Here is a 262,688-nt window from a genome sequence, read left to right on the forward strand (position 1 = left end):
AGTACTACATATGAATGAGTATCTAATAAGGTTTAGGCTTTTAATTCCTGCACCCCCAATTTTGAACCTGCACCATCACCTTACCGAAATGACATAAATGCCCTCAAGGGTTTTTCATTTCCTCCTTCTTCCTATCTTCGTTGCACTATTCCGGTTGTGCTCAGATGTGTGGTTCATTGGTTTTGCTGCAGTTGTAGCACTTGTGTTCAATTGTTGATTTGCATTTGCTTCTAACTGGTTTTCAACACATTCAAACGCATATTGTCGTTGAAAAGTGCATAATGTGATTACTTTTGGAATATGTTTTCGAAATAAGGTTTTCATAACATACTTTTATTATTGAAGGAAGAGGTCATTCACCTACACATTTGAAGTTCTTCCTTCTAGTCCATTTCTATTAAAAGTGTCTATTCATTCTCCAACTCAAGTTGATTCCATAAAATGTCAAAGAATCCTCTATATCTTGCTATTGAAATCCTATCAGGAAGTTACATGGTTGCAGGTGTGGACAAGAGCTCTCTACAGCACAAAGAAGCCTATTTCATGATGGGTGCACTGGAGGAGGCTTGTTCACTGGGTTCTACTGTAATGCTAGAGGATATCTCAGAGTTGGTTCCTCTCTGAAGGTCATAAATTTTGGAAAGATTAGAGCTATGGCCTGGACTCAGTTCACAAGCTGGACTCAGAGGTTTTGTTGTTGCATTCATGTGCTTCATGTAAAGTTTTAAGCAGTTGTTGCTGCATTTTATAGGCCAGGAAATTTGTTGCTCCTTTGTTTTGGATGTTAAACATTAAGGGACTTATAGGAGGTATAGTCTACCAATCAGAACTTCATGAAAGCATCAATCTTTCATGCTTCTTTCATAATAGTGATATATGCTTTTTAACCATGATTTTTTTGAATGTTTTTAAGTGCAGTTATTTGAAATGTCCTTATGTGCAATGATTTGTAGCTAATGTCCAATGTTCTGTAAGTTTTTTCTTTTGTTTTTTTGGATTGAGGCTTCTAGCCTAACCTCTCTTTTTTTTTGTGTAATAAAATTGAACATCATATTTTTTATTCAATTTATTATTTATCGATAAAAAAAATATATTTATGGAATAAGTTTTTCATAATAATTTTTGTAATAGACATTTTGAAATATATTTATGGAATTGTTGTTTTGAAATCATATTCTACAAAGGTTATTTCAAAAATATGATTTTTTTGGTTTTTTTTCTATATATGGTTGTTTTTAACTGTTAAATATTAACTGTACTCATGTATATGTAAAGGAATATGGTGAGAACTAAAGAAGGAGGTTATCAAAATAATTGTACATTGTTAGATGAAGAGAGCGGGGTGCTAGTAAAAGTGTTTAAGGTGAAGAAGATAAAGAAAATATTGTGGTAACTGAGGAGGTCGATGTAGTGGATGATGAATGATTGTTTTTTCGTGCATTTGAAAGTATTTTTTAAATTCGTAATTAGTTTTTGGATTATATGATCCAAAAGTTTTTTTTAGCATTCATAAGTCTTTTTTTAAATGCGTGTCTAGATTACATAATCCGAAATCAACTCTATCGAGGTAGCACAAGAAGGATAAAAAAGTATTTTCATATTTTGTATGGGATGACAAAAGAACATATGAAGGTGAAAACAATCATGATGAAGCCTATCTTGGATGCGCGTGTAGTGGAGGATGAAGCCTATCTTGAAGGCCCATGAAGTGGAGGATGCAGCCTATCCAAAATGAACTTCATATAATTATAGAAAAATATGGCTTCTTCTTCCTGCATCCCCACAATTTTAAATATTCCAACATTAACCTTGAGCAATAATTTGAAAAGGGCAATGTTCAGCACTTCCACAGTCACTGCTCATCTTCATCCTTGGGTATCAACTGTTGTGGAGGTTCTTCATAATTGTTGAGAGCAAGACGAAGGAGTACACAACGTTGTCGAAGTATTGTTTGGGTTATAGAGGTAAGAGTTAAGGTTTTTTTTTAAGGAGCACGGTGGTTATGGAAATTTCGGGATTACCGGATATCGGAATCCAGTAATATATTCCGGATTCATGAATCTGGAATTAATTAAATTATGTGTTTCAGATGAGTGGGTGTTCTGGAAGGTAAAATGTCATAATATGTTGTTCTTTGGATTTCTGAATCCAGAAGCTTAAATTTCATTACGGATGGGTTGATCCGGTATTGTATTTTGTGTTATGGATTCATGAATCCGGAATGCATCACTTGCATTATGGATTTATGAATCTGGAATTGTATTTTGTGTTATGGATTCATGAATCTGGAATGCATCACTTGCATTATGGATTTATGAATCCGGAATTGTTTTTTTGTGTTATGGATTCCTAAATCCAGAATAGTCTTTTTGAATTATGGATTGTTGGATCCGGAATAATTTTTTTAACTTATGGATTCATGGATCCGGAATGCAATAATTTTGTTTCATTTTTTTTATTTGTAGAAGCATGGATAGTAGTGAAGAATTTGAACAAGAATTATATGATGGTGTGAATGTGTGGGATGATGATGATATTGAGAAGTCATTATCTAAATCGAAGGGATATGAATGTACAAATGCGTTTACTACAGATGAGATAAAGTTAAGTTTGTAAAGTATGTTTAAGTTGTTTGTTAATTAGTAAATAATTTGTGTATGATAACTTTTGTAAGTATTTCATACTCGGGATGAGCTCCTAAAGTGGGTTAGAAAAGTTGCGTTTGACATTGGTTTTTGTATTGTGATATTGAGATCGGATACTTCAACTGGCCAACGAGGAAGGAAAACATTTGTATTATTAGGTTGTGAGAGAGGAGGTCAATACAGACGATATAAGAATGATTTACAGGTTACTGAGAGTGGAACTAGGAAATGTGGTTGTCTTTTCAGATTACGAGGGTATCCAGTAAAGAGTGGTGAAGGGTGGATATTGAAATTAATTTGTGGGTCTCATAATCATGAGTTGAGAAATACATTGGTTGGTCATCCATATGTTGGTAGGTTCACATGTAGTGAGAAGTCAATGCTTATGGACATGACAAATTCGGCAGTTTACCGGATCCATAAATTCGGAAGCTTACCAGATCCCAAAATCCAGAACATTCCCGGAATCATAAATTTGGGATTCTATCGGATGCATCAGTTCGGAATGTGAAAAAATGATTACGGAAACATAAATCCATGGAAAAAACGAATGTCTAAATCCGAAAACAGAAAAATTTACTTACCTTTGCCAAGAGAATGAAGAAGAAACCTCACAAAAAAGGATTGTGTGAGATTCAAAGGAGAAGAGGAAGAGGAATGTGGAGGTGTCGTCGCTGCTATGGAAGAGGAAGAAAATTGCCTGCGTAAAAATTAGAACATCAACGCTGCTTTCATTTTAGGGTTTTTTTAGATTAGGGATATGTTTGAAATTTTAAAAACTAATAAGGGTGATTTCGTCTTTGTAGAAGAGTGTGGGGGTGCAGGAAGAAACAACCGAAAATATTCTAGAATATAATGCTAAAAACCAAAACCTATTCTAAAAGACTGTTTCTTCCTGCACCTCCATATCTTCTTGCCACCTCCATACACAAAATGAAAATACATTTTTATCCCTCTTATGTCACCCCCATATAGTAGTTTCCAGATTATGTAATTCGAAACTCATTTGAAAAAAGACTTCTGGATTATGTAATCTGAAAATTAATCATGTATATGAAAAAAGACTTCCAGATTATGTAATCCGGAAGCTAATTACAAATTTGAAAAATGAATTTCAGATTACGTAATCCAGAATAATATAGAGGGTCATTTTTTGAAATTTGAAAATATATGGAGGTGAGATAAGAAGGTATGGAGGTGAAGGAAGAAATAGTCATTCCAAAATAACTATCTAGAACATACCAAACAATTTTTGGAAAGTTGATTTTGGAATGCAATCTTGTCCCAAAATTACGTTTTGGAATGCCTATTCCAAAATTGTCTTTTTGGACTCCGATTTCCAAAATCATCTTTTTTGCCATTTCATCCAATATTACTAAAAAAACAAATCTTCATACCTAAAAATCACCTACCATTGCTTCTAAACATCACCACCACACCTCGTAAGAGTTATCCCTTGCCTCCACCACCCAACTTCACCCAACACCTTCAGCAAACACTTCCATGGAGATATCACCTTTCAAATCAAACTCACATGAACAAATTTAATATTTCAGAGTTTGTGGGGTTGCAGGTTTAAATTGAGGGGTTCAAGAAGTAATTATGTAAGGTTGAATGGGATTGGCCCAGGATGATATTAGCAAGGATATGGGATTTTTATCCAAAGTGGGCTTTAGGTTCTTGTAAAATTTCTTACACTTTTTGAAAATTATAATTGATTTGTACAAAGAAATTATTTTGAATAGTGTAAGAAGTTTTGGTTATTTATAATATTATTTACAGATTTCAGAATATGGAATGTAAAAATAAATTGACAGATGGGCTTAGCAACAGAATACGGAAATTTTCTTTTTGCCATTTCTATGATCTCCACCCGCACCTCCATAAACACCGCAATAAGCAATAACGGTAATCCACATTGATAGGGATGGGCATGGATTGGATTTTCCAAAATCCAATCTAGATCGATTAATTATATTAAATTAAATTCACATTTGTTAATTATATTAAATTTACTTTGTCAATTATATTAAATCTATTTTGATATGGATAAAGAAAAACTTGGCTCGAACTGGGCCTAAGCCGACTCAACCTGAATACAGACCAACTCGGCTCAACATCGGCTCCGACCCAGACGACTCAACATCGGTCCAGGCCCGGACGACTCAACATCGACTTGGGCCCAGACAACTCAACAGCAGCCCCGACCCGGACGACTCGACATCGGCTCGGGCCCGAACAACTATACATCGGCTCGGCCCGAACGACTCGACATCCGCCTAGGCCCGAACAACTCGACATCAGCCTCGGCCGAACGACTGGACATCAGCCTGGGCCCTTCGACATCGGCTCGGGCCCGTTCGGCTCAACATCAGCTTAAGCCCACTCGCCTCGACATCGGCCCGGGCCCGCTCACCTCGACATCGGCCCGAGCCCACTCACCTCGACATCGGCCCGGGCCCCCTCGACTCGACATCGGCTCGGGCCCACTCGACTCGACATTGGCCCGAGTCCGGTCGACTCGACATCGGCCCGGGCCCGATCGACTCGACAAAAGCCTGGGCCCGGTCGGCTCGACATCGACCCGGGCCCGGTTGCCTCGAAATCGGCCCGGGCCCACTCGACTCGACATCTGCCCGGACCCAGTTTGATTGACATCGGCCCGGGCCCGCTCACCTCGACATCGGCCCGGGCCCCCTCGACTCGACATCGGCTCGGGCCCACTCGACTCGACATTGGCCCGAGTCCGATCGGCTCGACAACGGCCCGAGCCCGATCGACTCGACAAAAGCTTGGGCCCGGTCGACTCGACATCGGCCCGAGCTCGGTCGACTCGACAACGGCCCGGGCTCGGTCGGCTCGACATCGGCCCGGGCCCGGTCGCCTCGACATTGGTCCGGTCCGGATCGTCTCAACATCGACCATACCTGCTCACTTCGACATCGATTTGGATTCGCTCGGCTTGACATCGCCCTGGCCCTGAATGACTCAAAATTGGCCCGAGCTCGCACGACTAGACATCAGCTCGGGCTCGCACGACTCAACATTGGCCCAAGCTCGAATGACTAGATATCGGCCCTGGCCCCCTCGGCTTGACATCGGCTTGGACCCGCTTGGCTCGACATCAGTCCGGGCCCACTCGGCTTGACATCGGTCCGGGCCCATTCAGCTTGACATCGGTCCGGGCCCATTCAGCTCGACGTGGACTTGGGTCAACTTTGCTCAACCTGCGCCTGAATTTTCTTGGCTCAACCTGGATCGGGCCAAGTCAAAATCCAACCCAAAATAGAAAGTGAATAATCCAAAAATGTATCAAATCCATATCTAATCCATATCCAATTAAATGAATTGGATTTAAAATCCAAAAATATAGATTTGGATTTGAAATAAAACCATTTAAATGGATCAAAACTAATATGGATTTGGATAATTATGGATTGGATTTTGTAATTTGGATTTTTTGCTCACCCTTACACGTTGAGGGAAAAAGTTACAAAAACTACTTCACCTTTCATATTTTCTAATACAATGACTTTGGGCTTTGTAGTAAAGGTTGCTTCTTCTTGCAGCCCATGAGTTCTTTGGCCCCCCTATAAATTTCAAAATTGTCCTTAAGTAAAAAGTTCAAAATAAAAGGTATTTAGAGTGCTTTATGGTTGGTAGGTGAATGAAGAGACTATGTGGGTTGAAGTGGTGGTGGTGGCATTTTCAGGTGAGTTTTCAGCTTTCTTGCCTAGTTATAGAGGTATTATGGATTTTTTTTATGTTCCAGATTGGATAATTTGGGGCATATACGAATTATAAAATCCATAAGTTAAAGATTTTAGAAATTGCATTAATGTTAATTCAGATTTTGTAGTGAGTTCTGTGGTACACCATTTGAAATAGAATTACTGAATTTTGTAACTTATAAATTAAGTAATAAAAACGTAGCTGATCTCAAATAGTGTGAAAATGAATTGTGTGAAAATGATGATAACTTGTTTTTGAATTAAGTTATCTAAAGGGTCTTTTGGAATTATCAAATGATTTATTGATTAATCAATCTGAAAGATATCTTTAAAATTACGTAATTTGTTACATTTTTTTATATAGATTTTAATGTTGTGGATTATGTAATCTGGTTTCAATTCATTTCCATTCTATTTATGTAAATTTGGAGTTTTAATGAAAAAAACTAACAACAATCCAACAATCAAATAGCATCAAACATTTCAACAAAACACTCAAAAACGCAAATAATCATCACTACAAAGACAAAATCGTAAGCGAGAGATAAAAAACTTTCAAAAACTGCGAAAAATCACCAAAAATAACCTCTGAGGCGCACTGAAACGAAGGAGGCCGTGAAGGTGCCCCGAGTAAGAGAAGAGAGCAGATAGAGCATAAAGCGTAAAGATAAAATTTGTAGGGTTTTGTTTTTTAAATTATTTATTGAAGGGCATAACAGTAATGCCCATTTAATATGGAGGTGCCTGAAGAATAATTTAATTTAGAAATTTAATTTTTACACCTCTATGACTTCCGTCCACAGTTCTATAAGCACTGCGATAACCAAAATACTTTTAATTATTAAAACGTATAAAACAGGAGCTTGTTTATACACTCTGAAAAGTTTTTTCTAATAAGTTGAGAATTTTTAAGATTAATTTTCATCATTACATTACATTGGTAATTTGAAGGTGCACGAAGAAAATATAGAAGTTGAGAATGCAATTGCACATTTGAAGAGGCCGAACTCAATGTTGGATGAAAATCTCATACCTTTGCTAGGCTTTCTCTTCTTCTTTCTTTCAAAAAGTGAAGATTAAGAATGAAAGTGTAGTTGGAGGTGAAGCCAGTAATGATGGAGGTGCAGGAAGCAAACCCCCTTGCTAATACCATCGTGGCTAACCCCACTCAACCTTATTGGATAATCATTCATTCGTACTTCATTTCCAACATTCATGGTCGAAAAACCAAAATTGTCTTGTAACAGCGAGTTGAAGTTTATGGTTCCCTGAAATATGGGTGTTAAAGTTGTTATAATTAGCATAATTTCCTCGCCAGGGTTGTCTAAGTGAAAGAGATTATTGTTGAAAACGATGGAAAGAAGAAAATTGGGGATTTGAGGAATAAACTAGAAGATCCATATCATTGTTAAATGAATAGTGGTAGAAGGAATTAGTAAAGTAAGTGAATATGGTTTGGTGGAGGATGAGAGTAAAAGCATAATAAGAATAATAGAAGAAAAGAGTCACAGGTGAGAGGAACGCATGAAAAGGTGGTAATTGTCAACGGAGGAAGAGGGGAGAGCGACCATGACCTTCACACTCACAGAGTCATCCCTCACCGGCAAGAACAAACAGTACCTGTCGCAGCACACGGGTCCCACCTCCCAAGCCTTTCCCAAACCCACGTCAATATTCTCCAACCCTAGCCTCGACCACTGCGACACTATCAACACCCCAACCGGGTCGGGGCTCCGTTTCATCTCCCACACCCACTCCATCACCTCCCTCACGTGCTCGTTCCCCACCCTCTCCTTCGCTCGCTTCACCAAACCCGACCCGAACCCCACCCCTCTCTCCTCCAGCTCCCTCGCACTCGTCTCCGCACACCCCAAAACAAATGCGTTCCCATAATACCCCTCGGGCAAACCCGGCTTCACACGCTTCCGCACGTTCATACTGAACACCAGCTTCAATCTCTGGTTCCCCGGGAACCCTATGGCTCTCGCCCAGCTTCTCCACACATGCGCTGCCAGCACCTCGAACGAAGTGTACCGCGCCGACTCGCCGGGTTCGCTCGTGCACTGCGCCACGCGCTTTAACTCGTTCAGCCGCGTCTTATCGAACGTAATCGAGGTTGGTTTTAGCCCGGTTGAGACCTTGTTCATGAAGCCGCATAGGTCCGGGACTCGGCTAAACTCGGGATGACTCTCTGAGTCCACCCGCGTCTGCTTCCCATGCGGTGGGTTCAGAAGGTGACGCTCCCAAACTGGTTTCTGTATGCGCCTGTAACTCGTCTCGCGTCTGTCGTTGGCTAACTCTGCGAAGTGGTTGAGGAACTCCGCGCTGCCGATGCCGTCGCAGAGGCAGTGGTTGATTCCGACGGCAATTGCGGCGGCGCCGTCGACGAGCCAGGTCAGCTGAACCACCAGCGGCGGGGAGCCCTTCAGCACATCTGCCACGTGGAGCGACAACAACGGCCTCCAGTGCGTAACTGTTTTAGGCGCCTTTTCAAAGTCGTTGGCGTTGTAACTGGCAGCGAAGGCTTCTATGAACACCGCTCCTTGGCCCGCACACACCACCTCCAGGCCCTGGCCTTCGGGCCTGGGCCTGACCCGGCCAGCGAATGGGTAGTAGGGAACCAGGGCCCGGGCTAATGCCGATTTGAGACGGGCCGTGGTGTTTGGCTGGTCCAGGCCAGGGCAAGGCTTGTAGACTAACAGATACTCTATGGTGAAACGAAGGAAGAGTTGTGAATCAAGCGCTGATAGAGCGAGCACGCCCCGTGGAGTGGGTTCAGAAGGTGTAATCACCGATGCTTCTTTTACACGCACGGAGCTTCCCATTTTTGTTCAGTGATCAAGTTTTTGTAACTTTTGCAACTTGGGCTTTGGGAAGAGAAGCTTATAATAGTGGTGTTGGGTGCATATACTGAAGAGATGCCTGGTTTAGAACAAGCAGGTTGCGTGCGTGTGTTAGGGCGAATACATATGAAGCCACAAATGGATGATATTTATAAGGAATAACAACATGTGAGCTGCTCGTGGGTTCTCATGCAGTTCTATTACTGAAGTAATTGACGTGATAACAGTAATTGTAGTACTAAAAATCAATCTTAGGTGGTTGAAACATGTGTAATAAAATTTATAGAAACAAAGTTACTAAAATTCTTAAATTCTATGTGGGGGCCCAAGTGTAGAATGAGAAATTTGAGAAGAAGAGGTGTGTTGTGAAGCATTTCTCTAGGAGCTTTATTTTGGGGTGCCAAGATTCTCTGGGCATCTTTATGGAAGAAAAATGAATATGAAAACAAATGCAGTACAGTGTAGAACAGATGTGCCCGTTTGCTATTTTTGTCTTTTGGGTTGGACTGATAGCTATTACTCCCTCCATCTCAATCACCCCAAGCAAGCACAATTATTTTTCAAACTTTTGTTTATCACATTGCTTACACTTGTAGGGTTTAAGATTAGAGTAAAAAATATTTGCTTTACTGTACAAAAAAGTTGTGTATTTTTGTGGTGTTTGTGAACTGTGAAATTGTGTGATGTTGACGTGAGTCGTTGCTTCACCGGCCTTTCTGTCATTCTGTCCAGTTTCTGTCCCCATAATACTATGAACCAATATTTTAAAATGCAATAGGGAAAAACCACTCTCTCATAAAAGTTAAGTTTATATAGAAAATAATACATCATATATTAGGTTTAGTTAGGCATGCATACATGTGGCATACATGTTATTCATCATCTCATAATCATAAATATCATTTTGGTACATTTTTTTATTGAAAAGGTACAACTTTTAGAGGATTTTTTTATTTATTTACTTCTTTATAAAATCTAAGAGAACTTGAGCCCGGTATAATATTTTTACCTACTGTTGCATATTTCAATCGCAAACCCCGAAGTCGGACAAATTATGGTTGCATGGTTCCACATAATGGAGAACAACTTAGAGAGTGGGGTCTTGGTTTTTATTTTTATCTCTTCTAAGAATATGTATTTTTTATTACCTTCTTTCGTTTTAGATATTCGAAGGATTCAAATATGGTTAGATATCACAGAAGCTTGGAGAAGGGATTCTGTGCAAACATTGCTGGTGAAGCTTTTTTGCTTCGAGGGGCTCAAAAATACCAATAACCATTTTATATACTCGGGCCTAATCAAGTATCATCATAAAGAGCTTTTTAGCACAATAAAATTTAGTAAAATGACTTCACAATTACCTAAATATAAAAATAAGTAAGAGTAATTATGTTCTAATACAGTTGTATCCATATAAAATTTGGAAATTACTTTAACCACCATTATAAAAAAATATAAAGATTGAATAGTAATCTAAAAAAGTTATAGACTGCTTTAAACCCCTGAAAGAAATATAAGCAAAGCTGAAACAGGTAAAACTGTATTGCTTACGTTAATTTGAATAAACATATTTTCAACAAACAGTTGAAGCAATAGTAAAAAGAATTGGTTTTATTTTCGACAGTTCTCGAACAATTGTCAGTTGAGGTATTTTTCTCTTTATTTATACTTTTTGCTATTAGACTGTACAAAAATTAGCATAAGACAAATGATTTCTTAATCATATTTTATAATTCTTAATTGCAAGATGTGATAAGTAGAACTCTCGGGTTTCTGATAGAACACAAACCATACCTAAAATATAGACATTATAAATATTATCTCAACAAAATAAATTTGTTATAAATTTTTATGTAGTCTCGTATTATTAAAGTCTAATTCAATCCCATAAAATCATCTCATGAATTGAGGTTTGCACCTATTTACATATTATAAAAAATTTTAATTTTTAGTCGACGTAGGATCTTCGTGTAACTAAGATAGTTGAAGGTGTCCGAAAGAAAACAAATTGAAAGAAGCTTGGTTTTTCCCATAACCTTGCATGAGGTTGAGAAGGACAGAAGCAGAGTCTTTACCTTAGTCAAATCCAGAACGTAGCTATCACCGGCCAATAAATTCTCGTGCAGATTCTCTATAACGTGGTCTCCTTCATCCACACAAGACAAAATATGGACAGTGAAGAGATAGAGATGCATATGGTTCTTAATCAACGCAATAGTACACGATCATAGCAGAGATGGTAAAAAAATAAAGTCTATAATGTTCAGGGGTTACAATCGTACAATATTATTTTTCTTAACATTATTTCTTATTAGTGAATAAAGCATAGTTGAGGCCATAGGACCTACCCTCCCCCCACTTGGATCCATTTCAGATTAAGATCATCACCATATCTCCCTAAAAGGTTCAAACTAAAGGCTTGTTGTTATTGAAAAACAAAATCATAGGGGTTATCAAAAAAGTAATATTCTAAATCTTGTTGCCTTTGGTTCATCATGGATTTCCATGTAAATTTTGGTAAATTTCCTGCACTCTTTTTCTGATTCCTTGTTGCTTTGGCTGCCTCTTTTGTCCTGTTTCTCGCATGCCCCTCACATCTTTTCACAAAAGCATGATATATATGTTAATGAAATAATTAATTAATAAATAAAGAAACCATATTTACATATATCCCTATGTTCCTATTTTGAAGGAACCTGGCTAGCTATATACCCATTGGGAGTGTGTAACGCTGATTTGAAGGTTTTGTTATGGACAGTGATATATTACTTAATTAGCCATGCAGAAGAGGATAATATAAGGATCAGTCCAAAAAAAAAACAAGAGTCCAAGTGCATGCCACTATAAACGACAGATTAACAAGCCATGTATGAGAATTAGAATCAAATACAGAATAAATAATCACAAAATTATTTATAATCGACGCAAAATTCGAATATTTTTTTAGAAAAAAAAATACTAATATAAGTACAGAGATAAATAACAATTTACCTTGACTGTCTTGACTATTATGGCTGCGCTTATCTACCCTTTTGGTTGGGAGAGGGGTTTGTGTTTTTGCAGTCAAATAAACGTCTGCATAAGAGGTTGGACACCAAGCATAGACAGACATATTTTGTTCTATGATGATCAGAAGTTGTTCGGTTTTTTGCTTGTTAGGAAGACTGTTAATGTTATTCATATAATATGCACATGATTTTTACATTCTTGGTTTTTTAATTTGTGAGGTTTCTTTGTAATGTGTAAAGGGGTCATTTCTAACATTACATTTTATCCATTTTTTTTATAAGGCACATTAGGATGGGTGTTTGGTAACTATTTTAAGTGCTTGGTAGCCATTTTTTTTACCTTTTTTAATCCGACTGGGTTTTTTTTTTTGGATTGTAGGTTTGGAGATTAGATTATATTAGAATTTTTTTTATAAGGATCGAAGTATATGGTTTTGACATGAATAATAATATGATTGACGAATTTTGATAAATATTTGATGATTTGGGGAAGTTCAGAGTTTATTGAAGTTGAAATTATGAAAGATACTAATAATAATAAAGTTTATATATATATATATATATATATTAAATACTATGCAAAACATTTGTATATATATAAGTCATTTATTTATTTTTAACTTTGAGAACATTAGTCACTTATTATTTCTTTTAACTCTTATTTGGTAATAAAGGTATGACAACTCATCATAACAGTTCGTTATTAGTGAATGAAGAAAAAATGAAACGTTATAAGAAAATGCATGATATTTGAGGTATTTGAAATTACACGAACAATATTATTTTTAGAGGTAAGGTGGTGGAAGTAGATGAACTTTTTACAGTGACACAAATGAATGTTTGGGTGTGGATTAAACACAAATACTTAGTGTCTTCACCCAATTAAATATTTGAAATCTGTTAAGTAATTATTCTTCTTGCAACTTTTATATCTTTTACAGGTTAGTTATTCATCATAGTATGAATACAAGCTTGTATGCATTCAACTTTAGATGCATGAGTCTCAAGTTGAACATTTTATTTTCCAATTCTTTAAGAATAGTTTGATTTTAGAATAGAAAGATTATGTAATATGTTTTGGATCTTGGATTATATTTGCTTTATAAGTAAGTGTATCGCTTTAGCTATGATTTGGTTAGGAATGGAAATTTTGTAATGCCAAAGAAATTTTTATGTATATGGTTAAGTCACCTTATGAGAGATCTTGAAGTATTTGGCACGTAATGTGACTTTTTTTTAGAAATAATTTTATATGTAATATGTCATTTTTTATTACAAAATAAAAAAACAAAATCTAAATTTAAAAATTTAAAATACAAATTTTCAATTTTAGATCGTGAATCCCAAAGTTTATTAAATGGAATAACAATATACATTAAATGGTCATCCTACCTCTTATATGAGGTCAAAACTTCTCCCTTAGTCAGCAATACTTTCTCAAACTTAATTAAATTAGATTTAAAAATATAAACAATAAATTTACAATTGCACATCTGCTTCAATTAATATTTGATTTCTTTTGTTTTACTGCATTTTCGTATGTAGAAAAAATGACGAAAAAAATGTGCGTTATTCGTTTTCTAAAAGGTTGGTTTTGGAGTTTTCAAAAAGGTTGGTTTTGGATGAATTTGTAATTATATTTTTTTAGTAGGTGTTATTAAAATATATTTTATTAATTTTTAATTTTAAACTTAAAAAATATTATTTTGAATTTTATAGTCTGAATTTTTAATAAAGGTCTTTTTTAGATTTTACAATCTAAAACTTAACTTTTTCTAATTATAAATTATACTATCAAAAATTATATTTAATTTTCAAAATATAAAATCTGTGACAACATTGAAATTATAACTACTATTTTAGAAAGGTCATTAACAACATTAAAATTATAATTACTATTTTAGAAGGGTCAATCTGAATGGGTTTCGGATTGTTTCAATTGAAAAAAAACGGTAGAAGATTTGTTAGTTATAAAATAAAAGAAACAAACTAATCACTTTTAAAAAAATGGAAGCAAAAGCGTCTGAGCCCATAGAATAACTGAGCTAAGATTGGACCTTTATGGGCTTAAGTGTATAAAGTACGTCACTACGGGATTTGTTTTTGTACCCTATAATTTCCTTCTGCAACCATGCAATTTCTTTCTCCATTCTGACTTTACCTTTATGAAAGAATAACTTTTGAACTCTGTAATCTCTTTCAAATTATGTAATTAAGATGAATTTTTGATAAATAGATTTTACAATAAATTTTGTTTTAAATTTTCGAATTATACAATTAGAAACTTATTTCTTTTATGAAAAAGAAGGTTTTCGAGTTGCATAATTTTAAAATTATTTTTTACTTTCAAATTGTATAATTTACAAACTTCTTTTATTTTTTAGATTATACCATTTAAAAATTATTTTTTTTCATAAAAAATAAGTTTTCATATTACATAATTTAATTTTTTTTTAAAGAAAATTTTGAATTGTGTCTTCTACATAATTCAAAACATTTTTTTTTATCCATTCACAAAACACATGAAAAAGATGACAACGATAATAAAAATGACATAACAGATGGTACAATGATACAACGTTAAGAAAGATGACAACGACGATAACAAATATAATAACATAACAAATGTTAGGCAAAAACTAAAGACAATAAAAGAATAATTTGATTTTTTTAATCAGAAAGATTTGCACATAAAAATTATAAAGAAAGCAATAACCCGTATCCACCATAGACAACTTCTATTAGAAAAAAAAGACACTGTATGAGAAAAAATGAGGAGATAATCTTATGAGATATATGCTATCAAGTTAAATGGACCATAGTAATTTTAAATAGTCAAAATTAAATTTTAAAATTAACTCATTTTGAACAAAGAAATTATTTATATTTAAAAAATTAAAAAGAGTTCTAGAATGGGTGGTGCACAGCATAAAGACAAAATGAGACAGAAGCAAAAAGTGTTTACTTGTGCAAGATAGGGAATTGTCTCATTCACTCTATCTTCCTGAGGCAGAAAGTGTCTAACCCTAAACTATGGTGCTCACATGTATCTTTTCTAATGTTTAATATTTTAGTGTTATTTAATTTGAGGATGTTAGGAATAAGAAGTCATGGTGGATACTTCTAATGGCTAGAATTGGGTTCAAAATGAGTCCCAAAGGAGGGTTCAACTACCTGACATTCTCACATGCAAACATAAATGTTCTTCCATTTCATTATTTTTAAATTGGATGAGTTTTTTAGAGTTATAATATATGTTAGTGTATAATAGTCTATGTTTTAATTAATCACATCATGTTAATAAATGTATGTGTATTCTCGAGGATTGAGTGAGAAAGGGTAAAGAAATATTATTCTTTATTCAGTGTTTTACATAGGATCAAAACATGTATTTATAAAAGAAAAAACTTATGTGAAGAAACTATGTGATTCTACTATCAATAGTATATCTAACACTCTTCAATAGATTTATGAGGGACTTATCAACTATCCGAAGTTTATCTTTAAATTTTTAAAACATTGTCCCAGACAAGGGTTTCATTAGAACATCGACGATTTAAAACTGAGAAGGAAGATGAACTAACAACAACGGTTTATTCTGAACATGATCACAAACGAAATGCAAGTCTAGCTCAAATTGTTTAGAGTGTGAATGCAGGACAGGATTGGCAGCAATATGAACGACGCCGAGATTATCAGAATGGATTGTTGGATTAGAAGAAGTGATGCGTAGTTCGGTCATCAGTGATTGAATCAAGATAATATCAGCAAGAGCAGCTACAACACTTCTATACTCAGCCTCACTACTGCTTCTGGAGACAACTTTTTGTTTCTTTAAGGACCAAGACACAAGATTGTGACCAACAAAGATGCAATATCCCATGGTAGACTTGCAACATCCAAGTCAGTGGCCTAGTCGGAATCACTGAAACCAGTCATAGAGTAGGTTGGTGAAGGAGTTAAGAGAAGATCGTGAATGGAAATACCAGCCAAGTATCGCATAATACGTTTCATAGCTTTCCAGTGATGAATATGTGGCTTATGCATGTACTGACAAACCCGCTTAATTGAAAAGGAGATTTCAGGTCTGGTAATAGTAGCATATTGCAAGGCACCAACAATGGATTGATATAAAGTTAGATCATTGAAGAAGACAGACTCATTAGCAGTAAGTCGCAGAGAAGAAAGCATTAGAGAAGGTTGAGACTTAGAGTTAACCATGTTTGTGCGACGTAGAAGGTCTTTAATATATTTAGCTTGAGATAGGTGAATAGAATTGTCTTTAAGCCAAGAAACTTTGATTCCTAAGAAGTAATGTAGCGGTCCAAGATCCTTTAGTGCAAAATATGAGCCTAACTGTTTGATGAAATCCTACACTAAGACCCAAGAAGTACCAGTAACTAAGATATCGTCAACATAAATTAGTATAAAAATAGTGTTATTTTTAGTAAACCTTGTGAAGAGAGAAATGTCACTCTTGGCAGCAATTAAGCCCAAATGAAGAAGATTTGTAACAACTTTTGAAAACAGGCATGAGGTGCTTGTTTGAGACCATATATGGCTTTATTCAATTGGTAAACAAGAGTAGAGTCAGTAGAGAATCCTGGTGGTTGTTGCATGTAGACAAGAGATGATAACTCACCATGGAGGAAAGCATTCTTGATATCAATTTGATGAATTGGCCACCGTGAAGTCAACGCAATAGTTAGGACTAGGTGGATAGTGGTAGGCTTGATGACAGGGCTAAAAGCATCAGTAAAGTCATAACCTTCAAATTGTTGAAAACTTTTGGCGACAAGCCTTGCTTTGTAGCGTTGAAGAGAGCCATCAGAGTTATAGTTCAGTTTAAAAACCCATTTACAACCAACTAAATTTGCACCAGCAGGCAATGAAGTAAGAGTCCATGTGTTGTTTTGAACAAGAGCATGATATTCAGATTGCATTGCATTAAGCCATTGAGGATGAGTCATAGCTTGTTTGTAAATTGACGGTTCAAAATAATCATTAGTCACAAAAGTATGGAGAACTTTGGGTTTAGATATACCTGCCTTAGCACGAGTTATCATGGGATGAAAATTGGTAACATGAATAGGAGAAGTAATCTGACAATGATTATCAACAGTAGATAAAGGTGATGATGTATTATTTGTAGTTATAGGAGAAGAACAATTAGAAATAGAAACCACAGTTATAGGTAAAGAAGAAGAGGAAGAAGCAATAGTATTACTATCATTATGAAGAATGAAAGGATTATTATGCATGGAAAAAGGAAACAAATATTCAATGAAAATCACATGTCTTGAGATAATAGTCTTTCCCGAAGGAGTTAGGCAAACATATCCTTTGTGTGTATTGTTATTGTTATAACCTAGAAATAAGCACAAAGACAACTTAAAAACAAACTTATGTTGATTGTAAGGTCTCAAAAGAGTATAGCATGCACACCCAAATATACAAAGAAAGTTATAATTAGATTTATAGGAAAACAACTTATCATGAGGACTAACATTATCTAAAACAGAAGTAGGTAAAAGATTAATAATATGAACAACAAAGACAAATGCCTCATCCCAAAATTTAAGAGGAAGAGATGCAGTAGTAAGAAGGGCCAAACCTGTGTTATGACCGTGTTTGTATTTGACAGATCCATTTTGTTCAGGAGTGTGTGGACAGGTAAATCTATGAGTAATACCATGATCATGCAAGATTTTCACTAAAGAAATAAACTCTTTATCATTATCAGTTTGAAGACATTTAATGAGAAAACCAGTTTGTTTTTCAGCAAGTAATTTAAAATGCAAAAAAATAGTAATGGCTTGAGATTTAGAAGTTATGAGATACAACCAAGTGTACCTAGAAAACGCTTCAAGAAAGGTGATGTAATACATGGATCCATCACTAGCAGTTATGTGTGAGTGACCCCATATATCTACAAAAACTAATCGAAGAGGAGCAGTATAGAGAGTGTGTGAAAGTAAAAAAGGCAATTGATGAATTTTAGTAATAACACACGAATCACAGAAAGAAGAATTTGTATTGCATAGTATATTGTTCATTTGCATAACACTTTGCACCGTTCTAAATGAAGCATGAACAAGTCTTTTATGCCACAATTCATACGGAGTCATAATCGAATTGTGAGAAGTATTATTAATAGAGGGTGGCAGAGAGTTGTAATGAGGGAAAAACATATAAGTCATCACGTATGTTTCCTTGGAGAAGAATCTCCTTTGTAGCCTGATTTTTAACAAAACACTTATTAGGATAAAATTTAAAGTGTGGTAAAGATGAAATGTAATTACATGTAGTTTTTTTTTATCTTGACGATAAGTTCTTTAATTATTTGATCTTTAATTTGAAAAAAAAAAAAATTAATAATTCTTGTATTTTACCATTTAATTTTTTTATTAGGAAATAATAAAGAAATATTTTAAGAATACTACAATTTTTATAAAAGAGAAGTTATTAAGTCACCATTCATGAAGAATACTGACTTTCCTCTATACATTTAACAAAATGTGCTTACACTACACACTCCTGTAATGGCAAAGAGAGGGGACAAACCTCAATAAAAAAAGTTGTCTTAAAGAAGCTTAAAAACACAACTGAAAAGAAGAATGAGAATCATAACCTATACACAGATATACACAAATAATATTGCACCCTCTTTTATCCATAATGTCAAAAAACTTACAAGACGCATACACGTTTATGACATGGAGAAGCAAAATATCAAAAAAATCTTCTCAAATATGATAAATTTGATCCTCATTTATCCTCTTTTAATTTTCTTTGTTGGTTTATACATCTAGTTCCATTGGACTACTTTATAAATCAAAGTCTAGAATTTTGTTGCTCATCTGCAAAAACATACAACAACAGAATACCTTCCCCAACAGATAAACTAACACATAAACGATTATATAAGTAAAGAAAAATCAAAAATTCTAAACCGCAATTCACTCTAACAAAAATATTTGAGACATATGATTGTGTTAAGTGACCAATCCGAGAAGGAGAAAGTGAAAGTTGTATATTTACTCTTCATTCATAACCAAGTCTTTAGTTAAGCCATTTACAGAATTTTATCGTCATCAACTATCCTTTGTCTAAAGACTACCTCATTCCTAAGAACCCATATATGTATTTTTGTTTTAACCATTATAATTAGTTTGTAATTTATTACGAAAATACTAGACTACTTATTATGAAAAATAATTATAATAATCATAATAAATTGTGATAAAATGATGTTTTTCCATTAATGATAGTGACATGATTGATGATTTTCATATTTTTTATATTTGAATGATAATTTCACCCTTTTCCAAATTTTCACAACTCCCACTTTAACATATATACATTAAGTAGTGTTCCATTTAATAAAGTTAAAACATTCTTAAAATTGTCCATTTAATTTTATTTAATTTATTTTTTACTGATAAAAAAAATAATGTTAGTATCATCTATCATCTTTTTGAAAATATTGGATATTCTAGTTTTTTTGAAAATATTAGTTATCCTCCCTCGACCATGCTACAATCGATTGAAACATTTTGACTATTCACTTATTATATCTTTAATTACTCGTTCAACTTTTGTTTCGTTTGTTCTAGCTAACAACACTATATCATTCCCCTACACACCTTGTTCGACTTCTCCTTCATTCTTGAGTAAAAAAAATCAAACAAACCTAAATCTAGATCACTTTCTATCCACTTTTCTTGATATGAACATTTCGTTAACCCTTCTCCACTTACTAAAAGAATTTCACATGTCATAGTCTCATAAGTTAATCGAAAAGTTTAAGAAATAATATGTATATAGGAATTTTCATACAATTCCTTCCTCCACGGTGATATTCCCTTCTTTGAAGTAGCTATCTCCCATTTTTCTTTCTACCAGTGTCTACAATGATTTCTTTTCAGATTACATCATTTACTTGTTATTGCCAAAAATAGAAAAAATCCAGTCATTCCCAAATATGAAAAGCTCTAGTGCAAAGTACACAAAAAAATAGAACGGAAATCGTGAATGGTCTGTGCATACAAGTTGGAAGAGAAACTATAGGTATAGGATAAATGTCTTTTGTGGCGTTCAGTATTAGTTGGAAGTTCACCATGGTAAATGAGCCAAAAAAGAACAGTTATTTTTGTAGGACAAAAACCTTCGAAACATATATAGTCATGCCAGTTCAATGAAGGAACTGTACTTATATATGTGTCTACTTAGCAGACACTTAACCATCTTTCTAGTTTTCAAGAATAATTACTTCCGACATTAGTAACATTTACCACAACTTCCATGCAAGTTATTGTGTGGCCAAAATAAGGGTGGTAGGAATGCAAGTGCCAAGTGTTACCATAAAAATACTTCAGATGAATATCTACCCATTAATTAATTTATTACCACTCTGCTACGTTTATTAATCTGCTTGCCCTTGTTTTAACTAACAGTACCCTAATCCTTTATATTATATATAGATAATAGATAATTAGCAAGATGGCCCTTAATTTGAACTGTGATTAAAGTTGTGCAACGTTAGTAGTAGTCAAAATTTGGCACAAGAGGTGGCAGTGGAGTAATGAGTTTAAGTGCCTGGGAAAGTAGCGGTAATAATTTTTTTGGTAAACAGTAAACAGCATGAGAGTGGTGAAGTTGCAGAAGTGTGAAAAGAGAACTTGACTAAAAGGGAAAAAACGAAGAAAAGAAAGAAGCGATTCCGAGGCAGTGTGTCTTTATTCGATGCAGAGCGATGAATGGGTTACTTTTTCTCTCTCCCTATATAAATTGCATGTTACACCGCCCTATTCCACCATTGACAGGGATGACATCCAACCCTTTCAGCAGAGCCTCCTCTTTGGACTAATCAACATCAAACGCTGAACGAGGTACCCAAGGGTCTCCATCTTTCCCCTCAGATTAAAAACTGGGCCCAACCAATGGCCTCTCTCCAACCTCAACCCCAAGAAACCAAACCCACCGCCACCACCGCCACGCCCTCCACTCCCAGCCAAACATCTAACACTTCCAACAGCACCAATGACACCACCAACAACAAAAGTACTCGTAAATGCAAAGGCAAAGGTGGCCCTGACAACAACAAATTTAGGTACCGCGGCGTTAGACAACGAAGCTGGGGCAAATGGGTCGCCGAGATCCGCGAGCCACGTAAGCGCACGCGCAAGTGGCTAGGCACCTTCGCCACCGCTGAAGACGCCGCCAGAGCCTACGACCGCGCCGCCCTCATCCTCTATGGTTCCCGGGCCCAGCTCAATCTCGAACCCTCCGGTTCCTCTCCTCACTCTTCCTCATCCCGTACCACCTCTTCCACTCAAACCCTAAGACCCTTGCTTCCCCGCCCCACAGGCTTCGCTTTCAATTTTCCCTTCCACGCCGCCGCCCTGCCCTACCCTTGCGCCGGCGTGTATGCCACCACTTTCAATTACACCCATCAGGTGATGTGCCCTAACGAGAATAGTAATAATACAGTGCATGTTCATCATCATCATCATCGTCGTCCTGAGGAAGTGGTGCAAGTGTCGCATGCTCTATCAACATCATATCAAAATTCGGAATCTGATGTGAGTTTAGGTGGGAATAATACTACTGCTGATAGTTCCAGTAGATCAACCTCGTACCAAAGGCATGGTCATCAGGATAATAACCGTGTGCATGCTCAACATAGCGATTCATCGAAGCATCAGCAACATCAGAACAGCGTTGTCGATGGAGTGGATTCCGCTGTGGGTTCGGGTGAATCTTCTCAGGTAAATATGGAGGCTTCGGTGGATCCGGATCTGTCGTTGGTGGGGACAGTGGGGCTTGGATCTTCTTCTTCTGTGTGGCCGTTGGCGAGTGAGGCTGATTACAGTGGCAGTTTGTGGGATTATAATGATCCTTTCTTCTTTGATCCTTCGGAGAAATTTTAGTTGCAATTTCTTGATTAGATGTGTTTGTCGGAATCGTTAATCGATTGATTAGATGGTTTGGACTTGGTAACATATAGTACATGGTGAAGGAGGATCACATATAGATTGAAACTTGGTGAATAAAGTGTTGGGTACACAACGCTGAAGCAGACGCTGAAAGTTTATTGCTTGTTAGTATTAGTATTAATAATTAATTAATTGTGGATAATGAGGATGGTAGAAATATATTAGTTTTCCTAGTTTAGATTTAGTGCAGATGGAAAATAATTGCAGACAACCCAAATGCATTCTGTTGCTGCTGCTTGGGAACGAATCCAGGGTTATCTTATCATTTCTCTCATCCCATGTTGAGGTAAGCCTTTTCGATTATTTGGATTTCAAATGTATGATATCATAATACATCTACTCATTGTTGCCTTGGATCATATCTTTCTTACTTTTTCATTCAATTTTAACTGTGGCAACCAGTACTTGAGAAATTTAATGGATGAAAAAAAAAGTTCTTCTTCTTTTTTTGGTAAATGCATGTTCTTCTTAGTTTGTCTTTTTACACCTTTTCTATTTAATCTACTCCAAATTGAATCTACACAATTGTGTTCTTCTCGCATGAACAAATATTGATTTGGGGAATGTTTTGCAAGAGATTTGAAACTAGTTTAGTGATTACAAGCTCTTTAGGGACTACAAACTCTTTAGTTTATTGTTGTATGTCTAATTTACTTTCTTAAAATTTAAGTAGTATAAGTTATTTTTTGTCCTTTTAGGAAGTTTTATAATTAATTTTTTAGCAAGTTTGATGTAATCAAAATTTAATAAATAGATGCTGATCTAGGGGCTATTTTCTTAAATACGTTTTTAATAAATTATTTTGAGTCTCTTTTTCATAATTTCGTTTGAATAGGAAGGATAACTTATACACACTTGTAATAAAAAAAAAATGAAGGATAAATAGTAAATGTGAAGTTGATTTGAAATTGGTTTCATACTTAGTTGGTGAGATTTTTTGTGTATTATTAAAACATGATTCTAATGTACTTTATAATCTCAATCTTGAGGAAAAATACTTGAAAATTTTGGAGACAAGATATGAGTGTTGCCTCTACAATTGTGATATTATATTATTGTATAGGTTATAGATCTTAAATTCAATTTAAGAAGTTGGTTTAAAAGCAAACTAGTTTTTAAAAAATGTGGAATCATAGGTGGCATATTGTTTTCATAGTTATGAAGTTTTTTTTAGCCTGTCCTCCAAACTTAAGTTTGTATTTATTTATTTATATTAATTTATCATCTTATTTCTTTATCATTCTATATGATAAATTTAATATACATTTCTTTAACATTCTATATGATAAATTTAATATACGAAAACAGGTGAGTTATGAAATAATATAACCTCCATTTTTCATGAAGTTAGTGGTAACATTCTAGATTAATGTCTGTATAAAGGTATGATGATATCTTTTTGTAGTCTGTCCACTGAATGTCTTTTAAAATGTTTATTTCTTTAACATTTTGGATGATAAATTTAATATTCCAAAACATGTAAATTTTTAAATGTTTTAACCTCCACTTTTCAATAAGTCAGTGGTAACATTCTAGATTATTTTTATAGGAATGAAGTATTTTTAGAGTCTGTCTACCAAACATTACTCTGTATTCAGTTTTTTATTTCTTTATCATTTGGATGATAGATTTAATATTGGGAAACATGTGACTAATGATATAGCATCCATTTTTCATTATGTGTCAGTTGCTTACCTTCGTTTTAAAAACTTGTATATCCTTTATTTTACTTTTGCCCATCTTCATTTTTTTTATATATTTCATCTGTCTTCTTTACTTTCAACTAAAGCTAGGTTTGGCTTATTTTATTAAATTATGTCATTTATGATGAAAGGTCTAATAAGAATGAAGAAAATTTAATATTTATATTATACTCTTTTCTCTATTTGAAAAATGTATTGAACAAAAAATAGGATTAAGCATATAATATTTATAAACAAATTAGTTGATTGAAATGTATTTGACCTATGATATTTTCATTAAATGTTATTTTCCAATAAAAACTAATAAATTTCATTGCAACATTCTACGTATTGAGTTTATGAGTGGTTTTAGTTGTATGAACACTCTTTTGACAATTTATTATACCTGAATGCCTCACCCTTTTTTAAATTAATTTCTGAGACTGTTATGCTTTTTACATTGAAGATGTTTAAAGTACATCAAGATATGAAATATAAGTACACTATTCCATCAAATCTTTTGAAATAGTCTAGTAAAACACTAATGTTTGAAATTGTGATAACTTAATAAATTGATTTATATAAAATTAATGTAATATATAGTCTTTGAAATTAGATACGATTGATTATAAGTAAAATAATAATGTAATCCTTGATTATAAGTTATTAATCAAATCAATTTTTTAGATCGTATTAGTAAAACGGATTGGTCATTTATTGGAAATGCTTAATCGTCCTTGATTTAAACAATACAAATATCTTCTTTAATACTTTACCTTTTTTTTAATAAATTTAATTTATTTTTGAGAAATTTTAATACTTCTTATTTATTGTTATTTTTTATCGTCAATAAAACATAATAAATAAAATAGATATTTCAACTCATAAAAAAGAGTAAAAAAGGTAGAGCAAATTTAGACCCTAAACCCTAAACTTATTATAACTTTGAAGACTAAATTCAATGATAATTTATGATTTTAAATATAATTTTATCATTTATTTTAAGTATTTAAGTGTTATATAGTTTATAAGGTAGAGCGAGTTTAGTAACTAGTTATTATAAATTTGAAGACTAAATTGATTGATAATTTATGATTTTAAATATAATTTTATCATTTATTTTAAGTATTTAAGTGTTATATATATAGTTTATTTTTTGGAGTTAACTTTTATTTTCAAAATGTGGTATTTAAAGGTTTAAATTTATTTATAACTTAAGGACATTTTTTAAAGGTTATTTTTTATTTTATTAATTTTAAAAGCTTAATGTAATCTTAAAGAATAAATTTATAATTCAATTTATTAATAATTTTGAAAAAATATAACTCTTATCAAATTGTCTATTCTTCTTTTCTATTATTTTAGTTTATTTTAAATCTTCCAAAACACGGGACACTGTGTCTGGTGATTATGGAAAACAAGATGTTTTGAAAATATTTTGATATCTTAAACAGGTTAATAACTTAGAAAAACTATCTCAAAGCATATTAAGTATTTTAGGAAGTTATAAATTGAAATTTTTAACTACATAGTTCTTTATAATATGCCTTTAAAAAATGAATTTGTGAATAAAAAAATTTATAGGAATAATTTTTTTAAAAATATCTTTAAAGTGTATTTTTTTTTACACAATCTTTTAAAAAAACTAAATATACGTAATTTAATTAGTTTAGCATATCTAAGTTTTTTATTTTTTAGAAAGTAAAATTTTAAAATGAAACATGTAGATATTAACCCATATTAGAATTTTCTTTTCATTCACTTTTATTTTTATTAAGAATTGAAAAATATGCAATTTGTTATAAGTTCGGCCCAAGTTACTAAATCAGATCATTGCTCGGGCCATATATTAATTCCGTGTGTTTCAGTTTGTTTTGTGACTTTTCACGGGCATGGGCTTATTAAAAGGATAAACTAATTTAGGTTAAGAAAAAACCGTTTTTTATTAGCCTTAAAACCTCAACTAAATGGAGAGAAATTAAAAAAAGTAAGACTAAATTTAAATAAATAACAATAATTACAAGTAGCTATAAATAATTTTTTTAATATATGTTTCACTGTTATTTAACATTTACATCAGGAAATTTGAAGATATTTTTTTCTTACAATAAATTAGAAGATAAACATGTTAAAATAAATGCAACTTGTAAAAGAAATTTATGTGCAATAATTTTTACTCAAATATATATTGATAGTAGATAGGGGTAGATACGGTCTTGATAGAACTTTGTGTTGTGTGTTGAAAGTGAAGCACCAACATAGTTTTATTCTCAAGGAACCTTTTAATCAAAATATTAGCGAGACCATTTTCAATGTCTCTCCAAAAATGTGCAAAGTAGATAGTAAAAGTGAAATGAAATTTTCTACAAAAGTCCATACCTTCATTTTTCTTTTTGTTAACTTTAAGTTGGATATGATTAATGAATATAATGTTCATAATAATAGCTTTATAATCTTGAACTTGGTGAGAAATGGAGTAGAAGATTTTGGAGACAACTTGAGGATAACAATATTTGTAATGATAAAGATTATGTTTTTTTCTTTCCTATTTTACAACTTATTCAACGACATGTTTGTAGTGAAGGTATGAGTTAACGTATAAGGTTAGGGTAAATTGATGTGGTTTAGTTAGTGTTAGGTCACGGGTTTGACTCGATAGTTAGTCATTTATGGTCGTTTCCCGACCGATGTATCTAACGTTATGAGGGAGCACAAGTTAAAGAATCTCAATCAATTAGTCTTAAACACTTAATTAAAACAGAATCATGACTAAAGGTGAAGATGTTACAATTCAGTTTATATATACTAGATTATGCTCTGTAAAAAGGAGGATATAATAAACAACACAGGAAACTCTTAACTCATATTATATTTTATACTATATTATATTTTATGTTCTTATTGACTTGAGCAACGGATTGTCATCTCAAAAGGAGTCCCTCCCCTCTCATTCCCAAAAGGTTGAGTCACTAGAGCTTGAAGGGAGATCACTAGGAGTTCATCCATATTCCGATCAACCTCAAGTTGGCTAAACAGTTAGTGAGATAATTACTATGGTGAAAATTATAGGCTACATCAAATATTTCATGGTAAAACTAAAATAGTCAAGTCATTATCAAAATCTACTATGTGCGGTTGTCGTCTGTATTGAAGTTGATTTTTGATCGGAAATGTCAGACAGGTACATGTAGAAGGCTCTCCGACGATCAAGTGAATATTTGGTCTTGGGTAGTTCAATGTAATTAATGTTCAATAAATGTGTACTTTAATATAGCGTTGGTCAACCTATTTATTAGGATGAGTTGGGTATGCATTAACACCATTTTCATAAATTGAAACTTTTATACATCAAAATGTATAATTTTCAGTCAATTTTAGTTAATAAAATTATATTCAAAATAAAGCACCAATCACATTTTTTTTTAAAAATTGCATGTATTTTTATCAGAAAAAAAAAATTGCATGTAATTTCAATTAATTTTGTTATTGGAAGTTTATATAATTATTTCTTTAAAATAATTAAACTTAATACTGTGATTATTTTATAATAATGTCAAAATCGTATAGGAGTATTTCTTGAGAAGAAAGTAATCAAATATTACCTAGTAGTCATATAACAACTATGACTTTTTTAACCGTGTGCCGTTGATTCAACACCGTGTAAAATATATGTTATTCAGTCAAATATATCTTAATTAATTATGCAAATTCAACATTTTTCTTGCATTAACACAGATCTGAGATCTATTGAGTGTGAAGTTAATTATTCAACATTTAACCTTTGAATGAGTTCTTGGGTCAGTCATTCCCATTAAATCTTAATTTATGCTGTCAGTGGAATATCACATCTCACTTATTTGCTAAATTCCCCCATTTCATGGAGTTCCTAATAAAAGAATATATTAATTTTTGTTTTCTTAATATACCTTAAATAACTGAGAAAACTTTAGAAAGCAACACTATCATATAGAAGATTTACTACATAAAAAATTATATTAATTAAAATTTAAATTATTTAATGAATATTTTAATTATTTAAGCATATTTCAAATAATTATATTTTTAAATAAAAACAAATGTGGTTATGTATTCGTAAAGGGCAGAAGGAAAGGCAATCTGGAGGAGCCATGGTCTCCCTCTCCGATTTTATTTTTTTTTAAGTATGTATAAGTTATTATAAAATATTTGTTTGGCCCTACTAAAAAATTTCAAATAATTATTGAAAAATGGTATATGAAAAAATGAAATAGAAAAAAAATCACAAATATTTAAAAATGACTGTGATGTTAAAATATTTACATATGATTTTCAAAAATATTTAATCCATTCATGATTTTCACATATCAAATACATTATGTATATACATTATCAAATACATATAAAAAACATATTTTTCAAAAAAAATCTATAACAATATATTGAAATTTTGTATTTTCTCTCTTATCTATTTATCCTTTTTTTTCTTGTATAAAAACTGTGCAAACTAGTTCTTTAAGTCATTAATTTTGCTTGAACATTTTTTGTAATGAGAAAAAAAAAACACTGAATCTTCACCTTATCTTTCCATAATATATAATTTTAGGTTAGAAATGAAAAATTATAAAAGAATGTCTCTGTGATTACCAGTTAAGACATTCTATAAATAAAATATAGTATAAACATAACTAATATAAATGTAGTGTATATTTTTTGAAGAGATGCACATCTAGTATCATATCTAATATTATATTCATGAAGGTAAGATTAAACTATTGGTGTGTACTTATAAAATGGTTTCATCTTGGACACTGTTACGGATAAGCTACCACGGTGTTATTGACCAAGTTCCTAATGGACCAAAATCATGTACGGTACCTTCGTACATGCATAATATTCAACTTTTGATCACAATAATTTATTATATTAAATTTTCCTTCCAATTTTTTTTTTTAATAAATTGTTAACCACAATACTTTTGAAATGGCCGTCAAAAATTGAACTACTGAATATTTTCTATAGACGTGAGTTGAGACACCATTTTTCTATATGGATTCAGATAAAGACGAATCTTTTCTTTTGAGTACATGTAACTGGTTATTAACACTTAAAGTCATAAACTAAGATAACTATTAATTGGTTGTGATTCATTACTACAGTTTTACGGAACGGAAATTTGAAGACAGGGCCGGCTCTAAATTGAACAGCAAAATAAAATAATAATGGTTTATTATTTTATTGAAGAAAAAAAAAGAAAAAAATTAAGAGAAAAATCTAACTCATTTTTATAAAAGACTTCTAAAATAAAATTTGTACATGAAATTATTTTTAGTTAATGTGTTTAACATTTTCATCTTGAGACGAATCAATTCGGATAGAACTATATATTTATTTGTTACCTGATAGCATAACAGTTCAATAGCGTGTGATGCAATAAATTTTTGTTAAGATAATTTTTAAAATGACTTTTGATATCATTATAAAAAAAATATTTTCAAGTAATGAGCTGAATTTATCTAGTGGATATTCAAGAGAACAAAATTCTCTTTTAATTTTTTTCTTTGTTATTTTTTTAATATGACGAACAAATGTGAAATGATGAAGTAATTAATAATCTAACAGCGATGTGTTTGGCATTACGTAGTTTATGAATGCTAAGTTTGTTCTTAAATTTTCAAGGAAGAAACCTCATCCTATTTGTTTTTTATAGATAATGCATTTGTTTTATGTATTATCAGTGCATGATTTAACAAACGCTCCTCGTATTTCGGTTCTCTCTTACACGCATGCCAAGTGTAATGGCTTTGATCGCGTTTACTTTAACTTAACCGCAAAGTTTGTCAAAGACTAGAGAATAAATTAAGAGTAACACCTATTAAATAAAAGTTAACCATAAAAATTATATTTAAACTTACTATGCTCCTTCATGCAAAATGTTTACAATATTATTTTATAATAACAGCCAAATCATATAGGAGTATTTCTGGAGAAGAAAGTAATAAAAGTTTAACAAAAATAGTATTAGGAGATATCGACTAGAAATAAAACATTTTCATAACATATAAGTAGATTTTATAAACCAAATTTTATAAGATTGAGTTAGACTTAAAGTCTACTTTTGAATATAGTATTAAAGTATTTTAAAACCTATTATAGCGAGATTTTGTTAAAATTATCAAGTCATCTACTATTGGACTATATCGAACCACCCATAAATATATAATCTCACATAAGAACTCGACACGAAAAAGGTGTGTTAGAGATTTTATTGACAAAAATAAAAATATAATTTTTATAATATATAAATAAATACAACTCTAACCTTATAAATTTACTTTATAAAATTTGAGATAAACTTAAAAGTTTAATTTTTAAATTTGAGATAAACTTAAAAGTCTAATTTTTGTCTAAAAACATTCACATTTATACCTGTCATAATATCAAAGGTGACTTTTTAAAAACTAAACTACGTGCCCTTTATTCCACTCAATGCAAAATCTATGTTATCCAGTCAAATATATACTCTCAATTAATTATGCACATTTTCCTTGTATTAACAGAGATCTGATATCTATTGAGTGAGAAGTTAATGAACCCTTTTAATGAGTCTTTGGGTCATTCATTCCCATTAAATGTAATTTATGTTATTCAGTCAAATATCACACCTCATTTATTTGCTAAAATCCCCCATCTCATGGAGTTTCTTTTAATATATATATATATATAGTTTTTTTCTATATCTTCAATAACTTATATATAATTTACACAATAGTATAAAAGATATAATACATACACATTTACTTAAAACTAAAAGTATTTAATGAATCTTTTAAATATTTAATAATATTTTAAATAATTAATATTTTTAAATAAGTATTACCTTTTCACAATAACACTTTTTATAATCAAATATATAAATCAATTAAAGTGAACTTATTTAATTTTAATCATTAATTTGAGGTTATAAACATGAGCATATAAAGTTGAGTTAAATTCATGGAACATAAATAATCTTATGCATAATTGTTTTACTTTATTATGACAACATTGATTTTTTTTAAAGGATGTTTGTAGTTTGTGTGGTTGTTGCAACAAAATATATTCCTTCTTATTTTTTTTAAGTATTGTATTTTTAAAACGATTTTTATTCCTAGATCTAGATAGATTAAGTATACTAATCTCAATTGTTTACATTAAAAAAATTATTAGATATGAATTAATTTTAGAAACCAAAATAATTAATTACTTTATTAATTAATTCAGATATTATTTTATAAACTAAAAAAATATTGGTATCTAAAGTAATTTTGATATTAATAAAAATTTATAAACTAGCTTATAAATTAATATATCTAATATTAATTACCAACTACTTTAAGTTCTAACTTGGTATCTAGCATTATCTACCAACTACTTTAGATTCTAAATTAATATAGGAAGTAGTTAGTAGCTAATGCACTACAAGAAAATCATTAAATAGAAACCAATTTTTAGAAACCAAAATAATTAGTTGCAATAGTAACTAAATTAGAGACCATTTTAGAAACTAAAAAAAATTGGTTTCTAAATTAGTTTATATTATTTTCTATTATTGTTAAATAGTTTCTAAATTAGTATCTAATTAGCAACCAATGTTTTATCTACCAATTATTTAGTTTCTAAATTTAGTCTCTAAAACCTTGGTTGCTAATTAGAGACCAATTTAGAAACTATTTAACAATAATAGAAAATAATAGAAACTAATTTAGAAACCAATTTTTGTTTTAGTTTTCAAAATGGTCTCTAATTTAGTTATTATTGCAACTAATTATTTTGGTCACTAAAAATTGGTTTCTATTTCATCATTTTCTTGTAGTGATGTTAGATATCAATTTATAAATTAGCTTATAAATTTTTATTAGTAATATAAAACTACTTTAAATACCAATAATTTTTAGTTTATAAGATAGTATTTAATTTAGTCACTATAATAACTAATTATTTTTACTTTTAAAATAAATTTATATTTAATGATTCTTTTATAGTATTAATAATGACAATATAATATTTATAGTGTAGTATTACACACTTAAACTACATAAATATAATTAATTTAATCGATATACTAACTAATTATTTTCCTAACATAATTATTACATTTTAATATTAAACGCTTAGACTACTACTTCCCTAACTTAGTTATTACACGCTTAATGTCTCGTGTCCTTCTACAACTTAGCTATAACATATTTTTTTCATATGTCTTGAACTTATTCAACTTTTTTTTTGTGATATCATATTTTTTTACTAATTTTTTTTATTAAAGATCAATCAAATTTAGAGACAAAAAATAATTAAGACTAAATTTGATATTATTTCAGATATTAAAAAATTATTCGTATTTGAAGTAGTTTCTAATTAATAAAAAATTATAAATTAGTTTATAAATTGACATCTATCAATTATCAATGTTTTAACTACTAGTATCTTATATTCTAAATTAGTATCTAAAATACTAATAGAGATTAATTTAAAATATAGAGTGGTGATTTAAGGTTTGAATTTTTTTAGGTGAATGATATCTATCTCGTATATGTAAGGTATCAGATAATATTAATCATTATTTTAGCTCTAAATAATTTGTACACTATTATTATGATTACAAAATTTAATTTTTTCTTCTTCTTAAATTAACTATAACATTTTCAAATATAAGATTTTGTTGTACTTATTATATTTTCTATTAATTAATTATTTTAATCAACCTTAATGAATTTAAAAATTAACCCTAATATAATCCTAAAACTTAATTTTGTGTTTAATTTCAAAAATTAACTGTAAATTAAAAATGTAAGAAAATACTAAATATTCATTGCAATCATCTAAAACACTAAATAAAGAAAAGTTATACATAGTAAAAATGTTTCTGATAACTTAAAGAAAGTATTAAACCGGGTTGCTTTTATTTCATGAATTTGCACCTTGAAATCCCTTTTTTGTAACATAGTTAGAAAATTTAAAAATAGAAAATTATTAAAATTAACTTAAAACTGTGAAATAAAATAAGTTTTTATTGTTTTACTAATATAATCACTTCATTACCTTTACCATGAGATAATTGTGAGTGGTGACCACACACATTTCCACTTTTATCTTTTCTTTAACAAATGGGATTTTTTTTTTGGTGTAATAATGCAGATTTTTTACTAAATTTTTGGTGTTGTTCTTTTACTGTATTTTCAAAATAAATTTAATTTTAATAAAATTATATTTTAAAGACAAAGCAGAGTAACAACACTGTAAAATCACGAGAATCCAAATTTCATGATATGATACCCAACGTATTCAGAAAACACAGTGGATTGGAAATATCTTTCCAATAAGACAAAAGTTAAATATTGCATAAAGTTGTTAAGAAAGTAAAGATAAAATTATATTCAATCTAATAAATAAACTACACTCTCAATACTTTCTTTTACCTTATCATTAGAAAATGTGTGATAATTAACGTAATATCCATGAGGTCGATATCTATTACGAAGTGGAAAAGCCTAACTCAACCCCATAAAATCGGTTCATAGGGATAAAATCGGTTCATAGGGTTGAGGTTTGCACCCACTTATATATTATGAAAGGCGGATCTCCAACACACTCCCTCACGCCGAGAGTGATAGATAGAAGCTCGTGCGTGAGACTATATATTATGGGTGGTCCGATAGCGGGTGGCACGATAGGCCCAACACAAACACTCGCTAGGATAGGCTCGAAATGGCTCTGATACCATATTATAAAGTGAACTTTAATCCTAACTCAACCCCATAAAACCGGCTCATAGGGTTGAGGTTTGCACCCACTTATATACTATGAAAGACTCTCATCTCTAGTCGATGTGAGATCTCCAACAATATCTCATCACAACATCTTGCGACGACATGATAATCCCTAATTATCATATTCTAAACAATTTATAAACTATGATTTGGTGACAATACAATTGATATAAAGAGATAACTATTTTAAGGTAAAAAGTAATAGATTTTTTAGTATTGGTATATATTTTCTCTATTATGTAGCACAGACACTGACACTGATACGACACAGACACGGATATAAAGATACGTAAAAAATTTAAAATGTAAGACACGGGGACACATATCTATATATTATATAATTATAAATTATATAAATTGACAATAAAGATTTATATGCACAAGTGTGTTCCAAATTATTTTTGGGAGTAGAAAATGTTTTTCATGTCTGATTCACAATGATTTGTTTCTTATTTTTATAATCATAATAACAATTTATACAATAAAGTTTGATTTTTTAGAAAATTAATGTATTCCTTCTCTTTAAAATTGTGTTAGAATCGTACTAGAATTGTCAGAAATCTAACAAATACTTTTTGAATTGGACACTTCACGGATACGTGACCTACAGGTGTCATACGAATGTCGGTGCCCGATACGAGTATCAAACACTGACACGCCATTTAAGAAGAGTGTCCGAGCTTCATAAAATACTGACTTGAAAATCAAATTTAATGCCAAAATCGTTCTTATAGTAGAACAAGCACAAGCAAAAAGTTAATGTAAATCCAAATTTTCCAATCTAATATGTGTTTCTTCATCATTTAAACCGAGTTAATAATATTAAATGTTATTCTTCTTTTTTATTTAATAATGATGTGTTTGAATTGAGAAGAAAATTTTGTGAAAATTTGATAAAGTGAATGTCAAAACCGTCCTTACCCTAAAATAAGCAAAAGTTCATGTAAAGCCAAATTTTCCAATCTAATATGCATTTATTCATCATTTAAACTGAGTTAATGGTATTAAATGTTATTCTTCAATGGTATTAAATGTTATTCCTTTTTATTTTATTTTTTATAATGATGTGTTTACATTAAGAAAAAGATGTGTGAGGATTTGATAAATTGAATGTCAAAACCCGTCCTTACAATAAAACAAACAAAAGTTCATATAAATCCAAATTTTCCAATCTAATATACGTTTGTTCATCATTTGAATTGAGTTAATAATATTAAATGTTATTCTTCTTTTTTATTTAATGATGATGTGTTTGAATTAAGGAGAATATGTGTAAGGATTTGATAAAGTGGTTTAAGAGAAAGATGCGAAAAAAATGATGTTGTTTGGATTAAGATACGCAGAGTAAATATGTGGAAAAGGTTTATTGAAGTTTGTGAGTGATATGACGGAATTTTTTTTAAAAAATAAAATAAAATGTTAGTTTACACATTTATTCTTATCTTTAAAAATATTTAAATAATATGTACTGATAGGGACCAGACAACCATGATCATGTATCAACAAGTCGACTGACACCACAAACACCATTACACTTAAGTAGGATTAATGAGATCAAACACTAGGTAATGTATCCCTAAGCATGACCCAACTCCCTAGTTCGGCCCAATAAGAAAAGAGAATCTCGTACGTCATATACCGTGCTCTGGATATCGAGTGTCGAATACTAAATTTTAACTAAGCGTCGGAGTGTTTTTTGCAAGTACCATTCGAGTTTGGACTTGTGGAGACCGAGAGGTAGAACAACTAGAGAAGAGCAAGGACCCCACTTTGAGAGGAAGGAAGGAAAACTTGACCGACCAATCAAATAGTGTTGCAATCGTTCTTTTGGTTTCAACCCGTTTAAAAATATAATATATATTTTCTTTTATAAATTCAAGTTAATTAAAATTTTATAAATTATTTTCAATAAAATTGAATAACTATTTTGTATATTTTAATTAACACCTCCTTCACATCCGTGAACCAAATTTAAAGTATGCACACATATTCGTATTCTCCCACAGTTGAAACCAAACGCAGCCTAAGGAAAATAGTTTAATTTATTTGCCGTTTTCTTGCGCAGAGTGAATAAGTTAGAAGAAGAAGAAAACAAAAGAAATGAACAACATGCCATTTAACTTATTCATTCAAAATGCAATTTTTCTCGTAAACATCAATATACAGTTTTAAAAAACACTAAATGAAATACTAAACGATTTAATTTATTTTATAAATAGGAAAAACTAAAATTAAATGATATTTTTGAAAAGGCCACTCTAACTTATTTATAAAAACACTTATTTTTTCAGTGAAACCTTTTGAAAACTTAAAAAAAGATAAATAATTAGCAGTGGTTCAATTGTCATAAAAAAGTAATAATAATTAAGTTTAGTTTCAGTATAAAAAATTAAATGATTCTTTTGAGCATAAAACTTTTGAAAACGCACTAGTAACAAGAATGTGTAGACACGAGTTTAAGGTTTAATTTGTTTCATTTATAGATAAACATTAACATTTATAAAATTAAAAAAATTGAAACTGTCATGTGCCCCCACTGAGAGAGTATACCTAATCACCAAACCAAACGTAACTATAAATATGTTAGATTGTCATTTAATTCAAGCATTACTCTGAGCTATTGCAGTGCCAGCCACTGTTCACACCACTCTCCCCAACGCCGTCGTTTTGCTCCGCCACCGCGCTTCCTTCTCGAACCTTCCGCCATGTCGATTCGCGATTCCCAAGCCTTCAATTGGCACTATGACGAGCTCGACGACCAGAACCTCGAAATCCGCGGCCGCAAGCTCTTCTTCATCATCGTCCTTTTCTCCATCGTCCTCCTCTTCACCGCGCTCTTCATCTTCGCGCGCCGGATCTGCCACCAGCACGGCCTCCTCTTCGACGCTGTCCCGTCTCACCACGCACCGCCGGTGCTTCCTTCTCATGACGGCCTCGACGCCGCCGCGATCAAGCGAATACCGATCATCCTTCACCAGCGCGCGGCGGCGGAGGAGTCGGAGTGCAGCATCTGCCTCGGCGCGTTCGTCGACGGCGCGAAGCTGAAGGCTCTCCCTGGATGCGAGCACAGGTTCCACAGCGAGTGCGTGGACAAGTGGCTCGTGAATCACTCCAATTGCCCTCTCTGCAGAGCCTCGGTGAAACTCGATCCTTCATTTCCGAGGATTTTGATCCAAGCGCCACCCGTTAGAACCGCTCTTCCTCTCTGATACTTTTTTTTTTTCTGTTCAGATTAGTAAGTTAGAAACAGCTGTAGTAGTTCTCACATGTTCTGGGTAAAAATTTGCCTGTGTAAATCCTTGTAAGAACTACGTATGAATCGCTAAGACATATTCATAGTTTTCAAACAGTCTCTTTCCTTTCCTTTATGACATTGCTTCAAAATTTGATATTTCACAAATATAAATAATTATTTTTAATGAATCAATAAATCACCCACATATATTATAACTATTCTTTTAATGCATGACTATTAGAATCAATTTAGACACCCTTCACTATAAGCGGTGCTAGTTATCTACTTGCACGGTTTGATAAGTTGGATAGAAGATTAAGATTTGGATAACAAATCTGCGATTATGGTTTTGATTTTAAGAAATATATAACAACATGTGAATGGAATAATATATGTCGGAAGTTTTCAGAGTTTTTAAACGGATTTCAATAAATAATTTAGAAAAGAAAACACCTACATTGAGAATTAAAAACTTCAAATAACATGATTATTTTAGTGTAGTGGGAGTCAAAATAATTGAGTGTGGTTTAGCATTTGATATTATTACAACACGCAGAGTATGAGTGTGTTTTTTTTTTCAGTGCTTTGCTGTATTTTTTTATTTGGAATGCGTTAATTATTAGTCCCATTTGCCGAAGTTGAAATATTTATTGAGAATTAAATTAAATATTGATAATTTGTTGGAAGATGCCAATTGACAAAGCCAAATAAAAGGGGTACCCAAGAAATTCCTTCACATGTGACAGAGGTCCAACACATGAGTTTTTCTGATTTTTATATTTTTGATTGAGTTTTGTTGCCACGTTGGGTGATGGAAAAGTACAAGACCAAAAGCTCATAATGTTATTTGCTTGCTTGCACCCTCATCCATACAATATTATGCTCTAGTATAAGCTATGAGTGAAGGTTGTGTTTGGATTGTGCAAATAGATAATGGGTGACTTTTGAATAAATTGGGACCCAAAACAGGGAAAAGTGCGACTATGCTAGGACCCTTCAATCCAAAGTCCTAAGTCCTAAGACCTAAGACTTGTTCTAATTTATATTATGTGAAGACTTATGCTTAATTTATAGTATATGTTTTCTCTAATCACAACTTGCCCCCCACTTGGATTACGCATACAATGCGTGTTTCATGCTATGCTTGTGAACACGTTTGCAGTTTTCAAACGGAATTTTAAGTCTCTTTTATAGAGAAGCTGCGCAAGCAATTCTACTTTTACAACTTTATAACATATTTTTTTAGGGAATCGAACTCAGATAAACATATAATAATTAAGCTTAAGTTCAACAGAAGTTCTGTCAATAAAATTATACTCTACTATTTATTAAATGTTTAGAATTATGAAATCTTAATCTTACTATGTATGTAGACATGTTTGCAATAAAATAGATATTTTTCAAACTTTAGTTTATTTATGTTTTTTCCAGGTTTTTCAAATGAAACCAGTGGAGATATTTAAGGAATAATCAAAGGACTACCTTTTTTTTTTTGTTTGATTAAAAGAACAACGTTTTGCTTAACCGATAATATAATATCTCACAAAAGGAAGTACTCGCATCTTTCTTATTCTTTAGATGAAAATAGTAAATTAAATATTCTACTAGTAAAAGAGATAAACGATTTTTTTTATAACAAAACATATTGCTAAGAAAAAAAAGACGATACATAAATTAGGCTAAAAAACATTTTTTTTTTCATAACCTATTGTTCCTTTATGAAGGTCTGGAGTCCATTTTCAGTAAAATGTTTTCACAGTAAAAATATTTCATTTATGAAATTTAAACAGTCACCAATTCGAACGAATATAATAAAACCTTTACCTTTTCTCTTCCTTTAAAATATTCTCAAAGCTTTTTAGCGTAGATCTAAATTTTGTCTGGATTTTTAATGAAGGCATCTTGTTTGTTGTATTATTTGATGTCCTTTTCCTTTTAATTCCTCATTGGTCATTTCATTATCAAAACCCAAAAAAAAGTCATGTCTCAAATTAAGAATTGAATTTATATTTTCTTAAAATATAAAAACATTGTATTTTTTTTATTGAAATACCAAAGAGGCTTATCTATCTTTGCATATGATTCTTCAGGTATGTGTTCAGTTTTAATGTAACTTGTTGAAGTCAATAGTATTACAGACACAAAACGTCATGTGTATTTGGTCTTTATGCCATCAAGTAAAAAAACTTATATGTTAGCTAAAAAAGGAGCCTCTTTTAACCATGTTTGTTTTCTTCAAGGCACCATAATCATTTACAAGAACATAAGAATTTCTCAACTTGATGAAGGAATTAGTACTGTAACACCCTTTCAAACCAAGACACCTATTTATTTCTGAAAAACACAAGCAAAGAGGTAAGATCAAAGAAGTAATACATAAACACCATGCAATTAACATGAACATTCAAGTATTACTATTTTTTTATTGTTTTGACATTCAAAATGGCATAAAATCCAATTAAACAAGGAAAATATAACAATAGACAAATTGTATTTAATCCACAATCAAACCTTCAATTCTACCATGTATAATAATTCATCAACATCAACATTTCCATCTCTAAACACTACTATATTTTTATGATTTCATATACTCAAAATCAATGCTACCCACATAGTTTTTCATACTTGATTTTGGTTTTTTTTTTAATGTGGCATTTGGAACAGCTCAAAATGAGCAAAGAGACTATTGTGGAGGACAATCTAGACTCTCACCCAATTCTAACAATTTTCAAGCTATATATGCTACCTTACATTCAAGAAACAAGTGTTGTACATTTTCTTGGCACATTTGACACAATGCACACGATTGGTTAATGATATTTCCCCCCCTTCTACTTAAGTCTAGAAGGTAATCTGTCAAGAAGCATCCTCTAGGAAATTACTTAAGCAGATAAGGATGCCTTCACTTCCCAAAAACCTTAAACAAATTGTTATTTCCAATATTATCACTATTACGTATGACCTCATAAACTAACATAGTCTTCCGAAGCCATTTCCAAGAGTCAAATCTATCCCTATCTAGGTAGACAAAGTTTAATTTTCTCTCTCCCATTCAAATAATGACATTCTCCACACCAAATTCCAATTCCATCCTCCATTAGACCAAAAACCAACTTCCCCTACTAATTTACAATGACTCACAAATATGGAAAAAAGAAATATGGATTTGAGATTAGAGTTTACTATCCATTCATCCTCCCAGAATCTGAATTTGTTAATTGAACCTATTTTGCCATGTATTACCTTATGAAACCAACCATCATTGTTTCCTTCATTAGATATTTTACATATATCTCTCCACCAAATTGGTTGTGTTCATCTGCCTCATATCTAGATCAAAGGACATCTTTCCTTTTTTTTCTTCAGAATCATCCAACAATCTCCATTTCCATTTTGCAAGTAAGGTCGTATTAAAATGACTTATGTCCTTAATGCCCATATCTCATTCGTCCTTTGATTTGCGTAGTTTCTCCTAACTAATTCATGCAATTTTATTATTTTCACTCCCCCAACATCAAAGAAGTTTTCTTTGTATTTTTGTAATTTCTTTACACACTCTTTAGTGCCTTAAAAGGGATAAAAAAAAAATACAAAAATAAGCACTAAAAACATACTTAATTAGACAAAATCTCCCGATAAAAGATCATTTACATTAATATACAAATCAATTGGAATACAAATATATCATTATATCAATAGATATTATCTAATTATTTTTTAAAAGTTAAGAATCAATGAAAATTCAAATCCATGGTGATATAAAATAGACAGATAGAAAATATTAGTGATGTGAACTACTACCATCATACATTATACAATGACCAAGGATGTTGCAAATGGTAACGACAAAACTGCACAATATTAGAAATATATTTTATTTCTACTTGAATTTTTGAATTCCAGTATAAATGTATAAGTATTAAATGCAACTTCTAGATGAGATTCTTGTAAATTATTTGATGATATTTTTATATTTAGTAACAATTTATTATCTAAAATAAAAAGATTAAAAATTAATAAATTTGAATTAACTTATAAAAAAATCAAATAATTAAAAATAAAAAAAATTAAATTTAATATATTTAATTTTTTAAAAAAACTTGTCAGACAATATTAAGTTAGAGACAAAAATATAGAATATAATTATGTATATTCTATGTTTTTACATATTAAAAAAAAAATATTGTGTATCTTCACGAGTATATCACTATAAGAAATAATGATGGTAGAGTCTCCAAAAGAGCGACACAAAGAGTAAAAGAGAGACGCTACATGGGGTTAGTGTGGGCTTAGCGTCTCAATAGAAATGAAAGTTAATCTTTTGGTGGCTATGCATTAGAGATGACCTCCAATGGGATACAAATTTACAAGGTAGTGTTGGCTAAGCCTACATAAAGAAAAATATATTATTTAACTATAACATAGGTTTGGGGGACACTAAAATTGATATAAAATTAAATAATTATTAAGAAGTGAACTTTAAACCTAACTCAATCTCATAACACACATCTCACTCACATCGAGGCTACAAACTCGTGCGTCCGATAATGGACTGATAGCAATTGGCATGATAAGCCCAACAAACAATAACTAGGATAAACTCGAGATGACTTTCATACCATATTAAGAAGTGGACTTTAAGTCTAACTCAACCTCATAAAACCAGCTTATAAGGTGAGGTTTGCACTCATTTATATACCATGAAATGTCCAAGTCTGTAATCGATGTGGGATCTCTAACAATAATTAACTTAGCGCCGCAGTTGGAGACATTACGTGAGAAAGCAAATGTGAGTAAATATTAGTGCCACCTATACCTACTCTAAATGTAATAGAATATTAACTTGCATCCACTTCGTATCCTCATTCTAGACTCAATATTATTCTGTCATTTAATTTTTTCATTGCATCTACTTTGTGTCCCCATTCTAGACGTTAACTTATTATTATTTTAATAATTTTTAACTTACATCCATTTTGTGTCCCCATTTTATACTCAATATTATTTTGTCACTTAATTTTTTTCATTGCATCTACTTTGTGTCCTCATTCTAGATGCTAACTTATTATTATTATTTTAATAATTTTTAATGTGAGTTATGAGTCTTTATTGTTGACACAATATTTGACATTTATTTTTGTATCAAACTTGAGTAGACTTTATCCTTGTTATTGACTTCCTTTTTATAACCTTCACCTTTTGTTGACAGATAAAATGAATTTTTCTTGTAGTATATAAAATTTATAGCTGTATTAAAAATAATAAGTTTTTACTAGAAAGTTCATATAAGCAGTACTGAATAAGTATTAAAAGAAACTATAAAATAACATAGTCCCGTAAGAAAACAGCAGCTTATATTCTATAACAAGATGGAACCTGAAAAGATGAAATCAATATCTAGATTTAAAAACGGACAAAAAGAGATAAATTCGTGGTTAATACCTACTATGTAGCGCATACATTGATACGACACGAACGAAAAATACGTAAAATTTATAAAATGTAGAACACGAGACACGAATTTATATATTATATAATTATATAAATTGACAATAAAGATTTATGTGTACAAGTATGTTTCAGATTATTTTTTAGAGTAGACAGATGTTTTTTATGACTGGTTCACAAGGATTTGTTTCTTATTTTTATAATCATAATAACAATTTATACAATAAAGTTTGAATTTTTAGAAAATTAATTTATATATATATATATTTTTTAAATTATGTTAGAACCGTACTAGAATTGTCAGAAATCTAATACTTTTTGAATTTGACACTTCACAGATACGTATCCTACAAGTGTCGGTGTCCGATGCCATTTAAGAGGAGTATCCGAACTTCATAGATTAATACTATTAAACATATAAAATAAATAAATATAATTTTTTGTACACTTAAAACATAAGTTTTATTGAAATTAAGGAGATATTAGATCCACTAAAAGGGGAAACAACCCTTTTGTCGTTATCGATTTGAGCCATATTAGATAATAAATGCAGAAGGCTACACATTAATTATTTGGACTACACGTGAATAACACAGGTCCTCTTGCTTTTGACTTCATGCACATATCTGATGAAATGACCAAGAAAACCAACAAAACTACGAATTTGATTGAAAGCCTCCATCTTCTGTTTATAATTTTTTTAAGTTGTGATCATCTTTACTTCGTAAAGTGAAAATTATCAATCATTATGTTCTAATTTTTTTTTCCAGAAATTTCCATTTTATTATAAACTTTTATATAATATGAGTGGGAAAAATAATTTTCCTTTTGCTTGTGGAACCCTGACTTAATCCCTTCCATTCAAAAGACACATGGTGATTGTTGTGGTAGAAGGAGTTGAAACATATGTTTTACTATTTTGTTGAAGAGATCAGAATTTACTTAAATACGTTTTAAATTCCTATGTAATATTAATTTTTGTTTTTAGTCAAAATTTTAATTTTTTTATGATTGAAAATTATTAGAATAAATATTTGATAATGTTAATTTTTTATGTGATAAATAAATTTTTAGTATAAAACATATTATAACATTTAACTCAGCAATGAATTATGGTGATGATAGTTTAGATAGTAAAACAAACTTGTCTATACTTATACAATGAACATATATAATGTACATCTAATTAACTTCTCTATATCTAAAATTTATTTGTAATTATGAAAAACTTATTATTTTATGATATGTTATTATAATTTATTTATGGAACTTAATTTTTAGCTGTACTTATAATCATGCGATATTTTTTATTATAATTATTTATGGAACTTAATTTTACCTATATTGTAATTAGGAGATATTTATTTTTCTGAAAAAGGGTGTTTGCAATTATTAAATGCCTACTATTTGGGTTCTTAAACTCAAATTAAAAGGAACATCTATTTAACCTTTTCTTTCTCAAAAAATTATATTGTTAATTTTATTATTATTATAATTATAATTATATAAAGATGAATCTAACTTTTTTTATATATTTAGTTGGATAAAAGTGATATTTTCCTTTATATATAGATGTAGTTGACAATTAGAATTATATAATTATTTGAATAAAATATATGTGTATGCTGAATTTTGTAGATTTAATTATTTTTATTAAATCTCTAGATATAGGATTTATCACTACTCGTAATAGATATATACACATCCAAATTATTAGAATATTTTTCCTATTTTTTCTTCTTCTTAATTTTATTACTTATAACAAAACATGTTTAATATTATATTAAGATAATAAGTTATCAAAACATGGACACTTTAGTCCAAAATTAAAAATATGTTGCATCAAATATAATATTTTTTGAATGAAAACTTATCAAAACTTAAACTTTTAAAACATATAATTAAAAATATAATTTTTAAATCATTATTTCTCTATTAAATTTTAAGTTTGTTAATGTTTATATAAAAATTTATAGGGCATAATTTATAACATTTATGACTTATATTAACTAAAAATATAAACTGTTATATGATTATCACTGTTACTACTATTTTATTTATTTTCTCGAATTTACAGAAAGATTTTAAAATAACCGATTGTTGCAACTTGCATTTTAAGTTAAAGAATTAATAAAACATCACATTTCATTAACTAATCTTCCATTTTTATTACTAAAAATTCTTAATTAAATTATGAAACTTGATTCAATAACTGTACATTTTATTAAATTTATTATTAGTAGTTTTAAAATTTTGATTAAGTGAAGAAAATATTTAGAATATTGCGTCTTTAAAATCCCAAAGAGGACATGACATCCAATTAATTTTATCTATTAATTCATACTCTATTAACTTTTAACCCTCTATAACAATTTTAAATTACAAAAATATTAATTTATATTTAATTATACTATGAATAGAATTTTTAATTGTAGAGAAAATGTGAGACCTGGGCCTAGGCCCATTTACCTCCATCTTTCCATCTTATATTTTCTGACAGCTCCTTACTGTCTATTTTCTTCTTCATTTAACAAAGGTAACATTAGCTTGGGGCTGTTTCTCAATATTTTGGAATATTTTTTATTTTGCAATATTTGATCCAAATTATAGAATTTTAAAAATATTTTTAAAAATATTTTCTAAATTATAGAATTCCAAAGATATTTTTATAAATAGTTTCTGAATTATACAATTTAGAATGTGTAATTTTTTTTAAAAAATATTTTATATAATCCAAAAATTGGATTCTACAGGATGTTTAAATAAAAAAAAATATTTTAAATCAGAAATATCTTTCAGATTTTATATTTTATAATTTTTAAAAATAAAATAGTCTTTTTGTCTGAAAATTAGTTTTTTCGTCTGACTGACGTATGGAGTGTTAGGAGAAACAATAGAGGTGCAGGAAGAAAAAGCCTAACCTGGGATACATATTGTTATTGCTAAAACCTATCGAAGCCCATTGATTAACGATGGGCCTTTCGTTAGAGCCCAATACTTGCTAGGGTTTCTTGTAGGCTATAAATTGCTGCATCAGTAAGATATATTTTCTTCTTAGTTCTGTTACTTCTCAGCAGCAATCGGCTAGGGTTCGGAGTCAAGAAGGGTTCAGAGTTTGTTCACCATGAGGGCCAAGGTAGCTTCACTTCTCCACTGATGATTCCTTCACTTCCTTTTTCTATTGCTTTTCTGTGGCGCGGTTCAGTTTTTGATTACGATCTCTCTCTCTTTTTGTAGTGGAAGAAGAAGCGTATGAGGAGATTGAAGAGGAAGCGCCGAAAGATGAGACAGAGATCCAAGTAGTGCGTTAATTCTAGTTTGTTTCTGTTGGTCTTTACAATTATTTATGTTCTCGAAGGTGAAACCCAGTAGTTAGTGTTACTGGCATCTCCTTTTTATGTTTTGATACATTTTGTTCGCTTTAATTAGTTGATGTTTGGTTTTGTGTCATTAGTTTTGAAACAATGTTCGAATCAACAGAATTTCAAATTTGCATTTCTGATTTTCTCTTTTCTATTTGGCCTAGACGTTGCCCTAAAATTTGTTAGGGCAATTATAATTTTGGATTATATCTACTGCACTTTCTTTAGATTTAATTATTTAATTTTCTGATTCAAACATCTAACCGCAATGCTAGATCAAGTTTAATCATGTAATTGTTTTTTGATGGATAGAAATTTGAAGAAATTGATTTTTTTTTTTTTAAATTTCCTCATACATTGTTGCATTGTTACTTCCAGTTTCTTTTAAGTTTCTATCTGTCGTTTAATCAATGCTAGACATAATTTAAGAAACATGATTGAGTTCATGATATTTTGATTCATAACAACTGAAGGAAATTGGAACTTGTTTTAGTCTTTCTGAGTAATAATCAAGGAATTTAGGCACGATATATAAGAAGTGTTTGTTTGTTTTTTACGGGAAATTCTATTTAATGTTGACCAATTAACAGTTCATGAATCTACTAGTTTTTGAAAAGTGAAGCTCCAGTGTTAGCTCACATTAGAAAACTCATAAGTGAAATTCATATATTCAATGATTTTGTTTTCGAGCGCCTTCTGAAATTAACATCAACAGCATGCATATGCTAGAATGTATGGTTTTTCAGTTTATGATTTCGTTTGGGTTGTAGAACAGAGCATTGAAGAATTATTTCTTTGCATTGTTCATGTTGGAAAAGTAGAGATTTTATCGTTTTTAATTTTTATTTTTTGTAATGATTGGATAGTAGAATTTTATTTCTTAAAAATGAGTTGATTTTCCATCTCACTTCTATCATTTTTCTATTATAACATTTTTCAAAAATAAATTTTATGATTTCAAATAAATGTAAGATATACAAATAAAGATGTTTACAATAATTCCTAAATCCAAAATATTATTTTACTGTAGATTTTATATATATGAGCTGTTTGTTTAAAATTAAAGAATCAAGTTTCAGATTTTTTTAAAAAATTTTTGTACAATGATATCTTTGTAAAATGATTTTATTATTTGTAAGTAGTCATTCCTATTGAAAATACTCTGGCATTGTTATATTGTTTCTTTAACTAAAAGAATCTAATTATTGTACATCATATAATATGAACAATGTATTATTCTTTTTCAATCCTAATTAAATAGATGAAATATTATTAAATCTTATGGTACAATGTGAATATTTGTAACTTAATTGGTGCATAATTTAAAATAATAATAGCAAACTTAACTAATAACATGCTATGAAATAAGATCTAAAGTAAGTAAACTAATCAATTTTTTTAAAATCACTTGTTAAATAAACAAAGAAATAAAATCAAGTTTCTGTTAGTACTCCTATATGCTCCCGCAGGATGGAGGGGATTGCATTGCACCAATCATGCATATCCGAAAGATTGTCTCGCGGTTGAGAGCTGTTTAGTGAGTAAATTTCCGAGGTTGTGATTGAGAGGCACTTAAGTCAATTGCAAGATGCTTCATACTGGAGCGAAAAAACAGAATTGACACATAAATCAAATGGTTGGTGAATTTGGATTGTATAGAACTTGTTCTAGCCAAAGAATTTTAGTCGTTGTAAAACCAATGGTGTGCCTTTTGATTGCTTTGTGAAGTTTCTGAACATGGTTTTGAAAATTCAGATGAACAAAACCGGTAGGTTGAGATATGTAAACCCCCTCAGTCACTGTCGTGTAAAAAGACATTATTGACATCCATTTAGCTGAGAGTCTAGCGATTTGAGATGGCAATGCAAAACACAAGCTTGATAACAGGACTAAGGTTTCCTTGAAATCAATGCTTAGATGCTGATGAAAACCTTTATCAACTAATCGTGCCTTGAAATAAGCAATGAACCCATACGTACTCCGCTTTAATCAAAACACCCATTGCAATGGTGTTGAGGAGGGGCAAGAGACCAAACACACGTTGGTTCCACAAATGGAGGAAGTGGGTATTTGGTGACTGAAAATAACATTTTAGGTTTTGAAATGGCTGTTTTCCCTGGAGTATGGGATGGTGGGTTTAGTCTCTGTTGGAATGTAGGGTTTGGATACCTCAAACACTTGATGGTAATGAGGATAGTTGTTGAAACATGATGGGATAAGGGTAGTGATATTAAGTCTAGGTGTGAGTATATGTTGTTTGAAAAGCATATGGCCAAAATTGAAGAGGGAGAGAAGCATGATTAGACGAAATTGTACATTATTCTCTGTTATTTGATAGTGTTTTCGTTCAGGTAGACCATTATGTTCAGGAGTTTGTGTAGAAGTGGTTAAGTGGGTAATGCCATTATGTTCATTGCAAGCCATGCATGATGAGAAGAGTCAACAGATGACATGATTGAACGTACTTGAGGATCACATGAGCCAAGAAGAGCAAGATAAATAACTTAGAAAAAAAAACTCGGGTTAGTTATTGTAGAATCACAGCAATGAGAAGAGACCTAACATGCTTGAACCATGTATAATAATTAGAAGAATTAAGGTTGATAGGAAGTTGAGTGGTACTATTATTTGATACAATAATGAGAGGGAAACAAATTTAAAGAAAAGTAAAAATAAAGTCCTCTTTCTTCTTCTTCTTCTTAATTGTTATTGTTATCAAGATTATCTTGTTGTTATTCTAGTTAGTATTATCATGATCATTTAACTTAAAATACAAATATATATCATTCAAAATAATAATATTTTAATTAGATTTGTTTTATTTTTAAACTTAAAATATGAATATATATTATTATGTTATTAAAATAGTTGAATATAGTTTTTCTTCTCAAAATTTGTGCGGTGGAAAATTTATATGAAAAATAATCTTTAAAAAAATTACATTCACTTTATAACTCACATTTATAATGTAAATTAATATTTTAAAAATTAAAAAATAAAGCAAATATTATTATTTTGCTTGTAAAATGAGTGTTTTATTTTTGTATCAAAATATCAGCACTCATATATTTACCCATCTTAGAATCATCAATCTCGTTTAAAACTGAATGTTAATACAAATATTAAACCCTGGTGATCATGGAAGCTTAGATCTTAATTAAAATTAGATCCCAAATAACTAAAAAAATATGTAAAATGAGAAACCAGTAAAAAAGTAAAAATATTTTATTTGGGATGAAACTTTAACCCAGGATGAATGATTTCATGTTGCCTTTGATGACGCAAACTATCAACATAATTCCGAACCTCATCAGCTATCATCTGCTGCATCATCTGCAGAAAGTAATCTTGATCCGAAGCCGTGTTAATATTATTCACTTCAAACTCTTCTACTTCTCTTTCTTCCTCCTTTTCTTCCTCTTCCATCATTTCTCCCTCCGATTTTTCCCCAGACGGAAAAAGACTCAACGGCTTCATAAGGGGAATCGCCATGCACTCTTCCTCGTTTTCCTTCTCCACACGCTGTTTCTTCAGAGGATAGCACAACTCCAAGGGAGAGGGCCGCTTGGTGCTCGGCGATGCCGCCGACGACGACGAGGAGTGCTCCGTCGTGCCACGGCGCCGGAGGGTGGAGTTCCAGTGGTTCTTAATGGCGTTGTCGGTGCGTCCAGAGAGGAGGCGCGAGATGGTGGCCCACTTATTCCCGTGAACAGCGTGAGCCTTGATGATGATCTCGTCCTCCATCGGACTGAAGGGGCGATGCCTCACGTCCGGGCTGAGCTGGTTGCACCATCGCAACCGGCAGGACTTGCCGGAGCGCCCTGGAATGCCGCTGCTGATGACGGACCAGTTCCGCGGGCCGTGCTCGTTCACCAATTTCATTAGCGTGGCGTCCTCCTGAGGACTCCACGAGCCCTTCACGCGATCGTCGCCGCCGTCCCTCATGGTAGCTTTCATCGGAAATGTGACACAGAGGCTGGTGCGCGTGGTTGTTATTATTATTACGTTAATATTTTGGGTTTTTCTGTTAGTAAATGAATGAATAAAGATTCAGTTGGGAAGAAGCTTGAAACTTAAAAAGTGTAACCGTTTTTTAAATACCGTGGAAGGGAAGGTTTTTAGTTAGTATTTGGGTGGTTTCGGTTCTAACTAAGGAGGTAGGTGGTGGAAGTTTACAGGTAGGTTTTTAACTTTTCTGAGGTAATTAATTTTTTTCCGGCACTTTTTTGAGGTAATTGATGGATTTATGAAGAGAGTGGGCTCCAGAATATTAATTAATTAATATGGAAGAAGTTATAACTTTCACTTTCTCTAACCTCTTCAAATTGTTCAAAACTCCAATTTTTTATAACTTACCACTTCTAATATTATTATTTTAATATTTTGTATATTATTTAATTATAAATTTATCTTTTATTATACATATTCATTTTTAAACTCATCACATTATATAAACTCTACACTCAAGATTGTGAAATTATTATTTTCCATTCAAATAACGTTTTTTCCTATATAAACTCTAGCAAGGAAAGAGGATAGTTTTTGACCCCTTTATTTGTTGGATAGTGTTGTTTCCACATTTTAATTTTATAACGTAGGACATTCGGTTTTTATTTTCTAAAATGTGCTGTTTTTATATTAGTTGGATCGAAATAATGAGTGTGACAGTTAAGAGGAGTATTAGGTAAAGAAATGTTATATTCAGTTTGGATTTATTATTTATTATTTATTCATATACTACGGAAAACAGCAAAACACATATATTACGTCTGTGGATCCACTTTTATATTTTAATCATTTATATATAAATATTTTTAATATTAAAAATTAAATAAAAGATATCAATTAAACTAATAAGAATTTTTTTTTAAGAAAGATGAAGATATAAAAAAAATTGTTTTAATGTTTCTTTTCAAGTTTAATAAACTGTTTCGTCGTTTCACAACCTAATTCCATATTTAAAATTAAAAATTACAGTATAATTATTTTTGTTAAAGTGAAGCAATTTTCAATTAATTATAAAAATGATTAGTTATTTAATAGATATTAGAAAATGATTGAATTATCTAAAAAAATCGTCTCTCCAGCTCTCTCTCAATACAAAAGTCACTTTAAATATATCAAATGTTTTAAAAAAAATAAAAAATAACTTAATGTCCATTATAATAAAATAAAATTAAATATTAATATAAGAATAAAATAAGAAAAGAATATAGTAATATGTTTACTATATTTTGAGTTTTGAGTTTTGAGAAGTGAAAATGATTATATACACTTATTTAAGTTTTGCAACTGTAATTTGTTTATGCAGTTAGACATGCATATAAAATGATTATATATACTTATTTTAGTTTTGCAACTGTAATTTGTTTATTATGCATATGCTGCATATTCTACATTTCACCGTTTTTTCTAACATATGGAAATCGATATCAAATATTTAAATAATATATTTAATATATATATATATATATATATATATATATATAAGTTAGAAATTATAAGAATCAGTTTTTTAGTTAGTCAAATAATAGATCTTTATACATATAAATGTTATAAGTGGATAGAGATGTTAACAGTAACAATGCACCTTTATGGAGTATGCATTTTTATATATAAGTGTTTTTCTTATATTAAGGTTATAACATTTATATTGTGCTAATACACTCTAACAGTGTATTATTATTATTTTAGTTTTATAAACTTATGTTATTAATTATTATTATTTTAATTTTAATTTTAAATGTATTTTTTTTCTTTTATAATAATTTATTTATCTAGTTATTAACTTTTTCAACTTTATTTAAGTTTTTTTTTACCATAGAATAGTTTATATCAATTAAAGATAAGGTTGGTGAAATTATATTGTATAATTAGATGTAAATTTTATTTTATAAAGATGAATTAGATTTAAATTTAAACGTTTGAGTATTGTGTTAGTCAAGTTTCTCCTATTTTTCATATTTAATATCTATTTTTCTATGTTAGGTGTCTCTTGAAGTATTTTCTTTTAATAAATTATTCTCCTCTATTTCATTTTTTTTTATAAAATCATTTCACATAATTTGGAAAAATTATTGATATTTTTTTCTTATACTAATTTCCAAGCTTCAATCCTATTGGAATTCTCAACTATATTATTTCGTATTAATACACTGAACTAAATATATTGTGTAGGAAATGAAAAAAAAAGGGTAAGAATATAGTGATTAATTATTATTTTTCTAAATTTAATTACTATTTAATGATTTTTTTTAATAATAGCGGTAGGATGAGAAACATGAATAATACTTGAAAATAAATATATGTATGCCAATGATTATAAAATTATACTATGTGAACTATTTTCATGAGATGTGCCACAATGGGATTACCATCAAGCCTTGTTGTTCTATTATATCAAAATATATTATATCTTGCACTCTTTGAAAATAATTAGAAATAAAAATTTAAAAATCGTTAGTGACCAATCTTACACTTTTCTCTCTAGAAGTATCCTAACAATTGAAGAGAAAGAATTTTAATATAGGATGATAAGGGAAGACTATATTAAACACAAACATATTATTATAATGAGTTCAATGTCCTATTATATGTCTAAAAATTGTGTGACATAATATTGCAGGAACATAAATTTGGCTTTGAGCATATGGTTATACATAAAGGACTAAAACAGAAATATTATAGTCATTAAACACTACTCATTTAAATAACCTAAGCTTGAAAAATGATACTAACTATTGAATTGAATAATACCCTACTATTAGACTAAAAAGATACTCTTGAAACATATATTGTGTGTGAAGTTGTAGGTCTTCATCGGTTGACTTAGAAGCTGGATGTTGGAGAACAACATCGGGAACAGTGCTAGGAAGGAACAATATACATCAAATTCTGGTTTTAGCTAAGTCGATAAATCAAAACAACTTTTGAACATGGCAAATAATTGGGGGGATTTGTTTGAAACTCTTAGCTTAATATATTTGAACAAGAACCACAATCACTGATATTATTCTCCAACATATATTCAATGATTGGAAATCGGCTCGTTAGGTTTAATTGTGAAAATATATTGTAAGGTGTATTGGTATTAGACGAGACTGAGCTAACTGAGATTTCGTCTCTCTAAACAAGATAATCGAGACTCCACAATAGTCTGGTCGATCGGCACATTAAATCATTAACGCTCAAATCAAGGTCAGTGAAGCTAAATTACCATTAAGAATTAGGTAATGCAATCATAAGTGTGATTCATTCCACTAATCAGACCCAATAAGGTAAGCCCATTAAAATAATATAAATAACGCACATTCCAAGAAGAAAGGTATGTCATTATCACTGAACACACCCGAGTGCCGAATACCCTCTTTACTGACTTGAGCGTCGGAGTGTCTTCTACAGGTACTTCCCCCATTTGGCATTCACCCTGAGACTGAGAGTCGAAAGAGTAGCGTAAAGACCAAAAAGATCACTGTGAAACTTTAGCAACCTGTCCGAAAGAAGGAGGAAGACGAAGACTTCAACAGTTCTTTAGGTCTCATCTTCCTAGCAGGAACATAAGGTTATACCAAACTATAACAAGGTCAACACAACTTTTTGAATGAGGATTGACAAATTAAGGTTGTAAAGACCATATACTGAGATATATTTTGAAACTATGTGAGTAATTTATTCTTTTTGTAATAGGGTTAAAATATTTCTTAAAAATACTCTAAATTTATTATGTTGATAAAAAAAACATATTATTAACCTCACGTATTGTACTTACAACAAAAATTGCAATGTCAAATAACTATTAAACAACTAGTGTTCATAAAATTTGGATGGTAAAAATAAAAAATATAATAAACTACTATAAGTTATATGTTAAATGATGTTTTAAATAACAAGGTATTTCAAAAGAATATAAGAAATAAAAGAAAATACATTGGACTATATTGACAATTTTTTTGTAAATTTATTCTAAATCTAAACGTTTTATTAAAGAGGAAGCTAATAGAACATATATAGCTAGAAAATTTACTACCGGCTACCTTTTAACTGAAAAGAGGGGAGATTAAGAACTTCTCATTAGAAAATGAATCTGGGGGGTTTTTAGGCATTGGAAGATTCACATCTTAAATGTTTTGCAGTGTGTCTTGTACCAAACAATTATATCTTTAAAACAGTACAATACACACAAAAATAAAAATTAAACTATGAAAAAAAATATTTTAAAACTTTTCAATGGATAAAAAATCTATACAACATCACTGAAATAATTAAACATTATAAAAAAAATCAGTATTATCTACGGATTTTTACCCACGGATCTGAGTCCGTAGGTAAATTCCGCATTACCTATGGATATTACTTACAAACAATATTACCTACGGACATTACTTACAAATTCTGAATTCGTAGGTAAATTCAGCATTACCTACCAACTATTACCCACGAATTCTGAATCCGTAGGTAAATTCATCATTACCTACCAACTATTATCTACTAATTTTATTACCTACTAACTTTTACCTACGGATCTCTATTACCTACCAACTATTACTCACGAATCTCTATTACCTACGAACTATCACCCACTGATCTCTATTATCTACCAACTATTATCATAATAATTATATACATAATATTAAAATATTAATATAATATGAAAAATTATAAAAACATAATTCATATTCATAAATAATAATAATCATAACTAATTTATACATATTATTAATATTAATATAATAATTTAAACAATATAAATAGTATTATATTAATAATATAAATAATATTAATAATAATAATAGTATTAATGATATTAGTAATATAATAAAATTAATAATATCAATAATAATAACATTAATAATATAAATACTATTAATAAAAATATATATAAAATTAACATTATTTATAATATTAATAATATTAACACTATTTATAATATTTATTAATAATAATAAATATTTAATAATATTAATAATATTTAATAATATTTAATAATCTTAATAATATTAATAATATTTAATAATCTTAATAATATTAATAATATTTAATAATCTTAATAATATTAATAATATTTAATAATCTTAATAATATTAAACAATATTAATAATAATGATGATATTAAATATATGAATAATGTTATTAATTTTTATTTTATTAATTTTATTAATATTGATAATCATACTTATAAATATAATAATAATCATAACATGATGGTGTACATTATTGTTTATTACTATACACTTTTGATTTTACATACAAGAGTGCACTAAATACTTTTGATTCTCATGAGCATATTAATAACTCTTGGTTACACCTAATCTTAATCTCTCTGGATTAAACTCTCTCAATAGAAAAGAACACTATCAAAGAAAGCTCAATCAAAACTCACATAGTAAACTTCACAATGAAGAATTATCAAGCTTATAACTCACCCATAGAACACTATGATAAATAAGATGAAAAATATTTGAGATAACTTGTATTATTATGTATTCTTGTGTGTTCTTCATTTTTATCTTACTCTATTTATGTGGAGTTTGAAAGATGACCGTTGTAACTTGAAATGTTAATACTTGATCTTTACTTGGACTTCAACTAGAATCTTTATATCTTCTTTGTCATAAATGCTTGATAAGGATTTGATATAATTATCAAAATATTTTTGTATCTATTATGAAATGGAAACAATTTAAACAAAATTTACAGATATGATAATTAATCACAATTGTTCATAAACACTTTATTTTCCAATATTAGTATACACCATAAGAAGATCGCTTTCATTTAATCTTTGCTGATAAAAAAAAACCTAAAAGATCACTCGATAGAGATTAATCTTAGATATAAAAAATAATTAGTCACTATATTAACTAAATTAGATACTATTTTATAAATTTTAAAAAATATTGATATTTAAAGTAATTTTTATTATTAATAAATAGTTTCTAAATTGGTATTTAATTAATTACCAAATTTTTAGCTCTCAACTAATTAGATTATGAGGTTGGTAGTTAAAATTTTGATAACTAATTAGATAAACTATTTATTAATAATAAAAATTATTTTATATACCAATAATTTTTTTGTATCTAAAATAATATATAATTTAATTAATATAATAACTATTTTTTATATATAAAATTAGTCTTTATCTAATAAATTTCTTTTAGTGATAATTATATTATTTGATCATTTGTATTAAATTATTTCTATACATAGTTATTATGGTTATTTAATGAAATTGTTTCATCAGTTATGTTCTTACAACAAGGACCAGAACACTAGAATCAGATTGACAAGATTAACTCTTTTACAAATCTTCCAATCTTGGACTGGACTCTCTTGGTTTCTTCTTGGACTGGATCCTCTCGACTTCAACTAGGGCTGGATGTTCTCGGCTTCAACTAGAGCTAGATGCTCTCGGCTTCTCCTCACGTTGGATGCTCTCGGCTTCTCCTCACGCAGAGTGCTCTCGGCTTCTCCTCACGTTGGGTGCTCTCGGCTTCTCCTCACGCTGAGTGCTCTCGGCTTCTCCTCACGCTGAGTGCTCTCGGCTTCTCCTTCACACAGATGGGGGGGTGTACCTGCAAGGCGCTCCGATGTCAAAGTCAGAAATAGATTTATGTTCATCAAACAAAAATCACTCTTACCTACCTCTTATGTTGACCTCCTATTTATACAGTTTCCTTAATGGGCTTATGCTCTTACCATTGGACTTTCTTTCTACATTGTTTTATTATTTACGCACCCCCTAATGCAAGCTTTTATTTAATTGAGCCTTATTATAATAATATTTATATTTTGTTTTATTCTTTTATACATAACTGATGTTATGTCTTGTATCTAGCTCTCGACTAAAACCTCTCGATTTTAAGCTACCAGTACAAGTTATATTTATCTAAAAAATTATTTGAGGATTACGACTTATGCAGTTACTTAATTCAGTTTATAAGTTCTTTTACTCCGATAGAATGTCTAATGTGTGATTGTATAATTATTAGATGATTTCATAAATCCTTAAAACACATATTAAAATATTCAGATAAATTAAAAACTTTCAAACATATAAAATGCTTAAAATATTTGTTATAATCAAAACTTCAAAAATGGTCTATTCACTTGAGGCTTAGACTATCTAAACTATCATTTATCTCTAATTTTCACGAATTGAAAAACATGCAATAATGATAAAAAAGACTTTTAATGGACTAGTATTGTGGTTCTCATTGATTTCTAATTTCCACAACTTGAAACACATAATAATGATAAAAAAATAACTTTTAATGGACTAGTAATGTGCCTAAAGTAAAAAGTTGAATGTGAGAAAGATTTTTAGGCTAAAAAAAAGAGAGAAAAAAAGGAGGAATGAAGAAAAAAATTTATAAACATACAAAGTGTGCCCAACTTTTTTTTTTCTCTTCCCACTTATTGTACCACATTTCTTTCCCATTATTTTTTTTTTTCATGGAAAGTCCCCTTCCTTTTTTTATTATTTTATTATCTTCCCAATTATTGTATCACAGTATTTATTTACCTTAGTAAGCACCTCATGACATTATTAAAATAACATCCAGAATATTTGCTCCAAGATTTCAATATCCTTCTCTTCACGTTGTGCATAAAATAATATTTTGGTAAATAGAACTAAAACAACGAATCTCATATATTGCCCAACTTACCAAAAAGTGATATTTTAAAACAAACAGTTTTTAATATACATAACTTGATATTAAATTCTTTATATATTTTTTTTTTATGGGTTATACATGCTATATGGAGGAAACTTAAAATATGAGACTTACTAATGTCGGGCTGAAATGTGATTTTGTTTTAGTTTGTGTTGTTTTAGTTTGTGTTGCGTTTACTAAATGTCTAGTAATCGATAAAATATTTGTCTTAATATTACTGTGGAAAAATTAGGTTTACTCATTTTTCGTGAAGGGAGTGTGCTGATAAGTTGGCTAATTTATGATTTATTCAAAAAGAATCTTTTCATTGGTATAATAGGTTTCCTTCTAGTTTGTTCTTAGAATTTTTTATGAATAAGTATAGTCTACCTATGTATCATTTTTGTTAACATATTTGTTTTGGTCTAATCCCCATATTTTTGTATTTTATTTCTTTTTTCTTTTTATAATAATATTTTTTTCATGTGATGGCAAATGATTGTTGTTACTTAAGGTGTCCGTCTATCTGAAATCTCAAGTTGCATAATGATGTCTAACATGAAAGCTTTTGTTTAAAAAATATCCTTATTATTAATAATAGATAAGTTAAATTTCTTGTTCTTAGTTAGTAATGCTTATGGTAATACTATTCATTTCATCTAAAACGATTAATCTAATTTAATACTAAGTTAAAAACTAAAAAAAAAATGAAATAAGACACAAAAATGTAGATATTGTATGTAGGACTCCTTCCTTAGTACCACATCCATATGTTAATTAAATAACGTCTTAAATATTGTCATTCCCTTATATCTTAATTCTCGATTAAAAGATTTGTTCAAGAACATCATCTCATTTTACTTAATTAAGCAATATATTTTTCTCTTTTATTCCTTTTTATGTGACTTTCAAAAATAAAAAAGTAATGAAACTTCAAACTCGAATTAAGATCGAAATATTAATAACTATGTATGTGATGATTGAGTAAAGTTAAAATATGTATACATTTTTCTCACAAAGAGATAAAGATGAAAAAATATTTTCCAAAAATTCAATATGAATATTTTTTTGAAAATGATTTATTTATTGATGTAAAGTATTTATGAATAATGAAACGGAAGGTCAATTCACTCAATAAAAAGCGAAATTCAGAACTACTGTAAAAAATCGTCATAATTAAGGATGCAAATATTATTTAATATAAAACTATTACATGTAGTGATTTTATAATATCCGAACCAAATTTCTTACAGTACGAGTTTATGGACTTTACACTGCGAAAACATTAAAGAGAAAAAGCACAACAACAGTGGATTACCCTTTTCACCTTATAAATCATTTTCAAAGGAAAATTTTGTGTACGTTGCTTTTGTCAAACAGTGATCTAATTAAGGGTGTGGTCCTTATGTACAATGCTATCACTGCTCATTGCTGCATCTCATAAATCATCATCTCTGCTTACAAAGGGTCCCATTCACAAACACCTTGCACTACATTCAACATTACTCAACTACACGTGTCAATCCATAAATCCTTTCAAAAAAATCACATCCACTATGATTTAAGAATTAAAACACTGCTGCAATTCTCATCTTCACTAATAATATAACTAAAATAGTGTATCTTTTCTAGAGATGAATCAGTGTTTTAAGTTGAAATAGATTCAAGTTAGATCTTATGATGCTATTTAAGTTTCTATTATCTTAAGATGCCCTTTTGATCTAACCCAAATGAAGTTCCCTCTTTTTTTGTTGGAAAAATCGTGTTTCTAAGTTAAAAGTAACAAAGCAAATGTTTCTTTTTACTGTAAATCTATGACCATAGACTCATTCTGCTAATGTAGTACTGATTCAACGAGTTTTTGCAAAATTAGTAAGGGTCAAATATGATGCTTAACCAGTTTTTTTTTATTTTATTTTGGTGCAACTTTCGGTAGTTTTATGGAACAAGTACATTATACATTCAATCATGGAAGTTGAAGGTGAACTGAAGTCACGAAACTAACACTGTATTATATCTTGCAGATAAACAAATGTTGAAAAATGAAAAAAAAAATTGAGGTACTGACACAACCACTCCCAAGAATTAAAGAAAATTGCAATGATGAATTATGGTTGTACGTAGTGTGAAGGGAAGAAGAACCTCTGCCTCTTACTTCTAGTGGGACAATTAGTGGCCACGGATAACGAAGCAATTTTGTTGACAGCTGATTTAAGTGATTGTTTGAGAGTGCTAAGGCAAACACTGTTCTCTTCACTGTCCTTTGAACAAAGAACCAATATGCTTTTGATTCTGCCACCCACACTAGCTATGTCAGCCTTAACTGCTGTGAGTCTCAACCCTTTGAGGACTTGGATTAGCTCAGGGAACACTTCTGGTCGATCATCACAGCAAACAGAAGCTTTGATTATGATGTTTTCCTTCAATATCTTCACTTTTGTGTAGCTTTCATCTTTAGCTTCGTGGAAGTCAATTTTTACTTCATCAGTTTCAGTTGGAACAGTAATGGCTTTGCTCACACACATGGCTTTTCGCTTTAGATCTTTCACATGGTCTACCACACTCCCTAGTAATGCTGCTTTGTCCATCTGCAACCACATAATTTTACCCGTTATAGTTTCTTTCTGTTGAAGATAGGGATGCTAGTGGAACTCAAATCTATGGTCTATCATACAACCTAGTAAACCTATTCATATACTATGATTCTTTTACTTTCTTTCTCATCTAAAGATTGGAAGTTATTGAAATTGAAATCTACATGACCTGTCATACAACCTAGTAAGCCTATTCATGGAATTGAAAGTCACTGTGCTATCTAAAATAGCATTGAAATACCACAAATTTGCAGTGGATCGAATCTGGTTTTTATTTAACTCAAGGTATTATTAAAACTAAAAAGATTAATCTTCTAAAAAATTAAAATTCATTTGAAAGATTGAATTCTTCATCCAAATATTTTTTATGTATAAACTTGAATTTCAAACTTCTCTGATCATATTTAATTATCTACCGATCATATCATATATTACATTGTTACATCAAATCTGATTCAATTTACCTTAGTGATACCCTATACATCCTAGAGTAGGAAATTCTAGTTCCACTTTCATGCTTCTAGTCTTAAACAGTATGCGAAGTTTGAAAAAAACAGTATACTTGAAAGGAGTAACTGTGCCACTTAGCAAAAGAGACTCATGATGATTTATTTTTTTCCTTTTACCTTATCAGACTTGGGAATGAGTTTTCTGAGAGTTGCTAGCTGTGCATTGATCCTGTCCCTGCGCCTTTTCTCTGCTTGGCTGTGACTCTTTGAAGCACTTGCAACTCTATCTTCTGCAATGGTTGCAGGCCACAAAGGGAACTCACTAAACTGAAGAGAGGCAGGGTCAGAAGCAAGAGGGAGTGTTTGAGTTGTTGGAACTGAAAAAGGGGATAATTGATCACTGTTTGGTGCAGAGTTGCACTGAGCCATGTTGGTGGCAAGAGGCCACCCAGAATAGTGGTAACTTTCCATATGCACAATTAGAGACCATTCTAATGCTTGTGCCTAGCTTTGTGAGCCTTTTATTTCTCATTCATTGATACTGTTTGCTTAATGGGCGATCTTCTTCTTATCTTTATGGTGATTGGTGTGATAGGCAATGACCTTTAATGGGGTCAGATGAAAATAGTTTTTGGCAGTATGCACCTGTCACTTCACCAAGAAAATTTCCTCTCTAATAACTCTCACTACACTTTGTGAAGAATCTCAAGTTTGAGAAGAGGAAAAAGGATGAGCCAAAATAAAAAGCAAGAGGGTGGCATGGCCCAACAAACAGGCTTATCTTAATGAGTATCCGTGCTGACTAAGAATTTGAAGCAGAAATGAAATAGTACCTTGCAATTGGACTTGGGAACCACTGTGTGGGACTCTGGAATCGCTTGACCTAGTAACAGTGACTGATGTAGTGGTGCAAGAACAGTATCTTATTCTTCTATATGTGTATAGCGATAAAGTTTTTTGTCTGCTCTGATTGTAATTATAACCATTTGGGCTCTCTTTCTGAATTATTGTCCTGATCCTAGTTTTTCTTTCTTTTTTACATTCAAATACTGATATTTTCTAAAATTTTAAATCTACTTAGCAAATTCATGTTTCTTAATACATATTTTTTACAGATAAAGATACAATCATCCAATTTCTGACGATATATTAAAGAACAAAATTATCTGCTAATCATGTTAATAATTCTAGTACTTATCTTGAAATTTTAACTTCATAAGAATTCACACCTCACCTTTGCAGTTAAGAATAAAAATGCTGCTATTTTTAACCCTCAGAATAGGACATACGCTACAAACAAAATGCTCAATCATTGGTTTAATTTCAAGACTGATTTGTTCAAGATAAGTTATACTTGAATTTCAATTTGGTTTAGTTTCACACAGAAGTTACAGTACTATCATATACTGTCCCAACCAAGGATTTGGTCCATGCCATGATGAGGAAGATGAAAAAGGTGATTGAAGGAGAACATTTGTACACAGAAAAAAAGAACACAAGATTTGCTCGTACAATTACACAAATGTCTGATGTAACAACAGTGATAAAACGGATTGTCTATTGAGTTTAACACAACTTGTGGACCTGTTTTACCCATCTCTCAATTTTTTTGTGATTAAAAACTGATTGAATGAAAAAACACTGTCATACTAATTGATTGGGTGTCAGTGATATGTTAGAACAGTTAGCATAAACTAATCTTGAGAATTACTGTACAAACATAAATCATAGTAGTATTACTTGATTACAGGTATTCAATCAGTGTTTAGATCACAAGAAATCTCTCTAAGATGAAAAGGGTTATCTACCAAAGGAAAAGATAAAACTACGTGAAAACAAACTACAAATATCTGTATACTGGACAAACAAGTGGACTTGTCCTTTGTGCATGCATCAACAAGAGGGGTTAATTACTTCATTTCTTTCAATATACTGATTGAAAGGTGGAACTTCAAAGCATGCCACTCAGTAAAAGCGGCTTATTTTGTACACTTTAATGGCACTCTGATTGAAAAGCTCACATAGTGTGTCTCCAGCATAAGCTAGCAAACAAAGGAAGCTTCAATTACAGTCACTGGAGGGTCCCTTTTTCCCTCACAATTTGTAACTCATAATAAAGCACCTTAAAGAGTGATACGACTACTGATCCAACCACTCACTTTGTTAGCTCAATTATCTCTGATACAATTTCTGTATTGTTTGTTTTCCCTCTTCAATCTCTTTCCTTTGTTTCTTTTCTTCCCCCTCACCCCATGTTATTTTATCTGATCGAAATTATAGGCTTTTGGGTCCCATAATCTCAAAACATATCTCCAATATTCATATATATCAATAGGCAGAGTGAGGGTGTCACGATGAAAATGTGGCAAACCAAAATGATCAAAGTAAGATGGCACGTCCTTGTTTGTGTCAAGCAATGGAATGATGAGAAATAAAGCATTGTAGAGAAAGAAGTCAATTAAGGTTGGAAGCCTATGTGTTCCTCCTTCTCCCTTTGGTCATAGAAAGGTGAAATAATAGAAAGAGAAGGTGCAATCATGGATTGCTAATAAATGCATGCCTCAATGGAGAGTAATTATTAGTAGACTGCATATAAATAAATGGAAAAGGCAGAGACACATTGGATGCACCTGAAAAAGATGGAAATAATAATGTAATTGCAAATCAGAGGTGAGAAAATCATTTGATTCTACTTTATCATAAAATTCCACATATCTCATTCAAGGTGGTGTTTTGTGTACTTTACCTTTTCCTCCCTCTTTAGTCTCTGCACAGTGTTACTATAACATGATGTGTTGCATATTTTTAAGTGAAAATTTTCAAATGGAAGGATATGCAGAGGAGTTACTTTTTTGTTTGTTTGAATGTCACTTAGAGTTTGAAATGAAAGATGAGTAAGATGCATCAGATGCAAATATATGCATTGCATGTGCTGTAAAATATAATTAGTCACCTCAAGAATTTAGATTAATGATTCTTTTTCAGAAATATCAGTGATGTTTTCAAGTTATTTGGATGAAAGATTGTTTTCTCAACAACAAACTTGACAATGAAAAATTCACACATGCCAAGGATAATCCTTACAAATAACACAATTTTTTGCTTGTCCTGCAAAATTTTCAAGTTTATGTAGGCAACACCAGGTTTTGTTGGAATTGGTAAAAGGTTTATTGTTTTATGGTACTTCATCATTCTTTGTTAAGATAAACATGTGTATATGAAAAGACATACACAAGTTGGTCACACTAATTGTTGCCTAGAATGGCAGATTGATCAGGTCAAGTCAATGCCTCAGACTTACCAACAAACATTAGTGGTAATGGCAAACCAAGTTTTTAGTTTTATCTCATAACCTTATTTGTTGTTGAGATAAGTATGGACATTTCAATAATTTTACCTAATCTAACCCTTTAAAGTTGAACTATACTACCAATGAAATTTGAATAATTTTGGATAATTTGACATAGAAGTCCTAGGAATACAATTTAACATGATATGTTAAAATCTATTGATAATTACAAAATTAAAAAAGACACTTTTTTTAAGTAAGTTAAGTTTCTCAATCTTAAGTTAAATTTGTTATTGTAATAAAATACTTTTACAGAGTTTTTTGAAAATTAGGGTTTTTGAAAATATATTTTAAAAATATAAGAAATATATTAAATTTGTTACTTATTTTATTCATGTATTCTATATATAGAGAGAGCAAAATGTAATATAATATCAAATATTAATAATATTTCAATCTCAATTTCCTAAATATAAATAATAAATATATTTTTCTTTATATAAAAGATATTATAACAATTCAATCAATTTCCTAAAAACTAATATAAATTTCCTAAAAACTAATATATTAAGTAGATATTTCTAACATTCTATCATGCCTTAATATTTGTTTATTTGAATTTCAAATTTCAAATTTGGTTCTCCTTTTTTTAGTATTTGATTTTTATCCTCCTTTTTTTTTAATTCTTATCTTTCTCTTTTTTTTTTTAATGTGATCACATATTCGTCTAATTTGACATTATTCGTTGAATTTTTTCTTTTATCAACCTTAGGTAGTGATATTGAGTTTTTGATGGATGTTAGAATATGGTTCTACATCTATTTTCTCCTCTTGAACAAGAGATATTCATATTGTTTTTTATTTTTATCATTCTTTTATATCTTCTTTGTTTGTAGTCAACTCCTCTTTCATCAAGTCCAAAACAAAACTTTTGTCTTCATATGAACTTTGAATACTTCTAGGTTGTTTGCATCTTTAATCATACAAAGTTTGTTTTCAAAAGACACCTTATAATCTTTCTCTAACATTTGAGCAACATTTAACCAATTTTGATTAATCTAAGGAACATATAAGACACCAAAAATTAATTTGACACCTAAATGAATTTCAATTACAATTGTTTTTTTTTACCAGCAAATTACAATTGTTCATATACCTTCCGCGATAATTTGTTCATCATTCCCAATTCTTATTCTAGAAGTATCTTATTTGTTGAACTCTTTGAAAAGTTCTCAATTATGAGTCATGTGACTTGTGCAACTATTATCTATAAGTCAATCTTTTGTAGATTTGTTGGTTATAACACACGATGTTGCAAGAAGTAGTTATTTTTTTTATTCGTCATCAACAATCTTGACATCTTCTTGAGGATGTTGATATTTACATATCTTTTCTACATATTCCAATTCAACATATTTGTGGTATTTTGCATCTGACCTCCACCAACACTTGTTGTATTAGTAATTATTTTTCTTCTAATGGGGACTAGACGAAAAACATGTGTTTTTCTATTTTTGTTGTATTTGCTCATTTTGTAATTTTTCACTTCGGAAGCACTTTCAACAATATAAAGTAAAGTAACTTCAGAAGCATGATCTTCTCTCATTAACATTCGTTGTTCTTGTTTTTGCAAGACATGTATCACTTGTGTCAAAGTAATTATTGACCAATCCGTGTTTTATAACGAAGTAATAAATGTTCCATATATTTTTTGTATTGTTACTAAAATTTTCTCAACTAATATGGAATTAGGAAACTCCTTACCTAACTTTTTTATCTTATTGGTAATACCCAACAATATGTTTGATTACTATTTAATTGTCTTAGACTCTTTCATTCTTTACGACTATAATTTTCTTATCAAATTTAACACTTTCATACCCGAAATCTTCTTCTTTCCTTAATATTCTCCTTGCAACCCAAATTTTTTGAAGTGACTTTAGGGTCATGATTCTAGTTAATATCATTTCTGAAATACCATCAAACGAAAATAATTTTACATTTGTCTTCTTTATTTTTTTTTTCTTTTTACAATTTGATTTGAACCATGACGAAATTTTCAAACAACAAATCAATAATATAATCATTTTCTATTATAGCTTTTGTTATTTTCGAGAGATTTCCTTCACCTTGCATTGTACAAGTCTAATAAAAATGACAATTCTTGACACCATTGGGATTTAGGATTTTTATTTATTTTATTCATGTAATTTATTTATATATATATGACAGAATATCAAATATTAACAATATCTCAATCTTAATTTTCTAAATTTAAATAATAAATAAATATATTTTTATATTTATGTAAAAGATATTATAAAAACTAAAATTCGTTTTAAAACTAATTTAAATAAAAAACATTAAGTAAATATTTTAAATAATTGATACTAATGACTTTACTCATTATAAATGACAATTATATCAAAGGCCACATATAAAATATTCTTATATATATAAACTATGCTATGCTTAAATACAAACACTTAGAAGAAATGAAAAATTAGAAATAAATTTAACTATTAATACATAATATTGTTATTGAGTTTTAACAAGTCATTTTTTTTTTTTACTTTTTTGAATAATCGAACTTGAGAATTAGAATATTGATGTTTAAAAACAGTATGTTTTTAATATCTGATTATAATTTATGTTTTGAACTATTAAAAATAAATTTCAATTTAGTTGTAAAAGTTTTTAATTAATATTTTTATATTGATTTTTTTTAACTTTACACATGCGTAAAGGGTATGTAAAGAGTATAATTATTAGTATACAAGTATTCAACAAAAACGAAATTTAAAATTACTTATCATATAAGTAAATAACAAGTACAAATATGATATTCAAATACATAAGGATGTAGTAATATAGTGCATACAAATTGTCATCCTACCATTAGTAGTTGTAAAATAAAAATGTTATATTGTGAATTAAAACAATAGTAAGTTAAGGTTTATACTATTTGATTTGTTGCGAAAAAGAAACTAATATATGTCAACACCAATTACATGGGGAGTGATACACGTGTATATTTCTAACTTATTGGATAAACACATTCACATAAGCACTTGATAGGACCAGTGGTTATGATAGGATTTAGATTTAAGGTGATCAAGACTAAATACTTTTTTTCTCTTAGGATGTCATGAAATGTTTTTAGATTAAAATTTTAAAGGAAGTTAAAAACTATAATATATAAATAAAATAATAACAAAATATTGTTTTGTAATAATATATATATATATATATATATAATAATGATTTACATTAAAGATTGAGATTCTAAACATAAATTATTTTCTTATTTTAGTTAGCAAGTCTTGATGTTAGGTGTAAGTTTTGATAGAAAACATAATTATGTGTTATTATTATTGCGATTTTATACAGAATTATAATATTGAACGCTATTGGTAAATATTTTTTATTAAATATTACGTGTATAGTTTTGATAAGTTAAAACTTTCCTTTTTTTTAAGAATCATTTTGTATTAGTCTTTACAAAAAAAAAATATTGATACGTGATTTATGAATTAAAATAGCAACATGTCACTATTTTCTACCAAAGTTTTTGTCTATGTCGAACAAGGATTTGAATTGAATAGAGTATAAAAAATTTATGATAGGGGGATAATTTACACTAAAATTACAGATACACTTCCTCGGTTTTTCACCCACATCTTTAAACGTTTTCCACTCTTGTAGAGAAATTAAGAAAGTTTAATTTCGTCAAAATTTGTCTGTAATAATTACCCTTAATTAGATAACTTCTATCTTTATTGAATGATATAGATTAAAGTAAGTTAACTTCATGTTCCTGGACGGGATCTCCGTTTTTTCTTTTTTCTTTTTTTCTTGGTTCCTCGGAATCCACGTGACAGGTATTTGCAAATAGACTCTATTACTTAAATCCCTTTGAATCTGAGTAGGTATATCAATTCAGACTAAGAATATTTTTTTAAAGAATTGTTTCTCGTTGCTTGCTGCTCCTTCTTTTTTTCTTCTTGTATTTGTTTTCTGGGACTCAATTGAAAGTAAATTTGTAAAAATAATTTCGACAATCAAACAAATGTATAAAATTGAATAATATATTAATAAAATTGTAACTTATTTTTGTGTGATAATATTTATTTATAGTGTTCATAATTCGTTTATAAATTGTGTTTAATGTATATCTTTGTTGAAACAACATTATTTGATTTATCGCATACTATTGAATATATAGCGTATTATCTAATTTATCATGTATCTCTTTATTAATATATCTGATTAATTGATTTATGATATCAAGTAACTTGTTTCATTGGATTCATACTTTTTAACTTGTATCTTTGGGCCTTTCATTTTACAAAGAAAAATTCTTCCTCCACTTCCATACCTTTCCTACAACTCCATATAAATTGTGAAAAATCAATTTTAATCCTTTTTAAATTTTTAAATAATTATAAATGAAGCATAATCTCACATTTTTAAATAACTTCAATCACACCCTGCTACCTTCCTTTCAGCTGCAACACTTTTATTCTTCTTCAGCAGCAACATTTAAGAAAGCAATTTTATCATTTGACATGTTTTAATTTATATAAATTCACACTTACCTGAGAATTTGGACTCTTATAGTTAAAAAATTTCCTCTAACAACATTGTAAAAATTATATCAAGAAAATAATTATTGTTCCACTTGTAATGGTTTCATGGGGTGGACTATTATTGCAACTTGAAATAAATTGTGAACCCTCCAAACCAAAAATTTTTTTATAGTGCTTAAATAAGAAAAAGTTATGAGCTTTATACTTCATTTTTTCACCTCACTAATTGTTTTTTCTATATTTTGTGACTTCTAATTGTATGATAAGCAAATGAAAACACAACCCCCACCGATAAAAATATCACAAAACTTACTTCAACCATTACAACATTCACCATCAACCACCACAAACAATCACCACCACTTGAAAATGAAAAAAAACATACTCTCCACCAGAGAATTGTTAAAAAATTTAAAAAAAGGTGTCGAGGTACAGAAAGAATTTACCCTCTAGATATGATTTTAGGTGAGGCACAACTCAATTCAATTGCTTCTTAATCATTATTTGTGAAATGTTTAAAGTATAATTATTTGTTAATGACGTCATTAGGTTTCGTGGGCAGGAAGGAGATAATGTGCCGAGAGTTGTCCCAGTATAGATGGTCCAAAAGACCTTGTCAAAAAAGCTTTCTCTTGAGTTGTTTTGTCTGTAACAAAATAAATTTATTAAAAGTTTGATAAGTCATAAGTTAAATCAGAATTTGAAAAAAATCTTATACATATCATATGTAGGAAATACATATTAAGGAACGGCTCTGGTGTCCTAAGTAAGATGGGATACATCATTCTTTTTTTAACTCCATTTCAAAAGCATGATTTGTGCAATGGCAGAAGTAATTCTCCCATACAAACTCCACCATCCAATTAAGACTTTGTGACATTTTATTGATAATGCTCAACATATCAGGTGATGGATATCTAGTCTTTATGGAATAGAAATAGTTGATTCATCGTAATTGCGACTATAGGTGAAATCAAATCACAATAAAGCAGCATGCCAACAAGATTTAATTAGGTAGCTTCCACAACTAGGAAGTGCGGAAATCTAGGCTTTGACATGCATGATCAACCTGGCTGTTAAGGTCGTAAATTTCGTATATACTAGGAGTAATTCATTTTTTGTTTGGTCTACCTAAGGCTAACTCATTTAATACAAGAAAAATGGTAGAATACAGAAATTTATGGTTAGCTAGAACCAGCACAGCTCAAAAAATGCCTCAACTACAACCCAGAAAAACAATAAACTTACAACACTATTACGACACAAACTAAACAGAAACTTCACATTATTTTAACTTGGAACCTCCCAGCACCACCAGAAGCAAAGAAAGAATGCTGCATCCAAATCACACAAGATATTCTATGCAAAACTTTGAAGTTCCTATATATCGCTCTTCATAGGGATCGAGTTCATGCTACACTTGCCACCATGGCGTACATGTCAGTAACTACTGCCCATGGGTGGCATGCCATAAGGAGGCATTGGGGGCATCCCAAGTCCACCTATTGGAGGAGGAGGAGCAAAGCCTCCTCCCATACCTGCGGGGCCTCCCATTCCAGGCATTGGTGGTGCAGGCAAAGCAAGAGGCAATAATTGAGCATACATGTTCTGCAACAGAAAGCAAATCTCATTCATATCAGTACAAAATTCAAAAGGCAGAAAGAAAGGATTTGTCGACACCAAACTTTTCTGAACAGTCAAACTGCTGGCATAAAACGGCCACAATAATTACCTGTTGTGCAACTACATCCTTTTCTTCTTGCTCTTTAACCTTCACTTCGTTTTGTGCTTCAATTTTGTCCTTCACTAGCTCGTCGACTTTGCCAGTGTACTCACGAATAAACTACAACAGGCAAAAAAATGAAAATGAATATTAGAGAAACCTCTGGATAAGATGGAAATAAATAGATCCACTCCAGCTCAATGAAAGGCTGAAAGAGATAACTGCATCAATAAATCAAGATTTTCTTGCATAACTGTGTAATATCGCAAGTAAACAAGACCAAACACAATATTCAGAACTTAAGCACCACTACGGGTGCATTTGGGTAAACTTGTAATGTAGTACCAAGTACTTAAATGTAAGTGCCTATATATAAATTGGTTTTGCAATAAAGGAGGAAGTAAGATTAACTTGTTTCCCCATAAAAGTATTTAAAAGGGGCAGATTATGATTGCAACCCATAAACTCAGCTTTGCAAAGACGATAAAATTCACTCCTGAATAGCCAGCATGATTCTCAGGGAAATATCCATAGCTTTGCCGTAAAATTAATAAATATGTCAACTGAATTATAGCTAAGGTTACCAAACGGAGATTAAAATCATAAATAGCGAAGCTAATTTTTAAATAGTGAATCGTAATTTGTATCAAGTTGTAAGATTAAGAAAGAATGAAAAACAAGTTCAAATATATGGCATAGATGATATATAGTGTTCAATGTAATCATTCTGAATCAAAAATAGATAACTTGACCATGAGTCTAACAGAACAAATTGTTAGTTATATCTTATTTTTGTGAAACCTCTATTTTAGAATAATAACACCTAGTCAAATAGAGTGCATGCGTTAAATGAGAGAGTGGCAAATACAGTTCTGCAATAAGTTCAGAAGTTCTCCTTCAATCCTTTTCATTTAACAATTTAAGCCTGTATAACTTTAAATTTCTTTCATGAAAATTGGTAAAAGAGAAATGAAAAAGGAAAAAAAAATAACAATGACCTGTTGAACCGTTTGTCTTGTATCAATGATAAGAAATTGCTATAATTAAGATTTTAAATCAGTTTACATCTTATGATACAAATGGATGCTGCCTAGTTGAATCAAGTTAATAGTGAATCATAATATTATAAATACAAGTGATAAAATTAGCATCATAAAATAAAAGCAAACCTGCAATATATATGGGAAGGCAAAGTCAATCATATTGTGCATCCAAGCTAGTTCAAGAACAATGTCTGCCCGGATCAAATCATAGCAAACAAATAGACATGAGGCAAAACATTCCTTCTTTCCCTGTGTAAGATATGAAAAGAAAAATTAGAAATCTCAATTGCATGCAAATAAAATACTGTCATCATCCATAAGGACAAACAATAAAGCTTGAACCCTCAGGTAAGAAGTTTCAATGGCAATCCTTCAATCAGTAGTTTGGGTTATAAGACTAACATGCTCTGGCTAAACAAACAAGAACTAGGCTTTGACAAAAAGAAAATACTAAACTCTATGAATCAGATAATATTCGTCCATGACTTAGAATTGAACATACTGCAAGAGATACCAGTAGTTTGCAATAAAATAACCATTGCTGTGAAGAACAATGCAGAGTAACTATGTATGCATAGAAATGTACAAAGCATGATGTTATAATTATTAAGATAAACACATTATCCAGGAATAACAGTAAACCTAATTAAATAAGATACTGCAAGAAAATAAGCAATTTGAAATTGAATTTAGTACCTGGTCGATGAAATAAACAAGCAACTCCTCAGCAAGTTCACGCTCTCCAGATTGTGAGGCTGTCTCCATGGCGTCTTTGTATAGGTTATCCTTCTTTGACAAAGTAATAGACTGCTTCCACCTACCTGCCTTCTTGTAAATATAAGCAGCAACTCGTCTCATCTCAAGAAGCTCGTGCTTTTCAATCTGCATCATCAATAACATTCTATAAGGTTTCCAAAACTGAAACCAAAAAATAGCTAAATTTTAAGGCAAATGCCGCTCACCTTTTGGGCAAGGCCTATTTGATCAAAGTTATCATACAAATCAATTGACTCGCGCAATCTATCATAGTCTTCCTCCTCAACATATATCTCATTCAAAGCTTCATTAACAGCAGATACATTGCTGCTTTGAACTGCAACCATATATGGTTTCACAAGACGGAGGTGACCAGCCTATAGCACATTAAAGGGAAATTGAATGTTAGTTATATGGAAAGCAACATAATATTTAACAATTTTTGCCACTATTGGTTCTACCTTCCGCAAGATGTCAACAACACGAGCATGATCCACACGAAGTGCAAGGACATTCAGAACATCATTTATAAGATCTGGATGCTCTTCCAAGTAGAAGTGCACGGCCTTGTAATACAATTCCACATTAGCAACTTTAACAACAACATCTTTGAATTGCATGTGATCCCATGCTTCAGGTGAATGGTTCATGATGGTAGTTGCAGCATTATCAAACTCATCATATTGTATATACAAATAGGTCAATTCTTTCCAGTGTTGTTGTTCATCACAAGCTCGTATAAGTTTGGGAATATTGAGCCGAGTTGAGAATAGTTTGATATGCTCCATAAGCTTCTCAGGGCGGTATCTAGCATACAGAACTCCCAGCTCGGTAAAGATGCCCATATGAGCCCTTTCTAACCCTAAACCACTCTCCATGAGAGATATTAGTTCATTGAAGCAACCTCTATTTTGGTAATATTCACTGACTTCTTCCAAGTCATCCACCTATAAAATTAATACCATGATAAGCATTGGAAAGTCAAAAAGATCACTACCAGCATTATAACAGCACAACACCCATCCAATCATAAATCAAGTGCATTTACTACATACTTCCAGGGAAACTGTTTCACCATCACATACTGAAGAACCAGATCATCAAAACCATAAGAAATTAGGTAAACTTTTCCAATATATTTTATATACACACAGTTCATCAAAAAACAGAAATCAACACATTACCTGAATAATAATGTTGAGTCCACAAATCTGGGCCAAACGAAACTCCTCTGCATCAACACAAGCAAAGCAAACTTCCTTCCATGTCTTTGAGCTGTTAGCTTTCCTTGCTGCATCAACAGCACCTTGAAACTGTTTTAATTTGACCAGTGTGATGGCCAACTTGGCCCAGTTAGATATAAAAGCAAATATGATTTTTGCAGCCTCGTATAATGCTTCATCATACAATCGGTCACCAACAGTTTGAAGATTGGCAACATTTGGCATAAGAATGAACTCCTCAATGTCACTTAGCCTATCAATCTTTGCATATGCATAAATGAGCTCACTGTCAACCTTGGGTTCTTTTGCTTTCTGTCTTACCATCAGCAAGTATTTCACCAAGTCATGGTAAACATTGGCATCTTCAGCAGCACGGATAACATCTAAAAATTGTGTAGCGTCATCTGCTCGTATAAATGATTCAATTGCATCACTTACTAGCCCGTCCCTGAGTTGAGCCTTGGCCACCTGACTCCAAACAGCATCTTCTTCAACTCTGAAAGCAAACTCTACAGCTCTATCAATGCTGTGAATATTATCAAGCAACACATTGACTGCTTGAACATTCAAGTTGAACTTCTTAAAAATGGCAAAGGCTTCCTCAAATAACTGAGCTTCTACAGCCATTTCTCCAACTGCAGGCCCATCAAAATTATCCAATCTATTAACATAATCCATAACTCTGGATGGATCGGCCTTTATTGCTGTCAAAATAAGAAGATTCTGCAAATTAAAGTTCCCACTGAATGCAGAATTCTGAAGCACAATCTTCTCAAGAAGTTCAATCAGTTCATGAGGCAGATCAGCTGTCATGAAAGCCTTAACAGCTGCAGAAACTTGCTCAGGGCTTGAGCTTTCAGGCAAAGCAGTGGATACAACCTGATCAATAAGTTGCCTTCTATAGTCATTATCAGGATCGAGAACTTTGGCCCACAGATCACCATCCATTCTCTCAACAACATATCTGTCATCACAATATAAGCATGTGAACATTGGGCCCAAGAAAATTGATTTGATGGATTAAGGATCACAAAATATAGGTTCTTTTAATATGAGGGAGTGCACTTTAAACTTTAAAGTGCAGTTATAGCCATCCACTTATAGGAAAATCAATGGTTGAGAATATGATAAAATACATGTACATGTATGACAAATTTTGAAGCTGTACCAATTTTAACCATTGGTCTTCTAATTAATGATTGTAACTAACTACACTTTATTTTTCAAAGTACAGTCACTCTGGAGGAGCCAATATATACCTTGCTTGCAGTTTGAACAAAGAATTTTTATTGGTGACAAGGATAAGTTCATCATCACATTGTCCTCGCCGATAAGCTACAACAGCTAAGGTGGGATCACGTTTCTCACAGTACTTGCCCACAACTCGAGAATCGTAGTATGGATTGGTTGTGAGGAAATGTTCTGGGTTGTTGTTGCTATCAATGATAATTTTACCCAGTGCATTGTGAACATGTACATCCTGGCTTCCCTCACTAACAAGGTGTTCCAAGAACTGTGTGAGCAGACGAAGCCGATTCCTGCATATCAAAAAATAAGGGACAGGATAAATTAGAAACGTGAGTACAAAGCAGCAGGACAAAGGCAAAGGACAAACACCACCTCTTCTCGCATTCCTCCACAAGGGGCTCCACTGGCAGTAACGAACGGACAGAAAGAATCAAGCCTTTGATAAAATCTTCTGGGCATTCATCATCCAACAGCTGACCCACAACTAAGGGTGCATTCCCTGGGTTTACCTGTATAGAAAAAGGCACAAAGTTTTATGTAGGCAGAGAGAAAGTGAGCAGATAGCACTCATGAGGTAAGCAAGACTACTACTATACCTTCTGAACATAGCCTTCAATGTAGCGAAGCATGTTGCTTGTGTACAGATAGTGTGTTAGATCTGGAACAAATCCAAAGCGATCGCAAACATTTATCAAAGGTCGTGCATCTGGAAGCTTAGCCTCCATCAGAAAATTTTTTGTTTTCTCAGCATCATAGAAATTTGATTCTCTAGTCACGCGCTCAACCTCCTTGATTTGACCAGTCTTTGCTGCTGCCTCAATGTACTTAAAGTGAATGTCAGGATCCTCACTGTTCCATATTATTTAGAGAACATACATCAGCAGAAATATACCGGACAACATCTCAATTATAAACAAAGTCAATTACCAACAGAAAAAAAAAACAACTTTTCTTTCTGAATGAAAGAATTACCTGGAGCTCAAGTAAGATCCAAGGAAAAAGTACAATCCCTCATACGACCTAAACTGCTCAAAAATTTTTATGCAGGCATCAACACCCAATTGTTCACAATATTCTTTGGCAACCTGAATACACATAAGAAAGCTTTGTCAACAACTATTGGTAGGTTCAAGTCATAGAAGACAAGGACATCGCCATACCTGCACAATGATCTGAAGGTTTCCCCTAAGATTGGCCAGCAATAAATCTTTCATGCACTCTAATGCCCATTCTCGTGACAGTGTACCAAAAAACTCTACAAGTGACTGTAGCAACCACACAATAAGTAAGTATTTTAAATACTCACATGAATTTTAAACCCTAAAATAGATTTAAAAGCAGAAAAGCAAATAAACCTGAGGTTCAATTGCATGTGTATTAACAATCACTCGTTTTACATCTGGCAACTCTGTGTAATGCTGCACCAAGAATATTGGAATCAACAAACATCTTGACTTTAAGATTAAGTGCCATAATAGAGCACATTTGGAGAATCCTTACTTGCAAAGCTCGCACATAAAGACCAGCTTTTTCACAAAGTTGGGCAATACAAGGACGATCATAATGGCTGAACATGCCATTAGCTAATATTGCATCGGCAACATTGGGGAAAGTCACCAGATTTATCTCCAACACCTGAACAGCCATTCACAATATCGTATCACTTCAGAGAAAGAATTATGAGAGTAAGAGGCCCACAAAGATGGGAAACAAAGGCTGCACCTTAGTCTGAAGGAACCCATGTTCTGGTAGGTTTGGTTTTAAAACATCAAGGAGAAAAGCAGTTGCCTCTCGGATCAGATTTCTCTGAGAAGAAAGTAACCAAAATGAAAAATACAATAATTTCAAGAACCATTCAGTACTAAATCAATGACTATGAAACTACAATATCGCATTAACATCACAATTGCTTAATCACAACATGTAATCAACCTGAAGAAAGAGATCAGTTATAGTGTTGTAATCAACTGGGCTACCTCCCTCCATTTGAGACATCATTAATGCAAAATTTACAGCACCCTGCAAGCCAAATTGAAAATGGTAACTTTCAGCAGAGACATTGTCAACTAGATGAACATGTTCAGAACACGGTACACATCTAAAAAGGAGGCGGACAATAAGGGAGCTACAAAGAAATGGTTCAAGTTCAACAAAAAGAATTATATAGTATGAACTGCAGAGTTTTCTCTCACACCTGAGGATCTGTCCGGAGAATTGTTTGCAGGAGGAAGAGGTAGTCAGGTGTGTATCCAACCTATAGCAACAAATAAGTATCATAATGTTCAGGACAATTGTTTACAGAAAAATGAAAAGGTAATACATGTAATGCTATTTATACAGGTTAACAAAATGCATGCTATGATAGCATTAAATGATTCTGTGAATTAAACATCAATGATCTTTGATGAAGTAAACAAACACCTGTTTAGAGTATATCAGAATTTTGTCAAACTCCCTTCTCTCAGCAAATGCAGCAACAACTTTTGGTGTAGCTCTGGCTTTGATATATATTTTTAAAGCAAGATCATTATCCACAGTCTACAAGGGAGCATGCACGTAAATATTATTAGAATACAACATTTTTCAATAAACCAGTCAGAGAATCAGCACCCTATTTTGGATACAATCAGAAAGATAAAATACAAACAAAGCCTCTGGACTCGATTATAAGAAAATCTAACTTCTTTCACACTTCTTAAGAATAGTAGTTAAGTTCATTTAATATTCTTGTTTTCATACAATAAAGAGGTACATTCCCTAAATTACTCACAATTATATTTATTGAGAATGGTGCTTAGATTAAAAGATAAGGTATTTTTGAAATAGTAGTATTAAATAAGGTTTACGGAATTGGAATTTGCTTACATGTAAGTCCACCAAATATGACCATTTTGTGCTTATCATTGAGTTCAGAGGGAGTAATAAATAACAGAATAAAATTTAATTCTTCAAAATTTTAATGCAACCTAACCTTGACAAGATCTCCTAGTTCCTCACTGCATTCAAGCTTGTCCTCTGCTAACCAATTCTCCAACAGATTTTTCTTGTTCTGATTCACAACCAACCGCGACAGTTCTAATGATTCAAAGGAATTCAGCTTTCCCCTAGTTAAAAGTGTTCCAAAATACTGCAACAGTGGAGGAGTTTGCCCAGATTGCACAGGAACACTCTGCCATATAAAGCGCATAATAACATTTTAAACATTTATAAAACGAAAGGACAGCACCTAAAGGCTAAACATAAACAAACAGAAAACAATACTCTGTAAATGAAGCAGGAGAAAGAAAGAGAGAGAAATATCAGATAGCAACATCCTATCAACAAACCTGAAATTTTGCAACTGTGTCAGGAGTTCGAAGTATTCCTTGTGGAGATTCAGCTGCAAGCTCTGCAGCTTCTTTATATTTTGTTTGGGCAAACAGTTCGTGAAAACGTTCCACTACCTGTAATGTCAACAAGTTTGGATATCATTCCATGAATAAAAGAACCAAAAATACAATAAGAGAGAGCGTTTCTTAAGATGCTAAAACATAGCACAATCAAATAATCAATATTAAATGTTTTAGAAATATATAATTGAAAAAGAGAGAGATTAAACCACGTAAATTGCATTGGTGAAGTAAATGACCAAAGAAGCAACAGATCAACAGCATCATGAAGGTCAGTTACATGCCTCCCAAGACTCAAGCACAAAACTTTTACAAAATAGAATCTCCAAAATAAAGGCTGACAGTTCAAAACAAATATGCAACAAAAACAGAAAAGAAAAGAAATGTCTGTCAAACACCTATGAAATATACTGAACTAGGGACTACTAAAACGAAGAATAATTAATCATTGAAGTATTTCACATTTTATTGCAGGTTTCTAACCCGACTTCATGCAAGTGAGCATTGAGCAGTTCATCAAACCCAAGAGATTAATTCAAAAGGCATCCAACATCTCTGGATCTCACTGATAACACACCCTTGAAGAAATATATTATTACTATAAGTGAGGTCTACACAATTGACATACCAGTTTCTCAGCACCAGGTAGATTTCCTCTTTTAGCAAGACTAACTGCTAGCTCCAAATTGTTTAACTGTTAACAATATGTAGTTTGTAAAAATACCATTTCATACCCAAATTTACAACAACAAAAAATAACAAGGTCAGAAACATACTTGACCACTGACAAAATTCACAATGGTTTGTTCATTAACAGTGGCCAATAAGACCTGGCCTCTTCTGTTGATGGCATAAAAGCCTCCCACAGATGTAGCTTCTGAGGTCAAAAATATAGGATCAGGACTGATTCTGTTCCTGTATACAGCAGTAGCTGTCTCCAAATCATAGACAAATAGTAGGCCAAGTTTTGTAATCACGTAAATCAAATTGTATTTGTGAGATATCTGCCAAAAAACAAAGTAGGGATCAAAAATCTACACTGTTTATAAATGAACAACAAGTTCTAGCAACTTCTGTACCTGCATGGCAACTGGAAAATCATCCGCAAAATCAGGGGGGAAGAAAAGATCTGCTTGTTTCTTTGTAAATGATGGTTTCCCTGTCAACAAATTTGTAAAGTTTGTCATGGACCAACTATTTAAAAAGCTTAGGTTGGTAGGTGAAGTGAAGATGCGTGAGTGATTTCATATTGCATTTCCAACATGCCCTCTTGTGCTAGAGCCTTTTGGGCTTGAAGCATGGATAATCAACAGGGCCCCCTGTCCGGTGCTCATGTTCAACTTTTTCTCAGTAGAAAGAGGACAGAAAGGATATAACTTAACCATATTATTATAGAGGCTCTGATAAATATCTCAAAAGCTTAAGCTGTTAGGTGAAGACACGCGTGATCTAACATTACATCTCTACGAATTCGAGTTCAAGAAGGATGATCAGTTCAATCACAGGTGATACAATGATGCACACAGTTCAATTTCTTAATACCCTTATCCATCTTAAAAAATACGTTTCAATATAGTGCTATGAAAATTAGCTACCCAAACTACTCACTTCTAATGAATATTTACTGCTTCATCCACCTCCAACTTTCAAACTAACACATGTTTATAATTACAATTGGAAACCCAACATAAACTCAATACAATTATTAGATGCATAATAAACTCTGTTTATTGCTCAAACGCATGGTAACAAATGGAAGACAATCCTCACAGCATGGCCTAACAACAAAATATAGCAGGGATATAAGTTATGGACAATAACCAATTTCAACTTCTGATATACCATGAACATTAAAATTCATCAAGTCAAGATAGAATCAATTCAGCATACAAGACAGATTTGACTGTAAAACATATATTGCCCAGACTAATTACATAAGAGATAAATGTGAAGGAGCTGAAAAATATGCAGACCTGGCTGAGCACCGAGTTCTATAACATGCAACTTCGATGTAACCTGACCAGCATTAAGTGTCTTTGAGGCAAAAGAAATCAAAACAGAAGGGTTTTCATTTCCAGGAACCTGTCCAAAAACAATTAAGATTTACCAAACACGTAGTAGCATATGCTATTCATGAAATATTAAGTAGAAATTGAACAAAAAATGAGCCAGATAGTAAAAGAAACGCACTTTATATTGGGCAAATGATGCAGCATGAGCTTCAAGAGCCTGACTGCGTTGTTGATCCACAGAGAAAAGTTGCATGTTTCCCTTAACCAATTGAGGCCTCTATAATGCAAAATAGTATTAATAAATACACCAAAATAGATCAGGCTTGTTAAAATCAGTGTAAAAATATCACAATTCTTACACAATTATACACAAATAAAGCCGGCAGAAACATGGGTGAAGACTGGTAATGAATGAAAATCCTAAATTATAGTTGAAAATTGGAAATGCTTCTCATCATGAGATAACTATTGTCGATAGCATGTGATGTTGGTGCTATTTGCAGCTTAGCATCACAGAGTGGAGAACAATACAGAAAGTCATAGAATATAATATCATGAAGCATGTTGTCACCACTACACTGGAACAGGGAGACCTTTTATTTTGCTGATCATTTTCCTAGTAGAACAATAACTTTTTCAGTTGTTTTCATTATTTCAGCCCCATATTTTCATCAAAACAACCTATGAGGTTCAAAAACCTAGTTTGAAGCTTGATCAGTGCAACACCCACTGTTCTCCCACCTGTTTTCATACAAACAGCCAACACACAGTACTCAATGGTGTTGTTTCTGACCAAAACCCTGCACTTTCTAGCAAAGCCTGAACATAACCACTTCTCTGTTGATTGTTCTGATGGGTAGAAGAAAGGCCGTGCCAGCCTTTTTCTCTGTCCAGTTGCTCACTCTTTTTTTTAATATTTTCCATGTCACATTCTGTTCTTCTATCTGCTCACCCCTATGATCCAACTAAGTGTTTTCTGTTATGATTTGGTTTTTTCATTTCATTGGACATCCGTCAAGCAAGCATGGCATCATCTACTTGGAGGCTTAAACTTGTTTAAGAATACGATTTTGATTATTACAATTATATCTTTCCCTTTATGTAATTTTTTTTTTTTCACTTTTGAGCACTTATATATGTGTAATGTAATTATTTAACTTGAACCTATAACCTTCACAGAATAACTATCACCCCCCTACTCATATTGTCATAACATTTAAAAGTTGACAATTCCACATCACTATTTGAGATTGATAACTACGACTAAAACAGGAACCAGAGATATACCTCAGGGGAACCAGGAGCAATGCCAATCAAGACCAACCATTTTTCTGAAGGGTCACATCGATAATTAATTATCTGGTTGTTTGCCAAATTTGCTGTTCTCTCGAACATCTTAACAGGTTCAGAATCACCTACAAGTTATATAGATCATGAAGCATATACCAGTCAAAAATTTGCAGAAACTACAAGCACACTGTACAAGAATATGTAAACTGGAAAATAAAGCACCAGTGTACCACACAAATGCATTCAGTTAAGCAAATGTTACCTTCAATAGACCAGTGGTATACAGAGGTCTGTGTTACAAGACCCAACATCTTGGGGCTAATCCACTTCCAAAAGACAACCTATATATGATTATCAATGTGTTAAAATATTGAACCTGTTGTTATAGTGTATGTACCCATATAATTATAATTATAGTTACCTGCTCAGGCATCTGATATGATTTCATCTTTGCTTTCAGCTCAATATTAAATATTTGTAGATGATCTTGAGTCGTCCCTTGCAGTTGGGCTTCAAGAGAATGATGTAACTTGTAAGTGAAGATAATCCAGAAGTAAACAATATTTCAAAAGCAACACAACAGAAGCACAAGACAACAAACTGAAAACTTCAATGATTTCTTAACGTTTAGGAGCATTATGATCTATGTACATTGCATCTCATCTTACTACCAATTATTTTATTTCAACCATTGGAAACCTTGTCAAACGTGACATCATGAAAATTATGTATTATTGCAATATTTGATAGGCCTAAGCACAAGTACAACAAACTGAAAACTAAAATGATTGCTTAACGTTTATGAGCAATATGATCTATGAACATTGCATCTCAGCTTAATACCAATTATTTTATTTCAACCATTGAAATCCTCGTCAAACGTGACATCATGAAAATTATGTATTATTGCAATATTTGATAGGCCTATTGTGAAATTGGGTTTTATTGATGTATTAGCAAAATTTTAAAAAATGGGGAAAAAACATTTATCAGATAATACTCGTATATTTTTATTAAAACTAACCAGAATAAAGTTATTGTTTACACGTAATTTCTTTCCAATATCTACATATATAAACACTCATCTAATAGAGTCCATCTTTTTTCCAATAAATATTATTATAGCATTCAAAAACATTATATTTTAACTTCATTGTATAAAATATAAAATAAGGAGACCTTTCATCTTCTTAAACCAATCAAAGATACATGCTTGACAGTTATGTGGCCCCTAGGTATCAAGGTGCAAGTAAAGTACCTTACTGTGCTACAGAAATCTAATAATCATAGTACTAAATAAACATACTGTGGATTACTAGACATGTTCAAATGCTTCTGGTCAAACTAATCAAAATTTAGCTGTTTATTTCAATTCATCAAACGATCTGGTCCACAAAAATAAAACATCTACAGGAAGCAATATATATATAAAGAAAATTGTTCAAAGAAATCAAGCTTCCAATGGATCTTGATATCCACAAAGAAAGAATTCAAGTCAATACCAAGGTGCCAGATAAACGATGGAGAATATTCGTAAAATAACACAACTACAAGTCACAAATTCAGGAGAAGATTATGAAACACGTGTCTTACCTTTCAAAGCAAGGATTCTAGAATTGGGATTCATAAGAGCGGAATCCGCAGTGATAGGCCTCCTCAAAGGCTGATTTGGCATGTTCATATCAATGATAACCACGCTATTCTGTGGAGAGGTTTCTCGAACACATATATACTTATCCGATTCCATAGTCACGTGTGTGAACGTGATGAATTGCGTATTGATGCCAATGCTCGGCAACTGCAATCATAGGTGAGATCATATCACACAAATCACGACACTTAATTCACTAGTAGCAAAACAAGTCATCAGCAACATCGAACAATTATGCTTCCCACTCTCCAGTTCAGAATACGAAAAACAGAAAAAGAAAACTCAGATCTGCACATACTTAAGGTAAGCAAACTAGTAAACTAAAATTGCAGAATACTCGACTAGGAAAATTAACCAAGTTAGCAGCTAAACATCGGTAATTATCACAAGCGACTGCACTTGTTGTTACTTCCAGAAAGAGAACTGTAAATTGCATCAATAAACAGAGAAAAACAAGGCTCGCGTGAAAGAGATCGAAGGAGGACAAGAACTCACAGTTAGGGCTTCTTTCATGGTAATCGGAGCATTCGCGGCCGCCATGGTGGCTTAGATCGAGGAACAGAAAATCGAAGAATCGGATCTGCAACTGGCGATTGAACTCGTGAATTTAGAGAGGAAGAGTGAAGGAGAGTGGAGAGAGCTTGAGGAGGATCCAAATCGCTGCGAGATCTGAAAGCAGCGGAAGCAAAGACTTGGACCCTCTTCAAAGCGAAGAGGAAAGAGAAAGAAGTGGAAACGAAACGGGATATTGGAGTCGTGACACGAATAAAACGAGGGAGAGTGGAATTGAATTGTTGTTTACACTGACGAGACGATAAGCATAGATCTCGTCTCCTATTAGACACACCGAGCAAGAGAAACCAAAATATTTAGGAGCGGTAATAAACTAATAATAGTGTAAAAAAAAAGGAAAATCTTTCAAGAGGAACTGTAGGAGCCGTGTCAACGTGCCTTGCTGCGATGGCTTGCCTTGATTTTGAACACGTAGGAGGGTGTCTTGTCTTTTTCATGTCCGTTTGAAATAGCGCAGAAAATAAAAGAGGGTTTTTCAGAAATATTGTTTCTTTCAATTCCAACAAAAAATGCTTGATTTTCTTGACTGTATGCTGTAATGGGTTTAACATGGATTGTTTTCGATTAGGAGAGGGAAATACAAAATTATTTCATAAGAAAATTATATTTTATGTAATTATATGTTTTTACATAACTTTTTAAATTTTTAAATTTCAGCTTAAGCTAATTTTAAATCATAATATTATTTTGTTTTATTCACAAAATATTTTAATTTAAGTTGTCCTAAAAAAAATTATAATCATGTTTTTTTTTCTAAATTGATATTAAAATCCAACAAAACACCAAGGCATTTTTTTGAATTCTGAGTAACTATTAATTCAATCATCTAAAACTGAGGTGCAATCTCGTATCTTAAATAACATCCATTTTTATCTATACTTGAAGGTATCAATCTCATAAACATTATTTCAATAATTAATTGGAGTTGTGTGACTTTTTGTTAGGGGTGGTAAAGTGGGACAGGTCATGCAGGCAGGCTCGCGGCCTGTTAGTCAAAAACGTGGGGTGAGCTTAGTTTTTCAACCCATTGACCCGCTTCAACCCGTCGCACATAACCCGCAGCCTGCGTTGTTCGCCTGCTAACTCGCAAAAAAAAAAAATATGTATTGACTTGGGTTGGGTTTGGCAGTGATAACTTGGTCTGAAAAAAAAATGTTTTTGAATTAACTGTGTTAACTGTAATGGTGTTTATATTTAATGTTTTTGAATTAGCTATTTTTAATGTTTTTGAAATAGAAGAATATTAATATTTGATGTTTATCTTAATTGATTTATTGATGTTTAACTACGTTTGAAATAGAAGAAAAAAATATTGATGTTTGATAGTAAAAAATATATAGATTCAATTTGACAATTTTTCAAGAGCAAAAAGTAAATAATATTTTCATTGAATTTCTACAAAAAAAAAAACAAATGTGGGTTGGCCCTTATGAGGGACGGGGCAGAGAATCTAGCCCGTGTTCATTATGCGGGGCGGGCCAAGTGCGGGGAGGGGTGACCCGCTTTGCCATCCCTACTTTTTGTTATATATGAATGTAAATTTGTTGTCAATTAGGATTGTTTAGGTGTCATTGATGACACTCTTATTCGTGTCAAGGTCCCATAACCGAATGCTCCTCATTTTCGTGGAATAAAATATTGGTTAACTCGTAACATATTTGCAGCTTATGATTTTGACATAAAATTCACATATGTTGTGGCCGAGTGGGAAATAACAACCTTTGATTTGAGGATATTTAAGGATGCATTTGTACAAGATAAATCATTGGTCATGCCAAAAGGTCAGTTGAAAGTGGTTTGGAATGGACAATATTGATTTGATCACATTACAATGAATTCAATTACGGTAGGAAAATACTATATTGGGGATGTCAGTTTATGATCAAACCCCAACTTATAACAACATATTGCGGAGTTCGATACCATTTGAAAGAATACTCCTGAAGAGGTCCACAAAATGTCCACAAACTGTTTAATCACTTCATTTTTCACTTAGAATTGTGATTGAAATAACATTTAGTGTGTTGAAGAAACGATTTCGAATTATAGTTAGTGGAATTGAGCCTCATTACTCATTAGATACTATGACAAATATAATTTTAGCATGTTGCACCCTTCATTAGAACTTGATAACATTGATGTATTGCAAAAATTACCAAATACATTAACTACATGAACGTAAATGCCATTCCAAATTACATTAACAAAAGTCTGTAATAATTGTTTTTCAAAATACACAACTATAAAGTGAAATCAGTGGGTTCCAAAAGCAGTCATGGCTTCCAAAACCGACCTCTCATGGACTGTAACTTAAGCCTCGTGTTGGGTCTTGAAAAATTTGCACTTGATCTGGTTGTCCTTCGAGCTAACTGAGATGGTTGTGAAACTGTTGGTTGAGTAGGGGGAGACAAGCCTGGTGCACTTAGAGTTGCCTAACTTGGAGTTTGCTGAGATGGGCCTAGTGCATTTGGAGCTTGCTAAGATGGGCCTAGTGCACTTGGAGTTGCCTGTCTTGGAGCTTGTTGAGATGGGCCTGGTGCAAATTGACCTACCTCCATTAGAGCTTAGTGAGATGGCCTGCGGTGAGATGGACATGGCTGACTTGGAGCTTGTTAATATGGTTTTTCAATGCATGACTTTCTGTTGTGGCCAAGCTTATGACAAATCCCACTTTTTTTTCTTTAATCCAGTTTGGCATAACTGACTCTTGTTCTTTATTACCTCCCATGCCTCCAACTTTCTTTACTTTTTTGGTCTTCCAGGCATCTTCTTGGTGGGAGGTGACACAACATCTAGCATGTTAGTTTTGTCCCACACTTGTTCGTCGTTCACTGGATAGATAATTGAGTTGTACACCTCTGTGTATGTTTCCTTTTTAAACCAAAATTAAATGAAGTTGACTGCATCCACATTAACAAATTTCATTGTAGAAAGTGCATGACAATAAGGTATTCCAGTTAACATCCATTTTCGGCATCTGCAGTCATGTATGTCCAAGTTAACCACAACTACTATTATTTTAAATATATAATCAGCCATTAAGGAGGCAAATCCAACCATATTATTTAATGAATAATACTCTGACATTTTATTTAGTGCAGAAGTGTCTCAACCATGCATCTATAAGCTTTAACTGACCCTGATGAAAAAGGCATGTATGAAGCACACCAATAACAAAAGTACCAGCACATGAACACACTAAAAGAACAAGTATGTGTTTTATGAATGCTTCCATGGGAGGCACTGCAATAAGATTTTTGAAAGCCTCATCATTGATTTCCTTTATACCCTCACCTCCCTCCCCCATGTTTGGGGATATGTGCTCTCGGTTGCCCTTCACATTAAAGTTTTTAATTTTTTCCTTGGAATTTCTTTTTGAAGTTCGAGTACAAGTGTTAAACACAAAACCGTTGCACTGCCCCAGGTATCATATATTGAATGACAGACAACAAACCCTGTCAAATGTCATATACAAAATAGTTATATGAAAATTATACACAGACAAAATCAACAATTGACAACAAAGAATATACTTGTTGTTGGTTAGACATGAAAGTGATGCCTTCACATACTTATAGACCCCAACATTTTCAATTAAAAGTTGCAAAAACCAGGTCCAAGAATCTTTGCATTCAACCTCAACCACAACATATGCTAGTGGTAGCATCTGATCATTTGGGTCCCTTCCAGTTGTTGTCAACAATTAACCACCATAAAAGCCTTTCAAGAAAGCACTAATCTAAAGCAATTATGGGTCTACAGATATAAAGCTATCCTTCCAGGATTTTAAGCAAACATAAAATCTGTTAAACACTTTGAACCCATTTATGTCTTCAACTTTTACTTTAACTGTGTACCCCAAATTGAAGCGCAACAACTCATGTGCATAGTCATAAATTCGTTTGTACTGCTCTTGAAATGAACCACGAACATTCTTCAGCGCCATAACCATTGCCTTTTGAAATTTTGATTTACTTATACTTGTGTTCCATTGTTTAACAACTTTATTCCTTACATCTGATAGCTGTCGTTTTGCTGTCAAATTAATATGATTCTAGCGTAGACTTGTCTAACACTAGAGAGATGATAGTATAATTGTGGACAAATGTCCCCAAGTCGTCTCCCAACGAATCCAATAGTAAAATCAATTGACCAGGGTTTAAAATCTATCTGCAAACAATAAAAGTTAGCAATAACAATAAAGAGAAAAAGGGGGTTTAAGATAGTTGTGCATAAAATATAAAAGAGATTAAAATAACAAATAAAAAGAGGTTGATCCCAAGTTTTTCCACCATTGAATTCTTCATAGGTTCTCTAAAGATTAATCTTTTTTCAATCCTCCAACAGAGCTAAACCAGATTGAACATGCGCCGATCTGATTCAACTGAAACTCACCAGTAAAGCATGCGTCTACTAGTTTAATCAATACCCACTTTGTTCCATGCGTATACTCCATGGGAATGCTTACCTCCTCTCCCTTGAATCATGCGCTCAAGAAATTAATTAGAACAATGTGAACTAACTAAGAAACCAAAGTTTAAGATAAGGAAGACTCTCAATCATGCGTTCAAGTACAACCTCTCACAAAAACTAGTTTTCCAGGAGATTAGACAATAAAAACAACTGTTATAGAGAATTAAAAATCGAAACTTTTATTGAACAAAACCTCAAAACTCAATGGGGAATTACAAAAGAATCAACCAAAAAGGTTTAGGCTTCCATGCGGAGGCAAAACAAAAGAATTACTAAGAAGAAAATAAACTAAGAAAACCCTATGAAGCTCTCTCCTTTCTCCTTGATGCTTGTGTCCTTTTATAGGCTTTTCACCTCCAAGGATCTTGAGAGAATATTGTAGTTTATATTTTGTTAACCGTTTCCAAGTTTCTATCTTTCCATAATTCTTGTATTTTGCAGAAGATTTGCTTCCAATTCTGTTTTTGAGATATTGTAGATTTTATTTTCTCTTTCTTCTCCTCATAATTTGTTTCCTGTTTTGGTTCAAGAAGCAACTTGGACTTTTGCATATTTGGCCCATTCACAAAGGTAGATGCTTCCTCTGGATAATTTACTCTAAAAACACAAAATTAACAATAATAATAGTTAAGGTCCAAATAAACCCAATTATAAGAATATTAATTAAAACAATGAATTTATTTATTATTATAGTCAAATAATCTATGAATAAGGCTAGTGAGTGTGAATAAATATATGCTCATCACTTACATCATTACTTCTTATTTTTTTATCTTGACTTAAAGAAGACTCCAACCTCCACTCAACCATTTAGTACTCAACAAATCAACCTTAAATTGCCTAACACATGTATGTACATAATTTTTTTTCTTAACTGCCAAGAACTTGTTGAGGGTGAAAACCCACAATATGCATACCATTGATTGTGTCCTTGTGCTCCAATACAACACACACAAACTATTGTACTATCATTTTTACTAATTTCAAGTTCCTCCCTGAACGGACAACATAAGTTTTAATGACATATTTAAATGCTTCCTTGTCTATAAAATAGGTACCCAGATCTTAGGAAAAATATGCCATGTTTTTTGGCATTTCAAAGGATGAAAATTTACCACCAATACTCATATCCTCCTCACCATCTTCAACTTCGTCCATGTTGTATAACTTTTATGATTTCCACTTTGTATCTGACAACACTTTATTATGCACAAATGTTACTTCACTTTCATCATCATCAACACCCAAATTTTGCACATCATTTGTAGAATTTGGTTACAAACCTTTTATGGGATTATTGGTTTGTCTTTTACTTTTGCGCCTATGCCTACCCTCACCCTTATTTGTAGTACCCTGACTCTCACCCTCACCCTTATCTGTAGTAGCCCTCACCCTTATCTCTATTACCCTCATCCTTTTCTCTAGTACCCTCACACCGAACTTCAATTTCACCTTCAATAAATTCAACTTCCTTTAACCAAAAAGAATCTTATGACACATGCCCACCATCATATCACATTCCATGTCTTCATAAATAGTCGCACCAATACCCTGACCACCACGACCTTCCTCTTCCTTCTGATATTCCTCAACCTCACTACCATCATCCTCAACATGACCTTCAACACCTTCTGGTTCCACATCAACACGACCTTCCTCCTCCTCCTCATCGCCCTCAACCACACCATGATGCTCACCAATATCCACACCACCACCATCCTTAACATCACCTTCAACACCTTTGAGTTTCACACTAGCACGACCTTCCTCCTCCTCATCATGAGGCTCCACACCATCCTCAACATCACCTTCAACAACCACACTTTCCACACCATGAGCCTCCACACCATCATGCTTACCAATATCATCTTTCAAACCACCAACATCACTTATGCATTTGAAACAATGTGCAGTAAAAATAAATGAACTTCAACATATGTATTTGCAAGTTTTAGCATTTCTATTGCACCACCATCATCAACCAAAAAGCTGCAATCTATTTTCCAACCCTTCACAACCTTTACGTGAATATCACATATCCTATACAGTTAAAAACCCCATCTCCTATCCTGTTAAAAACTCCATCTCCTTTACAATGCCAACTATTTCAACGTAACTCCATCTATCATAGTCACATGACTATGTTGATGTATCACCACCACCAACGTATCTCCCATCACAAAATGTCCCACTATGGCCACTTTCTAAAATTACTATTCATCTCGCAATTAAAAAAATACACTTTGAAAAAATAAATCTAAAATAAATTATTGTGTTCTAAAAATACAATTTAAAAAAAAATGAAAATGAAAATCTTATTAAAAAACAATTTCAAAATGTAAAAAATATGTTATAGAAAATTAATTAAAAGAAAAAATCTGAAAATATATTCCAATTTATTTTCAGAATTAAAAAAAGTATTAAGAAAAATAAAATCTAAGAAATATGGGATTCCAAAAATATCTTTGACCTCCCTTTTATTTTAAGGTTATGTTGCCATTTCACATCAAAATGGGATGGAAATTTAAATATAATGAGGTATAGGAAGTAATTGTCAAAATAAAGAGCGGGAGCCGAAAGCCTACTTCTGCTGCAACACATTTCATTTCACCCATCTTCTTGTGCTCCATACTCGTCACCACCAAACTCATGCACGATAGGAACTTGCTCTGAGCTCCGAGAAAATGTCGATAGGAAAACGTTGCCTAACTGTGTTGGGCGAGTTCAAGCCGTTTGGCCTCATCGCGGAAGCTCTGGACGGCAAACCCCCTGGCACTGTCACTGACAAGTACGATTACTTCCTCTTCGATCCAGAAATCGCGCGGGACAGAGACGCCGAAGATGAATGCAACGACGTTTCTTTGGCACCGAGCAGTTGTGGCGATCATGAACTTTTCATCCGCGGCAATCGGTAATTTATCACAAAACCCTCGGTTCTCTGCTTAGTTGCTTCCGAAAGTGCGGAAATGAAGTTAAAGGAATAAGAAAAACGAAGTTGAATCTTAGCCTTCCTTTTGAAGTTCTGTTGTGTTCTTTTGCTGCTGTGGCTTTGCTCCGCATGGTTATTACTTCGTCTGAAGCTGCATTTGGTGCATCGCATTGGATTGCTTTATCTAACGTTGTTGCTGTTTTGTGGTAGGATTATATGGTCGACGGGTGCGAGAGTGTTCAAGAGATTTACCTTGCCATCTGACATTGTTAAGGTACGAGTTTCGAGTTTTCATACCTTGAATTTGAAACGAGACTCTTTAAACCCCTATTTAGAACATGTACTGATAAATTTTGTCCAGTGAACTGAACATTGTTCATGGAGGAATATTATGGTTTTCTTTGTGGACTTTTCATCCCTTTTTTGTGTGGGAATTTCTATTTGAAATAGTTCCCCTACCTTCGAAAGTCCACATCACCTAGGAAGGAGTTAAAGCTAAGGGTCCATGTACCCTCCACTGTGATGTTTTTAAGGACAAAACCATGATATAAACATTTAACTTTAAAGAGGAGAATACATCAGATGTCGTTATTAACCCTACCGATTATATTTTCGTTAACTTAAGGTTAGGACATTGACCCTAGGAGTGAGAATGAAAGGCAGCATTTCAAGTCACTCATATCCCTTAGGTATATGTTTGTTTTGTTTCACTAAAAAGTCTAACATCGTTTAAGAGTAGAGGCGTAGTGTAATTTATGTACACTTTTCTCTGTGAATCCAATGAGATGTTTTTTAAAGAAAAAACTATGACGAAAATACCAAATATCTAAGGGGATAATACCTCGGATATGACCAGTGTTATTATCTTAGCAAATTTGAGGTCAAAACAGTAATTTTAATTCTGAGTGAAGCCAAAGTTAATGGTTTGAGTCTGTAGAGAAAATGTTCTGTATTGTTTCAGCTAGAAATTTACTAACGCATGTATGGTTCGGTGGGGTTCTTAAATGTGATTAATTTTTGCAATGTTTACTTTAGTACTTTAATCTTATTCCTCACAAGGAGTAACAAAATTTCTGCCTATGCTGCTAGTGTTTAGAGGACATACACATTGTATAAGATGAGATCCAGTGAATATAGCAGCAAATAGGAAATAAACTTTTAGAAGATGAAAGTGTAAATTAGTAACTAGAACTTTCAAACTGTAACAGTTAATTCAGGAAATTTGGATGATAAGGATTAGATTTGCATGGGCAATCTTCAGTTTACAAAAAAAGTTTAGTTTTAATGAATAAGATAAGAGGATGAGTATGTTTTAGGACTGTAAGAAAGGAAAATACTATATGGCTTTGAATATATAGAGAAGAGAACACTGGTCTCAAGCCTAGGTTCAACAATTCAAACTTTCATTTACTTTATGAGCAGTTTAATATTCAACTTTTTGAATTCTCCCAGTACATTGAGATCTTATAAAGGAAAAAGGGTGAACTCATTAATTTCATCAACATTTCTATACGTAATGGCTAAATAAACCATGTATGTTTTAATACCACTTTAACAAACTACCAAATGGGAAAGCATGGAGTTCCTAGGCTTTAAGTCCCATTTTCAACTACTCCAGTGTTAACACTAATCCAACACAATTTCATTTTATTCAAAAATCTTCTTAACCTTACAAGTTTGCAACCTAACAAAGCTTTTCAGGCTACGTGTTTTGTGTTGCTTTTATTCTGATGTAGTTCCATTTCCATATCTTTTACTGCATGGTAGCTATGTTTGAAGTAGGTTTGGTGTGGTTGGTGAATATTGTGTGTGTGGTAATAACTTTGGAGCATTTCCTTTTTACTAGTTTTTATAGATTTTGGCGGGAGTAAGGAAGAGGTCTATGATGTACTAATAAGACCCCTACACTTAAGATGTATGTTAGGAGACAAAAGAGAGGTATCACACTTGATTGGAATAAGGTGGTAGAATTGGGGGACCTAAGAAACTGCTGACATGACCTTAGTGGTATGGGGCGTGCACAAGTTGTTTGAGTGAGAGAAAGTATAAAAATAAGTGTTGGAGATTCTACATAGATTAGAGATATAATCAAATAATATTATATAAACGGGTGCAAATTTCACCTTACAAACCGGTTTTGTAAGATTGAGTTAAGCTTAAAACCCAATATCTTAGATGGTTTCAGAGCCTATCCTAGCGAGGTTTGTAAGGATTATATGTTACCTGCTATCATTGGAATGCTATCCAATCACCCACAAATATCTAGTCTCACGCTTGAGATATCTAGTCCTTGACGCGAGGGTGTATGTTGGAAATTTTATTCTACTATGGCTAATTGTATTCCCAATTGTGAATCTCATTGATTACGGTTGGAACATATGTTACTAATACAATTAAAGTTGGTTGTTCTATAATATTTTTCTGGTTCTTATCATGTACATTATTAAGAAGTGAGTTTAAATCTAACTCATCTTCACAAAACCAATTTGTAAGGTGAGGTTTGCCCCATTTATATATTGTAAATTGACTTTATCTCTAGTCGATGTGAGATTTTCAACACACACCCTTCATGACCAGATATTGTGGGTTGTCTGAGAGTGACAACGGGGTGACACAATAGATCCATCAAACTTCACTAGGATAGACTTTAATACCATATTAGTAGGGGAGTTTATGCCTAACTCAACCTCACAAAATCGGTTGTAAGGTGAAGTTTGGCCTTATTGTATACTGTAAACTGACTTTATCTCTAATCGATGTGAGATCTTTAACATATATGATTTATGTTGTTGTTTGAATCCTATCACTCACTCAAATATTTGGATTTTAAGGCATAATATTTTTGCAAGTAGAATAGTTTTTATATTATCACTATAGTGTTCAAAGGTTTCTTTTGTGGAATTTATTTGATAGGCATTCATACAGCTGCTGCTGTGATTCTATGCTTTGTTGGCCTTCTTTGTTTAAGGAGGTTTTATCTTCTTCCATTTTAATCCTTCTTTCCCCATAATGAAGTCTTCCTTCAAAACATTGTCTCTTGACTTGGCTTTGGGTTTTCAAATACTAAGGAGGTTAAATTTTACCCAATCAGCCAATCACTGCAACATTGCATGCAACGATGAGCAAGTGCAACAGTGGAAGACCAAGTTTCAAATTTGTTTATTTCTTTTCACTTTTAGTAAATGTGATGCTTTTGTTGCATTTACTGAGCAGTTCTTATTACTAATTATTTTCAAATTTTAGGTGTGCTGGTGCCGTCTCAGTCATATAGCTGAAGCTCTTCTATGTATATTACAAATTGATCGTTTGACCATCTATAATACATCTGGTGAGTAATAAATAATGTTCAACCATCATATCATTCAAAAGGAGAAAAAAACACGTATGACATGGAATGGTACTAGTTTCTGGCCTTGTTGCTAAAAAAATTATTGTACTCATTGGAAACATGTTTCTTTTACTCATTATCAGTTTAGAACTAGAACCAAGAACCAAAATAACCAACAATCCTTGGGATTCTAGTAAAATTTCACGATTTAGTTAATTGATTATAGCAAATGACAAAACAAGACAACCTAGCCTTTTCCCACAAACAAATATCTCATTGAATAAAATTGGACACCTTAGATGGTCATGGTTAAAAGGTGGATGGGATAAAAAGATATTAATAAGGCTACATTAAAAATTTGGTCCATTTACTTCATACCCCTTTTTGTTTTAGTTCATACATTAAAAAAGACATTTATACATTGGTCCTTGCAATTTGCCAAAATTATCATTGTCAGATCTTTGTTGAGGTGCTGTCTTTAGTAGCCAGTAATGTAAAATAAACATTAGTCAATTCTGTGAACAAACATTAGCCAGTAATGCCTCTTATATATCAGATTGCCAATATTTCAAGTTTTCAGTTTTTGTTTTTGGTGATATAGTGGCTGAAATTTTCATCTGTTTTATAGGTGAAGTGGTATCACTTCCACTTCCTCGTACAATCACATCTATATGGCCTCTTCCTTTTGGTTTATTACTCCAGCAAGATGTTGAAGCAAATATACTGTCACGTGTTCCTTTTTCATCTACAAGTCCTTTGCTTAGTACGCGTGATATGCTGCTTAGTGCATCTAATCATATCCAAAGGGGCGAGGGTACTTCAGTATCCTCTCATCTCATTTTGATGGATCCACTGGATGAACTCCGAGTATGTTATAACAATCTACAGATTGTTGCTGGAATTTCATCTTTCTATGTTTTATCTTGTGTAGTTGTGTTGTGACATATTTACTTCTCTAAATTCTTGTCCTGGTATTACTTATTGACATTGTTTTACTGTCACTGTAGCCAACTTTTATTGAAGAAAGAGGAAAATTGAACATGATGAAGGAATATGACGAAAAGACAATTTGGACAAGTGATCAAGTCCCACTCATGGCATCCTATAATAAAGGTTTCTTTCATTGAAGTTCTAACAATCAGATCCTGGTTTCCTTCTGAATGGCTTGTTGTCTTAGTAGTTTTTGTGATGGTGTTACCCTGAATTCAGGAAAGATGCAGCACTCTTTGTGGGTTGCAGAAATTGTCAATTCTAATGTTGACGAGGAGTCAGCTGGTAGTTCATTACCTATAGACCCCATGAGTGTATTGCCAAAACATTTGTCCTTTCGGAAAATATGGCAGGGAAAAGGTGCTCAGACAGCTGCTTGTAAGGTTTGACATAGGCTATTAGACTTCCTCATAATTTTCTGGCTATTGTTCATCTGTACATTTAGTTAGACATTTGGTTTTAAATGGGAAATGCAATTAATCAGTTAATGGCATGGTTGTTTCCTGTGTTTTTCAAATATTAATGTGAAAATAATGTAGATGCTTTATATGACCTCAAAGCTGTTTATATGTTTTTCTAGCATAGCAGATGATTAATTAATAATTTAAAGTTTGTTAATTAAATTTCTTATCAGTTGAACATATTTAGTACATTAAAAATCATTATTCAAATGTTTTTTAATATTCTATTTTGATTTTTAATCTGCTTATAGAAGCAGACCACCTTGTTGTGGTGCTGTTCTGTGGCCTTTATTCTATATATACAATATTGTGGTACTGTTTGCCTTCCACTTTTTATTCTTTCTCACTTGGCCAGCCATCTGACTTTTGTTTCTTTAATTCCATCTTGCCTTGCATATTCTTAACAATTTCCAATTTTTAGTAAGATCCTACTTCTATGAATTTTACTTAGTTCCTTTTAGGGAATGTTGGATTGCTCACTTTTTCTGGAAAAGTTACTTCTCCACCCCTCAGAAAAGCTTTCATCATCAGATTTAATGTTATTACCAAGACAGAAATCTGCCATAAAAATTTGGCAGATGGTACTGCAGCCTATGGTGTAAGTAAGGTAGCCAAAATAAAATATCATATGCCTAAAAAGCATTCTTGAAAACTTCAGAATATAATAAATAAAATAAAACAATGAAATATATCAAGAACAAACTAGAAACATTTTGAAAAATACAATTTGTAGAAGTACAAATTATGCATTTCACAAACTTAAGAGTTAACATCATAAGCCTCATAGCAAAGTTCAGAGAAAACAAAACTCACTAAAGGTGTGTAGAGAGACTCAAAACAGAGGAATTGAAAGAAAATTTTAGACAAAGAAAGAATACTTACAGAGAATAGAAAAGTAAATGGAGGTGAAAATAATAGAGACGCAAAGAATCATGAAAGGATCAAAGAAACAGACTCATGAACAAAGAGGTAACTTGAGTGAACAAATTAGTTAGTTGCCATAGATGGGGTGTTTGTTTGACGTGGGGACGGGTTGTTTGACTTTGTTGGAAGTGACCTCCTCTACCAAAGATGGTAAGGTATTTTGTTGGAATCCAATTCTCCTTTGTCCAGTAATCACCATTATTTAATGTTTTAACAACATTGGTAAGATTTTTATCGAAAGATATTTTGAACATAAAAAAAGCTAACTTGCCAATCCATTAATGATGTTTTGTTTAACTATGTTGTCCAAAATATGTCATTGTTTTATTATTTGAAGAATTATTTTATTCATTTTAGTTTCTAACTTGTTTAGAATGACGGTGTATATTCAGTATAGGTAATAGTGTATGTAGTATATACATGCTTCCAGTTAGCTATCACAACAGTTGGTTTACTTACAACAGCTGTCAGTTAGTACTGTTGTTTTGTCTTTGAACACTGCAATGACACATCTTGTAATCAAAGACCTTTTGATGAAATGAAATACACTCACAATCTAAATCTCTCTAGGTTCTTTTAGATTTTGCATAGAACATTGAAATTAAAAGTCAATTAGATAGCTGGATAGATGGATTGGATTCTCCTTTCCTCTTTGGATAATTTATCTTATTTTTTAGTTTTATTTTTTTCTTTTGACTCTTTCTTCAAATGACTACTAGGTCTTCATGGCTACTGATGATGATGCAACTCCTGTTGTCTGCTTTTTTCATCAAGAACAAAGAAAGTTGTTAATTCTTAGTCTTCAGATTGTTGAAATAAATAATGAGGTTGTGTTTGATGTTAAACCTGATATGGGATGGAACATATATGCCATTGCAGCTTCACCCGTGACAGTAACCCGCCCAAGGTACATATCTCATCTATTTCTGCATTGATTTTACAGTAATGGGCATAAATTCTAAGTTTCTTCAAATCTGGGTTTTTCAGGGTCAAAGTAGGACTCCTTCCATATTCAGACATAATGGTTTTGGCTCCTGAAAATGTTTTGCTTCTCTATGTAAGCCTACACTTAAATAGACACATATTGATTGAGTCATTCTTCATATCTTTTTAATGTCTTTCCTGACTCCTGGTATTTCTCTCAGTCTATATACTATCATTTTTGTGCAAGTGTTTTCCATTAAATTGTGTTCTGGTTATTATTCTTCGCATAGAGTGGATTTGATACCTCTTCCGAGTGATGCTTGTATCATTTTTTTGCTTGCTGTTAGGGCTTAGTAGGGTTCATGATTCCCTTGCTTTGTTTTTATCTTTGTTTCAACTTCCAATTAATATGTACATATAAAAATTTCTCTCTTTTTATCATTTTCTTTTATCGTTGAATGTTTGAAGTTATTAAGAAGTGGACTTTAAGCCTAACTCAACTTTATAAAATCAATTTATAAGGTGAGGTTTGCACCCACTTATATACTATGATATATCTTTATGTCCAGTCGATGTGAGATCTTCAACACTCCCTCATGCTGAGACCAACCAACTCGTGTGTGAAACTATATATTTATGGATGGTCCAATAGCAAACTCATAGTCAACACCAAAGTTCACTAAGCCCTTCTCTTGCATTCTCAAAAACAGCCCAAGGCAATGGAAAAAGCTTTGTTGATCCATGTTGCAGTGTTCTGATAAGAAAAAACCTTGACCACCCAAATGGAATTTATGAGAATAAAATCGGCCCGATGGGAATAGATTGGTGCACTCCGTCCACTTTAGATCCAAGTAGTACACCACATTGTTGCCAGGGAAGTTCAAATTCCACCACCTTCACTGGGCGATATTTGTATCATTGTATGCCCTCTCCACAAAATGATGATTTGAAGATGCGGAGTCTTTCGCAGCCAGTGCTTGCTAGCGGGGTGGAGCCTCAACCTTGAAAAATAGGCCCTCTAGGTACAAGCTTAGAAGCAACGTCATGGTCGAAGTAAGTACATGTCAAGACCTTCTTAAGCTTTAGACAAGTCATATAAAGGAAGCGAATTAAACGGGCTAGAAAGCAATCCAAGACTTCTCGCCTTTCTTCCAGTTTAGGGTACTGCTATTAAGACCACTTCATCACAAAATCATGTACAACATCCTCTAAGGAAACCTAAAGATCATCACTTTCATAGTATTGCCTCTACTCAAGCTAGGGGCAAGGCCAAAACCTCTTCCTAGAACTTGGTTATATCCTTGTACCGACCAGCCAGATACTGCTTTGCAGCATCAGTCAATGATTGGACTGCATCAGCCATTAAGACACTAGAAGGAAGCTCCAAATAAAGCAATGCATAACACATCCAGTAAAGTAAGTGCTGTAGTATTAGTCATGGTGTTACTGAAAATAAAATTCAGCAGCTATGGAGCTTCTTCAGAGGCATTAATTTTGAGGGTGACATGTCTCTGCTCAAATTCCCTCATCCCATCTAAGAAAACCTTATAGAAGAAAGGACTTTTTTGCAGCCAGGATAGGAGAACTTATATGCAGCGTTTTAACTCTTACAACTGCACCTACAGGGTAGTCCTTGCTCCAGTCTGAATCAACACTGTTAGTAGCTTCATCACTAGAATTAGGTTCTTCAACCATTGCAACAACATCCTCATCTTGGTATTCACACTCATCCAAATCAGGTTGATTTCCGTTCAATATTTTCTTGTCTGGCATCAAAGCAATATCCACACTGTTCTCCTTTTTTACATCCTCGTGGTGGCGCGCCCTATTGACAATGGTGGTGCAGTCAACAAGATTGGGTCAGAAGTCAATTGGGTCAAGCATGATCTTGATTCGGAGAACCCTGTCGAAGAAGTTATTATCGTTGAAAGCGAAGTCGAAATCGGCGTCAGAAGTGGAACCGTCGCCGGACCATTCGGACTCCATGGCCACAACCGGGTCAAACAAATCCAAATTTGAATCCTTCATGCGTCTAACGCATAAATTAACCTAAGATAAGGTTGAAAGAAGAGAAAAGGAGAAAACGGTTTTCCTTTTGAAGGGTTTATTAGGAAAAAAGTAAAGGGGTGAGAGAGCGAGTCTGTGACAAAAAAAAGCAGTATAAGTTTTCCTATCTTGGCTGCAAAAAGTCTTTTCTTCCATAAGCTTGTCTCAAAATGGGATGAGGGAATCTGGGCAAAGACATGTACCCTCACAATTAATGCCTATGAAGAAACTCCATAGCTGCTGAATTTTATGTGCAGTAACACCTTGACTACTACTACAACACCTGCTTTATTGGATGTGTTGATGACAGTTAATACCATATTAAGAAGTGAACTTTAAGTCTAACTCAATTTTATAAAACCAGCCTATTAGGTGAGGTTTGTACCCATTTATATACTATGAAAGATTTTTATGTCTAGTCGATGTGGGATCTCCAATAAAAGTGAAATTTATTTTATGTTTAATGCTAAACGGGTATTCCCTCTTAGTATTGTTGTGCTTATAGTTTTATTGATTGCTATATAACTGATGTTGTAGATATGTATTCACTTTTATCGACATATGCTTTTGTTCCTTGATAAGTATTGGATATGGTTTCTCATAAATATAGCTATAGGGATGGTAACTTTAATTTTAGTTTGTTTGGATGAGCTTCTCAAAAAAGACTTGTAGAAAAGAAAAAAAAAAGAAAAAAATGAAATTGACTTCTCCGAAAATTAAATTTAGCTTGTGCATAAGCTAATTTGTAGAAGCTTTCTCAACTTCCCCATAATTTTATTTTTAACTTGTGTATATGCTAATTTTAACCTATGGAGATGTCAATTTCATTTCTCTCTCTTAGAAGTTCTTTTGGAGAAACTTTTCTAAAAAAATCCCATAAGTTCTTTTTTGTATTGATTTTTTATACTTTTTACAGCTATCATCAGCCTTTCTCAGATTCTCACCCTTCCCCTCTGATAATTTATTTTATGACTCCATCAAGATTGCTGAAGCATAAAACTTGTTTAATAATATGTTGTGTTTATATTGTAGTCTGGGAAGCAATGCCTATGCAAATATGTGTTACCTTGCTTAAATAAAGATAAGATTCTGCATAATCTGGAGTTTTCAGAAGAATCTCTTCTTCCCAATGACTTAAAGATCACTGGCCTTGCTGATGCTGTTGAGGGCCGAGTCAATGTGATAGTAAACAATAGGCAGGTATAATAATGACTTGTATTCAGGGATGATCTCTTTTCATTTTTTTATCTTGAAGTTGGCATAACCTGTTTACATCTTTTGACATCTGCTTTGCATATGCAGATCTTTAGATGTGCATTACGTGAGAGTCCTTCATCAGCATTAGCTAATGATTGCATCACAGCACTTGCTGAGGGTCTTTATTCTAGCTTTTACAGACATCTTCTTGGTCTTTTCTGGAAAGATGATGATCCAGCTCATTCGTCAGAAGCTGAACCCATTGTTGATTCAGAATGGAACTCTTTTTGTCATGTAATTATGCAAATTTGCAGAAAAAGTAAAACTATATGTCAAAAGGGCTCTGACTCAGTCCCACATTCTGCATGGGACTTCCTTATTAGTAGCCAATTTCATTATAATTTTTGCAAAGTAAACTCCATACTTGGAATACCTTGTGCAGTGTCACTTGATCAGCAGGAAGCAAATTCCGACAGGTCATTTGTAGATGACCCACAAAGTTCTGAAAAGCCATTTTATACTGATCTGTTAAGGGAAAGTATGGAGTCTCTTCATGGACTCTATGAAAGCCTGAAACTTGATAATCTTCGCAAAAGGTATATCTCTGATATTGTGAATTATATATTTAGGTTGCCTTTTCATTTTAGTCTCTAGTATCCTAGCTAATGCATTTTCTGATTATCTCTTACTTCTAACCTATTAGGTGTTTTGTCTGGTCATACTGCCCTGTTTGTTTGGGATGCAGCTAGTTGGCTGGTTGACTTTAGTGAACGTAGCCAATAATTGATATTACCTTAGGCTGTGAATTCAGTGTTTGTTCTTTAGGCTGTATTTTTCCTTGTAATTACCACTTTTAGTTTTATCTTAAAATATATGATTCTATTTGATAACTGCTGCCTATCATCTACAGGGATTTGGAGCTTCTTGCAGTTCTCTTATGCAACATTGCTGAATTTCTGGTTGAGGAAAACTACTTGGATCATTATATTCGTGATTTCCCTGGCCTCAGTAAAAAGTTTTTGAAGTCTGGAATGTCCATTTCAGCTAAAATTTGTCCAAGTTTATTCAGATGGTTTGAAAATTGCTTGCAATATGGGTGTCATTATGCTAATATGAATGATATTCCAGCTTTAGTGTGTAAAGAAGGTAGTTCTGTGGTTAGCATAGCCCGTAAAGTAGTTTGCTTTTATAGCATATTATCTGGTGCTAAATTGCTGGGGAATAAGCTGTCTACTGGTGTTTACTGTAACATTACTATGGGATCACATTCTTCAAAGGAGGAACTTACTGTTTTAGCAATGGTTGGTGAAAGATTTGGACTTCAACAGCTGGACTCACTACCTTCTGGCGTATCTCTTCCACTTCGTCATGTAAGTTTGACTCTGTTGGTGTCAGTCTGTCAGAGTTTCGAGTTTTAACATATTTCCAGAGAATTTTTATGTCTAATTGCTGTTATGCCTTGTAGGCATTAGATAGGTGTCGTGATTCACCTCCCAATGACTGGCCAGCTGCTGCTTATGTACTTCTTGGTCGACAAGATTTAGCGATGTCAACTTTGGCACGGGAATGCAAATATAGGGGCATTGAAACACCAACTAATGTGAATGTAATCTCTATGTCCACACCTTATGTGCTAAATCTGCATCCAGTGACAATATCTTCTACTATTTCTGATGCAATTGGATTGGAAGGAGCAAAGTTTGAGGATACAGATTCAGTTGATGGGTCTATGACTGATGGTATGGAGCATATATTCAACTCTAGCACACAGTTGCGTTATGGTCGTGATCTTAGATTGAATGAGGTTAGTTATGGCACTTCACATAGGATTTTGGAACAAGACTGATTTGATTATTTTTCCTTGATACATATTTTCAATCCATGTTGTGGCTTGTATCATGTAAGATTATATAAAAGGTTATGGCTTTTGCTCATTTATTGATTATCAATCACTTTGGCAAAGTGCTGTTGCTCTTTATTGTCATTGCTACTAGCGAGTCCAGAGGATTTTTTTTTCATTTTTTTTCACCTTTCAATTATGGATTTGGATTTGAAACGAATCGATTAAAATGAATTTAAAGTGATTTGAATATTATGGATTGGATTTTAATATTTAGATTTTTTGCACACCACTGGTGCTGCATGGAAATTTTTTAATGTTAAGCCTTCTTGTATATGCATGACATCAGATTGCTTGTAGTCTTGCAAATGAGAAATTTTTATGCTGATTTTTCTTCTTGCGTGGACATTTCTGATCTTTCAATGCATGCCTCAATTGATGAATCTTACAATTTATTTGTTGGAGATCCCATATTTGTAACGTGAGATTTAAACTCACTTATGTACTATAATTTTAACACCCTTATTCACACCAAGGACTAATATCTCTAGTTTGAGACTATATATTTGTAGGTGGTCCAATAGCAGGTGACATGATAGATTCAACAAATCTTGCTAAGATAGACCCTGATACCATCTTAGAAAGTGAACTTTTAATCTAATTTAACCTCACTAAATTGGCTTATAAGTTGAGGTTTGTACCCACTTATATATTCTAGTTTGATCCTATCTCTAGTGAATATAGAATCTAAGAAAATGAACTTTAAGCTTATATGTACCTTATAAAACTAGTTTGGAAGGTACAGTTTCCATTCATATTAGTTTGATCATATATCTTGTCCAATGGAGGACTACCAATACACTCACTGACCATCTCGGACATGAAAATAAGTATTTATTGGTGATCTGATAGCGGGTAACACGATAGAACAAATCTCGCTTAGATAAGCTTTGATTCTATCTTAGAAAGTAAACTTGAAGAACATAACCTCACAAAATTGATTTTTAAGATAAGGTTTGTGCCAAACTTATATATTATACCATATTTTTAGTCAATGTGGGATGTTCAACACTATTAATACATGTATTTTATAGTTACTGATATCTTAAACTAACATTTTACTAGTCCGCTTGTAAGGTAATTGATGTATATTGTTCTAAGTTACTTACAAACTTATTTCTTTATTTTCTGAATCATGGCTATGGCTACTTTTACTAGGTTAGACGCCTTTTGTGCTCTTCAAGACCTGCCGCAATTCAAACATCTATTAACCATAGTGTTTCTGATCAGGACCTCCAACAGGTATGTGTTCCTGTGATGTTTGATTTATTTGTGTCAACAGTTTTGTTTATAATATGATTATTCAATCACCTGATATGATATCAAGTCTCGTCCTGCAACCTTTCTTCTTTGGTTAAATTTCTAATATACGCCCAGTGTAATCCTGATCTTGGTGACTGTGACATGCATGTATCTCAGAAATCAAATTTGCTGTTCTGTACTGTCATATTAACTTTAAGGGGAACTCTTGGCCATTTGGTGCAGTGCAACATGCCTGGTTTATGTAAAAAATATCTCCCCATTATAAGATGTTCACAACCCACTTTTATGCTGAAGAACTTTTTTTTTCTGGGCGGCATTGATATTTTAGATATCCTACATAGATTTGGGCTTTTCATACATGTCTTTGGTCACATTGCCTGGTTGTTTGTTCCCTTTTTTTTATTTTTGTTATAAATTTTGTATTTCTTCGGAGTTTTCATGTTCAGTTGATTTTGTTATTATCATCATATTGAAGTTATGATTTATATATTAATTTCGTTACACTATTTGACCTAATTATTTAGGTAAGATAAAAATAATTAATGTACTCTCATTTATAATTGTTACAGCAACTAAATCAAATCCATACAGGAAAACGGCTTGGTTGAGCTGGTAGTTATCCCAATTGTGGGCTAAACTATAATTCTTCAATGTTTGTATTTGTTTTTCAGTTAGTAATTTCTTTTATCTTCAAGCAAATTTTATTCTTGAGAAAAAAAATAAAGTTTGATTAAAATTATCTGCTGTACGTTGCTTCCTGTTTGTAATTTATTTCTCTAGTTGAATGGGTGCATTTTTATTTTTCTTTTCAAAATCTACTTTTGATTCATTTCTTTTACTTTTATAAAGGCTCAGTTGTGGCACCTTGCACAAAGGACCACTTCACTTCCTCTTGGACGTGGGGCATTTACTCTTGCAACCATATACACACTCTTAACTGAGGTTCTCTTTACATTTAACTTGTTTTTTTCTTTCCTATTTGCCTTCACCGAGAAATTTGAAATTACTCCTGGAAATATACTCTTTATGATCAATTATGTCTTGAATTAGGCTTTTACTGTTCCGAAGCTTGTATTAGCTGGTCGGTTGCCAGCCCAACAGAATGCTACTGTAAGTAGATATCATATGCTTGACAGTATCTGTGCTCTGTAATATTTGTTTTGACTTGAACTTATTAGTTTTTTTTTTATTTGTTGACATGAGTCATGTTTGTCTGTTCACAGGTTAATCTCGATCCAAACATCAGGAACATACAAGAACTCAGGTCGTGGCCTGAATTTCATAATGCTGTTGCTGCTGGACTTAGACTAGCCCCTCTCCAGGTTTAACATTGTTCCTCAAGTTACATAGTTTTGAATAGTTTAACCTTGTTTCTGCCAGGAAATTACTATTTTTTTATAAGAAAGAAATGTATTATGAAAGGAAAGGTAGATACAAAAAGAGGATACAACTTCAAGGTTTAAAATTATACAACCTCTAAAATAAGAATATAAAAATGCTAAGAAATGTACAACACAACTTGCCAATCTCTTGAGATCTAACAAGGACACGCTTAACTCCCTTAAAAAGACTTAGTTATTGTTGATATATTTTGATTATGGTAATTTGGCAATTGTTGATATTGTTAGATATCATTAATCATTGTACTTAGGCAATTATATGATTGCATAATTATGGCAATTGGGAAATTATTTTTTCTGTAGTTATTATCCACTATATAGAATAGTACACTCTGCTTTCTCTTCTCATAGTGGTATCTAGAGCCTAACAAAAGGTAATCCTATTTTGGTCTTTTGGGTGGACTGCTTGTTAGCTTCGACTGGCAAGTGTACCAATGACACAAGTATGGACATCTTTCCCATATAAATTGATGTAATTGTTGGTGCTCACAGTTCATCGTTGTTATAATTATAGAAATAATCCTATATAATTAAAAAATATCTATATTATATATGCATTATTATAAACATTTGTCATATCTTTATTATTAAAGGATATCAAATCTCTTCTATTTATTGTGTTGATTCCGTTTTCTCAACATAAATAAAGCATCCAGGTTGTCTCAGAAAAACATGGTTTCACTTTGAAGTCTGTTTTTCCTATAGTTTTACCGTTACTGTTTGAACTAATAAGTAAAATGATCACATTAAATCAAACACAACAAAACAATAAAAAACTAAAACATATAGTTTATGATTTTTTGTTTTTAATTTGAGATAATAGATTATGGAATCAATTTTGTCTCAAATCCCTCCCTCTCATTCAGTCCATTGTAAGTTCATCCACAAACATTGAAATTCATATTAACTAAAATAGGTTAAGTCAACTTCATTTGCATGTAACACTTTTAAACTAATTGTAGTGATATAATTCCTCGATCTACTAAGAGTAATTGAAGCATTAAGTTCAAAGAATATAGAAGAATGCATGCATCAAGAACAGGAAGTTTTATTCCAGTATTCCTGGGCTCATTTGAGTACAATTCAATAAATCTCAGTTTTGCCTACATTTGCATGATTCCTTATTTTGAACACAGCTTTTAATCATTTCATCAATGGTTATTAGTTAATAAAAAAAATTAAGGGACTAGAAGACCACTCAATCTCATGAATACAACTTATATTGATTTAAAAGACGATTCTATTATAGAGGGTTCTCATAAAGTTCATCTATCTCTAACCTAAGTAAATTTAGCAAAACGTGATAAAAAATTGATCAACAGAAAATGTCATGCAGATGAATGATGATGATTGTATTGAATTTTAAAGGATGCTCTCCCAAGGTTTCAATAGTCAGTGAATTGGATAAGAATTTTGGTTTTAATTAAAAGATGGATGTGAGGTCAACTATAAGGATTACATGATGTCTTTCAATACAGTTAAAAACAAAAGCTTCAAGAATATTATTTACCATGAGATCTCCCTTGACGGACTTTGTCTAAGTTCTTTTCCTCCATCTCTTCTCCTTTTCATTGGATAAAAAAAACAACGAGTCTCAGCATTTCTTCATAATTCAGCGTTGGTGCTATGACTCCTGAAAACATGATTCATTGTTAAACTATCGTGTTGCACACAACATTAAAGATGCTGACGGCACGATCAAGTTTTTAGGTGTCAATATTTACCACTTTTAGGGTGTCAAACCTTTTTTTTTTCTCTGCAAAGATCAACAAAATTAAATATTTACCACTTTTTAGGTGTCAAACCTATTTGTTTACTAAATTTACATATTTTTCTTCAAGGTTTCAATGATCAATTGGCCTTTTCTCTTTTTATTTTCTTATTTAAGTTAAGCATATAAATTCTATAAATATGAATTTATCATGGGCGTCCATGCGGAGACGTTTTTTTCTCCGAAAACTGTATCTCCATTTTTCGTGTAGTGTCACTGTCCTGCTATTTTTCTGACACGTTTTTTCTTCTGTTTTGTCACTGTTGTTGCTGCCCTGCTGCTGTCTGCTATCATCAATTTTATTGTGCCTGCCTTCACTGTGCTCTACCCCATTTTGTGTTTCACGAGACTTGAAGTTTGGGAACATGCACAGGTTCTTTTTGTCAGGGATTCTTAGCACCATCAAGGACTTTAGCAACCCCTCATGAGTATAATTGCACTCTTCCCCACCTTGATGGTTCCTTGCTGAGTACTTGAGTAGAATAGTATTGGGACCTATTTGAAAATTGGCCAATAGTTCCAGGGACCTAGTTAGTAATTTAACCTAGAAAATATGTATTAGAATTTTGAAATGAAAAATCTGCTCTTCCTACCCTTTCCTTTCCCTCCAAAACCCAACTCCCAGAACCAAAGGGAAGGGGTAATTGGTCCTTTTCTTTGCATGGTAAATTGTGGATTAAATTTGTCTCCTGGTTTAGTGGGTAACAAATTCCGTTTTGTGTTGATCCTTGGGCTTCTTTCTGTTTAGAACTTGGATTATTTAAATTATTAAAGAAATTATTTATTTTTTGGTGCTTTTTCTGTCCCTTTCTTTTTTTGCAAAACAAACGTGACTGTTAATGGAATCTGTCAGATATTAGAGACGTATACCAAAAACTTAAGAGGCGTCTTAGTGTTTTAAAGCAATAATTTAGTCTAATCAATGTTTTTACTTATCAAAGCATTTGGTTTGAGTTTGCATATTTCTTATAAATGCATATAAATCCCTTTTACAGGGAAGAATGTCAAGAACATGGATTTTGTATAACAGACCTGAGGAGCCAAATTCTGTTCACGCTGGACTTCTACTTGCACTAGGATTGCATGGATTTCTGCGTGTATTAGCTGTTACTGATATCTACCAGTATTTTTCTCAGGTTTAATTCTCTAATGCTTCACTAGCATTTCATTTTATTCTAATAGTGATGATTTATTGTTACAAAATAAAAATACTTATTCTTAAATTTCTATTGAAAATAATGTTACAATAGCATGGATTATATGTTGCAGCTGCTATGAGCTCAATCTTTACTTTTTTGGCCCATTTTTTATAGTTACCTTTCGAGTCAGATTGCGTCTCATTATTGATTGAAAGCTGCTAAATTTAGGGTAGTTGTTGCTAGTTGCCAAGCACTATAGTCATGTAATCTTGCATCGCTGCTGCCCCTAGCTACAGGAACTGCATTGCAGTGTGTTTGTGTCTGTTGTGCCTGCAATGCAATTTAGCTTCAAGTTTCTTTTGGTGGGGGGTTGGCTATTTAGTTGATAAAGGTGCTAGTAGGTAATTGAGGTCGCTGATGGAAAATAGACTGTTATTTTAGAGTTCTTTTTAAACTGAAATATTCTTATGAGAGTATTGGAGTCAGAATTAAATTCAATGAACTAAAACATAAGCTGCAACTTGAATTTTCTAATGGTGGAGTCAGTAAAATGTTTGATTTAGGGCCTTATTGTCACTACAAAATGGTTGATGCCATATAATTCTTTTAATTTCAATTAACTTGAGGACAATTTGTCCAACCGTCCTTTTTATGTTATATTGTCATCTTTCAGCTTTTCCATTTTGTATGACAAAGTGATTTTTCCAACGTATGTCCAGGAGCATGAAAGTACCACTGTGGGATTGATGCTTGGTCTTGCAGCTTCTTATGGAGGCACAATGCATCCAGCTATATCAAAGGTATTATGAAGCACAATTTTTCTGATGAAATTGATGCAGATCTTTGCTCTCAGATGCTAGATCATAGTTTCATTGCACTAGAAAATCAGTTTTCTTAGTAAGTGAGTTTATGCCTAACTCAACCTTATAAAATCGGTTTGTAAAGTGAGGATTATTCCTAGTCAATATGAGATCTCCAACACACTCTCTTGTCGAGGAATGAACATCTAAAGCGTAGAATTGAATATTATTAGTAGTCTAACAAGAGCCCGATAACAGTGGATAGGTTCTGATACAATCTTATCTTAGTGAATGTATGCCTTAGTCAACCTTATAAAACCAGGTTATAAGATGAGGATTGCACCCCACTATATTATAATTTGACCTTATTTGTAGTCGATATGAGATCTCTAACAAGTTTTAGTAGCTTTGAAGCTCTTCAAGTTATCTTATGGATTTCATTGTTTTTTCTTGATCACGAAGGAACTTAACATTTTAATGCAAAAGTACAATTTGATACCTTGGAACTAATGTAGAGGCATGGGCATCTTAAATGCTCGTTGTTGTCAAGGTTTCCATGAAAATTAAATCTTGGTTATCCCTAGTGAAATATTTTTCCCTGAGCATGGGAAATGGTAATATTTTAATTTGAGTGTGGTAAAATAAAATAATAAGCCTCCTTAATTTATATTTTTACTTAGAACTAAGTTGCTAAGTGACTGTCAAATTTACTTAAAATAACCAACTTGTAAAGTTAGGGCCCAAGCTTTATAGGAATTACATTTGTAATATATATAGTTGATGTAAGATTTCAACTTACTCCTTCGCACCCAAGACTGTACTCCTTCACACCCAAGACTAGATATTTGGAGTGTGAAAAATGTCGGTGACCCCTCTTATGCTTAGGAATAGATATCTAAAACATAGACTAATATAGACGACCCAGTAACGGAACTAGTGTAGACGTTGATGTCATCTTAAAATATTGGGTTAGGGCTTGGTTTAATCCTACAAGACTAGTTTGTAAGGTGATGTTTCCTTAAGCCCTATAGGGAATAGGTTGCCTATCTCTAGCCAATCTAAGATATCAACTGATGCAATTTACAATTCACAATTTGAATCATTATTTGATTACCTTTGTTTAGGAATTAACATTAACCCATAAATATATAGAATATTGTGTTTTATTTGTTCTCTTTTAATGCATGAAATCTATATCTTTATATTGCAAAACTTTTTAGATAGCATGTATACTAACTAATCCCTCATCTTCTGAAGCATTGATACTTCTATTTGCTTCATGCATCCGATATTGATTCTCTAGGATTACAGGCAGTGACAAGGGGTGACCTGAGGATTCCATGGCCACCCCAAATTTTTTGAATTTTCTTTAAATTTTATACATAAAATTACTTTTTGGGCCCCCATTGAAATAAAAACCTGAGATATTCTATATTGGTCACCCTTCTACATAAAATTTGCCTCTGCCATTGTCTAGGATACTTCACTGATACGAATCAATAAAGCATCCACACTTATGAAGTATCAATACTTTTATGTCTCACATATCTGATACATGTTGGTGAGGTGAAGTGTCCCTACTTTTAAACATTTATATCCAATAAAACAAGAAACATACAAGTATGGATGGACAATATAGTAATATGGAAACATTGTATGACCATAAACTGTTAGAATAAGCATTAAATATAGGTAGTAAGTAGTTGTATTGGAAAACTGCTATATGCTGTACCTATGAGCTGTACTTATCTCTGTACCTAGGACTCTAGTTCTGGTTTTTGTTCTTTGCTCTTCCCTCTACTCATTGTATCAGAATTCAATCAATATAAACATGAGAACATCAGAGAGGTGTGGTTAAACTCTCTCAAATGTAGTCTACTTTATCTATCTCATGTTAAACCAAAGAGGAAAATTGTTCTCTTTATGAATTGTTGAAAAAAGTAATGAGATTGATAGTGTTATTTCTATATATAAATAATATAAAGTAACTTATGATGACAATGAGTTATAATTTATTTTGGAAATGTCTAAGAAATATATTTTTAATTTGTATTTGTACAATTGTAGTTATATATTTATTATGTTTTATGGGTTTTTGTACATTTTTAAATATGTATCTTGCACATATTGTATGCTGTTAATTTTAGAATAACTGGATTATCATCTTGTATGAGTGCATTATATTATCATCTCCTTTGTCCCTACTATGTTTGGAGAACTGATAAAATTATCCACTCTCAGACACTTTATTTTCACATTCCTGTACGACATCCATCTTCCTATCCAGAGTTAGAGGTTCCAACCTTGCTCCAGGTATCATTTATTTTATTTTATTTTGTTCACTCTAGATTAGCTTCTTTCCCCTTCCCTTTTTGCTGGTTCTTTCCAACATCAGAAGAGGAATTGTAAATGCCCAAAGTTGTGGCTTTCCCTTGCTTGCTTCACTGTATCTCCTGAAGAAATTCATTATTCTATTAATAAGATTAATTTTGTATGCTATATTTTTATCACCACCCAGTGATTTTTTTTCATGTTGAAAGTTTATTTTATTTTTCAGTCAGCTGCATTAATGTCTCTGGGGATTTTATATGAAGGCTCAGCTCACCCACAAACAATGCATGTTTTATTGGTAAATATATTTCTCATCTTCATCTGTTTATTCAATGCTTGAACTTATGCCTGAATTATTCTATTCTTGCATGCCATCAAGATAAAGTCAACATGAAGGTAGATTATTGTTGTACTATTACTATTTATTCTGCTGAATTCTATTGCTTTCTTGAACCATTTAGCCAGTGGGTATGATTTATGCCATTGTTGCCTTTCCCCCCTTCCATTTAATGCAATTAGCTTTGAGTTTTGATATATTTGTAATTCATTATTATTTGTGCACTTGTGTGTTTAGGACTTAGTTTACCTAATTTGTTTGCTTGCGTAATCTGTCTGGTCTGTACATATTCATAGTTTTCAATAGCAGTGCATAAGTTTCTTTCAATATTCTTTTGTTTTGCATAATGCCTTTTTATTCTAAATAATAATACCTAGATCTTCTCTGGTTGATTAAGGCTTGCAGGGTTTCTTATCTACTAAATTGTTTGTCACCTATGTTTCTATTTATTTTCTTCTTTCAACTGGTCTTCCCCTACATCTGTTTTGTAATTTTTCAGGGTGAAATTGGGCGTCGAAGTGGAGGTGATAATGTTCTAGAGCGAGAGGGCCATGCTGTTTCTGCAGGATTTGCACTGGGTCTTGTTGCACTGGGTATGAGAGCTTAAATAAGTTGCAGGTTTTGGATTTTGGTTACAGTTTTCTGATCTTTGCCTAACAAAAATATGTTGCCTGAAGGACGGGGAGAAGATGCACTTGGTTTCATTGACACATTTGTGAATCGTCTGTTTCTCTACATTGGTGACAAAGTACACAATGTAATGGAATTCTCAAATTTACCTATCATTACTTCAGTCATTTTGTTTCTATACTAGTTAATGAATTTTAGTTTTGAATGTCTGCGGTTGTGATCTTTCTTCTGGCGCTTTAGGACTAATAATGTGTATAATTCTATATAATGATGAAGTACTTCTGCAACAGGAGAGACCTCATTTTTCAACAGTCTCAATGGACGAATGTCGTGGTTCTGCACAGGTTCAGAGAATTCAATTTGTGATTTTTTTTCCACAATGAAATAAAAGAAATAAAATTATATGAGATATTATTGTTGGGACACTCTTGCATAATTATTTTAAACATTTGTATTTGATATAGATGATGGATGGGACAACAGTCAACATTGATGTCACTGCACCTGGAGCCATCATTGCCATTGCTTTGATGTTTATGAAGGTGCTTACAATAAGTTATAGATATGGCAACAAAGTCTTTATCTGCTGCAATTTAAGTTGTTTTCTCACTTTTCTGACTTTGCTCTGTATTCTTTTTGACAGACAGAATCCGAGGCTATTGTGTCTAGGCTCTCAATTCCCAATACATTTTTTGATTTGCAGTATGTGAGACCTGACTTTATAATGCTCAGAGTCATTGCTCGAAATTTAATAATGTGGAGCAGGTTTGTACTGGTTTCTTTAGGTTGTTGCAACAATGTACTTGGATCTGTTTGGCACCCTTTTGATCCAGGTTTGCTGCATATTCTTTTTCAGGGTTCATCCCTCAAAAGATTGGGTTTGGTCTCAAATTCCTGAGATTGTCAGATGTGCTATAGAAGGGATTGGAGGTGATGACAATGATATTGACGATATGGATGCAGAGGCTTTTACGCAAGCCTATGTTAATATAATAGCTGGAGCTTGTATATCACTTGGTAAAATGTTCTTTAGTCTTTGCACTCATTTTATGATAAATTTAAGAGAGTGCTTGGTTATTGATATTGTCCAAATTCTTTACATGAAAACATTAATCATGCTAATGAATGAAATTATTTAAATCTCCATTGCTTCGATTGTCCTTTATGATATTTTCTCATCCAAAGTTCCATCTATCTTTTTTACCACTCAGTGGTTGTGGTACTGTTTGGTCTTTGTCTTGAAGTGTATTCTTAACCATGTTAGGACTGGTGTTTGCTGGCACAAGAAATGAAAATGCACAGGAACTACTTTATGAATTTGCTATTTACTTTCTTAATGAGGTCAGTACAGATTTATGCTGCCTAGCTCTCCAATGCAAGCTAAACGATTGGTTCTAAATGGTTTATTTTTTTATCTTGCAGATCAAGCCTGTCTCTCCTACAAGTGGAAAGGTTTTCCCGAAGGGACTCTCTCACCACATTGATCGGGGCACATTGGAAACATGCCTTCATCTTATTGTTCTTTCTCTATCTGTGGTGCCTGCTTCCTCCTTCTGTCCACTGTCAATTAATTATTTATTAAGATCATGTCTAAAATTCTATGGTTAAACTTATGTATACCAGGTGATGGCTGGGTCTGGACATTTACAGACCTTTCGGTTGTTGAGATTTCTAAGGAGCAGAAATTGTGCAGATGGGCAGTCAAGTTATGGCATTCAGATGGCAGTAAGTTCTGCAAGTTATCTTAGTGTTTGTAAGTTTTACTTTAAGAAATAAAATCTGATGAGAAGCTGGCTTTGGAACTTGAATTTTAAAAGGGTTGGCTATTTACCTGCTCTACTTTAGGTGGCTGGAGGTGGTTTGGTATCATCGTGCTAAACAGCTAATGATCTTCAAATTGTACTTTTATTGCATGCCCACAAGTTTTGTGTCTATTTTATAAAGTTTCTCTACATTTTACACATATAGCAGTTGTGCTTTAGATAGAAAAATCAGTGGAAAGTTTTCTTCAATCATTTGGTGTCTGATGAACCAAAAAGTCTATGCTTACGTAATCATGTATGTTAAGTTTCTTCTGCTTGTCGTTATTATAAACATCAATAGACAAAAGGTTTTTGGAGATTCAGATAGCTTTTATTATGATAGTAATATCAAAGTATCTCTTTGGAATTCATACATTCCCGTGCTTCATTTGGTAAAAAAATTTCTTTACATCATTACATGATCTATATATGCTTAAATTATTTCTTTTTCACACGAGTTTGGTAATTAGCTTTACTGAGTCTCCCTTCTGAATTATTTTTCTATAAACCTGCTGTTTTAGGTAAGCTTAGCTACTGGTTTCTTGTTTCTTGGTGGTGGAATGAGAACATTTTCAACAACCAACCATTCCATTGCTGCTTTGCTAATTACTCTATATCCACGTTTGCCAACTGGTCCAAATGATAACAGATGCCACCTTCAGGTATATTAGATGGATGGATCTACTCTACCTTGAAATAAAAGCTTATATGTTCATTAGTTTACAATTGGAAATTATTTTCTGAAATGAGTTTTTTGGAAGGCATTCCGCCATCTATATGTACTTGCAACAGAGGCACGATGGATTCAAACAGTTGATGTTGACACGGGTCTGCCAGTTTATGCTCCTCTTGAGGTCACTGTCAGAGAAACTGAGCATTATGCAGAATCCAACTTTTGTGAGGTCACCCCTTGCCTTCTGCCAGAACGATCAATTGTAAGTCTGAATGTCTGGGTGGTCTTTATGAATGAAATTTGTGGGGTACTTTGATTTGTCCTGTTCACTTTATCTGTTTTCTTGTTTCACATTTCTTATGTTCCTGATCAATTTAACCCTTATTTGATAGCTTTGGACTTGTATATTTCCTAGTGTTGAAGCAAATAAAAACATTCGTAGCCTTGTATGACTAATTTTTATTGCCATTGATGGTTACAGTTGAAAAGAATACGTGTGTGTGGCCCTCGCTACTGGCCTCAAGTAATAGACTTTACCCCTGAAGGTAAACATAAACTATTATGCTGTTTATATAATCTGTTACTGATTGAGGTTTTTAGAATTATATATTTAAACAAGTAACCCTAATCATGCATTGAATAACAGATAAACCTTGGTGGAATTTTGGAGACAAGAATAATCCATTTAATTCTGGTATTCTTTTTATCAAAAGAAAGGTTGGAGCTTGTTCATATGTTGATGATCCCATTGGATGTCAGTCACTGCTATCACGTGCAATGCACAAGGTTTAAATTACATAGTGTATGATACTGCTAGACATGTTTTTATACTTTATACAAGTGTTATCTGCCCATTTTATTTTATTGCTTGATCTAGGTGTTTGGCCTGACAAGTTTGAAAGCATCTGATACAATCAGGGACATTCGTAATGGATCTGATTCTATCACAGTTGATCAGTTGGTTGGTACTTTTTCATCTGATCCTAGTTTGATTGCTTTTGCACAACTCTGCTGTGATCCCTCTTGGTATAATAGGTAAGCTCATATCTATCGATTATTTTAGCATCCATGTTCTGTTTGGTTATGTTTTTATGAGTCTTTTATTCTACTTGTTGGATCTATGTATTGTTTCTTAAATCTTTTGATGAATAATTAACAGTTTAATTTTATTTGACTTGAACAAAAGGAATAAATCTAAGTATATGACATTTCATATGCATGTTGGAACTATCTCTGTAGAAAATTAAATAAAGAAAGAAATTGTCAAGATAGGAGAACACTGATTGCTCATCCATATTAGAAAATGTATTCTGTACTATGTGGAATTTAACATTTTTATTTAAGAACTTTTATTAGAGAAATATTTTGAAACACATTCCTTTGTACATTTTGCTAGGGGCTTGGGTATTAAGGAGTTCATAAATTTCAAAATCAAATAATATGGGATGTTTGGTGGGACTTAATTAGCTTTGTTCTTCCCCTCAACAACCAGTTTTTAAGGGGAACGTTCCGGAGTGTTTGGTTACAGTGGAAAGAAATAGATGAAATATATTTCTGAGGTATCTTACAAATGTGATTACAGTCTCTATTTATAGACTGTTTTACAACCTAATTAAGGAAAGAAATAATAGGTAATGAAAGCAAGAAATAATGGGTGTTTAAAGCTGTACAAATCAAATTACTAACAAATTTGTCCTAATAAATATAAAATGGAATATGCACTTAATTATAACATAATTCTCCTGATTATGCAACACTCCCCTTCAAGTTGGTGAATGTATATCTATCATTCCCAACTTGCAAGTAAGATCTTCGAATTGTTTTGTGGGAAGTCCCTTAGTAAACATATATGCCAATTGGAGTCTTGAGGGATGTACTCAGTGGCTATAAGACCATAATCCAACTTCTCTTTAATAAAGTGTCGGTCTATCTCTACGTGCTTTGTTCGATCATGTTGAACCGGATTGTGTGCAATACTGATAGCGGACTTATTATCACACGCCAAACCCATAGGAGCTTCATATTTTATTTTTAGGTCATCAAGTATGATCTTCATCCATAAGAGTTCACACACCCCTTGAGCCATGGCTCTAAATTCTGCCTCTGCACTTGATCTTGCAACTACATTTTGCTTCTTGCTCCTCCATGTCACCAGATTTCCACCCAAGAACATGCAGTAGCCTGTGGTGGATCTCCTATCAACAATCGATCCTGCATAGTCAACATCAGTATATACTTTCATGGATAAGATTTCCCCCTTTTTGAATAACAATCCTTTTCCTAGAGAGGCTTTTAAGTACTGAATAATTTTATCTACTGCCTGCAAGTGTCTTTCTCTTGGATCATGCATAAATTGACTAACCACACTAACTGCATAGGCTATTGTGTGAAAGATAAATGAGTTTTCCCACAAGTCTTTGATATTGTGTCTTCTCCACTTTTGGGTTTTCCTCATCATTCCCAATCCTATGATTTTGCTCTATTGGCACTCTAGTGGGCTTACAACCCAACTTACCAATCTCTTTGAGAAGATCAAGGATGTATTTCCTTTGAGAAATAAAGATGCCCTGTCTCGAGTAAGCAACCTCTATCCCAAGGAAGTACTTCAGCTTCCCAAGATCCTTCATTTCAAATTGAGCAGCTAGTCTCTCCCTCAAATTTTGTTTTTCAATCTCATCATCACCTGTAATAATCATATCATCTACATAGACCAAAAGTAGAGTGAGTTTACCATTCTGAGAATGTTTTATAAACAGAGTATGGTCACCTTGGCTTTGTCGGTACCCCAAAGATACCATAGCTTGAGTAAACCTTCCAAACCAAGCACGAGGTGATTGTTTAAGACCATATAGGGCCTTCTTAAGTCTGCACGCCTTATTCCCTTCATTAGCAATACCATAACCAGGTGGAATCTCCATGTATACTTCTTCCTCCAAGCTTCCATGCAAGAAGACATTTTTAACATCAAATTGATGCATTGCCCAACCAAAGTGTGCTGCCAGGGAGAGATAATCCTGACGGTATTCATTTTTGCCACTGGAGCAAAAGTCTCCTCATCACGATAAGCCCAACAAATACTCGCTAGGATAGGCTCGAAATGACTTTGATACCATATTAAGAAGTGGACTTTAAGTCTAACTCAACCCCATAAAACCGGCTCATAGGGTTGAGGTTTGCACCCACTTATATACAATGAAAGGCTCTAATCTCTAGTCGATGTGGGATCTCCAACAGTTACTTATTAATTGGTATCACCGTATCAAAGTTGATTTTAGTGTCTCATAAAGAGCAACCTGTGGAGAGTCTGATTCAAGCAGTGTGCTGTGCTAGCCACAGGGATATTGATTTAGAGGTCGTGCCATGATATGGACTTGAGTATTATGAGGTGTCTAAGCTCGATGTCGAATAGCATAATAAGATGTTTGTTGGAATACTTAAGTGGTTTGGTGGTTCTCCTATCTTAACAACTAGCTTTTATGGGATGGTTTCCCAATTGCTTGGGTGGTTATTATCAATATCACTTCAGTCAAACAGTACAATACTTTTATAAAGAGGGGGAAATAATATGCTACAAGGGCAGATCACAACATGAAAGGAAACTACAGAATTCCTGTCATAATATCAGTGCAATAAAGTCTGGTTCCCTAATTTACTGAATATTTACGGTCTAATCTAATCACTTAGATATTTACAGCAAATAAATTAAATTGGTAATATTTTTTACCAGATTATAATAGATGTTGACTGATTCTGACCGAAGAACGAAGCACAAAAGGTTGGAATATGAGAAATCCCCAACAATTTCAAAATAAAACAAGAAAGTACATATACAAGCAAAGGGAACTCTGAAAGCTAATCGGTGTAGGTGAGCTGTCCACTCTCTTTGCTGATCTGTAAGTCCGATACAGACATGTGCTGAACACAAGAGAAACTGTGACAATGATTCTGTCTCAGTCATAAATTCAGAGGTAAGATGGTGCCCTTGGAAATGAGGGCATTCCATACAAAAACCTCAAAATAAAAATAGCACATTGGCACAATATTTTTCTTTTCTTACCAATTACTAGTTACCAAACCACCAAAAACATATATGCAGAAACTGATCCAACAGACTGGAACAACCCCAATGCTCAACTGAAATGCCAAAAAGTTCATTTCGAAGGAATGGTGTGAAGAATAAATGAAGCAGTTTCAGAATTGGATCTACCCAACACATCAGGAGAGAGAGTTGTTTTAAATCATCTAACCCAAAGAGTTGAGTTGTCCACGCAAAGTTTAGACCTTAGATTAGAATTACAGATTGCCAAGGCAATCTCACCCTAGTGGAGAATGTATGAGAAGCTGAAAGTAAGATTTGCAAGTAAATACACAAGTAGAATTAATGTTGCAGATTTTTATATCAAGATTAGAAGCAAAAGGTGCAATAGCTTCTCTATCATATAATTTTCTGAAAAAAATGGAAATTTCAGAAGCCTAAAGAATCAACAACCACTGCCAAACCTTTTCACAGTAGGTGGTAGGGATCAGTTACATTAGTCAAAGGAGGCCATAATATTTTATTTTAAATCGTGACTAATTGTCCATATACAAAGTATTAGTTTCTAAATCCTTCCAATCAATAGAAAAAAAATTCTTTTTGTCTCTAAAGTTTTCCTGATTTAGTTGTAGTCCTCCAAAAAAAAATTTCACCTATTTTCATTCCTTTAATTTGGAAATACTCCCTTTTTTATCCTCAAGGTGTCTTTTCTAGCAGTTTATAGCTGTCATTAAATGTAAGGATAACCACTTTTAGAACTAAAAGTAAAGTGGTGTGGAGATTGTCAAATGAGCGCAAAGAATAATGAAAAGAACTATGCAAGGAAAACAAAACACATAAGTGGAAGCAAAGTCTCATTACTAAGTAAAGATGAACAAATTATTAAAAGAAAAGAAAGAATAGGGTAAATCCCTTGTGTATATTGAACACATAGGGTTCTGTTTATATAGAAAAAGAAACTGTTGGAGATCCCACATCGACTAAAGATGAGAATATTTCATTGTATATAAGTGGGTGCAAACTTCACCCCATGAGTCGGTTTTATGGGGTTGAGTTAGGCTTAAAGTCCACTTCGTAATATGGTATCAGAGCCATTTAAAGCCTATCCTAGTGAGTGTTTGTTGGGCCTATTGTGCCACTTGCTATCGAGTCATTATCGGACCACCCATAATATGTTGTCCCACGCACGAGCTATCACTCTCGGCGTGAGGGGTGTGTGTTGGAGATCCCACATCGACTAGAGATGAAAATATTTCATTGTATATAAGTAGGTGCAAACCTCACCCCATGAGCCGATTTTAAGAGATTGAATTAGGCTTAAAATCCACTTCGTAATAGAAACATATGGGCTAAGCCCATTACATAAATAGAGATATCTAGCAATATCTATAATATCTCATAATATCTAATAATATCTAACACTCCCCCTCAAGCTGGTGCATATAGATCATATGTACCCAGCTTGTTACAAATGTAATCAATCCTAGGCCTTCATAAGGGTTTAGTAAAAATATCTGTTAATTGATTATTTGAATTAATAAGCTCAGTCTTGATATCTCCTGATATAATCTTTTCTTGAATGAAATGACAATCAATCTCAATATTTCCTTTCATGAAAAACTGCATTTGAACTAATATGAAGAGCAACCTGATTATCACATATAACTTATAAGTGTCATTTGAGTGACCTTTCCAAATTGCAATTCTTTAAGTAACTGTTTAAGCCAAATAAGCTCACAAGTAGCTGAGGCCATAGCTTTATATTCTGCTTCTGCACTAGATCTCGCTACAACACTTTGTTTCTTGCTCTTCCAACAGATCAAGTTATCACCAATGGAGACTATTGCATAATTAGGAGAATTATTCTGTAATTAAGTGCAGATTTCATTATCTACTTATTAGGACAAATTTGTTAGTGATTGGATTTGATTTGATTTGTACAACTTTAGTCACCCATTATTTCTTGCTTTCGTTATCTATTATTTCTTTCCTTAATAAGGCTGTAAAGAGTGGGTTCACCAATAAAAATTAAACCCTAACCCTGTGCTCTAGATACCATATTAAAAGAAAAGAAAGAATAAGGTAAATCCCTTGTGTATATTGAACGCATAGGGTTGTGTTTATATAGAAAAAAAACATATGGACTAAGCCCATTACATAAATAAAGATATCTAGTAATATCTATAATATCTCATCATATCTAACACAAATAAAGAAGTATACAACTGTCAAGCTTGTGGCATGGCATCACCCAAGAACGCAAACAACTAACGCTTGTATAGGAGATGGGATGGTACAGAGCTAGTAAGAATAGAAAAACAGAATATAACTAACAATCATGATTGATTATAGATACTAGACGGTCTACTGCTCTATGAGACTATCTACTACCAGACGCTCCACCACTACGTCAGACCATCTACTACTAGACACTCCACCACTAGACACTCTATGATGATAGAGTTCCAAACACAACCTGCATGAAGTATTTTCTAATTAGATGGATAGAAATAGGACAGAAAATTGTAGAGGATTAAAACTGAATTTGAAAAATAAAAATCTTTCAGAATAGCAGCCCATTCAAGACAAGTAGCCCATATACCACATGAAAAGGCTCGAGATAAGAAATCAAATGATTCTCCAATTTCTGTTATTGCTTATAACTTGAAAGTAATATCATTCTTGAGACATCTAGAATGTTGTGCTGTGATCCCCTGCTGCTGCTATCCCACTATCATTTGCTACTGTGCTGCTATGCACCCTTGCTGTCCGTTATAACCTTTCTGTTAGTGCTGTTTTTCATTCTGATTGTATATAAGTTTCCATCCTATCATTTATTTTGAGCTGTAAGTAAATATCTAGTACATATGCACTTGTATCACTGAAATATATGAATGAAATGGGGCTTTTCTCCTCCATTGTCTAGTCTACTGTTCTATTGTCCCTAATATCCAAACCTTTTTTAAATTTTTTTACCCTTAATTCGATTACCTTTTGCCATAAAACATTTCTTTGGAAAAATGGCATGGCAATAATTTTGGACAGCTGGTTACCAAGATATAATCCACATTTATTTGTGGCCTGTGAGAAATCTCTCGTTTAACTGAATGAATTATATTATCCCCAGCCACCTGGCTAAATAAAATTTCTTATAATCCTGTCACCTCTGGGAATATGGAGGCATATTTAGTCTTAAAATTATTCTTCAAACCTGAAATACCACACAGAAAATTAATATTCACTTTGACATCATAAAAGCACAAAACATTATCGGTTAGATGAGGTCATCTTAGCCGAATATTGTGATTGATTGGTGGTAGGGGAGCCTCATTTGTGAATATTAGTTTGACTATGTGGAATTTCAGTTCACACAGATACAATACATTTCATGCTGTAAAGTGATGCAGAGTGTCAGGTTACTTTCATCTATCTTTGTATCATATTAACCATGCATGCCTGATTGAGGGTTTCCTTAAAAAAGGTTGTTTTCTTTTTTCATTTTTGGTTCTTAAACCATTTACATTCTATTATTCCTGAGATTCACATTGAAGATCATAGATGATGATTCAAAGAAGATTTAAGTATAACTAATTATGCAGACCTCTTGCAGATTGTATGACATTCTTCTTTTTGTATAGATGGTGCAATACCTAAATAAATTGATGAAAATGCTTGCAGATCTGATGTTGATTTCAAGGAATTTTGCTTGCAAGTATTATTTGAGTGTGTGAGCAAGGATAGACCAGCTCTTTTACAGGTAATATATAAAGAAGGTTAATTTGTATATGCTAAATTCAAAAAATAGTGACGGCCCAATTTAAATCTTTCTATGCTGGTTGCATTTCCATGTTGATCATACATGCCACAATTCAAATAACTGTCTTATCATAAGTAAATATTGTACTAAATAATCTCTTCTGTTTTAGATTTCATGATGCTAATCTGATGTGCTAAATTACTATAATTATCAAATAGCGTGGAATTTAATGAGCTTGTCTACATGATATAAACATTTGAGATTAGTAGTGTCTTATTAGAGACATGATTCTTACAGTGTGCATGTAAATAAATAAAATTTGGTCTAATGTCTATGCTTCTGTAAACCATCAGATAATCAGATTTTGCACTTTATAAAATTTGAATGTTATGATGTTCTGCTTTATTGATGGGTTTATTATGCAGGTTTATTTGTCATTGTACACAACTGTTGAATCTATGGCCGAACAAGTTACTAATGGTGCCATTGTTTTTGGTGACTCACTCTCTATATCTGGTTTTAAGGTAGTTCTATGCTTAGTCTTGATAATTATACTTTCTTTTTCAAATAATAATCTATCTCTAAGCTGGTTTTAATGCTCAGCTCTTTAGGTACACAGCTGTTTTCTTAGCGATGGTGATCTTCGTTAGGATTTAAGTACAATAAAATAAGAGAGTTCAACTTAAAGGACTATTCCATTAGGTGGGAGAACCTCGATTTGTAGGTACCATACCACATCAAGTAATACTCAATGTGAGGCTCGTCACATTGCCACCCTCTTTAATAGCCAACATCCACGACCACCTTCACTCTATCAACACTAATCCGTTAGCACCCCTTTTATCTTTGATGGCTTCACTCATCAATTGGTTTTCTATTTTTAGCTCTTCTCATAAACCAACTCTAAAAAAAACACCTATAATTGTTAGGATTTAAACCACGAGGAGAACCTAACATAAAATACTAGTTCATTAAATGGGAGTACCACATCAAGTAGTTTATTCCACTCTATGTGTAACTCCTAAAATATCTGATTTAATACTATGGTTTTTGCCATTGGTCTCATGTTTCCGTAGGGCTAGACCGAGTTAGATTATACTCATTGCTTTGAAATCTAATTGTGATTTGATCTTTAAATCAAAATAAATCTTAATTCTTTAAGTCTTAAATTTCTGCACGAGGGCGAGTCTTGATGCAATGGAAGATTGTTTGCTTGTGTTTTTGATGTATCAGTCATGGTTGGTCATAACTAAAATCTGCCTCTCCTGTCCGCTAAGTTGGTAGCATACATTTGACCCAATCCAGGCCCTCATAATGGGCGGAGCCTCATGCACTAGGCCGCTGGCCCACTTCTTATAAGCATGTGTGTGACTCGATGCTAATTGTTTCTGCTTGCAGCTTGCACTAACTTATATCGAGGCATTGATGAATGGAAAATTGTCTGCTCCTAAAGGAGGAATTGTTCAATCAACATTTGTTGGTTCGCTTCGGAAGCAGGTGGAAGAGCTCCTAAATTGTTCCCAGGAATTGAAGGACGATTTCCATAACTACTTGAAACTGGGAAAATGGCCTGATGGAGAATCCCAAGATAAACGTTCAATACTTTTGTCTTGGTTCCTTCAGTGGTTTGATGTACCAGCATCGTCTGTAATTAGAACAGCTATAGATAGAGTTAAACCTAAGCTTATGTCGTCATCTTCAGTTCCCTTGTTGCGTCTGTTTTTTCCAAGAACTCACATTCATGTGATCAGTGAGATAGATAGATGTTTCTCATGATTGTTTATCAGCTGTAATATTTATTGTTATTATTATTATGGTGATGATGTCAACTGTAATCTTTTGATTTACAAATGTTAATGTTCAGTAGTCCTACACTGCAGGGTGATGCAATTACTAGCTAAAGCTAGTCTCATCTAGCTAGAGCTAGTGCAAACAGGTCATCTTTTTCATAGGTTTCTTACGTATCTACAATTTTTTGGTCACATTTTAAAATATTGAATTTTACATTCAAGCCTCATTCAATAGAAATCAATATTTAGTAAAATGTGCTTGCTATTATTTTTAATATAGCTCTATTAAGTGATATTAAGAGCTCATTTATTTAGCCTTTTTCATGAAAAAAGCAATTTCATTTGAAAGGCGGAAAATGAAAATTATTTTGAAAAAAATATGAATCTGATGAAAGCTTTTTTATTATTTTTAAAAATTGCCGTGGCTTTTGATAAAGAATGAGATTAACTTTTTAAATGATACTTTTTTATAACTAAATTCGAATAAAAAAATTTAATACCAAGGGAACTAACTAAGTTTAGTGGAAGAGGTACTTCATAATAAGGCAAATAATGTTTCAATGTGTCTTGCATAAACCTTTCTCACAGAAGATACCAACAGGATATAAAAAGAATAGCTTGTTTCAATAAGTAATTTCTTTTTGTAATTATAGAATTATTTCTTTACAAACTGGTCGTAAATTTGAAGTTAGGCACCTTTTTATTTGGTCTAGTTTTTTAAGGAGCCTGGCCTCGGTTTATTTGAGTCAAAATTAGATGCATTTTCTGAAGTATAAAATTTATTCTCTAATCGAAGTTATCATATTTTCAAACATGTACGGACGTAGTATCATAGTATATAATTATGTATAAATTGACAAAAAAAAACTATTTAGAAACTGAAAATTATTGTAAGAAAATAAACTAAACTTTCTGTTTTATTTTCTCTTCATTCAAGGGTTCATTGTACATTTAAGGATCTTGCTGTGTTTCCATACATGGCTAAATTGGCTTAAGAAAGAAACAGAGTAACAAAAGGAGGTAAAAATGCCCAATTCCTAAAAAGAAAAAATGTCGAAAAAAGGTGACTAAAAATTACAAAAACTGAAACAAATGTGAGGCATTCAAGGGAAAAAGGAGAAATAATAACAATTATGGAAATAGTGAAAAGGAAATAAAAGCAGGTGTGAATATATCTTTGGTGTAGGTCAAGATTGAGAGATGATCCGTGCATAGAGGAACTCATTCCAAGTGTCAGGTAATCCCGGCAAACACCAATGGATGCAATCTGCATAATTAGTTGGATCAGCTTGCTGTTCCGGAGTTAGCATTTTGCCTTGGCGTATGGTGTAAACAGAAGTGTGCGCATCTTTTCTCAGCTCTGATAAAGTGGTGATGTTAATGAAGTACACTGGCACCTTCATTGATTCGGTCACATTGTTGGCAATTGCAAAAAGTCGACGATCTGTGCCCACATTCAATGGGGTTGACATGTTCACAACAGGAGTGGTTTCTTTAGCACATTTTATTCCATCTGGGTTGTTCCAGTTCTCAGGCCTACATAATCACATGGTTAAATTTATATTTCAATCCAAAGTGTCTTTAAAAACTATATTCTTAGTTTATGAGGTGCACATGGTAACTTTAAACTTTGTAAAAAAGGAAAAATGTGGTAGCGAGTCACCACCAACACTAAACTATCAAAAGTTAAGACACCAATCATGTTAAATGGTTTACACTGGAGATTGTCCTACCCAATGGCATAACAAATATGTTGTTGTGTACTCTAAGTTTCATTGATTAACAGTTGATGGAAAATTGCAAGTGGGTTAAACCGTTTGGTACTAAATGGTGTCAACAACTCATAGGAATGGATTAGTAGATTAGTTTTTTCAAAGCAACAAAATGATGGTCCAAGTTACCAAATATGAAAAGCCAAACATTTCAAAACTATACTACTGGTGAATAATATGTGTTATATCATGTGGTGTTCCTAGATCATTTTCACCTCATTAACAGGTGAAAAAAGATGTTAAAAAGAAGAGAAATAGTGTATGTTAAAAAAATAATATTCGTTTGTATCACTGAAAGATGCTTATAGAGTTTTTTTTATTGGATATGACTCAACACTTAGTGACAGAGAGAGACTTCGATTTTCTTGTGCCTGCATGTCTTTATCCATAATTCTATATTACATATTGCGTCTACATCACTGTTTCATATTATGAAATGAATGCAAGTTGATTCTTCAAATTTAAATATGAAAAAGCATAAAGTTAAGATGCGGTGATTAATTACTTTATATGCAGAGGGGACGTGCTGCTGAAGAAAACTTTGGTTCTGTTTGGGTCAATGTTGTCATCTACCCATTTTGACCATGTCTTGAGGACTCTCTCATATGCTATTGGCCGAGGAACTTCATCGTACTCCGTGGACCCTTCATCAAATGACCCTCGTCTGTTGCATCACACAAGAATACTCAAACCCAAGAATTTCCTTGAAAATTACGAAACCTCAAAGAAAGGGAAAAAAAATTAATGGGATAGAGTGAGTTATGATGTGTGCTTACAAGACTTTCATTGTGAAAGTGTTCATCCACCAAATGTAGGTGTTGAAGATCAAGTAGTCAGCATCCTTCCAATTCACTCCATGCTTTTGGATCGATTCAGGCATGATTATACGGTTCAATATGCTGTGCATTTTTGGATCATCTGAATTTGACTCTACAAGGAATGGTGCCCAATAGAATTCCACAGTGGTAACATGCTCTGGCTCCTACACAAACATAACAATGTGTGCTTTCTAAGCCATGTTAATTCAATATTCCCGACAAAATGTGTGCTTTCTTAACTACCAAGAGATAGCCACAATCCGAAAACAAGAACTTTCACACAAAGGCCAAAGAAGTAGGTAGCTTGGAACTTAAAAAATTTCATATCAAATTCAGGGCCCCACCACACTCATGCACAAAATGATTCCAATACATCAAATGGGGCTGAAATCTTGGATCACTATAATCTCAATAAATTCTCATGTTTTATATCTAACTGAGTATTTTTAACTTCTTCATTGGAAAACTCACCTGAAATAAAAATTCACTCAAACAACATCTTTTATACAAAGCATGTTTATAGGAGTTTTTCTAGAAGGTCATTATAGGAAAGAGAAACTAAAACAAATGAAATTAAACTTTTTCGATAAATTCAATTTTTTTCCTTGTTTTTCTCAAAGAAAGAGTTGATGTAGAAACTCATCTTTCATTCCCATAATATAATGTCTTTCTTTATAGTCTTACTTCAAGAACAGGAGAAAAGGAGAAACTGAATTACAAACCTCGATTTTGAAGATAGCAAGAGAACCAGTCTTGTACCAGGTCTTGTTATGTGAAGGAACCGCAGAATTGACCATACAAACCATTGATTCCCACTGGTTCCTATTCAGTGAATCTCCAACAAACATAAGCCTCTTTCCTCTGATCTTCTCAAACAAAAGCTTCGGTTTGAACCTTATCAAGTTCATAAAAACGCAACCAATATAAGAACACTGCAAAAGAAAAAGACAAAAACTGAGAACAAAAAACGGAAACTAAAAGAACATAAATTCATACTTTGGCAGAGAACAATCTCTCGGCTTCCATTTCCAGTTCTGGTACAAAGAATCAGGTCGTCCATTCTTCATGCATGTCACTTGCGAAGTGAGAAACTCACACTGATCTTCTTTATACAAAGGGTGTGTCTCGTTATCCAAAACCCACTCCCCAGTGTACAAGTCACAATCTTCTGGAGGCAACTCAACTTTCTCTTCTTCCTCTTCCTCTTCTTCTTCCACTTCTTCCTCTTCCTCCGCACGTGGCAGTTCAATCTTCTTCTCTTTCTCCACAGCAGTTTTCAAATCAACACGCTCTTGTGCCTCATCAGAATCTTCATCCTCACCGCCACTCTTCTCTAGTTGCGCCCTTGAACTCTTGGAAACCGTGACTGCGACAGTGTCTTCCACATCCTTCTCAGCCTCCCTTTGAGCAACACCACTCTCTTCCACGTCCTTTCTTGTCCCCCCTTGAACAGAATCAACCTCTTTCCGTACTCCTTCTTGTGTTTCATGCGCTTTGTGACTCGAAAATGGGAACTCAGCAATAGACTTAACGTCCTCACTGTACATGAAGAGACCAAAGAGGAATATGGAGAACACCACCACGAAAATGGAGAGGTTGTTGCTCTTGCGGCCCTTCATCGCCCCCGTTTCTGAGGTGAATAGAGGAGTTTTTCTTCGAAGAGGCTGCATGGGGGAGACGGAAGAAAGAAGTGATATCAGAAAAACAACAATAATCTCTGAAGAAAGAAGAAGCAAAGAGAGGTAGAAATATAGGGATAGGAGCAAGGAGAGACATTGAAATTCTGGTATTAGGTTGGGTTTGTTCGTTTAATTAAGGTTTGGTGAAATGGTCTTGTCTTTGAAGGATATAGAAGTGGTTATTGGTGGAGGGAAAGTTGTCTTTCACAATTCTCAAGCTAGGAGCTATCTACATATTTTTTTTAATATGTGTATAAGTACTTTACTTTATTTTATTGTTGTTGTAGTTTTGGTTGAGTTTTTTTTATAAAGCTTTCATGTGGTTGAGTTTGAAGATGGAAGTGGTTGTTCTTGTGTTTAGGAGAATACGTGAAAGGAGGGGATTGAGAGGAGTGATCTCAAAGGCAGCTTCAAAGTTGGTAGCAGTCACAGTCTGTATAGCAAAGGATGGTGGTTTTTGGAGCTTTGGTGGACACAATGTTGCTGTCTTTCAGTTTTCACTCTTCAGGTTTTAAGGTAACTTTAATTGATGGTGAGAGAGAGAGTTGTGTTGTGTTGTGTTGTGTTGTGTTGAGTTGAGTTCAGAACCCCACTCCAAGGATAGAGTGTAGATTCAACAAATCTTAAGTCAACTAATCTAAAAATGTTACTTGCTGCATAATTTCTAAGGTTCCCATCAAAACTTTCAAATTTAACATGACAGATAATATATAATAAACAAACAATAATGTTACCTTTATTTTCTCTATATTATTTATTATATTTCATTTCATAATGAACAAGAGAAATTTCTTTCAAACAGAGGATAGAGGGAAATAAGCATAACATGGATCGTGTATGTGTATCGATTTATGACTGCTTTTAAACGTAAATGTAAGTTACATTTGTTATTATCAACTATGACTTTAAACAAAGAAGTTGTATTAGAATTATAATTTTTTTTTATTTATTATGATTCTAAATGAAGAAGTTGTGGGATACATAGTTTTTGTTCGTGATTAAAATTAAAGTTGTGTTTTAATTTTAAGATTTTTAGTTAAATGATTTTTATACAAAATTCCCTCACTGACTACCACTATTTTTCTATTTAAAACAAATGTTTTGGTTTTTTTATTTAATAATTTAAAAAGAATTAAGATTAATATGTATTTCTAAAATGAAAATTCACATTATAAATATTATATTCCATGCTTAATTAATACACTAATAAAATAATAAGCTAATAAATCAATAAACTAATAGAAGAATAAATTAATGCACTAATAAATTAAGGCACAAAGAAAGCAATCAATAACAAACTAATAAATTTATAAATTAATAAGATAATAACTAATAAATTAATAATGAACTAATAAATTAATAATCTGAATTTATCAAAATAATGAGTTAAAAAGCATTAATAAAGTAATAATTAATAAAATAATATAAGAATAAAATAATAATAAATTAATGTATTAATACATTATTAAACCAATACATTAAATTAATAAACTAACAAAATAATAAATTGGTAAACTAATAAAGTAACAAAATAATAAATAAATAATTAATAAAATTAATTTTGTATTTTAAAAATTGAAGAAGGTAAAAAGAAAATATTACTGTATATATTCCATGTAAGAGTTTATTATTTTAAAAAATTTAAATGCTTCAGGCATATCATTTTTTCGTTACAGTACAACAGTATATATGTTTTTATAAATTGATTTTCGTTAGTGAAATCTTTTGGTTTATTTAATTTAGTAGTATAAGTTATTTATGTTGTTGATATTATGAATAATCAATGAAAATAATGAGGAATAAATTTATTTTTTAATAAACATTGCATAAATAATTGTGTGATTGTGAACAACATTTTCATCCTCAATTGTGTGCCCTTCCTAAGTGAGTTGTTTGGATAAATGTGAGATCTTAATTCACCACATTATAACAAACCATTCATGTGCCACAATCCAAACATGTTGAAAAAATAAATGGTACACTTTTCAAGTTAGATTTGCATTAGACCAAACTAAAAGGTGACATCATTTAAGAGGATGTAAAAAAATCTATTAACTAATATACTTCTAAAAATATTTTTTTTAATTACTTAATGAATAAAATAAATAAAAAATAAGACAAAGAAGAAAAAAACATTCCAGAAAAAAGTGGTTAACCAAATTTTTTTATTATTATTATTATACTATTTTGAACATTTTAAATTTAATCTTATTTAATTTATTGTCAGAAATCACGTGTAGAAACAAAAGACATGTATATATATCATAGTAACATCGTCACAATTAAATTAATAGAAAAGAATACATTGACTCGTTAAAAAAAATTCAAACTACTCAAAATAGTTAAAATTTTTAACAAAATCACCATAATAATAGAACTAGAACAAACTATTTAACCAAAGTTTTTATAAGCCAAACTTAATTTTTAGTGTTATACTATTCTCAAAAACAAAGTTACAAAATGCACAAGTGTAAAATCCTGATACACAACTACACTTATCAGGTGTAATCTTCAATTAACAAGATATTCTTTAGAAAAGAATATACTTAACAATCTATCACTTTACATCTTGGAGTTTTTGTTTTTAAGAATTCTGAAAATTATAAAAAAAATAACCAAATGATTGATTATTTCAATCAATAATAAATTATATGTGCAAACAGTGTTTTAAACATCAATAAAATAATTAATTAGATTTTAAAATTATTGATTATCTTATTTATAATTATGATTAAGATAATCAATTATATATATGTATATAATTATATTAATTGTTATAATTTATCGTCTCAAAATAATTATTTTAGCATAATCAATGCTATCCAACTTGATAATTTTCAAAAGGATTATATTTTTTAATAAAAATATACATAATTAATTTATAAAATAGCTAAGAATATTTGGACTAATGAATAATTCACAAACACTCCCCCACAATAATAATAATAATAATATATGTAATGTAATAAGAAAAAAACAACTTTATTTGTTCGATAATAAAAAGAAAATAGCTGAAGTAACCGACCCTCCAGTCTAGCTGCATCTCATACCCACCAAATTATACAATATTATTTTTAAAATATTTACACAATAATTTATTATCTTAAATGATAAACATTATTTTATCTTAATTTGTCCTAGCATTATTCATATTTTACAATTATTAAAAACTATTTATTTAATTAATTTTTATAAAAAAATAACTATATTAACCATTTTTAATCACATTAAATGAAAAATAAAAGGAAATATAGATTTTTTTCAATACTCTCATTTTTTACATCAAAACACAATTTAGTTTATCAATTTTTAAAATATTTGTTAACAAAATAAACACGAAAGGTGAAGTTATTATTTTAATTTTAAATTCTCCCAATTAAACGTTTTTAAAACTGAAAAGAATAAAAAAATAGTTAAATTTCGGTTTGCCCAAGAAAAAAAAATAAACACGTGAATAGTATTTGGTTCGGTCTTTATTTATTCTGTGCAGGGGGTGTCAACTGGGTGATTGAATATAAGAAAAAAAATAATAGAAGTTTAATTAAAAAAGAGCATTTATTACGTTAAATATGTAGAAACTCTTATGAACTTATTTATAAATAATTAAAATATAATAAATGTATTGAATATTCTTAGCCATCTAGATTTTGTGAACTTTCTATTACTTACTTTAATGAAGATTGACCCAATGCTTACCTCCATTTTTCCCATGCAACAAATATATTGCATCCTTTCACAACACCCCAAAATATATTAATATTTTAAAGACAACATTGTCTCCAACTTTAATTAAAATTTCAAGTAGCTCTTAAAAAATAGTATTTAGTGTAGATTAATTTGTTCTTCTCCAATTCCGTGTCAAATTTATTCTTCTGCTGCTAACTTCCATTATAACGGTACGACAATTTTGTCAAAATTTGTCACCAATGCCCTGTTCAAGCTTTTGAAATTTTTATTTATTGAAAAATTTCATACTTATAAGTCTATGTATATTTTAAACAAAATCCACAAAATTAGGGTGAAAATATTAAAATAAGATACTCTCATACATTTACATTTATATGTAAAGTAAAACTTTAATTATTTTTAATCAAGCCTTCTAACAGCTCTCCTACTTGAATGTCTTTATATTTCTTTTATCTTAATTGAATGAATTAAAATAAGCAAGAAATTTTAATTTTTTAACAGCAAAAATATTTTTTTATAATTAAATTTTAATTTTAAAAAAAATATTTTCATTATTTGGGCTGGTCCACAGGCTCGCGGGCTAACTCTTATGTGGGACAAATCAGTAAATTGAGCCCACACTCCTTGTGCGAGACGAGCTAAACGTGAGACGGACCTATGCGGGAGAGACCAACCCGCATTGTCACGCCTACATAAAATAAGAGAGGAGAAATGAAAAATAAAAAAATGTAGTTGAAGAGTTAAAAAAAATGCGAAAACTATAACTTATTATTTAAAATCAATGTTTTGTCCTAGATATATAGTTGTCCTCTACTTACAATTTACAATTGAAGTGTAAACTATGTTCTTTGGGGAAAGATAGAGGAATAAGCAATTTTATTTTGGTGGGTGCAATGTTTATTAAGATGCAAAATTAATACTATACTATGATTTCATTTGAGGATGAAAGATAATAAGAAACAAACTTTAAACTTAATTTATGAAATGTTTTGATTTCTAATCGATATAAGATCTTCAACATTCCTAACGTCGAGACATTCCAACTCGTGCATGTGACTATATATTTATGGGTAGTTCAATTCAAAAGTGACTTTACGTTTAACTCAACCTTACAAAATCGATTCATAAGATGAGGTTTACACCCACTTATATACTACAAAATATTTTTATTTATAGTCGACCAATAAAATAAATTAAGAATGAATATGATAATAAAATAATATGAGTATAAAAATATATAAACAATACATTTATCAAAGTTATGCACTAAGTAATGTAGTAAATAGTAATAAAAAAAATATAACAATAATGAAAACAATAAAAGAAGCTTCATTCTCACATCTAAGTATTTATCATCTTCTAATTTAATTTAAGACGTAATTAGAGTGAAGTGTTAATTTTTCCCTATCAAATTGGTGTGGTGATGATTAAGTTATTTGCAAGAGAAAGATATATATAAACTAGAAGGAGATTATAAGAGAAACTTCCAAAAGCATCAAAGCTAAACATCTGATTAAGTTTGAGATGTATACATCATATTAGCTAAACGGCAACATCATTGTGTCAAAGCAAACTAAAACCATTAACGACTCCTACATAAGTATGTGGAAGATCATCACCTAATTCTAACTAACATGGCAAAATAAATAATGTAACGGAAAACACCACTAATAAAAAACACAAAATCATTGTGGTCCAACCCCAAGGATCACTCATCTTCCATGCTCACCACTACTTTTTTCTTTTCTTCTTTCTTTCTTAGTTATTCATACTATTCTGGGCTTTTCTTCCAGCACCCTATAATTTCCAAGTGCACCCCCATAACTTTAAAATGTCCACTTTACTTTTTATAAAAATGACTTTCTAGAAATCTTTTTAGAATTTCCAAGATATGATTTCTATGATTTGGCAAATTCTCACTCCACCTCCCTTTTAAAAAATTTAAATAACCTAAATGATGTGTAATTTCATATTTTTAAATAATCTCTGTTACACCTTCCTTTCAGTTGTGGTAATGTCAAATACAACTAATCAACCCTCTCACACACACTCAAATGATGGAACTACTCTCTCAAATAGTGCGACCGAAAAAGAATGAAAGTGTTGCGGCTGGAAAAGAGATATGTCGCTGGAAGGGAGTGCGGGATAATTTTTTTTTTTTAATTTTGTACTCCATTTTTTCACCTTATTGGTTTTATTTGTGGATTTTGTAACTTTCAAAAAATTGAAAAAAAAATAAACCAGCACTAGTAAAAACACCATTAAATTTATGTCAATCACCAATGTTTATCCGGTACAAATAATCAGCACCACTTGAAAATGAAGAAAGTGACATACTCCCACTATATTCAGAGGAATATTAAAAAGAATGGAGATGCATGTAGAATTTGCCACAGAATTTTTATATCAGAATTTCTGAAACAGGATTTTCCAAATAAATTTTTCTATAACACATGAAATACATTTTTGGTTTTTTATTGAACTTTATAGAATAAAAAGTTTAAAACATATGATATCTTAAAACATATGATATCTTTTAGAATCAATTTTTTTGGAATAGGTTTTTCAAAAACACACTAAATAAGTTTTGGAACGAGTTTTTTGGAAATGGAATTTCTAAACAAACTTTCCAAAACAACTGAGGAATATAGTACGGGGTGCAATTTGTAGTTACGTTTTTGCACTTATATGGTTTTCATTAACATCGGTTGAGTTGGTAAAAAGACAAAATTAATCTTGTGCATTTCAAATTGCATTTCTTTCTAACAAGGACAAAGTAAGAATTTTAACATTTAGCGGGTGCAGGAGAAAATCATGGGGTCTAAAAATCAATCCTCATTTTCATTTTCAGTTTTAGATCTTGGTTTCTTCATCCTGCACCTTACAAAATTTCTTGGTGCAACCCTATACTTTTTTAAATGTTTTTTTTTTATAATTTTTAAAGTGCTTCTAGATTACCTGTTAAGGAAATTTTTCGGAACACGTTTTCCAAAACTTCTGAAACTGAATTTTTGAAATTTCCAGATTTCTGGAACGGATTTTCAAAATTAATTTTTAAAATTCATGAAATATATTTCAAAAGAAGAAACGATTTTCAGAATATAATTTTCAAAACTCATGAAATATATTTCATAACAAGTTTTTTGGAACGTATATTATACATTTTAGAATGAATTTATAAGATTGAATTTTTTAGAATAAACTGTTTTTGCAATGTGTTTTCTCTCTTTTTCTGCAGCAAGGTGATGATGTACCAAAAACAGGAGCAGCAGCGGCAATAGTGTCAACAACAGTTGTGTGGTGCAGTGATAGAAGGTATTTTAGTCTTTTTCTTGTTAGTAGTACGGTGCATAAAGCAAAAGCCCTAAATCTTTACCTAAACAAATTATAAGTACAATACACTAGCTTTTCAGAATTCAACTGAAATGCGCCACTGGTGTAAAAAATACATTGTCATTCTATGGTAGATTATAATTTTATTAGGATTATTTTGAAAATTTATTGTTCTTACAAGGTAAGTAACTTTTTAAGTCCAAGTTGTCCACGGCTCTCCAGTCCTCCGAGCCGAATGGGGTACATGCGAAGTGAGTAGGGAGTAAAAAATTACTTTTGACGTTTAGTCTCCTCTGGTATTTATACCTTTTGAATGGATCTCAGCTGTCATGGACCTACTTGTGGGTTTAAAAAAGGGCCTAATCATGTATTACCACTAAACTGGCTTAATTACGGTTAATTGTGGATTTATGGGTTGTGTTTGGATTAAGAGAGTTTGTCGGCCTTCTCAGTCATTTGATCATGTCGGCCTACTTGTCTAATCGACAATACACTTGCCCCAGGCTCGAGCAAAGCGATTACCATTCGGTCATGTTGGCCTACTCGACTAGTAGACAGTACACTTGCTCCCAAACTCGAGTTGAGTACCATTCGGCCATGTCAACCTACTAAGCTAGTCGACAATACACTTGTCCTAGACTCGAACGGAGCGATTACCATTCAGCCATGTTGGCCTACTCGACAGTACACTTGTCTCCAAACTCGAGTGAGATTATTACCATTCGACCATATGAGTATACTCGACTATTCAACAATATACTTACCCTAAATTTGAGTGAAACGATTACCATTTAATCATTTCGGCCTCGGCCTAATTATCTAGTCGAGAGTACGTTTATATTTAAGATAAGATTAATCAGTTAACAGTATAAAAAAAAATTACGTTGATAATGCGAGAAAGTTGAACTCAGATAAAAATGTTTTGTTGAAAAATATTGATTATTTTAGAAAATAATTTAAGTTGAGTAAACAAAAATATATTTAAAGTTTTTTTATCGTCACTATTTTTTTGTTCTTCATAGACAGATGGATATTCCATAGGATATTGAATGTTTAATTAATAATACTTGAGTGAAAGATATAATTGAAGGCACTGTATTGTGATGGCAGAATTGGACCCCAGTCCTTGGAGTAACTGACACATATTCCATTATAGATTGAAAGCTAAAGTAAAAAAATAGTGACACACTTCTCTAACTTCAGAATCAATCCAATAAATAAATGAAGCATATACATCTCATTATTGTTGTAGTCCTCACATTTTTCCCTTTCACCCATCTAAAATTCAACCCTTACTCAACCAACATCACTAACACATATCAAATTAATGAATCTCACCAAAACAGATGGCTGAGAAGAACAAATAACAGTATTATTATGAGCTTCATCTTCAACTTCTAACAACACGGTACCTATCCAATGGATCTTTGAAAATGATGAGTTCGTGGTAGACCCTCCAAGCGTAGTCCTCAAAATCAAAAGAGTTGAACACCCTCTCTTCTTCTTCTTCATCACCACAATTATTTTCCTCTTCAACTTCTTCTTTTTCCTCATTATTGTTGCTTCCAAGGGTTGCCTTGGGAAGAAGCGGAGCCACTCTGCTTTCTGTCGGAAGAGTTATTAGCAATGACATTGTTATGCAGCGTGAGCCTTTTTCTTCTCCCACTGTTGCCACTGGTCTGCCTCTAACTTTCTTCAACTTCCCATTGCTCCACACCTACACAATAAAATTGCTTGAATTCATATATAGTAACCCACTTTATCAATGCATCATCACCCCTTAGGAGTGGTATTTGAGCTCTCAAAATTAAACAAAAAATAATAATATTTAACAGTACATGATAGAAAATTGTATTAACAACGAATCTTGTAAACCTTTTAAGGAATGCAAAACCAAGTATTAAGAAGATAAAGACACAAAAACACTTGAGGGACACCATGTTTTTTCTCTCTTTACTTTTCTGTAGTGGAGGAGATGGGTTTCCTCATGCATTTAGCATCTGAGATTTGAGGGTTTTGCATCGTCCACTTTTTCTGAGCTGAATCGATGATTTTTCTACTTTAGGACACATCCCAATGAAAAATGAAGAAAAGAACAGAAACCGACACAGGAACATTGCTAATCAGACTTCATTATGACCAGCCTGGGTATAAACAAGGGGCCCGACCAACATAAATTATCTGCTGGATCAAAATCAGGATTTCTATGATAAAATTTACCACTGAAAAGAATAATGGTTATTTACGGTAATAAAATTATTTTAATTACAACTTCATTATATCATTCTTAAAAATACAAAATAATGTAGAATGGCATCGCCCAAATAACATTTATTTATCTCGTTTCGTATGACCCAACAACTAAAAGAAGAGTCACTTTCAAAAACAAAAGTGACTGACCAATATTAATTTGTTTGTACTTTACTGTTTTGACTTTATATATAAAAATCACAATTTTTTTGTCTTTAAACAAGCAAAATTAATGCATTTTAATATGTTATTAGTATAGTGTTAGCTTTAGCCTTTGCAGAATTGCTAGAAAATCAATTTGGTGATATAAATCTGTCAAGAAACAGAGGAGTGTAACTCTGGTGAAGTACAAACACGTATATTAATTAAATTAATTAATAATTAAACCTTAAGAAAAGGAAAAGACATGTCAAATAACTAAAATGCTGTCTCATTAGCTGGAATCGCATGGTTGAAGTAAAACGTTATTAGTTGAGTTAGTCTTTTCAAGCCTTGTTCAAACTTCAAATTAGGGAAGTTTCAAGATCAAATAATGCATGCACTACAGGGACAGTAGGGTAATTACAGCTTACAAAAATAACTTTAAACTATAACCAACATGATTACGTGACAAACTGACAATCTCACATATGAGCTTTTCCCCCAAACCGCACTAAGTAGGAGAAACAAAAAATAAATAGAATATTTTAAAAGCAAGAAAATAACAGAACATAATTAACAAATGTCCAAACTATAAAGCAAACAAAAAGATTTATTAATTAATTAAAAAACATAACCTAAAAATAATTAATTTACCTGAGCAATATCACCAACAGTGACCAAAATCGACTCCACGTGTGGCAGCACAGAAACCCATCCCGAATCCGACAGCATCGAGTACTTCTCATTCCTAATCTGGTACTGTAGTCCGATTATAAACGGGTAAAACCCACCCGATTTGTTTCCGGGCACAGACTCCGAAATCCATAGAAGAGAACGTAAGCGGGTCGGGTCATCCCCTAGCTGGTTCTCGCACCCCAAGGCATTAGTTAACTCATCAACGATCTTCAGCCCCAGGTTCTCCAGTGCGCGTGCGAACTCGCGCAGAGAGACTAGACTGAACTCGCTCGACTCAGTGGAGCACGCTGAGTCGAAGCGGAATGACTCGCCGAGTCCGTCGTCGTCGTCTTCGTCGCCTCGGCCGTAGCCTAGAGGCCAGCTTTCAGGGATGAGAGACTCCTTCTGATCACGAGGGAGGTCGAAGAGGGCGAGCGCTTCCTCCTCGGCCACGTTGGCGAGTTCGGGGGGAACTGAGTGATCTGTGAGTTGCGCATAACCGAGTTGCGAGACGCAGGAGAAGATGTCTTTTAGGGAGGAGAGGGAGGGGGGACGCGTGGCGGCCGAGGAGGAAGAGGAGGAGCGGCGCGTGGGGAGGGAGAGCGTGGGCGGGAGGCGGTGGAGGAGGCGCGAGAGCGCGTCGGCGGCATCAGAGGAGGACAGGAGGTTGTCGTGGTGCGCCGCTGGGGTTGGCGGCGGTGCTGAGGTGGCGCCTCCATAGAGGTTGGGTAGGTGTTGGTGTTGCTGCTCTTGAGTTGAAGACGCCATTACGTGAAAGAATAATAATAATAAATATAAGAACAGTGTGAAAAATTTAGGAGCTGTGTTGTTGTTCTTATATGTTGAGCTATTTTTGATGAGTCGGAGCGTGTGAATACGGGAAACAAAGGACTATTCACACGTGTGATGGTGCAGTCTCCATTTCCCTTTTTCCACGACTCTCATAAGGTTTTCTTGCTAACGTAATGATTATTTCTAGTGGTGCTTCCAAATGAGACAATTTAGTTAACAATGTCCTCGTTGGCACTCGTTGAAACCATTGCGAATTTGGGTTGGGATACTTTTAATCGCATTTATGGCTGAATGTAGCTTATGGAAATTGGCAACAAAATTATTGATTATATTAATAGTATCTCTCTTCCGCAGCTGTAAATGTTTTATTTTTTATTATAAATAATGAATTATCTCTTAGAATGAACTTGAATGGATAATGATAATGGGAATGCGAGAGCAAACATATACTAGGAGAATTCTAATATTAGGATTCTAGAAACCTTGAATTTAGTTTAGAATGTGCAATAAATGATTTAATTAAATATGTGATATAAAATTGAAAAAAAAAAAAGATTGGGCGGGTGTTCCTACTTTTATATAATTCAATTCTTATTGTTTTATATTTTATAATATGATTCTACTATCAAACACAGGGCTGTTTGTACTAACATTGTATGATCTTATAAAAGTAATATGTTTGGTGTGTCTACCAGTCAGTGTTAAATAAACAAGAGATAAGGAACAGTGACATAGAATATCTTGAATGAAGCGATGAGTCTAACCCTAAAACCAGCACCTTCATTCCATAAAAAAATGGTAGCTTTAAAAGGTATGCAGGTTTAGGGTTAGGGGAGATAGTTAGTGGCAGCCTTGTGTGTGTTTTTTTCTGATGGCAGCAGAGGACATGTATTGGTGGTAGTTGGACTCAACAGCTGGATAAAGGTCTCACCTCCCTGTTTGTTTATTCATCTTTTTCTTTCATTTTTTACATCAAACTTATTATTTTTAATTTTAACAAATTAACAAAATTAAGAAGAAATATTTTGAATACACTTATAATGAAACGAATTTAAAAAATGGAAATGGAGAAGAAACTCAATCGTCTTGTTTAATAACATATGTGATTTTCAAAATTACAAAACTACTATCGTGGCACGTTCCATTGACTGGCTGCCGGAAACGGAGCAACCGCTGAAAGATTGGGGAAGACCGCGGAGACGAAGGAACGTAGCGAGAGTGAAGGACGTGAACCTTCCTTAGACGTGCGATCACGATCCAGGATGTAGAGAGGGCAACGAGCGTGACAATCTCAGTAAGTTCCAGTCTCTACTGCACTTCCGAGATCTCCTCCAACGGAATCGAAAAACTAGGGTTTTCCACGCACAATCTGCTTTCCGTTTCACACACTCTGTTTTTTTGTTTTTATTTTGCTATATTAGGTTCTGTTTTACAACTATCCCCCACATATTGCAAAAGATAAAACATAGAGATATAGAAAGAAAAGGTTATGGGTTCATCTAAGATGTAATGCATCAAAGCTGGTATAACATGCTATATGAACCAGTCTTAGATTGATGAACTTAATACATAGTGTAGTTGGTATAGCAAGCTATATGAACCAAGACACTTAGTATGTGTTAGAGGTTTATCAGTCACAATACACCCCCACATTACTTGTTGTTATGGCTGTGTTACGCTACTAGGCCATGCACGTGCCCAGTATTCATGAGTGTTATAGAGATTTTGCCAAGATCTCATGCAAGCAACCCCACTTGACACTCATATAGGTGATTTTATCAAGTGTATGCTGCAAATCATACACCACCCATAAGAGCTATGAAAATCATTAAAACTTTGTAAGTCGTTAAAACTCTTTTACCTCTGAATTTTAACCACAAAGTTTATCCTCTCGATAATGCAGTAACTAGCACTTTCACACACACCGTAGCAATGGACAAAATTGATTTTAAATCAATATCAGTGCTAGCAGAACTAACAAGTGACTTGTTTTTACCCATATGAACCTTATTCATGGGATCTCCAATCACAAAGGTTGGGTTTCCATCACTTGTTTGTTTGCAAGTGGCTTAAGTCTCATTCCCCTCGATGTTTCTAAAATCAATTTTCTCCCTAGGGGTTTTGTTAGAGGATTTTCCTGATTCCGTTCTAACTTGACATAGTCAATAGAAATCGTTCCACTCTTTAACAAATGTTTCACCAAATTGTGTCTCAATTGTATGTCTATTCTTTCCATTGTAGTTTTTATTTTTAGTTATAGCTATTGCTGATTGGCAATCACAATGCATTGATACATATGGGGTTGGTTTCATTCCTAAAGGAATGTTTGCTAAGAAGTTTTTCAACCACTCAGCTTCACTACCAGCCATTTCTAGAGCAACAAACTCATATTCCATTGTTGATCTTGCAATAATAGTTTCTCTGGCTGATCTCCATGTAACTGTACCACCCCCAAGTGTAAATACATAACCACTAGTGGATTTTGTCTCATCTGAATCAGAGATCCAGTTAGCATCATTGTACCCTTCTAGCACAGCGGGAAATCCACTATATTCAATGGCATAATTCATTGTACCTCTCAAGTATTTCATGAGTCTCGCAAGTGCATCCCAATGATCCTGACTAGGACATTGAGTGTATCTACTCAATCTACGTACTGCATGGTCTAGAAAAGCTCATTAAATGCAATAAGCTCCCAATTATCTGGGCATACTGAGTTTGAGAAATAGATTCTCCTTTGTTCTTCTTTAATTTAGAGTTAGCATCATTAGGGGTACTCACTAACTTAAAGTTATAGTAACCAAACTTCTTTAGAAGTTTCTCAGTGTATTTTTCTTGGGATAGTAATATACTATCTCCCTTCCTTATGATTTTAACTCCTAGAATCACACTTGCTTCACCCATGTCTTTCATCTCAAACTTAGATCCAAGAAACAATTTTGTTTGAAAAACTATATCATTGCATGTACCAAAGATTAGCATGTCATCCACATACAAACATATAATGACATATTCACCATTTTCAGATCTAGAATACACACATTTATCAGCATCATTGGTAGAAAAACCTTCACAAAGTAAAACATTATCAAGTTTTTCATGCCATTGTTTTGGTGCTTGTTTCAAACCATACAAAGATTTTAAAAGTTTGCATACTTTTTCCTTTTGACCTGGAACTACACATCCTTCAGGTTGAGTCATATAAATTTCCTCTTCTAATTTACCATTCAGAAAAGCTGTTTTAACATCCATTTGGTGAATTACTAACTTATGGATAAATGCTAAGGCTAGCAACACACGGATAGAGGAAATCCTAGTAACAGGTGCAAAAGTATCAAAGTAATCTATGTTATGCTTTTGAGTAAAACCTTTAGCAACTAATCTTGCCTTATATTTTTCTATGGATCCATCAGGATGGTACTTCTTCTTAAAGATCCACTTACAACCAATGGGTTTTGCTCCTTTAGGCAGATCTACTAAGGTCCATGTATTATTTTTCTTAATTGAATCAAGCTCAGTTTTAATGGCCTTATCCCAATGTTTAGCATCAGGAGTACTAGTAGCTTCTAAAAAACTTATTGGATCATTCTCAACTAGATAAGTATAAAAGTCATCTCCAAATGAGATTTCCTTTCTCTGTCTTTTACTTCTCCTAACATCCTCACTCAAGGAATCACTAACACTATTTATAGGTTGTTCAGATGTACCACTACTCTTTAGAGGAAAGATGTGTTCAAAGAACTCATCGTTTTTCGTCTCTACTATAGTGTTACGTTCAATTATATCACTATTAAGAACTAGAAACCTATAGGCAACACTATGTTCTGCATATCCTAAGAACATACAATTAGATGTTTTAGAGCCTATTTTCTTTATCTTAGGATCAGATAACATCACTTTAGCTAAACACCCCCACACTCTTAGGTATTTCAGATTAGGTTGATAACCTTTCCACAACTCATAGGGTGTTTTACCAGTTTTCCTATGTGGTATCCTATTTTGTAAAAAACACGCAGTAAGCAGATATTCACCCCATAAATTATTAGGAGCATTAGAATTAATAAGCAGAACATTCATCATTTCTTTAAGAGTCTTATTTTTCCTTTCAGCTACTTCATTAGACTCAGGTGAATATGGTGGGGTTACTTCATGAATAATACCTTCTTTTACACAATAGTCATTGAATAAAACATATTTACCACCTCTATCTGATCTAATTCTTTTAATTTTCTTATTCAGTTGATTTTCTACTTCCGCTTTATAAGTTAAAAACATGTCAAAAGCTTAATCCTTATGTTTAATTAAATACACTTTGGTGTATCTAGAAAATTCATCTATAAAAGTTACAAAATAATTTTTACCACCTCTAGACATGGTTTGTTTTAAATCAGCAAGGTCGGTATGAATTAAACCAAGAATTTCAGTTTGACGTTCTACAAAGTGACATGTTTTCTTCGTTATTTTAGATTCTAAGCATACATCACATTTACTATTTTGTTTGTCATGCATGTTGATTAATCCTAGTCGTTGCAATTTCATAACATACAAAGAGTTCACATGTCCTAATCTAGCATGCCATATATCATACGAGTCAACAATATAAGCAGAAGATTTAGATTCATTCATAATTTCAGAAATGTTTAATACAAAAAGGCCTTTATCACAATATCCCTTTCCCACAAAAACATTGTTTTTTTTCATAACAATCTTGTCAGATTCAAATGACACTTTAACCCCAACTTTGCTTAGCAATGCCACAAAGACCAAATTAACTCTAATTGATGGCACATGTAGCACATCATTCAAAGCCAGAGTTTTACCAGATGTGAACTTCAAAAGAACTTTTCCTTTTCCTAGGACAGGAGTTGTCCTGGAGTCACCGAGATATACTTGTTCTTCTCCATCCCCCACACTTGTGTAGGAGGTAAACACATTTCTGTTTGCACAGATGTGTCTGGTAGCCCCAGAGTCTACCACCCATTTGCTCACATTTGTCACAAGGTTTACTTGTGAAATGACTGCCACAATATTATCTTCCCCTTCGGCTAGATTTGCCTTAGGAGGATAGTCGTTTTTGGCCCTATGTCTGCACTGAGGTACATGATGACCTGACTTTCCACAGACAAAGCAATTACCTTTTTTCTTGAAAGTGGGGTTAGTTCCACTGGGACGAGAGAATTTGTTATATTTCTTTTTATGATTAATTTTTTTCTCGTACCTTTTTGGAGCTACTTTTTCTTCTACCACGTTTGCTTTGGCAGACAGAGTTTTGGCCTTTGCAGCAGCGCACTCCTTCCTGTTTGTGTCTTCGATGATGATGTGGGTGATCAGATTTGATAATGACATTTGTTTCTGTTTATGCTTCAATTGTTGTTTGTAATCCGTCCAAGATTGCGGGAGCTTTTCAATCAGGAGTTAGGACACGAATTCATCCAGCAAGGTTATGCTTTCAGTTTTGATATCTTCAATCAGCTTGTGATATTCGTTTATTTGGATTTTGATGTCTTTGCCTTCGATCATTTCCCAGCGGTAGTAGTTTGTAATTACGAACCTTTGTCTGACGATGTCTTTGGCAGTATATTTGAGGATAAGAGAATCCCAAATATCTTTCGCATTCTTATAAGAAGCATAAACATCGAACAGATCGTTAGATAACACACTAAGTAAAGTGTGACAACATACCTTATTTGCATGGATCCAGTCGTCAACTTGTTTCGCAATCGTGGTTGAGTCGGGTTTGACAGTTGTAAGTGCAAGAGCAACTCCGTACATGTCCAATAAGGTGGACATGCGTTCCTACCAACGTCAGAAATTCTGACCGGTGAAGACTTCAATTTTGGAGACATCCAGAAATGGTTTCGCAAATATGGTTTGCGTTGCGGAAACCACATTTGACGGTCCCGTAGCAGTGTTATTGTTGTCCGTATTTTCAGCCATAAGTCCTTACGTTTGTAGTAAATTTGGCTTTAAAACGAACAAAAACTAGTTTTCCCGATGCGTGAGTAATCACTGTCCGTAAGGACTTATCCGCGGTATATTGTGCAAGTCCCCCAAGATACAACAGGAACTTCTCGGTAATTTCCGAGGATCAGAACTAGCAAGTTTCTTTTTAAAAGAGTAATACCCAAATAGAACCCAAAATTATTATAATAATAAAATAATGAGGAGAGAGAAATTGAAAAGGGAAAATGGAGAAAGAAGAAGATGGTGAACGGAGGGTTTGAAGAAGATGAAGAAGTGAGAGTGTGAGTTGCATTTCTGAAGTGGGTGGAGCTCTCTTTATATAAGGAGAGGATCCAAGAATCCGTTGCCTCTTCACAACTACTATCATGGCACGTTCCATTGATTGGCCGCCGGAAACGGAGCAACCGCCGAAAGATTGAGGAAGACCGCGGAGATGAAGGAACGCAGCGAGAGTGAAGGACGTGAACCTTCCCTAGACGTGCGGCCACGATCCAGGATGTAGAGAGGGCAACGAGCGCGATAATCTCGGTAAGTTCCAGTCTCTACTGCACTTCTGAGATCTCCTCCAACGGAATCGAAAAACTAGGGTTTTCCACGCACAATCTGATTTCCGTTTCACACACTCTGTTTTTTCGTTTTTATTTTGCTATATTAGGTTCTGTTTTACAACAAGATCAACCATATCACATAAAATAGATAAATATCTTGTCCATTAAAAATAAAATGTTAGATTATTAATTATAAAACATTATTATTTTTCAGCTCCAAATTTTTTAAAATAACATAAAAAGTCATAACTAATATTATATTAAGTTTTTTTTAAAAAAATAGTTTAATAAATTTGAATAAAATATTTGTAGATAATATGATTGAAGTAATTGAAATGTAAAAAAATTATTTATTGAAATACTCTCTATCTTAAAATTGAGAAAAATTAAAATTAAAATAAAGATTAACACCTTTATATAATAATACTCTAGGCTAGAAGATCTGAATGTGGAGGGTACGTGGTCCCAAGTTTCAATTTTTCTTCCAGGGATGTTAGTTGATAAAATTGTTTGATTTTATGTTGTGTGAACATGTATAAATATTATATTTTGATAGTTTGAAAGTTAAATATTGTTTTAGATGTTGGAAAAGTTCTTGAATGGTATGAATTTTTAAATGTTATGTGATTGAATGATATGTATTATATATGAATGATGAGAATTGTATGAAATTGATGTCATACATTTGGGATCATGTATGAGTTGTTGTTTGATGACATTAAGTATGAAAAACTTATGTTTAACAGAGATCCTCTAGTTTCACTGATAACTAAGTCATATAGACTAAGATATCAGGTGGTGAGAAGTTGAGAGGAAGTTCATACACACTGGATCCCGCTGTAAATATCAACATTGAATGTTTGAACTTACCTTGATCCTTTCTCTTGGATTTGTTGGTAATATTTGGATCAGATATTAGTCTTTGGTAGGAGTACACTTAATGAGTCTTCCAAAAGACAAAGTGAGATTGAAATGAAATTCAATGATTGTGATTGAAAATAAATCCATGTGAGGTCTATATGAATGATGAAATTGATATTGAAATTTTATATGACAACATTTAAAGAAATGTTTATAAATGATTAGTTTGATGAACTCTTTTTGCATGAATTAGATATGTTATGAAATTTCTTTTCATTAGCTTACCCATACTATTCTTGTTGTGTTTGAACTGCGATGACAATATTACGTAAACGAGCAAATGATCATACAGTGTCGGAAAGTGTGAAGGGTTTTAAAATATAATTTTGAACCTTATATTGTTAATATTTATATATTTACAAGTCATAATCTTATAATAAAAATATTTTGAAAAATATTTTATGTGTGTATTGTGTATTAATATACAATATGATTATAGAATTCGTCATATAAGCACTTATACATGCTATGTTTATTTATAATAAGAGAGAAAAAAAATTATATATGCGATTTCTATATAAGTTAAAGACTATACTTACCGTCATATGAAGAATTTATTTAAATAAGTTTCTATTTACATAATAACCAAATCAAATTATCCCTCTTACAAAAATTAATCGTCGAATGTGTTCCATATAATCATATAATCAACAAGAAATCATCGTATTCATTTTCTTAAACTTTGTGTCAACAATTTTAAAAATAGCTAATTCAATGCACTTGTAATATTATTTTTTAAACGAACTATATTTCTAAAAATAAAATAAAATTCAAAATCAACATAAAAATAAAAAGCAAAATATTTTCATTTAACTTTTTGTCGGTTACTCGACATTCTTACATCTGAAGATAGAACTGGTATATATTAGAAATGTTAAAAAAAGTTTACAATTTAGAACTACTTGTAGAATAAGTTTAATAATTTTTACAATAAATACCACAGAAATCACGCTAGCAGTGATTTAAGATTAGATGCCAGTGAACATTATACTTTTAAAAAAATAACTGTGTTAATATTACTGTCTACGATAAATTTATCAGTTTTTATAATAATTAGTTTGAGAATTATATGAGTAATATTGTAAGGAAATTATATTAAGAATGCGTATCTAATTTTTTTTTTAAAGAAGACATGTTTTCTTTTATTTCGAAAGGAGGTAAAAAGAGAAAAAACAAAGTGGCTTATATGAGTCGGTATTAATTTTCGAATTTCGTGTTACTAATACTACTTGGTATTCCGGCGTCAGATCAGATCCCCAAATTATCTTTGAACTTTAAAGGTTGAAATCTAACGGTCCATGTGACCCTTAAGGTTTGGCATCACCGTCCATTTCAATAAGAAAACGGGGAGGATCAGACCTGCACGGTGCACCATACTGGTGATTCACACGGCACCAGAAGCACCAAGAAACAGAAAATCGGAATACGAAAGCCAGAAGAAGCTCTTGGATTGATCGTTCTCAACAATGTTCTCTCGATTATTCCACAAATTACCACCGGAACAACGTCCTCAGGTACGTGCTCAATTTCCGCCATAAACAAACGCTATTCACGCTCATTGCAGATTTTAGCATCTTCGATTTTTTCCTTGTAGTGGTTACGAATGCCGGTGCTCAATGTTAAGGAGCCTTTTGTTTTTTGGTTGACTAGTGCATTCATATTTTGAGTTTATATTTCTATGTGAACACAAATCCTGAAACTGATGTTGTTTCTGAGCGTTTTTCGCGCCGCTCAGCAGCAGGACGTGGGGCACGGCAGTGTTCCGTCGGGAAATTTTGATCCACGAGTTGTTTTTCACTATGGCGTTCCATCTACCGCGTCTATTCTTGCTTTTGATCACATCCAAAACCTATTAGCAATTGGAACACTGTGAGTTATTATTGGTTGTGTTATTGGCTTTGCGTTGGAACAACGCGTTCTTTTCATGTTTTCCGCCTTATTGGAATTCTCCGTTCGAATAATGTCGAAATGGAAAATTCCTTTGTTAAACAACTGACTATTTTTTAAATATATGATGCATGTTATTGGAACATGTTGATGAAATAATACGTTGTGCACTTTATCTTGTTATTGGAGGAAAGTTTTTATGTTTTGTGTGCCTATGAAATATTACTTTTAACTATGTTCTTTTTTTTAACCATTCATAATTTCATCATTCCATTGTTGTGAAGATTGAGGAGTAGCTTATTAGCTTAGATATAGGAACAGCAATATAGTACAGAAGTTTTTTTGTTTTTTTAGAATATTACAGTAGTTATTACTACATTGTGGCGTTGAGAGCTAGACAGTAGTTACTAGCAATAACTTGTTACTGCACTGTGATATCGAGAGCTAGACAGTTTCGATTAGTGGCTTTTTAGTTGACTTTAGCATTTTCCTCCCTCTCGTAGCGATGGCAGGATAAAGGTGTTCGGTGGCGACAATATTGAAGGGATTCTGATCTCTCCCAAGCAAGCATCCTTCAAGAATTTAGAGGTTTGTAATTTTGGACCAACGTTGAAACCTGAAACTAAAGAGTGATGTCTATCAGTCATTTAATCTTGTATTGTTTATTACTCCGATATTGTTTTGCATTTTTTCTTTGAATATTAGCATCTCTAGAATCCATGTGTATGCCACTATGTGTGGGTATGGCATGTATTTGCATGTTTATTCATGTAGTGTTGTACATTAGTTAAACTTTAGAAGTCCAATGAAATGATTCTGAGGAATTTCATGAATAATATTATATCTTATCTTTTTGAACTTTTCTCACAGTTCTTGGAAAACCAAGGTTTTCTTGCCAGCGTCTCAAATGATAATGAAATACAGGTACCTTACAAGTTTAGTAGGGTTCTTTTAAACTGTCTATATGACCAGGCACCCTCCGAATATGCTTTAAAACTGTTTGCAGTAAAATATGTTTTTGATATACCAAAATATTTTGATATTCTATTTTAATCCTTATAAAAATTTAATTCGTTACTAGTTCTTACATTTTAACAGAAAAAGTGTTTTTTTTACTGCTGATGAGGGACTAAAACCAGATCACTTTGGCATATGAGCGTTCTTTCCTTTAATGCTTTTGTTGTTTAACAATGTTTAACTTTTATACCTAGTTGTTTCCTTTCTTATGTTTCTTTCACTAGCCTGCTCAGTATGTTTCTGCTAATGGCAGGTTTGGGATTTGAAAAGCAAACAAATTGCTTCTGCCTTGCACTGGGAATCCATCATAACTACTTTCTCTGTTATTTATGGCACCAGTTACATGTAAAATACTTGTGCAGATAATTTTCTGTCTGCATTTGCATGCTACTTTTTCTAATAAAATCTTTGTAAATAGGTTTATAGAAATTTTACCCTCTTATTGAAATTCAGGTATGTTGGAACTGAGCATGGGATGGTATATGTGTTGATGTTCGATTCGGAAGACAGAAAAATTAAAATATTGCCCTATTATGTTCCCACAAATGTTATATCTGGTAAGTACACATTCTCGTTACTCATTTATACCATATGAGTTGGAAGTATGACTAGTATTTTTGCAGCTGCTAAAGTGGCCAGCTTAACAGTGTTTGGGGAGAGAATTTTCTGATCCAAACTTCTGACTAAGATATAGGGCCACTTTCTCTGGATGCAGAACCGAACCCATTAACCCCAAATTTTGAAATGACCCTGTTGCTGTGCACTAAAGTTTTTATTGCATGCTTGGTGTAATCTATCAACTTTCTTGACATGGGTGATGTGCACCCAGAGACTGCGTTTAGGGCCGTATGTTTATTACCACACCTGAAATTTTATACAGATGTTCTATAACCAGTTGACTTAATCTTTAAGCTGTTAGGTGATGACATAAGATTTTTTATTAATCTTTAATATACCCCTTCGCCAAATTCATTTAGGCTTAAGCTGTAATTAAAGTCAGATTCAAAACTATCTTATCTTGAAATTAAATTTTTGATGGTTTATTCAGAGAGGCTTTTATATCATGTTAAGGAATTGCTTGACCAAAAGGTGTAAAAGCTTTGACTATCACGTTAATGATGTAGTACTTCATGGCGATGTTTCTTGTGTACTTCTTTTAATATATTGCATCATATTGATGCTTTTTTAAATTTCTATAGATCTTTATTAATCAACTTAGTAAACCTTGTGATAATATTCAACGAAATCTCTTTAATGGAGCAGATTATTTTGGTATGTCATAAATGTAACATAAGTTCCTACTTCCTAGCTAGGCATAAGCTTGTTGTTAATATATAATTTAGACTTTTTTTTGCGTGGGTAATCAAGTAGTTTCTCAAAGTCTAACATCTAGCTTGTTGCAAAATGTTTCTCGCCTTTGCAGAAGCAGCTGGAATGTCACTTGATCATGTTTCAGTTGTCAGAGTTCTCCATCAACCATGTTCTGACGGAAACAGGCAAGACAGGAACATACTTAAAGTTTCTCTAATTGATTTCCTTATGTTCTATGAAGGAATTGTGAGACATGAGTTTTAGGTAATTTTGCATCTCAGATTAGGCTAATTGATCATTCTATTAAATAGTCATATATTTAGGCATTTTCTAAATCATGAGTGGGAGTAAGTTTGAGCTCAGATAGATTGGACCGCAGAACATGGTTGATTTATAACCATAGGACAAAATTTTCGTTTATAATGATTTTTGAATGAAGTATATATGCAATATTTTAGCCACGTTTTTAGGGGAAGGAAAAGTTTTAATCACTTTTGTTGTGTGGCAACGGACTGTACTTAGGATTCTCAATTCAAATTCAAATGCTTGGAGTTTCCTTTTGTTTGAAATATACAACATGGAGAATAAACTTAATCCAGATGTAATTCAACATGGAGTTTCTTCTTGTTTCAAATTCAGTGCTAATTGCTTGTACTCTATTGAAGACATCATCACAAAATTAATTTATGACATGTTTAACATTCATTGACGCATATATAAGATACATTCTTACAAGTGTGTGCATAGTAGCGTATATATATTTTCATGAATTTTAAGGGAACTTAACTTTCATATAATGTGTTCGGTATGTTCATGTTTTAGTTGATTTAATTGAAATTGTCATTTTGCAGATTGCTAATTGCATATGAAAATGGTTTGATGGTACTCTGGGATGCTTCTAAAGATCGAATTGTTCTCATTAGAAACAACAAAGACATCAAATTAAAGAGAACAATTGTGGCTAGTTATCCAAATGACGTTAGGCTTCAGCTTTCTGATGATAAAGTAGACCGTGAAGAGCAGGAAAAGGAGATAAGCTCTCTATCTTGGGCATCTAATGATGGATCAGTTGTTGTTGTTGGTTATGTAGATGGTGATATAATATTTTGGGATTTGTCAAGTGCTGACTTCTCCCTGGATCAACAACTCAAAAGATTGTCGAATGATGTTGTCAAGCTTCAATTATCATCATCTGACAGAAGACTCCCTATTACTGATCTACGTTGGTGGGCCAATAACAATGGTGGGAAACTTTTTGTCTATGGTGGCTATGAGATTGGGTCGGAAGAAGTTCTGACGGTAAGCTTCATATGCATAGTGGCTGTTTGACATTTGTTTTTTAATAGTTATTGTAATAATTGAAAAACATCATGATGTTACATTTGCAGGAGATTATGCACAGATGAGAAAAAAAACTCCTTTGTTTTGGTTATAGTTGTGGTGTTTGAATATATTAACAGCAAAAAAAGGTCATAATAATGAGTGCCCAAGTTCAAGTACTCACAAAATTCTACCTAGAAAGGTAGTCTTACTGGGTTAAGGGTGCAAGATTGAGTGAGGTTGTCCCTTGTTAGGAGAAGCATGAGTTTTATCCCAGTGGTTGAAGAGGTTAGAGAAACATTGTCAAGGATCTATGCTCCTTTGCCAAAAAAGACCGATTTCAGATCTTCAATTGAAGGATTAGATAGACCAATTCCTACAAAACAAACCGCATTAAAAAAGAAAGGAAGCAAACGGTCGTAGATTAATACAATAAATTAATATTGATCTGTGTTTTTTTATTCTCTTTGAGCTTTTTATGGTTATAAGGGCATAATATACATCTTATTATCCTGATACAGTATATGAGAACTTATGGAGCAAACACTGTTCATCTCTTGTTCATTGTTACTTTATTTTTGTTGAAGAACAACTTCTATTGAAACTGATTGTTGCTATAATTAGTATTTCATTTTCGCTACATTAGATTTGAAAATTGGGCATGTCATGCCAGTTTCAGTGGCCTGTTAAGTTTCATAAATTTTATGTAGATAATTAAATATGGCCTTTTCATGTTTACAGGTTCTGAGCATTGATTGGTCCGGTGGAATTGAAAATCTAAAGTGTACTGGCCGCATTGATGTTACTCTTCATGGTTCTTTTGCTGATATGGCTTTGTTATGTAGTGATTGCCATACTGAGGGAGCTTGTAATGTGCTATCTGTATTGACAAGTCCTGGACAACTGGATATTTATGACAATAATTGTATATCTTCTTTGATGTCTCAGCAAGAAAAGAAGACTTCTGTTCCCACAATGCAGTATCCCATCCTCGTACCCACTCTTGAACCACACATGACAACTGCAAGGCTTGATGTGGTATGTCAAGATGTAAAGTCATTCAAAGCCCTGTTCAAGGTAATGCACATGTATTAGATCTAAAGATTCTTTCTTTTCCATGTCTAGTTGATAACCTGTTGTCAAACATTGTATAATGTTAAGCTTGCAGTGTTTGATTGTCACAACTCAATACTAATAGCAAACAATGTCTGTAGATTCTTAAAGCTGGAAAGCATCATTCAATACAAAATCAGAAAAGTATTGGTACAAAATGGCCTTTGAGTGGTGGTGTTCCGGGTCTGCCTTTCAAAGAAAACCATCCTATCATTCAAATATATATAGCAGGTTACCAAGATGGATCTGTTCGGATATGGGATGCCACATATCCTGCTTTATCACTTGTTTACGATATCAAATCTGAGGTTAGTGATCAGCTTATTGTGCAATCTACAATCTTTTATCCAGTGGTGATTTTCCCCCAACCTCCACCCTTGTTGCATTTGCATATTTATTGAAACTCATATTGGAAACATGCTTGTCAACGTGAAATATATAATTGGCAGGTTAATGATGTTAAAATTGGCAATGCAAGTGTGCCAGTGTCAGCATTGGGCTTTTGCCCTGATACTCTACATCTCGCTGTTGGTGATGAAAGTGGTGTTGTAAGATATATAAGTATTTAGAATTTTTCATTCTCTTTTTATTCAATAGTCTTGACTCTCAAATGGCTGGTAATTGTATCATGTGGACATATGTAGGTACGTCTATATGTTCTAATAAGAAGCTCAAATACCACATCTTTGCATTTCGTGACAGAAAATGGAACTGAAGGTTGGGTACTTTTTGTTTTCTATTTGAATTGCAAACAAAATTTCTCTTTATTTGATTCAAGTGTTGAATCGTTTTAACAATAGCTAATCTTTATATACCTTGCTCCATTGCCATCTTGTAATGACAAGTGTAGTGGAAAAAGTTTTTGTTTGTTTGAAGAGTGTTAGACATATCTTCCTACATTGGAGATCTACTTTTAAATCTTTTTTACAAAGTTTTGTGGGTGACAAAGGAGAATGAGGCACTTTGCAGTTATGCTCTGTCTTGGAGTATTTTGCACCTACTTGGGATGTAATGCTAGAAATTTAACTTGAGCTCTTTGCTTCCTTACCTATCATGGGATAGGGTTTTTTCCTAATAATAATGCAATTGTCGGAGATCTCACATCAATGAAATATATGAACAAAATTATAATATATAGATGGGTGCAAAACCTCATCTTACAAAGTAGGTTTTGTAGGCTAAAAGGCTTAAAGTTCACTTTTAAGATGGTATCAGAGAATATGAGAGGCTATCTTAGGAAGGACAAGATGAACTAGAGTGATGTAGGTACACCAAGCTCGTTGGGATGATTTGGCTGAGTCAACTATGCAACACAATTATGAGGCATGCAAAGAGAGGGTTAGAATAGTAGCATTTCCTTCCTCCATAAACACATTCTCCACCCAAGCTTCTAATTTAGGATACTATTCTGGCAATGAATCAATCGTATGGACCATGAAACTGTCACTTCATCATAGTAAAGTAACAATGAGCTAGATGAAGGTCAATGAAGTCTCTCACTTCATCTCTCATGGATATATCCAAGATTGAACATGGCTTGTGCATTGGATTGTGATTTGGCATGCATGTAAGTTTGATTTGGACTTAAAGTCCACTTTCTTAAAACGGTGATGTTATTGGCATGAGGAGGTATGTTAGACTTAAAAGTTCACTTTCTAAGTCATAATAAAAACAATAAAAGTGAAATATTACTATGACTGGTTTCCCATAAATCTATCATCCAATATTTTCTGCCTTGAAAATGCTTCCACCAGATTAATGAGAATCTAGACAAGTGGACAGAAACCATGAAACATGCCTAACACAACTAGTATGAGGAAGAATGACATTGACTCACTTATATTTTTACCAGGAACTTATAATCATAATGCAATTTTATGTGTATGAATAAGCTATGTTTAGTGAAAGTGTAGTACGGTAAAAGACAACTATTATAAACAAACAAAGCCAACACATGTACAAGTTTTATTTGTTTGACAGGTAAAAAATGTAAAGTTGGATTCAGGGGCCTCCAGTTGATTGAGAAAGATTACATTAATATAAGTTTGCTTAAAGTCTCGGGTTTAAACTCTAAAATGTTTTAAATACTCAACTAGTCTTAATGGAGTTTCCTCTCTCCCCCTTTGTTTCCCATGATTTTTGCAACCTTAGATTTTGATGCTTTGAATTTGGGCTGTTATGAACAGTAATCAGTCTGAATGTGTACACATACACAAATATATAGGAGGAAAAGTTACTCTGACTAGTAGTTCTAAAAAGTAAATCATTTTATTGATAGATTAAAATAAAATGAAAGAAAGCTTATGAAGTTACTTTTGGAATAGTTTGATCCCTCTTCTTATATATGCATGTAGTTCATATGTATGTATGTATGCATTCTCCATGTAATCATGATACTAATCAGTAAGCCATGTCAATAAAAAAAAAGGTGCTTCTCTGATTTGCTCCCTAATTGCCATGAAGAATTTGAATAGCTTGATTGACATGACCTAAGTTACTTTTCATGAATCTGTTTATGCTAAAAAATGATTTGATATTTATAAATTCAGACTTTAACCTGGTTTTTTCTATTGGGGCAGCAGTTCATGACACGCATCAAGGGGATGGACCTCATTGCAAAGCTGTGTTTACCCTTCAAAATTCTGCTGTATACGGCTTACAATTTGCAAACCTTGGAAGAAGACTTATTGTTGGATATGAACATGGGCAGGTGAGATATTGATTAATTTTTTCCCCTTTTGAAGGAATTTATTTATTTTTTGTCACCTGATTGAGTTGTTGAGTGGCTATTTAAATTAGCGCTGAGAGTTCCAACTTATATTTTTCTAATCCACTTTACAGGTGGCTATGCTTGATATCAGTTCATCAACAGTTTTGTTTCTTACGAAAACTGAATCTAACACTTCTTCGGCAGTTGTTTCTATGAATGCAAAATTTTCAGACAGTAGCTCGAGTAATACACAGGAATCTGTATCTGATATTTCTGACAATCCTGAAATGGGGCTAATCTATGTTGTGACAAGGGATGCACACTTTGTTGCAATAGATGCTGTGACAGGGAATGTGGTTTGCAGTAGGACAATTAGCCCCAGAGTACAATCAAATGCAATTTCAATGCATATGATAGGCAAGTAATTTTTTAGAGAATTTGAATCATAATCTGTAAAAGTTTTATTACTTATGTTGCTGTTTTATCTCAGATGGTAGTACTTCTGACCTACCCGCTGATAAAGTATCCCCCAACTCACCTCAGAAGAGTGATTCTGCAATGAAAGCTAGCGTCCAATCTCAAAATGCACAAGTTGAAGTTGAAAGTTCTACTACCGTAGAGAAATCATATTTGGGGCAGATATTATCGAACTCACTCATTTTACTTTGTTATGAGAATGAATTGAGCATACACACTTTAAATTTTGTGTTTGAGGTGCTGCACTTCATACCCATCTTCCTTCAAATTTCAATCCATTCCTTCTTACTGGTTAATGAAATTTCCTAGTTACAGGGTAGTAGTAGTAACTACTTTCGTAAGGTGAACCTTGTACAACGATGCTGCTGGACTACAATCTTTAAGAAAAATGAAAAAGAGTGTGTTCTGGTTCTTCTGTATCAAAGTGGGGACATTGAATTAAGGTGAAATGCTTACTTATACTACACTGAATATGTATTATTCTTATACTTTGTTCAGGGTAACTGTTATGAACCAAGGAAAACGCACTCAAAGATAAACCAAGAACACAAAATCTACTGAATAATTTCTGTATTATTATTTCTGCACTTAGAACATCCACAAAGGAAAACTGTTATTCCTTTTACGCAGGACTTTCCCTGTCTACCCAACTGAATTCAAAACACACCCTCACTAAACCGGTTGGTCTTTATTTAAAGACCACTAACCGCTACTAACCACTACTTTACAAATCATTAACCGTTACCTTACAAACCACTAACCGCTACTAATCACTACTAACCGCTACTTTACAAATCATTAACCGCTACCTTACAAATCAAATAACTAACTCATGACTATTCTAATTCTAACTAACTCCTGCTCTATGTGTATCCTAACAATACACTCTTCCAAAAAACAACCTTGTCCTCAAGGTTAGAACCATGGAACCTTGATTCCGTGGCTCATCTTCATCACCATGTTCTTTATCTACGCTTTCTGAAAGTATTGTGATATTGTCTATTATAGGGGGGAACCCATTGGCTACTGCATGCAAATTCAGGTCTGGAGGTTTAGGTGGTGGTGGGGATGAGAGAGGATTTTGTATAAAAGTCTTTGAACCCAGTAAGTTGAAATTCCAAGATTCTGATGTCATTGATGTTCTTACCTTCATTATCAAATCTTGATCCAACAATGATTTCTTATGCATATTATGTAAATCTGAATTTGGGAATAAATTATGCTTGGTGGCATCTCCACCTTCAGCTTTCTTACTGGTTTTCTCTATAATTGGATTATCAAGAAAAAGACATTACAGCACATAGTCTTCATTCTCTTTATTGATGCATCTCCTTCTGCCCTCATCATTTATGTTTCTCTTGCAAATCTCACTTCATTTTTGGTTTTTTCTTCGCTGCAGATGGTGTGATTCTTCATTGCTGAACCTTCTTCCACATCTCGGGTCTTCTTCTCTTCATCATTAACAGATTTCTCTCCTCCCTACGACATCTTGTCACTCTTCTTGTTGTTCCACAGCAATTCTTTAATTTCTTTCTTTTAATTTCTTTCTTTTAATTTCTTTCAAGTCTAGAAGGCTTTCCTTCAACGTTATGTCTGCTTTAACAGATTTCTCTCCTCCCACCGACTTCCTATCACTCTTCTTGTTGTTCCGCAGCAATTCTTTAATTTCTTTCAAGTCCAAAAGGCTTTCCTTCAACGTTATGTCTGCTCTAACAGATTTCTCTCCTCTCTCCTACCCCCTTTCTTGATGTCCCGCAACATTTCTTTTATGTTCAACATGCTTTCCTTCAACCTAGTAATATCTGTCTTTAGGCTGTTAATGTCTGTCTTCATCTCCACCATTAACCTCCCCTGTTCGCGGGTTACTTTCTCTAAAGCCACGGTTCTCTGTTCCATTCTCACTTCCCTTTTTTTTTTATCTGGCAGGTCGGACCAATTTGTTACAAACCAAGGAAAACGCACTCAAAGATAAACCAAGAACACAAAATCTACTGAATAATTTCTGTATTATTATTTCTACACTTGATACTTAGAACATCCACAAAGGAAAACTGTTATTCCTTTTACACTGGACTTTCCCTGTCTACCAAACTGAATTCAAAATACACCTTCACTAAAACAGTTAGTCTTTATTTAAAGACCACTAACCGCTACTAACCACTACTTTACAAATCATTAACCGTTACCTTACAAACCACTAACCACTAACCGTTACTTTACAAATCACTAACCGCTACTTTACAAATCACTAACCGCTACCTTACAAATCAAATAACTAACTCATGACTATTCTAATTCTAACTAACTCCTGCTCTATTTGTATCCTAACAGTAACACTATTCAGTTCATGAGTGAAGCCACATTTAAATGAAAATAGTCAACATAATCCCACCCATCAAAAAGAAAAGAAAATTTCCGACTTTGTTTCTTTAAAAAAAATTGTGATGGTCTATATAAATTATATTATTATATATTATTTCGTTAATTTTATATTATTTCTTACTGGGACTTGGATTACCCCACATCCCAGTATCAAAGTCCCAGTGTTGCTGCATGAAGCATACTTTATACTCTGTAGGGGAAATCGTATACTTTTGAGCTCTGAATCTGTAGTAGTTATTCTAGAGATTGTTGTGTTGTTGCTGTACTATTCTAGCTTTTTGCGATGTCATGGCCCACTTAGTTATATTCCCCACTCGCCTGTTTTTTTATAAGTCTAGATGGATTTTATCTCACTTTGAGCAGGTCCTTGCCAGCTTTGGAAGTGTTGGGAGAAATTTCTTTGATGTCATTACTCAGATGGAACTTGGAAAACAACATGGAGAAGACAATATGTTCTTCATCAAGTGGAAAAATTATTCTGGTTTGAAATTTTTTATGTTTTTCAATGAAGCTATTTTCTTATATGCTGCCAACACTTACATGATCTATCTGTTGTCTTATGCTTGATATGTCATTTCACATCTGAAAAATTTTAAAATATTTATGTATCTGTAGGATACTGAATAATAAAATAAGAGTATACTGTAAGTGGCATTGGCAGATTCTGTGTTCCTAGGTCCCATTAGTTGGATTTGGACCAGATTTCATCTTTATTTAGCTTAAAAGAGATTATTTGTATGTAAAATCCCTACTGTTTTTAGTTTATTTAGATTAGGGAAAGGAGTTCATTCCTTTGCCTTTTAGTCTGCTATGTTAGTGTATAGTTTTCGTTTTATATTTCTGCCTTGTAATTCGTATTCGATCAAGGAATGGAGAAAAAACAACTTTCTTCCTAATCTAGAATACCAATTGGGCAATTAACCAATATATTTATTCATTTAAAGATATTCAAACCGTTAATCATGGAAGAAATGTAGTAAACTGAGTTTCATTCTGAAACAGTTAATAGCAAAAATTTCTTGTTTACTCCATTTGCTCCTTTTCCCTTTGTGGTATAAGGCTTTTATTGTTTTTTTTGTTTCCTCCTTTGTCAGATTTTCTTGCGAGAGAAACCAATGTTCCAGTTTAGCAGTGATCTAAAATAACTAGCTTTCATACCTTATACAAGCTACTACTACAACAACTTAAGAAATATAACTTGATTTATCTAATTACACTGAATAATCCATGTTAGATACAAAACTGTTTTTGAACTTTTTCAACTACCATCTTGAACAAAAGGGGAAATCCATTCATATAGTGTCAAATCCTCTATATAATCAATTATTTAGAACTTAGAAGTTTGATCCTTGCTGTCGTCATTATTCTAATCCTAAATAGTAAAAAAATGGGTAAATGGTGCCCCTGCCACTAGGCCTTGGAGATGTATATTTCACTGCCTTCCCTTTACTTTGAAAAATTACACTCACTTCCTATGATAAATTAATATATGCTACGCTTTGATCTATTTTAAAGCGAATGAGCTTCCTATGGATGATATTTTTTTCTCTCTGACTCTGTACATCTTCAACAACAATTGAAATATTATTGACTTTGGAATTCTTAAAGATGAATTTAAGATTTCGGTGAAGTTCCAAAACCAAAACCAAAAGTTTTTGAAATTTCATTTCTTCTAAATTCCTAAAATCAATAATATAATTTTAAAATTAATTGTCACTGACGCTGAAATTTAGAGAAGAAAAATATCACTGAAAAGGTCTTTAATAGTTATTTACCATCACTAAGAGGTATGTTCATATAAAAAAGTGTAGTATATTTTTATCAGAACTGACGACAGTGTAATTTATAGGGGAGTACAGTGTAATTTATGGGGAAAGGAATGTAGTTTATTAGAAACATTGAATTCCAGCACCACGTAAGTGGCCTGGTTCACCGTCCTTTAAATAATGGCTACTGTGCAAGGGTGTTAGATATAATGATATAAAACCATTTGTGAGTTTTCATCTAGCAGCTTTAACATCTATACTTCTGCTTTAAGGAAAAATAATAATTAAAACCACCATACGTTTTATGGTTTTGGATTCTTTAAAAAACATTTTGTACAGACAGTGCAGGAAAACATGTTTCAGGCAACTCCTGCTGTTCCTAAAAATGAAGTAATTTCAAGGTTGTTTTGTTTCTATAATCAACTCATGGCTATATTGTTTTACAGGTCAATGGAAATGAAACTGCTTGCATGTCACTATTGAACTATGAAAATGAGCTCTGGTAACTTCATCATTCCTCCCTATTCGGACCATATTCATTTTATTGAGAAATTAGAAGTCAATTCTTAACCCCACAATTTAGAGCACTATCGTTAATGTTCAAACCATTGGATAAATTGTTTCAACATAGCAAAACTTCTTATGAAGTTATGACAAGTTAAATGAAATCCAATTTGAGGGCTGCTATAAAAAAGAGCCTGGGACAACCGACAGGTGGCTGCCAAATGTGATCAACCTCCCTAAAAAAATGCTTGAGAAAATTATATCTATATAGTCTCACTAGTACTTAGAACTTCGGTTTCCATTATGAGTTTTCAAATTCTTGTAGGATTCCAGAGTCTTTTCCTTGTCTTCATGATGAAGTTCTTGCAGCTGCAGTAGATGCTACAGCAAATCTATCTCAAAACCAAAATGAAAGACAGGTCTAGCTTTTTCAGGATTGCAGTTCTCTCCCATTATTATTTTTTTCTAGACTTGTAATTCAACTTATCTTGCTATAGGGAGCATCTGGTATCTTTGTTAATATAGCTAAGAACCTTAAAGCGGGGAAAGCAGATCAGAATGCAAATGAAGCAGTTCATACCAATAGATTGGAAAATTTAAAACAATTATTCTCTAGTCCTCCTTTCTTAAAGTCTTCCTCAAGCACAGTAGATGACCAAGATCCTTTTTCCCTTGACATAGGTTTGTCCTTAACATTTTCTACTGCCAACTATTCTTAATTTTCTTAAAATGGTACCTTATCTTTTACAGATGACATTCAAATTGATGAACTTGTAGTCTTTTCATCTCCTAAGAAAATCGATATTGACAAGAGAGGTACATCGTATTGTTTTATTTTCTCCCGAAAGTATCATATGATTTATCTTGAATATTGAGGTCGCCTTGCAGATAAAGGGAAAGGAACGGACAGACCGAAATTATTTGAAGATAAAGGGAAAGGAGCAGACATACTGAAATTATTTGAAGCTAAAGGGAAAGCAACCGACAAGCAGAAATTATTTGAAGATGCAAGCACAGACTCGAAACCAAGAGCTAGAACAACTGAAGAAATTAAAGCTAAATACAGAAAGGCGGGGACAGGGGTAAATCGTAGATCTGAAAACTCTGTAAATTACGCATTTTAACTCACATATCTTGACTTTTCACTGGTTTCAGGATGCCTCGGCAGCAGCTGCACTTGCAAAGGATAAACTTGTAGAGCGGCAACAAAAGCTCGAGGTATATAATTATGTGACTCCTTTCTCCATTACCTGTATCTTATTTTTCACAATTTCAAACCTCTTCTTTTCAAAGAACATAAAAAGCTGAATCGACAAAAAAAAATCCATTTTAAACGAGGCTTTGAAAACAGACGTTTCATGTTTCATTTTAACACGTAGACGATAGTGTCGGGTTTATCTTAATATGATTGAGGTCCCATTGAAGTCTGTTAACACACCTAGCTGCATGAGTCATAAATGTTTTCTCCTTTTAATAATAAAACTCTCACTTCGGTTCTTAATTACATCGTTTAATAATTAAAGAAATATTCCTTAAATTGCCAGGTTCATTCACAAGATTAGTACTATGAGAAATCAAAGTGTTTTACTATAAATTAAAACTTAGATGGAATTCTCCGAAATGTGTTTTTTTCTTCTTATTTCTAACCATTTCTTTAACTAGTTGCTCAACGAACGTACTGAGGAGTTGCAAAATGGTGCCCAAGACTTTGCATCCTTGGCAACTGAACTTGCTAAAAGAATGGAAAATCGTAAATGGTGGCAGTTATGATTGGTTGCATGATTTCTTGCTTTCGTCAATATGTACCGTTTTGTTTATTTCTCGTAAAAACGCATTTGGTCTCACGTGATGCGTGCTATTATTATTATTATTATTTTTTTATTTTCATGACGAATAATTATTAGTGTAATTTAATTCTTGTGTACAGAGCATAATTTTCAACCTTGTATATTATAACAATATAATAAGCCTCAGTAAGTCGCATGCCGCATAAAGCATGTGAAGGTAAATTGAGATATTCTAAAATCACTGATAAAAAATGTGAAAAATAAATTAATGAAATAAGTATTCGGTATTTTAATTTCATAATGTTTATATAAACATGAAAAGTAAAAACTGATTTTTTTTTCTGGGAAGCTTGACATTTTATGTATATTTTTTTCTATCTTCAACATAGTTAATCACATTATTACATCGTAAATGTTTTTTTTTCTAGCTTTGTTTCTTTGTATTCTTTTAAGGTATAACAAGATAAACTATTAAATTCTCGATATTTTGTCATTCATCTGAGTTTTTTTTTTTACATGATTTTAACAATTTGAAAATAAATATTAAAAAAAAAATAACAATCAAATTACATTAGTATAACTTTCACTGATTAGTTAACTATTTTTTCACTTTTAATTAAATGATTTCGACCTCAACTCACCATTAAATTGAAAAGTCATTTATATATTAATTATCAAACTCAATATAGTATTTAAACTTATGACTTATTAATCACTAATAAAAATATTAATAAAACTATTCCATATTTTAATAAAAAAATAAAAGGATATATTTGTAGTATTTTAAGATAAAAAATTTAAAATAATTTTAAGTAATATTCAAAAGACACAAAAACATATGCGAATAGAAACTTGAATGTTAAGTTCTAACTTTTAAATTTAAATTTAATACCATTTAAACTTTGAATCAAAAATAATTATCAATATACTAGTCAAACTTTAAAAGAATTATAAATAGTTTAATTAATTTTAATATTATTGTTTATTCTTGACAATTTTTTCAAATAAACACAATAATATGTATAATTATAATTCAATAAATAGTATAATTAATCCAACGTAGGATTCTTGTATATCCTTAATTTTTTAATTCATCTCCCACTTGACTTTCTAGAATGCAACTTACATTGTAAAAAATTCATTCCCAAATAAATAGTTTGTAACCCAAAAAATTAGTGGTAGGTTGGATCAGTTTTATACATTTTTTTTCATTAAACCATTTCGATCAAGCTAACCTTAGTTCACTTGAATTGGATCATAAGATTAAAAAAAAATTGTTAAAACTTTTTATTTTTAAAAGAAATCGTTATATTTCTTAATGATAATGAAAATAGACTATATACTTGTCATAAATTAAACATCTGATTAAAACAAATTAAAAATTAAAAATAATATACAATTAATTTTGGTAATCAAATTTATTTTTAAATTCTAACATATATCAATCAACCATGTGTCAATCAAATTAAATTATATTTGACCTGTTAGAAAGAAAATTCAACTTAATTGAAAGGTTTCCAATGTATTAGTATTTAATAAATCATACAATAGAGAACAGGAAACAAAATGTAATAAAATTAAGAAAAGGTCCAATTTCAATGAAACTTGGCATTTTCAGATTCGATGGTAAAATTATTCATTCACGATGAACATCTTACATATCGTTACATCCTACAACATGTTATCCTTCAAAGATTTCCAATAAATCATGTAACATTGTTAATAACGAACAGGAAACAAAATGTGAAGAAGCTAAGGTTCGATTTTGATGAAAACATTACGAGATTCCACTTCAATGATATAAACACCCAATGTAGAAACGAAAACTTAAAAGGAGATTTCTTTTTCCAAAATGCTGCAAGTGATTGTAATATATCAGGTTCCTCTACCATGATATAACACCCACTTTCAATGAAAACTTGAAGGGAGAACTCGTTAGCAAATTCCTAAATTTATCGTATAAAAACGCAATCTCGTATGAAGGGAGAGATATCATTTTCAAATTTCTGAATCATGATATATATCAGGTTCCACTATCATAAAAAGCCACGAAGTTGTAACCAGAAAGATATTATCCAACTACTAAAGCAAATAATTATAACAAAATACCCCTACACTCCAGAAAACTGATTTTCAAAAATTAGGAAACAAAGGAAAATTTCTTATAAATTTGATTCAGCATAACACAGACTTTTCCTTGGGATTTGCTCTCAGGTTCGGACAGGAGCTCCTGCACCAGCGGGACGAGGTGCTTGACCAGGCTGACCAGGCCTTGGTGCATCATCCTGAAGTTACAAACAAATTCATCAAAAACAATCCAACAGCATGAGATACATGAATTCTTGATCCAGAATACATATTAAACAGCCATGGCTAACAATTTCATATCCAAATAATCAGTGTATAATGCATACAAATATAGCACATATTCCTAATGAAACTAAATACTTTGTACATTCAAAAGAGATATATTTTCTTTTTAAACATTAACTAACTCATTGACATGTATGTGTGTAACCATCAATTTCTCGTCAAAATATATAAAAGCAGATTCAATTATTTATATTGAGTTATGAATCATACAGCTCTAATGTAAAAGTAGAAAAAGAAAGTTTGAAATGATTGGGTTCAAATCTCACTAATGTCATACTCTCCATCCACTGTCAAGAATACCATCAATATCGCCTATAAATATTACTCTCCTATGTAAAACCTAAAGTGATGAAAATATTTAAATAATCCAGGAATGTTGAATATCCAACATTTTAGTCTTAAAATTGTAGGATTTATTCAAATTGGGAGACTACTAATTATTATTTCAAATACTTCTAGAACTCCTGGATTAGTGTTTTCAACTTTAACAGGAGAGGGTAATAGTTCAAGAAGAAAATTGCCAATTTACTCCGATATCAACATGACCAAATGGGGGATGTGGAGGGTAGGACTCAACTCCATCAAGGTAGTACAAAATAACCAAATAGTGTTTTAATATAACAAGTGTTTCTAGCATATCAACACTGTTGTACGATGAAAATACAATCAAAAGATTCAATATGTACACTACCAAGTAGTATCTTCTACTCAAGAAAATTATCTAGAGTAGTGTACAGTTTCAGTTTTTTTAAATTTCAATTAATGAAACACTAGACCAAAACCAAGTTTATCTAAACTATCCTTAATTCAGTAGCAAAAGGCGAAAACACAGCACAAAACAAGAGTTATATTGAAAACAACAGAATGGAAATAGGGAAAACAAAAATAAATTAAAGAGTTACCCTGCGCCTGATGAATCGCTGAGGAGGATCACGCTTCCTCCTGTTAGTGCGGGATCGAACCCTAACAACATGAGAGTGGATAGCACACGAAACACAGTACTGCATCTTCACGTACAGTTTGGGAAGCGTGTATTCTAAACGTAATAACAATGAAACATAAAATAAGTAACATAAAAATATGAAATTTTCACGAAAATTAAATAAGAGAAGGTAAAGAATTTTAGTATTACGCTCATAGACACAAGCCTCCTGCACATCTCTGACAGCAGCCTGTTCAACAATGTTCCTCACAAGAAACCTCTTGATTGCCTTGTCCTGGTTTTATTATTTTCATTATTGTTTAGAGAACGCAAAAATTTAAGAATCGAAATGAATGGAATTGGAAATTGACAGTGAAAAAAGTGAAATGAAAACCTTAGGGCAGCATTTGCCGCAGTTGGAGCAACGAATGAACTTGACGTGGCCGCGACCGTGCTTGTTGCGACCTCCATTCCTGCGCTTGAACGTCTGCAGAGTAAGAGATCGATCGAACAATGAGAAAAAGAAAGAAAAAGGGTTTCAATCAAATTGCAGAAAACAGGGAGAAAGAAAAATCTTTGACCATGGTGAGTGGTGACAGCAAATTGCTCTCTAGGGTTCTTGGTGCTGCGGCTGCTAGAGTGAAACAAATTCACAACAGCGTAGTCCAATCCCTTTTATATGTCAAATTCTAATTAGGTTTATTTGACTAATTTTATTGCTGAAACTGAACTTACTCTTCCTAAATAACATTCTTTCATCTTCTAATACCTCATTTTTTTATTTTTAATAAAAGACTTTCGTCTTTTTTTATATTTTAATTTTAAAATATTACATTGAGTAAAACTTCAATAAAATAAGAAATTTATGAATTAAAATTTTAAAATATAAAGAATAAAAAAATAAATTATTGTTTGTATTTCTTTTTTTATGAATTTGTTTATTTTTCATTTTAAAAATTAAAATTTATATTTTCATTTAATTTTAGTGTCAGTATGCTATTTTTAAAAAATGAGAAAAGTCACTAATGTTTTATTGATATACTATGTTTTTAACCTGTGCACGGAAAAGAAATAGAGTATTAATTATTTATTAATTATTATTTTTTATTTTAAAGAGCATGTTTATATATTAATGATTAATATAAAAAATACATAAATATTTAAATTATTTAATTGGACTACGTAGATGTGTAGGAATTTTTATTACTATGTAAAATGTGAATTATAAAGAATTAAATAAACAATTTATATAATTAAATATAAAGTCATTTAACATGTTCCACCCGCTCGAAGTGTTTGATTCGTGTTTTTTTAACTGTATAAAAATATAATTTATATAATTATATATAAATAAATGTAAATGTATATAAGAAAATAAAAAATTAAAAGAAAATATTAATATATAATAAATAAATATCAACATATATGAGTAAATAAAAAAATTAAACATACTAAAAATAAAAGCAATCTAAACACATAAATAATAGACATAAATCAATAAATTATTCAAACGGACACAAAATGAGTAACAAATGAGTAACAACAAACAATTATGTAAAAAAAATTCATTGTAAAAATAAAATAACTCAAATTTCATTATTTGTTATGCTAATATTTGCTTAAAAAACAATTTTATGACTTTTTTTTAAGTCATTTAACATACATAAATCATTTCATTTCGTTCTAAGTTTTATTGACTAACTTAAATTTTACTAAACAAAATGATTGACATTTAAAGTAATTTCTATTATTAATAAAATTTATAAAATAGTTTTTAAATTAATATTTAGTTATCAAGGTTTTGGCTACCAAGTTTATAAAATTTATAATATAAACTAATTGATAATTAAAATTTTGATAGCTAAATAGATATCAATTTAGAAATTAGTTTAAAAATTTAATTAGTATTAAAAAAATTTAGATGACAATAAATTTTTTAGTCTATAAAATAATATATAATTTAGTTAATATAATAACTTATTTTTTTCTCTAAAATTTGTTTCTACTTAATTTTTTTTTAGTGTAATTGGTTTAATATTTGAATACATAGAAAGTAGTTACTGAATTTGGTGTGACCAATTATTCATTAAGTTGTAATTTTTTTTTTTTAAAAAAAAACAACAATTTAACACTCGATTTATTAAACTATAATATTTAAGCAATAATTCATATTTTGAGACTAAATAAGATTTTTTATTTTTTTAAAGAACTAAATTAACCATGTTTTGCACAACCTAATTACTTTTTTTATTAGTTTTTCAATAGTCCATGCTTCAACTAAATTACAAATAGTTTAAATTAATTAAACAAATATAGTACTCATACAAATAAAATAAAAAAGTAAAACATAATTATAATGAGAGAAAAAAAGTTATAATTATTTAATGTCATTAACGTGAATACTTTCTTGTGAATTATTTAATGTTATAAAAAAATAGGTTTATAGTATGTCAAGAAAAAAGTAGAAATGGTTTGAGACTTTATAAACTAAGAAAGAAAAGGAGAAACAAAGTACCTAAAGTGTTGTTGGAGAAGGAAAGAGATTATTTTAGAGCAAAATGTTTGAATGCAAACAAAAAAAACTTTGTTTCCCTTTTACCTTTCTACTTGTTCTTCTGAGAGAGTGACATTTTAAGATAATCCTCAAGAATTTGTGAAACCCATTAAGAACTTTAAATGCTAATGATTAATCATATACATAATTTGTCTATAAGTTAAGTATTTCATTTTTTTTAAAGTTTATATTGTATTATTGATGTCTGATATTATTATTGTAAGTTTCAATTTTATTATACCATTTTCGTTGATTAATGTTGGTTTGATTATATTTAACCATGATTGGTATGTTTTTATTATTTATCAAACGATAAAAGAAGATTTACCGATTAATTTTGGCGAAACATAAATTTTAAATCGTGATAATCATTGTGAATATAGTTTTTGGTAATTTTATTTTTTAAAAGAAGATTTTTTTATTTCATACCAAAACTAGTATTAGGATTATTAATTTAAAATAATTAGTAAAAAAGAATTTTACTTTGGACCATTTATTGATTATCAAAGGCTTTCCGACTTTCTTTTTAACAAATTATAGAAATATTTGTATAAAGCTTAATTATATATTTTTTATTACAACCATATCTATCGGTACTATTATTATTATGAATATTATTTTTACATTTATTTTTTCATACAAATTTCTCTACGTTAATTTTTATGAAGCGTGGACCAATTAATTTTTATTAGCTGTGGAATATTTTAAAAAAATAATAATTATAAATAATATAGAGTTGATTGAAAATGATATAAGCTTTCTTAGGGTTCTTAAATGTTAGGGTCTATTGACTCAAGTTTCACAAAGGTTTGAAATGTGCATTTGTGATGGAATGATTTGGCTAGAAGAAAAGGAGATGTGTTTTTGTATATTTGGTTCTCACTTTGACAAAGACTTTGGTAAGGTATTGGTTGGTTATTGGGTTAATCTTTATGGGTTCTTAAAGGTACATTGAAAGAGTATTGGTTGATGAAGTTTTTATTGGTTGGCAAAAGTTTGCATCATGTTTTTGAGTTAGAACTTGTTGGAAATGGACGGAATTTTGGTTAGAGTAGGTTGCATGAATTATAAAAGGGATTTCATATGTTAAAATGTTCAAAAGTTGTGTGTTAGGTGTTGTTCTTAACTAATTTTAATTTTTTTAAAAAAAATTGTTTTAGTTTATGTTTTGGTATGAGTTGATTGAATGGTGTAATCTAGATAGAGAGGTTATAGGTTAACCTAAGATGATATGAGGAAGGAGGTCATGTTCCTCAAATATAGAATAAAAATAAACGACAAAAATAAAACAAGAAAAACAAAAAAAAAACTGAATTGAAATTCAATTTTTTTTTACTTGTATACACCTCATAAAAATAGGTAAAATTGATATTTATAAATTAAAAAAAATCATATTCTAAATAATAATAAACATAAATAAAATATATTTGTAATAAAAACATAATTTATCTTCAAACAGATAAAGAGAAACTTCTATAGAGAGAAAAAAAAGTAAAAAAAATAATCCGAGATTCTTTTTTAAATAAGATGCATTCGATAAAAGTAAAATATGTTTATTATTAAAATGATAAAATGCATTACTAATGGTTTGTTTGAGTAAAATTGGATTTAGACTCTTATAGTTTTAATATTGTGAATTGAGAAATGAAATCAAAATAAAAAAAATTATTTTAAATTATTTGCTAAGTTATGCATTTTTTTCTTAAATAATTTGTAAATTCGATAAATGCTCTGCATGATAAAACAGTAATATAAAATATTGCTAAATTTAAAAATAAAATAAAAGGAAAATAAAGATAACAAATACTATTAATTTATAAATTAGAATAACTCAATTCTTTCACAATTATTTCTGTTTAAATACTTTCTAAAATATAACTCAAGTTTAAAATATAACTAATATAAATCTGGAAGATAAAGACATATTTATCTCTTGATTTATGTCTTTTATATTAATATATTGCGGTATAGATTTGCATATACTCAATTCAGTTAGACAGCGGAAAAAAATACTTATTATTTTATTTAATAAGTTAAATTTGAATGCCATATTAGTTTTATTTTTTTATAATTTTAAATAAATTATTTTTATTTTAAAAATTGAAATTAAAAAAAAACACCTTATGTTATAGACGTAATTTATATTTATTTATTTATTGGTATTTTACTAACATGGCATGGATATTATCCTTGAGAAATTGAAGCACGTGGGTTGTTGAACTCATACAACAAACCAAAACGAAAACCAACTCACTCAACCCAAAGGGACCCTCTCACTGGATAACAATGTTTCCCAACATTGCCTTCATTTCAAACTTCTATCTTTCTATTCTTCTCTCACACATAAATAAAGTCTTATATATATTTAATGCATCCATTTTCATACATGAATCAAATCCTTCATAAAGAAGACTTATTCCACACCTATATTTCATTTTCTTTGTTCAGTCGTCATCCATGACTATTACAAAAATCAAAATCAGTATACAGATAATTGCAATTTAATGAGATGGAGAAGGAGTTTTACAGCTAAAACTTTGGCCTTTTTTTTCTATCTGTTGCATTCCAAGTGTCAACCAATGCTCCGGAAAAGGAAGCACTAGATTAGTCATCACCTGTTTTCCTAAAATGTTCCTTTTTCTACAACCAATTTAAGGAGCAAACACTATTTTCCCTTTCAAAATCCTTATATGTGATGTTGAAAATTGTTTTTCAAACGTTTTATTAATTCGGTGTGAGCTTTTTAAAACCATAGAGGGTCAATATAATAAAATAGAAAATAATTAAATTAAAAAGAAGATTCATTTTTGAAGAATTTGACCCATTCATGGTTCCAAACTTGGGCAGGTGCCGCCCCCCATATCCACTTAATTTTCTTTGACGCATGATTGTTTATAAGGAATAAAGTATTTTATGTAAAAAAAAAAGGAAATTGAGAGGAAAAGTACTTGAAAGAATGGATAAGTATTGATCAAATGGCATAATATATATAAAAAGAATTGTGCGACTTAATCAATGACAAATACTTTGGGTCCACTTGATAGAGAAAATACATGATGAACCCCGTAGAGAAATACGGGGAATAGATTATAAACTGTATAATACAATAAAAAAAATCCACCATCCTTTCTTCATCGTTTCTTCCAAGTCTTCTTCTTCTTCGTTGGAACTCCGTTCAAATCTGTGGATTAACCTGAACTTTGTGTCCTATCACTAACTATACTGTGTAAGGTTGGATAGTAGTGGCAGTTCAAATAAATAAAATAATTAAATAAATAAATAAACTTGTCAGCAGAATAACCGAGGAGCCCTTGCTCATGCTACCATCTGCTCCTGCTCTATGTACAGCTGCTCCACCCACGGTGGCAGCATCTCTTTACTCAGATCATACTGTTGTCTCTCACCACCAAACATGTCGGACCTCCTCTCAGAAGGAACATCCTTAACCAAGGAATGAACCCATGAGACATCTGGCTCAACATGTTCTGGGTGAGCTATGGGGGAAGCACTTACCCCGTTGTTTCTGAACCCAAATGAAGCAGATCTCCTCAGCTTGTTTAGCTCATCTCCGTTCACACCCCAATCCAGTTTCCCAGTAGGGGAACTCCAATCTGAAAGGGTAGAGGACACCCTGCAGGAAGGGTTGGAAGGTGAAGACAGGCCAAGATGGTGGATTGCAGCGCCGCGATCGATGAAGCTTTGGCTTCGCTTGGCGAAGGCGGCAGACCTGGAGTTCATCACTGCAGCTGCCACAGCAGCTGATGAGTCAAACCCAAAAGCTGAGGGCTTCCTCACAGGCGAGGAAGGGATGTTGGAGGGATAACTCGCACGAAGGTGGTTCATGTTTTGGCGCATCTGAAGCCCACTTTGGGTGGGTGTTGAAGTCTGCACAGAAAGTCCATGGAGTTGTGACAACATAGAAGGGTCAGCAGAGGCCAACAGGTCATCGAGGTTGGTTGGATTCAAATCAGCAATCCTATTGAATTCCTTGTTGCGGAAAGACGGGGAAGAGATCCTGGCGATCTCTTCTATCAACTGTTGCTGCTGCTGCTGTTGTTGTTGGCGAGCTGGACTGTCTAGACCGAACAGTTCCATCTCCATCTCCAGATCCCTGGCGCTCAAAGCAGCCTTGAGTCGGCTACCAGGGAGCTGCAGGGACGGTGGAGTAAGGTTTATTTTGTTCTGCCACAAGTTTCCACTCTTGGGAGATGAAGCTGCTGCCAGTGGAGACATGGGTGGGGTTGAAACAGTTGGCATGGGCAAAGATGTGGAACTGAGAGCCAATGGACTCATGGCTGTCATGTCTAGTGCAGTGGAAGAATAGGATTTTGGTGAAGGCATAGCTGAGCCGGTGGAAGCATACACAGGGCGTAACTCTTCAGGTTTGTGGGCAAAGAAGCAGACTTTTCTACTGCAGCCGGTCTCGTCCTTGCAAAGCCTTGTTCTGTACTGGGCAGGGTGTAGCCAGGACTCAAAAACACCGTGAGCATACTCACAGGAATCAACCTTCTGGCAGGCCCCTTTGCGGAATTCTGGGCAAGGAACACAGCTATAAGGGTACTTCCTTGGGTCTCTCCTCCTTGCGTTCTCCCCCGGATGAACAAATGGACACTCGGTCCAGTCATGGGAGTAGGCCCTTGAGCAAGGCTTCACCTTGAAACTGTACATCCTAAACTCATCGCTTCCGTACACATCGCTGTTGATATCTGGCAAGGATATATCAACAGGATACTCTTTCTTGTCACTTCCTTCTTTTTTCTCACCACCTTCTTTTGCTGAGAAAGGAGCCGAGAACATCTGCAGCTCCATCTCCTGACTCATCACTTCATCTCTTTCACCACCCCTCAGGAACAACTCCATGGCCTTCCTCCGGGATTTGGAGGAAGAATCAAAGGCTGGAGCAACCAGATTAGCCGGCTTGTTTCCGGTAGCATCAAGGGATTCAGCATCAGCCCCAGCATCTAGCAAGAGCTTGACAATCTCGGGTGAGGATTCAGAGCCCCCAGCGGCAGCACAATGGAGAGCAGTGGCCCTGTCAGAGCCACAGGCCCTGTTCACATCAACAGTTCCTGCCTCAAGAATATACTTGAGAACTCTAGTGCTTCCAAACAAAGAAGCAATCATGAGGGGGGTCCTCGTTTCAGATCCCATCTTCTTGGACCCAATCCTTCTACCATACCAAAACCCAGCCTCGTTGACATCCAAGCCCTTCTCATCCACTTCTCTTTTGAAACCTTCAAAATCATCGCATGCAGACAGTTCAAGCAAAGCCGAGAAGTTGCAGAAACCAACGAGATTCTGCTTCTGAACATTATTCTCCATCACGAGCCTCGGGGAAGAAAGCTTACTCTTTGAATCACTACACATATCCCAAATTCTGCACAACAAGGCAACATAATCTCAATCAATAAGCCCATCAATTAAAAAACCCATCATTCACACGGAACAAAAAAAAGATCAAACCTCCAACTGAAAAACAAAATTTTCCAACAACCCCGGTTCCAAATCCCTAGATATGCCCGGCTAGATAACGCCCCATGAAACGTGGTAAACAAATTTAACCAACAAAAGCTAGATCCATAACCAATACTATTCAAGACAACAACTTGTTATTCTAATACCTCAACGGTAAACAAACAAAGCAACTAAAACGGGGAAAAACAAAAAAAAAAAACTCCCAATATCTAAAACAAAGTTTGAAACTTTGATCTACCCAGAAGCAGACCCACGAAGCATATTTCGCAGACCCCCCAACAACCAAAGATCAAGGAAAAACACAAGAAAAAAAAAAGGTTTTAAGGTAGTGAAAGCAGGAGAAGAAAGACATACCCTTTTGAGTAGTGGATTTGAGAGGGGAGTAGGACTATAAGAAGTGTATGTTGGTTGCAAGAGAGCGTTGTTGTTTGAAGAGAGAAAAATCGAGAAGACCTCGATTGAGCAAATATGAGGGAGAAAGAAACCTATGGGAAGGCCTTTTTATCATCAGCACACCAGCAACAGCTATTAGGAAGGAAAAGGAAGAAGGGAGGAAAGTGTGACTTTTCTTCCTCCCTCTTTCTTCTCTCTCCTTCCTCTTTCTCTCTCTCTCTTTGGTCAAAGTCAATTATTCAATGCTAAAGCCAGGGCCCCACCAGCAGCGTTTGCTTAATGTCACTATCTTCCTAAATGCAAATGCAGATGTGAATGAATCTTCAAATGACACTCAAATGCAACTCAAACTTCACATGGACCCGACCTTCCATTACACTACCCCTCCACGAAGCTCAACGGGCAGTTCCGCTCTCACGTGCCTTTTGAGTTCTGATTCTCTTCACTTCTTACGCGCTACACCACTACCATCTTTCTTCTTCCTTCTTTAATCATTTTCTTACTTTCAAACAAAACACAAAACAACTCAAAATATGTTCAATTGAAGAAACAGTCTCAACTTTTTAAATAAAAATCAGTTTTTTAATCTTTACTGGTTATGTTAATGCCATCATCAATAACAGTTTTTTTGTTATAATATTCATGTCATTCAAATGATTATAAATTACAATCCAGAAACACTAGTAAGTGTCGTGTTAAGTTTTTCATCTCCAAATGATGTTGATTGAATATGAAAGAGGAAGAGGACAAATAAAAAAAAATATTTGCAATATCATTCAAACAAAATATAGAGATATTTAACATTGTAGATTACAAATAAGGTGTAAATGGGTCCATTTTGGACGTTATAATGGATGAGAAAACACTAAAAAGGACAAGGTTTGAAAAAGATAATAGGAGTGTGAGTTTTAGATGAGCCTAATCATTCTTCTCAGTGATTATTTTGTTCAAAGAACCTCTCCTATTCATCTCACAGAATCTCTTCAATATTGCACATGCAGAATATTTAAATTCTAGCCAAGGTATACTTACCACACAATTATATCATTGCAGGAAAGATAATGAATTGAAGAGAGAGTTCATGAATTGTGTTATCCATGTCATCACTGTTCACTTGTCATTGAATATTTATATGATATGAACTAAAGGACCTTGCAGAATTATTATATTTAATAAGATTATCTGACATCAAATGATATATTCATTATTTTCATTTAGAACACATGAATGTATTTTTATACAGTTATCAATGTAATAATGGAAATAATATCGTATTCTAAATATGATTTGTGAGAATGAATAATATAGGAAGTGGTGAATGAAAATTTGACTTAAAATAGTGAAGGTGGAATTGTGAGTTCAAAAACATCTCCAACTCCAAATAACACGTACAAGGTATTATAAGTTACCCAAATAAATTTATTTACCAAATATATATACTTTAACAGAATAAACTATGATCTAACTAAACTAATCTCAATCGAATAAGGTAAACGTTATATATAAAAGTATCAAACACATTCTATATATCTTGCATTTCTTGCATTCTCTGAAAGCTTTACTACTTAATACATTCCTGTTTTTACTTCTTATAGCATTGAAAGTGAAAGATCACTACAGAGAAAAGAAGAAGGAAGAGTGACCCAATCCACTTGGTGGCTCCATTAATTTGATGTTGTTACCAGTTAAACTTAGTCCACTCTAAGGTCTATGTAACTAAATAATAATAATAATAAATAATTGTATAATTATGTTAGGACAGAAAGAAAGAGTGTGGGAGGTGTATGGGGACCACAAACGAATGAGTATTGGGTATGGCAGTTCAACACATGAAGAGTTTGAACGCGTTTTATTTCTGTGTTTGGGTCTTTGCGTTGTATAAAATAATATATATATATATATATATATATATATATATATATAAAATAATGTTTGATTGTGGTGTGCTTATGTGAGTGGGTAGCAGTTGGGTGACAGAGAGCACTCAGCACTAACAGGATAAGTTTCTGATTCAGCCTTCCACTATACTTTACCTACAAAAACCTATTTCTCTCACACCTTTGACGTGGTCCAATTACTTTTAATTCTCATGCCTCCACTTCAAATATTTTTAATTTTGGGGTGCAGAAAGCAATGGCCCAGAAACTGTTTTTTTTTTTGCACATAGTTGCTTAATTGGACTTGGTGTTGAATAAGTAAGAGTCACGGGTTTAGTATTGTAATTAAAAATAAGACAGATTCTCCCCGCACCAGATCATTTTGGACTGCACCCAATATATATAAAGAAAAATACCAAAATACCTTTATTGAAATGAAAATTAGGGGTGCACCCAATCCACACCCAACCTAGTAGCATTGCACCCTTTTTTCTGTGATCACTTTGAGGAGGCAGCGCGTGGAGAAGACTGTGAGGCAGCACGCGGAGAAGGAGACAAAGCCGCCGGAGAAGGAGATGAAGCCACCGAAGAAGGATTTAGCCACCAGGGAAGGATTGAAGCTACTGAAGAAAGAGACGAATCGTAGAAAGTGAGTGCAGATACTTGACATGAGTAGTATGCGAAAAAGGATAGGAACAACTAAAAGTTATTTGACAGACTCCTTGTATTCATGCCACAACAAAATGTCTGATTAATGCATGAAAACATTTTTTCCACCATTTCCTTATCCTTAGTAACTGGGTGGAAACATAACTGAAATCCAACAAAGTGATCACAGAAAAAAAGGTGCAATACTGCTAGGTTGAGTGTGGGTTGGGTGCACATTTTAGAAAACCCTGATTTTCATTTTATTAAGGGTATTTTGATTTTTTTTATGTATATTGGGTGCAGTCCAAAATAATATTGTGCAGAGAGAATCAGTCTAAAAAGAATTATGATTTTTTTTTAAAAAAAAAAAGCAACTTCTTAGATTTTGTAAAGAGGTTTAGAGATTATTTTGTTTATCCTGTGATTGTATCAAAACTCGTTTTAAATTTGTGCAAATTTTCTTATAATTTTTTTAAAGTTCAAACGTCTCAAATGAAGGTTAACTTGCTAAAGAAAAAATGAAATCTTATGAAAAAAGTTGAATGAATTTGTTTGAAGTGGTATCATGGAAATCATAAACACCATCACTTTTACTTATTAGTTTAAACAACAAAGATTTTTCTTGAAGGGTTATCACTTGTTTGTTATTTTTTTTATGAGCAGTCACATTTAGAGAAAAAATTGTTTTCATTTAAACAAGTGCATGTTACAGCTTAAGTTTGTTTTTGAAGAAACAAAAATATTCAATTTGAGTTTAGTTGAAAAACAGTGAATAACACACTTAAATGATGAAATTCTGTAATGGCAAAAAAGTTATATTAGTTATCATTGTATAATTTGATTTTAATGTATATACTGTAGTTATGGATTTATCTTGTTGATTTTAATTTATATGAAACAAATATTTTGAATGCTGTTTAGTATTAATAAATTTTAAAGTTTTTATACGAAGTGTGACTTCATTAAAATTATATAAGAATAATATGTTATTTTGTGGATGCGATTTTTAAAAAATATTCACACGAGTCTATATATACAATATACAAGTTTATAAAAAATATTAATTAAAGTGTTACTGGAATTTGTATAATATTTAGTTTTAGAGTGTGAGGTTAGGGTATTTGTTACTTTGAATATCCTACATATACATATGTTAAATAATATTTAAAAACATGACTAAAAAGAAATATAAAAAATATGCACATGAGTTAATTAAGTTTGAATATTTAATTTAAAATCATTACAATAATTCACAAAATCATAAAATAAACAAAAGTAAAAAATAAATTAAAAAATAATAATGATCAACCTATTTTTTAAATGTTGAGTAACCATTTTTAAAATTTAATGATATTGATATTTTTGTGTGTGTAACTTGTTCTTTTCACCAAATATTATTGAATGACCAAGATGAACAACATACTTAATCTATGTCGGACATACAAGCGATTCAAGAATGAACATCAATTAACATGTAGAAAGAAAATTTATATAATATGTCAATAACCATGTTAACCATGTTAATGACCCTTTTATTTTTTGTAGTTGTCGTTGATGGATGTCTTGTTATGGACGGAGTATTGGAGGGAACAATGTTGCTTGTGATTGAGATTCTTCTACATCCTAAGCATGTACACAACAATCATCTACAAAGAGAATGTCATAAACGAACGAAAAAAGAGTGCAAGTCTTAATGTGTGGTGGATTCACTAGATAACCATCTTATGTGGCGATCACAACCTCCTTTATTTTACAAAAGATAATGTTGTTAATGTTGATGGTGGAGGTATGTTGAGTTGCATAGTAATATCAATGGCAATACCATATATGGGGAGGTTAAGAGTAATGTTGCAAGGATAAAACTAGTCCAAATTTGAGATAGGACAATCAAATTTGGTCCTTGAATGTGCAATAAAACAACATTATCTCATCCTCCATATTAAAGTTCACGACTTAAGTCTGCTTAAGATATTGAATCATACAAGGACTATTGAGTATTAAAGTCTAATATGCAACCTAAAGAGTACTATATATTATTCAAATATGTTACATAAGAGAGGTTAAGAAACCAAGTATGAATTTATTCATTATTTTTATCCAATATTTACATATACTCATTTCAACCGTTTAAAGACTTACTCATCCTCTTTGTTTATAATTTAGTGTACACTTGAACATAAATATTTTGACATCGTTGAGCATAAGTTACACATCTTAATAAAGACATGTTAACGACTCTGTTAACCATTGATTATTGAACTATCTCTAAAAATCAATTTCTTAATATATTTTTTAATTATTTTTTAATAATTAACATGAAATATACTTTTTGTGATAATTTTATAAATCAAATAAAAAATGTGACAAAGAGGTTGAATGTGAATCAATACATATCTCCTAATTATAGTAAAAATCATACTAGCATAAAAACTAGTTTGAAAAATTCAATATGGTGTTTATTTTTTCATTACTAAGTTTGATTATTTCAATAAATAAATTGAAAAATGATTAATAAATTTTAAAATTTCCATGAGTGTGATGATTTGTTGACATGTGTTTAATGTATAAAAAAACATAAATATAAATATAATATATTTGAAATCATTATATTAATAAATGTTATTTACCAAGGACTTTTTGAATGAACAATTTACTACCAATATGGAAAATAATGGAACAATCAATATTCACTCACAATCATGAAAATTAATTATTTATATTTGCTACTTGTCTTACTCATACTAGAAAAAAACCACTTCATGTTCCTACAGAAATTGGCTTAATATTCGATAACTATAATGATCACTAAAATATTTTATAGGTCCAAAAGTCTATAAATATCATCTTAGGAAGTATTCTTGACACACTCAATACTTTCATTCATTACTTACTTTTTCACATTCTCATACTCATTGTTACTGATGTCAAAGAGTTTTTTTTACAGGTGAACTACCACTCAACTTTCAATTATAAAACTCGATAACTCTTTACAAAATAAGTTAATCGACTCATATGCTCGGATATTCACCTTAAACGATTTCAACTCATCATCAATTAGACAAGTACATTATGTATAATTTTAAAGTTAAAATAAACTTGACTTCTAATATATTATACTTGTTTAATGAACTTCAACACTAACATATTTAAGATATTGCAATCTTTGCCACACTAGTCAATTTGTGTGAACTTTTTCATATGTTGATTAAGACACGAAAGAATTCACCAATAAATTAACGATCATATAGACTTGAGAGATATATATGATTGCTACATAGTATAACATGTATTTATTTAAACTACAAAAGTACTGTATTTTCCCTTCTAAAGTTTAACTTTCATGTCTTTCAAATCACTATATACTTATTATTAAACTTTTTTAATAAATGCTATTTTATTCTGATATCATATATTAAATTAAGAAGTTATTCATTATTATTTTTTCTATCATTTGTTGAATTTATTTAAATATTTCTTTAATCTAGATAGAACAAAATGATTTTTTATTTTGATTCTTTTATAATTGTTATTTTATTTTCATTCTTCTCAAACTTGAGAGCAGTGCTCACATTATGAAATGAGTACATTTTAGTTTAAATATATAAAAAAAAAGTTTACTTTGATCTTTATCCTTCCTAATTTTTTAATAATAAGTTTTGATCTCTCAACATTCATTCTATATAAATAAATAAAAAGTATTTTAGAAATCCTACAAAATTTAAAGACATAATAATAATAATAATAATAAAATTTGAACTAAAATGGACGGGTACATTTAATAATAATTGGGTACGATTAACAAAGCCCGTGGAATATTATTAGTTGCAATCTGGACAAACTTGAAGATAACTCCAAACCCACTTTATACTTTTAATTAATGACAATTTTTTAGCACTTTTTACATTTTTTTACGATAGCGTAGTCAAAAGTTTATTATGAATTATATAATCTAAAATTAGAAAAAAAAATTATATAATTTGAAAGTAAATGTGTTATACAATATAGTGTAACACCTTTTACTTTGTTTTACTAAATTAAAAGTTTGTTTAACCAAAATTCTGATAAAGGAGTTTAATTTATTAGCTTGTAACCCTTTTTATAATCATTTCATGAAATGTTTGAAATCATAGTTAGATTTATTTTTCATCATTTCATTGCGTTTTATTCCTTTCCATCAAGTATCATCAATCAATCATAGGAAACAAACTGGCCGTAATAAAATTAAAGAGAAATATTTTAAGCAAAGGTTAATTTTCCCCAATAAATTACTGTGCCCACATGCTCAAAGGAGATTTTTTTTTCTATGGAAAAGAGAATAAATGTAATCATCTAACTTTCATTTTCTTGGTCTAACATTCTAGAATTGTTCAAGTGGATTAAGCTTTTTGATGGAGAGTGCTTTTTCCTGCATTTCCATCCCTTCTTTAGCCACCCCATAGTAAATTTGATTTTACTATTATGCTTTTCAATAAAATAATATTAAAAATTTAAAAGTAAACTTAATTTTACTCTTTTCCACTTTGTTTTAGCACTTTGCCTCCTTTCACCCAGAATCAGCAGAAGCGCGGCAGCACCCATCCCTCTCCTTCAAAGAACCAACAGTTCACCTCCTTTTCTTCAAACCATCAACAGACCTTCATCCTCTCCCAGCAGCCCCCATCCTCGCCTTCAAAGGAGCACCATTCACTTCCATTGTAAACTCCAAATCACTCTTCAAGCATTGAGCCTCTTCATCCAACACTGAAAAGGTTAGTTCCGGATTCTTTGTAGAGGAATTGTTTTAAAGCATGCATTGTCTTTGTTCCGCATCACCCAAATTTTTAAATATGGTAGTGTGTAGTTAGGTTCCGTATTTAATAATTCGGTAGTCTTTTTCAATAGTTCCAAATTGTGTGAGTTCTGGATTACATAGGTTTTCAGATTAAATAATCCGGTAGTGTTTAATTAGTTCTGAATTATATAATCCGGTATGTGTTTTTGAATGTTTCGGATTACGTACTAGTGTTGTTGGTTAAGTTGGTTTCGGATTAGATAATCCGGTAGTATTAATTTTAGGATTTTGGATTAGCTAATCCGGAAGTGACTTTTTTTTGGAGTTTCACGTATGCAATCTTGTTTAGTTTATTTTGTTTCCCGTTGAAGAACTTTTTTTTATATTATGTGCCATGGTTCACCTATGACAGATATGGCTAAAATAAGAGGTGGTGGATCTTAGGGTCATGATCGAACAAGACCAACGACATTCGTCCGTAGAAGAGATCGAGGTGTTGTGGAGGAAAGAATTGGTGTTGAAGTTAATATTGATAATGACAATCAACAAGAATTACATGATGATGGGCAAGTGGACCAGGGAGAAGGGTTTCCTCGAGGACCTTCTGATATGTCTTTGTTGGTAAATTTTGCTGACCATGTTGCTGTTAAGCTTTGGGATGGTGAGGTAAGAACGAAAAAACCTTCAATTAAATTGTTTTTGTTAATTATTGTTTAAATTGATTTAATTATATTAAATATATACAAATTTTGTATTAGGATCGGGGAGAACTTAAATTGGTATCCCACGGTAGGAAATTACGTAAATTTGGGATGCCTCATGCTGAGATTGAAGTTCTTATACAAAATTCTGGATTATTTAGTCTGTGCAATATAAGCTATGAGGTGGGGGACAGGGGGGTGATTTCAGCCTTTGTTGAAAGGTGGCATGCTGAGACAAACTCCTTCCACCTTCCCATAGGTGAGATGACCATCACACTTGATGATGTGTCATCTCTTTTACACCTCCCCATTTTGGGTCAATTCCCTACGTATGTGCCCTTAGAGTACAACAGAGCTGCAACTATTTTAACTGAGTTATTAGGGGTGGAGAAGGCTCGTGGGAAGGTTGAGATGAGGCGTCCACGTACGATTGAGTTGTCTTCGAGATATATATGCAGAATGTTGCGCTCAAGAGGCTTGGGAGTGTGCTGCTAGAGCTTACTTGTTGCATGTGGTTGGATGCACTATTTTGGCAGATAAAAGTGCCACATATGTATCTGTTTCGTACTTGTTGTTATTCAACAATCTTCGTATGTGCGGTGGATACACATGGGGAACAGCATCACTTACACATCTATATGAGCAGTTGAGGGATGCCTCCTACTTTAACACAAAGCAGTTGGGTCGTTATGTGACACTTGTTCAAGTATGAGCTGATTCAACCCTGTATAAGTATAAAACATAAAACAATTAGACGTTATACATGTTCTAAACAAAGTAAAGGCATTGATATACCTGTTTGATGTTGTATTTCCCAAATGCATTAATGAATTTGTCCAACACTTTACAAATTTTTCTTTGTGCGGAATAATCCATGTGTTCTTCACATATTCAACAAGTAATGGCCACGGTGAACAAATAGTTTCAAAACTTTTAACAAACTCATCAAATTTAGCAATATATGTACAGTCAATGATAGTCCTCCATGAATCCATCACAACTTCCCAAGCCTCGGCAGAATCAACCAACATTTTACACTTTGCTTTAACATTCTTATTGATATGAAACCGACAAAGAAGGTTTCTTGCTTTAGGAAACACAATATTGATGACATTCATCAAAGTAAGATCTTTATCACAAACAATTACTTCAGGCCCCACATGTGATGTCAAAAGTGACCCTCTAAACTTTTGTAGTGCCCATATGAAGTTCTTTTCCTTCTCGCTAGATAAGAATGCAAAACCTGCAGAAAAGGACAAACCTGTACAAGTCACACCAACAATCTGAAGCAAAGGCAGTCGATATTTGTTTGTTTTGTAAGTCGTATCCATTAAGAATACAATGTTAAATGCATTCAAAAGTTTCACAGCATCAGGATGAGTCCAAAAATATCACTAACAATATTGGAAGACTCATGACACGTACTCCAGTGAAGATAGTTGTCACGGTCTAACAACATCATTAACTGTTGTAATTCAGTTCGTGGTCCTCTAACTGATCTCTTGTATGAGTATCTTGCATTGTATACTTGCTTTATTGTTGTCATATTATCCTCATTATTCTCCTTCAAAGTACGTAGTATGCTACTCGGTTTAACCATGCTTTTAGTTATATCAACAAGCATGGAATGTTCATTCTCTTTTAATTTGCCCGCATATGGATGACCAACTAATGTATCATACAAATCATGATTATGAGTACCACATATTACCTTAAGTACCCAACCTTGACCTTTTCCAATAGGTTTACCTCGCAATTTAAAGGGACATTGACATTTTCGAGTACAAGTTACAATAACCTCCAAACCATCCTTATACTTTCTGTAACTACCCCCCATTTCACAGCCTAACAAGACATATATTTTTCTCCATTGCTTTCCATTTGCTATGTCAGACCTAATAATAACAATAACAAAACCAAGTCTATAAGCAACCCTACGGACCCATTCAAGTAAGTCTTCTCGCGAAGGAAAAACCTACACAAAGTTATTCAAACAATATTACAAAATCACTTCTTCAAATTATAAAGCAATAAACATAAATAGAATGAAATTTTATTCACCTCATCTGTTGTAAATTGAGTACCATAGTCCTCTTCAACTAATTCATGTTGATGCACAATATTCATTAATTCTTCCATATATATCATTTCTACTTCATCCGATCTTTTTGTAATCAATCCAACCTCCATGTCCATACTTACACCTTCGTTCACAAAACATAAATTTCTATTTTATTCTAATTTTCATAAATTCACACAAGTATGCAAAATAAAAACAACATTCAATTACCCTTTTGGATTGTGTAATCCATAAGTCAAATAGTACCTTCCAGATTAGATAATCCGTAATGCATTTCACAACTTCAAAGTGACTTCCGGATTGTTTAATCCATAAGTCAAATTAAAACAACAAATTGTATTCTGGATTACATAATCCATAATTCATATTTGAAGTTCTAAAATGACTTCCAGATCATGTAATCCATAATTCATTTTGTACCGGATTACACAATTCGGAAAAGTGAGTATGTTTGTTCCGGATCCGGTTTACCTCCGGTTTAACTAATCCAGATCACTTTAATGTTGTCTTACAAATTGTAAAAATATTCCGGATTATAGGGGTGGATAACATGAAGTTCATTGCTTAAATTGTTACGGATTATACAATCCGGTGATCTAGCGGATTAACCCAATTCGGAAAAATAAGTGTTTAAAGCACCGAAGACTTACCTTACAATGACGAACTGAGAGTACGAGCCGTGAAGACCACTCACCACTGCACAATGCTGGCACCACAACCACGGTTACCACTGGCACTACCACCACAAGCACCACTATCACCACGACTACGGCAAGCAGCAAGCACCAAGGACCAAGGACCAAACACCTTCGTTTTCACTATGCGAAGAAAGGTAAAACAAATTTTCTATTTTTATCTTTTTTTACTGAAAGACAATTTTGGAATTTTAAAAGTGTATGGAGGTGGCTGAAGAAGGGATGGAGGTGCAGGAAGAAACACTCTTTGATGGAAAGATTGAATAATAATAATGGGCCAGATCCATTCTGAAAATTTGTTTATGAGCTTATGCATGCTGCACCTAACAAATTTAGGGTGTTTTTTTCACCATACATTATTGTGAAATAACAAAATTAACCTGGGACACCATATATTCATTGGATGTGTAAAAGACAAAATTGTTTGTCATACCCTTTCTCACCATCATTCCCTTATTGTTGTCACTCCCTTATTTATGTGTTGTTCATGGTAAAAAAGTTTTAGATTCTATTTAAAGGTGTTCTAAATTGGAAAATCTTCAAAACATTTTTAGATTGTATAGTCTAAAATAAAAAAATACTTACATATTGTGTAATTTAAAAATCCTTTTATATAAGACATATGACTTTTAGATTTTACAATCCAAAAATATTTTTTGGATTTAACAATTTAAAAGTTTTTTTCATATAACAAATGACTTTTAAATTATACCATCTGAAAGTCACTTTCAAATTCACAAGTTTATTCAAAATTGCACAATTTTTTTTTCATTAAATTGTTTTTTAAATTATGTAATTTAAAATACAATATTAACTTCTAGATTAAACAGTGTAAAATTTTACTCCAAATTTTGTTTCAAATTGTGCAATCTCACGTACTTTCTCAAGTTTTTGGACAGGAAAGTTTACAAAATATACAATTAAAAAAGCTTTAACAATGCAAAAAAAAACTCCCTAATTTCCAATATAGAATTTGTCTAAAAAAGAAACTTCCTAATTTCGATTATAGAATTTGGGCTGGGCTTAGGAGGTTGAATTTTCTGTACCTTTCGGTTTTTACAATATATTTTTGAAATAGTGATCACAACATTTTTTAATAAAATTTAGTCAATAATTAAAATTGAAAAATTGAAAAATTGAAATGCATTTCAATTATAAGTATTGTTTATTAATTGGAATTTAATTTTTAACTCAATAATCTATAATTAGGATCACATTAAATAGAAGTATAAGTTGTTTAAGCGAAACTTTAATTTTGATTGAAAAATAATATAAAAAATACTTATAGAAATTTATCTAAGTTTTATTTTCATTTTTTTTTCAAAAGAATGTAGTAGAGATTTTTTTTTTCTAAAATGTTTATTTTCATTTGTAAAATGTAATTTGTTTCACAAATCTGTTACTCGTATTGGAATATTTTATTTTCAATATAAATATTCATCGTTTCGTATAAGCTTACGACGTTTACCTTCTTAATATAACGTTATTTAAAAAAATATAATATTGTCAACTGTAATCTCAGTTTGTGCAATTTAAACTTTTATTAATAATAATAATAAAATTCAACCCCATTAAGGTAAGCCTATCATATTATTAGATATGATTTGTGACTCTATATATTTTAAGTTAATTATGAAAAATTAAAGATATAGTTTTTGAAAATGATATTTTAAAAATGGGTTGAGATTTTTTATTTATTTGTATGATAAAAAGGAAATACTTTTGAAGAGGAAGGATTTATTGCACTTTCAATAAATAAACTTTAGGATTACAACATTTTATCCAAATCTTAATTTATATATATATATATATATATATATATATATAAGTTTTGCGATTTGATATCATATTGTGTGTAATATAGAAGAAGTACTCCTTAAGCCAAGCAATTCCTGCAATATCAATTATTTATTTCTTTGTAAATTGGTAAAATTGATTTTTGAAAACTTAAAATAAAAAAATACACACATATATATATATATTATTTTGTTTCTTAATAAAAAATTTACTACCTTTTTACTTGTATTTATTAAATTATGAGTAATCCAATAAATGATAAGTCAATAGTTAAGAAAGAATGACATGCTTATTTATTTTTTCCTAATAAAATTATAAATTTTGCTTTTGCTCTTTTTTTTTTTTTTTTTTATCTTTTAGAAGAATTATAAATGAAATCATAAAAACATAAAATTATGATAAGAATATAGTCTCTTTAAATGCTAAACTAAAATTTGACAAGGTTTATAGGACATGGAAATAATATTCTCACATACTACTTTCTTAGTAACATTTAATGATTGATTTGATTGAAATAAGAATAAAATGATTGAGCTAAACAACTGCCGTTATTCCTTACATGAAAGACCAAATTCTAGATTCACCATTTATTCCTCTTGTCATTGACACTACAATGTTCTCAAAGAAAACTATGTAGTAACTAATGAAGATGTTCATAAGGTTAATGGTATCAACAATAACATCTTTCTTCCTCATCATCCTCACCATAGAAAGTGTTTGCTTTTGTTTTATTCATCTTTACCCTTAACTCCTATTGTGTAATTACTACCTATCATATTACAATATATAAATAAACAATATTTAATATGACATTATTTGATTTAATTTTTCTTTTAAAAAATAGAAGCTAACACAAGGTATGTATAAAATATTGGTGGTTAAATCGGTGGCTAAAATAGAGGTGATAGCGACCACCATTTTCGGTCGCTAATGAATTAAATTAATTAATTAAAAAAAAAATTTTGGTGGCTAAATGGAGACCGCTTTAGCGACTAATTTGGTTTTGGTGGCTAAATATTTTTCTTAATTACAGCGACCGAAAAAAGCCAAAAGAATACGACTCTAGGGATAGCTATTTTCAATCAATCATATAGTATATAGTTTTGATCGTTGTTGTTTTTTGTTTGTGTTTATAAGGTTTTTTCCGAAAGTGAAGGCAAGATGTTTGAAATTCCTATATACAGGCTATTAATCAATTTAGAAATATTTTCCGAAACTGGTTGTTGTTTGAATGTAGACAGGCATACAGAGACACATGGATCAATAGAATGAAGGAAAAATATAACATCATAAATATAAGAAACATGATAAACATTCCAGACATATTTCTTCATTCAAACGACCACCACCTCCACCCTCTGAAATCGTAAGTCAAGTCATATTCAACTAAATTGTCTCTAGACAAGAGTAAATATCCAAGAATGAAAAATCTCACCAATAAAGTTAACGTCTTTGATGTGCCACCCCTTTCAATTTGTAATTCAATATTCTTGCTCACACTGTCATCAAGTAGAGTCTCCAGTTTCAAGAATTGGGTAATGACCTGCAATGAATTTTACAAAGTTAAGTTCTACAAAACAAATTAGAAATGAGACTCCTATGTCTAAAGCCAACAACAAATTAATGCAAGCAATCAAATACCTCCGTTCGCACCTGCGTTCTCCTCCCCTCGCACCGTTCGCCTCCGCTCGGCTCCGCTCACACCTACATGCCTCTGTTCGTACCTCCGTTCGCACCACGACCACCACCCACAAATTCCTCCTCCTCCGACCACCGCCTGCAGCTTCCTCCGCACCTTTTTTCACTCCTATCAACAATTTTGGGTATTTGGTGCCCTAACAGCACCTGCAACTTAACTCTGAAGCTTACAAAAAAAACAAATTCCAAATTTTATCTAATTGTCACGTTCCTTTTTATTGAAGGCACCTTTTTATAAATAATATTAGAAACAAGTAAAAAAACTGTTATTAATAAAAAAATTAATAATTAAAAAACTATTTACAATTTAATTCTAATAATTTATTTATTTTTATAAAATTAAAGTTATTTTAAAGAGATCATTTTATTTAAATTTAATTATATAGCGTAATTTACTTTTTTTTAAAGGATTATTTTTATTAATAATAATATTTTGTTATGTAATTTTATTTAGAACTTTTATTTGAGCTTATATTTTAAAAACAATATTTAATAAATTTTATTTAAATTTAAGAAATTACAAATATATTTGACATATATTTTTTAAATAGAAAAAGAAACCAGTAATACAACTAATTATTTTTTAAACGGATGAGTACTCATTAATATTCAAAAGTGTGTGATCCTTATATAGTTTTTTAAAATAAAAATGAATTATTATTATTATTAATAGTAGTAGTAAAATAAACAATTATATTTAGCGACCAAAAGAAATTCGGTGGCTAAAAAATAAACCTATTTGGTGGCTGATTCAGTGGTAAAAATAAACAATTATATCTAGCGATCGAAACAAAATCGGTGGCTAAAACATAAATAATTTGGTGGCTGATTCGGTGGCAAAAATAAACATTTATATTTAGCGACCAAAAGAAAATCGGTGGCTAAAAAGTAAACATAATCGGTGGCTAATTCGGTGGCAGAAAAAAGCAATAAATTTTAGCGGTCGAAATAAAATCGGTGACTAAAAAATAAACATATTCGGTCGCTAATTCGGTTGCAGATATATTTTTCTCAATTTATTCGAAACAGCCACCACTTTAGCGACCAATGGTTTTGTCACTCTCATGTTCGATCGCGGATTCGGTCGCAAAACTAACTAACATGATAAATAATTCAGTCGGTCGTTATTTCGGTCGCAGATCTGACACTACGGGTATTTGATGGCTATTTCAGTTGCAAATTGCGACCACTAATTTTCGGTCGCTAAATTCAGTGACTAAATTGTTATTTCCTTGTAGTGATTATAAATAAGGATTCGTTGTGGTGGAGAGATTTCAAAAGAACTTAGAAGTTAGAGGAATGGAAAAACGAATTTGACGATAATGGCACGTGGGAATTGGGTACTGGGAAGAATGTAAGATTTTGGGAAGATAAGTGGTTGAAGAGATTAGAGTTAAGGAATGAATTTCCAAGATTGTAAGGTCTTTCTTTATATAAAGATAATACATTGAATCAAGTGGGGGAGTGGCCTGATGTTAGCTAGATATGAAAGTTGGGATGGAGAAGGAACCTGTTTGTTTGGGAGTCAGATCAAGTAGATCAATTGTTGTCTCTGTTGGTCAATAAAAAAATGGTCAAGAAAGATGCTGAATTTGGAAAAATTGATAATTGGATTTGGAGGGAGAGGTATTATGGGAGGTATACGGTTAAGTTAGCTTATACAATTTTAAGGAGAGAAATAAAAGGCGGAGATAGTTTAATCTTTGAATAGTTTTGGAAGATAAAGTCTATCTCATTTGCACAAATAACTGCTTGGAGAGTGTTACAAAAGACATTAGTAACAATGGATAATTTGTCTAAATATGATGTTATTTTACTAAATAAGTTATGTTTTGTGTGGTGTGGAAGAAGAGTCTATAAATCATATGTTTTTAATTGCAAAATTGCTTGACTTATATGGGGGATGTGTTATAATTGGTTGGGGGTGTTGACGATTAATCATTATGATACGAAATCACATTTTATGCATAACAAAATTCCTTTCTTGAATGTAATGAGTAATAGAATTTTGAGGAGTACATGGTATCAATAAATGGGGAGATTTGGAAACATAGGAATTAATGTATATTTAAAAATGATAGAGTCGATCACGTAGAAGTTTTCACTATTGCACAAAAAAATGTTTGGTCATGGATAATAGAAAATGAACATGTAATTGATTTTTCTTATTCAGATTGATGCTTGGAACTTTTGGAATGCAAGAGATATATTACAAAAGGTAATTGAGTTGTTATTCTTCTTCTATGTTTTATGAAATATTTTCTGGCTTGTCGTAGACAAGACCATAGTTTGCTTTTTTTTTTTTCTTCTTACAGGTTGTTGAATGCGGGAGGATTTTGGTTTGCGTTTCATTGGTTGGAGGGAGTTCATTTCTTTGGTTTGTAATTTGCAAAATATTGTCAAATGTTTTAGAGCGGAAAGGTTGTGCAGTGTATGCAGGGTCAAAGATCTTGGGTTAGTTTGCTAGGAGAGAAAAACTACTATGAAGGGAAGGAGCCTTGTTGAAATTCAAAGATGGAAGGTTGAAGAAAATATAAAGCACAGATTGTGGCGTTTAATGATTGTGGTTTGGGCTTTAGCATAAGAATTTTTTATTTTTGTTTAGAACTTTTTAATTGGAAAACAAAGTAAGGTTTTGAATGTCGTGTAATGTCCTTATGAAATATTAGATTTGCAAATTGTGATAGAGGAATTACCTATTTTTTTTTTATGTTTTTTTTAAGTTGGACAAGTAGAAATAGATGATAATGATTTAGGTTGTGATGTATAAGGGTTAATGTATCTATGAAATACACTTTTTTTTTTTTTATCTTGTTGATAAAAAATAAATAAATAATATTGTGTATATTGTTAAAAGTTATTATTATTACTATTATATATTCTATTTAAATTTGCATGCATTTTAAATGTTAAAAACTGTAAAATAATTGATTAATGATATGAAATTGTAATATTATATCATTTATACACTTATTATCATTAAAGTAAATAGTCGGTTTTCAGTTTAAATTTTTATTTTTTTATTTTGTTAGTTTTATTTATACTTCTTTAATGATTTAAGTGATCGGGCAAGTGTTTCTTTATTTCATATTCAGTAATGTTTATTAAGGAGATATGTAACAAACTTTGAAGGGATAAATAATTTTAAATTTATAAAACTAAAAGTTAAAAATATAATATTCATTCTTCAAAGTTAACTGTATATTAACAAAAAGAAAAACACATATTCAATTACCTCAATCATTAACCAAGTTCAAACAAAATTAATAGAATTAAAGTTTTTATATCAAGTTTTTTTTTTATAATAAAAGAAAAATATGTTTTGAAATTATTATCTATCTTTCTTCTTCTTCTTCTTCTTCTTCTTCTTCTTCTTATTATTATTATTATTATTTTACTAATATCAATTTAATTCCCATCAAATAATTGAAATTTGAATAATGCCTTAAACGATTTTACGAAACAATGCGAATAGGGATACATTGGGAAGTTGTTTTATTTTGAGACGTTAGCTCATTCTGCAAGAAATGATCGATTACAATTTATCACATTGTGATTTCAATTATCATCTACTCAACTTTTATTCTAGTAAATTAAACACGTTTTTTTTATGCTGTTTGGTTCCGTTGTTTTCCCAAATAATTGATATCATACCTAAATAAAAATTAGTTAAATCCAAACAATTGAATTTGTGTTTAATATATATTTATGAAAGTTAGCTCAATTAATCCAATATGTCCGTGATTTATCAGAAATTTCTTGACATATGTTTAATTTTTATAAATAAATAAAAAAATACTTATTTTATCTCTCTCCTGTCAATATATTTAATGAGGATTAAAATTCTTCAAGTTTTTTATCAAGTTATTATCTAATTTTATATGATATTATTTTCTTTTAAAATTTGATAATATATTTTATTTTATTAAATATTGAATTATATTTAATTGTTAATGATTTAACTATAATTCAATTACAGTAACTTTAATAGTTATTGATGCATTCACTGGCTAATATGTTTTTAAGCATATATTTGCATTAAACTATAGTTTTAAATGACATTTAATTATATTTTTTAGAATAATCCATTATCAAGAATAATTTTCAGAATTCTGAATCCTAGTGGAGACTGATAATATAATTATAATTATAATTAATTTAATAACTATTTAAATTATAATGTGTTGATTCAGTGACTAATTCTAACACGTTTGCATTAACCTATCATATCATTGAACTTTTCATTAGTTTTGTATAATGAACATTATACTCATGCAAACATTGACGAGATTAATCAATTCGCCATTTGAAACTTTATTTGTAGAATGTTGTAGATTTCTTTTTCTTCTAGTTATTAAATTAAAATTATTAATCACTCATGCACACACATAAGTGAGTTATATTGGATTGCAAGTTTAACCCTTCTGGTACACGGCTCTAAGGCATGGAATCTTCTATTAATGTTGCCAATTTTTTTCCCAACAACATGTCAATAACTAATAAACTAACATTCCCATGCAAGATTTAGGTTGTAAAGAATCAAGTGGTTGAAGAATAATATTAGAAGAAAAAAATCCAAAAATAATGTCAAATATAACATTTGAAAAAAATTATCATTTTATATATGTAGATTTTATAGTTTTTAGTTAGATTTAAATTATTTTATAAAATAATATTGAATTTTATCCTGAATTCATTAAAAAATTATCGTGAATAACATATTTACTATAGAATATGTCAAATAGCAATATATAAGTGAAAATAAACAACATCTTATAAGTCAATTTTATAAAGTTGAGTTAAACTTAAATTCTATACTTTCTTAAGATGGTATTACAAGTATTCATAATCTATTCTAGTAAGATATTGAGCACCGTCTCACATTGTCTGTCGGTGAATCACTTTGATACTAAGATACATTTCATGATGTTTTGTCATTTTAATATGAATGTTCCGTTGTCCAGAGCTTGGGGGGCGAGGTGTGTGGATTGTTTTTATAGGTGAAGTATGAAAACATAGGAATAAGAGGGTCTTTAAGAATGGAAAAGTTGATTATTTAGAGCTCTTTGTGGTGGTACAAAGAAAAAACTGGACTTGGATTACATGTAAAGAAAAATCTATTGAGTTCTCTTATTCTGAATGGTGTCTGAAACCATTGGTATGTATGAAATATGTTAAGAAATAGTGCTTCAGATTTAGAGAATTTGTATAGCTAACCTCTTGCTTTAGGGGAAAAGTAACAATGTGTTTTGCAAGTTTGAGGGGACGTTCTTACGTTACAAGTGGACCTATGATTTCTATTTGATGATTTATATTTGATGATTTTCTAGAAATGTTAAATTATCTTATATGACTAGTCAATTCAATATTGCACTTCATATAAAGTGTATTACACTTAAAATTGCTTTTAATTTCTACATTGATATGAAAAAAGTCTTTTTGAAAACCTCAATTATATTAGGCACCACGTGATTTGTAGATGATTAGAAGCAAATGAATTATGTGATTCTTCTTGATTGTTGTTGGCACAGGCTTGACACTTAAACTGAAGAAGAAAGTGCAGATGTCTTCATGTATAGGGAGCAAAAATCTTTGTGATTTTACATCTTTTGTACTTGTTTGTTGTGAAATGATTCAGTTTGCTCCGCTTTAGCGTGTCTTAGTATGATTGTTGTAATTGTGGTGCAAACTAATTCCATATTGTAAGGGTTTTATGCTTTTGTATGATGGTAGAGAATATGACAAATTACTCTACTTTGTACAAGGGTCAAGTCATCCCTTAAATATTTTTTTATTTATTGTTTGCCGAGTAAAAAAAAAAAAAATCCTTTTACTTTTTATTTCTATTATATTATTGAGTTTTTTAGTCACTTAAAATTGCTTTTAATTTCTATATTAATATGAAAAAACCCTTTTGTTCTCTCTTATTCAGTAGAATATTATATGCACATGATTGTTAGTGAGAATCACAACATGAACCATGACTCAAATATTCTACCTATAGAGGCAGACATTTACAATTACTATTTTGATAATCCATAATTTTATTTCTTTTACGTCAACTTCAAGGAGACCTTCCACCGCACCCCTCTCCTCCCCCACTATTGCAAAAATGCCCACTAAATTGTCTCATCTAATTTTTCTTTGCATTAACATATCAAGCATTCACACCTATCAAATCCCCACGAATTCCACGTTTCATTCGCCCCCATCCCTCATCTCTCCTTCTCCTTGCGCCCACCTCTCTCTTTCTCCTCCTCACATTCTACATGTCCCAAATGTTACAATGACATCAACACTTTTGTTTCATATTACTTCGTCACATGTGTCTGTCCCTATATATATACATATATTTATATATATGTCCATCGTATCACGTTTCATAGTATCTACAAATAAACTTTGTAGCAGAAATGACGAAAAACAACAGCCCTCAAGATTGGCCTGAGCCAATAGTCCGGGTTCAGTCCTTGTCCGAAAGGAGCATAGATTCAATTCCTGATAGATATATCAAGCCCCTAAGTGACCGTCCATCTTCTGCTGTTCTTGATGATGATACCAACATCCCAATTATTGACCTTGCAGGGCTTTCCGGTGACCCAGAAGCTCGAGCCTCCACGCTCAGCCAAATCTCTGAGGCCTGTAATGAGTGGGGCTTCTTCCAAATCGTAAACCATGGGGTTAGTCCTCAATTGATGGACATGGCTAGGGAAACTTGGCGCCAGTTCTTTCACATGCCATTGGAGGAGAAGCAGCAATATGCAAACTCCCCAAAAACTTACGAAGGGTATGGTAGCAGGCTTGGAATTGAGAAAGGTGCCATTCTTGATTGGAGTGATTACTATTTTCTTCATTACCTTCCCTTGTCCTTGAAGGACTGCAACAAATGGCCCTCTCAGCCTCCCTCTTGCAGGTATATATTTAATATTATTTCTTCTTTAAAAGTGATTTTTTTCTCTTGACAATTCATTTCAATATCAAAGTTTATTGTCTTTCCTTTACTGTACGGTGTTGGGTTGTTTTATGGAGTTGTGTTTCGGTATCTAACATGTCATCATCCAATTACCCAAAAAAAACTAAATCAGGATTATATATATTATTAAGAGGTGGAGTTTAAACTTAACTCATCTTCATCAAACTAACTTATAAGGTTTGTACTAACTTATATACGATGAAATGTTACAATTTTTAGTTAGATCTTCAACCCACTCTCCTCACGTTGATACTACCAACTCAACTCATATGTGAGACTATATATTATGGACGGTTTGATAAGGGATGACCTAATAAACCTAACAAATAATCACTAAGATAAATTCAAAATAACTCTGATAAAGTTAATTATAAGTTTAACTCAATCTTATAAAACTAATTTATAATCCAATATATATGATATTTTGTATTAATTATTTTTGTCCGACGTTCTATGATCCGACAATCCTTTTGTACATAAAACATGCATGCATAATACAACTTGTTTTTGAAATGGAAGAATGAGATTGGCTTAGGCTATTAATTACTAAAGTTGAATTAATGCAGGGAAGTGTGCGATGAGTACGGAAGAGAGGTGGCGAAGCTGTGTGGGAGGTTGATGAAGGTTCTGTCGATAAACCTAGGATTGGAAGAGGAAGTGCTTGAGAGAGGTTTTGGAGGAGAAGATGTTGGAGCATGCATGAGGGTGAATTATTACCCAAAGTGTCCACGCCCAGAATTGACGTTGGGTTTGTCTTCCCACTCAGATCCTGGAGGCATGACCCTCTTACTTTCAGATGACCAAGTCCCTGGTCTTCAAGTCCGAAAAGCCCACAATTGGATCACCGTGAAGCCTCTTCCTCATGCTTTTATTGTCAATATTGGTGACCAGATTCAGGTCAATACTCTCTCTCTCTCTCTCCTTGTAAAGAATGTTTAGCTACAAATTCATATACATGCATCTGTCACATGGAGGGGCATATCAAATTGTGTGTCATTTTTTTAGTTTTATCCTTCGTCGGATTTTTGGATGCGTATGGTCTTTTCAATGTTTCTGCACACACATTAATTATTAACTATATTTATTTAGTTCACACGTCAGAATACTTCAAGCAAATGTTTCCTTCATTTACTATTTCCTTTCATAAAATTAATAAAAAAATAATAAACTAATTTATAAATTGATATTTAATATCAGTTATTAAGATTTAAAAATTAACTTCAAGTAAAAATTAAGATATATCTATTTCACTGTTTGAGAATCATTGTGCACACACAAAAATGGATAAACATGTTGGCGACGGGAACGATAAGGTCGTTCTTTTATTGGCATGACATTTCTAAATAAATAGGCTGAATCGTGCTTTTGCATTCTATATAAGTTTGTGATCGTGAACTTTATCCTGTATATAGTGGTTGTGGCCAATCATGCCCTCATCATATAAAGATATGATAATTATATACCATATAATTACTACTACATAATTGCACCTAGTAAAATATTATTTCTATCATGACTGTATAAGATGAAATATGTAAATTATGTTGACTACTGAAAAAGGTTAGAGCACGCTCCAATAATTCATACTTCAACTAAAACACTACTGTTTCTTTCTAAGATTGTACTATAAAAATTTAAAAAAAGACACTACACTGATTTAACTCTTACAAACCATGTAAATATGTACTAAACATTCGTAGATCTTTGCGTCCGATTTAAGTTTGCATGACGATGTTAGTTTGAGTAGGTTTATATGAATCTGAAAATGGTTATTTATTGTTGTGTTTGAGAAGGTTCTAAGCAATGGAAACTACAAGAGTGTGGAGCACAGGGTGGTAGTGAATTCAAACAAAGAGAGGGTTTCTCTGGCTTTCTTCTACAACCCCAAAAGCAACATACCCATAGAGCCAGTGAAGGAGTTGGTAAAGGCAGACAAACCTGCACTGTACACTGCCATGACCTTCGATGAATACAGACTCTTCATTAGATTGAGAGGGCCATGCGGAAAATCTCATGTCGAATCGTTGAAATCTCCAAGATGATCGATGATATATATATATATCTTGCATGCATTGTACTATTAATCATATATATGTGCACCAAACAGTTAATCTCTCTTATATGTGAATACTGTACCTAAACACGTACTTGTCTGAACAATTTGCCTATTCCAGGGAGGATATATACAATATAGATATGAAATTGATGTGAGAAAAAGAAAGTGTTAATATGTATGTTAATGGCTGAATAATTGAGTGGTCTATAAAATTCCTACTTCTGTAACTATTTGAGATTTGTGTCCCCATTCCAACCGATGACAGTGATAAGTACACCATGATTTTGAGGACAATATTTGTAGCTGTATCTACTGTATTAATTGTATGAGGCAAAGTTACTTGACAAGCTTGTTTCAAATTCAATGCTCTAAATTAATTATTGAACTCCACTCAGTTTTCTTTTCCACACTGCTTTTGGCTTTATTTCCAAAAGGATATTTTCAAAATGAGTGTTATTATGGTATATATTCTCGTATATATTAAGCAAAATGTATATCACATTTTGTCCCTACAATTATGGTGGTCAAATATAGGATTTTTTGTGTGTGACTGACTTGCTATTGATCCTTGAAATTTTAGTTTTTTTTTAAATGAATTGGGACATTTTAAATATTCTAATTAATTTATTTAATTCTTAGAAATGATCTACCTATTGAGTATCCTTTTAATAACAATATATACATACATACATATATTTATATATATATATATACATATACATATATATATACATATATATATAAAAGAAAAAAATATTTAACAATGCTCCAATTGTGCACACTCCTAACCTTACTTAGTAGCAATGTCCAAAAAATCTAAGCTTAAAAGAAGCAAAGAACTATATATATACATACATACATATATATACATACATATATATATATATATATACATATATATATATACATATATATATATATATATACATATATATATACATATACATATATATATATACATATATATATAAAAGAAAAAAATATTTAACAATGCTCCAATTGTGCACACTCCTAACCTTACTTAGTAGCAATGTCCAAAAAATCTAAGCTTAAAAGAAGCAAAGAACTCTCATGGAGCAAATATGTACTAAACATTAACACACCTAAAATATTCAAATACATGTACATATAAGATGAAACACCCTAACTATTATGTAAACAATTATTATTTAATTAAAAATTAAGAGTTTTTTTATCGATAAAAAATAAAATAAAATAAAAAAAACATTCCAAGTGTTTCAACCCGATAACACAATTTTTACAAATTATAGTTCCTTTACACCTAATTACATCAATCTAAGTAAATGACTTGTCCCACATCTATCACACACAAGTGTTAACAACACTAAAAATACACTATGATAGAGAACAGTGATACATAAGCACATTTATTGTCCCCACTTTATATATGACATCAAATAAAATTTACTACACCTTTTATATTAACAATAAAAAATAATATAAATGAGTCTACCTTTTTACTATGAATTCTTTCTATAGTGGGCAACCAATTACAATGAGAATGAGAAAACATGAAAGTTTCCACGTATTTTATTAGAAAGTTTCCACTTATTGTATTAAAGGGGTGATTTTGTACTAATCAAATCGAATAAATAGGTAGTGATTCTTCATACAACTGTCCTCTATTTAAATAATAGAGGGGATAAACGATAGTTGTGGGAGTAGAACCGCTGTCTTTTTTGATGCGTTTAGGTATATATGACGATTTTATCCCACAACCGCCGTTTATACCTCTGCTATTATCCTAATTTGAATTCTGCGTCACTTACGCTTTTGTTCTCTACATTTTCGTTTCTTCTTCTTTGTGCTCTCTCTTCATTTTGTTTCAACTCTCTTCACTCATTGTCTTTTGTAAGTTCTTCCGCTTTTGTTCTCATTGCTTATTCTTTCACTTTCGTTCTCTGCTTATTCTTCCTCCACCCTCATTACTCATTCTTCCATTGGTTCATTGTCTTAGATTCTTGTTTGCTTTCGTCACCACTGTTGTTGTTCTTGTTTCTCTTATTGCTTCCACCACCGCACTCCGCTTTACTTCGCCGCAGTTGCCCTCCACGTCGTCGCTACCCTCCATCGCTACTGCTATCACCATTGCCACTTGAGGTTGGTGTTGTTTTTAATTTTTATGATAATTTATATATTTTATTATTTATTATAATTTATATTTTAGTATTTATAAATTTTTAGGTAATTATTATTAATTTATATTATATTAATTGTAGTTCTTATTAATTTATAAATTTTTAATTTATATTATGTTAATTGTTATAATAGAATTATTAATTAGTTAGATTGTAATTAGAGTAATATATATTATTTTATAAATAATTTAATGATTTATAATTAATATTTTTTATTGAATTGTATGTATTATTAAATTTGTTAATTTTATATTACACGTATATTTATAATTCTTTAATACGTGTTGATATTAAGTTCCGGGGTGTTCGATCCTCACAATTATTTTCTGTGAGAGACTCTTAGTTTCCCGTTTCAGATTTAATACATGTATTTGTCTACTACTTTATAATTTTAATTATTTTTAAAACATTTTTTAAAAAGTAAAAGAGGTTGTAGTGACAATAATTGTATTAAGTATCAAATTGTCCAAATAAAAACTACTAATAGACAATGGTTGCAAAATCGCTATATAATTGGAAAAAAACTGTTATCATTGACTTTTTTTTTCCACTAGTATGATTAGAAAAAAAAACTAATGAAATAACTACAATCACATTTAAATCTCACACTTAAATAAACATTCAACAAACACAATGCTTTTATAATGAGAATAATAGGTTTAGACCAAACTAACAAACTTAGTAAATTAAAAGGAAAATGATAACTAGAATCACATGGCACAATACTTTGATAGAGACGTTTGTGGGAGATTTGAAACACCTGGTGATATAAAGCATAGGGTCACTATCTGAAGCAATAATAAAAGTAGTGAGTGATTGAGTTAACATTATGGGAAGAAAGTATGGTATAAAGGAGAGTAGTCTCTATATGGGTAGGGGGAGATGCATTCATCAATTCTGAAAACAAGTGTGAGAGGTATATTTCGTATGCGGGGCATTTTATGAACACTACTTTTCAATGTGTATATTAAGATAATTTTTTTTTTAATAAAAACACTTTAATATTCATCTATTTTTGGACTCATTACTCCACATTAGCAAAATCTCAATGATTTTTTGCCTAACAAGCAAAAACACTTTTTTTTCTTCTATTATTAGGTCTTTGAATTTTAATCAGAATATATAAACTAATTTTCAGTTTTCGTTAAAGATTGTGTTAATTAATATGTTTAATACTGATTTTTAAGTTCAATTAGAAACAAAATTCACTTCAAACTTGAATATATATCGATGAAAAATGATATTTAAAAATTACAATAAATAACATTTTCTAAATTTGGTAGCAAGGTTTTAACTACTAATTATTTAGTTTCTAAATTTGGTAGCAAAAAGTTTGGTTACTAATTAAATACCAATTTAAAAATCATTTAATAATAATAAAAAACAAAAAAAATTTAGTTTCTAAAATGCTCTCTAATTTAGTCACTATAACAACTGATTATTTTTTATCTCTAAAAAATTGTTTTTATTTCATAATTTTCTTGTAGTGTATAGACCTTAATTTATTATATTTTATCTATGATTTTTATAACTAGATTACTTTTTGCTTGTTAGACATCCTAACAATGTGATCGAACATTAACTTCCACGAGTATATATATATATATATATATATATATTTATATATATATATATATATTTATATATATATATATATATAAATAAATAAAAGTGAATTTCAAATTCCATTATTTTGATGATTTGAAATATCTTCTAAAAATTTATAAATTTTAATTCCCTTTTAATTTTCTCATTATTTTACTAAAAAAAATTATATTCACCAAATAAATGAATATTACTCTCTTAAATTACCATATCCAAATTCAAAATAAAATTATTTTTGTATCTCAAATTACTACGTTAAAACTTGGTTATCTGTATCTTATTTACAACAATAGTGAAGATTGATATATCATAAAACATAGAAATCGTTCATTCTTTTTCGATAAAAATAAGAAATAAACATAAATTCAATAATTACCCCCATATCATTGTACAACTCTCTGCTCCATCTCGAACATTAATAGTAGCTATCATAATTATTGAACCTTCTTGGTAGAATATAGCTATCAAATGTAAGACAAATACACACCCACAATTTTGTTTCACAAGAATTTTTATATATAGGGTACTGATTCTTAGTATGAATATGCTTAATTTTTTTTTATTAACAAATAAAAAAGTAATAAATAAAAATATTTAAGGAATATTTTAACCCTTTAAAAAAACCTACATGAAATAACAAAAATTTTACATAGAATCTATCATGATAAAAAAAAAAAAACTCTCAAATACTAGATGCACATGATTCGAAACTTGCACTAGACATAAAAAAACATAACAATACACAAAAAAATATATCAAAGTCCTTTATCCCATTTAACAGTGTATTATGCCTTTTACCAAAAAATCACTATGTGGCTTGTTAGTGCACATCATATAAATCTTGACTACTTATTATATTAAGTATGAAATGCTTAATTTGATGCTTCCTGTTTTCAATTTAAATTCATAATATTTATAATAATATTTCAGTTTTATATATGATCAATTTTTTTGTAAAAGAAGACAAATCTTATCAACATTTTCTTTCACGGGGTATATAATTGTATTTTTGTGGTGCATCTGATTCAACATGTCACAATTCATTCTTGCTTTCATGTATCAGAATCAGATTATTATAAGAAACTTTCTTTTTAGTTCGTCGAATCTAGCTTCTATTCCGTTGTATTCTTCCATTGTTTATAGACCCAGCAAGATTCTCCACTTGATTGTCTTCAGTTAATAATCTGAAAAAAATAAGGTACGGATTGATACAATGAAAAAATTATAGACTTGCATAATTTCAATAAAAATATATACAATATTGTAAAAAGTATATTAATTATTATTTTATGAATAATGGTCCCAATTCATATAAGAATTTCTCACATAAACCAGAATATAGACTGGTTCCTCGCAGACCTAGCTCTAGCCAGTGGCCATTGTTGAACAAGACTGTTCAACAACGTGGGTCATTGCTCCTAACAGAATTACAAGAGTTGTTCATAAATAAAAAAAACCCACATGCTACCTTAATCAAATTCATGTCACAGGTGAGCTTTATCTCATCACAAGAAAACAAGTGTAACTGTGTTGAATATTCTAGAGCTTCATCATGCTCAAAAGTCAGTATTGTCAACTATTTATTAAGGTTTTCATAAAAAATAATATACCAATGACTACGTTTTTTAATCACGTGCATGAAACTGTGCACTGACACTTTGTTTATTTTTTCAAAAGGGCACTCATGTTGTCTCATAGTGAAAGTGAATCACCCTAATCTGGATTTGTTCATATGGGATTACGTATATACATGATGGGTTCGTTTCAAACTTTTTCTTTCTTATGAAATATTTTAACACGGAAAGACATGCCACAAACTTCTTAGTTTAACGTTTGTTTCGAAGAAAAAGCACACGTTTCTTTTCTTTTATAATTCATTGCAAAGATTTAACAAGTAACTAACACAGTTTTTTATGAAAGATAAACAGAACCAACTTGTGCATTTGCATGCTGTCAAATTGAATCAATTGTCGTTTGGATGATTTGAAATCTTTGAATCTGGAGAACTCTGAATGGTAGTTTAACCTTTAACGTCAGCGTCGTGAGGGAGATAAAGCCAATCTGGTACCTTTCAATCTTTTCAAGTAAGAAAAGTATAACCATCTTTGGATTCTGGTGAAAATTTTCCACTTGTGTGCAGTAGATCAAGTGGCAAACTGAAAAAAAACAAAATTAATATTAATTTTTTTTCTAGAAGTCTTCTATCTAAATATTTTGCCAAGATGCAAAAGTGATATGTTGATTAACTATATTTTGTCTTTGATGTGGTGAAGTATTTCTAGTAGAGGTGCTAGGTAGGTTCCCTACACGACATATCTGAAAAGGTTGTGCCACTCCATATACATGAACAACAAATTTGACATAAGTTTTGTCGCATTTGATTTCATATCAGTCGAAAAGAAATAGGTGACAAAACACGAGTTTAGTTTGTGTTACTGTTAATAACAGTTTAATAAAGGCAAGTAATGTTCATTGAATAAACTATTTGTATTCTGCTTGTCTAAAATTAGTCATTCAATCACACCAGAGAAGTCACAACATACATGTACGTAAAACAGTGAAAAACTCTTTACATACCCTAAGGGGAACATAGCACATGCATCGATTTAATGGCCAAATTTTAATGGATTATATTAGTGATGGTAATTATCTTCTTGGACAAAATTAGAATTCAGAGATGGGAGTTTAACCTAATTGAAATTATGTGTTAACTTCTGGTTTGTCGGCTAATTTATGCTAAAATAAGACTAAACATGCATAATAAGACTAAACGTGTGTTGGTTTCACTTGCACAAACTTAAGACGCATTTTATTTTTGTTTAAATTATAAAAGGTAACCCATGAAAAAAATATGACTTAAACTTTGATTGAACAACTTTTTCTAAAAACAAAAAATAGATAAACAAGTAAAATAAATTAAACTATAACTCTATAGTTTAACTTACTAAAATTTGGTGTTTATGAGAAAATTTAAATTAACTTTTTATTATTTTATCTTCTAAGTCCTTATGAAAAAATTTAAATGTGTGAAAACGAATGTTTAAATATTGATTATGCGCTAGCTTAGAAACAAACACTAAAAGTTTGGAAACAACATTAATTTGCATCGATTTGAAAATGGGACGCGTGGGTCAATAACACAAAATTATGCTTTTAAGTTTGAAATTATATTAATTATTATTTTAATTATATATTTATATTTATGTTGTTTTGAATATTTTTCTTAGTAATAAAAAACACTTTTAAATTGATAAAGATTATTATAAATAAAAAAATTAATTACAATTTTTATTTTTATTTTTTATTAACGAGACAAAATAAATAAATATAAATCGTTTTAAAGATGATTCAACACTTTTACATAACAATTCAGAAACGACCAACAACTCCTCTCAAAAGAGAGACCTTGAAAGCTTACCGGAAGTTGTCAACTCAAAACCAACAAAGACATCTAAAAAAGAAAAACACCATAAAACTGGAATCAATATAAATAATTTTTTATATGGACATCAATATCAATCAAAGGACACAATATTGTCATGGTAATCAAAATACAAAAGAGTGAGAAACAATCTTAACAAACTCCAACAAACTTTATTCCTATGTTTTTTTATTTAGTGAATCTTTTACTTAATTATTCAATTGTTCTTTGTGAATTCAATATCCGTCTTTAGGGACAAATTATTACTTCTGATAACACGGTACACTTGTTGTAAAAAAGTCATCACCCACTAAAAACATTCATCAAAATTCCTTCCCACTCCTCCATCCTACAAATCCCCTTTAGATCTCTCCATTAGAGAGAATCCTTGTTGTAACTCCTATTCTCTTTCAGACTTCTCCAACCTCCGTATTTAGATTCAAGAACCTCTTTCCACACACCACCGTTGTCTGAGCTCAAACGTCAAATCCATTTCTCCAACATAACCACATTAAATAACCTTAAATCCAAAATATCAAGACCACCAACTTCCCTCCAAGAAGTTTAAGTAATCTTCCTCCTTCTCGAACTCCAGCCTTAGAGAAAAATTTTCTGTAATTTCACAATTTCCTTCAATACCAAAGATGGTATCTTAACAAAGAAATGTAGAACAACATAATAGATGAGAGAACAAACTTAATCAAACAAATTCTTCTTGCCAACATTAAGAATCTACCTTTCCACTTACCTAATATGCTTTTAATTCTTTCCGGCTTGTAACAACTTACGCTCTCTGTCATTTTTCAACCAAAACAGCCTATTATATACCAATATAATGTTTTTCCTGAGTAGATAAATTAAAGAAAAAAATGTATTCTTATTTATAGTTAATATATGAATTAATTAAATTTTTAAAATGTTATCCCATGTAAGTTTCTTTTAACAATTAGTCTAAATAGGATAATTAAAATATACTCTAATATCTTATTAAAAATTAAGATTTAAATTTAACTTAATCTATAAAACTGAATTGGCTAGATAAAGTTTACACTTCACTTCTCTATTATAATTGGATTAGATAAAGTTTACACTTCACTTCTGTATTATAATTGGATTTTGATTGATATGAAATGTTCAAACATTTAGTAACCAACTTTGATTATTTCTTCATTCATCATCTTTATCCAAAAGTAACCTCTAAAATTTACAATTACAAAACCTAATTTCTCTTTCCCATTTTTCTTTCAACAAATAAGGAATAATTTGAATAAAAAAATTTAAGCATTTAAAAAATATTCTAACCCTGTATAAAAGTAAAGTTGTATGTCACTCAGGCACCTGAATCTCCTGTAGTTGCATTTCAGCCCCAAAACTGTTCCATTCTTTTGAGCCCCCAGATCAAATCAGTTGTACATTTACTATTACAAATGAATCTTAAAAAAAAGAAACACGAATATATTGTTATTTTTAAAATTCAAGCATAGAAAGCATTTAAAGTAACAATTTTTATATTCATAATTTCTTTCCACACTCGGCACATAAACATTGGTCTAATAACTTAATTATGTGTGATTCTTAGACTTAATTGTTACAATCTCTCTTAAAATTAAAGTTTATGTGAGCTTAAGGGTTGGACCACCTGAAGTAGTTCTTTTATTTTTGATAAAAAAAAATAATCTCTTTATCAAATTTCGTAAAAGTATGACAAATTCTGTTTGTTTGTTAGAAACTGTTCTTTAATTTTATTCATGAGATTTCGTATATAAATTGGCATATGATACATTAGGATAGATAAAATGTATGAACTAAATTGGACTATTATAACAGTAAACTAAATATTAAAAATAATTTGAGAACGGTGAATTCAAATTTTTTTTTTCTATAAAAAAATTAAATAATAATTAGTTATTATATTGATTATTATATATTGTTATAGATTAAAAGTTATTGATATATAAAATTATTTTTATTATTAATAAAAATTTATAAAATAATTTTTAAATTTATTATTAATATTTTAGATTATAAATTAATTTTAAAAAATAATAAAAATTATTTATAATATAAAGTAGTAAGTAGTTAAAATATCAATAGTTAAATAACCACTTAAAAGTTATTTTATAATTTTTTATTAATAATAAAAGTTAATTTAAATATAAATGATTTTTTAAATTTATAAATATTTTTAATTTAATTAAATAGTAACTAATTATTTATTTCTAAAATTAATTTTTATTAAATAATTTTTTAATGTGTATAATAGTTTAAAATAATTATAATTTAATGAATTAAATTAGTTTAAAAAATTTAAATTAGATAAATTATTTGAATTAATACTGATAAAAGTTGTATTTTGAAGTTTGTTTTTCAATCTTATAGTTCAACTAATCTATTTAGATGTGACTAGTCTTTAAAAAGTAAATTAATAAATATCTTTTTATCATTTAAAACTTTTTATACACTTTAACTTAGTTAAATATCTGGTTGACTGTGTCAAATGGAAAACACTATTTGATTCTGTCGGTGTCTTCCTTGGTTTCTTAGGGCTATGTGCCCAAGACCCACCCTACAAAACTATTAATCAAAGAACACGTGCTTGAAAATGAAAGTTGACCATTTATTTAATGAGTTTAATATTTTTTTATTATGACTAATAAATATCTCTTACACATCTATCAAATCATGAGAACTATTAATCCTATAAATTAAAAGTTATTAGATCTATTGCTAATAAATATGTATTAAATTTTAAAAACTATAAATGCTTATTATTTTATTTATTGTTCATTTAATTATAACTTATAAATATACTATTATATTTAATTTTAATTTCAGCCACTTGAGTATTGATTATAATAATAGATAAAATCCAAGGTTCCATCTTTCCATGTCATTTTTATTAAAAATAAAAGTAATGAAGAAAATTAAAATATCAGTGGACCCTTTAGATTTATTCATTTTACTTATTTTATATAATAGCTAATTAAGAAGAAAACATATATTTAATTTTATATAAAATTCACAAAACACCTATTGCAATGCAATAATAGGTGACTATCATTTTAAATCACATTTTTTCCCATATTTTTTAACTATATCACCAACAGTTAGTTACTTTATAACTTTTCTATTTAGTTAAATTTTCAGTATTTTTACCAAATATAAACTTATTTAAGTCAAGTGACTAAATTTTAATTTAAATTGCTTAATTTGGAATTAAAAGGGAGAATGTGAGATTAAATTATTTTAATTATTAGTTATATATAATTTATTATAATCAAAATTATTTCTTGTATCGACAATTTTGCAAAACGTAATTTCAAGAGAATGAATTCTGGTTGAATAAAAAAACATTTTTACACAATATATATATATATATATATATATAAATTTGTTAAGGAAAAAGTCATTAAAAATTAAAATTTTCTATATAAAACAACTTATTCTTTATTTATAAATTTTAGTAGTACTCCAATCAACACCTTATTATGTTTTTACCATGTATAAATGCAATAATTATGAATAAATATATTTTAGTGTATGTATTTTTGCACATGTGTTGAGATGCACAATTTCAATTTTTTTTTTTAATTTTTATTATTTTTGAAATTATTTTCCATATTTTAAAAATTGGGTTCTATGCCTCAACTTCCTTCCAATCAGTGCTAGGAATTTGAAGAGATAAAACCAGTTATAGGCTAGTTGATAAAATTATACTTACAAGTTTCTATAATACTTTTTAAAAATATATTTGTTATTGTTAACTAAATTTCTTTATAATTATAAAATTGTGTACACTTTTTTGTTCATAACTTTTTAAAACTTTAGTTAATAATAGAAAATAAGTTTGAGTATATTAATAATATATAATATATCATTTTCAATAGCTTATATATATATATATATATTTATTGTACTTAGTTCTTGTATTCTAAAATACAAGCAAAAAAAAACCTATGTATCAACACATCTTTTTCAATCAATATCACTATTGTTTGTTGCAGTGTCTATCTTATATTCTTTATAGGATCATTTATCATGTGTGGTATGGCTCCATCAAGTTTCTTTTTCATGTCGATAGTCCCAATAACTTTGAGAAACAAATTATTTATGCTAGAAATTTTGGAAATTATTTTAATTACTCATAAAATAACAGTATTATATTCATTATGCATGCTTAACTTTCTAATTAGAAAATAATGGTCGGTTACAGATTTACTTAATTGGTCTCGAGTGATGTAAGGAGTTTAATAATTTTAATAAAAGAATCAAGTTGAGTATTGTAATAAAAAAAGACAATAGACACTATACTTTAATTGATTGAAATAAAATAGGATCCTGTCTCTCTTTAAAGGATATGGATTTGGAATAACAAGTATTTAAAACCCAGATTAGTATATAGTTGAATTTTAATTTAACTCTATGTCAGATATGGATTAAATATCATAACTATGGATATGTGATCCATTCTCATGTCACAATTTTCTCCTTCTTTATGTCTTATTTGACTATTTCATGAACTAGGTTTTGATTGGAACAAATAATACGCTCATTATTTTATACTTACATGCAATACACAGTTTTACACTTTTTTTTTCATTAATTGGATTATATTAAAACTAAACTTTAAGTTTACTTAACTTTATAAAATCAACTCATAAGATGAGATTTTTTTTTTACAAAGGAAACAACCAAAATGGTTTAGCCTTCCATGTGAAGGCAAAACAAAAGAATTATAAAGAAGAAAAAAACTAAGAAAACCCTATGAAACTCTCAACTCATAAGATGAGATTTACACTCACTTATATATAAATACTAGTGTTACTAACCCGTGCATCGCACGGGAAAGAAATACAGATATAATTATTAGGTACAATTATTGATGAAGTATTATTATTATTATTATGTTAATAATATTTTATACTATATTTTTGACTTTTTTTATGGTATTTTTTGGGGTTTTTTTATTGAATTATTGAATAAATATTTATATATACATAAATATAAATATATAAAAAAAACACACATATATATATATATATATTAACAAATACATGTATAATTATTTATAAAGTATTATTACTATATTAATAATTTTTTATACTTTTTTACTATTATTACTATATTACTATATTATTACTATATCATTGGAAGAAAAATGTTATAATAATAATGTGCACATATATGTTCACATATGCACCATACTCTTTAATTAGATTTTGTTTATTTTATTTAGATACTGCATAAAGGTGAATGGATATTTAACCACTAAAAAAGTTATTTATTCATGAGGGTGCATATTACAAATCATTAGAAGTAAAAATACCATAAAGAAAACAGTAAAAGAAAAGTATAAAATGAAAAGAGCAGTATCAAAATGTGAACTGGTGTAAGGCAATGTATTGATTCCTTCACATTAATAATGAAATGTCTAATGCATTATACATGTTGAAATCTAATGCATTCACATTATACATCAAATACATGAGGCACTGTGTCAAATTATTAAATTTCAACACTCTTCAGTCCAAAACCTTAGTCTTCCAACATTCTAGTTCACCTCTACAACTTTTTGGAGTCAGGATAAACTGCCTCATTACAGATGCAGGCAGTGTACCACCAATCATCATTGTCCACAACATGTTTTATAGTGCAAAGAACTATGAAGGTGTTCACCTGTGTAAATATAATTGTAAATATCATGTCTAAATAAGTGAAAACCAAAGACAAATCACGAATTACAAAATATGTAATGACATTTACTTCTCTACAATCCTTCAGCCCTGTTATGGTGGTCCTGGTAGAGGTTTGAAGGAATTCATCTTCAGGAGTTTGCTTTGAAGATTCACATAGCTGGCTTAGCCCTTGGGATGGAGAATCCATACTTTCTAACATCCTTTACATTAAAACTACATTAGAATACATGCAAATCATCTTTTGAACACAACAAATAATGATATTTGTAAAGTACCTCTTTTTCAACAGTAAGGCTTCTTCAGTCAGTACATTATATTCCACTTTTGTGTAATCAATGCAGTTCTGAATATAGATATTGTCTATATAATAATATAAATTAACATGTAAGAAAAATATACTTGGAACCTAATTATTGAAAATAGAAATAAGATACTTTGATTGATCCAAAATGATACCTCTGAACAACTTTACTTTGGCAAATTGGATACTATAACTACATTCTCTACTTCCCCAGCAGCGAGGAAGGCATTTAACTGATCTACATAATTGCCGAAGAGCGTGCATTGAATCCGAAAACTACTCTCAAAAAACATCTTTGTTAAAACGTTAGTTTAAAAAAAGGAAACAATGGTGGACTGAAGTTACAACATACCCATCACAATCTATGGAGATGACATTCAATTTGCTAGTTCTTCCTTCCTTTCGCAATTCGCGTTCTGTTCCCACTCCAGTCAGAACTCCAATTATATCTACATAAAAAAATTACTGAAGTTAAAAACGGTAATGTTGTATTGAAACACTAAACCCTAAAAACAACATATAATTTCACTAACCCACTAAATAGTCTGTGTCAAAGCCAGGAGCAAAAATCAGAGAGAGAGGTGTGTATTGTGGTGTACTTTGTGGTACCACTTCATTAGCCATTAAAGATACCTTCGTCCCATACTGAAAGTTGATCTTATACTCATGTTTTGTTGTTCTGTAAGACCCTAAGTTGGAGGCAACAGTAAAAGATTGTATGGAATATACACGATCTTCACATATTTGATTCTGAAATTTGTATATAAGAGTCCTCCTCACAGATGCATGTATACGGACTCCCTACAAAGTTCAAAAACAAAACAATCTTTAAACACAACAAATGAAAAATATATGTTTGTTAGAACCGAGTGTTTTTTTGAAAAACTTACTTCTTCATCCTGTAGAACCATCTCTAGTGAAAATGAAATTTTCTGTTTGGTGAAATCTTGCACACACCATAGTCGTAACACTCTGACAACCACATTCCATGTCTCCTTTGTTTGAATTAACGTCATTTAAGAAATGAGTTAACGTCATTAGTGTATTCCAACAAATGGACCAAACAATTTTTGTGTATTCCAGCAAATGGACCAAACAGTTTCAGTGACACAACACAATGACAAAAGTTCATTTAAATAGTGACATTCCAAAAAAATGATGCACCATTTTCATTAATTGATTTTTTTTTTATATTTATTAATTTACCTCGTAGCTGTACAGTAGAGGTTTAAAATGCAGGTTCAGAATGCACTTCTTATGATGCCTTTTAGGATTGGACTTTGCATGTGTCAGCCCAATTTTAACACCGTTGGGGGAAGGCCACTGAATAGCTGCTTTTATAGTCCACAAAACTATATTGTATTGCAGATTTGGCAATTGCTTTAATTCAGAAATACATCATGTTGCCTACAAAAGCTAAACTATATACAAAAGGAAATCTGGAAATAGTTGTTAGACTTCTGGGATAGGTTCTTTAACTTTATACACTATTGCAGCAAACATTGTTCAATGTGCACTGTTCACCTCAAGTCTAAGCCATATTAAACCATATCTATCTTCTGTCTTCAATACAACCCATTTTTGATTTGACAGCCCAATTTAAACACCATTCGGGCACTTGGTTGACTTCATGCAACACATTAGAATAAAGTTGTATCATACACCTGTGCCATACAAAAGGAACTTGCCAATGCACAACTTTTTTCTATAATACATAATACAACCCACTTTTGATTTGACAGCCTAATTTAAACACCATTCGGGCACTTGGTTGACTTCATGCAACACATTAGAATAAAGCTGTGTCATACATCTGTGCCATACAAAAGGGACTTGCCAATGCACAACTTTTTCTATAGCTCACAGAACTTCACAGTTGTGTTATATACAAAAGGAAACCTGCACATAGATCTTGAAGTGTTGCAATAGCTTTATGAACTTTATACAATCCTGCATTATAAAATAGGCAAAGACCCTAATATCCGGATGAGAGAGAGAGAAAAAAAAAGTGAGTTTTAAGAATTGGTACGTGGCAAGCTCTGGTAGGTCTAGGTGTCATGTGGTAATTAGTGAAGCTTTGGTCAATTTTATTCTTTAGGTATGTATTTATTTACGATTTTGAATAAATTTGGAATATAATTTGTTTTGGATTTTTATTTAAGTAGAAAATTAAATAATTTAGATTTTGAAAATTTTAGAAATTTTATTTCTTTTATATTTTTATTTAAGTAGGAAATAAAAATATTTAGGATTTGTATTTATTTATGATTTTGAAAAACTTAGAAATTTTATTAATTTTAGATTTCTATTCAAGAATGACATTAAATAATTTAGGATTTAGGGTTTACGTTTGTGGAAGTGGCGTTCTGCAGTGTACATAGTCGCCGTTTGTTGATTTGGCGTTCTTCAGTATACATAGTCGTCGTTTGTTGATTTATTTAAGTAGGAAATAAAAAATATTTAGGATTTGTATATATTTATGATTTTGAAAAACTTAGAAATTTTATTAAATTTAGATTTTTATTCAAGAATGACATTAAATAAATTTAGGATTTAGGGTTTAGGTTCGTGGAAGTGGCGTTCTGCAGTGTACATAGTCGCCGTTTGTGGAAATGACGTTTTGCAGTGTACAAAGTCGCCGTTTGTGGAAGTGGCATTCTGCAGTGTACATAGTCGCCGCTTGTTGATTTATTTAAGTAGGAAATAAAAATATTTATGATTTGTATATATTTATGATTTTGAAAAACTTAGAAATTTTATTAATTTTAGATTTTTATTCAAGAATGACATTAAATAATTTAGGATTTAGGGCTTACGTTCGTGGAAGTGGCGTTCTGCAGTGTACATAGTCGCCGTTTGTTGATTTATTTAAGTAGGAAATAAAAATATTTAGGATTTGTATATATTTATGATTTTGAAAAACTTAGAAATTTTATTAATTTTAGATTTTTATTCAAGAATGACATTAAATAATTTAGGATTTAGGGTTTACGTTCGTGGAAGTGGCGTTCTGCAGTGTACATAGTCGCCGTTTGTGGAAGTGGCATTCTGCAGTGTACATAGTCGCCGTTTGTGGAAGGGACGTTTTGCAGTGTACATAGTCGCCGTTTGTGGAAGTATTCTAATGTACATTACATTAGAATATACATTACATTAATTTTGAAATCAATAAAATTTATAAATTATTTAATAAATACAAATATTGTATTACTTAAAATCCTACTTAATATAACGTTTCTATATATATATATATATATTATGATGTCCTACTTAAGGTAATAATTTATACGTTAAAGTATTCTTAAAAATATACACTATATTAATTTTAATTTTAATTTGTAACAGTTAAATCCTAAAAATACTTTTAAATTAGTATGTATATTATATTAATTTTAATTTATAACAGTAAATCATTAAAATGCTTTTAAATTAATTTTCACTTGACTTGTCCATGCAGAAGTTTATTGTAAACTTTAAATTATAATTTCATATTTCATATTTCATATTATTATAATTATATTTTCTCTTCATGTATTTTAAAAATATACATTATATTAGTTTAGGGTTTAGGGTTTATGAAGAAATGGAACATAATAAACAAAATACAACAGAAATAATTAAGAAAATACAAAATAAATTCTACAACATTGACTTTTGCTTCTATTCGTATATCCATATTCATTGTACAACATAAAACATAATTAAAAAAATACATATTACATTTAACCCTATTCGTATCACCAAACCAAAATACTATGAGGAACTTCTGCTTACATGCACAATGCCACCAATAATTTGCGTTTCTGTATGCATAGTAACAACTTTGATAAGAAAACATTGAAATATAGTCGCCGTTTGTGGAAGTGGCGTTCTGCAGTGTACATAGTCGCCGTTTGTGGAAGTGACGTTCTGCAGTGTACATAGTCGCCGTTTGTGGAAGTGGCGTTCTGCAGTGTACATAGTCGCCGTTTGTGGAAGTGACGTTCTGCAGTGTACATAGTCGCCGTTTGTGGAAGTGGCGTTCTTCAGTGTACATAGTAGCCGTTTGTGGAAGTGGCGTTCTGCAGTGTACATAGCGCCGTTTGTGGAAGTGACGTTTTGCAGTGTACATAGTCGCCGTTTGTGGAAGTGACGTTTTGCAGTGTACATAGTCGCCGTTTGTGGAAGTGGTGTTCTGCAGTGTACATAGTCGCCGTTTGTGGAAGTGGCGTTCTGCAGTGTACATAGTCGCCGTTTGTGGAAGTGGCGTTCTTCAGTGTACATAGTCGTCGTTTGTGGAAGTGGCGTTCTGCAGTGTACATAGCGCCGTTTGTGGAAGTGACGTTTTGCAGTGTACATAGTCACCGTTTGTGGAAGTGGCGTTCTGCAGTGTACATAGTCGTCGTTTGTGGAAGGGACGTTCTGCAGTGTACATAGTCGCCGTTTGTGGAAGTATTCTAATGTACATTACATTAGAATATACATTACATTAATTTTGAAATCAATAAAATTTATAAATTATTTAATAAATACAAATACTATATTACTTAAAATCCTACTTAATATAACGTTTATATATATATATATATATTATGATGTCCTACTTAAGGTAATAATTTATACGTTAAAGTATTCTTAAAAATATACACTATATTAATTTGTAACAGTTAAATCCTAAAAATACTTTTAAATTAGTATGTATATTATATTAATTTTAATTTATAACAGTAAGTCATTAAAATGCTTTTAAATTAATTTTCACTTGACTTAGGGTTTATTGTTTAAAATTTCACTTAATAACTTTGATAAGAAAACATTGAAATATAGTCGCTGTTTGTGGAAGTAGCGTTCTGCAGTGTACATAATCGGTTGACGCCAGGTTGGTGTCATCGTCGTGTTAGATAACGGAAGATCAGGTGGTCTGGCATCGCCGCAAGAAGCACATCGCCGAAAAAATAAATAATTTATTTATAACTTTTGAAAAACATATAAATTTAGTTAATTTGGATTCTTATTTAAGAATGACATTAAATTTTTTGGGACATATATTTATTTAGGATTTTAAATACTTATAACTGTTATTTATTTTAAATTTTTATTTAAGTAGGAAATAAAATAATTTAATATTTTGTATTTATCCGTATATTAGTTCTCAATTTTATATTAGTCTGTTTTAATGAGAATAAAAAACAATTGCATTAAGAAAGATCTATGATAAATCTTTCAATTTTTATAGATTTTCATAACATCAATATAGAAGAGGTGAGATTAAAATTACAACATTTGTTAATAATTGCCTACAACTCTTCATGATACTAATACAACAACTTTTATGCACTCACAACAATTATGATATTATTATCAACACAAATTACAATCCATTCTACAAATTCATATGATACAATACTTCAAATCGTGCCTGCACAGGATAAATAAAAATAAGTTAGGACAAATAAAAATAAGTGTTCAATTATTATACTTTATACTTCAGAAAGCAGATGAAGAGAAAGAGTAGTCCAAGAAGAGAGAACAATATTCCATGATGAAGAACATCTATCACCTTAAAATACTAAAAATAAAGCTCCAAACTTTATCAAAATTCAATTCAGATTTGAAATTTGATTACCTTATTTATGTAACTGTTTTTTCTTCCCAAATTCTCAGATTTTGCAACATCACCTCATTTTTTGCTTCCATTACCTTCTTTAGTTGCTTTGTGATTCTGATGTAAAATCTTCAGCAAAAACAGTTGCAAAAAAACCCCAAAACATTGTCAATTGAAACCCTAATTACCCCATTCAATTAAATTAAATTAAATAAATAAACAGATGGAAACAAAAATACACTTTCAAAAGAGATGAACATTTGACAATACAAATGGAAAAACTGAGAAAAATGGAGCTAACATTTTGGACAAAAATCATATAAATGCAAACAAAACTGGACACGATGAGAATACTGGAAAATCCCTCGGTTTTTGCTTGCATTACCTTCTATAGGTGCTTTGTGATTCTGATGCAAAATCTTATGCAAAAATGATATAGAATACTGGAAAACGAAACAAACATAAAAGTAACAATATTAATACCAGTGGAGCAAAGGAAATGCAAAAAAGATTAATAGAATAAACATCAAAAGCAAGCAACTTTGGTAAGAGAACCCAACATAAGAGAACCCAAAGGTTGAGACCTTTCTTGAGAAACACGAAGAGCAAAGAAGAATATAACAAACAGAAAACCAAAAACATCAAAATAACTGCAAAAATGAAAAGGAATGATAAAAGACTAACCTTTTATTCAGAAGAATGTCCAGTTTTTGAGAACTTATATAACCTCAAAAAGTGATTTTCAAATTCAAAAATCGCACCATAAGAAACAACCCTAAAAGAAGATATCTGAGTTGTTGGAAAGGCAATGACCAGAGTGTGTGCAGTGGCCAAATCGGTGAAAGTTGAGGAGAGAAAGCTGAGAAGAGAAGGGTTCAGCCATCACGAAAAAGGGAAATACGTTGGTGCAGATTAAAGATGCCTTTCAATAAGGCATGTAGGCAGTTGCCGAATTGGTGAATATCAGTAAAGAGAAAAAGGAGAGAAGGAATGAGAGAATGGCTTTGAGAGAGATTAGGGTTTCAGAGAGAATGGGAAATCAGAATGAGAGAGAGAGAAAAAAAAAAGTGAGTTTTAAGAATTGGTATGTGGCAAGCTCTGGTTAGTCCAGGTGTCATGTGATAATTGGTGAAACTTTGGTCAATTTTCCTCTTTGGGTAAATTTCTTTTTCATTTTTTTTTCCAAAACTTAGAGGTTGCGACACGTGTCAAAATAGGCCTGTTTGTGCTCCCTCAATGGTTATATATATAGATATTTTTATTTCTAGTCGATGTGGGATTTCCAACACACTTCTGACGTCGAGGATGTCAATTCATGCGTGAGACTATATATCTATGAGTGGTCCAATAGCAATCCGATAATGAGCAACATGATAAGCCCAACAAATTTTCGTTAAGATAGATTCTAAGTGGCTACAATAGCATATTAAGAAATAAACTTTAAGTATAATGTAACCTTATAAAATTAGTTCATTAAGGTGAAATTTGTATCTACTTAAATGTTATGAAATGTCTTTATCTTTAGTTGATGATCTCTCTTTTATTTCTCTTCCAATCTTTCTCCTATTATATGTGAGTGCGTGAACACTCTATTGATGCTTAAATATTAAGATTACAAAAAATATGTTTATCTCTTTTTAAATTGTTTTTGTTTATTATTTTATTAAAATACTTTTAGTTATTTTATTTTAAGCAATATACTTTAGTAAAATATATTAATTTCCTCTTTTACGAGGATAAGAAAATGATTAGTGCAAGGAAATTAGTTACATAAAAGTGATTAAGTCGAAAGAGTGGTTGGTAGACCCGAATTATTTTAAGAGGAATTTTGAGAAAAATAAATAAATTATTAATAAATTTAATATTATCACTCCAAAAAAATTATCAAATAAAAATCAATTGTAGAGAGAAAAAGTAATTGATTTCTATATTAACTAATTCAAATATTATTTTTTAGAAACTAAAAAATTATTGGTATCTAAGATAAATTTTATTGTTAATAAAATTTATAAACTAGTTTCTAAATTGAAATCTAATTTATTTACCAAGTTTTAGCTATAAAATTTAGAATCGAAATTAATTGATAGCTAAAATCTTATTAGTTAATTATACACAATTTTAAAAACTAGTTTATAATTTTTTATTAATAATATAAACTATTTTAAATACTAATAATTTTTGTAATCTCTACAATAATATCTAAATTAGTCCATATATTGACTAATATTTCTTTTTTATAAAATTAATTTTATTTGATGATTTTTTGTGTACTAATTAAATTAATTCATATTTTAATAAATGTAAATGAATTAATTACTTCGTATTTTTAGGAATAAGGTAGTACTAATTTATAAGGATTTAATTATAAAATTTTATAATCAATCATAAGAATTATATTAAAAAAAAAATTCAGAATTTTTGCTAAAAGCTTTTACATTTTAGGAAGTTAATTAAAAGCTTAGTGTAAAACTATAACAACCATGTCACCTAGAAAACTTTGAGATCTGATCTTCAATTGTAATAGTGTAATTAAAAAGCATAGAGAAGCCCACCACCGTTTTTTTTCCTCTTTCATTCTCTCTTTCTATATTCTCTTATCTTCCTTATCTCTTAATTTCCTTTCCCAATCTTCATCTATTTTATAATCTAATCGAACCACGTTCTAACTGAGAAGTTAAGGAACATTTTTACCCGATCAGGTTTACAAACATATTAAGTTTATTTTTGCTCTAAAGATCCTTTGTTCTTTGTTTTTTCTTAGGATTTAGTCATCAATCTTGGTGGGGTTAGTTGAGAAGAGTAATCCTCTCAACTTATTCTACTATACGTTGACTGAATTTCTGTTATGTTTGGATAACTTGCATTAGACCCTTAAATTTTGAAGCTTGTCCATACTGGAGGATAAAATTATAGAAGTTGCTTGAAAAACAAAAATTAAGGTAGAAATTGACTTTAAGTTTTAATAGCACCCTAGGCTAGAAGATCTGGATGTAGAGGGGAGACGTGGTCCCAATATTCAATTTCTCTTGCATGGATGTTGTGTGTTTATATATTGTGTTGTTTGTTTATATATTATTTAAACTTGTAAAAATATTAGATTTTGATAGTTTACTATTTAAGTGTTTTTTTTATGATAAATAGACTTTTGAATGTTGTGGATCACATTTTGAATGATATTGTATGATGAAAATGATATGAAATTGAATTCATACATTTGGGATAATTGACTGATGTTTGTTGTGTATTAAGTATTGATGATGTCTATGTGATAATAGAGATCTCCGAGCTTCACTATGATCTAAGTCACATAGACTAAAATATTAGGGTGGTGAGGAGCCGATGGAGGAGTTCATGCACACCGTGACATATGAGATGCACGGTTTGGGTTGTATTGAACTTAATCTGATCCTTTCTCTTGGATTCGCTAGTAATCTTTGGATCGGGTGTTAGTCTCTTGTAGGACTTACTTAATACGGGTCTTTTGGAAGGCGTTGTTTGTTGAATATCCTGGATGTGTAGACCCATGTAAGATCTATGTAAATGTTTTATTGTTTGAATTTGAAGAAGATTGAATAATTGAAAAATTGATAATGTAATTTGATTTTCTCTTTTGATTTAATTGTGTATATTATAAAATTTTATTTTTACTAGCTTATCCTTTCTTTTCTTGTTGTGTTTGAACTGCGATGACTATACTACATACACGATCAGATGATCATACAAGTGTTAGAAGGTCTGAAGAACTTTAGAGTGTTAATTTGAAACTTATATTATAAATATTTGTATTTCTATATAAGTTCTAATAATGTATTAAGAATGTTTTGAAAAACTAAATTTCTATAGAAAACTATAAAACTATTATAATAGTTAAAGGTATTTTTAGGATGTTAAATTAGTTCCCAAGAATTAGTTATTGGTGTTTACAACAATCCTAAAATAAAAAAGTTATTTAAAATAACGAATATATATTATTAAACATTAACATACTCTTTTTGATGAATTAAATTATTTTTAAAGTAAGGAAATTATTCTATACTCTCATCAAGCTATCTTTTGCACCAACTATAATTTTAATTCTAGAAATCCTATTTTATTTATTAAATTATACAAATGGTGAGATTTCTCTTTCTGCAAATCATTTAAGGGGTAAGTAAAAGTGTGAAAACGAATAAGAGTGAGAATACGCAGAGCTTCAAGTAGCACATTTAATAAACAGGTGGATTGGTTTGCAATTTTGATAATGAACATTTTTTTTTCTTAAGAAAACTTTATCGTTTATGTTATTTGAATTGATAAAAAAAATCAATTGAAATAAAATTATATTATTTGCTATAATTTAAATTAGTTAAAATATTATAAAATGAACAAAATAGGATCAACTTTTATTTCACCGAATACTTTGTTCTTTTAATTTGTAAGATATGCGGTGAAATAAAAATATATTATTTATTAATTTTATGTTTTTATTTTATAATCAAAGAAAAAAAAAACATCTCTCTGCTTTTCATTATAAAATATTCAAATAATGATATATGATTTATTATTCTTGGGCTCAGCGACTAGTGTTCCCTTACATTGTTTCACCACAATTTCTTCCGCGTCTCCATACTCTTCACTTCCATAGAAAACAATTTTATCTTTAAATTGTTTTATTTCAAATTTTAGGATTTAAAATATATTTTAGAATTAAAAAATACATAAACTCTAAAATCTGAAATACAATTTTATATTATAATATTTTTTTAAATTATATTTCAAAATCTATAATTTGTCGAATCTAGAAATTATATTTTAAATTTTAAAATTCAAATTACAAAATTGAATTCTAAATTTTAAAATTTGAAATGTCTAATGATTATATAATTAAAAAATGAGAATAAAATAAACCCTGCATCTTTTGTTGAAGGGTATTTTTAAAATTAAAGATTTATGGAGGTGACAGGAAAAACAATGGAGGTGGAAGAAGAAATTCACTTGTTTCACTTGTAAAAGTCCCACTGCAGAAAAGGGTTTTTCTTTTGTTTCAAGGAGGGCATAGGAGGGGCCCAAAAGAATTCAGAAGACATTTGATTTTTTCTTCCTTCGGTTGTATGAAGAAGATTATTGGTTTAACTATTACGTAAGTAAAGACACAAATACTTGCTGGAGAAGGGAGATTACGTAGTATATGCACTTATAACTTTGACACTTAGATAAAGAAACGGAGAATAATTATATCTGCATTAGCTAGATTAAGTTCAACTATGTGCTACAGCTAAGTTATACATCCAAATTGGAAGAACATTTTCTAAGAAATTTAATCCATTGTTATACTTGGAGGAAGGTACACATTTGATTCTTGATGCGAACATGTAGCAAGTTTCACCGTAAAACAACCAGTAAGGTTGTACCTTCTCTGTACTTCTGTAAATCCTCCACATAGAACTTGTTCTACCCAATTTTCTATGTCCTTATCTCCATCTGATACGTATGCAGCTGCAAGCAACTGGTCCATGACTTCTGATTCTATCTGTAAGGAACATTCAGGTCCAATAGTTTTGTGGAAGCTACTTGTGATCACATTCACCACTCTATCCGCAAGTGCATCAAAATTAAAAGGTTTAAAAACAACTGTTTCATCAACCTGTTCATACAAATCTTGCAACCAAAGGTTTGGGATCTCAGTTAATGCATGTTCCAAGTTTCCATCATTCATTTGTTGAACTTGAGGTTCATTGTCTTCAGCTGGAAGATTCAAATCTAAATGCCAATTCGGTGTTGTATGTAGTCTTTTAGCCTTGTCTGAGATTAAGTGCTGATCCTGAAATTCATTGTGGTTAAGGAAGTTTCGTTTATTTGCTAAAACTGGATTGGGAATGTTATCTATTGAACCATCAGAAGCAGTAACACTTTGGCTTTTGATGTCTGCACTCACATGTTCAACTGTTATTTTGATAGGCCTCCCTTTTACCTTTGCTATTCTCTCAGAACAGTTGGAAGGTTCCCTTGCTTGGTGACCAGAGAAAGAAGTCACAAATATTGCATTGTTTACACCCACTTCTCTTCCACGTGAGTCAGTAAGCTTTCCAGTTTTCATGGCTTGAGACAAACTATTTTGAACTAACACATCAGCCTCGTCTACATTTTCTAGGAAGACCACAGAGAAGGGGTTCTTGCAATATTCACCCACAATTAAATCAAGAGTAGTCTTTCCTCTGAATTTCACATATCCTTTCATTTCTTTAGAACTTAGATCCACAAAAATAGAGCTATCCTGGCTTCCATACAAGAACTTAGCTAGAGTAACAGCAATTTTCCTTTTACCATTCCTATCAGGTCCAACAAAATTCATCCACACGTCACCCCTATGATTTGCACCAACCTTTTTTGTATGGCTGCCAGCTATTGTTTTGCTGATGACACTAATGGCTTCATCCTGCCAGCTAACCTCCTTGGTAAGGACATCGAAAAGTATTTTGGGATTCCTTGCATCGACCTGTCTACAAAAGTCAAAACTTAAGAAGGTTGATGGCTGAGATGGGTGTTTCAAGATATTTCCACCAGCAACATTAAATTTTGAAGAAAATAAACTTGAGGTTTCCTTTGGATGTTCCGTTGTAAATTGACTGGAAGGTCTGTTAGATTTATTGCTGGTAGGAGAGGAGCACATTCCTAACCCCAAATCTGTGGTTACAGAAATCACAGAAGTTGGAGACATCTGGCTTCCATCACAAACAATGGAAGTGCACATGTTGCATGATCCTAGATCCCTTGAATCCAAACATTCCACTCTCTGGAACTTCTGTGAAAGTGTTGAAGTATACTTCTCATGCCCTGCATCGAAATCCATAGGAAAAAAACTGCCTGATTGTGATGTGGAAATCGTTTGCTTACCAACAGGCACTTCTGAGTTGATATTGTTGTATTCACTTGATGATGTGTGTGTAAGTTTATTTCTGGGGTTGTTAGCATCTTTTCCTTTGTTGTCACAATATTGGAATGCCATAACTGTTGGACTGTTATTTGAATCAGGGAATATTTTATGCAGATACTGGCACATCTTGTCCAAGTTCTTATGTGTTGCAGATTCACTACTATTCAGCTCAACACCATCTTCTATCTGCACTGAATGGAAAAAAGTGGTTTAACTCTCTATTCAAATAATGCAACCCCAGGTCAATTGACAGATGATCCGCAGGTTGTTATGTGAGACATGAAGGTCAATTAATGATAAGCTAAAACCAACTATTAAAACAAGGAGGAGCAAAATTAAGATAGTATTGTAGCTCATACAAATCCTTGAAAATCATGAATTACAATGAGAGTAGGTCAATTTAATTTCCTCAATTGAACTAGCCCTTAACTAGTTTCCTATTATTTTCTGTTTTGGGTTGGAAATAACTCCACTCAATGATTTGGGCCGGAACATATGCGAGTACTACACACCTTAAGATTTAATCCTTTTGCTGATCCTGATTCAGAAATGTGCAATCGTGGAGGTGGAGGTAAGTTAGGGAGGAATAGATCAACAGTTGAAGCAGCGAGAATACTTGGCTCACACCTTTCACCATATTGATGGCAAACACAGTAAAATAAAATAAATCAAACCAGGAAGTCAAATTAAAGAAAGAAAAGAGCAGCAAATCGGACAAATGAATCCATTATGCATTATTGTTGTAAATAACTCAGAATAAAAAAAATCTAAGTTAGAGAAACTTTGTGCTGTAGTGTAAACTAGTTACTGTGTCAGAGAAGCAGAATTCCATTTATTAAGGAAGTGATCAGGGTAGGTTTTTTTTTTTCTTTTTAGGGAGAAAATCGGAATAGCCAATGTGACACCCATGCAATATAATCATACCCAAAGGCTGAAAGTTAGGTGCAACGAATCAACTATCGTTCAGTTTTAAATTAACATTTAGCTCATGTTTGATAATAATTTTATTTTAAACTCAAACTTAGTTTGGTTCATGATCATGAATTGTTCTGGTTAGCTTATTAACTTATACAAACTGAAAGTTAAAAAAATGTATATAAATAACAAACCACAAAGATTTTGAATATAGTAATATGATAATAGTACTTATAAAATGTCAGTTCGAAAATTAAATTAAATCACATTATTTTAGTTTGAATCACATGTATATAATATATTTATATAACTCCTTTATATTTTCTTCACACTCATATTATATCATTTACTACCAAGACAAAAGAAAAGAGCACACATTTTCATAATAACATAAATTAACATGTCTATCCATTACAGTTATTTGTTAAAAAAAGAGTGGAACTTAATTATAATTTTAATCTCTATGTATTTTAATTTATGTGACATTTTCTTAATAATACTTATGTGTATTTGATATGTCTAAATTTAATTCCTTACATTTAATCTTTATGGTTTCTAATCGTTTAAATTAAATCTCGCGACCCAAAAATTCATTCAGTATTAACATAAATATAGGGGTGTAGATATAAATTATTTGCATAAACTTGTAAATAAAATATATAAATATTAGTAAATATACAAAATGTGCTGATATTTTACCAAACATTAAGGATACGTGGCAAAATTCCTTTCTAAATTTTTTTTTAATACTTTGTAAGAAGAATAAAAAAAAAATCAAACAAGTATATCTTCCTAATATACAAAAGAGAAAAATACAAAAGGTGATTTATGGGCGTACCTGCGAGTGTGATATGATTGAGCAGAGAATGAAGAACGTAGAGAGAGAATTGGCAGAAGGTGCAAGTCCCAATCCTTCTCTATAGAAGGAAACCTTCCTACAAATTTCGTATATCTTTCATAGTTTGTGGCAGCACCAATGAGCCATAACCTTCCATAACTAACTTCCAACAACTTTCCTATCCCTACAACAACATACCTAACTGCCTCACTCTCACCCCAACCATTTTTCTCATTCACCAAATCCTCCAACTCTCCCACATCCACCACTATACCTTTCCCCACGCGCTTCTCCACCATATCTCCGATCTCTTCAAACCTCAAACGCACATCCTCTTCTCCACGGCTCCCGCTAACAAACTCCATAACCTCTCTTCCAATGCGCGCCACGCGCAAACTGCACAACTCCCGTAAAACGGCGCTGTTTTGCCTCTCCACTGCTTCCGCGAAACTCCACAGCGCATCACGTGCACATGCACCCAAAAGCATGGGATTTCTGCCCTTGTACAGAGCACAGTTTTGGAGAAGAGAATTGAGAAAAGAAAAAATATAATAGAATGAACAGAATAACTGCACGCTCATCAAACCAACGTGTGTAAACTTCACTCCTCAAAATTCTTATTTACTAATCAATTTTGTGGAACTTCTATCATAAGGTGCATGTATAGACCGCTGTAATTATTTACACAATTAAACCTTCCGTTCTATAAATCGTTACTAATTTGCATTTTCAAAAATCAAAATGACAATTTTGTTTTAAAATTATATTCTTTTATTCATTTAATTTGTACACAATAGTTATGTTTTAGGCTTTATATTTTAAAATAATTAATTTTAATCTCTAAACGTAGTGTGTCTAGGGAGTAATAATGCATTGTGAATTTTTCATTTTTAATTCATAATATTGACACAAACACCAGTTCTATAATTATTTGAGTAGAATTTGCGTTCATCTTTTCTCCCCCACAACCATACTTTTAATGGGTAAATATTTGTTTGTAATTTCTTCAAGTTCTCTTCATTTCAAGTGTTGAAGGACTATCAATTAACCTAGTTCAGATACTTAAACATGTATGTAAATTGTTATTGCTTTTTTATATCCGTATTTATTTTATAGGAAAAACGTTAAAAATTAAAATAGATTAAAGAATGTAAGTACGTGTTGAAGAATAAAAATTATACGAAATCAAATGAATAATTAAAGCTACAAAATATGCGGTAATAATTAATTATTAATCTCCAACAAACTACCTGCCTCTCTTCCGGGATAGCACCTCCGCGATCCTCCGAAGATCGTCGGTGTCCTCGGCGGAGAAAGGGAAGGGGAAGCTCCGGCGAAGGGGAGATTGTTGGTGCATGAGACGGGTGAGGGGACGGATGATGGCGAGTTTGATTTCGGAGCTCCGAAAACCCGCTTCGGCGAAGACGCGACTCACGACGGGATCGTCGAGGATGGACAGGATCAGGTGCTGCAGGTCCACCTTAACAGAACAAGGCTGCTGGAGGTGGAAGTTCTCCGGCTTGCGGCGCTGCGCGGCTTGCGACCGCTTGATGGCGGCCATGAGCGAGTTCGACACCGGAGGCTCGTCGCTGCCGCAAGAGTTTGACGGCACGCGGTCGAGTGACACGCTGAGGGAGAGTTCGAGGGCTCTGAATTGGAGGCGCGTCGAGAAGACGGCGCTTCGGGCGCGTGCGCATGCGTCGCGCAAGGCAGAGGACGCCTGGGAGAGCATAGCGGACACAGTGTGCAGTGAAGTGGTCTGGGCGTGGCCCCGCCGTCGGGCCACAGATACGGCGTCGTGGAGCGCTTTTGCGGCCTCCGCCGTCAGGCATTGTATCGCTACTGCAACCGGCGTAGGCATCGCCGACGTTCATAAAAGTGAAAAAAACTTCAAAAAAATAATCAGTAAAAGAAAAAGAAGTTTAGCATTGGAGTTGTGGAATGTTATTTTGTGTTTGTGAGTGAATGCTCGCGTAAACTTTAAACTACATTGCATTACATGTGTCAAATATATAAAGCGGATACGAAACAGTTTAAAAACTAAAACTATATTTATTCCGAAAGCGTTTGTTCCTGTTCCTAATTATAAGTAATTTGTATGAATATAATGATTTATGAAATTGATTTCATTAAATTATATTACAATTTGGATATTTGTAACATTTATTTTATTGGAGGAATTGAGTTTTTTTTTAACAGTGGTGGTTGTTACTGTGTATTTGGTGGTGTTGGTGATGGATGCTTTTATGATGGAGACGGAAAGGGAGATGCTGCCTCCACTTGCTTTCTCGTGGCTGGCCCACTTCCCACATTCACTCTCACTCTCTACTAACGTTTCCTTCTCTTATTTGTTCCTGCTTCTTCTCTTGTCTTTTCATTTATTTCACAGTGTTTAATTTAAATTATATGAACTTCAATAAAAGTGTAACAGACATCTTTTTCTAGAAAAATATATTAGCTTTAGTTGCTTAAAAATGTCAACAAAACTGTTAAAAAAAGTAGCAAAAGATTCTTATTTTTGGTTCCAAGAGATGTTAGTTGACTAGCTATTGCGAATAGAAAATAGGAAATAATGTGCGCAAATATTTCCATTCGCAATAATGTTGGGGCTGTTCGCAATAATGTTGGGGCTGTTAGGAGATATCATGTTCTTGCTACTTGTTGAGATATTTTTCGTGGAAGTATAAGAGAATTTATTGATGTTTTTTCAGGATTTCTTGAAGTTCAGACTGCTTTGATTGCTGAGTTTTATGGAGTTATACATGCTATGGAGGAAACTCAAAAGATGAGACTTACTAATAATAAATAAAATTAAAGGGATACTTCAGGGTATCCCAACCCATATACAGTAACCAAAAGTGAACTTCCTATATCATCCACAAGTGAAACTCTCCTTTATAGTTGGAGCAGAACAACCTTAAAGTGATTGCTTGAATGTGATTCTGTCTTGGTTTGGGTTGTGTTTACTGCTAGGACTAATGTTCCGTGGATGCTTCGTAATCGATAGAATACTTGTCTTAATTTCTGTAGGACAATCAGGTTTAGGATTACTCATATTTTTCGTGAGGGAAATGCATGTGTTGATAAGTTGGCTAATTTAGGATTCATTCATAGAGAATCATTTCATTGGTATAATAGACTTCCATCTAGTTTGTTCTTAGAATTCTTTATGAATAGGTATAGTTTACCTATGTATCGTTTTTGTTAACATGTGAGTTTTGGTCTAGTTCCCCCATATTTTTGTATTTTCTTTCTTTTTCCTTTTTTTAATAATACATTTTTCATGTGATGGCAGATGATTGTTGTTACTTAAGGTGTCAGCCTAGCTAAAATGTCAAGTCGCATAATGATGCCTAACATGAAAACTTTAATAAAAATAAATAAAAATATTTCCAATCGCACATTCCTCTACTGAACTAAAATTGATCCAACATAATTTTGAATTCCAAATCACTATTTCATCGATAAAGGTGAACAAATGTTCTTTTTACTAAGACAGACCATGATTTTAACACTTTAAACCAATTATTATGAAAAATTTACTATATATTGGAGCAATTTCAATTACTTATTACTGAAATGAGTATTTAATTTCAATGGACAATTATTGAAATTTTTTATTTTTTATTTTAAGTCGGGTATACCATTTTTTTTTTTAAATTGTGTGACCTAAACGATTTTAGTATGTATTTTTTTATCATCAAGAAATAAATTAATTGAAAGAAAATTCTTCATGTAAGTGAGAACCCTTATACAGGTGTCAAAAAACCTCATCACCTAACTTACAAACCAAAAAGCACTGCATCCACTTTGAGAGCCTAGAACATATTTGTCTTCCCCTTTCTCATCCCTCACATAAGCTAGCTTTGAGCGTTCTTGTAGAATTTGCAAAACCACAAATACATGACAGCATATTGCCTAAAGTTACTGCATCACTGCATCATCGCAACCATAGAATTTCATGCCAAAACTTCCTGTCCAGTCTCCCTTCCTCCTAAATGCATTTATCTTCAAAGATCATCTTCGACTCCTTAGATACGTAACCTGCATACACATACTTTTCCATCCCAGATCAAGATCCTCAATTCATAATGAAACATCTAACAACATGATGAAGTTTTCCTTCCTCCCTTTTCTGCATTCACACTTTACTCCTTAGATTTATATCTCTCATCCCTATCTACTCCCTTTGGACACAAGGCACCAATAGCAGAACCTGTTTTACTATGGCAGCATCACCTCTGCTACATGATCGCCGGTTGTGTGTAGTCGGAGGTTGCTGTAGCTATACAAGGTCAACATGATCGTCGGTCGATCTCCATGTGTGTAGTCGGTGGTCGCCGTAGGTATGAAAAGGTCAACATGATCGCCGGTTGATGAAGCGACGCTCTGTCAACATGATCGCCTATCGATGAAACGGCGTTCTCCATATGTGTAGTCGGTGGTCGTCGTAGGTATGCAAAGGTCAACATGATCGCCGGTTGTGTGTAGTCGGAGGTTGCTATAGTTATACAAGGTCAACATGTGTAGTTGGTGGTCGCCGATGTTGGTTATTTTTTGTTGGGGATGGTTTTCTCACTTTAAGGTTGGTCTGCCCCAACCATAAAGGAGAGTTTCGTTTGTGGATGACTTAGGAAGTCCACTTTTGGTTCTGTATATGGGTTGGGATACCCCTGAAGTATCCCCTTTAATTTTATTTATTCATTGCTGATAAAAAAAAAACATCACCTCTGTTGTCCTTTAGTGACATCATGTTATTCTTGAACGACTTCACTTAGGGAAAGAAATAATTTTGTTAACAGATTAAGTGAAGTTGTGTTATGCAACGACGACTTTTGTTATTTATGGTTGAATTGGAGTCGTGCAACCATTAAACGATTTTAGTTGCTTCACACGACTTTAGTTGTATTTAAATTACACACTAAGTTTGAGACAACTTTCCCTCATCATATTTATTTTATGTGTTAATATGTGAATTGATTTTTCTCTTAGGAACTTTTCTTTATTAATACTTAATTGAATTCAATATAATTAGTGTGTGTGTTAAAAAAAGGAAAGAGACTCTTATGATATTTGATGAGTAAAAAAGTTAAAAAATAAAATAGTTCGCCAAACCATTCTGACTGACCTGTTAAACCTGGATGAACTTCATAAAGAAGGTATATGGGGTCGAACAAAGAGGTATTGGACACAATACCATGAAAGATGGATAACGTTATGAATTTATCGATATAATTGACTAACTCAAGGTGTTAAGTTTAATGGTATTGATCATTTGCATGACACAACGACATACCTGCAATGGTAGATTAGTCACACTATCCACTACATATCACTATTACAACAAACATCCAACGATGATGTAAGCTCACATATTAACAGATTTCATCATGTATTTTTACTTCTCTGACAATTTCATTCTTTATTGACAGTATGACACACCACATGAGAGTTCCCAACCCAACCTTTGTATCAATATGTTGGGTCTTCTTCTCATGGTCAACAATTTCATGACCACTCATTTGATCAATCCAGTCACTTTGATTTTTTACAACCATTGTTGAGCCCGTTCATGGATTATCATCACCCCATGTTTTTCTAGTCTCCATTGTAGGGAGTTCCATCAACATATAACATCTTTCCAGGTAAATCAAATGCTTTTTCTGATCAACCAAATATGTTCAGAACTTTCACATTCACCTCTCCATATTCATCCTCATTCATGCATTATTATCGACTCACAAGGATTGGATAGTCAAGGTCACAACGATGATGACGTCGACGAAGATAATAACGATGATGCAACTTCATGTCCTCCCCCACCTACATTGCATAACGAGGAAAGAAAACCAGGAAAAAAAAAAGAACACTTCCTTATGGCATGACATGTCATAAATAAATCATTCCCCTCTTGTAATAATATTGAAGTTCAACTTTAATTTAAATTTTCATTCATAACTATTTTATTCTTGTTTTATTTTTATTCAAAATTATAACTTCCATATGTATTTTATCATCATACAAAATAAACACCCAACAACAAAAAGAATTAAATTAATTTCCATACATTTAATATAACTTATTTTAATAACTTATTTAATATATTTTTCATACTAAGCTTAAAAGGCGAGTCTTACTATTGTATGGCTTGAATATGATTTTGCCTTGGTTAGTGGTACATTTACTGTTATGACTACGGTTTTGTGGATGTTTCGTAATCGGTAGAACACTTATCTTAATTACTGTGGAAAAATAAGGTTTAGGGTTACTCATATTTTTCGTGAAGGGAATGTGTGTGCGGATAAGTTGACTAACTTAGGATTTATTCATATAGATTCTTTTCATTGGTATAATAGGCTTCCATCTAGTTTATTCTTAAAATTCTTTATGAATAGGTATAATCTACTTATGTATCGTTTTTGTTAACATATAGGTTTTGGTCTAATTCCCCCTAGTTTTTTGTATTTTTTTTTCTTTTAATAATATTTTTTTCATGTGATAGCAGATGATTGTTGTTATTTGAGGTGTCAGTCTAGCTGAGATGTCAAGTTGATACCTAACATAAAAGTTTTATATAAAAAAAAAAAAAAGTGGGTACAAAAGGTTAAAATATGAACAAAATTGATTAAAAATTTGAAAAACTTTATTATAGTAACTTTAGAAAAAAGTGAAAAAAAAATGTTTCTTCGTCAACTAAAATTAGTTTAAAAAATATATAAAATAGTTTATACAAATTAGTTCATATATTTTTTCTTTAGAAAGTCTTATGGAAAACTTTCTTTTAAAAAAAAACACTAAATCAAATGTGTTGGAAAGGTTTGAACAGTAGAAGTATGAAGAGGATGGTGCACATTACTACATTTGTGTCCCTTATTGCACCTAATTGTTTGGTATTGGAAAGAGAAACAAAAAAGCAATCATATAAGTTGACAAAAATGAACATACAGAAGTTAATAACAAACGTGCATGTCATATCATAGCCTTTTTTACCTTTCTTATTTCCATTACTCTAGTGTATTGAAATATGAAAGTAATGTGATTATGACAGGGGATGAATCTCTGGGACATACTAAAAAGCAAAAGAAAAGGTTACAACTTACATGAATCATCAATATTGTGCCATGTTGAATAATATGTGTGTAGTCAGTGGTGCTGTTTGTTGCTATAGGATTGTTTGAAATGGTCTTTTCTACAACCTTTTACTTTTGTTTTATTTAGAAGAAGTGATGATAAACCGATATCACACATTTTTTGTTTTGTTTGATTTAACGTATGATGACGACAAATTTAGTTTTGATCATAAAACCCAAGCCTATGTGAAAAAAAAAGCACATACAATTTAATCACAATGAAATAGTACTTTTTAAAATATTTTTTTAGAGAATACTTGTTTAAGTTGGGAAGAATTGGTATCTTAAATTATGAGTTCTTTGAACTAGTTTGTTTTCTTTATTTAGTTATATATACTCTAATTGAATTTGGTAACAACCTATGGTTCATCATTCTTTTTCATCCTTCACTAATAATTTTTCAGGTGCCTTTTTTTTCATAAGCAAAATTATCATTAAAAATTATATATTTTTCACAATGAAATAGGTTAAATGTAAAAAAACAAAAAGGAGCACACTAGTATTTTTGTATATATTTATAACATATTTTATATGTATATGTTGTTGTGAATCGAACAAATCGAACGTGTAGAGATATTTTCCAAAAAGTTAAAACAGAAAATGTTATCATTGCAGTGTGCGTTATTTTACTTTATAATTTTTTTGGGTTTGTTGTTTTCTTACTCTTTTAAAAATAGTTTGTTAGTTTTGATTTTTGAAATTTTTTTGAGAAATTCATGTTATATCCTTGGAACTTACGTAATACACCGTGAATAAGTTTTTATGGGCAATCATTACTCACGTCTCGAGAAATCAATTTTGTTCGTGTTTTAAAGTTTTATTTACTAAAATCGTAAGGACTTGTGACTGACAATGCAGATAACAAGGACTTGTGACTGACAATGCAGATAACAACAATAATTCTACTTTGGAAACGTCAAACGTTGTTTCCACAACGCAAAATCATAGGGAGAAAATGGATTCTCTATTGAGTATGTCAAGTCAGAACGGAATTTGGCACATCCTCTAACAAAACCCCTAGGAAGAAAATGGATTTTAGAAACATTGAGAGGAATGGGACTTAAGCCACTTGCAAACAAACAAGTGATGAAAACCCAACATTTGTGATTGGAGATCCCATGAATAAGGTTCATATGGGTAAAAACAAGTCACTTGTTAGTTCTAATAGCACTAAATTGATTTAAGATCAATCTTGTTCATTCCTATGGTGTGTGTGAAAGTGCTATAGTTACTAAATTATAGACCATTTTAGAGACTAAAAAAAATTTTGGTTTCTAAATTAGTTTGTATTATTGTTAAATAGTTTCTAAATTGGTATCTAATTAGCTACCAAGATTTTAACTACCAATTATTTATATTCTAAGTTTTTATAGTTTCTAAAATGGTCTCTAATTTAGTCACTATAACAACTAATTATTTCTTGTCTCTAAAATTAGTTTCTATTTCATGATTGTCTTGTTGTGTATATAAAGAGGGATTTCATTCTCATTTTCACTCACAACTTCATTGTCTCTTCATCTTCCTCATCTCACTCACGCTTCTTATCTTTCTCTCTTCCTCTTCACTCATTTATTTTTTTCTCTTACTTTATAATTTTTTTGGGTTTGTTGAATATTTACTCTTTTAAGAGTAGCTTGCTAGTTCTGATCCTCACAAATTTCCAAAAAAAAATCTATTGTATTCTAGGGGACTTGCGCAATACGCTGCAGATAAATTCTTACGCACAATAATCACTCACGCCTTGAAAAATCAATTTGGTTGTGTTTTAAAGCCTAATTTACTACATATATAATCAGATATTGTTTGAAATTTTATAAAATAGAAAATACATTAATAAATATAATGAATACTTTTATAAAATATGAGTTTATACACTAGTTTAATGATATAATACCCTATGGGTATGTATGTTATAGTTGGATGAAGTGTTACATTCATCTAATAAATATTATTACCTATATATATATATATATTGATATTTCCAAATTATTAATCTTCTATTCATAATAATTTTCTGATAGAAAATTAAATTTAATCTATAAAAGACTTGTTTTTGTTATAGTAATTTATTTTAGATAACAAGTTTTAAATTATCATTAAATTTTTATCAAAATATATAAAGCAAAAAATTGTATTATTATATTCGTGAACACTTTCGAGGAGGAACAGCATTGTTTATGAAAAATAATGAATTTCTCTCTTATGTTTTGTACTTTACTTTTAATCAACTCCCTTTAATTATTATTTTTTACTTTAACTTTTTTTTCTTCGATAGAATAATTGTTTTATTTTTCTGTTGTATTTATAATATTTTTCTTTATGCTCTATAACAAGCAAAAAGACTGTATATTGTAAAAGATTAGTTTGTTAAATGAATAGTGCAATAGGGTTAAAGAAATATCTTGAACCATAATGTGATTGTAATATGGAGTTTATTAATATTAAATTAAATAGCGATATTTGTTAGAAATAAAATCCTAATTAAATCTTCTTACAATGGGCAACATTGACATAATTAAAAGTACCGAATAATTAGGAAAGTTCAAAGTTGATTTGGACCATTTAGCATCACATTTAACAATGAGACAAATTCTGACTCAAAATCCCTTTTTGAAAAGTTTCAATAGTTTTGTATGTATTGGTATCTTTAAATTTTGAATGTGATAATTATTAAAAACAGAAAAACAATTATAAATCTTTCATATCTCTAAATCACTTCTAACTACTACAATTCATAATACACACATATAGAAAATAAATAAATTGTAACATAACAAATCCACAATTAACAGAATAATAATTCCGAAATTCATAGTATTTTTTTAACCTGTGTTATGAGGTCAAAAAAATAACCTTAGAATAGAAGTGGTATATTTTAAATGATATCTGAATATTTTATTATTAAAATGAAATGACATATAAATAGAAAATTCAGTTATTCAGGTTTCATTTTAAAAGAACCATCATCTCTCTAAAAGTTTCCCTTTTCCTTTCCTCTCCCTTCTCTCTAAGATTCTGATCTCCTCGCTTATCAGTTTGGCGATCGGAGTCTGTCGTTGGACTCCTGGTAGCGAAGACTATAAGACTGCCCGATCAGAATTCTTATAGAGTAAGTTCAGCATCTTAGATTTTTTGATCAGGACTCTGTGGTGCAGGTTAAGCTACTTTTGAAGATTTTGGTAGGTTTGGAGCTCTTCGTGAGCATATGCTCAAGTAAAGGTAAGGGAAGCTAGTTTAAAATCTTCAATAGAACCATAGGTTAGAAGATTTGAATGTGAGTATGACGGTGTCAACAATTCCAGATTTTGTTGCAAAATTTCTTGTTCTGAGTAGATTGTAGTTTGATTGAAATTGAAAGTGTTGTGATTGAGAATTGGTTGTTTGATTTAAATGCTAGATTTTGTTGCAAGATTTCTTGTTCTGAGTAGATTGTAGTTTGATTGAAATTGAAAGTGTTGTGATTGAGAATTGGTTGTTTGATTTAAATGGTTTTGGAATTGGAAATCATATATGTATATATGGACATAATAACTCAATGATTCAATGAGAGTGATTGTATCATGCTGAACCGGAACTGGCAATGTAATGTGTAGATTTATAATTTAGGAATTGAATGAGATATTGACTTATAATCTAATAGGTATATTAAGTTATGCAGAATTTTTCTGCGTATTTCGCTCAAGCTAAAAAAATTATGGGTGCTCTCTGGAGGATTTTAGCCCAAGCTAGCGAATTTTAGCTCAAGCTAAAATTATGGGTGCTCTCTGGAGGATTTTAGCTCAAGCTAGAAAATTTTAGCCCAAGCTAAAAAAAATATGGGTGCTCTCTGGAGGATTTTAGTTCAAGCTAGTGAATTTTAGCTCAAGCTAAAATTCTGGGTGCTCTCTGGAGGATTTTAGCTCAAGCTAGCGAATTCTAGCTCAAGCTAAAGTAAAATAAATAAATAAATAATATTAAATTAATTTTTATTTGCTTTTAAAAGATTGATTTATTTATTTCTATATAGTTTTTCTTATAAAGTATGTAAACTTTTATTTCATGTATAGTTAATCGAAAATCTCTTTAATTAGACATTTATATGATTAATCAATGAATTGTTGTGTATTTTGGATATTCTAAACATTGGTATGATTTGATTGTTTGATGTTGGATATTATGAGGTTCAAAATATGAAGTCTAATCAAGACATAGTATTTTCAGCCGTGTTGAGATTGTTATTAGGGTGTATTGATTTGTGAGTGTCCTGTGAATGAGATGATCTACTGATATAATGGAATCACATAGATGAAGTTATTCAGTTGGTGAGAGTTGAAGGAGGTGCATTTGGCTGAGTCTGAGGTTTTGAAAGAACTGATCAGAGCAGATCAAATGGATTTACCCTGTCATATGAAGATGATGAGATATTGAGATGAGTATGACAGGTGCAGGTCTCTGGATGTTAATTTCAATACACGAGTCTTCCGGAAGTAGAGTCAAGTGTCTATATGTTATGAGTCAGTAGAAGTCTGACATGTGAAAAGATGAATCATGAAAATTAATAGACACTTGATGATTTGAGAAATTGTATGAGAATTGATGAATTATGTTGATTAATTTTACATGAATTATGTTGATTAATCAGAGCAGATGAGATTGCAGGTAATAGAGCTCCTGGAGTATTGGATAGATTTACCTTTGAATGCTTTGTTTCTTTTGTTTTTTTTTAAAAAAAAAAACTTTTGATGTATATATTAATTCCTATGAAGAGGAATATCTTTTTGAGATATAAATATGATAACCTAATATATGTTTACATGTTAATTAGATATTGTATGCATAATATAAAAAAATATAAAAAATAGGGATGTTACAAGTATGGTTAAAAATATTCAATTAATATCATTAACACGATTTATTTCATACTTAAAATAATATTATTCAAATCCTATATTGAATTTGGACTTATTCTTGCTTGTTTTATTTTAGTCAACATAAATTTTAAATTTGTTAAAATAGTTCTTGCCGGCGTTACATAGCCGTAACAAATCACACATTTAATCATCTTATATTAATGACCATTTTAAAGCGACATATAATGTTTATGTAAAGTAAATTTAAGTAAAAACTATATGAATCTAATTCAAATTAACATACACATTTTTTTATAAGTGGGGTAAACTATACTAAGTTTTGAAAAGCATCACATTATTTCATAAATTTCATATCTTCAAGTTTTCTCCACTTTAATGAATTTAGAATAAATAATATATGTGTGATTATCTAGTATTTTATAGAAGAAAAATATAAATAGAATATAATTATGATATTTTAATGTTTTTTTCTATGTTAAAAGAAGGACATCCTCTTATACTTTTATATATATATATATATATATATAAATTATATATTTATAATATCATTAAATATAAATTAATTTTAAATAAAAATAATAATTAATTATTATATTAATCAAAATAATTTGTAATTTAATTAATATAGTAACTAATTACCTTTTATCTCTAAAATTAATTTTTATTTAATATTTTTTTCTATTTAAAGACAAAACTATCCTATAGTAAGTATACACAATAAACTTGAATAAAGATATTATATATAAGATAATAGTGTTAATCGCAAATTTTAAGAAATTACTATAATGTGGAAGTATTTTCATGAAAAGGGTGTTTCTAAATTGTGAATACTTAAAAGAAAAGACAAATAATAAAAAAAATGTAGAATAAAACGAACGTATGGATGTTAAAAAGGCTTAGTCCCTTATACTTTTATTTTCTCTTGATTTAGTTTAAAGTAAAACCTAGTATATAGTATGAATATTTCCATTTAAAAAACTATTTTTAATTATTAATCATGAGCAATAAATATTTTCCTCTAATGAAATTTCTAATTGTTTATACAGAAATTATAACTTAGAAAGCCTAAAGCACAAAAAGGTTAGTAATTTAGTCAATTTGTCTAATGGATATACATTAATTTTAAACTCTTCCTATTTTATAAATTTACTAATTAATAGAGATACGAGACAATTAATTACATAACACAATTTAAAAGCGATAGTTTCCGAATAAATATTTACACCATAAAACAATATAGTTTATTGGATAGAAAATGAATAAATTAAAATAAAATAAAAATGTTTTGAAATACAAGTTTCATTTATTTATCCATTCATATTGGTAACGATCTACCATGATATATCTATACCTATATATGAAGGGATTCCCTATTCACTGCTCTTATTTTTTTTTCCTATTTTATCCTTATATTAATATTTAATTTTATTATTGTATTATGGTCATTGTGTCATTTCTTATTCTCCTCTTAATTGCTCTTAATTTTTTTTTCATTTTATCTTTACTTAATGATTTATTGTATTAATTTATTTTGGTTATTTGGACATTTTATAATTTCAAAAATTAATAAAATAATTTTAAAATTTTAAAATTTATTTTATTTGTTATTATTTAACTGGAAAGCGGAGAGATTGATTAGTTACTTTTCTGTTTTAAAGATCTTCTTCTCTATTAAATAAAAAATTAAAGATATTTGTAATATTTTGTGGGCTAATGGAGAGTGAAGATTTGGTACGTTACTTTTCTGATTTAAACTGATATTTTTTTTATTAAAATTGATTTAAGAAATAGATTTTATGATTCTCCATTACACATAACCCACATATCCTACTTTCCACAAAATATTACAAATATCTTTAATTTTTTATTTAAAAGAGAAAAAGATCTTTAAAACAAAATAGTAACTAATCACTCTCTCCACTCTCTCCACTCAATAATAACAAATAAAATAAATTAAAAAATTATTTTATTAATTTTTGAAATTATAAAATGTCCAAATAACCAAAATAAATTAATACAATAAATTATTAAGTAAGGATAAAATGGAAAAAAAAATTAAAAGCAGTTAAGAGGGGAATAAGAAATGACACAATGACCATAATATAATAATAAAATTAAATATTAATATAAGGATAAAATAGAAAAAAAATTAAGAGCAGTTCAGAGGAGAATAAGAAATGACACAATGGCCATAATACAATAATAAAATTAAATATTAATATAAGGATAAAATAGAAAAAAAAATAAGAGCAGTTAAGAGGGAAATACCTATGCATCCTCTTGTTGAGTACTTCTTATCCTCTAGTCACATGTTTAAATCACAATTTCAGAAGACAAATTAGTGTTTTACAAATTGAAATGCATATAAAGAGAATTACCTATTGTTGTGATTAAGTGCGCAACTTTTTTGAGTCTTTTCGTTCCCTCTAGTCACAAACTTCCATTACAATTTCATGAAACAAATGTCAAATTAGGGTTTCACAAAGATTAATCAAAGAAATGAAAGTATGATTTTACATGAAAGTGAGAAGGAAAGAGAAAAGAAAGTGAGAAGTATGGTAAAAAATAATGTGTTATGTGTAGTGGAGAGAGAAAGTGGGAAGTAGGTACCTATATAGGAGAGAGAAAGTAGGATATGTGGGTTATGTGTAGTGGAAAATCATAAAATCTGTTTCTTAAATCAATTTTAATAAAAAAAAAATCAGTTTAAATCAGAAAAGTAACGTACCAAATCTCCACTCTGTGGCCCACAAAATCAATCTTTCAACTCTCTCACCCTCCAGTTAAATAATAACAAATAAAATAAATTTTAAAATTAAAAAATTATTTTATTAATTTTTGAAATTATAAAATGTTCAAATAACCAAAATAAATTAATACAATAAATTATTAAGTAAGGATAAAATGGAAAAAAAATTAAGAGCAGTTAAGAGGAGATAAGAAATGACACAATGACCATAATACAATAATAAAATTAAATATTAATATAAAGATAAAATAGGAAAAAAAATTAAGAACAGTTAAGAGGGGAATCCTTTATATATAGGTATAGATAATAACATTAATTGATTTTTTTAATTTTATTTTAGAAAAATCATATCATTTCCTTTCCAAATTTTAGAATTGAATATGCTGGACAAAAAATTGGAACTTGAAATTCACTTGGGCCTTATGGGCCTGGGCTAGAAATAATGTAAACTAAACTAGGCAAATTCTTCCTACGCCCAACTTGTTTGAACCTGAATCCTATACACTTAAATTTTCAAAAATGTCATTCATTCCATAAATAAAAATCTAGAATTAAAAAAAATACATTTCGAAATAATAAATCTAAAATAAATTATTATGTTCTGAAAATAAAATTATAGAACAGAATTCAAAAATCAAAATCTCATTTTATAAAAAAAAATCCAAAATTCAAAAAATACATTTTGAAAAAATAATTAAAAACTTATTTTGGAAAAAAGATTTTGAAATTCAGAAAAATGTTCTGAAAAATTAAATTCAGAAAATTATTTTAGAATATATTTTATTTAAGAATATTTTGTTGTTTTGTATAAATTGGAGTTTATGTTCAAATTTGATTAGGTGGAGGAAGTAATTTGCAGCGACCTAATGGTCCTTGTCTTTATTTTCTTCCTTGGGCATTCAGAAGGAAGGTTTCAGTTTCTCAATCATCACCTTGCCGTTGATTTGATTTAAACAAAAATATTGTTTGTTACGGAAAATATTATCTCGTATTTATTTTATTGTTCTTAAGTATTTGTACAAAAATTAATAAAAATATTCCTATTTATTATTTTCAAGTTTAAAAAGTAAAATAAGATTATATTAAAATAATTTTGAACATTTTAAATATTTTTCCTTAGGAAAAACGCAACTAAATGATTCTTCTAATTTACACAATATTCAATCAGAAACGATCCATTCTCAGATCTCATCTCTCTGGAGGGGTTGGGGGTGTTCATGATGGCAATAATGCCCTAAAATTATATCTCCGATTAGACATGAATTAGCAATGATTATTCAATATTATTTTCTAATTTTCTTTTATGTTTTACTATTCCTTGAGTCACTTTCATTTTGAATGGGATTAGGAATCTATCAATTTTTCTCTATTTTGTTCCACTCCTCAATCTCCGCAAGGTGCTATACAACGTGTCCGTCCCAAAATCATTGTTATGGATAGCTATTAACAAAAAGAGAACCCCATTTTCAGCAACATATATTAAATTAATACATGGTAAAACAAGACCAAAATAAAATAAAATAAATTATGATCACAAATAATGTTTCCACACCCTTTAAAATATTCAGTTTCAAACAATTGTTTCTTTTTCTTTGTTTCCTATGCCTACGTTGGTCAGTGGTTACATTATATACTATATTCCCATGGCCCCAATTGATATGTTCTTCGTTTAAAGAGAGAATTTGTTAGGGATTATGTCACCATTTAGGTCGGGTTTGTCCACACAAAGACGCAATCAAAGTTGAAAATAAATAAATAAAAAAACCTTTTCCAACATTACAAGTAACACAGCAAAATTTGCATCTATTGGCCCTATTTGTTTATATTTTTTTAACTCCATGGCCTTTTAAATCACGATTCAACACCCTACATGCTAAAAAAGCACCCCATTTATGGATTAGTGCCTAGATTCAGTCTAGGTTTTGTGCAATTTATGGAGGAAATCCAAAGATTGATGATGTTATAAACTATACCCTGTTTTTCCAAAATTATAAACACTAAATTTTTCACCTGTTACATTAATTCAAAAGTTACGCTACGCTATATGCTTTGAGGTTCAACCATGCAATGCAATGAATGTGTGTACAAGCTGTCACTTATCCATTGTTATAAAGTGACAACGTAGTTTTAAAGAACTTGGCATGTTTCGTGTGGCCTCACCAACGGGAAAAACTGGTTTGAAATTCAAATGGTGAAGAGTGACAGAGAGAGAAAAAAAAAGGTTAAAAAGAAAAGAAAAAGGAAGGTGAGGACATGAATAATTAAAAAGGAAGAAAGGAAAGAGGGAAAAGAGGGTAATGATTGATTCTACATGGCATGGTGAGTGGTGAGTGTGGTGAGTGATAACCTGGAAAAGAAAGGAGTGGGTGGAGACTCAGTTTCATAGAATTGAGAAACAACATTATGATCAATGGTGGGTCTCTCTCTCTCTCTCTCACTCAGCTATTGATTTCATCACCCTCTAATCAAAAGTAGGTTACACAAGTAAAAAACTTCAATTTACTCTTAAGATTCAACATGTGCATGTGGTCCTACTCGTTTTATCATTAATCTTTGCTTCTCTCTCACTTTTCTTTATTGTCAAAATTCTAACGTATTCTCCAAAACATACCCATTCTATAATCGGCTTCTGAGTTATCCATTTATATGATATCACAACTTCTTCAACGCCATATATGTTATGAAACCATTTTGTCCTTATATTAGTTCATTAGATTAGACCTTTTTAATGGTGCAGTTATTTTGAATGTTGCTTCTTTCTCAAGTTTACAATCAAATTTCAAAGAAGAAGAACATTCCAAGATTATTAAGGCGCCTCAAAATTGATCCGGTCATCAACTGTCAATTTTTTTTCATTTCGTCTAACCAAACAAATATTAATATATCCACTAATACTGTAACATCAAACATTATCAACTTCTACAATAGATACATTAAAAATCACAAAAAAATAGTTATTGACTTTTAGCTTTTTATAGTGAAAAAACTTTATAATAATAATAATCATAATGATTTTATTTTCCATGATATTGGTGGATTCATTTAGTTTTTTCATGAAAAACAACGAAAAAAGAAAAAAAAAGTTAGGAAGGTAGCGAAAAAAACACGTTCTGGGAATGAAAAGTAACAAAAATGGCTAAGAGGAAAAAAAGAAGAAGAAGAAAGAGAAAAGGCAAAAACCAACGGTCCCATGCCATGTTGACTTCTCACCATAAAAGAAAGAGAGAAAAATAAATAAAAAAAACAGTCACATGACGTGGGTAGTGCATGATGATTACACGTGTCAAATGGATGCGTAACATTTGTGGGCCCACTAAACAACAACCTTTTCTCTCTCTTCATCTTTTCAAAAGTTGGTAAGACATAGGCACCCACGGTTTGGCTTATGTTTTACACTGAAAACATATAGAGAGACGCGGAAAGAATCTACCATGTTTCTAACGCATTCTTCTCTCTCTTCTTGCAACCATTACCAGAGCATGCACATCATAAACCATGCGTTTTATTACGCTTTTGTCCCTTCCCTGTTTCTTAATTCACATGTCACTGCCCTCCTCAGACATTATCATCATCAACAACAACAGCAGTAAGGTTTCTGAGTTGGTCGTGTCGTGTACATGGCTGTGTCCAACGGCGTCGAAGCAGTGTTAGAGTTTCTGCGGAAGAATGGCTTGTCGGAAGCGGAGTCCGCGCTCCGAGAAGACATCATCGAGAACACCGACCTCGGAAACTTCGACTACGAGAAGTTCTTCTTCCCCATGGTCCCGCCGCCGCCGCCGGTCAAAGTCCGATCCTTCTCCAGACCGTCCGAGCTCGCCGCCGCGGACGGCGACTGCTCCAAATCCAGCTCCGACGAGTTCATCACCATCGGGTCTTCCACTTCTCGCGTCTCTTCTTTAGGTAATCCAAATTCAAATCATGTTTAGTGCTTATGCTCAATTAGATGTGTTGATAAGTGATTATTGATGAGTGATCAGTGATTGATCACCCTCTGTTCGAAGTAACGGAGACCTAAGCAGTTACTGTTTGATGTTTTCTACTTCTACTATTGAATTGAATGTTTTTTCTTTAGTTGTTTACACTTATGTGTTTTCAATTTGTAAAGTAGGATCGCGTAATTAATCGTCCAAATTTGATTTCGTGTGTTTCGGGATCACACAGCTCAATTGCATGCTATATTAATTCAGCATTCAGGAGTCCTAGTGATAATGATCTGCAAAAAAAATATAAAAGAAATTCGTTTTAGGGGCTGCAGAGTAGCAGTGGTTTCGTACTGCAAAAAAAAAGCTAGTATTTAAATTTTGTTAGAAAGATTGATTTAGTAATTCGTGAAAACATCAATTTAGTTGAGTGGTGCCATTCACGAATGTTCGAGAATGGAGCATCCTAAAACCTAGTTGTTTTTGCAGAATTCGTAAATCCGTATGGAATCCGTTCCTCGTCTCAGACTCAGAATGATTCCGAGTCTTCTTCTGAAAGATTATCTCAGTTTGGCACAGCACGTGATTATCACGATTTTGATATGCAAAATGAACCGTATTGGTATAATGAAAAAGATGATGACTATTTCATGACTCCTAGTTTTGAAGGGCCAGATTATTTTGCGTGTCAGAGTGAGGATAAGTTTGTCATGACTGCAGAAACAGAAAACCAACGTGACAATTCTCTGCATCTTGGTTACAACTTTGAAGAATTTCAACTAAAGGGGAATAGTAATGGTGGTTACATGGACAAGGCATGCCTCGATAATCATTCCTCTGTAGGGGATGGAACTGTGACTTGTTCAAAAGGGTATTGTCATGTTGATAACAAGGACCAGTTTGAAGAGGAATTAGAGGGTGAGGCTGAGAAACCCAGTGTCTCCTGCAGTTGTGAAGTTCCATTTTGCAAAAGCAGTCCTGGTTCTGGAGGTTCTTGCAGTCTGGATCCTACAAACTTCGGCTACCCTAACTTGAAGGAAATCCATCTGAACAATTTTCATTTGAAGGTTGTTGGGGACATTAACTCTCTTGATTCTACTTCAGAGCTAACTCTGAATCAAAGTTTTGATCACTACACTAAAAACAACAGCAGTAAGAAGTACGAGGGTCCTTACGACTTAACTATTGAAGTTACTGATAAAAATCTACCAAATGGACTTGACACCTCTGAAGCACAAGTTGGTGGAGAATTAGCTGAAGACTGCCAAGATCCAGAGCTTGCTGCGGATGGAGAGGATACCACTGATGATGAGCTCTTAAAGTATACTCAAGAGGAAGAATACGAAGTGTTTGATCTGAGAATTATACATAGAAAGAACAGGTTTTGAAAGATGATATTGTATCTTAAACTTTCATTTCTACCAAATATACCTGCTAAAGCTTGTGAATAAGTTGATTCTGAATGTGTAGAAGTTTAGGTAGTAGAATTTAAAATTAAATGCCACTTTGTTCCTTTTAACTTTTCTTAATTTTGAGCCTTCAACTTTTCTTCATGATGATAACTTTGTGGCTTTGCACTTTTGTTCCTTATGTATTTAAATAAACTAATGTTGTATCTGAGTCTAATTTGCTATCGTCTATTATTGCATCTACAGGACTGGATTTGAAGAAAACAAGGAACTTCCGATTGTGCTAAATACAGTATTGGCTGGAAGGTATTATGTAACAGAGTATCTTGGTTCAGCTGCCTTCAGTAGGGTTGTTCAGGCACATGATCTTCAGACAGGAATAGATGTTTGTTTGAAGATTATTAAAAATGACAAAGACTTCTTTGATCAAAGCTTAGATGAAATCAAGCTTCTGAAACTTGTCAATAAGGGTGACCCAGCAGATGAACATCACATTTTGCGCCTTTATGACTATTTCTACCATCAGGTATGTCTTATACAGCTGAATTGATTTCGTATAAGGTATACAAATGTTTAGTTCAATTCAAACTATATGTAAAATTATACTTGCTTAACAGGGAAACTCTGGACTATAGAGCTAGAGCGCACAAATAAATCCTTTTCGGATAGCTTTTAGAATGATCTAATGGAAATTTATCATTAACATTTCTTTATATATCTTCTCTCATTCTATTAAGTCTTATGTTGCTTATGTTGAATTAAACTCCACAGGAGCACTTGTTCATTGTAACTGAACTTCTGCGAGCAAACTTGTATGAATTTCAGAAATTCAACCAAGAATCTGGAGGGGAAGCATATTTTACATTAAAGAGATTGCAGGTTTGTTCAGATAGAAGAAAAATTTGTGTGCCTCTTTCACATGATTACTTATTCAGTTGTTATATTCCTAGAGATAGTTATCTTAAGCACTGTGATCCTTCACAATTTTGATGATCACCAATATCTGTCTCCTATTAATACATGCCTATCCACTGTTGGATAGTTAATTCAGCTATTTGAATAGAATTGCTTCTTGACAGAAATAGAGAAGTTGTCTAAATGATTAGGGTTGTTGTTATCCTTCTTTGCAGATCATTACTCGTCAGTGTTTGGAAGCATTGCAATACTTGCATAGCTTGGGAATTGTTCACTGTGACCTGAAGCCAGAAAACATTTTAATCAAAAGTTACAAAAGATGTGAGATAAAGGTTATTGATCTTGGAAGTAGTTGCTTTCAAACAGACAATCTGTGCCTATATGTACAGTCCAGATCCTATAGAGCTCCTGAAGTGATGTTAGGTCTTCAATATGATGAAAAGATTGATATATGGTCTCTCGGATGCATCCTGGCTGAGCTATGCTCTGGTGAAGTATGTTCTAATTTCCCTTTTCTTATGATATTGATGAAATACATTTTTCTTTAGTTTTAACATGAGCAAGAAAATTGCTTTCTTTTACACAGTTAAATCAGATTTTCAGTTGGTAAGACAATATCATTGCGGAATAATTTATTTTCAATGAATTTTTTGTTTTTTACTTATCCTGAATTTGTATGCCTTCTGCAGGTGCTGTTCCCAAATGATGCAGTTGTGATGATCCTGGCACGCATAATTGGAATGTTTGGTTCTATTGATATGGAAATGTTGGTGAAAGGACAAGATACGCACAAGTACTTCACCAAAGAATATGATATTTATTATGTAAATGAGGTTTGTTTCCCCTATTTTTCCTTTTTTGTCAGATTTGTCGTTTATGTGAAATCTTAGGTGAAAAAAATTCTATTCCCGTTGCTGACTCCAGCTTACTCATTTACTTGAAGTGAAAAAGTAGCAAAATGTTCCCTTGAGTCTAGAAGTGTATTAGCTTGATATGATCTAGTTAACACGAGAATGAAGCACACTTTCATTTTCTTTATGAGTGCTAATTAAATCTTATATGCTTACTAATCCTTGTGATCAATATCAAATTTGCCAAGGCCAATCAGTGAAATTCAACAATCTTTTCTCAGAATATCTTAGCAACGTAAGAAAATAGAGTAATTGAAAGGGGAGTATAGATAGTTATGTGCAATAAAGGAAAAAAATTAAAAAGTCCCTTCATTCATGAACATAATTAATTTTGAAATGTTAGATGGATAATAGTAGAGAGTTTCTTTTATCCGTTAGTCTAATTGGATGACAACCCTACAAGTGTAATAATCTAACTTTAGAAAAATAAAAGAAAAAAACAATAAAATGTTTGTTAATTACAATAACTTAGCCCCATCTTTGAAGTTTGAACTACTTAGGGTGGGTGGGTTTGGATTTTAATTGCCAAACCAACATATTTCATCTCAAATTTCAATTCATTTAAAAGCTACAATTGACTTAGAAGCTACAATAAGTTGGGTTTTTTCTTTCCACTCCAATTGAATTCAACTCAACTGAAATTCAAACACACACTTAGAGTGGGTGCATTTGGATTTCAACTAAAACATTCTCAAACCTCCTTTTAGTTTTCATTAAACATTGTGTCAACATTCAAACAAACACTTAATTTCAGGCCTAGAGTCTCCATGCTGTCATGTGAATCCTTCTAAATTTTATTTCAGTTGTTTCCAACTAATCTTTAATATTGTACACTCTACACAGGAGACTGATGAACTGGAGTTCTTGATTCCAGAAGAGTCATCGTTGGAGCAGCACCTACAGGTTACTGATACTATGTTTATCAACTTTATCAGATACCTACTCTGCATCAACCCCAAAAGAAGGCCTACTGCAAGACATGCACTAAAGCATCCATGGCTTTCCTATGTTTACTAATCCTTTCTCTGGTGGAAAGTTCAGCAATTCTATTGGAGTTATCCACATCTCATTATCTCTTCAGCTTATTTTCTGCATATAGCAAAGCTTGCAATCACAATTTTGGTTTGTTTTAGCCAACACCAAGTGTCACTGTCATTTTGTATATTTGTTTTTTTTTTGCCTGTTGATTTCCTTGTACAGAATTTCTTCCCATTATTTTTTTGCCTTCCATGAATGGAGAGGTTATCAGAATAACATTTTCTTGTGACCCCTTTTGGTTCTAACATAATATCCACATAATACAGGGTTCCATCAATTCACTGAATTTAGACTAATTTACTTTCTTTACAGAAAAAATATGCAAGTTTCTCAGCGATTTCAGATGCCAGCCTTTGTAAAGGTAAGTTTCATTCAGCCACTGAGATTTGGCTTCGCAAGTAATTTGCTTTAGATCAGATATTGAATCCTTATTTCTATGATTACACACACAAAATTCTCACTCTGAAAACATGAATAACTTTATGTATTTTCTTATAAGACATGAATTTATTATTATTTGTCACTTCCATCTAATGTTTTATAATTTAATTATTGATTTTTCTAAATTTTAATTTATACTCAATTTACTTCTGGTTTTTTATTAATCTTTCCTTTTTATCTTAAATTTCAGTTATTAATGCTCTTATTTTTAATTTTAAATAACTTATTATTTTACTTAGCTCTTTGATTTAAGTTGTTTCTCCTTATTTATTTATTTTTCATAATTTTAAATTCACTTCAATTAATGTACACCTGTATAATACATAAGATATTTAACGGTTACGTTAAAATTTTAATGTTGAGAAACATTTATAACATACAAATTTAAAGTAGACTTTACAAAAATATTAGTGAAATTGATTTTAAAATTATGTCAACAGAATTTAACAAATATAAATGAAATCAAACATGGTTATAACTTTATAAATTGTAAAGAAAATGATCGTTTCAAATAAATGAAAATAAATACAAGTATGGTTATAAATTGTAGTCTTTTACATTTAATATCTTAAATAATATATTTATTTTTAGTAATTTTACTGCCTACCCATTATTCTTATTAATGATTTTTACCATTTCTCTATTAGAAAATTTATTCATTGCTGTTATATAGAAACAAGGAGATTAGTTTATTAAAGTCTGATAGTTTATGAATTTCCTATTTTTTTACACAAATGATTTCATCAATATATGCGTTCATAGAATCAAACATTTTATTTTAGACGTATACTATTATGTAAAATTAAATTTATTTAATGAAGTGTTTATATTAATAAATAATTACATCACTATATTAGTTTCGTAAACATGCTTATGGGCATAGTCTGATAAAATATATTTTTTATTAGTTTTAATAAAAATATCAAATGATGTCAATACGTATTCATAAAACATACGATATGTGACTTTTAAAATTTGTATTAAGAAGTTAACAAGTTTATTTACGGAAGTTGTGAAATTTATTATAAGAAACACTCTGATATATTCATTTCAAATTTTATTTGATTCAAATTGAATATTTACTTATGGTGCATTAAATTTGGAGAAATTTCTGTAATAATATATAAGATATGAGACTAATTTGGAAAAAATAAAATAAAACTGAAGGTTTGAGTTTTTATGAATGTGAAAGTTTTTCTAGTAATCAAGGAATATTATTTATAATATTAATATTTATTTAATGATAAAATGGAGATGTTACTAAACATTCTAGTAATTTGTAAACATATTGCTAAATAATAAATATTTCCCATTTCTTTCTCTTTAATGGGCCCAAAAGGCCAACTTAGTTATCAATTTTATTACTGTATTTATCACTTTTCTACAATTTTGAAAGTAAAAATGTTTAAAGAACTGTTAATTTTTAATTTTTTTTATTCAAATGTATTTAAAATTGATGTGTAAAAATTAATATTTATTTATCAATATAAGTTTAATTGTTTTAGTTGACAACGATTTTGATATTTATTTATAGTGATTGCGTGGTACAGAATTGCTTCTGCTACACACAACTTGCACTGAACATGGCAGAATTTAAGATGACTACATAAATTTATAGACCAACTACTATCTTTCTTCATGTTTTCAATTTTTTGTGGTGTGATTGAAAGTGAATAAGTGGGGGTAAAAAAAGATAATTACTGTGAAAATTATATTATTTAGATTAGACTAAAAAAAAAAGAGAATTAGGGTCCAGAATAATATTACAACAATCTATTTCTTCATGTTAACATTGTTAAATATGATATATAACATTTTTAGTGTTTAATTTAAGAGATTTATGCTTCAATACTTTATTTACTTATTCAATAGTATATATATATATATATATATATATATATATATATATATATATATATCGATAACATTATAAAATATCTTTGAATTTAAGAAATTTAAAGTAAACCTAAATTTCAAATTACGAGGAATTACTCGAATATGGTGAATTACTGCTCCTACAGTTACAATCTCTTGTACTTTTCTTTATAATAATGGTTTCAGATTTTATTTAACCAAAATTAAGAAAACATTTTTTATTTTAAAATAATTTAATTAAATTACTTATTATATCACTTCTTAGTTTTTTTATTTTAATTTAGATTAAGTTTTCTCTTTCTTTATCTTAATTAAAGTAAGGGTATAATTTTAAAAAAAATGTCTTAAAATTAAAATAAAAATATTTTTTTTATTAAAAACTGGTAATTACAAAGGAACAGAGGAATTATATTATATAGGCATTAATAATAGAGTATTGATTTTAAATTAAATTAAGGGGGAAAACGTGAAAATGAGAGAAAATATTATAAATAATTTATTTGATATAGTATAAGTCTTTTTGTATATTAATATATTTTTTAAAAATCAAATAATTTAAATAAAAATTATAATTAAAAAAATAATATTATTTATTCAATTCCTTTATTTTATTATAAAAACATGAATATTAAAATGATAATCGATTATATAAAAGTTATAATTAATTATCTTGAAATGGATAATATTTTTTTCTCACAATTGCACGAAAAATTTAAATCATCAAAACTTTTTTGTTTTAAGTGATTTTTCACTTTTTCAATTCTTGATTTCTTTATTTTCTTTTCTAGTTTGAGTAAAATATCAAAAAATGTATATATATTTTTAGGTAATTTTTTACTTAAATGAGGTGCTCTAATTCTAAATATTATTTTATCTTAGTCTAATATTGCCTAGTCAATATATTTAGATATTGTAAATTTTGAATTTTAAATTCAAGGAAACTAACAACTTTTGTTTTTATTAGTTTTTTTTATTTTTTAATTTAAGTTCTCAATGTAGTTCTTTAGTTATTTTTAAAAGTTTATTTGTTTTCTTGTTTTTCTTCGCATGCCTAACATAAACTTTATTAAAAAAATCTAAAAATAAAAGGACAATTACTAATATAAAGTTTAAAGTCAAATATTAATTTAACATATTTTAGTTTTAATGTATCAACCTAAGACAACAATCTTCAACATTAACAATCCTTAATTTATCAGTTATCAACATTACTGAAACCAAAACTCTATCAAGAATCAAACAAATCTTAGTTCATCAATTAAATAACAATTACATGTCAAATTCAAGCAATTTAATAAAACAACAATTTGATCCACAAATATTTTGCATGCAAAGTTACCAATAACATCACGTTATCAAATTGCAACTTGTACCTCAATTTGAAAATTATAATAAAACTAATTTCTTTTACATTTGGTTTTTGTTATAACCTAATAAAACAAGAGTTTAAGAAGAGAACCAAAAAAAAAACAATATAAAGAAACTCTTTGATTGCCTCAAACTCAAATTCCAACTATCAAACATCCCACAATTTAGTTCAAACTTGAAACCCTGTATACCCTCAAATCTCCAAATCTTAAATGAGTTATATATGGAAGAAGAAATAAAAATTGAAGAAAATAAAAATAAAAAGGAGAAAAATCTTACTCAATAAACTTTTTTTATACCTATTTCACATTATTGATTAGTTCGACGTAGGGGTGGCAAAGCGGGTCAGCCCGCCCCGCATTAGTCCACTCTGCGCTTGGTCCGCAAAAATGCGGGTCGGGTTGGCTCGTCCTGTAAAGTTATTGCAAGTTAGAATTCCTGACCCGCCCCGCATAAGAGCTGGCCCGCGAGTTTGTGGGCTAGACTGCGTTCTTTTTTTTTTAAATTAAATATTTTTTTTTTATATTTTGTTCTTAAAATATTGTCAAATTAAACCTATATATTTGTTACTATCAAACCCATTTTTTTTCCTCCTTTTCAAACATGGTCAAACATCAAAAAATTAAACATTAAGATAAATATCAAATATCACTATTCTTCCACTTCCAAAACATTAAAAATACCTAATTCCAAAACATTAAACATAAACATAAACATTAAACATAAATATTATTGACATTCTTCCATTTCAATAACATTGGATGCCGCCTTAAAAGAACTTTCATCTATTTTTTTATAATTATAATATTCTCCGTCATTTGCACACATTAAAACAATGACAATTTTTTTTCTTGCGGGTCAACCCGCCCCGCCCCGCGTGGGCCGCATGCTAATGCGGGTTAGCGGGTTGAAAAGGTAAGCCCGCCCTGCGTTTTTTACCTGCGGGCCGTGGGCCGACCCGTATGGCCCGTCCCGCTTTGCCATCCCTAGTTCGACATCTATTTTTTTTATTTATATTTTCTGAATTATAGATTTCGAAAGATGTTTTCAAATTTAGAAATATCTTTCAGATTTTACAATCTGAAATATCTTTTTATTTAAAAATAAATAAATTATAGATTATAAAATTTAAAAGATATTCTAAGTCTAAAAATACGTTATTGATTTTGTAATTTGGAAATATCTTCCTTATAGTATGATTTAAAATATATTCTTTTAAAGAAACACATTTTAGATTATAGAACTCATCAATACTTTATGAAATTCCATCATTCTAAGTTTGTCCAGATCATTCATTACAAAATGAAAAAAATAATAGAATAAAGAGTATGTTTTGTATTTTAAGATGTGAGTGTCACAAGAAATTACGGAGGTGTAGAAAGAAGCAACCAAAATGAATTTGTGAAAGAAAAGAAAGAGAAATTTCTAAATATTATTTTACACTTCACAAAACCACTAGATGCACTTAGATACAGATAAAAACAATCCAAGCATGGACTATTTTTACTATAGACACCATCCATAATTTCTATTATCACCTCTGAACCTTCTCTTTTTGTTTTATTTGAAACACTTACATCAAAGCACAAAATGAATGATTACACCTAGGACGATACTTATTGCGAGATAATGATAGAAGTATATACTTGCGTGTCCAATTAATTAAGAACATTTTTGGAAATGGGTTTCCATGTCTTTATTAGATACTTTTATGACATTAAAAAGTATTCTTATTGAGTATTAATGAATCAATTGCTCTTTCAGTTTATTTATATACGGAATAAAGTTATAGTGCATATTTATACCTTAATAAATAAACAAATAATCTTCGAGGTTTTATTAAAATTAAGTTTACTTCATTACTATTATTTACTCTTTTCTCACCTTCACATCCTATACATCTTATAGGCTAAAAGGCTGTTAAGGAAAAACTAAATAAATGATTTTTCTATTAGTTAAAATTAGCTTATTTACAAATTTAAATAAAAAATTAAACAATTTATAAACTTTTTTTAGATATTGATTTGTGTATAAATTAATTCTAACTTTATAAAACAAATTCTTCTCATTTTTCTTTTATAAATATTTATGGAAAAGCTAGTTAATATATACCTAAATGTTTTTCATGTAATAATAGTATAATAAAAAATATAATAATGAATAACGTCTCCAATTTTTAAAATAATAAATAAAAAAATTTAAAAGGTGAATTTTTATCTAAAAAAAAGTAATATTTTGAAAGTACTAATTCATTTGGGTACGAAATTGTCCCTTTTTAACGAAAAAATTTAATCTTTGACTTTTCTTCAACTCGTGGTTAACTTGTCGTTGAAAAATGAATTACAGAGTTAATCAAATGAAAATGAAAAAAAAGTGAGATGAAGGAGAAAATATAAGAATAACACTTATATCGTCATTAACGACATGTAAAATACTTAAACAAAAATTAAAAAAAATATTTAAAAATTTAATATAAAATATTTTTTAAAATAAAAAATTAATTAAAAATACTCATACTTAAAACTTAATTGTTTTTAAAATTTCATTTTGTTTATGATTTTTGAATTAAGCAGAATGTGGTGATAAACTCAAAAATAATTGTCATTGGACACAAACTTAAGTGTGAAGGTTCTCTATTAAAAAATTAAAGAAAAAACACAATATAGGTGAAGATGATGATTGCAAAATTAAAGAGATAAGATAGAAATGACCGAATGGGAAAAGAGAAATAAAGAACATGAATGGAAAGACAAGGCATAAATGGAGGAAGGATAAAGAGAAAGAGTGAAAGAAGCTTATGGAGGAGATTATTATGGAATGGTCACGTCACTTGGAGTGGTGAATGGTCACCCCACTTGGAGTGGTGGATGGTTCCAAGATAAATGGTGAGGAGCCGCCACTTGAGGTGCACTACACTCAAGATAAGACCCAATAACTTTAGGAGAGAAAGTTCATTAATCACTCAAGCAAAGTTACTCTTCTATATTCAAATTCAAGTGTCAAATACATGAGGCAAACCCCCTTTATATAGGGGAGAGTGGCTGGGAGAGTAAGAGTGAGAGGGGTAGGAGCGTCCTTTGTGAGAAACCTTCTGAAAGGTAGGTCAAAGTGGATTGCTTCTCAAGCTAGCCTACATCTTCTAGAAAATAGGTTAAGGGGCGATTTTGGAAAGGGTTTCTAAAAGCTATGATTTTTGTGGGTTTGGCACAAAAATTATCTTTACTATAGAACAAGTAATAAGAAGTCGCTCAAACATTGAGGTGTGACAATGATGCATGGTTTTTTTATATGATGTTAGACCATGCAATTGCGCATTCTCGTTCAAGTGATAATGTAATAACTAAAACGTTGAGGAGATAATGTGTTTGGTAATTCTAAAACTTGTTAATTTAGACAATGAATAGAATCACTCAAACATTATAAGAACACTCAAGTGGTAAATGTAGGTTGCTCAAGCGACATGTAAGCGTTTGAGCAAGCGAACGCGAGAATAATAAATAGAGATACTAGACTAGCTTGCTCTTCTTTGGAGATGGTCACTTAGGCGAGAAAGTCTTCCTTTATGCTAGGCAAAAAGATTATGTAATGGATGCGAACTTGCTCAAACAACGTGCATTTGATGTTGTTATGGTTTATTTACAATGTGCGTAAGGGAATGAGATACACACGCCTATCTTTTATATATGTGATGTGATGAAATGCATGCAATGGTAAGGTATGTTGATGATGTATAATGTATGTGAATATTTGCATTAGGACCTAGTATCATTATGTAAGTTATACCTAGAGTAGTAAATTAACCCTTCTACAGGTGTGATAACACATATTTTATGCAAACTATTATATCTTTATTGTATATTAAAACACTTTTCATGTGTTTTATTTTTCAATTTTTTAACTTTTCTTTTAGTAGTAATAAATTGAGTTCAATGTACATATTTACTTTAATTTTATATTTTTGGCTAATTTGACCTTACTGTTTTGTCCATAACTTTTGTTGTACATATTATTTTTTGCGTTCTCTATTATTTTATATGATTTTTTGAAATTAAGACATGTTTGTTGAATTTTGTAAACGAATTCATGTATATTCGATTCTCATTGTTTTAGTCTAAAATTTTGTAATTGAGTTTATGGATTTAATTAGATCTCACATTTAGGTCCATGTTTACTTTATATTTCAAAACATATGTATAACCTAAATGTGTTATAAATAGGGAGACACAAATCATTTGTTTAGTTTTGCAATTTTAGGAATTGTCATTTCATATTTTTTTTTCTCATTTCTAAAATTATGTTTGTGTTTTCTTTTTCATGTGTTTTCTATTATTCGTTCTTTATCCACGAATAACTAATTATCTAGGGTCAATTCACAAAATCAAAATCAAACAATCGAATAGAGTTTTACACCAATGTTTAACGCTTCGAGTTTGTTCTTCTATTATCTAAATTTGGTTTTTCACTTTGTGATTACAATTTGAGTTTCTGATTTTATAAATCAAATTAAGAATCAATTAAATCTTAACACTTATATAGAGATTGAATGATATTTTGATTTGATTCCTATAATTGATTTGATTGATTAATTGAATGAGATAATTGTTAAATTGGATTTGAATATTTAGATAATTATGATAAGAGAAATTTTTGGTTCTTGAATATGTGAGACTTTTTATTTCTTGAGTTCAATTTCTTACATTTTGTTGCGTATTTACCTTGTATTTCACACTTTTCAATCCTTAAACCCCCAATTTTAATTTATACAATAATAATATTACATATTAAATAAAATCAATATAAGTCCTTTAAGAATCCACCTAAATTGTACTCTATGTTATCAATTTTAGAGAAACTTGCTTTGATTTCAAAAACAACATTGAAAATCAAGATGTAGTTGGTGATGTTAACAATTAAAAAAAAATCAAGGTGTGTGGTGAGTAATAACTAGATGTAGTTGGTGATGTTAACCATTAAAAAAGAAATATACCTCATAACAACTAGACTTTGAGAAAAAAAAAACTTATACATCAGTTGTTATAAAGTAGGTGTAACAAATCACTTTATAATAAAAAGTTAATGACCAATTTTCTAATACACTTTCGACACTAAAGTGTTTAGATTTTGTAAAAATGTCTAATATGAATATTTTGAATAATTAAGATGCAATTAATAATTAAGTGTAATTTATTATGATTTTCAGTGAAGTGAAAATGACATGCAAGTGATTATGTTATATAATGTATCATATGGTTGTTTAAATAATTAATTTACTACTCGTCTTTATATATGTATTATTATAATCACATTTTATCCAAAAGGATATTGCAAATAGCAATCTTAAGAGCAAGAGAAAACATAAGACTTTTATGTATATACATACAAATAACAGATATAATAAATGTATATATTAGTGAGGTATGTTTTTAGGATGTTATATTTCATGACATGAAATTGATACTTTTCAATTCTAAGTCAAAATTATTATATATCTAAAATAAATAATTTTTATTTAATTTAATCTCACTAAAATGTATATTATTAATGAAATATAACAGACTCATAAAGTAATGAAACTATTACAGTTGAACTAGTAGCAAGAGCAGACTAACAATCTTATTTAATTTAAGAAAATATGTTTTTAGTAAAATTAAAAAATAATTTAAAATATGTTTGCTTAAACCTTTTCAAAATACTTTTTTAAATGAAATAATAACACATTAGTAACTTTTACAGGTTTCAGTCAAAACTATTTCAAAAAAGAAAAGTATATATTATTTTTTAAACGTAAGTTGGAGCTTGTACATACTAAATTTTTTTACAATTTTTTTTAAAATACAATATTCTATTTTTTTCGAACATTCTTTTTATAAGATATAAATGAGTATAAATTTTATGTACGGAATTAAATTTAAAGTGTTTTCTCTTAATAATTATTTTACAATTTTATAGCTCTGAGTCTAAGTTGGAAAAGTAAAAAGCTATGACTGCAACCATGTATCAAAATTAATGTACTCTGAAATTGTAATATAATAATTGAAGAAGATGAACAGAGTCTTTAAAGACTCCAAAATTGTCTTTTGTTATTGGCTCATTCATTATCACTGCACCTTCCTATTCTTTAATATCATTTGTTAGCTCTTTTGTTCATGCCAATCATCAACATCCTCTTTCCTCACGCTCCTTCACACCGCGTTTCCAACACCGCCTCAATCATTAATCATTATCATCTCTCTTCCTCCCCTAATTATAGTATATCCTTACCACAACTAATAATTCTTTGAGGCTGTAATTAAATTCTAAATAATTCATAAAATTGAATATTTTTAGTTTTTGTCCCACTAAATTTATAAAAAAAATTAAATTTAATTATGTTTATTATTATATTAATTATTAAGATATTTTTTAATTAAATTGTAATATACAAATATTTATGCATAGCAACGCTAGTTTTGATTTTTCTATGAAAGTAGATTAATTTTTAGGATAATTACTAAAATAAATAAAATTTTAAAAAATTATTAAAATAAATAAGTAGCGTAATTTTATGAATTATTTTAAATCAAGTATATTATTGTAAAGATTTATAAAATAATCATATATTTTAAACAACACTTGAATATTACAATAAAAATAAAAAATATATAAATAAAAAATTTCAGTTATTTAGGTTTCATATTAAAACAATAATCATCTTTCTAATTTTTTTTTTTTTAATTTTTCTTCTCTCCAAAGCTTTGTTTACTTATTTGATATACGGTTCGCAAACAAATAAAGAGATATAAAGAAAAAGTTCGCAAACAAATAAAGAGATATAAAACAAAAGTCAGTCACCATGTATTATTTTTAGAATTTATACTCATTTGTTCTCTTGTTATAGTATTTTTATTTTTCATTAGTGCAAGATTTTTTAATATTAAAAAATAGTATTTTTTATTTATATAAGATGTGATTTATTTTCCAATTTTATAATATATGTTTAATGTTTTAAGAAATTACTTAGAATTTTTGTTTTTATTTAATTTGTTGTTGTGTCTATATTAATATATTTTTGTGTATAATTATTATATTTAAGAGTTGTAATTTATTTAATTATTTTTTTATGAAATTTTTTCTATTGTTAATTACATTATATTTTTTCATTATAGTATTTTTTATTTTCATTATTAAAGGGTTTTTTAAATTATTTTTTTTAATTATATAATATCTGATTTATTTTCGAATTTTATGATACATATTTAATATTTTAAAAAATTAAGTGAAGTGTTATTTTTATTTAATTTGTTGAATACATATTTTTTTAATTATAATTTTTAAATTATACTTATTTATATTTAATATATATTAATTTTTTAATTATAATTTTTAAATCTATGAATATGTGAAAGTTGTTTATTTTTTTTAAAAAAAAAAACTCATTTGATTATTAATTTTTTTAATAGGTAAGAGTAAATTTGCAAAGTAACATTTTATACCTTTAAAAAAAATTAAAATTCCTTTACAACCATCACATCACTAACAAATTTTCATAAACTTTCTTCACAAATCCATTCTAACATACCTCAATCTAAACACTATTACTTTTTTCACACTTTTTTCTCACATCCTCTTACGTCCGCTCCATCAAATCTCCACACATTCCCTATGTTAGCTTCAGGGTCCTAGTAATATAGTTAGATTTTTTTATCAAGACTTTGTGATGCGGGATAAGCTACCCTTGAACTTTTGATAGATCTGAAGCTCTTAGTGAGTATCTGCTCAAGTTCAGGTAAGGGAAGCTAGTTTTAAATTTTCAATAAAACCCTAGGCTAGAAGATTTGGAAGTGGGGGTGATGTGGTCACTAGTCTAAAAAATTCTTACAGGATTGTTTGTTTTAAGTATATTAGAAGTTGATTGAGATTAGAATGTGAAAATTTATATATGGTAGATGTTATAAAATTATATTGTTTTTTATTTGAATAAGTAAATGAATGTATTTAAATAGTTTGATAAATCACTTAAAGAATAATGTTGTTGGGTATTGGTTGTTTGATTTTGATTTAGAGTAATTATCCAACTCTAACTGGGAATTTGTTACTTTGGTTTAGTATATTTGATAAAATAACAATTTGAATGAAAATATTAGGTGCTCTTTGATCTATTTTCGCTCAAACAATATGAGATCTAGTCTAAGCGAAAATGGGGGAGGTATTTTCTGGTCCATTTTCGCTCAAACGAAATGAAAAAATGGGGAAATTCTGGGGTGCCCACTGGTCCATTTTTGTTTAAATGAAAATTTTTCGCTCAAGCCAAAAAATCATAGGTGCACACTGGTTCATTTTCGCTCAGACTAAAATTTTTCGCTCAAGCCAAAGAAAATCCTGGGTGCATGCTAGTCCAATTTTGCTCACACCAAAATCTTTCACTCAAGCCATTTAAAAAAAATATATATTATTATTTTTGCATGGTTTATTATTGATTATTGTTCATTATGTGAATTTTTAGATATATTTGGAGGGTTTAGAATGTTTAAAATATTATGTGATTGAATAGTGTATTTATGGATTATATAAAGAATGAAATGATGTGAAAGTTTGATCAAAACATAGTATTTTTAGGAAAGAAAATGTCGTTTTGAGCTTGTTATTAGAGTGTATTGATTTGTGAGTGTCATGTTGATGAGACGATCATAACTTTACTAATATGATATAACAGAATCACATAGATGAAATTATTCAGATCGTGAGAGTTGAAGGAGGTTCATATGACTTTGTATGTGGTTTGAAATATAATATAGTCTTTCAAGTCATATGAATTTACCCTATCATATGAGATAATGAGACTATGAAATATTAATATGATTGTGCGCATGATTGTTCCACATCTAGTAGTAGGACAAGTGCAAAATTTCAATACACGAGTCTTCAAGTAGTAAAGTCAAGTGTTTGAGTATGTGAGTCAGTAGAAATTTGACATAAGTAATGTGAATGATGATTTAAGATAGACACTTGATGGTTTGAGAAATGGTATGAGACTTGATGAATTATGTTTATTAATTTGAAATTGAAATTATATAGAAATTTTTATATAGCTAAATTACCCTATTATTTGTTGTGTTTTTTTATTTATTTATCTGTGATGATTGTGTATTTACATGAAAACATATAAGATTACAGGTAATAGAACTCCTCAGTAAGCAGTCACGGAATTATATGTTTTTAAATTTGAGATGTTTAAAATTTTAAACTTTTGTATATATATTAAAATCTCTAAGAAGAGGGATATTATGAGATACAATATGAGATACTTATATATATTAATTATATATTTCATGCATAATATATCATCAAATAGGGATAAAATTATGGATGTTACACATTTCAGTCATACCAACTTTACACACAACTTATTTACTTCAATAACTTTTTAAAATTTTACTTATTTTAATAATTAATCTAAAAAATTACATTATTTTCTTAAAGAATCCGCTAATTTCCGTTCTAAGAGTAGTTAAATGAATCTCTTCTTTCAAGTTTCATTTTAAGATTTGAAAGTTTAATTTTCTTGCAAAATATAAGAAAGAGCTTACGACAGAAGTTTTCCTTTTGTGTATACCAACAATTTTTTTTTGTTTGACTACAAATGTCACTGTCATTTCTTTTAAAATTTCACGTGATTTTAATAAAAAAGTAAACAAAACTATACATATCCAAATTAGGGATTTTGGTTAAATTATTGTAATTATTCGATGTTTTATAATATTTAAAAAATGAATGACTTCTAGTTTTTTATTTTTTATAATTGATACTTTTAATTTTTTTAAATAACTAAAAATACTAATTTTATTCTCCATAAATATCTTTTAGAATTTTATCTTTTCAAAACTTTAATAAAAATGAGATTCGATTTTAATTTAGCTGAGGAGTTTCTTTCAAAATGGAAAATAAGAGTTATTTTATGTTCAATATATAAATTAGAATTTTAATTATTTATTTGTAATTTTATTATCATTTTAAATTATTTATTTATAAATTATTTTTGATTTTGTTATACTTTTAAAACTGTTTTTCATCATCCTCTCAACATAAGATTGTTAGTTAAACGATGAGTGAGTGGGATAAATTTTGATCAATTATAATTTTAATTAAAATATGTTTTTCTCTTCTTTCAAATCTTTAAATTATTTACCTTTTTGTTAGGGATTTTTTTTTTGCAAGATTAAAGTTTAATAGATGAATTTATGTTACACAAGATCATTAGTGATATATTTCAGTTTTTAAATGAGGTATCCTATAAGTAAAATGAGACTTCTTTAACTTTTGTAATTTCTTAGAACAGTTTCTTAAATAATACAAATCTTATTTGTTATAACTTTTTTTTGATGGTATTGCTGATAAAAATAAAAAAATAACATTTGATGGTTTGTCATTAAACAAGAGTTGTTTCTATTATGCTTAGATTCATTATGTCTCATATCTTAAATTTTGCTTTGATTAAGTTTTAATGCCTAGTAAGATAATTATATGAATAAATTAATTACATTTATTATACATGTAAATATATAATTTAGATCACTTTTATAAATTAATGACTATTTAAATATAAATAGGATAACATGAATATTTAAATTTCTTTAACTGAATTCTATATAGACTTTTAAATGTAACAGATTCGTTAAT

The 262,688-nt window shown here is 31.2% G+C and overlaps 17 protein-coding genes, 3 long non-coding RNA genes and 1 pseudogene across 27 annotated transcripts; 7 read left to right on the forward strand and 14 right to left on the reverse strand.

The window, feature by feature from the left end:
* Positions 1-7,751: 7,751 nt before the first annotated feature.
* On the reverse strand, positions 7,752-9,436 carry LOC137826328 (alcohol acyltransferase 9). Its single transcript, XM_068632259.1, has one exon. The coding sequence runs from the start codon at positions 9,199-9,201 to the stop codon at positions 7,882-7,884; it is 1,320 nt and encodes a 439-aa protein (XP_068488360.1). The 5' UTR covers positions 9,202-9,436; the 3' UTR covers positions 7,752-7,881.
* Positions 9,437-20,970: 11,534 nt separating this feature from the next.
* On the forward strand, positions 20,971-22,367 carry LOC137826909 (ethylene-responsive transcription factor ABI4). The gene has a single exon (XM_068633066.1). The coding sequence runs from the start codon at positions 21,170-21,172 to the stop codon at positions 22,157-22,159; it is 990 nt and encodes a 329-aa protein (XP_068489167.1). The 5' UTR covers positions 20,971-21,169; the 3' UTR covers positions 22,160-22,367.
* A 13,910-nt stretch (positions 22,368-36,277) lies between these two features.
* On the forward strand, positions 36,278-37,039 carry LOC137824276 (RING-H2 finger protein ATL66-like). The gene has a single exon (XM_068629844.1). It carries the CDS (start codon positions 36,398-36,400, stop codon positions 36,899-36,901), a length of 504 nt encoding a protein of 167 aa, XP_068485945.1. The 5' UTR covers positions 36,278-36,397; the 3' UTR covers positions 36,902-37,039.
* An 8,350-nt stretch (positions 37,040-45,389) lies between these two features.
* Positions 45,390-45,892, forward strand: LOC137823824 (uncharacterized). Its single transcript, XR_011083165.1, has 2 exons — positions 45,390-45,514; positions 45,616-45,892. It is a non-coding gene; the product is annotated as an uncharacterized lncRNA (long non-coding RNA).
* Positions 45,893-48,915: 3,023 nt separating this feature from the next.
* LOC137825918 (transcription factor MYB73-like) lies at positions 48,916-49,972 on the reverse strand. Its single transcript, XM_068631728.1, has one exon. It carries the CDS (start codon positions 49,695-49,697, stop codon positions 48,966-48,968), a length of 732 nt encoding a protein of 243 aa, XP_068487829.1. The 5' UTR covers positions 49,698-49,972; the 3' UTR covers positions 48,916-48,965.
* A 9,407-nt stretch (positions 49,973-59,379) lies between these two features.
* Positions 59,380-61,344, reverse strand: LOC137826369 (transcription factor bHLH51-like). Its single transcript, XM_068632311.1, has 2 exons — positions 60,618-61,344; positions 59,380-59,985 (listed from the first exon to the last, which is right to left on the reverse strand). Exons 1-2 carry the CDS (start codon positions 60,909-60,911, stop codon positions 59,506-59,508), a joined length of 774 nt encoding a protein of 257 aa, XP_068488412.1. The 5' UTR covers positions 60,912-61,344; the 3' UTR covers positions 59,380-59,505.
* Positions 61,345-69,296: 7,952 nt separating this feature from the next.
* On the reverse strand, positions 69,297-83,647 carry LOC137824157 (clathrin heavy chain 2). Its single transcript, XM_068629636.1, has 30 exons — positions 83,149-83,647; positions 82,596-82,800; positions 81,424-81,512; positions 81,265-81,343; positions 81,000-81,127; positions 79,891-79,989; positions 79,674-79,782; positions 78,780-78,859; positions 78,477-78,704; positions 78,329-78,394; positions 77,638-77,754; positions 77,283-77,480; positions 76,733-76,849; positions 76,506-76,565; positions 76,244-76,330; positions 76,034-76,117; positions 75,812-75,946; positions 75,667-75,729; positions 75,472-75,576; positions 75,284-75,396; positions 74,908-75,160; positions 74,684-74,820; positions 74,323-74,601; positions 73,025-74,027; positions 72,302-72,787; positions 72,047-72,217; positions 71,781-71,966; positions 71,211-71,333; positions 70,051-70,161; positions 69,297-69,926 (listed from the first exon to the last, which is right to left on the reverse strand). Exons 1-30 carry the CDS (start codon positions 83,191-83,193, stop codon positions 69,759-69,761), a joined length of 5,124 nt encoding a protein of 1,707 aa, XP_068485737.1. The 5' UTR covers positions 83,194-83,647; the 3' UTR covers positions 69,297-69,758.
* Positions 83,648-90,225: 6,578 nt separating this feature from the next.
* On the forward strand, positions 90,226-124,209 carry LOC137824179 (anaphase-promoting complex subunit 1). The gene is made up of 37 exons (XM_068629662.1): positions 90,226-90,610; positions 90,839-90,902; positions 93,872-93,956; positions 94,585-94,823; positions 94,964-95,069; positions 95,166-95,329; positions 97,051-97,238; positions 97,319-97,388; positions 100,334-100,501; positions 100,604-101,094; positions 101,409-101,868; positions 101,964-102,302; positions 103,557-103,640; positions 104,511-104,603; positions 104,712-104,771; positions 104,885-104,983; positions 107,828-107,968; positions 108,691-108,771; positions 111,013-111,084; positions 111,329-111,400; positions 111,939-112,032; positions 112,117-112,196; positions 112,360-112,413; positions 112,534-112,611; positions 112,713-112,834; positions 112,926-113,086; positions 113,334-113,410; positions 113,492-113,605; positions 113,693-113,794; positions 114,393-114,533; positions 114,633-114,806; positions 115,026-115,089; positions 115,191-115,330; positions 115,422-115,579; positions 122,259-122,337; positions 122,763-122,861; positions 123,736-124,209. The coding sequence occupies exons 1-37, from the start codon at positions 90,384-90,386 to the stop codon at positions 124,111-124,113; spliced, it is 5,418 nt and encodes a 1,805-aa protein (XP_068485763.1). The 5' UTR covers positions 90,226-90,383; the 3' UTR covers positions 124,114-124,209.
* Positions 97,730-99,738, reverse strand: LOC137825595 (BTB/POZ domain-containing protein POB1-like; annotated as a pseudogene).
* An 817-nt stretch (positions 124,210-125,026) lies between the features above and the next one.
* LOC137825815 (xylan O-acetyltransferase 1) lies at positions 125,027-129,062 on the reverse strand. Of its 2 annotated transcripts, XM_068631603.1 has the most exons (6): positions 128,492-128,673; positions 127,714-128,381; positions 127,440-127,611; positions 126,676-126,881; positions 126,405-126,563; positions 125,027-125,663 (listed from the first exon to the last, which is right to left on the reverse strand). In XM_068631603.1, exons 2-6 carry the CDS (start codon positions 128,334-128,336, stop codon positions 125,315-125,317), a joined length of 1,509 nt encoding a protein of 502 aa, XP_068487704.1. In that variant the 5' UTR covers positions 128,337-128,381; positions 128,492-128,673; the 3' UTR covers positions 125,027-125,314. The 2 variants fall into 2 exon arrangements, with proteins under 2 accessions (XP_068487704.1, XP_068487703.1); XM_068631602.1 differs by having other exon boundaries at positions 127,714-129,062.
* Positions 129,063-136,605: 7,543 nt separating this feature from the next.
* Positions 136,606-139,541, reverse strand: LOC137826126 (gibberellin 2-beta-dioxygenase 2). Its single transcript, XM_068631984.1, has 2 exons — positions 138,462-139,541; positions 136,606-137,133 (listed from the first exon to the last, which is right to left on the reverse strand). The coding sequence occupies exons 1-2, from the start codon at positions 139,248-139,250 to the stop codon at positions 136,807-136,809; spliced, it is 1,116 nt and encodes a 371-aa protein (XP_068488085.1). The 5' UTR covers positions 139,251-139,541; the 3' UTR covers positions 136,606-136,806.
* Positions 139,542-147,931: 8,390 nt separating this feature from the next.
* LOC137823895 (lethal(2) giant larvae protein homolog SRO77) lies at positions 147,932-163,135 on the forward strand. 6 transcript variants are annotated; one of them, XM_068629212.1, is made up of 24 exons: positions 147,932-148,221; positions 148,443-148,576; positions 149,098-149,182; positions 149,465-149,518; positions 149,865-149,956; positions 150,065-150,168; positions 151,035-151,107; positions 151,774-152,221; positions 152,984-153,319; positions 153,457-153,663; positions 153,805-153,903; positions 154,000-154,072; positions 155,938-156,065; positions 156,197-156,482; positions 156,556-156,779; positions 156,858-156,985; positions 159,288-159,405; positions 161,137-161,192; positions 161,520-161,613; positions 161,692-161,875; positions 161,945-162,010; positions 162,083-162,276; positions 162,350-162,412; positions 162,857-163,135. In XM_068629212.1, the coding sequence occupies exons 1-24, from the start codon at positions 148,174-148,176 to the stop codon at positions 162,962-162,964; spliced, it is 3,402 nt and encodes a 1,133-aa protein (XP_068485313.1). In that variant the 5' UTR covers positions 147,932-148,173; the 3' UTR covers positions 162,965-163,135. The 6 variants fall into 6 exon arrangements, with proteins under 6 accessions (XP_068485313.1, XP_068485312.1, XP_068485314.1 ...); XM_068629211.1 differs by having other exon boundaries at positions 148,042-148,221; positions 155,935-156,065; XM_068629213.1 differs by having other exon boundaries at positions 148,046-148,221; positions 148,446-148,576; positions 155,935-156,065.
* Positions 152,851-162,481, reverse strand: LOC137823896 (uncharacterized). Its single transcript, XR_011083178.1, has 2 exons — positions 162,324-162,481; positions 152,851-153,310 (listed from the first exon to the last, which is right to left on the reverse strand). It is a non-coding gene; the product is annotated as an uncharacterized lncRNA (long non-coding RNA).
* Positions 163,136-164,976: 1,841 nt separating the features above from the next.
* LOC137825698 (small ribosomal subunit protein eS26y-like) lies at positions 164,977-167,013 on the reverse strand. The gene is made up of 5 exons (XM_068631434.1): positions 166,858-167,013; positions 166,671-166,763; positions 166,487-166,571; positions 166,257-166,390; positions 164,977-165,266 (listed from the first exon to the last, which is right to left on the reverse strand). The coding sequence occupies exons 1-5, from the start codon at positions 166,858-166,860 to the stop codon at positions 165,192-165,194; spliced, it is 390 nt and encodes a 129-aa protein (XP_068487535.1). The 5' UTR covers positions 166,861-167,013; the 3' UTR covers positions 164,977-165,191.
* A 4,784-nt stretch (positions 167,014-171,797) lies between these two features.
* LOC137825855 (zinc finger CCCH domain-containing protein 29-like) lies at positions 171,798-175,235 on the reverse strand. Its single transcript, XM_068631641.1, has 2 exons — positions 174,660-175,235; positions 171,798-174,207 (listed from the first exon to the last, which is right to left on the reverse strand). The coding sequence occupies exon 2, from the start codon at positions 174,195-174,197 to the stop codon at positions 172,146-172,148; it is 2,052 nt and encodes a 683-aa protein (XP_068487742.1). The 5' UTR covers positions 174,198-174,207; positions 174,660-175,235; the 3' UTR covers positions 171,798-172,145.
* An 8,178-nt stretch (positions 175,236-183,413) lies between these two features.
* On the reverse strand, positions 183,414-184,891 carry LOC137825394 (uncharacterized). The gene is made up of 4 exons (XM_068631067.1): positions 184,757-184,891; positions 184,121-184,670; positions 183,544-183,938; positions 183,414-183,419 (listed from the first exon to the last, which is right to left on the reverse strand). The coding sequence occupies exons 1-4, from the start codon at positions 184,889-184,891 to the stop codon at positions 183,414-183,416; spliced, it is 1,086 nt and encodes a 361-aa protein (XP_068487168.1).
* A 10,262-nt stretch (positions 184,892-195,153) lies between these two features.
* Positions 195,154-198,159, forward strand: LOC137825804 (jasmonate-induced oxygenase 2-like). Its single transcript, XM_068631593.1, has 3 exons — positions 195,154-195,878; positions 196,505-196,835; positions 197,732-198,159. The coding sequence occupies exons 1-3, from the start codon at positions 195,379-195,381 to the stop codon at positions 197,978-197,980; spliced, it is 1,080 nt and encodes a 359-aa protein (XP_068487694.1). The 5' UTR covers positions 195,154-195,378; the 3' UTR covers positions 197,981-198,159.
* Positions 198,160-210,741: 12,582 nt separating this feature from the next.
* On the reverse strand, positions 210,742-212,192 carry LOC137825395 (uncharacterized). Its single transcript, XM_068631068.1, has 5 exons — positions 212,067-212,192; positions 211,710-211,977; positions 211,529-211,625; positions 210,943-211,075; positions 210,742-210,855 (listed from the first exon to the last, which is right to left on the reverse strand). Exons 1-5 carry the CDS (start codon positions 212,190-212,192, stop codon positions 210,742-210,744), a joined length of 738 nt encoding a protein of 245 aa, XP_068487169.1.
* A 4,257-nt stretch (positions 212,193-216,449) lies between these two features.
* Positions 216,450-217,354, reverse strand: LOC137826865 (uncharacterized). The gene is made up of 3 exons (XR_011083598.1): positions 217,146-217,354; positions 216,782-216,889; positions 216,450-216,574 (listed from the first exon to the last, which is right to left on the reverse strand). It is a non-coding gene; the product is annotated as an uncharacterized lncRNA (long non-coding RNA).
* Positions 217,355-221,955: 4,601 nt separating this feature from the next.
* LOC137823322 (protein SMAX1-LIKE 8-like) lies at positions 221,956-227,423 on the reverse strand. Its single transcript, XM_068628404.1, has 4 exons — positions 226,677-227,423; positions 225,427-225,921; positions 224,186-224,300; positions 221,956-223,859 (listed from the first exon to the last, which is right to left on the reverse strand). The coding sequence occupies exons 1-4, from the start codon at positions 227,285-227,287 to the stop codon at positions 222,057-222,059; spliced, it is 3,024 nt and encodes a 1,007-aa protein (XP_068484505.1). The 5' UTR covers positions 227,288-227,423; the 3' UTR covers positions 221,956-222,056.
* A 16,084-nt stretch (positions 227,424-243,507) lies between these two features.
* LOC137823323 (uncharacterized) lies at positions 243,508-248,634 on the forward strand. 2 transcript variants are annotated; one of them, XM_068628405.1, is made up of 7 exons: positions 243,508-244,055; positions 244,565-245,456; positions 245,731-246,010; positions 246,256-246,363; positions 246,615-246,893; positions 247,089-247,232; positions 248,154-248,634. In XM_068628405.1, exons 1-7 carry the CDS (start codon positions 243,773-243,775, stop codon positions 248,325-248,327), a joined length of 2,160 nt encoding a protein of 719 aa, XP_068484506.1. In that variant the 5' UTR covers positions 243,508-243,772; the 3' UTR covers positions 248,328-248,634. The 2 variants fall into 2 exon arrangements, with proteins under 2 accessions (XP_068484506.1, XP_068484507.1); XM_068628406.1 differs by lacking the exon at positions 244,565-245,456 and having other exon boundaries at positions 243,543-244,055.
* Positions 248,635-262,688: the final 14,054 nt, after the last annotated feature.

Source organism: Phaseolus vulgaris, chromosome 8 (assembly GCF_000499845.2).
Source record: "Phaseolus vulgaris cultivar G19833 chromosome 8, P. vulgaris v2.0, whole genome shotgun sequence".
Taxonomy (NCBI): Eukaryota; Viridiplantae; Streptophyta; class Magnoliopsida; order Fabales; family Fabaceae; genus Phaseolus; species Phaseolus vulgaris.

Coding starts and splice junctions, on each gene's coding strand:
- LOC137826328 (XM_068632259.1), bottom strand. CDS start 9,201: ATGGGAAGCTCCGTGCGTGTAAAAGAAGCATCGGTGATTACACCTTCT.
- LOC137824157 (XM_068629636.1), bottom strand. CDS start 83,193: ATGGCGGCCGCGAATGCTCCGATTACCATGAAAGAAGCCCTAACT. Junction 78,860..79,673: donor AGAACTCGGTGCTCAGCCAG/GTCTGCATATTT, acceptor ATTTGTTGACAG/GGAAACCATCATTTACAAAG. Junction 72,788..73,024: donor GACTCAACATTATTATTCAG/GTAATGTGTTGA, acceptor TTAATTTTATAG/GTGGATGACTTGGAAGAAGT.
- LOC137825394 (XM_068631067.1), bottom strand. CDS start 184,891: ATGGACATGGAGGTTGGATTGATTACAAAAAGATCGGATGAAGTAGAA. Junction 184,671..184,756: donor CTCAATTTACAACAGATGAG/GTGAATAAAATT, acceptor AACTTTGTGTAG/GTTTTTCCTTCGCGAGAAGA. Junction 183,939..184,120: donor TGACAACTATCTTCACTGGA/GTACGTGTCATG, acceptor CCTTTTCTGCAG/GTTTTGCATTCTTATCTAGC.
- LOC137825815 (XM_068631602.1), bottom strand. CDS start 128,387: ATGCAGCCTCTTCGAAGAAAAACTCCTCTATTCACCTCAGAAACGGGG. Junction 126,882..127,439: donor TTGCTATCTTCAAAATCGAG/GTTTGTAATTCA, acceptor ATGTTTGTGTAG/GAGCCAGAGCATGTTACCAC. Junction 126,564..126,675: donor ACTTTCACAATGAAAGTCTT/GTAAGCACACAT, acceptor GTGATGCAACAG/ACGAGGGTCATTTGATGAAG.
- LOC137823323 (XM_068628405.1), top strand. CDS start 243,773: ATGGCTGTGTCCAACGGCGTCGAAGCAGTGTTAGAGTTTCTGCGGAAG. Junction 244,056..244,564: donor TTCTCGCGTCTCTTCTTTAG/GTAATCCAAATT, acceptor TTGTTTTTGCAG/AATTCGTAAATCCGTATGGA. Junction 246,011..246,255: donor ATGACTATTTCTACCATCAG/GTATGTCTTATA, acceptor TAAACTCCACAG/GAGCACTTGTTCATTGTAAC.
- LOC137826126 (XM_068631984.1), bottom strand. CDS start 139,250: ATGGCGTCTTCAACTCAAGAGCAGCAACACCAACACCTACCCAACCTC. Junction 137,134..138,461: donor CTGTTGGTGATATTGCTCAG/GTAAATTAATTA, acceptor TTTATTGTGTAG/GTGTGGAGCAATGGGAAGTT.
- LOC137824276 (XM_068629844.1), top strand. CDS start 36,398: ATGTCGATTCGCGATTCCCAAGCCTTCAATTGGCACTATGACGAGCTC.
- LOC137825395 (XM_068631068.1), bottom strand. CDS start 212,192: ATGACGTTAATTCAAACAAAGGAGACATGGAATGTGGTTGTCAGAGTG. Junction 211,978..212,066: donor TGGTTCTACAGGATGAAGAA/GTAAGTTTTTCA, acceptor TGAACTTTGTAG/GGAGTCCGTATACATGCATC. Junction 210,856..210,942: donor GGCTGAAGGATTGTAGAGAA/GTAAATGTCATT, acceptor ATATTTACACAG/GTGAACACCTTCATAGTTCT.
- LOC137824179 (XM_068629662.1), top strand. CDS start 90,384: ATGTCGATAGGAAAACGTTGCCTAACTGTGTTGGGCGAGTTCAAGCCG. Junction 103,641..104,510: donor CTGATCAGGACCTCCAACAG/GTATGTGTTCCT, acceptor ACTTTTATAAAG/GCTCAGTTGTGGCACCTTGC. Junction 115,580..122,258: donor GATCCCTCTTGGTATAATAG/GTAAGCTCATAT, acceptor AAATGCTTGCAG/ATCTGATGTTGATTTCAAGG.
- LOC137825918 (XM_068631728.1), bottom strand. CDS start 49,697: ATGAAAGCTACCATGAGGGACGGCGGCGACGATCGCGTGAAGGGCTCG.
- LOC137826909 (XM_068633066.1), top strand. CDS start 21,170: ATGGCCTCTCTCCAACCTCAACCCCAAGAAACCAAACCCACCGCCACC.
- LOC137823322 (XM_068628404.1), bottom strand. CDS start 227,287: ATGCCTACGCCGGTTGCAGTAGCGATACAATGCCTGACGGCGGAGGCC. Junction 225,922..226,676: donor CTATCCCGGAAGAGAGGCAG/GTAGTTTGTTGG, acceptor GTACAAGGGCAG/AAATCCCATGCTTTTGGGTG. Junction 223,860..224,185: donor CAAAAGGATTAAATCTTAAG/GTGTGTAGTACT, acceptor CATTCAGTGCAG/ATAGAAGATGGTGTTGAGCT.
- LOC137825804 (XM_068631593.1), top strand. CDS start 195,379: ATGACGAAAAACAACAGCCCTCAAGATTGGCCTGAGCCAATAGTCCGG. Junction 195,879..196,504: donor TCTCAGCCTCCCTCTTGCAG/GTATATATTTAA, acceptor GAATTAATGCAG/GGAAGTGTGCGATGAGTACG. Junction 196,836..197,731: donor ATATTGGTGACCAGATTCAG/GTCAATACTCTC, acceptor GTGTTTGAGAAG/GTTCTAAGCAATGGAAACTA.
- LOC137826369 (XM_068632311.1), bottom strand. CDS start 60,911: ATGGAAAGTTACCACTATTCTGGGTGGCCTCTTGCCACCAACATGGCT. Junction 59,986..60,617: donor TCATTCCCAAGTCTGATAAG/GTAAAAGGAAAA, acceptor ATGTGGTTGCAG/ATGGACAAAGCAGCATTACT.
- LOC137823895 (XM_068629211.1), top strand. CDS start 148,174: ATGTTCTCTCGATTATTCCACAAATTACCACCGGAACAACGTCCTCAG. Junction 150,169..151,034: donor TCCCACAAATGTTATATCTG/GTAAGTACACAT, acceptor TCGCCTTTGCAG/AAGCAGCTGGAATGTCACTT. Junction 153,320..153,456: donor CATTCAAAGCCCTGTTCAAG/GTAATGCACATG, acceptor CAATGTCTGTAG/ATTCTTAAAGCTGGAAAGCA.
- LOC137825698 (XM_068631434.1), bottom strand. Junction 166,391..166,486: donor GGAGGCTTGTGTCTATGAGC/GTAATACTAAAA, acceptor TATTACGTTTAG/AATACACGCTTCCCAAACTG. Junction 165,267..166,256: donor AGCGATTCATCAGGCGCAGG/GTAACTCTTTAA, acceptor TTGTAACTTCAG/GATGATGCACCAAGGCCTGG.
- LOC137825855 (XM_068631641.1), bottom strand. CDS start 174,197: ATGTGTAGTGATTCAAAGAGTAAGCTTTCTTCCCCGAGGCTCGTGATG.